The sequence below is a fragment of the Oryx dammah genome, unplaced genomic scaffold, assembly GCF_014754425.2.
Source record: "Oryx dammah isolate SB20612 unplaced genomic scaffold, SCBI_Odam_1.1 HiC_scaffold_11229, whole genome shotgun sequence".
Taxonomy (NCBI): Eukaryota; Metazoa; Chordata; class Mammalia; order Artiodactyla; family Bovidae; genus Oryx; species Oryx dammah.
Genome location: NW_024080622.1, coordinates 4065656 through 4319519, shown reverse-complemented (window position 1 = coordinate 4319519; position 253864 = coordinate 4065656). Strand labels below are relative to the sequence as shown.

The following is a 253864-nucleotide window of genomic DNA, read 5'->3' as shown; positions in this document are numbered from 1 at the left end:
TTTGATCTCCTTGCAGTCCAAGGGACTCTCAAGAGTCTTCTCCAACACCACAATTCAAAAGCATCAATTCTTCGGTCCTCAGCCTTCTTTACGGTGAAACTCTCACATCCATACATGACTACTGGAAAAACCATAGCTTTGACTAGACGGACCTTTGACAGTAAAGTAATGTCTCTGCTTTTTAATACACTGTCTAGGTTTGTCATAGCTTTTCTTCCAAGGAGCAAGTGTCTTTTAATTTCATGGCTGCAGTCACCATCTGCAGAGCTTTTGGAGCCCAAGAAAATAAAGTCTGTCCTTGTTTCCATTGTTTCTCCATCTATTTCCCATGAAGTAATGGGACTGGATGCCATGATCATTGCTTATAGAACGTTGAGTTTTAAACCAGCTTTTTCACTCTCCTCTTTCATCTGTATCTTTAGACTCTTTAGTTCCTCTTTGCTTTCTGCCATAAGTGTGGTGTCATCTGCATATCTGAGGTTATTGATATTTCTCCCAGCAATCTGATCCCAACTTGTGCTTCTTCCAGCCCAGCGTTTCTCCTGATGTACTCTGCATAGAAGTTAAATAAGCAGGGTGACAATATACAACCTTGACATACTCCTTTCCCAATTTGGAACCAGTGTGTTGTTCCATGTCCAGTTCTAACTGTTGCTTCCTGACCTGCATACAGATTTCTCAAGAGGCAGGTGAGGTGGTCTGGTATTCCCATCTCTTTTAGAATTTTCCACAGTTTGTTGTGATCCACACAGTCAAAGGCTTTGGCATAGTCAATGAAGCAGAAGTAGATGTTTTTCTGGAACTCTTTTGCTTTTTCGATGATCCAACAGATGTTGGCAATTTGATCTCTGGTTCCTCTGCCTTTTCTAAATCCAGCTTGAACATCTGGAAGTTCACAGTTCACATACTATTGAAGCCTGGCTTGGAGAATTTTGAGCATTACTTTGCTAGCATGTGAAATGAGGGCAATTTGTAGTAGAAGTTTGAGCATTCTTTTGCATTGCCTTTCTTTGGGACTGGAATGAAAACTGACCTTTTCCAGTCCTGTGGCCACTGCTGAGTTTTCCAAATTTGCTGGCATATTGAGGGCAGCACTTTCACAGCATCATCTTTTAGGATTCGAAATAGCTCAGCTGGAATTCCATCACCTCCACTAGTTTTGTTTGTAGTGATGCTTCCTAAGGCCCACTTGACTTCGCACTCCAAGGTGTCTGGCTCTAGGTGAGTGATCACACCATCATGGTTAGCTGGTCATTAAAATCGTTTTTGTACAGTTCTGTGTATTCTTTCCACATCTTAATATCTTCCGCTTGTCTTAGGTCCGTACGATTTCTGTCCTTTATTGTGCCCATCTTTGCATGAAATATTTCCTTGGTATCTGTAATTTTCTTGAAGAGATCTCTAGCCTTTCCTATTCTATTGTTTTCCTCTATTTCTTTGCATTGTTCACTTAGGAAGGCTTTCTTATTTCTCCTTGCTATTCTTTGGAACTCTGCATTCAGATGGGTATAGCTCTCCTTTTCTCCTTTTTTTTTAGCTTCTCTTCTTTTCTCAGCTATTTGTAAGAACTCCTCAGACAACCATATAGTTCTACACATATAATTCTATTTTTTCATTTATAGTAAATAAAGTTCCATTTATTACAGTTTTTCTTCACTTATTGCTATGTCTTCTATACCAGGACATAAAAATTTCAAAATATTCTTCCCAATGGCTTCGCAGTAATTTCTTATAAGGATTATGATAATTTATTTAACAATTTTTCTCTTGGTAGTTGATAGATCACTTGGGATTTCTTAATTTCTTATTATGGACAATGCTGCAGAAAATATCCTGATACATGTGTATATTCATAGTTTTGTTAATATTTCAGCAAAGTAGATTCCTAGAAGTGAAATTGCTAAGTCAAAGGTAATGCATGTTTAAATATGAATAGATATTGTGTGCTAATTTATATTCTAACGAAGTTATATAGAAGTACCCATTTCCTCATGCCCACCTTTGAGTAGTATCAATAATTTTATTTTTGCTAATATAATAAGGTTAAAAGCAAACATTTTTATTTATATTAGTAAATTTTTGCGTGTTTGTCCTTTTTCTTTTTTGTGAGTTACATATTCACAGTCTTTGCCCATTTTCCATTGCACTACTATTTTAAAATAGTTATTTTTAAGAGACATTTATATTTATGATGGCAAATAAACTTTATTATATGTGTTTCAAATATTTTCTCTCAATATGTGCTTTGTCTTTTAATTTTGTTAATGGTATTCTTAACTCTATGGAAGTGAAGTTACAGGGTCAAATTTGGCCCATTTTCAGGTAGATGGTACAGAATATGTGTGTTGGGGGTTAGGAATTAGACTTCAGGCATGACAGGTGGGCAGGGCGAAAATAGCCACTACAAATACCTTCTCAGTGCCTAAGTGCAACACTTAGAATCCCTTATCTGACAATCAGACAAACTTATTTGCCTGACTAAAATCTTTGAATCTTGAAGAGGAGATTTTATATGCTTATCAGCACTAAATGCTGAGCCCACCAGCTACCTTATTGATTCTCACAGGATCAACTGATGCTCAGGGACTGTGGCTGAGAGACTGGAACCTTCTGAATGAAAAGGAAGGGAGAGCAGACTGGTCTACAGCACCAAATTGAGGAAGCATTTGAGTAGCACTTGAAAAAATGGAACTGAAAAAAAAAAAAAAAAGAAAGAAAAAATGGAACTGACTATGTGTATTCAAACATACAATACATTAAAATTGCATATGATATCAAATATAGGCTGTCAAAAAGGCAAGGAGATTCATGGGAACAATGAATAATAAAAATGTAAACAATAAGAATCTTACAACACTAAAACCTAAGGGGACACTAGCAATTTTAATGATTTTAAATTTTAGTCCACTTCAGTATTTTACAAATGAGGAAACAAAGGTCAGAGCATATGATGAGCTCAGGTTTGCAGCTCTAGTTACTGGCAGAGACAGGATTAGAACTCAGTTCTCTTGACCCTCAATTTGACAAAACCTCCTTAATTTAGGAGTTCCTTGTATCTCTTGACAAACAACAACCAAAAAGCCCATACATTTAAAATGCAACTTTTAGCAGAATTAAAATATGATAAATTAATAATCAGGTTTTAAAATTATTTTATGTCTCTGTCTGAGACCCACTGCACTCTTTGGTAGAAGGTGTATCCTAGCCCAGAAGCCTTCTCAAAGCCCCAGGAAGCAGCATGACTGAGTGATGCTGCCCACAGACTCTGACTGCATCCAGACAATCAGTTCCCAGGACCAGTAATTCAGAGCTACCCAAGACACACCTCTGGCCTATGTACCTTGTCTGTACATTTTCTAAAAGCCACTTCCCATCCTCATCCCCACCCACCCACCTTGCCAACTGTGTGTCATAGATCACACCTCACTGTCTAGATCCCTTTATGAACAATTAGCCTGTTGGCAATCTTTGGATTAACTTTTATGACACTCAAACTAGTGTATGTTCTCAAGCTAGGAGGTTCTCTGAGGTCGTGTTTAGATTGTTTCATCTGAAAGAAAGGGTAGAAAGTGAAGTTGCTCAGTCATGTCCAGCTCTTTGCAATTCCATGGACGGTAGCCTACCAGGCTCCTCTGTCCATGGGATTTTCCATGCAAGAGTACTGGAGAGGGTTGTCATTTTAATGAAAGGTATAAGGGAAAGGCAGAAGTTGCCTGATGTCTGTTCAATCTTTTGCCCATGAGCTAACTGCTATTAAGAGTTTCTTGTGTGGGAAGGAAAGAGTGGGACGAATTGAGAAAGTAGCATTGACGTTCATATACTACCATCTGTAAAATAGATACCCAGTGGGAAGCTGTTGTATAACACAGGGAGCTCAGCTTGGTGCTGCTCTGTGATGCTCTAGAGGGATGGGAGGGTGGAAGGGAGACTGAAAAGGGAGGGGATGTGTGTGTGTGTATATTATACATATACTTATAGTTGATTCATGGGGTGTACAGCAGAAACTAACACAACATTGTAAAGCAATTATCCTCCATTTAAATTTTTTTAAACTTTAAACATTTTTTTTTTGGTCTTTTTGTTTTGAGGTATAGCTGATTAACAATGTTGTGGTAGTTTCAGGTGAAGAACGAAGGGACTCAGCCATACATATACTTGTGTCCATTCTCCCCCAAAACCCCCTCCCATCCAAGCTGGTACATAACATTGAGCAGAGTTCTATGTGCTATACAATAGGTCATTGTTGATTATCAATTTTAAATATAGTAGCATGTACATGACCTTCCCAAAGTCCCTAACTATCCCTTTCTTCCCCCAGCTAAAATTTTTTGAATTTATTTAATTGGAAGATAAATACTTTACAATATTTTGATGGTTTTTGCCATATATCAACATGAATCAGCCAAGGGTGATTTCCATGTGTCCTTCCATCCTGAACCCCTCCCACCTCCTTCCCGACCCTATCCCTCTGGATTGTCCCAGAGCACTGGCTTTGGGTGCCTTGCTCCATGATCAAATTTGCACTGGTCACCTATTTTACACATAGTAATATACATGTTTCAAAGCTCTCTCAAATCATCCCATCCTTGCCTTCTCCCACTGAGTCCAAAAGTCTGTTCTTTATGTCTTTGTCTCCTTTGCTGCCCCGCATGTAGGATTCTCATTATTATCTTTCTAAAATCCATATATATGTGTTAAATACAGTATTTGTCTTTCTCTTTCTGACTTACTTCAGTCTATTATAATAGGCTACAGTTTCATCCACCTCATAACTGACTCAAATGCATTCCTTTTTATAGCTGAGTAATATTCCATCATGTATATATACCACAACTTCCTATCAATTCATCTTATGATGGACATCTAGGTTGCTCCCATGTCCTGGCTATTATAAATAGTGCTGCAGTGAACACTGGGGTACACGTATCTCTTTCAGTTCCCCCGTGTATATGCCAGCAGTGGGATTGCTGGGTTGTATGGTAGTTCTAGTCCCAGTTTTTAAAGGAATCTCCACACTGTTCCATAGTGGCTGTACCAGTTTGCATTCCCACCAACACTGTGAGAGGATTCCCTTTTCTCTACACCAAGAGTTTCCTATGTGCGCTTTTAGAAAATTTCCATACATGCCTAGGTAGGAGTACCATCATATTGTTTTAGAATTTATTTCTTTAAATTTTCACATACTATCTTGTAGTTGCCTTTTAAAATTACCTCATTCTAAGCCTGGAAATGTATAATATGTATGTAGGACACAATTTGCTTATGATTTGGTTTGTTTTTAAAACAGCTTTTAAAACTGCCCTTCAAAAGGTACCTACACAGATTGAAGTTGAAAATTATTGTTGGAGTACTAATATAATATTTCTTACCTAATACAATCCATGTATATGGCTTAGATAGGTTACTTGTGCTATCTGAGCTTCAGTTTTTCCATCTACAAAAAAAGGTACCATTTCTTGGCAGGAGGCTAGTCATAGAATTTGATGAGATAATGCTTATAGCACAACCTGGTGAGGTGGAAATGATGTTTTGGGGAGACAAAACAAAATATACTGTATTCTCTAAAGCAGATGAAATGTGCTTGAATCCACAATCTATTTACCAATTAAGTTGGCTTAAAGCTCAACATTCAGAAAAATAAGATCATGGCATTGGTCCCATCAGTTCATGGGAAATAGATGGGGAAACTGTCAGACTTTATTTTTCTGGGCTCCAAAATCACTGCAGATGGTGATTGCAGCCATGAAATTAAAAGACGCTTACTCCTTGGAAGGAAAGTTATGACCAATCTAGATAGCACATTCAAAAGCAGAGACATTACCTTGCCAACGAAGATCCATCTAGTCAAGGCTATGGTTTTTCCAGTGGTCATGCATGGATGTGAGAGTTGGACTGTGAAGAAAGCTGAGCGCCACAGAATTGATGCTTTTGAACTGTGGTTTTGGAGAAGACTCTTGAGAGTCCCTTGGACTGCAAGAAGATCCAACCAGTCCATCTTAAAGGAGATCAGTCCTGGGTGTTCATTGGAAGGACGGATGCTGAAACTGAAACTCCAATACTTTGGCCACCTCATGCGAAGAGTTGACTCATTGGAAAAGATCCTGATGCTGGGAGGGATCGGGGGCCGGAGGAGAAGGGGACAGAGGATGAGATGGCTGGATGGCATCACTGACTCAATGGACATGAGTTTGGGTAAACTCTGGGAGTTGGTGATGGACAGGGAGGCCTGGAGTGCTGCAATTCATGGGGTTGCAAAGAGTCGGACACAACTGAGCGACTGAACTGAACTAAACTGAACCCAGAATGAGTGAGGTAAGCTTCTGATCCTCAGTTTACTCTCTATAAAATACACAAAAAGTAGTTGTGTGATTTAAAACAAAATAATGTGTATGAAGGTCTTACTAGGGTATCTTTTTCCCAAAATGTGCTCAGTAATAACAGTACCCATTTCTGTCAAGTGAGGCCCTTGATCTGGGCTTAAAACCTCCTTCTGCCATTCCTTAGATATATGTCTCTGAGGAGCTGTCTTGAAGTTTCTGGGCCTTAGTTTCCCCATCCCACCTTACTGGATTATGAGGATGAAACAGATGCTTAGTATCATCTCCAAAATATGGTAGATATAAGCACTTAGCACTGTGTCCAGGTCTTTGAATGGAAACACACATCAGCTGCTTTTCTCATCAGTTAACTTCTCTTTTTCCTTTCCAATTCTTCACTGCATAGATGACTGCTGGGGTCCAGGCCTGGTGGATCCAGGGAATTCGAAGGGGAGATGGAGTAGGTGAGGATAAACTTTAGAAATATAAAAGAAATAAAGAAGAAATAGTATAGTAGGAAAATTTAGTGGAGAAAAGATGCTGAATAACGGTTTACGTGGAAAGCCAATAAAGTTCCAGACAAGGAACCTGTACCGTCTACGTTGGGCCACTGGTGCTCACTTGAATGTCGAAGGGTGCCCCGCCTTAGGCTCCCTTTCACATGGATCTTAAAAGCCAGGGCAAGTAAGTAGACGCGCGTTCCAGATGGGAATTCAGCCAGAAAAGGAGAGGGAGGGAGAGGGAGACAGAGAGAGAGAGAGAGAGACACGGGGGAAACCAGATTTCCAAGAAACTAGTTCTAGAGGCTAGTCCGAGAAACTGGTCCATCCTTTATTGTTCAGAAGGCCTTTTATACTTTTGATTGTACATAGAGATCAATGGATAATACAAAATTATGCAGTGTCAACAGCCCTGACTCTTATCGAGACCAGGCTTTCTCTCTGCATACCTGTCCTAGGTGATTTACATCATCTTCCAGCCAGAAAGCCAATTAACATTTTACAGCCCTTTTCTGATAAGGGTAATAGTGTTGTTCTTCCCAAAGTCTGGTGCCACTCTCAGAAAGCACTAAATAAAGTTACATTCTTACATAGCAAGGATACAACAATTTATAACAATGAAAAAGGAGTACAGTGATTTATAACAAAGAGAAAAGTAATTAACTCAAAAGTCTAGTGTTGCCAACATCATACTATATTCCTGTTTCTGCATCCTGTTTACATTGATTAATATCCTCCCAGGTGTCTAAAAGATAAAGGATATGGAGGCCTGGCAGCAAACATTAACTCAACAAACTCTTCACCAAACTAATTCTTAACTCTAAAAGGCTCTATATCTTTAAGATGTTTTGAGCTTCATGCCTCTCACGGTTGGGGGCTGTAAACAATCCACCAATTGTAAAGTCAGGGCAGATAAGTTAGAAAGCCATCAAAGGGGTTAAGGAGACATTCTTTTTATATGCAGGAGACTGTTAACTGAAGCCCTAAGTTAACTCTTTCCAGAGAAAAGGTGGTAATGTCAGAAGAGTATAGTATAGCAGAGAGTAAACAGATTTTGGTTTCAGGGTAGATGCCCAGACAGAGGACCCCTCGAGACCTGACTTGCCTTGCCCATCAGGCCTCTCCACGTGACCTTGTCATGGGTGGGATCTCCCGTGCTGGCTCCCGGCAGATGAGGTGTATTTAAACTAGTGTAGGAGTGTTGAAGATAGAATTTTAAAGTCAGAATCTCTGCTCCTTTTTTTTCACTGTAAATTTTAAAGTCCTTTCTATGGGCTAGTTTTACCGTACAATTCACAAGAAATGTAATGATGTGTAATGAATAGTGATAAAGCATATTCAGATCAGAATATTAATCATTTAAGCAAAACAAACCCGTAGAGGACTTCTTTCTTCAAAGTATATATATTTTTCATCAAATTAATTTATCAAACAACAATTAACACAAGTTCCAGTTCTCTGTTGAATTTACAAGTTCAATAGAAATATGAATCATAATGGCATATTGTGGGGATGGGCAGTGGTTACTGGAGACTCTGAATCATAGTCCAGAGGAAAGGCAACACTGAGAAATATCCTAAGAAGATGTTAAACTAGAGAAAAACAGTTTCTGAGAGAAAAAAAGCTTTGCAATCACAGTCCAAGGCCATTTAAGGACAGTAATTCTCAAACTCTGAAGAACACAGATCATGTCCCAGTCCAGGTGTTTAGGCTATTCTTATCTCTCCATGAGTTCCCAGATCTCATAAATGAGATAAGGAGTCACTTAACTCAAGAAAACTTATTGCTAAAGACTCACCAACTACAGATTGAGAACATAGGGAAATTGCTTGAGGCCCATGAAGCATTCTGGTTAGATGCAGTCATCTTTCCATTTGAATCTGAGAGAAGTAGAGCATTGGATAGGGGAACAAAAGAAAAAAGAGGGTTGTAGGAAAGGGTTGTAGGGCTTCAACTTTGGCACTACTGACATCGTGGTTTGAAGCATTCTTTGTTGTGAGGCACCATCTTGTGCACTGTAGGATATAGAGCGGCACCCCTGGACTCTATGGTATATGCCAGTAGCTCCATGGCCCTCCCAGCTGTGACAACCAAAAATGTCTCCAGACTTTGTCAAATGTTCCTGGGGATGGAGGAGAAAGAACATAGAAAACTAGGTGGAGAACCACTGTCCTGGAGAATGTGGAGGCAAGGAATAGGAATATACCCTGGTCACCCCCAGTTTCCTTTTTCCTTTACAAATATTTAGCTGCTTTAGAATGGCTTTTTATGGATAGCTTAATTCTCTTCTCTCTTCCTGGATAGCTATTTCTGTTTTCATTCTAGTCACCCCAGGACAGGCTGAGACTTACCTCAGAGACCCTCAGTGAAGCCCCGGGCGGCTGGGAGGAGAGCAGGAGAGCATGAGGTCAAGGCAGCAGGCCAGAGACCGAGGTCTCCTCTTAACAGGGCTTGTGGTATCCGGGCTGAGTGCAACGCTGAAGACTAACGTTATTCCCTCAGTTTTGACGGTTACAGTGGTTCATGAAAGTAGGGTGGATAGGTACAGGAAGAATGGGAAGAATCAGAATCATTGGGAGAAAATGACACATCTTTATCCACCTGCCCGCATACAGCCCCAGGCAGGGGGGCCATAATTGCAGCAAGGCGTGGCATCGGCATGTATGTTTCCAACTCCAGTGCAGCCAAGTGTAAGGTGTTACTTACTCTCCGTCTCTTCTTCCAGTGGAACCACCTGTCTAAGAGGTTTTCTATGATATCTAACCTATTGAGGAGTAACTCTCAATAACAAGTTGGAGACGTGCCTTGAAGCATTATTTGAACTAGCAAAAAATGATGAAAACACTAATTTGAAAACATAGGCATTTTTATGTTCATTGCAGTATTATTTACGATAGCCAGAATAGGCAAGGCGCCTAAGTGCCCACTGATAGATGAGTGGGTAAAGAAGATATTATAAAGATTACTCAATCATAAAAAAGAATACAGCAAGCCCTTACATAAGAATTAGTTCTATTCTGAGAGCACATTAGTGAGTCCAATTTGTGAAGTCCAACAAAGTAGCCTAGGTACCCAACTAACACAATCTGCTATATGGTATTGTACTGTAATAGCTTTATAATGCTTTTCACACAAATAATACATCAAAATAGACAAGAAAAGTATAGAAACCACTTCTAAGCTTACAGTAGAGTACTTTGAAAAGTACAGGAGTACAGTACAACAGCTGTCATCCAGGGGCTGGCATTGAGTGAGCAGGCAAGAAGTGTTGCTGACTGGAGGAGGGAGAGAAGGTGGGAGATGGTAGAGCAGAAGGGTCATCACCAACAGGAGACGAAGGGCCAGCTTCAGTTTCACTCGCATCTGACCCTGGAATGGAAGGCACATGCACATCTTTCAAAGTTTTCAACTTGAAGGTTCATATGTAGGGGACTTACTGTAAAATCTTGCCATTTTCAACAACGTGGAAGGACCTAGAGGGTAATGTTGTTGTCCAGTTTCCCAGTCATGTCCAACTCTTTGTGACCCCATGGACTGCAACACGCCAGGCTTTCCCGGTGCTGCAGAGGGTAATATGCTAAGTGAAGTGAGTCCGACACAAAAAGAGGGATACAAATACAGACTGTATGATTTCACTTATATGTGGAATCTAAAAAAAAAAAAAAAGTGAATAAACATAATTAAACAAAAATAGTCATAGATACAGGGACTAAACAGATGGTTGCCAGAGGGGAGGGGTTGAGGGAAGAAAGAAGTAGGTGAGGGAGATTGAGAGGTACAAACTTTCAGTGACAAAATAAATGAAGTCACAGGTATTAATTATACAGTGTGGGGAATATAGTCAATAATTATGAATTAACAGTATCTTCATATGGTAACAATTGCAACTAGACATCATGAGGATCATTTTGAAATATATAGAAATATTGAATCACTATGCTTCTCTGGTGGCTCAAAGGGTAAAGCGTCTGCCTGCAATGCAGGACACCTGGGTTTGATCCCTGGGTCAGGAAGATCCCCTGGAGAAGGAAATGGCAACCCACTCCAGTACTCTTGCCTGGAAAATCCCATGCACAGAGAAGCCTGGTGGACTACAGTCCATGGGATCGCAAAGAGCCAGACATGACTGAGCGGCTTCACTTCACTTTCTCATGCATTGTACCAGGAACTAACATAGTTTTGTAGTTCAATTATATTTCAAATACAAAGAAACAAACTTATAGAAAGAGATCAGATTTGTGGTTGTCAACAAAGGTCTGTCTCATCAAGGCTATGGTTTTTCCAGTGGTCATGTATGGATGTGAGAGTTGGACTATAAAGAAAGCTGAGTGCAGAAGAATTGATGCTTTTGAGTATGGCATCCCACTCCAGTATTCTTGCCTGGAGAATATCAAAAAAAAAAAAAAAAAAGAATTGATGCTTTTGAACTGTGGTGTTGGAGAAGACTCTTGAGAGTCCCTTGGACTGCAAGGAGATCCAACCAGTCCATCCTAAAGGAGATCAGTCCTGGGTGTTCATTGGAAGGACTGATGCTGAAGCTGAAGCTCCAGTACTTTGGTCACCTCATGCGAAGAGCTGACTCATTGGAAAAGACCCTGATGCTGGGAAAGATTGAAGGCAGCAGGAGAAGGGGACGACAGAGGATGAGACGGTTGGATGGCATCACTGACATAATGGACATGAGTTTGGGTAAACTCTGGGAGTTGGTGATGGGCAGGGAAGCCTGGCGTGCTGCGGTTCATGAGGTCGCAAAGAGTTGGACACGACTGGAGTGACTGACTGAAGTGGGGTTGGGGAGAAGGGGAATAGGAGGAAGGTAGTCAAAGTGTTCATTTTCAATTGCAAGATAAAGAAGTACTAGGGATGTAAATACAATATAAGTGACACTGCTCTATGCCCTATTGGAAGCTGTTAAGAGAGTGAATCCGAAGATTTCTCACTGCAAGAAAAAAATGGTTTTATACTTCTTTAATTTTGAGATGATGCTCAGTAAACTTATTGTGGTAATTAGTTCCTGACTCACATGAGTTAAATCATTATTCTGTACACCTTAAACTTATACAGTGCTGCATGTCAATTATCTCTCAATAAAAGTAGAAGAAAAGAACAATAGATAAAACCATTGAGATTTTTTAAACCTGTTAGAGATAAAAGGAAACCACCTTTTATAATAATAAACTAGAAACTGAGAGGGAAAAGTCACTTCTACTAAATACAGGACACCAAAAGAAGAAAATAAAAGAAAAAAAAAGGGATATCAAAAGTAAATTAAAAAGAATGAGAAACTGGAAAAAATGGGAAAAACAAACTATAAGTATTTGGAAGCATTAAAAAATAAACTAGTGCAAAATGGGAAATTTTCAAAATGGAAAAATCAGGGTAGATTTTCTAAATAAATTTGTGGGGGAGAATAAATGAAATAATCCATGTAGATCCTAGAATAGTGTGTAGTAAGCCCTCAAATGTTGACCATAACTATTAAAAACTGTTTTTAAAGATAAAGTGCTTGGAGTATGATGTTAAATGAAACTAATAAGATCTAAGACTACAAACAGTAGATCCCTATTTCATGACAAGATACCCATAATTTGGGGATCAAGACTGAGCTGTGATAGTCTATCCCTTGGACTCAGTGTAGACATATTTGAGAAATTATTCTGTTATTTTTAAGGGAAGGAGAATAAGGGGACAGGGTTGAGGGGACAAAGGTGACTGGGAGAACCGCAAGGCAGCTGCACCGTCACCTGCTCTTCCCAGCAGAGCTGGGTTAAGGGCTGGACCAGCAGGGGAGCTGTCCGTGCTGCCACTGTAGGGGCTGCCATTGCAGTGAGCACTGTCGCTCACTACAGAAAATAGTGATATGGAGAAAATCGTATTTACGAAAATTCTTACGAACAGAATGTGGTTAAAATCACTTGTCATAGCTTGAAACCCCCAGGGGCACACTTGAGCAGTGGTCTCTAAGCCGCTTTTTAGTGAAACTGGGTCCGGTTGATTTCCATCTTTTTACTTTGTGAATAGTAAGTGTATACAACTCTCTTGCCCAAACTGAAGAACTGAGAATACAATAGAAGAGCTTTCCACAAGTCTTAATACTTGGCTATTCCTTTTCTGAATAAATATTAAACAAGCATTTCAGTAGCAATAATTTTGGGGATTCCCTGGTGGCTCAGATGGTAAAGAAGCTGCCAGTGATGTGGGAGACCTGGGTTTGATCCCTGGGTCAGGAAGACCCCCTGGAGAAGGGAACGGCTACCCACTCCAGTATTCTTGCCTGGAGAATCCCATAGACAGAGGAGCCTGGTGGGCTACAGTCTACAGGGTTGCAAAGAGTCAAACACAATTCTGAGCACTAATTTTAAGAAGTGCCAAATTACTACTGTACTAGCGAACCTGTGTATTCCATTGGACCCTCATCCTTGGCCTCCTTCAGGGCCATAAAAGGCAGATTATTGGCAGAAGTTGGAAGAAATTTCCCTTGTTATATGCTGGTTATAAGGAATCTTTTGAATACTAAGATCTGCAGCATACATCATATAACTGGAGCTCAGGTGACAAACAGTAATGCAAAGTGCAGGAGCTGGGGATCCTCTCTTCTGGGTGGAGCCCAGTTTAACCACCAGATAATGCCCTGTGGGTGAGAGGAAGTTTGAGTCTGCCCTGTTGCCACCACTATTGGTAAATGATGGTAGGTGGGCTGGTAGCACATTCTTTGGTGAATGTTGATGGTTCCTTAATAATGATACTTTTCATAACTTCTATTTTTAGACTTTAGAAAAACTGAAAAATACAGGGAAGGAGAGTTAAGAAAAAAAAGTGCCCAGTATTTCACCATTTTTCAACTTCATCGAACTTGGCTTTGGCAGCTTGATTTTCTGCTCAGATGGTTTCATAGTTTCCTTGCCTTGGGTTCTGAATCCTGAAATGTATAACTTGTTCTACTGCACTTTTTCTACTGTTTTCTGAAACTCAGGTCCTCTGTGAAAGTTAGGATTTTTAAAATAAATGATGCAGCCATTTATATCTCTATAAGAACACCAAATTCATGAAGGAGCTCTGGAACTTGGAAAAGTCAGAGATATTCTCAGCTTGCTATCGCTTTTATTCGGACACAGTTTTTTCCTACTCAAATTCCATTAGCCTTTCTTGGATTCCTTAAATAAACTAATATTACTAAATATTAAACAACCAGGAACATAGTCCCTTATTTGAAACAATGTGTAATTTTATAACATTTTAGATACTTATTTGTTCATGTTTCCACTTTGGTTAAAATAGGATGCTTCTGTTTTTATTTCATTTTATAAATCTTATATTAGGTTGAATCATAGATGACAAGTGTCAGAAATTTATCTTGTGAATGTTGACATATATACATTTTGTGAAAATATGACTAATATATTTTAAAATATTCAGAGTATTTTGTTTACAAAGAACATACTTTCTGATTTAGAGGCATGATAAAATATAAGGAGAGTTATTTGGATGCTAAGAGAAATTTAAAAATAAACCAACCGCCAGTATATTCAAAGTAATCCTAGACCTTAAATACTGATACAATAAGCAACTAGCATATAAGAAACACTCAGTATTTATGTTCAGCTGTCCCAGATTTTGCTATTTGGAGCCTCTTCAAGCTGACTTCTGGGTCTTTTGACATGTTCACATCATTCTTTGAGTACTTTTTCACTTTTTTGAGTGAGAGAGTCAGTCAGTCATGTCCGACTCTTTGCGACTCCATGGACTGGAGCCCACTGAGCCACCAGGGAAGCCCGAGAATACTGGGGTGCATATCCCTTCTCCAGCAGATCTTCCTGACCCAGGAACTGAATCAGGGTCGCCTGCATTGCAGGTGGATCCTTTACCAGCTGAGCTACCAGGGAAACCCCTTCGCTTTTTGTCACAGTATGATATTCCAGGCTTATCTTGAATTTTCTCTGCTATACCCCTAGAATCAATCAGTTTTTCAAGCAGCTCTGGTTCCTTTAGTGGAAATGGTATTTAGAAGCCAACATAGGTATGCTCACTGCTACTGGGGTATTACTGCTTCTTGACCCTCACAGCATGAGTGCACACACAAATATGCATATGCATTATATATCTATACCCAGTTAGCTAAATAACTATAAAATTATGTGTTCATATTGATACCTGTAATTCTAGTCCAACAACACAAAATTTAGCACATACTCCCTTTCCCATATCGTAACTGCCTTCTCTAGTCAGTGAGAAATTTGGCTCCCATTATATTCAACATGCTAATTTGCTCAGCTCTAGAACTCATAGACTTTTGAAATGTCATACCACTGGATAAAACAAACCAATGACTTAGAATTCATTACCTTTATAAGATTCTGTTTGCCTTTAGTCTAAGCGTGTATTATCAACATACTACATTCAAAAGTGTGCATTAGGGATTTCCCTGGTGGTCCAGTGAGAATCTGCCTGTCAAGGCAGGGTCATGGGTTCGATCTTTGGTCTGAGAAGATTCCACATGCTGAGGGGCAGGTCAGCCCATGCACCACAACTACTGAGCTTGAGTGCTGCAACTTCTGAAGCCTGTGTGCTCCAGAGCCCATTCTCTGCAACAAGAGAATCCGCTGCAGTGAGAAGCCTGCACAATAAAACTATAGAAAGTCCGTGAGCAGCAACAAACACCCTAGGTAAATAAATTGCAGCCAAAAATACATAAATACTTACCTTTTTTAGAAATGTGCATTAATTCTAATTTTTGACTAGAGTGGTTGTTATTCACTTGGCATTTTTTTGACAACTGATATGTTCATTGGTATTTATGTTCCATTTCAGTTTTTTCATCATTTCTTATCATGGGTGCTTGTGTACATAAAACATCAAGAGTTCAAAAGTCAAAACTCAACAAAAAAGGTATATTCAGAAAAGCATCAAGACTTAAGAAAATAATTTTTTATTTCCTTCCCTTCTATTAAAACTGTGAGCCTGTGCCTCCCTGTAGTCTGTGCCTGCCTGCTTTCCACTCCCCAAGGACACACACATCTTAATGGAAAACTACAAGATGATCTTTAGGATGTGGCGTGTTTCTCCCAGCTTTGAACATGATTCCATATAGAAAAATATACTTGTTGCAGTTATTACCTTTGTTCAGTGTATGATAACCGTATATGTAAGCAATCTAAAAATATGGTTTCCTGTGAAAACACCATGACTATGCGGTACCATCTTACTCTATAAAAGCAATTTCCTTTATTGAGACAAAGCAATCTGGCTCTGTATTTATAAATACAAGACCAAAACAAAACATGGATCATTTCCTCTGTAAGAGATTGACTCCAGACCAGGAGCTCATTATCCAAATCCTCTGGCAGGTCCTCTCTAGCCCCACTTCCTTGGGACATGCGTCTTTCACCACTTCTAGCTCCTTCTGGAACAATGACCAGCTGCCTCTAATTTCCTCACAGACTAGATGTTGCAGTGATGGTGATGAGAGCAAGTTGAAACTGACTTTTTTTATAGCAAGACTCCATCTGCAAAGGCTGACTAAGATTTTCAGTATTATATTTTGAAGTCCTTGACTATGTTTTAAACAATCAGGAATTTGGCTTTGTTACTAAAACAATTTAACTATATAAAATGTTGCTTTCTTTTCCACTCATTCCCTGTTCTGTGAATGTTCTGTATTCACAACAATTTGATACTTTGGAAGTACATTTCTGTTCATTTTTAATTTTTATAGCCTAGCTTTTGCATCCAGTTTTTATTGAATGTCTACAAAGTGCCAAGTAACTCCTAGTACTGGGGATTGGGGGCATCAGTGATTAAAACAGATAAAAATCCTTACTTTCAAGGAGCTTATATTCTAGTAGATAAAGAACATAGAAAACAAAAAACCAAACAGCTAATTATTTAGTTTGTTACAAGATGCCAAGTGCTATAGGAAAAAATAGGTCAGGTTGAGGAATGAGAGTGTTATGTTGGTAGTGGAGACAGTAAACTGAGGTTGTGGTGATGAGATCTGAGCAGACTCTTAACTGGAAAAGGTGGTCATGCAGACATCTCGGAAAAGAGCACTGCAGGGAAGAAGGAACACTGTCTGTGTTCTAAGGCTGAAGTGTACTTGGCTTGCTTAAAGAAAAGTAAAATGCATGGGGTGGTGTAGTGGGGAAACATAGAAACATATGAGGCCAAAGCACTTTGGCTTTTATTCTAAGGGAGATGGGAGTCCCTGGAGGGATTGGGGTACAGAAGCCATGTAATTTGATTTGTGTTTTAACAGACTCCTCTGGCTGCCTTTTTAATAGTGGAGAGGTGGAGGGAGAGCTGGAAGACTTGAGACTAATTAGAAAGCTACTGAAATAATGTAGCAAGAGACAATGATGGTTTAGGCCAGAATGGTAGCAGTGGGAATTGATTAAAAAAAAGAACCTGAAAAATTCTTGGAATATCTTAAAGGTGAGCTAATATAAATTCCTGATTATTGGATGTGTATTCTGAGAAAGAGAGGAGTCAAAGATGAAAGTTTTTGGCTTAAGAAACTTGAAAACCAGAGTTGCAATTAATGGAGATGGAGAAAATGATGGATAAAGTAGGTTTTATCAAGGGAGATACATTTTTCCGCCTGATTGGAGTATACTCAGGAAAGAATGGGAAGAGAGGAATTGGAAACAAGTATAGACAACTCAACTATTGCTCCAAAAAGGAAGGAAAAATGGGTGGTAGGTGGCAGGGGAAGTGTAGTGAAGAGGTTTATTTAGGTTGGGAAATACTGTAATCTATGTGTTTGCTGGTAGAAAGATTCAGTTAAGAGGGAAAGTTGATATTGTATGACAAAAAGATAATTGTTGGAACAGCATTCTTGAGAAGGTGAGTGGGGACAGGATACAATGTAAACTAGAAATCAGATTTAAGTAGGAATGCGGATGGTTAGGAAGATAAGAGTATGTAGAACCTGTGTTGGCAGATGGCTGGATGTGGTTGTGGGAAACTGCAAGTCCTCTATCAATTAATTTTCTGAGTAAAGTAAGAAGGTCATCAACTGGGTGGAGGATGAGGGAGGTGGTGTTGGAGGTATGAGGAGAAAGGGGATACAAAATGGTAATCCAGTAATGAATTTAAAATGAGACCGATCAATATAGTTGTTCATTTTGTTTGGCTACTTGGCTGTAGGCATGGAGAAGACGGAATAGAGTCAACCAGGTTTTGGTTTTGCCAAGCAAGTAAGACAAAGCTAGAGAGGAGGCTGAGTGAATTGAATGCAAATGAGTGATTATAGTGATTGAATGTTTAAACCAGATAAGGAGAGGACTTCAAGAGCTGAGTGACAGGGCCCTCCCTGGTGGCTCAGTGGTAAAGAATCCACCTGCCAATGCAGGGGGCACGGGTTGGATCCCTGGTCCTGGAAGATCCCACAAGTCGTGGAACAGTTAAGCTGGTGCACCACAGCTATTGAGCCTGTGCTCTAGAGCTCAGGAATTACAACTACTGGCTCCCGCACTCCCTAGAGCCCATGCTCTGCAACAAGAGAAGCTACTTCAATGAGAGGCCCATGCACTGCAACTGAAGTGTAACCCCCACTCACTGAAACTAGAGGAAAGCCTTTGCAGCAATGAAGAGCTGCTGCTACTAAGTCGCTTCAGTCGTGTCTGACTCTGTGCAAACCCAGAGATGGCAGCCCACCAGGTTTCACCGTCCCTGGGATTCTCCAGGCAAGAACACTGGAGTGGGTTGCCATTTCCTTCTCCAATGCATGAAAGTGAAAAGTCAAAGTGAAGTCGCTCAGTCGTGTCTGACTCTTAGCGACCCCATGGACTGCAGCCTACCAGGCTCCTCCATCCATGGGATTTTCCAGGCAAGAGTACTGGAGTGGGGTGCCACTGCCTTCTCTGAATGAAGAGCTAGCACAGCCAAAAACAATTTTTTTTTTTTAAAGCAGAGTGATAAATTACTTAATCTCTCTATTCCTGCTTATTTAATATGAAAATGTTAAGAGTGCTGTGTGAGGCTTATGTGGAATAACGTGTGAAAAAATGTGTGCAATCACTTTCTCGAGGTTTCTCATCAGGATCACCTGGGGTATTTTTGACACTACTCATGTCCACAGCCCAAGCCGGCAAATAGAATTTCTGAAGGTGAGGCCGAGGATGACTTGGTCTAACTACTTTCCAGGTGATTCTACTGTATAGTCAGGGCAGCAAACTTCCATGTTACCTTAATGATCTCTATTCATGATACTAACAATTATTTAATGAAGGTCTCCTATGAGCCAGGCAACATACTACAGTATTCTCTCATTTAAGTTCCACAACTTTTCAAAGAGTTGGTGCCTAAAGTGACAAACAGTAAGTGACAGAGCCAGGGATGTCTAGCCAGTTGTCTGTGATATAAAGCTTGTTACTCCAAGACTGGTTTGAGGAGCAACAGCATCACCTGAGACCTTGTTAACAAGAACTGCCTTGTCACTGACCTGTTAAATCAAAATCTGTATTTGAATAAGATCTTTAGGCGATAAAAGTTCGAAAAGCCCTCAAATAGGCCACACTAGATCTCTCCACCATAATTTCTATTCTGGGGTAAGATGCACCCAAACAATTCATATCAATGGGCCAAGGGCAACATTTAGTTTAAGAAATTCTTCAGCTGATGCCAATTGCTTGTATCAATAAATAGTTCTTTAATGCCTGAAAAAGGTAATAAATGCCTAAAAAGGATTACTTCTAGAAATATTTTACTTATAACACTGAGAGTCACTTAGGATTCCTTTGAGGGATATCTTTTATTTGTCAAATTAAAGGCCAATAAGGTATGATCCCAATGAAGTGGTTCCATGAAATGCTATTTCGTATAGTGCTTCATAGTTACTGAATGTCTGTTTCTTATTCCTTGAAATGAACGTGAGTTTGTTACTGGGATTCAGGCAAATTGTCTAAGATCACATAACAGGTAATTGCAGGCCTAAGACTCAAACACGGTTCGTTTCTGTTTCTATTTCACAAGACGGAGCACTATGGAGTAAAGCAGTCATTTCAAAGAGAACAAAGCAGCGGTGCTTTACCTCAGTTCCTGGAGGTCTGGCCTTGTAGTTCTTATAGGGAGAAGCCCCTATATCTCTATAACCAGGCAATCCTATCAAAACTTTATTCTTGAAACATTTACACAGGGTTTGGAGGTCGGAAGGACATCAGTACCTTATGCAGTAACTTTTTTCTGAATCAACCAAAATTTCTAACAACCAAAATCATGTGTATTGAACATACATAATCCTAGCTCAAATAACATCGAAGCCTTTAGAATTCATTCAAGGATGTATTTATTTACAAGATACAAGTATTTATTTAATAAGAATTAAAGTGCTTAATTTTACAATGTTTCCAGCTCTCTGACCAAATATACATATTTACACAATATATACACTATCTGCAAGTATTTTACATTCATACAGCTAGAAAAGAAAACTTACTTTTTGTGTACACTTTTTCACATTTGAGTTAACTCTAAAATTTTGCTAACATACCTTTTCAAATTGATCATTCAACAATTCAAAAACCCAAATAGCACTTATTCAAAAATAACAGTCAATTGTCACTCACAAAATGAAATGCTAGTTTGTAGAACAAACAAAACCCCACAGATTTTATATACAGATACGATTGCTGATAGAGACCTTCCCCAAGTGATACATTCCAACATCCATATAATATGTAATATATAATGCAATTCTGTTATCATAATGGTCCCGTAGACTATTAAGTCTTTTCCCAAACCTATATATTAATGTATATATATATCTCACTCTATGTATTTGGTATTCACTTATTCAAATATGCTATAATATTTCTTGATTTAATTTCTCACTAGTCTACCTAATCTCACTAATTCAATCTATAATGAATTTTAGGAAGGGGTAAACATCATGTAACTCTCAGTGACTCACAATGAGTTAACTATCTTGTAGAAGTCATGTGCTATTTTATTTCAAAAGACAGAAAAGTCACTGTTTCCTGCCAAATGTTCAGTCCCAAAAGTAGAAGACAGACCATGACTGACTTTAGAGGAATTTTTTTTTAATGTCATTAAACAGTGCAGAAAATGGTCCAACAGTATTATTATTATTTTTTAAGTCTAAAAGAAAAAGAAAGTAATAATATGATTGTTGTTGTTTAGTTGCTAAGTCGTGTCTGATTCTTTGCAACACCGTAGGCTATAGTCCACCAGGCTCCTCTGTCCATGGGATTTCCCAGGCAAAAATACTAGAGTGGGTTGCCATTTCCTTCTCCAGGGGATCTTCCTGACCCAGGGATTGAACCCACATCTCCTGTTCAGCAGGTGGATTCTTAACCACTGAGCCACCTGGGAAGCCCAAAGACAAGATACTAGTGGTATAATTTAGAGGTCAAGGTGAAAGGCCCAGGTGCAATAGATCTATGAGTGTGCAATTACATAGATTTGTATCCTATAGTTTATACCCCCCTGCAGTTTAAGTAATTTTCATTTATATTAGATATATTGCTTTGATTTGGAGACCATGAGTCTCTTTCTGTCCACCTTTCTGTCCGTACTTGCTTGTTTCAATTCCGAATCATATTCCTCTCTGCCATATCAGTAAAGAATGCAAAGTTATCTTCTCATGACAACATGATTACAGGGCATACATAAGAATAGATTTTACTAAAAATCCATATATATAATTTATGTTAAAATATTTAAGTTAAAAAGAATACTTTCTATAAAAATTTTATTCCTATGGAAAAACAGAATTTGAAATCAACAGTGCTTTTACATATATACCTGTATGCATAAACTCACAGAAAGGGTTTCAAAAGTATATCTAGTAGTCTTTCTACATCAACTCCTATTTTCTAAATCTGGAGACTCTATAGTAAATAATAGTATTAAAATAAAAAGCAATTTGATTTTAATAAAATTGGATGAGGATGAAAAAGTAACATGATCCACTATAGATGTTCAATATAGCCCTAAGAATAAGAACACATTGGTCACAAATTTCATATTAATATATTCTTAAAGAATATAAAATTTAAAAATTAACACATTAAGATATTTTTGCTTTCTGAATTAATTTTAGCATATATATACCATGTGCTTTTAATCTTAGAGGCTCTAACAGGAATATTATGTAGACAAAATTTTCTATTCTGCAATACAGCAAGAATACCTGCAAAAACAAAAAACAAAACAACAACAAAAACCTTTTGTTCCCTAGAAGTTTATTTGTTCCCATTGTTACCTTTTCCTCAGGATACACTCAGCCCAGAAAGATTATTATTACAGTTATCACAATGAGTTCAGAATAAGAACTTAAGGCTTTGGGTATAACCAAAAATGAGATCTAAAATTTAGAGGGGGACAAATCTTGTTTCCACAAAGAAGACAATAAAAGGTTTGGTAAGTTTTAAAAATTTGGATTTTTTTTCTTTTTAATTTGCATACATTAGCAAGTAAATATACCAATCTACATTAAGCTTCATGGAAAATGAAATGTAACCTGATGAAGTTGTGCAGATGTGCTTTAACTGTTTTTTTTTTTTTTTAAACCATCCAGACGCTTTGCAAAAATAAAAAGGCTTTTGATGGTTACTTGAATCCCAAGAATAATGTTATCCCTACCCCAAACCCTGCCACATATACTTTCTTTTCCTTAAAATGAGCAATTTGAATTACAGTATCACTCCTAGAGGGCTTCCCTGGTGGTGCAGAGGTTAAAGCGTCTGAAGTTAATTCTCTATATCATTGTGGCTAGGAATGTTCACATTAAAATTTCAGTATAAAATCCTACCCTGTAAAATTTTATTGCTTGCATACATGATGGCATTATAGATGCCACTGTCACAAAAGTGGATGGTGGCATTTTTCATTTTTGGGTCCCACTTAAAACCTGAAGTCTGCACTACATCTCATATTCAATATACCAAATGGTAGACTTTCAATAAAGCAAAACTTATATTTTAAAAACTGGAATGTTTTATAATAAATAGTAGTTTTTATCAAAGAAGTATTTCTTTTAAGTCTGAAGGAAAGGCATGTTAAAGAAAAGATGACTTAGAGAAAAATAAAGAATAAGGCCCTTATGGAATGTTGTTTTAATAGTAAAACAATCAATTGCTTTTCTAGGCTCAATTTATTATGACAGCTTAGGTGTCTCAGAAAGCAAAAGATATTACTCTTATAATCAATTAGGTGCATTCTGAGGTCTTTTGGTTGAGTGTTTCTAAATGGTTGAAAGTATTCCTTTGCCTTTCTCCAAGTAAAAGCATTAGTGAAAACAAAGCTGCTTCATTGCTTCTCTTTGTGTCTGACAAAAGAACATGTGGAATGTGAAGATGGTGATTGGATAAGCAGAAATTTTCTTCTGATACTAATATTTCTATTTTTTTGGAAAAAAATTAAAGATAATGTTAAGAGCATGATAATAAATATTCTCTTTACATGAGTCTTCTTTCAATAATCTACATTAAATAATACTGAGCCAAAACTTAAATGTGTTCATGTTATTTCCATTCCAGGAGGACTTATTTGTAGGAAAAATGTAATCTTGCTCTTCAAAATAGTTTTCAAAAATAATTTGACTTGTAAATCTTCTAACAGGCCCTTACATTTCCATTTTGCTATCCTCATTACAAAAGTCACCTTCTCCTGATAATCATTCTACATTTTTACTGCTTCTCTTTTCTTGAGATTAAGAAAATCAAAGCATCACCTATAGCCATATTATAACCTTCTCAATAATCACCCCTAAACAGTACATACACAAATACACCCATGCCTGGCAACTAGAAAAGAGAAACAATGTAAAATATTTTAAATTTGTCCTTAATTTAATAGGGCCTAAGAAGCTACCTTTATCTTTTTTTGGCTCCAAGTATTTGGCTTAATGTTGATGATAATGGCTGGTATTCCTTTTTCAGAAGAAGGCAATCTAATCATGCCCACTATAATTAGTTTAGATTCTCCTTAGGGATGTGGGGGGAAAAAAGAGATACTGATACTTCATATATCTCTTTAAAAAACAGGGCCTGAATAAAATGTGTGGCAATCTCAAATTCTGAGTGAATGAAATCTGACCTACCTTTAAGGTGTAATCCCCAAAGGCTAGTAGGATCATTCTTGTGGATTTCTAGCAAACAGATGAATTTAAAAAATGACAGTGTTTGGAATATGATAGGGTAAGTGTAAATAAAACTAGAGAGATCTAAGTTTGAGAAAAGGATTAACTTAAATATCCAACAATGTGAGATTTTAATCACAACTACAATATAGTAAAGAATGGCCTTTGTGACAAGGAATCTATTAATATTAAACTTGTTTATTAAAATTCCCCAGAGGATAAAAGGGGAGAAAATGCTCAAATTTTCATCAGTCATACTGTACCCCCCAAAACCTGCCATTAAAATACTATTTTTTCTATATTGTATTTTCCCCCACTGTTCTTTAGTGAAGTGGTTTAAAAAGTTAAGCATAAACTGTCTTAATTACCTATCCTTTACCCTTAATCATAGATTATCACATGTGAATTTTTTTTTTTATCTGACAAAGGAATAAGCCCACACAGTTATCTTAAGTGTTAACTATATATAGTCCTCATTTAACCAAAATTAACAGTCTTAAGGGAAAGGAAAACGTAACAATAAATGTAGTTGCCATTTGTCCCAGTTCTATGTAAGGTCAGACATCTTGTACATGCTGACGTTAACTGCCACAACAATTAGAGGACGGTAAAAGGTAAAATAATCTGTATGACTTGATCATCCCAGTGACCAAAATGCACTTTATCTCAGAGTAATCAAGACTGAAGCATTAATTAAACCCTCATCTTATATTTAACTAGGTATTATTAGCACCTTCAAAGAGAGGCACTGTTTTAAATAGGCACAGAACAAAGAAAAATAGTACTTTAAAAATACTGTTGGAACTCACTAATATATCCCATGCCACATAAATTACAGCTTTTTATTATAAAAATATCAATACCCTTAGATGTTATCAGTTAAATGTAAGTCAGCAAAAACATCTCATAAGTTTAGAACACTGCTCAGTTCCAAGATAAAACATGCTATATATTTAAAAATAAATTAGAGACAAATATGAACCTAACCTGAAAAGTGTGGATAGTGTGTATATATATATTTGTATTTAATACTGTATGTACATAATTGCTATATACTTAAGACATTTTATTCTTAGAAGTATTTCTACAAACACAAGTATTATCTTGAGTACCAACAATGTGTTTTTATTTTGCTTTAAAAGAATGTACATCATTTATGCAGCTTGTTTTAAAACTAACTTAAATAAGTTAATACAATAGCCTAAATTGTCCCTGTATTGTTGTTTTCTTTTTTTATTTTTACTGTGGATCTATTTTGGCAACATGGAGGTATATCTTTCAAACTGTTATAAAGCCTACATGTGTAAGTAAAGACATTAAAGGATTTCTTAAATGAAAGAAGACTTCTCTAACCTAAAGTGATAGAATTAACTTATACCACTTTTTTCCAAGACAAAAGTACATATTCAAGGAATAGCTCATTAAAAAAATGCTCCACTTTTCACATTATTTCAAACTTTATGGGTAGAATGGCTGTGCACATTAATTTCACTAAGAGTACATAAAAACAGTCCCCCAAAAGATGCATTTATGAGCCTTTAAAATTTTTCAACATAAAGTGCTAAGAGATGAATAAGGAGAGCTGAGACTATTGTGAGCTATAAATCTTGAGACACGCCCTACACCGTGGTAGGTCTTGGAACTTGGCATTCTGATTTTCTCTTAGGTTCAAGATGACCGTCCAAAGCGTCTGGATGCTGGCTAGGACATTCTGGCGTCTCACCTGTGACAGCTAAAAAGATGATTTTCAGCCACTTCTGTTTCAGTTCCTCACTGTCTGCAGCAAAGCTGTGCACAGACTTAGACTGGGTCAGTTTGAAACTGTGTGGCAGGTCTGCACTCCTTGGCACGTCGTCCACAACATAGCCCAGGAGTGGAATGGTGGCTTGGGCTCTGACATCCTAAGGGAAAAACATGGTGAGATGTGATCCGGCTCCCACTAACGCTCCTTGCCCACCATCTCTCCACAGGCTTGTACTGTAAGCTCTCCATGGAGATGGCAGAGATCATTGCTTAGCACTGTGCCTCGGCATGAGGCCACTGGTAATGTCACCTGAGTGAATTAATGCATAAGCACTAATGCCTAAATGAGTCAGAATTCATTGTCCCCATACCTCTTTCCCTCTGAGGGAGCCCATTCAGCTCTTTATTCAGTGTAAAAGAGAAGAAAAGAACAGTAATTTTATTGTACAAAATCAGCAAATGTTAATGATTTCATTACCAAACACAATCCTATTTGGTGTTTAATTAATTCATGCATCAATTTACTTATGGACAGGAAAAATAATGAAACAGAATAAAAAAACAAATAACCCAATAAAAAAAATGGGCAGAAGACCTAAATAGACATTTCTTCAAAGACATACAAATGGCCAAAAGGTACATGAAAAGATGCTCACCATCGCTAATTAGAGAAATACAAATCAAAACTACAATGAAGTATCATCTTACACTGGTCAGAATGGCCACCATCAAAAAGTCTATAAATAATAAATGCTGGAGAGGATATAGAGAAAAGGGAGACCTCCTACATTGTTGGTGGGAATGTAAATTGGTTCAGCCACTATGGAAAACACTGTTGAAGTTCCTTAAAAAAATAAAAACAGAGAAAATGATGTGTTGCAGTTCGTGCAGGTTGCAAAGAGTCAGACATGACTTAGAAACTGAACGAAAACAACAGAAAGCAACTATATAATTCTGCAATCCCACTCGTGAGCATACATCCGGAGAAAACCATAACTCAATAAGACATGTGCACCTCAATGTTCAGTGCAGCACTATTTACAATAGTCAAAACATGGAAGCAACCTAAATATCCATCCACAAATGAATGGATAAACAAGATGTGGTATATATATATACACACACATACAAAATGGAATATTGCTTAGCCATAAAAAGAATGAAACAATGCCATCTGCACCAACTTGGATGGACATAGAAATTATTATACTAAGTGAAGTAAACTAGAAAAGGAAAGGCAAATATTATATCACTTATGTGTGGGCTCTATAAGAAAAAAAAAGACACAAAGGAACTTATTTCCGTAACAGAAAGAGACACAGACACAGAAAAAAAAAATTGGCTTTTTGGTTACCAAAGGGGAAAAAGGGGTGGAAGGAGGGATAAATTAGGAGGCTAGGATTAACACACACACACACAAACACTAATATGTATAAAACAGATAACCAACAAGGACCTATTTATAACACAGAGAACTATACTGAATATTATGTAATAACCTATAAGGGAAAAGAATCAAAAAAATATGTATATGGGCTTCCCTGGTAACTCAGATAGTAAAGAATCTGCCTGCAATGCAGGAGACCTAGGTTCAAGCCCTGGGTTGAGAAGATCCCCTGGAGAAGGGTACAGCTACCCACTCCAGTATTCTTGTCTGGAAAAGTCCAAGGACAGAGGAGACAGGCAGGCTACATGGGGTTGCAAACAGTTGGACACGACTGAGGGACTTTCACTTTCACACACACACACACACACACACACACACACACACACACACACACACACACAGAGCGATTTCTGAATAACTGTGCTATACATCTTGGAGAAGGCAATGGCACCCCACTCCAGTACTCTTGCCTGGAAAATTCCATGGACGGAGGAGCCTGGTAGGCTGCAGTCCATGGGTCACTAAGAGTTGAACACGACTGAGCGACTTCACTTTGACTTTTCACTTTCATGCACTGGAGAAGCAAATGGCAAGCCACTCCAGTATTCTTGCCTAGAGAATCCCAGGGATGGGGGAGCCTGGTGGGCTGCCGTCTGTGGGGTCACACAGAGTCGGACATGACTGAAGCGACTTAGCAGCAGCAGCTATACATCTGAAATTTATTTGATGTTGTAAATCATTTATACTTCAACTAAAAAAATACATGTACACACCTTGGCATTTTTAGTCTATTTTGAAAATAAAGTTTCACTAGCCCTTTAAGTGTTCTTGCCTGGAGAATCCCAGGGACGGGGGAGCCCGGTGGGCTGCCGTCTCTGGGGTCGCACAGAATCGGACACGACTGAAGCAACTTAGCAGCAGCAGCAGCAGCCCTTAAAGTAGATATAGGCTAAAATACAACAGGTACATTAAAATTTTCATGTTTCTAGGTGAGAGCACAATTGATTTATGTGTTGTTGGTTTTTAAGCACAATATAATCCATTAATGCCTGGTGTATGTCTGTTGTTCCCAAATACTTATTTTAGATACATTCACACAAGGTCCCCCCAAATTATTACTGGATAATGGTAATCTAAGGTTGATTTAAAGTCACCTTCTTCTCACATTGCTTTCTTTTTCAGGTATCCATCCTTTCAGGGGTTGGAAAAAAGGCTTATTGATATTTCCTATCATTAAAAAGGCTCCTTGCCTTTCCCTCTGATTCAACCTCTTCTTCCCATGCTCTTTACCAATTCAACCCATATTTTCTCAAACCCACTGAATAGGATTGACAGAAGGGGCAAATGATCCATAGGGAAAACATTTTTGGCTATAGAAGGAATCAGGCTTCCCTGGTGGCTTAGACAGTAAAGAATCTGCCTGCAATGCAGGAGACCTGGGTTTGATCCCTGGGTCTGGAAGATCCCCTCTCCCTTGGATAAGGAAATGGCTACCCATTCCAATATTTTTTGCTTGGAGAATCTCATGCCCAGAAGAGCCTGGTGGGCTACAGATCATGGGGTCACAAAGAGTTGGATATGACTGAGCAGCTAAGCAGATATAGAAGGAATCAGTCTAAATAAATCTGAATTATAGTTACTTACATTTTTCAATTATAATGAAAAATAGTGAAACTGTATGAATTCTTTTATTCTATAGAGAAGTAATAGAAAAATTTTAAGTTCAGTGTCCACCTGCCTCCCTCTGCCCCTTCAGAAAGATATAGTTTAGATACCTGGGGGGCACCGTACATGTACAGCACGAGAGGGTCTTGTTTGGGGATCACACACCAAGCTTTCTGCCAAGGTTTTGACTTTTCCATATACTGAAGAAAGCTGCACACCACACTGTTTCCAGATACTTCCGCTGATTCAATCTAGAAAATATAATGCAAAGAAATAGTGAGACATAGAAATGAACACAAAATAAACCCAGATATTGAAGTAATTCAACTGAAGGGAATATTCATAAATTATGCCTCCTGGGATTGTCCAAAAGAAGGTTCATCTGCAATAGTTATTTAAATATGCATCTAGATCTATGATGAATTAAGTCAATTTTAATTGTATTAGCAGACCTTGAATTTACACAAAATTAAACATTTATTGACTACATACTATGAAGGCACTTTTCTTAGCTTACTACTTGTATCAATTCATGTAACATTCACACCAACACCGAAAAGGTATTGCTTTCATTATCATGAGGTTTAGAGACGAAATAGCTTTCCTAAGATTTAGGAAATGGTGTATTAGGATTTGAGTCTGAATCCAGAGCTTGAACTCTTAGCCACAATGCTCTATCAGCATCACTATTTAAGAATACAATAGCAAAACGGCAAATGATTACCAGCAATCTCTGCCCTTTACCTGAGATAATTTCAAAGTTTTTAAAATTACATTAACTCTTGGTAGAGCCATGTACAGTTTTCTGCTTTGGCTCCTAATACATAAATAACTGGTTAAAAAGGGAACAAAATCCTTTGACTAATGATGGTTTTTATTACATATATTATAGAAAGCAGTTGGTTTGCATCTATTTTCTGTTTTTCTTTTCTATTTTTTTGGCCATGCTAAAAAATGGTCAATGGTGTGCATCTGTTTTCTGCCTTTTTCTTTTCTTTCTATTTGAGGCATGCAGGATCTTAGTTCCCTGACCAGGTATTGAACCTGTGTTCCCTGCAGTGTAAATGCAGTGTCTTAACTACTAAACTGCTAGGGAAATCCCTACATCTATTTCGTATTTCTCAAATCCAGTGTCATCCACTGAGCAGTGCTGGTGTGCAAACTGTTTTGCTACCAGTTAGAGATAAGCACAAAAAGTAAGAGTAAGCATTTAGAAACTTTTACAGCAATCTGACTTGTGATGATACCTGAGTATATAATTGTGTATTTTACAAAAATATAGCTAAGCAGATGAACATTTAAAATCAATCTGAAGACAAGGAACACTAACTCTGGACTCAAATGAAATGTTACCTATCTTCCCTGACCCCAAGGCATTCCATACTTTGTATTATCATACTGCAAAAATTTTATACTAAATTATGACTTTTGTTTCTAGGATCTACTGAAGCACATCTTTCTACCATGCCCTGACAGAGAAAGTCCACTCTGGTTTGCCATACAAGCAACACCTATATCCTAGAAGAATACAGAGTTATAGCTTGTGGGACTGTACTTTAACCTCAGTTCAGTTCAGTCGCTCAGTTGTGTCTGACTCTTTGCAACCCCATGAATCGCAGCACGCCATGCCTCCCTGTCCATCACCAACTCCGGGAGTTCACTCAGACTCACGTCCATCAAGTCGGTGATGCCATCCAGCCATCTCATCCTCTGTCATCCCCTTTTCCTCCTGCCCCCAATCCCTCCCAGCATCAGAGACTTTTCCAATGAGTCAACTCTTTGCATGAAGTGGCCAAAGTACTGGAGTTTAAACTTTAGCATCATTCCTTCCAAAGAACACCCAGGGCTGATCTCCTTTAGAATGGACTGGTTAGATCTCCTTGCAGTCCAAGGGGCTCTCAAGAGTCTTCTCCAACACCACAGTTCAAAAGTATCAATTCTTCGGCTTTCAGCCTTCTTCACATTTTAACCTCAAGTGGACTTTAAAGTTTATGATCCTTCTTCACTTAACAGAAATGACTTTTGTATGTTTATACAGCATAGATGTTTAATAAATACTAAGTGATTCTTAGAATCAATGAATTGTAGATGTTCTAAATAAACCAAGTATTTCTATAACTTTAGATACGTAAGGATTTTGATCACGAGCCTATTCTTCACAGATTTCCAGGCTATCTTGAACTTTCTGTCACCCAGAGCCTTATTATATAATTTATTACTTATGTTGTTAATATATTTGGGTATAAAGCTCATTTCAGATATTAATTGCATTATAGTTCCTAGGTTTGGGAGGTCTGAATATATGTAAAACATTAAATCAAACTCAGTTGTAAGACATTTCATATTTCAATATAGTTCTCAGATTACTGCCACTGGTCATTAAACGATGCTTTTAATGCAATAAGCGGGAAGAGTTTTTCAGGTAATAAGACTTTAATCTAAATTTTTATATCATACAGTAGTTTTCAAAGCCAATATGATGAAATTGAGAGAGACACTTTCTTCTTAAAAATATATAGACATATTATAATAAGTTGAGCATTAAAAGAGATACAATTAATACTCTAATATTTGACTACACCTTCACAAAGTCAATACACAATCAGCCCTCTATATCTGTGGATACAGACCCTAAGGATATAAAGGGCTGGCTATACCACAGCACTGAATGGATGTAAGAGATTTGAGCATCCAATGGATTTTGGTATCTGTGGAGGGGCCTGGAATCAATCCCCCAGATACCAAGGAAGGACTAGATTTACTTTCAAATGCTTGTTGGTTAATTGAGCAATGCCCCTGTTCTTTCTATACAACTAAGCATGATCCCAAGAGTCAGCAACAGAACAAAAGTATAAATCTTGCTCATCATGGTCCAAATTGTTATACTAAGAGAAATAACAAAGTATATTACTTGTATTTTTCAGAGTTAAAAGGAAATTCTATTTCTAGTATAAAAAATAAAAAAGAAAAGAAAAAAATCTGAAAGATATCCAGTATTTAATATTTCATACCTCTAAAATTCCTTTTCTTTTCTTTTCTTCACTGTCTGTGAATCCACTTATTATTTGATAACAGTCTTTACAGACTTTGCTCAATTTACCACCATCATACTCAAGTTGAGCTTTATAATCAGAACACTTCCAACAAACCACCTTAAATTAAGAAAAAATAACAAAGTGAATAATCATATTTATAAAATAAGATTTAAGCAGTAATCAGTTATGGGTAATAATAAATGAGAAAAAGGTAAATGCAAAAGGCAAATTTTTTTACTAGACTAGTAATATTCCCATGAGCATTTAGAATATTTGTCATGGTATTATAATGTTATCTGTGATGGGCTCTGCTTGCTCATCCTTCTCTTTCTGGCCCCTGAAGGTAGGAAATCTTCGAAGGCTTGGTACAGATTTCCATACTTCATGCGCATGCAGGTATACTCAGTCATGTCTGACTCTTGGCACGCTATGGACTACAGCCCACCAGGCTCCTCTGGCCGCGGGATTTTCCAGGCAGGAATACCGGAGTGGGCTGCCACTTCCTCCTCCAGAGGACCTCCGTGACCCAGGGATCAAACCTGCCTCCCCTGTGTCTCCTGCGTTGGCAGGTGGATTCTTCACTACCGAGTTACCTGGGAAGCATACTTCTGCATATTTAATCAATATCCTCCCCAAAGGAGTTCATAGTCTTCCTTGCCCTCAGCTTTCTCCTTATTACACTCAGACCTCCCAACGGTACTCCCTATTGCTCTAAATAACACAGCCTTCTAACCAGTCATGGCAAGTCAGAAACCTAGGAGTCATCCTGACTGCTCTCTTTACCTCACCCCACAGATTCACCTTATTATAAAGCTCTGCTGATTTTACCTCCCAGGCACTTTTTCAATCTGTCATTTCTTCCTTGTAATCACCTGAGTCCAAGCTATCAGTGTCCTTGGACCATTATAGCCTCATGACTGGTCCTTGTAGCACACTTACTGGAGTCCAGGTGCTGCTCTAAGAGTCCCTTCAAGCTATTTTCCAAATGGAATGAGATACTTACTTCCTTTAAAATGCTAATCTGGTATGTTTCTCTTCTGTTTAAATTCCTTTAAAATCTTCCCTTTGCTCTTGGATAACGAGCAAATTTTTAACCATGGCCTATAAAGTCTTGCATAATCTATCCCTTTTATTCTGTCTTCAGTGACACTGACTTCGTATAGTTCCTAAAGTGCTATGCTTCCTTCCCTCTCTCATCTATGCTTCAGCAAGTTAATTCTTGCTCATTTTTCAGATATTTTACTCAAATTTCACTTCCTCAAGGAAGACTCTTCCAACTTCCAGAATATGGCCCATCTCACTACTGTGTTACTAAAGTTTCATGTACTTTTTTCATGTACTGAACACAATTTCTAATCATATACTGGTGTGATTATTTGATTAATGTCTATCAACCTCACTAGGCTTCTAAGCTCTATGAGGAATCATCCTTGTATATTTTGCTCCCTATTTATATAATAAATATTTATAGAATGCCAATGACATTTATAGAATACCAAGGACATTTATAGAATGAATGACTACAATGCAAATGCATGCTACTTCTTAGTGAATGGTATTTTTTTCAAATTATTATAATTGTTAAAAAAAAAAAAAACCTTGTGGTTTAAAAAATCATCTCCTTGCTTCTAGAAGCAATTTTCCATTTATAGTAGAAAAACTACATTTGAGAAATAGAAATATTAGCAAAACTTTGGGGTTAGATTCACAGCATGTAAAATTCATGATCAAAATTATCCATTGTTTTCTCATGATTACAATGAAATTACTCTAGGATTTAAAATTAAACATGTCTGTATCTGCAAATTCATATCAACTAATATTTATTTTCAAATTATGCCATAGAATATTCAAACATATTTTTGTTTATTGAAAATAGTATGTCAATATCTGATATCATTTCAAGTAAACTCAGTGATAGATTTAAAAAGTCTTACCCTGGTGAGGGGGGTGGTGGGGAGAGATATTTGCTATCAATTTGGTTTTGATTATAAAACTGTCTCATTGAGTCAAAACTTGGAAGAAAAATGAAGAATAAATACGCAGAGTAATTGAGCATAATCTATGAGTACTATCAATAAAAACTGTTGCACAAAAGCATACTAATAATACACTCAATCATGACACTACAATGCCTACCCTTCTGTCTTTGTGTTGCTTTTTAGAAGAAAGTATTAATCTTCAACTTGGTTTATAAGGCCCTCCAAAGCCTGCTACTACTTCTCTCCAGCTTCAGTTCATGCTTTGTTTCTTCTCACTCTTTCCACATGCAACAATTCAATTGCTGCAAACCTGTCAGCTGCCTTTTCTGATTTGCGTTGCTGAATTTTGTTAGAGAAACATCACTGTATTAAATGGGCTAGTGTGGCCTTTTAAATTTACAACCATAAACCTCTATAGGTAGCCAGCAGGCTATCATTGTAGGCTCTTTTACATGCCCAGAGACAACTCTCTTTTTCAAATCGTCTGCCCCCTTCTTCCTTGCCCTTTTACTTTTGGATGATGACTCTTCCTCATATATCAGTGAAAATGTACATAGTATCAGACCTAAATCCCCTCATTCCCCACCAGAAAATCAAAAACACACCCACAAACAATAAATAATAAATCAAAGCGCATTAAAAAAAACCCAAAAAACAAAACCACATCTACATTAGCACTCACCTTTCCCTTCATCCTCTGTTATAATGGAGAGAAGTTGCCTTCTCCCTATCAAAAGCCTGAACTTCTACTTAAGCTATAGGTTTCATCTCTTATTTTCTCAAAGCTCTTGACTCCTTTGGTTCTTATTTATCTATTTCTTAGATCACTTATTATGCTCCAGCTGCATAACCTTTTGATAGTCTCAAGAAAAGATCAACTTCTTTCCTACCAAAGGGCTTTTGATATACAACTCTTACTGCCTTAATGTACTTCTCGCCTTTCTTTTTTATGGTAGCCCACGTTTTAGGCATCAGCTTAAATATCAACCCTTCAGATAGGTCTTCATTTTTCTAAGTAAAATTGCTTCCATATCTTGTTTCATTACCATTATTCTCCATTTTAACTTCTTGATTTCTTATTGCATTTATAGTCAATTGAAATTCTTTTCTGTTTACTTGACGGATCTGTTTTCCCCATTAAAATGTGAATTCTGTGAAACTGGCTATCATTTTGCTTACCAGTTTTCCCCCTGGACCCAACACAATCTTTTGCATTAAGTTATCACCAAAATAAGTTTATCAACTAAGTGATTTATTGAATGATTTCTTTTTATTTTCTAAGATAATTATTTTATAACACTTATATACTGATTAGCAACCTTAATGACCAAGAAATCTCACATACATGTCCACATGCTCGACAATGATGCCTTCTTCTTGTCAGGGCATTAAAAGATTCCTTGCATTTCATACACATTGTAACTTCATTATCTCGGATCCATTTTGGAGCTCTTTTGCCTAGCTCAGCAGTCTAAAAAGGAAAGAGATTCCATTTTAATGGCAAAACTGTCATTTCCATCCATCCATCCATTTAAGAAGCATTTTAACAACATTGTTCATATCATGTCCTGAACCTCAGAATGCAAAAGAAAACAAAGGTTCAAAGAAGTTTAAGCAGCATGAAAAGGCACTCTATTGTATTCATCTAAGAAATAAGATTCTGTCCAAACAGCCAGTTTTGATGTCGTAAAGGATAAAAAAATGGATAACAAAATGACTACATAGATATTCTGCAACTGCAGAAAGAAAAGAACTTAAAGAATTTAATTCAACTTACAGAAACCTCTGAGTGAATCTCATTATCCTTGGCAATTGCATTTCTGAAAGTTTCATGCCTCTGATGGAAAGCATCAATAGTCTCTTGAAGTGCCTAAAATATATATGAAATTCAAACACATATTAAAGTATCATATGCAAATTAATTAAACAAATAAATACTTTATTAAACAAATACCTAAGATATAAATCATCTTAAAAATTAACGGTGATGACTTTAACTTATTCTGATGACTACAATATGTGCATAATACAACAATATATGCACATCTGGGTACACATACAGTTCTTGTTTAGCTGCTAAACTGTGTCTGATTCTTTCCATGACCTGAGCCTGCCAGGCTCCTCTGACTATGGGATTCTCAGGCAAGAATACTGGAGCAGACTTACAGAGGTTACCACAAAACAAAAATGAAAACAGAAATCAGGTTTACCTTGATCCATTCTTCTTTGTCTTGCTCAGAACTAAAACATATAACAACAAAAAATTAAAGTGAACAAAGAGAACATTAATGAGTTACATCTGGTGCATAAAACTATGTTTTTATGTTATTCCAACCTTATGAAAAATTTGGGGATGTCCAAGAAGGAGTTATAATAAAACCAAAACAGAAACTCTGGCAACTGAACATATGAATTTATAAACATAGTTTTAGACTATTTATTTTGGTACATACAATTTTTGACAGAGAGAGTTAAGTTGGGCTTCTATTGGTTTAACAACCATCAACTAGTAGTATATATTAGGTATCTGTAGATCTAGCATTATACTAGATATAGGCTTAGTCTTCCAATTCACTTTTATGAAAACACGAGGCTTTGAAAGGCTACTAGTCACAACCCATCTTAGGAAAGATTGTAATTATCCTTGAGAACATAAATTGTCTTTGTAAGTAAGGCCTCCGGGAGATATTTCACGTTTCCTTTGATAAGCAATTTAATTTTATTTTGCTAGGAGGCTTCAGACAACACCATGCCTAATTCATTAGAGATAAAGCACAACAAAGATTTAAATGCCTGTGGGAAGGAGATTTCACAGATTAATGAACCCCAGTATTTAATAATTTTCTGGTGGGAAAATAATTTCCCATTTAGTAGACTTTATCTCCAAATTGAGGGATTGTGAAGAATGGGCTCTGTTTGTTTGTGTGTATCTGGTAGGCTAAGGCTAAGTTTGAGGCCCAGTCTCAGCCTGAATGTCACATGCCTCAGTCCCAAAGGTATCACACATGTGAGAGTCTGGCAGAAGGCTTGCTCCTGTTAACACCATCCATCTTTCTCACAAATTTATTACTGAGTATCATGATATGCCAGGAATGCTGCTGGAATCTGTGTCTGCCAAATGTTGAAGAGTCTGCTTATTTTTCACATGGGGATCCTTGAACCAAGAACCTTGGTGGGGGCAGGGGCTTCAATCTTACCCCTCAAAAAAGATTTCTCCTAATGCTATGCCCACTCCCACAAAATCAGCTCTGTTGCTCTGGAAGCATAGTCATCTGCTAGCTGCTTTTAGCCTTTTAAATGAAAAGTAACTTGACAAGTCTTCAATGTTTTTTGTTTTACTTTCTCAATCATGACATATTTTTTTTACTCCTTTGTTTATTCATTACTCTATTTTTATAACCATTTGGCAATAGAAAACCATTGATAAAAACTATATAAAATAATTTTGATTCAAAAGCTTATATTCTTTTGAATGTGGAAGGGGAAGCAGAGTATAAGAGGTCAGTCTTGAGGCTGACTTATTTAGTAAGAAAAGCAGTACATTTTTTCCTGTATTTGCTTCAGAAGTGAATTCTCTTTAAGTACCATCAAATATATACCCAAATTGAGGTTCCATTTAATCCCTCTGACCTTCTGAGAATTTCAATGTGCGTCTATACTCTTGAGAGAGTCATTATGGACCAGAAGATAAATAATCACATTTCATTCGTATCTGCAAGTCACCAAATAGTGATAAATACAACTAATTCAATGAGTTAGGCTGCTGCTGCTAAGTCGCTTCAGTTGTGTCTGACACTGTGCGAACTCAGAGACGGCAGCCCACCAGGCTCTGCCATCACTTGGATTCTCCAGGCAAGAACACTGGAGTGGGTTGCCATTTCCTTCTCCAATGCATGATAGTGAAAAGTGAAAGTGAAGTCACTCAGTCATGTCTGACTCTTTGCAACCCCATGGACTGCAGCCTACCAGGCTCCTCCATCCATGAGATTTTCCAGGCAAGAGTACTGGAGTGAGTTGCCATTGCCTTCTCCAAATGAGATTAAGGGAATAAGAAATTTAAGGAAAAATGAATGTATTTTCAATACTAATTGTAATGTACCCTATAGTACCTGTTGCAACTTTGCAAAATGATAAACTGCCTGTACTTAAGAAAAAAATTTCATGGATCAGCCCCATCCTGAAGGGAAAAATAGCCCAACCTGCTAATGGAGGGGCTGGAGTTTCTTCCTACTAAGGAAAGCCAAGAAACCTTGACAATCTCTTGTCTGCTGTTCAGACACATCTCTTAGGTTTGCAGATTTGGAACTATGCTCACATTCAGAGCCAGCAACACCTTCATTCATCAGTAATGAAGACTTTCATGGTGATCTGAAATATTGATGAGTCTTCCTTGTTACCAGGGCCACTTAGTAAGTCAACCACTGAATAAGACTTCAGTCAGGAGCTTCCACGCACAGCAACATACATTTGTTCTCATAGGTTTGACAGCTGGGGTCCAAATCTCACCATGATAAAGTAGGAAAACTGTAACATTTAAGGCCAAGTCCTTCACCACTTTAACTCATGCTTGAAATTCCACCTCCTAATCCTCAGAGAACCCTCCTGGAAGCTCCCTAAGCAAAGCAGGTTCATTAAATATTTTCTGTGGAAAATCAAAGAACTGGCGAGGTATTTCTTCAAACTTTCCTAGTCTGACACATGTTCCATATCTGTATTCACCATTCCCTTGCTCCCTGGGCACAAATTCATACTAAAATAATTTATTCTCTTTTGAAAATATGAAGTTTAAGCTCATACAGAGTTGTGTATGCTAAGTCACTTCAGCTGTATCTGACTCTTTGCAACCCTATGGACTGTAGCCTGGCAGGCGCCTTACTAATAAGCACAAATATCTTGGATGAGTTCACGTGAGCAGCCAGAACCACACAGAAAGGAACACAAGGGCTCTCTGATTCTCCAAAGGCTCTAAGGTATCAGAACTATTAGAGCTGGGATTAGTAGTTAACCTTCTGATCTGTACAGAACTTTTGGCCAATCTCAATTTTCACCATGCTTGGTCTTTATAGGATAAAAGGATGATAGTTTCTTAAAGCAGATATTTTAAGATCTGACAGCATTATGTTTTCTAGAGGTTCACACATGAGGTGGCTGTGATCTACTACAGGTGGTTCTCAGGTTTTTTTTTTCTTTCCAAACATGGTTATGCTAGAAGGATGGATGCTAGATCTCTAGCTCTTTTCTCCTACTCAATAAAGCATATAAGAAGAGCCACCCCTTCCATAATTCCTGGTTGCAAAAGGCTACTACCACCCCAAATGACCCCCTTTATGTATCATCAATTGTGGCAGGAGAATTAGCTTTTCCAAAATGCCTCCCCCAGTCATTCTCTAGACCAAACTGCCATTAAGTCCTATGGATGCAGAGTCTCTGAAGGACAGATTGCTAAAGCTTCAACGTTTATCATGAAATAATAAACATCAATAAACATTTGTGAACCAAAAGAAAAGACGGAGGGGAAAATGGTTAGGAGAGACATTTTTCCTCCAAGACTTGAAACTTTGGCTTGAAAGCAACAACTTCATTCTTTGCACCTTGTAAATCTCAACAGCCACATTAATTTATTGAATGTTTACTGTCTGAAAGATCAGTATCCTAGGTACCAGGAATCAAAAAGGAAGACAATTTCTGACTTTCAAGAGCTTACATCTTTCCATTTATGTTCAACCAAGCTTGGGAAAAGGCCTCAGAATTATTGTATCCTACGATTTAACCTGAAGCTTTTGGAAAGTTGTGAGAGAGGAATGGTTCTCTTACCTGGCTTGCAGTTCCAGTGTTCTCTCTTTCCCAGATATCTGGAAAGTGTGTGGATATTCCTCATTGTGAGTCTCTATAATTTTCATTCCATCGATGCCTACCCTGGTTCGAACAGTGAACTTAGAGCCCACCAAGCTGAATTTTGGCACACAGTATAACAACATGTTGTTGAACTGCAAGAAAGAGGAATACACGTTAAAAAAACAGGAAAACAAGGCAGAGGAAAGTGAACAACATTGAAAGTAGCCCAAGGCAAAAATTCCAGGGAATATCATGCTTTCTTTGTGAAAAAATTATTTCTATACTATAGAGCTTTTATTGCTTATATCAAAATGATTAATTATAAAATATGTAGCATGTGTTTTCCTTTGTTGGTTCATAAATATTTTGCTAATATTTAAGTAAATAAATCCTTTTATACTAATAAGAAAATGAGGTAAAGAACTTAGGTTCAGTAACAATTTATTAAGGATCTTCTATATACCAGAAACTGAAGTTCTCAGCCACATAAGTTGAAGCCCTTAGACAATAAAATTTATAATTGTTGTATCTCAGACAACAAGTCTGTAATAGCTGTTAAAGGAAAAGAGCAATATTTAGCAATTATTTTTACCAATGTGCTTAATGTTAAGTTTATTATACAGAGTGAAGTAAGTCAGAAAGAGAAAGATAAATATCATTATTCTAATGCATATATATGGAATCTAGAAAAATGATACTGAAGAATTTATTTACAGGGCAGCAGTGGAGAAAAAGACATAGAGAATAGACTTATGGACATGGGGAGAGGGGAGAGGGTGAGATGTACAGAAAGAGTAACATGGAAACTTACAATGCCATATGTAAAATAGACAGCCAACAGGAATTTGCTGTATGGCTCAGAAAACTCAAACGGGGCTCTTTATCAAACTAGAGGAGTGGGATGGGGAGGGAGATGGGAAGGAGGTTCAAAAGGGAGGGGATATATGTATGCCTATGGCTGATTCATGTTGAGGTTTGGCAGAAAACAATGAAAGTCTGCAAAGCAATTATCCCTCAATTAAAAAATAAATAAAAAATTTTAAAAAGTAGGTACATTATTCATTTAAATTTATTAGAGCATGGGTTAAAACAGTAAATCATCTGGAAAAAACAAAGTCACTGTTTTATATTGTCACCCATCTCCAATAAGAATTCATCATGTATGAATTAATAGAAAAGTCATCTATTTTAGTAAAAAGTCTTTACTTAAAATGAAGAATTTATTTTGAAACTGAATCAAATTACTGCCTCATTTCTAGTCAATAATGAACAGCCCCTGCTAATTACTACCAAGCAATGATTTGGGGAGGGCATTTAATTAACTTTTAAATATATTAAATTATGCAAAAGGATGAAATTCTAAGTACCTAGATTAACTTGCAGGCAGATTACTAAAGAAGGTCCATAATTTTCTTCCTACTTCATATTTATTGTTTCTAACATTGTTTCTAAGATTAAATATATATTTTTTATAAGACAAAAGCTACTAAGAACTTAACCTCTTATGTAACCTCTCATTCCTCAGGATCATTATCTGTAAAAGTCACAAGTTGCTGAGAGGATTAAATGAGGAATAATGTCCTGTTCTGCCAGGTCTTCTGTTTAGCTCCAAACATCAAAGAAATGTTGATGGATATTTAAAACATTTCAACATGTTTATGTGACAATGTCCACTGTACTCATTCTGAAAGTAAATTTTTTAACCAGTTGTTCCTCATACATTATTTTTAACTTCCTATAACCACTGTCATAAATTTCATTTCCACACTGGATAATGCGGAAATAAGAGGTAACCAAATACATTTTTATCATATATACCTAACTATAACATTTCAAATTCACATTTCTAGAAGGGAATAGAATCCATCTTTACCATTAATTGCCCACTATATTCTAAGTATGGCAATCACAGCCTCCTTGTAGTACACAAAATCTGGAGATCTGAAACTACTCTTAAAGGTTATCATCATCACTGCAGCTTGATTAAGGCAACACCTTGCTTGCTAACTGTTCATGCCACTATTTCTTTCTCTTTTCTATCAAGGCCTTCTCAGGAGGGGGTTTTGCAACATCTGAACAGTGCGGCAGGGCTACAAAGCAGCCACCAAAATGGAGAGGACTCACACTTTCAAGACAGCAACAACAATCAAATTTTTCTGCAAACTGAGTGACAAATGTAATGTTAAGGAATGAAATTTCTGAGTTATCCGATACACATACTCAAATGTGATGGATAAAGTTCGACAAAGTCTTATCATCTTATAGAAACACAAGCCCATGAATATGGAAGTTCTGAGCATTTGCTTTTGGTAGTTATGCTCAGAAAAGATGACAGACTATCTTATAATGATGTGCTTCTCTTTCCCTTTCATGCTTTCAGGATTACATTTCCCCTATTCTTCCTAAGTGGGACTTCACATTCTAAATTGTCAATATTATATATTATATAAACTCAGGTTACAATATACCTAATAAATAGCCTTCTTCTTCTACTTAGAGGTGCAGGTGATAATGCTTACAAAGAAGTCTATGTCATATACATAGAAGAATTAAATAGCTAGTCCTGTTCCCTCTGTGAATCTTGCTCCTATGGCAAAAGCCACCATCACCTTCTCTGGGTTTTTGCTAGGACTAAAAGAGGAAGTTATAACAACTGTTGGACCAAGTAGACTGACTTTCCCTTTCAGTGAAAGGGATTCTTTTTATTCCATGCCCATAGCTCAGAAGTAGTTACTGATAAAGCATTCTCTGGCTGGCAAGCTGTAGAAGAGCTAGACTGTGCCAAAACTTAGAAGAAAATCTCAATTTTATTAAAAGAGTAGGGGGTTTCACCTACTTGATCTCCAGTGTTCCTTGATTCTTTCAATTCTCTTAAAATATATTATCTGACTGAAACAATTCAATTTTATATCCCACTCATGACAGTTCATTAAAGTTTGCTTTAGAATGTAAAAATATAATGTTGGAGAAAATTTCCAGTGCCTGGTCTATATTAAAGTTTTAAATTAGTCAAGAGAAAAATATATATGTGTACATATATACATATATGTATATAAAATGACTCAGTCGAAAGCTACAAGGAAATAAGGACTAGAACTCCAAAGAGCCAAAAATAAAATCTCTTATTCTATGGGAGAATTTAGTCGTTTTTTTTTAACTTTCAGATGTCAGATGTGATTACTCAATAGAGTGCCCTACATTAACGTGAAAAGCATAATGAGGAGGCAAGAAAACAATGCAAACACATGAAGATCATTTGAAAGCCGAAATCAAATTTTAAATATAAATTTGGCTTTTCAGATTTACAAATGTAATATCTTCAGAGTAAGAAATAGAAAACTAGCCCTCATTTTACTTCTAGAGAGAAAGGAAAATAAAAAGTTACTTCTGAAGTTTCTGCATATAAGAAAAGTAAGATGCTCCATGGGGATAAATGTGTACTGCAGAGAAGAGAGATTCTACAAGTGCAGTACTAGATGGGGAGGACTGAAAGAATGAACATCACAGGAAATGCTTCTAAGATGGTCTTTAAAAGATGGATAAGGCTTTCCTAAAATTTCTACTGTAGAACTTCATTCTCCTGAAAGGAGAATGACATGTTTGATAACTTATGATAACTGGAACAAGAGAGGTACTTTCACGTGCTTTCCTCAAAGTCACTACTGCTGCATCCCCTCAAGGCTCTGTGCCATCTGTGCTCCAAGCAGCTTCTTATACTGGCTCGGTATTAAGGTATTCAATCCCAAACTATTTCCACAATAATTCTCAAATGTGAACATTAAACCAAGACCACTGGTAGACATATAGCTTAAAGTTTAACTACAGAAACTGTAACACTAATGTTGAAGAGGGGGAAGGAAATTTACCTAAGCACCTAAAGGTAGAGTAAAGACAAACGGAAGACACTGACTACCAGGCATTTTGCCCAGAAAAGGTATTAAGCATGTCTTTTTAATGTGGATTTCTGATGCTCTAACATTTCGGGGCCCTGCTGACATTGGAGGACTGCCCGCTCTCAGTCAGTCAGTTCAGTCACTCAGTCGTGTCCGACTCTTTGCGACCCCATAAACCGCAGCACGCCAGGCCTCCCTGTCCATCACCAACTTCTGGAGTCTACCCAAACCCATGTCCATTGAGTCAGTGATGCCATCCAACCATCTCATCCTCTGTCGTCCCCTGCTCCTCCTGCCCTCAATCTTTCCCAGCATCAGGGTCTTTTCAAATGAGTCAGCTCTTCGCATCAGGTGGCCAAAGTACTGGAGTTTCAGCTTCAACATCAGTCCTTCCAGTGAACACCCAGGACTGATCGATCACCTTTAGGATGGACTGGTTGGATCTCCTTGCAGTCCAAGGGACTCTCAAGAGTCTTCTCCAACACCACAGTTCAAAGGCATCAATTCTTCTGCGCTCAGCTTTATTTATAGTCCAACTCTCACATCCATACATGACTACTAGAAAAACCAGAGACTTGACTAGATGGACCTTTGTTGACAAAGTAATGTCTCTGCTTTTGAATATGCTATCTAGGTTAGTCATAACTTTCCTTCCAAGGAGTAAGTGTCTTTTAATTTCATGGCTGCAATCACCATCTGAAGTGATTTTGGAGCCCCCCAAAATAAAGTCTGTCACTGTTTCCCCATCTATTTGCCATGAAGTGATACTCCCTCTCAGGACTACTCAATTCTGAGACAGTGAGTGACTCACGTGCAAGCATAACTTTAAACTAACAGACCCAGAGCCCACACCCCAACCACCTTCTCTATTGAGTTCTTATACTTTGGGCCAGTATTCCCCTTTTCCAAGAACCCTAAGGCTAGGTACCAGGCAACAGTCCCTGTGCCCCACAGCCTAATGAAATGATTTAAACCAGTAAATTCTAAGCATGTTTTCCCTGCCTTGCCTATTCCTTCTTGCAGAAACCAAACTAAAAGTTCTTGCCCACATGGTCTGCTTGCTCCCTTTGCCTTCTGACCAACCCTGGTACTTTTTCATGAAGCCCTTGGTGTGGCGTTCCTCTGCCTTTTGGGATCTGTGAGTATAACTATCTTTTCAATGGCAATCATCTTCTGATGTGTTGGCAGCACCATATCCAAGTAACCAAACCTATATTTCTAAGTAAACAGCTCTCAGAACCCTAATAAAATATTATAAGTCCCTGATTTACATTTAGGTCTCTATAAAACCTCTGAAAGGTGAAGTTCTTCTTTTGAGCCCAAATGAAGATTTTTTTATAGGTAATTTGGAAACTATCTATAAAAATTATGCTATGAGATATAATTCACAAAAACCCTTTTAAAAAGTATAATTCATGGTTTTTATATAGCTGTAAGTTGTACAACCATCACTACTAATTTCAGAACACTTTATGACTCTAAACAGGAATCCTGTGCCTCTTTCCTCTCCCCACCAGCCCAAGGCTACCACCACTTACTTTCTGTAAGTAGTAAGTGATATTCTAGACATTTCATATAAGTGAGATCATATCATACAATGTGGCCTTTTGTGAGTGGCTTCTTTCACTTACACGATGTTTCAAAGTTTATCCACAGAGCATATATTAGTATTTTATTCCATTTTACTGCCATATAATATTCCAGTGACTAGGTATACCAAATTGTTTATCTATTCATCAACTGATGAACATTTAGGTTGTTTCTACTTTGGGGCTATAATAAATAATTTTGCTCAGAACATTCGTGTACAAATTTTGTGTGGGCATGTTTTCAATTTTCTTGAGTTCTATAAACTTGCACTAGAAATGTTTGATCGCCTGGTGACCAAATGTTCTTTTTTAAAAATGAGAGATATCATGAACACCCTCTGCATGACAGTTAGTTCCTATAAATTTGTCTTTCAAGGGAAGCTGCAATCAGAATCCTCTAGTCCCCAACAACTCATACCAAGGCTCGTGACATGACTGCCATGCAGCAGAGAAGTCAGACGTGACTAACATACTGAGAATGCATCACGTGACAGTCACAGGGCAGCCTCTTTATCAGTGTAACTGCTTCTTTGCCTAGGATAACAATCACAGAAATAGCTAAAATTTACTGAGCTATTATTCAATTATTCAAGGTTAGTTTATTATTAAACATTGTTAGCTGTTATGATTATTATTGTATCATTAGATATAGAAAGGAACTGGAATTAATAGAGACTAAAATATAAAGGCCTGGATGCCCCAAGAAGAGCACTTATTGTCAGTAAGTCCTAGTTCAGTTCAGTTCAGTCACTCAGTCGTGTCCGACTCTTTGCGACCTCATGAACCGCAGCATGCCAGGCCTCCCTGTCCATCACCAACACCCGGAGTCCACCCAAACCCATGACCACTGAGTCGGTGATGCCATCCAACCATCTCATCCTCTGTCGTCCTCTTCTCCTCTTGCCTTCAATCTTTCCCAGAATCAGGGTTTTTCCAATGAGTCAGTTCTTTCCATCAGGTGGCCAAAGAATTGGAGCTTCAGCTTTAGAATAGGCCTTCCAATGATATTCAGGAATAATTTCCTGTAGAAGTGACTGGTTTGATCTCCTTGCAGTCCAAGGGACTCTCAAGAGTCTTCTCCAACACCACAGTTCAAAAGCCTCAATTCTTTGGTGCTCAGCTTTCTTATGGTCCAACTCTCACATCCATACATGACTACTGGAAAAACCATAGCTTTGACTAGATGGACCTTTGTTGGCAGAGTAATGTCTCAGTTTTTGAATATGCTGTCTAGGTTGGTCATAGCTTTTCTTCCAAGGGGCAAGCGTCTTTTAATTTCATGGCTACAATCAACATCTTCAGAGATTCTGGAGCCCAAGAAAATAAAGTCTGTCACTGTTTTCTCACTTTTTTGCCATGAAGTGATGGGACCAGATGCCATAATCTTTGTTTTTTGAATGTTGAGTTTTAAGCCAGCTTTTTCACTCTCCTCTTTCACTTTCATCAAGAGGTTCTTTAATTCCTCTTTGCTTTCTGCCATAAGCCTGGTATCACCTGCATATCTGAGATGACTGATATTTCTCCTAGTAATCTGAATTCCAGCTTGTGCTTCACTCAGCCCAGCATTTTGCATGACCATCACCTCCAGTAGCTTACTTGACCTCACACTCCAAGATGTCTGGCTCTAGGTGAGTGATCACACAATCATGGTTATCTGAGTCACTAAGAACTTTTTTCTATAGTTCTTCTGTGTATTCTTACCACCTCTTCCCATTATCTTTTGTTTCTGTTAGGTCCATACCATTTGTCTTTTATTGTGCCCATCTCTGTGTGAAGATGCTTCCCTAATAGCTCAGTTGGTAAAGAACCCACCTGCAATGCAGGCGACTCCAGTTCGATACCTGGGTGGGGAAGATCCACTGGAGAAGGGCTAGGCTACCCACTCCAGTATTCTGGCCTGGAGAAGTCCATGGACTCTATAGTCCATGGGGTCGCAAAGAGTCAGACACAACAGAGTGATTTTCACTTTCACTTTGCATGAAATGTTCCCGTTATCTCTAATATTCTTGAAGAGACCTCTAGTCTTTCCCATTCTATTGTTTTCCTTTATTTCTTTGCATTGATCACTTAGGAAGGCTTTGTTATCTCTCCTTGCTATTCTTTGAAACTCTGCATTCAAATGGGTATATCTTTCATTTTTTCCTTTGCCTTTAGCTTCTCTTCTTCTCAGCTATTTGTAAAGCCTCCTCAGACAGTTTGCTTTTTTGTGTTTCTTCTTCTTGGTGATGGTTTTAATCACTGCCTTCTATACAATGTTATGAACCTCTGTCCATCATTCTTCAGGCACTCTATCACATCTAATTCCTTGAATCTATTTCTCACTTCCACTGTATAATCATAAGGGATTTGATATAGTTCATACCTAAATCGTCTAGTGGCTTTCCCTACTTTCTTCAGTTTAAGTCTGAATTCTGCAATAAGCATTTCATGATCTGAGCTACAGTCAACTCGCCGTCTTGTATTTGCTGACTGTATAGAGCTTCTCCATCTTTGGCTGCAAAGAATATAATCAATCTGATTTCGGTGTTGGCCATCTAGTGATGTCCGTGTGTAGCGTCTTCTCTTGTGTTGTTGGAAGAGGGTGTTTTCTATGATCAGTGTGTTCTCTTGACAAAACTGTTAGCCTTTGCCCTACTTCATTTTGTATTCCAAGGCCAAACTTGCCTGTTACTCCGGGTATCTCTTAACTACCTGCTTTTGCATTCCAGTCCCCTATGGTGAAAAGGACATCTTTTTGATACTAGTTCCAGAAGATCTTGTAGGTCTTCATAGAACCGTTCAACTTCAACTTCTTTGGCATTAGTGGTTGAGACATAGACTTGGATTACTGTGATACTGAATGGTTTGCATTGGAAATGAACAAAAATCATTCTGCCATTTTTGAGATTGCATCCGAGTACTGCATTTCGGACTTTGATTGACTATGAGGGCTACTCCATTCTTCTAAGGGATTCGTGCCCCCAGCAACAGATATAATGGTCATCTGAACTAAATTCACCTATTCCGGTCCATTTTAGTTCTCTGATTCCTAAAATGTCTTGCCATGTCCTGCTTAACCACTTCCAATTTACCTTGATTCATGGACCTAACATTCCATGTTCCTATGCAATATTGAGCTTTACAACATCAGACTTTACTTCCATCACCAGTCACATCCACAGCTGGGTGTTGTTTTTGCTTTGGCTTCATCTCTTCATTCTTTCTGGAGTTATTTATCCACTCTTCTCCAGTAGCATATTGGGCACTTACTGACCTGGGGAGTTCATCTTTCAGTGTCATATCTTTTTGCCTTTTCCTACTGTTCATGGGGTTTTCAAGGCAGGAATACTGAAGTGGTTTGCCATTCCTTCTCCAGGAAGTTCTAGACTAATTGTCATTTCCAGGAAGTTAAGAGAGGGACAGGGGGTGACTACAGCGAAAAAGAACTATGTAGCAAACTCATGTACTTTTACATAGACATTTGAAGCACAAGTTTTACAACTTTGTCTATATATTTCTTTAAACAGAAATAATTAAAATAGTGATTCCCCACGTATACACTGATGCCTATGATCTTCAAGGAAACATTAAATTTATCTTCACTATGTGTTACTGAAATAAATTACACATGATAAGTACACAGAAAAATACTTCAAAAACAGATTTGTGTCCTTCAAAGAACAAGTTTCAGTTACTATGGACATTCCCTGATGTGGAATCCAGACAGTATTGACTAAATCAGATTAGAAATAATTGCTTAGGTGAGCAAGCAAGCACCCTTCTTTTCCAAGATACATATAACAGTGTTATGAGGTATTCTTATGTGACTTTCTCATACTACAAAACTCACTAAGAAAAGGTAGCGTTCTTGTGCTGATGTGTTCCGAGCAGCTAGTTTGAGGATCTGTCCGTCTTTTATTAATTCATTTGAAGGATTTACAATGTCTTCTTCTTCTCCCAACATTTCATAAATCTCTAAGAGTTTCTTTAGGTTTTCCTAGGAAATTAAAATAAAACATAGCAAGATCAAATATAAGGAGATTTCATCTTAATGCCTTTAATCAATGACTGCAGCTAAAATATACACAATTCAGAAAGGATTGGAACTAAGCATAAACTTAAGTATAAAGATCAGAGTTAAGAGCAAATTAAAACCTGGGAGAAGAGGGAAGAGGATAATCACAGATAGTTCTAAACATTTTATAAACAATATTTTTTGTTCACTTGTGTCAATTCATTTTGGTCCAAAACTGTAGATAATATTAGACTACATTATTAACAATTATCTAACTAAAAGATTCCCATTTCCTCTGAAAAGTACTTACCATTTTTCTTATTGCACTATTAGAATGGCTTGCTGCTGTAGATATAATTTCAAGTGATTCTAAACAGGAAAAAAGAAAAGTAATTATATTTTGTCCTTTCTACATTACTAGATAGCTGAGTAATATATAGCATAATAAGGAATCTGAAACCAAAGACACACAATAAAAGCAGGGGCAATTTCCATTTACTAATTGGATAGTTCCAAAGTTCATTTGTAAGCACATGATTTGGAATTTGAAAGGTAGTTACTCATAAAAAGTCATATATAGTGACTAGGCTCACAGGTACATTTAATTCATTAGGAATCTTCAAAATAGCAAACATCATGACAATACCTTGTTACAAGGCGCTTTGTCAGGGGTGTTCATATATATTGTATCAATTCATTTTTATGCAACCCTAAATGGAAAATACATAAGCTTCATTTGACAGATGAAAGAAGTAGAGAGTGATGTTCCTTGGGTAGGGTCACAGATTATGATACTGAAGGGCTACAATTTGAAACTAAGTCTTCTGACTCAAAAGCTCTACATTTCAGCAGTAGTAAGTATTTAACTAGTTTTGCAAGTAAATTAACCAACAAACATAATCAGTTTTCTCTGGGAAAACACACTCACAGTTCTAATCTAGGTGAAAGAGAATTTTCTGCTGCCAATGTCGATGGAAGGTTTTGTTGCTAGGGCAAGTGGTAGTGAGAGATGGGAATGGGGAAGGTAGGAGCTTTGATATGGGCAAGGTAGGAGCTCCAGGACTACTGGTGAAGAGAGGTCGAAGGTGGAAGCTGAGGCTTCCTGCTGGGTTAACCTGAGGGAATGTTCTCAATCCTCCATCATGCCCTGCTCTCCTCCTTTCTTTTCTATCTTATGAATACTGGTTGGGTTAATTCTGGTATCACAACAACCTCATCATTCTGAACTAACTTTTCTGTCTTCTTTGTTCTACTGCTGAACAAAATGCACTTTTGCTGCTTTCCCTTCTACTTTTAGGTTTCCAAAAGTATTTCTGTGTTTCCTTAGAATGTTAGTATAAGTAGTAATGGGAAATCAAAGAGCAATAAAATACCCTATTATGTTGCCGACTTTCTCATTTTGGAGAGGGGGGAGGAGGTGTGGGGACCACCAGCCCCTACCCCTCTCACTGCACAGTCTTTTTTTTCTAGTTTTAAATTTTTATTTATTTAATTATTTTTCGGCTGCCCTGGGTCTTTGTTTTTGTGTGCAGGATTTCTCTAGTTGCAGCAATCAGGGGCTACTCTTTGTTGTGCTGTATGGGTTTCTCACTTCTGTGGCTTCTCTTGTTTGTGGAACATGAGCTCTATGATGCATGGGTAAGTAGTTGTGGCTTACACGTTTCACAGTTGTGGTACACAGGCTTAGTTGCTCTGCAGCATGGGGAATCTTCCCAGGCAAGAGATCAAAACTGTATCCCCTGCATTGGCAGGTGAATTCTTAACTACTGGACCATCAGATAATTTCAACTTTCTCACTTTTGACATAGGTACCTTAGCACAAGTCTAAACCTTTGAATATAGAAGAAAAGGAATTTTTATTTAAATTTTAGAGAATTATCCTGATTTGGGCAATTCAGTACATTTCATATAGGATCCAAGGTAGAGGGAGACAAGTTAAGATGGGCTGGGGCTACTGCCCAAGAGATTAGTCTGAGAAGTAGCAATAGTAATCCAACTTCCAATCTTACCACTAGTTCTGCTGGTTTTAGTAGCAGTTGTAGTACATGTTGATTACCAATCCACGTTAAATTTTCATTCTACACAGTTAACTGATTTTTTCAAAAGTACACAAGAAAACAAATATCTTATTGAAATGCTTAGGTCCTAAAAAGTCTTTCATTATGATCTAATTTAAAAAAAAGACAATGAGTAGAACAGGAATAAAGGTTTCTGAGGGAAAATGCTGACACTAAACAGCATTATTTTCTCTTCTATCTTAGTAAAAAGTAGAGAGAAATCACTTTGCTTAGGCTATTTTTAAATAGTAAATGTCATCTTAGTTTTCTTGGTATATCTACCCCCCTAATTAACCAGCAGCACTAGTAATTCTGAATGGTTGTATTCTTCCTGTGAGAAGGTAATTGTGTATTGCTATGCCAGATGTCTCTAAGACTACAGTTTTATATTTCAGAGTTAATCACTAATGTGAAACCAGCATGAGAAATGTAATTTGCATTGCTCTAAACCTATGATTTGGGCTCAAAAGTGCTTGCCTAATTGAGGTGTTGATAACAATTTCCAGTGAGGTTATTTTCTGGCACCAATATTTTACTAAAGTGGCTTCTACTTCACTTTGAAATCACAATGCTACTTGGCCATTAAATTATCCCATAATGGAAGGGGGGATTTACTTTTAGCATCATTCCAGTCCGGAGAATCAGGGGGCAATTTCCTTAGGTAGTCCTTAAGGAGCATCTCATACCGGGGAATGCGCTGAACAGGTTCTAGCATGTGATGCTGCAAAGTCAAGCTCCCACAGATCTTCTGTTTCTGTAATGAGAAAGATTTAAAAATTAGGTTAGCCAGTCTAAAAACTCAAGGTAATACAGAACTTTCACTAAGGGCAGCGTTTCTCTACAAAGTGTGGCCTGTATATCACCTGCATTAGATACATTCCTGGGATGCTATTAAAAATGGAAATCCTAAACACCACTCCAACTATGAAGCCACAATTTCGAGACCACAGCCTGGGCATATGTATTTAAGAACATCCCCAATTTTTTCCAGTAAAGTATGAGGACCACCAATCTACTCAGAAAAAAAAAAAAATCAAGCAGAATTTTAAGCAAGAAAATTCCAGATTGATGGCATCTACTTTGACTGGTCATTACAAGGGTTTTTCAGGTCACACTATCAAATCATAACTCCAGAGATTTTCAAAAGAAGAAAGAGGTTCACTAAGTAACACTATATTAAATGACTATGGATTCAGCAGAAACTATCCCATAATAAGGCTACTATAAATGTCATTTCCTTTGAACTCAAAAGACTCCACATGTAGAAGGGTGACAAGAAAATAAAATTTTAATTTTTCACTAGGTCATGGTATTTTCTTTCATTAGAAACCAAACTCTGAATAGATCTCCTTTGCTCTGGCAAAATTGAGTCCATAGAACATGCTTTCAGTAAGCAATTAATGTGGAAGGGGAGAAAAAAAGATTACTTGAAAATAAGATGTGTTCCTCTTCATATTAAACACAGCAGAAACCCCTTAATATATTTACTGATGACCAGGACCAGAGCACTGCAGGGTAAAAATGTGTCAATATTAAGATAAGACATGATATTTGCATTCAAAGCAAACAAGAAACTAAAACGCAATCTGGTGTAATAATGTCAAACTGGGTTTAGATTTATTTTATCTAATGCAGGTTTTCAGGCTGTGGAGTGATATCATTAGATATGACATCTATTAAGATCAATCTATTGCAGTATGGCCTTGGGAACATGTAGGGAAACTAGTTTGAAAGTTACTGTAGACCAGGAAAAAAGTAAAAACAGCCTGAAATTAGCATGGAAGCTGAGGGTGAACGGCTCCCCTTAATAACCTGTAATTTACAAATATTATAAGTTTAGTTATCCCATTTGACTTTGTCCAGCAAGCCTAGGGGACAGACACACACATATGCATACACACATATATCTCCAGGAAAATATTACTGATCCCCAAATTTTACATGAAGAAACTGGTCCAGAAAAGTTAGGGGAGCTTTCTAAGGTCAAGTGACTATAAGTAGCAGACTAGAATCTAAACTAGCTTAGCTGATTCTCAAACTACCACTCCTTTCACAACTCCATCCTTTCCTTATAATATGGAGAAGACAGATATTGCTGATTCAGAGTTTTAATACTTAATGAAACAATAATAATCATTATCACCCTCACCATATTGAGCATTTATATGCAACAAGCTCCATGTTAAGTCCCTTGAATATACTGTATAAAAAACACACACAGAATGAGGAAAAATGATAAATCAAAGATAAAGCCACGTGATCAAATTCTGGTGAATAAAAGAATATTGGTGTTGTGTAATAAATCCAATTACATAATCACAAACATCACAAAGTATAAATGTTATATGGAAAAAATGTTTGAAAGCTACAGACGGGAACTGAACATGTTGACTGTGCATTGATGACAAGATGCTCATACAGAATTGTGAAGCCAGCACTCAGAATTTTGTAACTAGAGTATAGGCATGAAGGACTAAATTAGAAATAACGACCCTATAAGCAGATAGTGACTTATATGCAGAGTACATTATGCAAAATGTTGGGCTGGATGAAGCACAAATTGGAATCAAGATTTCCGGGGGAAATATCAATCACCTCAGATATGCAGATAACACCACCTTCATGGCAGAAAGCAAGGAGGAAGTAAAAGACTCTCGATTAAAGTGAAAAGACAGTGAAAAGGCTGGCTTAAAATTCAAAATTCAAAAAATGAAGATCATGGCATCTGGTCCCATCACTTCATGGCAAACGGATGGGGAAACAGCGGAAACAGTGATAGACTTTATCTTCTTTGAGCTCCAAAATCTCTGCAGATGGTGACTGCAATCATGAAATGAAAAGATGTTTGCTCCTTAGAAGAAAAGCTATGACTAACCTAGACAGAATATTAGAAAGCTGAGACATCACTTTTCCGACAAAGGTCCATTCATCTACTCAAAGCTATGGTTTCTCCAGTAGTCATGTATGGATGTGAGAGTTCGACTATAAGGAAAGCTGAGCACCAAAGAATTGATGCTTTTGACCTGTGATGCTGGAGAAGAGTCTTGAGAGTTCCTTGGAATGCAAGGAGATCCAACCAGTCAATCCTAAAGGAAATCAACCTGGAATATTCATTGGAAGGACTGATGCTGAAGCTGAAACTCCAATACTGTGGCCATCTGATGGGAAGAACTGACTCACTGGAAAAGACCCTGATGCTGGGGAAGATTGAAGGCAGGAAGAAAAGGGGATGACAGAGGATGAGACAGTTGGATGGCATTACCGACTTGGTGGACATGAGTTTGAGCAAGCTCTGGGAGTTGGTGATGGAGAGGGAAGCCTGGCATGCTGCAGTCCATCGGGTTGCAAAGGGTCAGACACAACTGAGCGACTGAACTGAACTGACCCTGTAAGCATCTGTATGACATTATGGTTAAAGGCTTGAGAAGCTATGACATCACTGAGAGAGTGTAGAGAAAGATTATGCAGGGCAAAATACCTTATATTCTGCCCACATTTCAATATTAGCAAAAGGAGTTAGTGAAAGAATCAAAGAAAGAACCAGTGTTCAGAGATAGATGACTGCTTAATCATAAGAGAAAAGAGACATTTAAGAAAAGGAGTGAAGGGCAAGGGCAGGACTTTTGGCTACGACTGAGTAATAATGATGCTGGCAAAAATCACCACTTTAAAAAGCAACTTTAAAGCTGGATAAAACTTAACAACAACAACAATCATTTTAGTACTTTGGAAATTGACCAAAAGCACGTAACAATCTAAAAATTTTATTTATTTATTTTTTTAAACTGCTGAACTTTGGGAAAGAAGAGTAAGAATCTGTGGTCTTCTGGCCTGTGTGTGTTAGTAGCTCAGTCGTGTCCAACTGTTTGCAACCTCATGGACTGTAGAACTCCAGGCTCTTTCACCCATGGGATTTTTTCAGGCAAGAATACTGGAGTGGGTTGCCATTTCTTTCTCCAGAACATCTTACCAACCCAGGAATCAAACCGGGGTCTCCCACACTGCAGGCAGACTCTTCTGTCTGAGCCACCAGGGAAGCTCTGACCTGAGGCTTTTGGTCTGAGACTGCACCTATTCTTCCATCAGCTCAGTCAATGGGAAGATTTTCCCAGGGTGGGACAGGCTGTGAGGACTGGCAGTTTCTCTGCAGAAAATAAAGAGGGCTCATCTGATTTAGAGTGATGAACAAAGCATACACCCAGCAATATTGTCAGTGAACAGTATGAAAAGGCAAAAAGACAGGACACTGAAAGATGAAATCCCCAGGTCGGTAGGTGCCCAGTATGCTACTGGAGATCAGTAGGAGAAATAACTCCAGAAAGAATGAAGGGATGGAGCCAAAGCAAAAACACCACCCAGCTGTGGATGTGACTGGTGATAGAAGCAAAGGCTGATGCTGTAAAGAGCAATATTGCATAGGAACATAGAATGTAGGTCCATGAATCAAGGTAAATTGGAAGTGATCAAACAGGAGATGGCAAGAGTGAACGTTGACATTTTACGAATCAGCAAGATGGCAAGAGTGAACATCGATATTTTAGGAATCAGCAAACTAAAATGGACTGGAATGGGTGAATTTAACTCAGATGACCATTATATCTACTACTGTGGGCAAAAATCCCTTAGAAGAAATGAAGTAGCCCTCATAATCAACAAAAGAGTATGAAATGCAGTACTTGGATGCAATCTCAAAAATGACAGAATGATCTCTGTTCGTCTTCAAGACCAACCATTCAATATTACAGTAATCCAAGTCTATGCCCTGACCACTAATGCCAAAGAAGCTGAAGTTCAACAGTTCTATGAAGACCTACAAGACCTTCTAGAAGTAACACCAAAAAAAGATGTCCTTTTCATTATAGGGGACTGGAAAGCAAAAGTAGGGAATCAGGAGATACCTGGAGTAACAGGCAAATTTGGCCTTGGAGTACAGAATGAAGCAGGGCAAAGGCTCATAGAGTTCTGCCAAGAGAGCGCACTCATCATAGGAAACACCCTCTTCCAACAACACAAGAGATGATTCTACACATGGACATCACCAGACGGCCAACACCGAAATCAGACTGATTATATTCCTTGCAGCCAAAGATGGAGAAGCGCTATACAGTCAGCAAAAACAAGACGGGGAGCTGACTAGGGCTCAGATCATTAACACCTTATTTCCAAATTCAGACTTAAATTGAAGCAAGTAGAGAAAACCATTAGACCATTCAGGTATAACCTAAATCAAATTCCTACGATTATACAGTGGAAGTGAGAAATAGATTCAAGGGATTAGGTCTGATAGACAGTACCTGGAGAACTATGGACAGAGCTTTGTGACACTGTACAGGAGAGAGGAATCGAGACCACCCCAAGAAACAGAAATGCAAAAAAGCCAAATGGTTGTTGAGGAGGCCTTACGGATGGCTGAAAAAAGAAAACACGTGAAAGACAAAGGAGAAAAGGAAAGATATACCCATTTGAATGCAGAGTTCCAAAGAATAGCAAGGAGAGATAAGAAAGGCTTCCTCCATGATCAGTGCAAAGAAATAGAGGAAAACAATAGAATGGGAAAGACTAGAGATCTCTTTAAGAAAATTAGAGCTACCAAAGGAAAATTTCCTACAAAGATGGGCACAATAAAGGACAGAAATGGTATGGACCTAAGACAAACAGAAAATATTAAGAAGAGGCGGCAAGAATACACAGAAGAACTGTACCAAAAAAATCTGCATGACCCAGATAATCATGATGGTATGTTCACTCACCTAGAGCCAGGCACCCTGGAATGAGCAGTCAAGTGGGCCTTAGGAAGCAAAACTATGAACAAAGCTAGTGGAGGTGATGGAATTACAGTTGAGTTATTTCAAATCCTAAAAGATGATGCTCTGAAAGTGCAGCACTCAATATGCCAGTAAATTTGGAAAACTCAGCAGTGGCCACAGGACTGGAAAAGGTCAGTTTTCATGCCAATCCCAAAGAAAGGAAATGTCAAAGAATGCTTAATCTAGCACACAGTTGCACTCATCTCACATGCTAGTAAAGTAATGCTCAAAATTCTCCAAGCCAGGCCTCAACAGTACGTGAACCATGAATTTTCAGATGTTCAAGCTGGATTTAGAAAAGGCAGAGGAATCAGAGATCAAATTGCCAACAACCACTGGATCAAAAAAAAAAAAAGCAAGAGAGTTTCAAAAAAACATCTATTTCTGCTTTATTGCCTACGGCAAAGCCTTTGACTGTGTGGATTACAATAAACTGTGGAAAATTGTGACAGAGATGAAATATCCGACCACCTCACCTGCCTCTTGAGAAATTAGTATGTAGGTCAGGAAAGCAACAGTTAGAACTGGACATGGAACAACGATTGGTTCCAAGTTCGGAAAGGAGTACGTCAAGGCTGTATATTGTCACCCGGCTTATTTATCTTATATGCAGAGAACATCATGAGAAATGTTGGGCTGGATGAAGCACAAACTAGAATCAAGACTGCCAGGAGAAATATCAGTCATCTCAGATATGCAGATGACACCACCCTTATGGCCGAAAGTGAAGAAGAACTAAAGAGCCTCTTGATGAAAGTGAAAGAAGAGAGTGAAAAAGTTGGCTTAAAACTCAACATTCAGAAAACTAAGATCATGGCATCTGGTCCCATCGCTTCAGGGCAAATAGATGGTTAAACAGTGACAGACTTTATTTTTGGGGGCTCCAAAATCACTGCAGATGATGACTACACCCATGAAATTAAAAGCTGCTTACTCCTTGGGAGAAAAGTTATGACCAACCTAGACAGCATATTAAAAAGCAGAGTTATTACTTTGCCAACAAAGTCTCTCTAGTCAAAGCTATGGTTTTTCCAGCAGTCATGTATGGATGTAAGACCTGGACTATAAAGAAAGCAGAGCGCTGAAGAATTTACGCTTTTGAACAGTGGTGTTGGAGAAGACTCTTGAATCCCTTGGACAGGAAGGAGATCCAACCAGTCCATCCTAAAGGAAATCAGTCCTGAATATTCATTGGTAGGACTTATGCTGAAGCTGAAACTCCAATACTTTGTCCACTTGATGGGAAGAACTGACTCACTGGAAAAGACCGTGATGCTGGGAAAGACTGAAGGCAGGAGGAGGAGGGGACGACAGAGGATGATATGGTTGGATGAGTCACCGACTCAATGGACATGAGTTTGAGTAAGCTCCCGGAGTTGGTGATGGACAGGGAAGCCTGGTGTGCTACAGTCCAAGCAGTTGCAAAGAGGCAGACACGATTGAGCAACTGAACTGAAGTGAACTGATTCTGATATTTCATTGTTAGTGTAAAGAAGTGGAACAGATTTTTGCATGTTAATCTTGTATCCTGCTATGTTGCTGAATTTATCAATCCTAGTAGTTCTGTGTGGAGTCTTTAGCGTTTTCTATATATAGTATCATGTCATATGCTCACAATGATAATTTTACCTCTTCACTTCCAATTTGGATAACTTTTCTTTTTCTTCTATGATTGCTGTGGCTAAGACTTCAATTATTATGTTGAAGAGAAGTGCTGAGAGTGGGCATCACTATCTTGTTCCAGACTTTAGCAGGAAGGTTTTCAAGCTTTTCCCTGTTAAGTATTATGCTAGGTTGGGGTTTGTCATAAATAACTTTTATGTTGAGATATGTTCCCTCAAAGGGCTTCCCTGATAGCTCAGTTGGTAAAGAATCTGCCTACAATGCAGGAGATGCTGGTTTGATTCCTGGGCTGGGAAGATTTGCTGGAGAAGGGATAGGCTACCCACTCCCATATTCCTGGGCTTCCCTTGTGGCTCAGCTGGTAAAGAATTCACCTGCAATGAGAGAGACCTGGGTTCGATCCCTGGGTTAAGAAGATCCCCTGGAGAAGGGAGAGGCTACCCACTCCAGTATACTGGCCTGGAGAATCCCATGGACTATATAGTTCACTGGGTTGCAAAGAGTCGGACATGCCCGAGTGACTTTCACTTTCACTTCATGTTCCCTCAATACCCATTTTGGTAAGAGTTTGTATCAATAATGGATGTTGCATTTTATCAAATGCTTTTTCTGCATCTATTGAGATTATCATGTGGTTTCCATCTTTCCTTTTCTTGATATTGTATATCACATTGATTTGTATATAGATACTTTTAATAGTCTAACTTCTTTAAGACATAACAGTATACAAAACATATCATAATCATATCACTGTATTAATGGGTTTTAACCACAGGTAAAAAATATCCATGTAAAACAAAAGAAGGCAGTCAAGAATACCCACTCAAATAATCTTAGGTGATCTAAGAAATCAATATTTAATATTGATATTAATATCATTATTTAAACTTTTCAATATTTAAACTTAAGCAAAGAAATTATCAACAGTCTTGACTAGAGAATCAACCAAACCCATGTCCATTGAGTTGGTGATGCCATCCAACCATCTCATTCTCTGTCGTCCCCTTCTCCTCCTGTCCTCAATCTTTCCCAGCATCAGGGTCTTTTCAAATGAGTCAGCTCTTTGCATCAGGTGGTGAAAGTATTGGAGTTTCAGCTTCAGTATCAGTCCTTAAAATGAATACCCAGGACTGATCTCCTTTAGGATGGACCGGTTGGATGTCTTTGCAGTCCAAGGGACTCTCAAGAGTCTTCTCCAACACCACAGTTCAAAAGCATCAATTCTTTGGCGCTCAGCTTTCTTTATAGTCCAACTCTCACATCTACACATGACCACTGGAAAAACCATAGCCTTGACTAGATGGACCTTTGGACCAATGTCTCTGCTTTTTAATATGCTGTCTAGGTGGGTCATAACTTTCCTTCCAAGGAGTAAGCATCTTTTAATTTCATGGCTGCAATCACCATCTGCAGTGATTTTGGAGCCCCAAAATATAGTCAGCCACTGTTTCCACTGTTTCCCCATCTATTTGCCATGAGGTGATGGGACCCGATGCCATGATCTTAGTTTTCTGAATGTTGAGCTTTAAGCCAGCTTTTTCACTCTCCTCTTTCACTTTCATCAAGAGGCTTTTTAGTTCTTCTTCACTTTCTGCCATAAGGGTGGTGTCATCTGCATATCTGAGGTTATTGATATTTCTCCTGGCAATCTTGATTCCAGCTTGTGCTTCTTCCAGCCCAGCGTTTCTCAGGATGTACTCTGCATATAAGTTAAATAAGCAGGGTGACAATATACAGCCTTGACATACTCCTTTTCCTATTTGGAACTAGTCTGTTGTTCCATGTCCAGTTCTAACTGTTGCTTCCTGACCTGCATACAGGTTTCTCAGGAGGTAGGTCAGGTGGTCTGGTATTCTCTTCTCTTTCAGAATTTTCCAGTTTATTGTGATCCATACAGTCAAAGGCTTTGGCATAGTCAATAAAGCAGAAATAGATGTTTTTCTGGAACTCTCTTGCTTTTTTCATTATTAAAATGTATTATCCAGGTATGATGAAATTTTAAGCCACATATATGAAATGACCAATTCCCCCACCCCCAAGAAACAACAGAATATAGCTGATCCTTGCATATGGGTTTGTACTGTGCAGGTCCACTTATACACACATTGTTGTTGTTTTTTTTTCTCCCAGTAAATATGTACTACAGTACTACTTAATCCATGGTTGGTTGAATCCATGGATGCATAACCATGGATATGAAGGGGTGGCCATAAAACTATCCTGGGATTTTCAAACAGTGGGGGATCAGCGATCCTAACCCCTGTGTTGTCCAAGGGTCAACTGTAACTATGTTTCCAAAATGTCATGGTTTATAGCATTCTTTATATTCATTCCAACATTTCAACCTCTGAAAGCAAGCAAGAGACACACAGAGCTGGATGGAAACTTACTTTGGAAATTTATGTGGACCCTGATAAAGCCAGACTCTCCTTGACTTAAAAATAAATGGAGAATTTACTGTTCAGTATATAGCATGTGCTCAATAAATATTTTAACTCTCCAGAGATGATTTTTGCATAATTTATAGTAGAATGGAATTTGGCTAGGAGTCTCAATCTAAAATTTAGATCTAGAAAACCTTATGATTTGTACAGAAAAATTAATTTATTGCCTTGAACAAAAGAGTTCTAGTTACCTGAATTTCTTCAACTACTGATTTGAACTGGGGAATACGCTCTGTCATGTTTTTAACCAATTCCATTGCGTTATCGAATCCCTTCACATATTCTCCATACATCTTAAGGAATGGTGCTAATTTCTGAAGGATGTCACCAATTCTAGGGGTAGTTTCCCTGTATGAAACATAGAAGCAAGTTATTAAGATTTCTTATAGAATGAATGAATGAAGAGGACTCCAAATGAAGTAATGATTTTTTATACACACATTCTGTGCTTTTATCAGATCCACTTTGCTGTGAAACTGACAGAATGAAAAAGCACTTTTTAAAAGAGAGGTAGGAATGACACTGTAAAGAGGGATACTATGGAATCCTGACGTTCCAGATAATCCCTAATATCTTGTTTCCACTAATCAAACTATAGCTTGGAAAGAAGAGATAAAATGTTTTCAACTAAAGCCAAAAAATGTACAACAAGGTCTTTCAGCGATCTTTAACATAAAAATTTTGCATAAATGGTGCCTTCGATATATTATTTGTTATCTACTCCTCTTACCATTCTTGCATTCTTTTCTCCAGCTCTGGCAATAGGAATTTACTATGGAAGGCATTTATTGATGAAATATTAGAAAAGATTTTATTCACCAGCTCTGCTGAAAATGAACCTCGATTTGCTTCTTCCAATAGTTTGCAATAAAATACCTGAATAAGAGAATAAAGCAAATATTACTTCAAATTTATTGGTTAACCATCTAGCATTGTGCTGAGGCACACAGTGGGCTCTTAATAACTTTTTGTTGAATAAATGTAAAAGTTAATGATTCAAGAAATCAATCACCTTTGAAATGTAGGAATGAGTCTATGCTTTGATAGAGAAAAACCAGGAATTAGAATTAGGAAACGAATTCTAATCTAGGCTGTGCCTCTATCTACAGGATATTAATATTTTCTATTCAGAGAAATTTCCAATTGAGGCTAATGGTGAAACAGGAGGGAAAGGGGCCGGGAAAAACTCCTGAAAGAATGACATAGCCCAAGAACACAGCATAAACCAATTAGAATCAAATGGGTCCAAGATGACAGACAAGCCAACTTCAACTAGACTTTGATCCTTAATCAGCAAGCTAAATGACACACTCAGAGGCGCCATGACAGTTCCAAGGCACTATCAAAAGACCAAAATTGGGTGGTGGCCCAATTCCTGGAAATTTCCACCCCTTTCCCCAAATATGAAATTACCCAGCACATAAAAACTGATTGTGCCGCATTTGGGGCCATTGCACTCGTCTTCTGTGATGGCCCACACTCTGTCTGTGGAGTGTGTTTCTCTCTGAATAAACCCATTTTTTACGTATCACTTTGTCTCTCACTGAATTCTTTCTGTGATGAGACATCAAGGACCTGAACTTCATTACTGTGGGGTTTGGCTGAATGCCAAGTCCCAGGCTTGTAGGTTAGAGTCCTAAGCAGGATTTTGACCAGGCTCGAGTCCTGGAACATGGGTTAAAGTTCGAATCTGAGAAAAATGATTTCAATAGGATTTACCCTTCCTATCCATAGGCAGAGTTAAGAGATATGGACAATGATATATATGCACAATAATTCTATTTCCACTCCTCTTTATATTTTGAATGACTTTTATGTATTATTACATGTTGCCCTTTATTATAATTTATTGCATAAATCTCATCTTCCCTATTTAAACAGTACACTCCTTAGGGACAGAGAACATTGTGAATTAGTTCTCATAGCACAACAGGCACTTAATAAAAAGGCAGTCAATGTATGAATAAAAAAGTATTTTGGTTCTCAGATGTTTTCCTCCTTTACTAAGTAATAATGTATAGTAACTTAAAACTCAGAAATGAGGATAAAAAAATCTTCTCTTGTACATAATAACAGGTATTTTAAAGACAGTAAAAATAGTTTTGCAGTCTTAGCTCTACTCCAGTAGGGCTACTATACCTCTTAATTGCCATTCTGTTAAATGTAGGCAGAAGGAAGTCTGTTCTTTCATAATGTCCAGATGGTTGTTTATTTTCTAAATTCCCCTCTATTGCATTTTCTTGGGAGGCAAAAAGAATACAAAATTATGTCCTTAGAGACTCCAATAGGATATTTTAGTAATTAAGACTCTAAATTCTAAAAGGTCAGCCAACATCACTAACAAGATAATATGGCTAGAAAAAAGAAAGAAAAAAAAGTGCAACCTGATAAAAGGAAAAAGCTCATTTCCACTACAAGAATATCTAAAAGTTTCAGGTCTGTAGTCTCCATGAGAACGGACATTATTCCAAAGGTAGACATCAACATAAATTGATTGAGTTATGGTGAAATTCTGCGAAAAGTAAGTATTTGAGTCAAAAACTCATTACTTTGGAGAATACAAGTCTTAATCAGGCTGCTTCTGGCTCACCCTAACAGGCAACGTAGGTTAGTCCAGGGACTCCTGATGAGGAGGCATGCCCAGTGTGACCTGCTTCCACAAAGTTCCATTTTCCAATTGCCATAGTGGGACAAGCCTTCTTGTAACACTCAAACGTAATAATCACTTTCTCTTCTAATAAGAGGAGTCTGTATCAGCAGTCTACCAATTCTCTTGATCTTTTATCAGTTTAACGGGATTAAGAGGCCATTGTGTTGAACAGTTATTCTTAATGATGCATTTTAAAACCTTCCTTGCAAATGTATACTTGAGATGATTTACAAGCCTCTACCATGATAAAAGTACAAAATGTTATTCACATAGTCAACAACTATTAACACCAGGCACTGTTTTTAACTTTTCGTGCAAGGCTGAACAAGTGAAATTTCAAATTTCCATCTGGCCCAATCACTATAGGCAATTCCAATCACTCTCGATGGCTGAATAGCAAGTGAGACAAGAATCAGTGATGTATTCATGCCAGCATCAGAATCTCCTATTTAGTAACACGGCCTTTAGGATTACAATAAAGGGTCAAGAAACAAGAGTAGTGTTTAGATTGAAAGACACAAATAAAGACATTTTGTGACCAATAAGAGAGTCTTTCAATCTGTTTTCTATGAATTATGAAACCTTTATACCTAATTAATTCACTGACAAAGTTGAAAATGTTAGTGATTTCCTTGAGGAAGTAGCCAGAAACAGGCAAGCCCTTCTTGCAGTTTCTAAAACACTTTAATTACTAAGTTAAAGTGATGTATAATGACAAAAATGAAATAATTCTGAAAGAGAAAATATTACCTGATCTAAGAGATCAAGTCGGCTGACATAAGCTCTTTCTGTAAGCAAAAGTTCATTGGCTATTTTGTGAAGTTTTTGTTCATCAGTCTCCTAAAAATAGAATAGATATTCACATATTAGGAAAGAAAGCTTGGATGTAAAGTAATAAACATTATCAAATGGTTTCATCAAAAGTTTTCTTAAGCTTCTCACATATTCAATTTCTTTAAGGCATCAAGGAACATCCTACCAGAAATGAACAAAACTAGACATTAGCAATCTGCTAGATTTAACCTATGACAACTTTTTTAGGTTATAACTTCTCTGATCTCTGCATCAATTAACAGTATCATCCATCTTTTCCCTGAAACATCTTTTATTTTTTTTATTTCCCAGATACTACACTTTCCTCATTTGTCCTCTACCTCTCTCAGGCTACTCTTTGCACATGCTCATATCACTCTATTAGCTCTATGCACAGAACTTTTTAGCTTAAAATTTTTAATTACAGAAAATTTCAATCTTATATAAAACTAGAGAAAACAGTAAAGCAAATTCCCATGTGTCTAACATCAAGATCCAACATCAACTCATTGTTAATCTTCTTTCATCTATGCTCCCACCCATCTCCCCTCTACCTATATTATTTTCAATTAAATCCAGACTTTATTATTTCCTTAGTTTACATATACTTAACTATTAAATATCTTTGTATAACCTTACTAGTGCCATGAGGACAGGAATATTTTCCCCTTGTTAACTGATCCACCTCTTTTGTCTACTATAATACTTCAATAAAACACTGGCATTCAATAAAATATCACTGAATGAATGATAAACAGCAGTTGCACATGCCTAAATATTGCTGGACATTTATTATTGCTTTGACATGTTGTGAATCTAAGACCAAAACTACCTTTTCTGTAAAATCTCCATTCTACCACCATCCTTGGACCTTACCAACCCAGCAGTGGTTCTATCCCTTTCTAGTTAGCTGACTTAAATTACTTTAAGCTTAGTTCCCTATCACGAAATCCAGTCAGCCACCAACTCTTATTCATAATATTCTGTCTTTAGCATCATCTTTTAAGTTCTCATTACTAGTACCCTGTTTGCTCATACCTTATCTCAAGCCCAGGCCAATCAACAGTTGTCCAATTATCTGATTCCATTATTTTGGTGGCTCTAACCCACCTTGAATACTATTGTATAAGGAATCTTTCTAAAACTCTGCTCTGCTCATCTAATTCTAATTCTAATAGGAAAGGAAAAAAAAGTCTCCAATAGTCCTCTTCTCACTAACAGGATAAAATCTAGGCTCTGTGTACCATTCAGAGTTGTTTCTACCTAGTTACTTTTCTGAAATACTCTTTTCATTCTAGGAGAGTATGAATATAATGAGTTTAGTAAAAACTTTAGTACCAAAGCAGACCAAAGTATACTTTAAGCCAGTGTCTAATTTGTGTAAAGGCTACATTTTGAACTCTGTATAAAATGCCATGAAGTTGTATAAATATTTCATGGCATTAAATATATATGACATCTACTCTATACTTTATATGCAATGTATATTCTAATGTGGAAAGTTATCATGCTGTTTCTTACATTACCACTGAATTGAAGTATTTTTATGTGAGTCTTTAGGATAAAGTAACATAATGCTGTTTAAATAATTTGTGGTCTCAGAAACACTGAAATAAGAACTATATAGCAATCAAATTCCACAATTAGTCAAGATTTTGGTTTAACTTAATAAATTCAGAGTAAAGTACTAGCATTGTTGCCTGCCTGCCTGGCATCCCTCCCTTCGCCTTATCTCTTAATGGTATCCAGATTTGGTTGGTGTGTCTATCCCAGTACTATGTAATCTTTCCTTTGCAGAAACTGACCTTATCCACAGATGAAAAGAGAGCCCTGAATGGTGTCGCTGTCAACGGTACAGCAATTGGTTTAAGAGCCAATGTGACACGAGACAATATGCAATGGCAGCATTGGAAGAGAAGGCTCCCTACCCTTACGCAAGAAACAAAGAAAAAAGAGATCTGTTTGCTGCTCCATGTAGATGAGGGCACGTGCAGGCTTAAGTGGTAAAGAGCAGTCATCTCATAACCACCGAAATGAAGCCAATAAACTTCCTTACTACTTAAGGAGGTTGAGAAAAACATCTACTTCTGCTTTATTGACTATGCCAAAACCTTTGACTGTGTGGATCATAACACACTGTGGAAAATTCTTTTAAAAAATGGGAATATCAGACCACCTGACCTGCTTCCTGAGAAATCTGTATGCAGGTCAATAAAAGCAACAGTTAGAACTGGACATGGAACAACGGACTGGTTTCAAACTGCGAAAGGAGTATGTCAAGGCTGTAAACTGTCATCCTGCTTACTTAAATTATATGCAGAGTACATCATGAGAAATGCCAGGCTGGATGAAGCACAAGCTTGAATCACGATTGCCAGGAGAAATATCAATAACTTCAGATATGCAGATGACACCACCCTTATGGCAGAAAGTGAAGAGGAACTAAAGAGTCTCTTGATGAAAGTGAAACAGGAGAGTGAAAAAGCTGGTTTAGAACTCAACATTCATTGCTTCTTGGCCTTTTGGCTAAGATCAAGTGTAGAACTCAGCATTAAAAAAACTAAGATCATGGCATCCCGTCCCATCAATTCATGGCAAATAGATGGGGAAACAATGGAAACAGAGACAGACTTTATTTTCTTGGACTCCAAAATCACTGAAGATGGTGACTGCAACCATTAAATTAAAAGACATTTGCTCCTTGGAAGAAAAGCTATGACAACATATTAAAAAGCAGACATTACTTTGCCAACAAAGGTCCATCTAGTCAAAGCTAAGGTTTTCCCAGTAGTCACGTACGGATGTGACAGCTGCACTATAAAGAAAGCTGAAGAATTGATGCTTTTGAACTGTAGTGTTGGAGAAGACTCTTGAGAGTCAGCGACACCATTCAGGGCTCTCTTTTCATCTGTGGATAAGATCAGTTTCTGCAAAGGAAAGATTACATAGTACTGGGATAGACACACCCAGTCCATCCTAAAGGAAATCAGTCCTGAATAGTCATTGGAAGGATTGATGCTGATGCTGAAGCTCTAATACTCTGGCCACCTGATGGGAAGAACTGACTCATTGGAAAAGACCCTGATGCTGGGAAAGATCGAAGGCAGGAGGAGAAGGGGATGACAGAGGATGAGATGGTTAGATGGCATCACTAACTCAATGGACATGAATTTGAGCAAGCTCTGGGAGTTGGTGATGGATGGGGAAGCCTGGCGTGCTGCAGTCCATGAGGTCACAAAGAGTTGGACACAACTGAGTGACTGATGAGTAGTATTGCTGTTACTGGTAGTATCCTGATCAACATAAAAAAATTAAAATACTAAAAAACATATGCAGTATATATCATGAAACTGATAAACTTTCAAGGAACTTTTAGATGATCACTATAGAGAAGAAAATAAAATACCTAATGAACTAAAAATGTGACTTACAAAGCTATAAGTAAGTTTAATAAGTAAATACATAAGAACATAACAAATACATAACATTTCAGAATAAGTTATATCTTGTTTCACATACATGAAATACTGACCTGCATGAACACTACAGTTATTTGTTTCAGGTTTTCAGCCAGGTTTACTGGGATAAAATTATAAATAGTAAAATTCACCTTTTTGGTGAATAGTTCTAGGAGTTTTGACAAATGCTTACAATCATGTTACTACCACCACAATCAAGATAGGTAACATTTCTATCGAAACTCTTCTTAGGTATCTAGTCAATCACATTCCTCTTCTACCACTGACTCCTAGTAATGCTGATCTGGTTTGTTCCAGAAAGACATGTAAATGGAATCACATAGTATGTATGTGTCTTTTGCGTCTTGCTTCTTTTGCTTATCAAAAAGCATCTGAGATACATCCAAGTTGTTATTAGTATTAGCAGTTCATTCTTTTCCAGCCCTTCATTCTATTCTTATAGTGGTGATATCTTTTTGACCCTTCTTTTCTATCTTCTAATTCTAAGATTTCTAACAGAAATCTTTAAAGAAAACAACCCAGCAGAATTTGTGCCATGATAAAATAATACATCTTATGAGTCAGAGAATTCACTAAACAACAGATTATACTGTCTACTACTGCTATGCGATGAGGTCGCCCCTGAGAAAGTGGAAGAGGAAGTGGAATAAGAAGCTTGTAAGAAAAAGTCTTTTGCTGACTGCAAATTATACTTTAGCTGATTGTGGCAAATTATGGGTATCCTGGTCATATTTTGCAAAATCCAAGAGGATGCCAGTAGTTATTTGTAAAAACTATACTCTTTCCACACAGATGGTCTTCTAACATTAGGTCCCTGACCTTGCCAAAGCCAACACAAAGATAAGCAAAAGTAAACTTGCTAACAAATGGTTTAATCACTCATATGTAAGGTTTGTGAAAAGTTACAAGGGATTTTATGGTGAAAGTGAGGACATCACAGAGTTATGGAGACTTTTTTTTAGGTTAATCACAACAATAATGTTGATAATATCACCATAATAAGAAGAGCTAACAATTATTCACTTATTGATTGTTATATGTGGGTTTCCCTGGTAGATGGTTAAGAATCTGCCCGCAATGTGGGAGACCCAGGTTTGATCCCTGGGTTGGGAAGATTCCCTGGAATAGGAAATGGGCCAGACGGTTACAAGCATTTTACAAGACTGACTGGTCCTTACAACAAGTCTATAAAATGGGTGCCGATATTATTCCTATTTTATATGTAGTATACATATACAACAAAATTTCAGAGCTTAAAAAAAAACAAGGCTCAAAGAGGCCAGGAAACTCGCCCAAGGTTACACAGATAGGACTAAATCAGATTTTATTTATATAGCAGAGTATGTGATTTTGAGTAACTGTTAGTAAATAGTTGGCTTTCACTCTAATCTTCTTTGCAACAAAAACTGAGACTATTACTTGTCTATAAGTGAACAGACTAATACAATACCAACTATCCATTTAAAAATGGAATGAGCATTTTAATTTATATGCTAGTTATTTTTCCAACATCAATTTTACTTAAAGCAGACTTTTAAACATTTTAGTAATAATTATCAGATATAAAAAATTCAGTCACATTTGATGTAATAATATGATGGCTTCCAAATTTTAAAAAATTGGTTTAGTTTCTGAAACTTGCTTACATTTCAGAAACATATATATTTCAGTACATTTAAGGAGAAGTATATGATCTCTCTGTACCCACAGGACTCTATTACTCTATCAGACTTATGCTTAAATAATGAACCAAGGAGTTTTAGAACTGTTGGTACACTGGGGCTGTAGCCTGATATTTTTTAAAATAGCCCTTTACTAAGAAGTCATTTATTTTTGTAATTCTTGGGAAAACAATAATGGTTACACAATACTGATTAGATGAGTAATCTCATTTGGTTCTTTTGGAACTGAATACACAGGCCTGATTTTACAAAATAAGTATAAATATGCTATTTGAAAAGTATCTTACTTTTGATATACCTCTATAAAGGGATTATTTTTTTCTTCTTTTACTTGTAAATATATACTGTATTAAAAGCTGATTTTCGGAGAATTTCCTCGAACAAAAATACACTAGAGTATAACTAAACTATCAACTGAAAAAGTGAGATACACTCCCCTTACAATAAAAGACTATACAACTTATTTTGCCCTACTTCTCTCTGCTTAATACATTCCTAGGCTATTATTGTGTACCTTTAAACCTCCAATAATCTTTTCAGAGATCTGCTCCTTTTCACTAGGGTTAGGGTCAGCCTAGTTATTAGTCAATGTACCCGCTGGCATACTGCAGTGTCAATTCTATCTCCTTTGCAGATGTCACCAACTCCTGTAGCTCTTTTCAGACTTTCTGGCATGACTCTTCCATATGGCAGGAACTGGGACAAAGAGCAGCTCACAGAGTTCATTCACTGGATAGGCTGAAAATGCTCGTGTGGAGCCAGCAATTCACTCTTCTGAATATTAGTGCCATACTCCCTGCCACATGCTTCAAAACTACCAAGAAAGGGAGTAGACATTTTGAAAAGAATTTTGGAAATGCCAATGAGCAACTGTTTCCTGAAAGATTCCTTAAGGGTAGAATCTTAACTTATTTAAAAATGAATCAGATACTGACATTATGCTTTATAATTCCTCAACAAATGTTCTCATGTCACTTTAAGCAGTTTTTTTTTTCTAAAAACACTGAATCAAAACTACTAAAAGTTCTTTTAGCCTTCTTCATATATTTATTTATAACATACTCAATATGCTATATATAAAACTATATATATATATAAATTATCAGGTTTTATAGAATGGATGTTTCTTGCTCATGGGGGAATTTCTATCCAAATCTGTCGTCAGTTAATTACAGTCTTCAGTTTAGCAATAAGGAGTTCATGATCTGAGCTAGTAACTGACTGAAGTGAAAGACGCTCAGTTGTGTCCAACTCTGCGAACCCAGTTCTCCTGCATTGCAGGCAGATTCTTTACCAGCTGAGCCACAAGGGAAGCCCCGTAAGTGACTGAGTTAAATTCAGTTCAGGTTTGTGAAAACAAAGTTCTTATTCTGCTGCCACCTTATAAATAAGAGAACTCCCCCTGGATCTAGGGAAGAAGAAAATGAGAAGGTATGGGAATAAAACACAGATTTTGTATTCTAATAAGATCATATAATAATGCCATAAGTAAGGTCACATGTTCTCAGGGAAGATTTGTAATCAGGAAGAAATGTATCACTAGGTACACATTAAAAGAAAAAGAGAACCACCACTGTAACATGCAGGCATTGTTCCTTCCCCTGCCTCATAATATAGTCTCACAAGCATAAACAGACTGTTACTTTAACATGATCCTTCAGGAAGTTTTGGGAGCAAAATCCAAGCCTACTTGTGACCAGCACCAATATTTTCCCAGTCTACATCCTCCACACTGTTCATCAAATTTGAAAGTAAGAGCTTTAAACCTGAAGGTTTAAATTACATCTTTTTAATAGAGGTTGTAGAGGAGAGAGGAACAGAGCCTGAACCGAGGAGGACAATTTGGTTACCTCCACAAGATCAGACTGGAAATGACAACAAGAGAGGAAAACTTTGTTCTTCTTATACAAAATTTAATATACACTAAAGTGTCCCTTGGGTTTAGCAGAAATTAAAGATCAAACATCAAGAAAATATATACTCAGAATCAATAACTAAATTAACCTATCCCAAGCCAAGGCAGAATATCAAAGTAATTAGGTCACATAATATTTCTGCCTTGTACACATTAGTGTCTTACATGGTAATAATCTATGGTGTTCAGGCAGAATAAACAAACAAAACATAAATCAAAGTTAATAGGCATGCAAACTTATCTGTGTATCCTGTAAGGAGTACCTCAGTTTAAAGAAAAACTAAGAGTGAGGTGCTGGGATCTTCAGCAGGCACAATATGCTGAATGTCTATCAAGGGACATCTCAGATCATGAGTCTATTCATCTAGATTTACAAATGAGGAAACGGGATTTTTATTTTTTGTTTTATTTAACATATACAGCTCACATTGTTTCAAGGCACTGTTTTCTATACTTTACAACTATTAAAAGATCTACACCTTGTAAAAACGTTATGAAGTAGGTAATATTACCTCCTTTTTATAGATGAGGCAACCTGAGGTACACAGAGGTTTAAAGATGACCTGCTCAAGGTCACATAGCTGGTAAGTGGCTGAGATGGAATTCAAACTGAGAAAGTCTGATTCTTGAGCCTGTCTTCCTGTTGCTCTGTTTTGCTTTTTTTTTTTTTTTTAAGACACATACAACAACCACTGTTTTTTCAAGTTCTGATCTTTCTGTTTCTCTCACACCCACACTAAACTGAATCTTTGTGCACACTGTGGCCTCCAACCACCTGACTTTCCCAAATCTCCTGAATCATATTAACGTTCTGTTAAACCCAATCCCTGATTCTGCTGTCCCGCTGCTCTTCGCTCTGCTGCACGGCCAATCCCACTTCAGGTTTGCTGTCTCTTTCTTGAGTTCCAGGCCTCTCAGCAAGCTGGAGAGACTCCTGACTGGTCCCACCATCTTGGACCTAAGTCCTCAGAGTCTTGGTCACAAGGCACCACAAAAGTTAATCTCTCCACCGTCTTCAAACTCAAAGTCCCATTCTTTGAAGATACTCCACTGGCCTTTATGGCAGGGGGTCCCCAACCCCTGGTCTATAGACTGCTTTTGGTCCATGGCCTGTTAGGAACCAAGTTGCACAACAGGAGATGAGCGCCAGGTGAAATCTAAACCACCTAACCCTCCCCCTGCCCATGGAAAAATTGTCTTCCATGAAATCAGTCCCTGGTACCAAAAAGGTTGGGTTCAAACTGACATACCCAGCACCAAGCCTCTATGGGCTGTGTCTCAGAACCTCACTTACTCGGTGAGCTCCAGACTGCCTGACTTCTCCATTTCTGCTAACAACAGGTAATTCATCCTCTCAGCCATGCTCCAAAACTTGGCTTATCTTTGAGCTCTCCTTTCCCCTTTATCTCAGTTCAGTTCAGTTGCTCAGTCGTGTCTGACTCTTTGTGACCCCATGAATGGCAGCACGCCAGGCCTCCCTGTCCATCACCATCTCCCGAAGTTCACTCAAACTCACATTCATCGAGTGGGTGATGCCATCCAGCCATCTCATCCTCTGTCATCCCCTTCTCCTCCTGGCCCCAATCCCTCCCAGCATCAGAGTCTTTTCCAATGAGTCAACTCTTCGCATGAGGTGGCCAAAGTACTGGAGTTTCAGCTTTAGCATCATCATTCCTTCCAATTAACACCCAGGACTGATGTCCTTTAGAATGGACTGGTTGGATCTCCTTGCAGTGCAAGGGATTCTCAAGAGTCTTCTCCAACACCACAGTTCAAAAGCATCAATTCTTCGGGGCTCAGCCTTCCTCACAGTCCAACTCTCACATCCATACATGACTATTGGAAAAACCATAGCCTTGACTAGACGGACCTTTGTTGGCAAAGTAATGTTTTTGCTTTTGAATATGCTATCTAGGTTGGTCATAACTTTCCTTCCAAGGAGTAAGCGCCTTTTAATTTCATGGCTGCAATCACCGTCTGTAGTGATTTTGGAGGCCCCCCAAAATTAAGTCTGACACTGTTTCCACTGTTTCCCCATCTATTTCCCATGAAGTGACGGGACCAGATGCCATAATCTTCATTTTCTGAATGTTGAGCTTTAACCCAACTTTTTCACTCTCCTCTTTCACTTTCATCAAGAGGCTTTTTAGTTCTTCTTCACTTTCTGCCATAAGGGTGGTGTCATCTGCATATCTGAGGTTAGTGATATTTCTCCTGGCAATCTTGATTCCAGCTTGTGCTTCTTCCAGCCCAGCGTTTCTCATGATGTACTCTGCATATAATTTAAATAAGCAGGGTGACAGTATACAGCCTTGAAGTACTCCTTTTCCTATTTGGACCCAGTCTGTTGTTCCATGTCCAGTTCTAACTGTTGCTTCCTGACCTGCATATAGGTTTCTCAAGAGGCAGGTCAGGGGTCTGGTATTCCCATTTCTTTCAGAATTTTCCACAGTTTATTGTGATCCACACAGTCAAAGACTTTGGCATAGTCAATAAAGCAGAAACAGATGTTTTTCTGGAACTCTCTTGCTTTTTCGATGATCCCTTTATCTCATGATACCTTAAATAATGGTCATTTATCTTAATCAGCTCAACTGCTAGTTTCCTCTTTGAATTTACTGCAGTGCCTTGCACATGGTTTATGTGCAATATAGATTCATTGTATTTAATATGAATACCCAGATTTACTGAGCTACTTAGCTGTAATGTCCCAGTAAAGGCCTAGGTCTCCAGGTTAACTCCTAATTCCACATTTTAAATGATGACAGTCCTTGCAAGTTCATCAATTCCAGCCCTTCATCCTCTGCCCTCTGAAGCCCAGTGATTCTCATAATAGAATCCTTCTTTCTTCTCTCAGAAAAATCATTATGTTTTCCTTTTGATTATGCTTGTGCTCTTCAGGGCTCAGTGCCTGGCCTTCTTCCGGTTCCTATACATTCTATTTTGGCAATATTAATCACTTGCTTACATACATCCTCTTTCTACCCTCTTTCTATTTTGGCAATATTAATCACTTGCTTACATACATCCTCTTACATTTCTACCCTCTTTCCTGAGCTCCAGCTCTTTATTTTGCCTGCCTAATATCCTCCAATGGATGTCTTGTAGGTGCCACAAGCTGAGTAGTACAAAAGAAGTCTAATTAACCATTCTACTCCCTCCTCTCATTCCAAACACAATCACTTTCCTTCTTGTCTGTCATCTCAGCCAGGTTAGGAAACCAGGACCTGTAGAATTTAGTACTAACATGCCCTGAGGTTACACAGCTGGGAAAAAATGGGGCTGGGATGTGAATTCATCTCTTTTAACTCTAAAGCTTTAGAATCCTAAAGCTTTAATTCTATAGCTTTCATCCTTAACCAATAATCCATAAAGTCCCTAGAATATTCCATTTTTGTTTTAGATATCTTTACCTGGACTTGGCAATGTGTTGTGTTAGTTGCTCAGTGGTGTCCAACTCTTTGGGACCCATGGACTGTAGCCCAGCATGTTTCTCTATCCATGGTATACACCAGGCAATAATACTGGAGTAGGTTGCCATTTCCTTCTCTAGGACATTGCAAAAGTCCTTTAAACTCATTATGTCTAAAGCCAATTAATCTTTTTTGCCTCCAAGTATGTTGTTCTTTCTATTCCTTTGTAGTTCAGTACATGGTACACCATCCCATCTGCCACTTCACTGGATGAAGCTACAGGGAATGAACATGACTCATTCCCTATATCCAGTCATGCAGTTTTCAGATATCTCTCTTCCTCGTCCCTAGCCCTCTGCTTCATCCAGGACCTTTTCCTTTCACACCTGGAATACAACAGTTGCTTACTAACCATGTACCCGGCTCCATCTGTTTTTCCTTTCATCTGAGTCATTTTTCTAAAACCCACAGATGTACAATCATGTCACTTCCATGCTTTAATTAAATGCCTCTTAGACCAGATAGCATTAGGCTTATGGAAAGCTTGAAATAACATGGGAAAATACCTATCCTACAAAACAGGATGCAGAATGACCATATATTAAGCTACTGAAATATGTTAAAAAAAAATCAGCTGAGAAAAATAAGCTAGATATCAAAGCACTTTGATAAGTACAAATAAGTTAGATATCAAAGCACTTTTCTCTAAGTGGTAGAACTATGAGTGATTTTGTATTCTCAATGCTTTGCTGCATTTTCTTGATTTTCTATGAGGATTATTAATTTTTATTCAGACTTTAAAAAATCTTAAAAACAAAAAATCTCCAGTGCTTTCAGGGGGAAAAAATACAATGTAGGCACACAAACCCACTGCAATTTATCCTTAGCTTATATTTTCTCGTTAAGCCTATCCTTCTACCCCAACACTCATTTCACTAGCCCTTCTGGCCTCTATTATGAGGCCAGAAAAGTCCCTAGACACAGCAACTACTTTCCTGTTTCTACTCTCAGCCCTGTGCTCAGCCTAGATGCACTCCTCTTCCCTACCTCCCTGTTCCCTTCTATTTTGGACCACCAGCACCTCCCACTGCTCCTTCAAGTCCAATTGTGCTAGCAGCCTTCCCCTCACCAGCTATCCTCCAGGCACAGCTATTTCTCATAGTGTTTCCGAAGCCCTTATTGTACCACATCGTGGTGATATACTCATGTTTCTCTCCCCTCAGCAGACTGAGACTTTGTGGAAAGGGCCTGCCTTATTCATTTCTGTCTCCAGGACCTAGAAAAGTAAGTCCTGCATACTGAATTTTTAAACTGAACAATAGTAGATATATGTTTTTTCAGGTATAGGCTCTCTTTAGGTTCACTTTATCTCATTTCTTTCTTAGAACTTTCCAAAATACTAAACAGTCACCACAACATAAAGAAGTTTCTGAGATTCCCATCAGTTCTAAATGAATAATGAAAAGCTATCCTCAAGACTTTGATGAACTATCCACATGGTTAGTGGGGAAACTTTTCCATTATCCTACACACCATTTTTAAATGCCTACAACTTTAGTTGGAACCTTCATTATAATACTAGCAACAATGAAATATTGATTAGTAAAGCTGGATAATTTGTTTGTGCTGACTTTCACTTTCTTGGAAAGATGATTTGTCAAGAGAAGAAATATAGGAGTAATTTACTACTTGTCTTCAAATCTAACAAGACCACAAAAGCTGTCTTTATATTTCAAGATGTGAACCAAAAGAAATTTAAAGTTTTATTGGGGAATGGGGGATAAATTGGGAGATTGGGGTTGACATATATACACTACTATATATAAAACAGATAACTAATATAAACCTACAATATGGCATAGGGAACTCTACTCAACACTTTGTAAATATGGGAACCTAAATATGGGAACAGAATCTAAAGAAGAGTAGATATATGGATACATATAATTGATTCACTTTGGGGTACAGCAAAAACCAACACAACAGTGTAAATCAACTATACTCTGCTGCTGCTGCTGCTAAGTCGCTTCAGTCGTGTCTGACTCTGTGCGACCCCATAGACGGCAGCCCATGAGGCTCTGCCGTTCCTGGGATTATCCAGGCTGGAGTGGGTTGCCATTTCCTTCTCCAATGCATGAAAGTGAAAAGTGAAAGTGAAGTCGCTCAGTCGTGTCTGACTCCTCACGACCCCATGAACTGCAGCCTACCAGGCTCCTCCGTCCATGGGATTTTCCAGGCAAGAGTACTGGAGTGGGTTGCCATTGCCTTCTCCACAACTATACTCTAATAAAAATTAATTTAAAGTCAAAATAAAGCTTGATTATAAAAGAACTTGTGGTCCATAAGAAATGGATAATCTATGTAAGCATTATGTTTTAACTCTCAGAAAACTCTGATAACTCATATTACACTCTATAAATTAATCAACAATTTTAAGAGTTACAATTAAACTTAGAAGAAACTGAAGGAAAAACAGGAAAAGGGAATTAACTTGGATTACACTACTGATTTTCTGTTTGCAATTTACTTCTGAATGTGATTCTCTATCACTTCCCCCCCACCAGGAGATGATTATCTTAATTTCTGAGAATGTTCAAAAGTTATAAATTCTCAAGGTTTATAAAAAAAAAAAGTAGTAAAATGGCAATTAAAAAACAGGAAATAAGCAGGAAATAAATATGTAAGTTTAAAAAAAGTTCGTGTTTATATAAATCTCTACATTCTGTATACCACCTTCATCTATTCATTCACTTCATCACATAATTTCTTTCATCTTTGGTGGAAGAAAAGATTAATATTAGATCTGTTATTTACATGAACGTTAGTCTTAAAAAGTGCACATCTTTACACTTATATTTGGCTTGCTATATGAAATATTGTCACTCTGCTTATTTCACTTCTATGCAGAGTACATCACGCAAAATGCTGGGCTGGAGGAAGCACAAGCTGCAATCAAGAATGCTGTGAGAAACATCAATCACGTCAAATACGCAGATGACACCACCCTTATGGCAGAAAGTGAAGAAGAACTAAAGATCCTCTTGATGAAAGTGAAAGAGGAGAGTGAAAAAGCTGGCTTAAAACTCTATATTCAAAAAAGGAAGATCGTGTCATCCGGTCCCATCACTTCATGGCAAACAGACGGGGAAACAATGGAAACAGTGACAGACTTTATTTTCTTGGGCCCCCAAACCACTGCAGATGGTGACTGTAGCCATGAAATTAAAAGACACTTGCTCCTTGGAAGAAACACTATGACCAACCTAGACAGCATTTTAAAAAGTAGAGACATTACTTTACCAACAAAGGTCCATCTAATCAAAGCTATGGTTTTTCCATAGCTTTGTCTTGTATGGATGTGAGAGCTGGACTATAAAGAAAGCTGAGCATAGAAGAATTGATGCTTTTGAACTGTGGTGTTGGAGAAGACTCTTGAGAGTCCCTTGGACTGCAAGGAGTTCCAACCAGTCCATCCTAAAGGAGATCAGTTCTGAATATTCATTGGTAGGACTTATGCTGAAGTGGAAACTCCAATATTTTGGCCACCTGATGCGAAGAACTGACTCATTGGGAAAGACCCTGATCCTGGGAAAGGTTGAAAGCAGGAGAAGGAGATGACAGAGGATGAGATGGTTGGATGGCATTAATGACTTGATGGATATGAGTTTGAGCAAGCTCCGGGAGTTGGTGATGGACAGGGAAACCTGGCGTGCTGCAGTCCATGGGCTTGCAAAGAGTTGGACAAGACTGAGTGACTGAACTGAACTGACAAAATATAAAGGAAGGAAGTACTTTAAATAAATCTCAGAAAAAAATTACCAATCAACCTACTGAAATATAACTTGGATATTAAAAGACTCATGAAAACTGTGAAGAGAAATTTTCATTTCTGGCATAAATTGATGACTGCTGCATTCAACACAGGGCAGTTCTACTGAAGTTTACCCACTGAAACCTACAAATATGAGAAAGTGTAAGTACTTTTAATGAAATTCATTCTAACCCATCTTGACCTATTTATCTGAGTATCCTAATATGGTTTGAACTATTTATGATAGCCCGAATGTGTCATGCCAAACAGAAATCGTAATACTGTTGTTATCCCCAATGCCTTCAAGTACTCATGCCTACGAGAGCACATGCATATACTCTAAAACAGTCGCTGACCCCTATCTTTCCTGTAACTTACGCGCTTAGTATGTTTTCTTATAATAAAACCTTTCTTTTAGTAGATTTCAATCTTGTAATCTGCTATAATACATGGTTAATCCTAATTTAAAGACACTATTAACACTTTGAGTTTGAAAGCTAAAGGTATCATAAGGTACTAAAATTTTACTTTGACTCTGAGGTTTTTAAAAGAAATATCTGCTTACTTAGAGGTGTCTGTTTATATCTAGATCACTGGCACAAAATGTTTAAACACTGGTAAAGTGTTGCTTTCCTTGGTATAGTAGAGTCAATAGTTTCAGTGAGGAAGGGATTATTTTTTACAAGATAAAAATAACAGGATTCTATATTCACCACTGAAAGTGATTCTTGATCAAAGTAAATCAAACAATCAGTGAGAGTTACATAAACTGAGACTATTTTTCAAGTCAGTACTCAATTATTAATAATGATTGTTTAAGATACATTTTAAAATGTATCTACTTTCCTGAAACTTAGAAGACTATTCTGATGTAAATCTCTACATCCAGTTATATACAGACTGAAGTAATTTTTTTTCAGTTATCTGCATAGTGAAACTGAAAAACTCCATGATGTCTTAGAAGTTTAACACATTAGATAATCTTGAAGAAACAACTGACATTCTGGAAAGCTATGCTAATGAGAGAATATACCTACATACAATAGCGCAGAATTATTATATTATCATCACTAAAGAGAGCCTTAAGACCAGACTCAAAGAGGGGATATAGGTATAACTGATTCAATTTGCTGTACAGCAGACACGAACACTTCCCGGGTGTGCCAGTGGTAAAGAATGCATCTGCCAATGCAGGAGACATGAGAGACGTGGGTTTGATCCCTGGGTCAGGGAAGATGCCCTGGAGAAGGAAATGGCAACCCACCTCAGTATTCTTGCCTGGAGAATCTCACGGACAGAGGAGCCTGGCGGGCTACAGTCCATGGGGTTGCAGAGTCAGATATGACCGAAACAACTTATCGTTAGAATCAGGAATGAACACAACAACCTTGTAAAGCCACTATGTGCTTAGTTGCTCAGTTGTGTCTGACTCTTTGTGACCCCATGGACTGTAGCCTGCCAGTCTCCTCTGTCCATGGGGATTCTCCAGGCAAGAATACTGGAGTGGCTTGCCACGCCTTTCTCCAGGAAAGCAATGATACTTCAATTAAAAAAAAAAAAATTCCTGGTTCCAATTATTTGGTCCACAATGCACTATTAACCAAAAAATTTTTTTAATTTTACTTTTAAAATTGTGGTAAAATACACTTAACATAAAATGTATTCTCCTAACATTGCTAACATTTATCTTTGCATTTTGGAACAAGGAAAGGCAATGTAACAAGCACTAGAGCAACAAAGGAGAACACATCGTCACCACGTAGAAATTAAATCCTAATAGCCCTTTTTAGATGGGGGACTCATGTAGGATTTGGACCAATAGCTCTGAAGAGAAAACTTAATTTTTCTTCCTACATATAGCATGTGCCAACTATTGCTTAAATGCCCATTAGGAGAAAGATCAGATGTACATGTTTCACTAATGTAACAGGAAGCCCTATTAAGTCTCTCCCAAACCATGTAAGAAAACATCTATGAAAATGTATATATACATAATAATACATGACAGGGGGGGAAAAAGTAGCACCCAGCAACCACAGACATCATCACCAATTAAAATATTTCCCTTAATAAAAACAGTTCTTGCTGTTTTACTGATACTTTCTGGTGGCACCATCCCACCTGTAAAATGACAGATTGAGCCTTGAGTTCTTTGATTCTAAAATTCTCTTCCATTCAAAGTAATTTAAGCACAGAGACACTAAAATCTACTACTATACTGAGATGTAAAGAGATTCACTTTGTATGGTCCTGTTTCTTTAATGTTTCAGATATTGTTACCAAGGATGACTCACTTTCTCCCACCCACTTCCTTATTTAAACTTTCTCTGATTCACAGTCAGCATTTAAAATTAAACCTCTGGCATTTTGCCTATTTGTGACATTTTTCAGGGTCACTGTGAATTGAACTATAAGAAAGATTTCACTTTAAAGTTCTGAACACATCAATCAATCATTCATTTTTACTCTAATATTTTAGTATCAGTCTTTTTGAATTTTTGCCTATGGTAGTGCCACTTAAGACACTGCTGCTGCTAAGTCACTTCAGTCGTGTTTGACTCTGCGACCCCATAGACGGCAGCCCACCAGGCTCCCCCTGGGATTCTCCAGGCAAGAACACTGGAGTGGGTTGCCATTTCCTTCTCCAATGCATGAAAGTGAAAAGTGAAAGTGAAGTCGCTCAGTCATATCCAACTTGTAGTGACCCCATGGACTGCAGCCTACCAGGCTTCTCCGTCCATGGGATTTTCCAGGCAAAAGTACTGGAGTGGGATGCCATTGCCTTCTCTGACTTAACACACAGTATCATAAAAAAAAAATTCTAAACAGATTTAGGACTTGGATTTGTCATTTACAAATCTTCCTATAGTTGTCCAATTTTTAATTCTCAACTCTCCTACCCAGATTATTATTTATAATCAATAAGAGAGACTAAACAATGGAAACCTTTTTTCCTTGTCTTCAGAATTATAAACAACTCTCCACTCCAGGGGACTCTATAATAATGCTGATATGGCATCTCTGATCCAAGAAATTCCAAATGGAATTGGAATTTCAAATTCTAAATTCTCAATATGTAAAAGCCGTATTTATTGATCTTCCCAAAGCACTAAATTGACACAAATAAAGAATACAAATGCAGTGGTCTTGTTACTGAAGTTGTATAAAAGTTTCTGCCGTAGTACAGGTAGGTTCATCAGCAAATCAGCCATTTATTAGCTTAGAAATGCCACTCAGGTGGTTTATCAAACTGCTGCTCTGTTTAGAAAGGAAGTGAACTTCTAGTCTGCCACAGTCCCACCTCTCCTTAGCCTATCACTCATGGCTGCTGCATTCACTGACATTTACTGCAATTAGGCATTTATGCTTGTGACTTCTTGAATCAAGACACAATATTGGCTTGAGAGTCAAGGTACAAGGTGTCTGGGCTTTTACTATGAGTCTGGAACAGCATTTAAGCTTCCCGGGACTATTTTTTCTTCTATAAATGAACTACTGAACTAAGATGATTTTTAGGATTAAATAATTTCCTGTTACTCAGACCATAAATATTGGGGATGCAGCCCCGTGTTTATTATTAGGGATGCCCATATGTTTATGGGGAGCAATTCTGATGTAAATATAAACACTAGGTTTGTGGTTTTCCTATATCAAAGTCTTTACACTGTTCTGAATCTTGAAATAATAATAGAGAGACCAACAGAAATTATATAGAAGAAAAAAAAGTGTCTCCTCACAGAGTAGGGGAATCATGCATCAGCAGCTACAGCTTGAAAACTGCTGAACTGGTGGTGAGGGTGGTCAGACTTATTCATCACATAACTGATTAAAGTAAGTTCAAACCGTAGTGGAATAGGTAGTGCTTCCTCCTACTTATGCTTTACCTTCATTTCATGGTGCTGGTCCAGCTGTTCCAGTTCTAGGGGGCTTTCTTCACTTTCCCTCTCCTGTACCTTGGCTTCTGTGTCTGTCCTTTCCTCTTCCAGGGGGAGCACAGGGCTGGCACGTAAAGTCCTGCAGCTACTGTCAGAAGCATCTTCATGACAGCTATTTGTTGTGGGTGATGCAGGGCCTGTGGTTGTTTCTTGTTTTTCTCCATTCACTAAGCTTGTATCGGGCAAGGGTTCAGAAGTTTGAATAGGAGTATCTGGGCTAAGAGTGGCCGCCTTGTCCTCCTCACATTCCGCCTGGTTTTGTGCTGCTACCATACCATTAGCCACACAAGTCTGTTCACCCTGAGATTGATCTGTACCATTTCCCTGCTTCTGTGGTGAGTGCTGGGAGAGTTTCTGCTGAGGTGTGGCTGTCAATCCATGCCTTCCTGGGGTTCTAGGAGCATTTAGGTTCACAGCAGAATCTTTTTTCAAATCGCTGTAATTTGATAAAGTGCTAAAAGATAAAACACAAAGGAAGTATGAAAATGCTGGCACAGACAAGTTCTAGAATAAAAACAAATTTGTTCCAGTTGTTTAGGGACATTTAGTGAAGATATTCGCACCCCCACTTTGGTTTTAGAAACTTAGATAAAAAGTGGTAGAGTAGCTCTCAGTTGTTCAGGATGTTATCTACACTCAAATAAACACTTAAATAAAGATGATAAGCCTGAGCTTTACCTATAGGTTTGGAAACATTTCCTTAAAGACGTAGATGTGAGAAATATATTTAATAAGGCCACCTTATCCCAAGATTTTTACTTTCTTAACATTTTAAAGACAAGTATAGTCAGCCCTCAATTAATGAACAGGTTAGAAACCAAAGATTATTTGTCTCTGGAAAGCAGACACATTTCTCAAAAACCTTACTGCACATGTTGCCACAGCATCCTAACTGGTCTTTCTGCTTCCACAGAGATGCCCTCCAGTCCCAGGTAGGTCACAGAAGTCAAACTGTGAGTGAGGGCTTCCCCGAACACTTGAAGGTAAATCTGGCATCTTAATCACGGCCTACAAGATTCTGTATACCCTAGCCCCTACTAGCTCTGGCCTCATTAAATTCTATTCTCGTTTCACTCACTGTGCTCTTATATTAGTCACTTTGCTGTTCCCATACGCAATAAGCAAATGTGCATATCTAAGCTGTATGGTTTGCGCCTTCCCATTATTCATGTTTCTGCTCAGATGTCACCTCAAAGAGGCTTAAGTTTAACTGCCAGTATATAGAAATGCTTCTGTGGAAATACTAATGTAGTACTTTATCTAGGATTCCAGGAAGGAAAAATATAAAATTCTGGACTTCAGTCTTGAAGAGATTCTTATAACCTAATGAGGAGAAAAAATTAAAACAGACTAATACTCTGTGACGGTACAAATGTACCCATCTTGTTCTCTGCTTTATTCCCACCTCTTAGCATAGCACTTGGTATATAACAATGCTCAATAAAAAGTGGAGGAACAATAGAATCACTAATTGTGATGATGATCATAACAGTAATTCAATAATACCAACTAACATTTATTAAGTGCCAGAAACCACATTAGGCCCTTTACATAGATTATCTTGTTCCATATCATAAATAATTCCAAAGTAGGGACCCCATAATACAGGCTTAGAAACCTAGATAATGTGGCCAATGTAATGTGGCTAACAAACAGTAAGAAAGCAGTCAGAGAAGACAAAAAACACAGTGAGGTTTACTATCACAAGAAGGGAAGGAAAAATTTGGTAGGGGGTAAACGTCTTATAAAAGTTGGAGGTTGTCCATAGACTTAGAAAACAAACCTATGGTTGCTGGGGGGAAGGGATAGTTAGGGATTTGGGGAAGGTCATGTACACACTGCTATATTTAAAATGGATAACCAACAAAGACCTATAGTACAGCACATGAAACTCTGCTCAATGTTATGTACCAGCCTGGATGGGAGTAGGGTTTGGGGGAGAGTGGATACATATATATACATGGCTGAGGTACTCTGCTGTTCATGTGAAACTATCACAACATTGCTCATCAGCTATACCATAATATGAAATATTTTTGGTGTTAAAAAAAAAAAGTTAGAGGTTGCTAGTATAAGTAAATGTGACATCTTCCACTACTGATGTCTGCCTTCTAGGAGCATATTCCTTAGGCCTAACTGAAAATGCTGGTTTAAAACTAAACATTCAAAAACCTGAGCTCATGGGATCCAGTCACATCACTTCATGGCAAATAGATGGGGAAACAATAGAAACTGAAAGACTTTATTTTCTTGGGCTCCAAAATCACTGCAAATGGTGACTGCAGCCATGAAATAAAAAGATGCTTGCTCCTTGGAAGAAAAGCTATGACAAACCTAGACAGCATGTTAAAAAGCAGAGACATTACTTTGTCAACAAAGGTCCATATATTCGAAACTATGGTTTTTCCAGTAGCCATGTACAGATGTGCTAGTTGGACCATAAAAAAGGCTGAGTGCAAAAGGACTGATGCTTTTGAACTGTGGTGTTGGAGAAGACTCTTGAGAGTCCCTTGGACTGCAAGATCAAACCAGTCAACCCTAAAGGAAATTAGTCCTGAATATTTGTTGGAAGGACTGATGCTGAAGCTACAATACTTTGGCCACCTGATGCGAAGAGTTGATTCATTAAAAAAGGCCCTGACACTGAGAAGGATTGAAGGCAGGAGGAGAAGGGGATGACAGAGGACGAGATGGTTGGATGGCATCACCGACTCAATGGACATGAGTTCGAACAAGCTCTGGGAGCTGGTGATGGACAGGGAAGCCTGGCGTGTTGCAGTCCATGGGGTCGCAAAGAGTCAGAAACAACTGATGAACAACAAATTTCTCCAAAAGCCCTTCAAGATATGAATCATACTGTCCTTTACCTGCACACATTAGTGTCCAGCAATAAAAGGACAGATCCTCAGAAGATCCTCCAAACCAAACTCTGGACTTACTTAGGAATTTTGGAAAGGACTACTGTGAACAAGAAACAAGGATCTCCTGTAATAAGTGACATCCAGAGGATATGCATGGGAGAGCTGGGTAGGATAAGGTGGGGAGGGAAGCCACACTGCAGGTACATGAACCCCACTCAACAAGAAATAAAAACTTCCCATTCAAGTCCTATAGACATAATGCAACAGAAGCCCCTTCAGATACTTTTCAGGGCCTGCTCCTATGGGTAATACTTCATTAAAAACATATAATTTTTTTTTGTACTGGCAGTGGATTTCTGCCACAAGTACATCCCTTCACCAGATTGGCCCAAATGCTCACATTACAGCCTACCTGCTCTTAGAACAATTTTGCTTAAAATGTCATACATTACAGCACATCTTTCCTTAGAGCCAACCTTCAAGCTTTTCATGAAAAAAAGGCTTTGAATCTGTTAACTGTAAAAGAAAACTGATTTGGAAGAATATATTGAAAAAATAACCAATATGGGAAAACTGCACTTTTTGTGTATGGAGAGAAATAACACTGGGTTACCAAAATAGTGAGGAGTATTGACCGATTTGGGGCTTCCCAAAGTTATACCCAAATCTGAGGATACAGGCTCTGGCATGTAATATGAACAGGGGTTGGGGCCCACCCCCCCCCTTTTATTATGAAGTCACTGGACATGGACCTGGGAATCTGCAAACATGAGGCACATCACTTTGTGCTACAGAATCAACCTGCCACAGAAAACAATCTTTTCTAGTAAAGATTACTATAATTTAAGATAGCAAAGGTATTAAAAATCCTACCTCAGAGAGTGAAATGTTGAAATTTAAATATTATGACAAGATTATGACATAACTGATCAAGAGTGAAAAAATTAAGACAGGCTTCTGAACTACTCTTCTCCAGAATCTGTTACTAAATATAGTCTCACAAATGAAGGACATTGCAGTTTTGCATTTGGTCACTATTTCTAGAAGCTGTTGAAAGTATTTTCAAGCTATGATTCACTACATAAATAAAAATGTGTCCTGCAAATAAAAAACGAAATCATCTAATGGATTACCATTCCCAAATATTAAACTAGAATAAATGGAAATATTTGGCTTCAAGGATGAAAGTGAAGTTAAATATATTGTTTAATTATATATAGACTTTTGACATATAATAAAATCTTTCTGATAAATTTAAAAAAATTATATTTAAGTCAGTGATGAGAATTCTAAGAAAAAACAACTGAGGGTCATATAAGCAGAAAAGTAACTTATATGAGTTTGTTTTTATCTTTAATTGAGAAACATATATTTAGCTACTTTTTTTAAACAGAGCTAAATAATAAAAAATTATATCTAATAAATACACACAGATTTAACATAAATTTAGCTACTGCCAGTATCTCTTCATGAACCTAGAACACTATAGGGGTATGGAGAGAGGAAAAACAGACTGAATGGATACAGATCTATACTAAATAAAATGGAATAGAAAGAAAAGATGGGACAGGCCCATAGAAGTTCATTCAAGCATACAAATGAGAAACAGACAGATATAACTTCCTGCCCTTCCAACCCAGATATCCAGTGACCAATGGAATGACCGACCACAAGAAGCAACAACACATGGAATGACGTACACAGACACAGAGGAAGCAAGGTGTACACAGTGCATAATGCCATGAGAAGGCTGGGGCAGAAAGCACTGCATGCAAACAAATATGATAAATGACAATTCACATAGGGAAGACTGTTGTTCAGTCGCTAAGTTGTGTTCGACTCTTTGTAAACACATGGATTATAGCATGCCAGGCTCCTCTGTCCCCTTCATGGATCACAGCTTTGTTATAGCGAAGGGGCTTGTGTAACTCAATGAAGCTATAAGTAAGTAAGTAAGTAAGTAAGTAAGTAAAGTCACTCAGTTGTGTCCGACTCTTTGTGACCCCGTGGACTGCAGCCCACCAGGCTCCTCAGTCCATGGGATTCTCCAGGCAAGAATACTAGAGTGGGTTGCCATTTCCTTCTCCAGGGAATCTTCCCGACCCAGGGATCGAACCTGGGTCTCCCGCATTGGAGGCAGACGCTTTAACCTCTGAGCCACCAGGGAAGCCCAATGAAGCTATGAGCCATGCCATACAGGGCAACCCAAGACAGACAGGTCATAGTGAAGAATTCTGAAAATTTACACTGGAGAAGGAAATGGCAACCCACTCCAGTATTCTTGTCTGGAGAACCCCATGGACAGTATGAAAACACAAAAAGGGCAAGATTAGCATTTTAAAAATTCACTCTTTCTAAAGGGCTACCACATCTAATGGAATAAAAAACTTTATATTTTTATTTTTAAATCTACATCTCTATCATACATTTTTTTCAAAAATCAGCTTTAGTCTCCCCTCAGCCTTCTCCCATTGTAAGTTAGCTCTTACCTGCCTCCTTCAAAGCGACTGATGAGATCTGATATCTTACTGGGTTTTTCCTTTGAGACACAAGCAGAGGCAGGTTTAACTTCCTCCATCCTTGGTTTTGCACTAGATAAAGCTTTATGCCTAGGAGTTTGGTGTATACTGGTCGAAGGTAAATTCTGCAGGTGTAGTGGCTTTGGAGGCACTGTAGAAAAAGAATTCATAGAATTCAGTATTTCACTGATATTTGTTCCTTAGCAAAAAAATCCTAGTGTCCTTGGTGCAAAAATCTTTACCATTACCAAATATTTGTTAAGAGATCTGTCAAATTTGGGCTGAACCTTAACCAAGATACCTTTATCTATCTTGGATACTTGTTCTGTGTCCTGTAGAAGTCCAATATCCAAGATTCAAGAGGTTATTTTAATTTTAAGTGATTTTAAAATATGGCTTTAGTAAACATCTATGGATCTACATATGACTAAGGCATTCCAAACTCTACTAGAGATGACATAGCAGATTTTTATCTAAACAGAGAAAGGAAAGTTCTAAATTTGAAATGAATTCCAAATATACCTTGCTTGCTATAAAAGAGATTTTCTAATAATTAGAGTGATAAAAGATATATTAAACTTCAGAGGTAGTAGGTTAGACATAAAGCCAACAAAAAAAAAAAACAAATGATATTAATATAATGTTGCATTACTTAGAGCATCTTCTCAGTTAAGAAAAGCACTGTATCTCATTTGATCTTAGATGAATTTTTTTCTTTGCAGACCTCTGAGATAGATCATTATTTGCCTCCTATGTCTATGAAGGCTTAGAGAGCTTAAGTGATTATTGGCCTGGGGTAACAAGCCTGATCAGATTTTATAACTGGTACCCAGACTCTAGCTTCTTCCATCATTAGCACTGCTTCTCATCATAAATCTGCAAAAGGTGGTTACAGAACTTAGACTGCTACATTAATAGTTGCCTAGCATTAATACACCACATATAATCTGCTTACTAATAAGTCTTCCACTCAACAGAATATGAACAGATCATTTCCAAAATACTAAAATCTACAGGTTTTCTCTAATAGATGAGAAATTCTGTATCTGAGAAAACATAATATGCCATAAATGCTTAATCAGTACAAGAATTACTTCAATTCTGAAAACCAGTACAGTATCATTTTTCTCTTCAATTAACATTCTGGGTAAAATAATATATAACTAAATATGTTTCAATAAATCAAATAGAATCATCTCCATTTATTTTTTTAATCCTTTTCCTAACTTCCTGAAAATGGGTGGAGAATCATGTCTTCTTCTAACTACATGCCACTTTTCCTGGAGCTGGTTACCCTGGTTTTCAGTAATCTTATCTCTTTTATAAACTCAGCAAGCTGACAGTTGTCTGATGCTTACTGGCCTAGATTTCATCATTTCTGTTTCAGTAATCAATCCTTACAGAGAGGAGGGAAAACATATATATAACACCATGTGCTATAGGTATAACAATCTACCTCTTTCTCTGTCAACACAAACAAGGAAAAAATTCCAATAAAAAAATGACATGCTTCTTTTTATGAAAATGATACCATTTTCTAAGATATAATAATATTTGGGGGTGGAAAGAATAGTATAGTAACCATTGAGAAGGAAGGGGCCTAAGCAAGTGTGATATTTGTTCATTTTAAGGAAAATTTTTCTGTGTAGAAAAAATATAAACCAAAATAGTAAACCAGGACAATATTCCACCTCCCCACCAAATAGTTTTAACATTAGTAATAATTTCAGTACTCCTAACTAGAATATGCAAAGGAGGAAGTGAATGTGTTCTTTATCATTCTGCGTCTAAAGAATTATAAAATAACTCTTTCATCTATGGTTTACTCAGTGAACATACCTTCTTTGATACTTGTTGTTTAGTTGCTAACTCGTGTCTAACTCTTTGTGATCCCATGAACGGCAGTATGCCAGGCTTCCCTGTCCTTCACTATCTCCCAGAGCAAGCTCAAATTCATGTCCACTGAGTTGGTGATGACATCCAATCATCTCAACCTTTGCCTACCTACTTCTTCTCTTGCCCTCAATCTTTCCCAGCATCAGGGTGTCTTCCAATGAGTCAGCTCTTCACATCAGGTGGCCAAAACATTAGAGCTTCAGCATTAGTCTTTTCACTGAATATTCAAGGCTGAATTACTTTAAGGTTGACTGGTTTGATCTCCTTTCTCTCCAAGGGACTCTCAAGAGTCTTCTCCAGCACCACAATTCGAATGAATCAATTCTTCAGTGCTCAGCCTTCTTTATGGTCGAATTCTCATATCTATAGGTGACTACTGGAAAAACCATAGCTTTGACTGTAGAGTGATGTCTCTGCTTTTCAACACACTGTCTGTTTGTCATAGCTTTTCTTCCAAGGAGCAAGCATCTTTTATTTTTGTGGCTGCAGTCACCATCTGCAGTGATTTTGGAGCCCAAGAAAAGAAAATCTGTCACTGTTTCCATTTTCCTCCCATCTATTTGCCATGAAGTGATGGAACTGGATGCGATGATCTTCGTTTTTTGAATGTTTATCTTTAAGTCAGCCTTTTCACTTTCCTCTTTCACCTTCATCAAGAGGCTGTTTAGTTCATCTTTACTTTCTGCCAATAGACTGGTATCATCTGCACATAGGTTACTGATATTTCTCCAGGCAATCATGATCCCAGCTTGTGAGTCTTCCGGCCAGGCTTTTTGGATGATGTACTCTGCATGTAAGTTAAATAAGCAGGGTAACAATACATAGCCTTGTCCTACTGCATATTTACTGATTTTGAACCAGTCCATTTTTCCATGTCTGCTTCTAACTATCCCTTCTTGTCCTGTATTCAGGTTTCTCAGGAGACAGCTAAGGTAGTCTGGTATTCCTATCTCTTTAAGGATTTTCCGCAGTTCACTGTGATCTACACAGTCAAAAGCTTTAAGTAGTCGATAAAATAGCAGTAGATGCTTTTTTGGAATTCCCTTGCTTTTTCTAGGATCCAACGGACATTGGCAATTTGATCTCTGGTTCCTCTGCCTTTTCTAAATCTAGTTTGTACATCTGGATGTTGTTGGTTCATGTACTATTAAAGCCTAGCTTGAAGGATTTTAAGCATTACTTTGCTAGCATGTGAAATGAGCTCAACTGTATGCAAGTTTTATATAACTAACAACTGACAGAATAGGTTAAGCAATGTTTGGAGAGATCAGTAGTCTAGTCAACGACATGGCAATGACATGCTGACTTTGAGGTCTCTCATTGCTAATAAGTAAAATGGGCTCCACTAGAGTTAATTGCACAGATACTAAATAGAACAAAAAAAATTTAATTATTAAAAATTTCCAAATATGCAAAATAATTAGAGAATGAAAAAGAAAGTATTTGCCACTCTCAACTGAAAGAAAAATATATAACAGAAAAGTTGTGAGTTAAGGTTTACAGGGACCTTACTGAGGACTATAGCAGGGAGATAGCCTCTGAAGAACTGCTCCAAAGAGTTAAAGAAGGGGCCAAGATAAATATGAGCCTTTTTTTGCTGGGAAAAATATGTAGTCAAGCACAAAAAGATTACTACTAATCGCAGAGTCAGACACGACTGAGCAACTGAACTGAAACACCAAAGAACAGAAAGATACCTTAAGGTACCGAATTTTCCTCCGGGAACACATTTAGTGGGATATTAGCTTGATCCCTGTAGAACTGGAATGGCAGGTAACATTTTTTTTTCCTTTATACCAGTTTAAATTTTCAGATTACCAGTAGGTTTCTATTACTCTTATTTTACTTACTCTGAAAAACAGCTGGCTATATATTAATACATTATAAATTTATAACATACGTTAAGAAGCATTATATATAGAATTCAGCATTATACATAGAATGCTTTACTTTAGAAGCAGATGAAATGAATTACTTAATTGAATGAATCAAATTATTTACTTAAATTATTGAAACAATAATGTGACTTTCAAAGATGAAAAATTTTTAAACATTAAGGTTTAATGATTGAGAAGGGACAGTATGTGGGCTTTATCAAAGTAATTAACTATGTAGAATGTTGTGGATCAAAGTTCCTAAGAGAAAAACTATGACTATCTTTAACTGCTAAGGAAATTCTTTTGAGTTATGTCTAGCATGGCAGAAAATAGGCCAATATTAGAAGTGGTGAACAAGAAAGACTTAGTAATTGGAGTTGCTCAGTAATTTGATTTACTAGTAGGACTGGTATGAAGTGAATAAGCCATTGTTTCCCAAGGCCTTAGGGTATTTTCTGAGGCAAAACAACCTCTAACTATTATTACTACATAATTACTACTAATAAAAGTTGTAAATATTCTCTCCTTTTAAAAATCACCATAGTAAACTGCAGCCATGATATTATTAGCACTTCACATGAAAAACAAACAAATGTGACTTAATTGGTGTGTGTGCGCTCAGATGCACCCAACTCGTTGCTACCCTATAGACTGTGGCCTGCCAGGCTCCTATGTCCATGGGATTCTCCAGGCAAGAATACTGGAGTGGGTTGCCATTTCCTCCTCCAGGGGATCTTCCTGACCCAGGGACTGAACCTGTATCTTCTGCATCTCCTGCACTGGCAGGCAGACTCTTTACCACTGAGCCACCTGGGAAGTCCAAGATTTAATTATGAGCTATTTTTAGGATCTAGATCACAGTTTCTCCAACTCATGCTATTTCAGGTCAGATCATTCCTTGTTAGGTGGAAAAGGCTGACCTGTGCATTGTAGAATGTTGAGCAGCATCCCTATTCTCTACTTACTAGATGCCAGTAGCAAATCCCAAATGTGGCAAGCCAAAAAAAACGTCTCCAGATAATACCAGTGAGCACTGGAGTTGGTGCCACAGGCCTGCAAAATTATCTCCAGTTGAGAATTACTGACCTAGAATAAGAGTCTTCAACTGAAGTAAAATTACATAATGGCTCCTGAAGCCTTAGCAGCAGCATCATGCATAATTTATAAACAATTTGCCAGGAAGTGGGCATAAAGGTGTCAGTGTGATAATCCCTCAGTCTGAGCAGGAAGTCCCCACTGGTATCACCTTCATTTCTCAACCAACCTCAGTCACCCAAATGTTCTTAAGGATTTGGAGAAATTAAAAGTGGCTTCTCTCTGCTAAAGGGTGGGAAATACTATCAATCAGTCAAGTCAGTAAGATCTATATAGCAGCTGATCTGACAATATCAAGATATAGGCTCATTTCAGGACATTGGCCTCTATGTAGGGGCTTCCTAGGTGGCCAAGTGGTAAAAACTCTGCCACCAATGCAGGAGACTCGGGAAATGCTGGGTCAATCTCTGGGTAGGGAAGACCCCCTGAAGGAGGAAATGGTAACCCACTCCAGTATTCTTGCCTGGAAAATCCCATGGTCAGAGAAGCCTGGCAGGCTGCAGTCCATCAAATCATAAAGAGTTGGTTCGGACATGACTGAGTGACATAGCACAACAGTCTCTACATGTCGTACATTCCAGGTTTTAAACAAAGAACAGCAGAAACAAAGTAAAAGAAACATGGTGATGGAGCAAGATTCACTCAGCGAGTATTACTGAAGGCCTGCTACACTGTGTGCGAGATACAGGGAACACAGTAGTGTAAAAAGCAGAAAAAAACCCAAACATGGACAAGTTAAATAGTAGACCAGTCTGTAATGAATGAGAAAAACCAAAGAAGAGATGATTAAATGTGAGATTTAAGGGGTGATAGTGGAGCTAGAAGTTTAGCTGGTGCAGGAAGCAGGTCAGAAAAGCGCCAAACAATGAGAATATTTTGGAAAAAAGTATACTCTATGTTGTTTATTTTATATCTGGAAATACTCTGTTGTTATGCAAAAAATATATGTATATATAAAAATCCACATTCAAGATAGAAAATAATCACATATGTTTAACTAGCAACACACAGACTTCAGTAGAACTACAAGCAGCAAAGTCGGTGCTTTCTCCCTAAACAGCAGGGTTATTTTGGCACATGGCAGCTCAGAAAGAACATGGCTATAATTTATCTCAATGAACTAAAAACAATGAAGTGATACAATACATCTTTCTAAAACAGTCTTTATTAATAATTAAACTCTTGCTTTTCATCTGGGGAATTACATAAAATTGAATTGCATTTACTTCTTATATTTTTTACTTTATTTGAGGTCAGCTTACAACTAATGAGCAAGGTGGCATTTTGTATTGTACAAATAAAATGGCTTTAATCATGATTAGAAAAATTTCTATTTTCATATTTACAATGTTATAAAGGAATATGGTCAAAGATTGAGGTTATAAACTCATCAATCAGTTATTCACTTGAATTTCCAATTATCTGACGTTGTTTGATAGCCTGTATCTTATACCATCACCAATATAACTAGTAGTAAGAACAATAAGAAAAATAGCCTGTGATTGAGAAGACTCCATTCTAACCTCCCTTTAAAAATCTCTTTCAGAAAAATTTAAAACAAGAACAAGAAAAGAGACCAAAAAAATACAAATAATCCAAACAGAAATTGATTTTTTTTAAATATAGTGATTCTGAAAATGCCTAGTGTTGTTTCCTGACTGAATGTTCAGCATTTGATATAAATGAAAATACATTTGAAACAAACTACATGTTAAGCCAGTGTAGCATAGTTTTGTGTTATACTTCAGAAGACCTTGTTCTCAATCAAATCAAAATTACAGTTTTGTGCTTCTTAAAGTTAATTACCATTTACTAGAAGTTTACTTGTAAAATGAAATGGTTACTGAGCAAAGCATTTAAAAATTTTCATCACTAAAAATTTTCCCCTCATTGGATGCTCAATTCTTGGATGAAGGGACTCAATTTTTCTGGATGACTTTTTACCAAGGAGCCTGAAAAGCCCCACTTTCTTATATTGTAAAATCACATTCTAGCTAAGTATCTTAAAGCATTGTTTTAGAATGATCTGTTTCACAGACCCTCTCACATTTATAAAGTCATGACAACTTCGACAGTACTTCTAAGTACATATTAATTTGTTCTGTGCAGTATGTCAAGCATAGTGCATGAAGAGATCACATTTCCATTAAGGGGACATATAAACAATTTATGAAAAGAGTCATAATAGGGAAATATAGAAGTATTTTCAGAGTAGAAACCCTGCCTGACTTTTCTCCTGAAAAAACAAATGCACCCAATTCCTCAATTTATAGCTTAAAACTCTTTCTGAGTGATCATCATTCCTTTGTGTCACTTTCTTCAATGAACAAAGCACCCAAGTTAATTTAAAAAAAAAACCCAACAGCATACCTTGTGGCTTTGGACTTGCAGCTAAGTGTTTTGCTGGCGTTTTCCCATTTATTCCCTGAGCCTCTTCATCAGATGCATTCTGATCAATCAGTGTGGTTGTGCTGCTTTTCAAGCAAGGTGGAACTATAGTGATCTTTGGACAGATACTGCTGCCTGGGAGAGTTCACAAAGAAAAGACAGGTAAATAATGATGTGGAGCATAACCATGTCTTGTGATTTAATTTCTTCTGACCCCATAAAACAAAAACAGTCACAGTTACAAGACTAAGCACTGAAATACTTTTCCCATGTGTGCTGGCCTTGACAGAGTTTTCCTGAGAAAGACCTCTTTCCATGTGCTTGAGAAACCTTATAACCTATGCTGACAAGAGATTGCTGACTTCTACTACTACTACAACACACACACACACATACACACACACACTCACTCTTTCTCTCCCCATCCCTTTCCTTGCAGGGACACAGACAGGACAGAATGTAGCTGGTATGATGCAGGCGAAGGAGAGGATCAAAGGGCCTAGCACGAATCTGCTAAGAGTTTCTTTCCAAGATCCATTCAGTTGCCAGTCATCAAGTGGCTCAAAAGAACAAAGCAGGAAAGCACAAACGTGACAGTTGTCTTGAAGACTCCAGAAGAATGGCTTGATTACAAATGAAGAAATACACACACCATGTCCCTCTTTTTACTAACTTACTCAGACTCCAAATCAATGTTATCAATGCCCATGTTTTTAAAAAATGATGAGATTATGTATGTAACACTCATATTTAGTTACAACTCAAAATCTTTAAAACACTGCAATGCTTTAAAATACTGAAATACATCATGAGACACAGAGAATAGATCAATTCTCAGTTCAATTTCTGATAAATACTGAATTTCAGAGACTTTTAAAGAAATCATATGATAGTATTTATATACACATATTAAGTTTTCCCCCCTTCTAGCTGGCACAGTGGTATTACAACAGACTGAACCTGTTTAGGAGAAAATAAAAGTTATGTATGCCATTTAAGAAACTAAGAAAGTTTATTTTCATAGAATCCAAATATCTAAAATGAGATCTATTAAAGATAAAAGGCCTTACTTATTACTCAAAACAAGAAAAACTAATAAAATCCAACAACTTTCTATTGAGTAAAAAAATTCCCTTTTCCTTCAACTGATTATTGGGTTGCTACTGCTAAGTCGCTTCAGTCGTGTCCGACTCTGTGTGACCATAGATGGCAGCCCACCAGGCTCCCCCGTCCCTGGGATTCTCCAGGCAAGAACACTGGAGTGGGTTGCCATTTCCTTCTCCAACTATGCTGCTGCTGCTGCTGCTAAGTCGCTTCAGTCGTGTCCAACTCTGTGTGACCCCACAGACGGCAGCCCAACAGGCTCCTCTGTCCCTGGGATTCTCCAGGCAAGAACACTGGAGTGGGTTGCCATTTCCTTCTCCAATGCATGAAAGTGAAAAGTGAAAAGTGAAAATGAAGTCGCTCAGTCATGTCTGACTCTTAGCGACCCCATGGACTGCAGCCTACCAGGCTCCTCCATCCATGGGATTCTCCAGGCAAGAGTACTGGAGTGGGGTGCCATTGCCTTCTCCGGACTAAAAACTATAATACTGCTTTATTTTCTGGGTACACCTTAAAATGTATCTAGGTAAAATAAGTTTTAGAAGATTTAATAGTTGTAAGTATTGTCTGAGAAGTTATTAGAGACCAAATGCTAAAATACATTAAATGAGTTTCATCAGGCACCCTTCTGCTAAAATGGACTGCCATCTAAATAAAGCATTGTTTAGCCAAACATAACAAAGGCCATGAATGCAAGGTTTAAGGAACATTATGTGACAGCATATTGGTAAAATAAGCAAAGAAATAAAAGCTAAGTCTACAAATGTATGACCTTATCTACCTTCTTAGAAAAACCAATTTAGTAGTCAAAGTATATCTGGAAAAACCCGCAGTGTACCATCCAGCCACTTAGTCTTTTAGGGGCATTAGAATTTTTGTTCCACAAATATCCCAAGAATGGCTTAGTATCTGAAAGATTACCTGCTGGGGTCTAGTGAAGGATGGCCTTGGGGCAGAAACTGAAAAGCCACAGCCCAACTACAAAACAGAGGCAGAAACTGCAACCTAACAGTAAAATGAGACACTGTGAAAGCAAAAATACAGCTTTAGAGATGATTTATGGTAACAAAACAATAAAAGGGGGCCAGCCGGAGGGGGTAAATGAGAAAACAAATTAAACTGAATCCTGAAAAAAATAGACACCACTGCTACATATTAAAAGATGAAGCTACTTTAATAACTAACCTATTTAGAAACAAAAAATGTCTTGAATAATTAATTTTTAACTGAAAACTAGGCACTTAATTTCTGGATAGCAAACTTATATGATCTGATGGGTTTAAGTTAGTTAGTTCAGTTGCTCAGTAGTGTCCGACTCTTTGCAACCTCATGAATCACAGCACGCCAGGCCTCCCTGTCCATCACCAACTCCCGGAGTTCACTCAGACTCACATCCATCGAGTCAGTGATGCCATCCAGCCATCTCATCCTCTGTCATCCCCTTCTCCTCCTGCCCCCAATCCCTCCCAGCATCAGAGTCTTTTCCAACGAGTCAACTCTTCACATGAGGTGGCCAAAGTACTGGAGTTTCAGCTTCAGCATCATTCCCTCCAAAGAAATCCCAGGGCTGATCTTCAGAATGGACGGGCTGGATCTCCCTGCAGTCCAAGGGACTCTCAAGAGTCTTCTCCAACACCGCAGTTCAAAAGCATCAATTCTTCGGCGCTCAGCTTTCTTCACAGTCCAACTCTCACATCCATACATGACCATAGGAAAAACCATAGCCTTGACTAGATGGATCTTTGTTGTCAATGTCTCTGCTTTTCAACATGCTATCTAGCTTGGTCATAACTTTTCTTCCAAGGAGTAAGTGTCTTTTAATTTCATGGGTGCAGTCACTATCTGCAGTGATTTTGGAGCCCCCCAAAATAAAGTCTGACACTGTTTTCACTGTTTCCCCATCTATTTCCCGTGAAGTGATGGGACCAGATGCCATGATCTTCCTATATGCAGGTCAGGAAGCAACAGTTAGAACTGGACATGGAACAACAGACTGGTTTCAAATAGGAAAAGGACTACGTCAAGGCTGTATATTGTCACCCTGCTTATTTAACTTATATACAGAGTACATCATGAGAAACGCTGGGCTGGAGGAAGCACAAGCTGGAATCAAGATTGCCGGGAAAAATATCAATGACCTGAGATAAGCAGATGACACCAACCTTATGGCAGAAAGTGAAGAACTAAAAAGCCTCTTGATGAAAGTGAAAGCGGAGAGTTAAAAAGTTGGCTTAAAGCTCAACATTCAGGAAACGAAGATCATGATCTGATGGTTTTACAAGATCCCATTTATTCATCTCAGATGAATATGATGAAATGCCTGCAGTAAGAGATCAACTACACATCTATTTTCTTTTAAATCCATTCAAGTCATGATTACAAATCTTTTGCCAGTGATAGTAAATCCATAGCCAGAAACTTCATTATAGATCCTTATTTAAAGCCCATCTCAGACTTCAACCATTATCACAAGGTATGAAAATAGAGTGAAAGATGCAGAAAACACATACTTAAAAGGTGTGTTTTGTTTTTTTTTTAAAGCAAAGACAAATATGCAACAGAGACCATGCAAAGTTCAAAATCTTTACTATTATTTATTATCTGGTCTTTTACAGGAAAAGTTTGTTGACCATGGTCTAGGTCAAATACATCATGGTAAAGGAAGTTTGACTAAAATTAAGCAGCACCATTTCATTAAACACTTCATCTTCTAACATCTTGGATATTAGCAACACAGAGGAATATTTCTTTTTGCTTGTTTATGACTGACTCAGACTACTCACATTTGGAGACAGTCCTTATTTGGGTATCAGTTGCATAACAGGGACTTGAAACCAAAATTGTAACCAGATGGTCTACCCATCCAAGAGCTTTTATTACTAACAATAGAGGCTTTCAGATTCCAATTAACCAAGAACCAGGAGGGATGATTAAACAAGTATCTTGGGCACAGATACAACATTATGTTAGCATGGGGAGTGGGGTCCTAACCATTTTGCATTCCTCTGTCTCATGCTTGCTGGGTCACATATCCTGTAAGAAATGTCTAGACATATGTAACTGCAAGGTATCATCAGATATCCTCAGTTAATCCAACCTCATCCGTGACTGCATAAACCTCCCAGTTCTAACTGGAAAGGTTCCCACTGTGGCTTAATTTTCATTTATTGTCTTCTGCATGATACTTGTGAGTGGCAGATAATCTCTCTGACTGGTTAGGTGACTTTGTCTCTTATTCGCAAAACTTTGTGCTGGGTTGTTATATTTTGCCAACTTACTGTTGAATGGATCTTCCACAAATTAAGGCTGGATTTACTTCAAAGCAAAGCAAAGTCCACTCACTTCCTGATTCTTCAGGCATAATCTCTTGTCATTGGATACATGACCTCAGACCACTCTTTTTGGCCTCATTATAGCCTTGTCTATACTGCCTCACACAACCAAAACATCTCTTCCAACTGTGCCAATTCTCTAGACTAGAAGATCTTCATGGACTGACCACCTCTCAGGACAAGAGGATCTCTTAACTTACAAGCACAGAATAATTTTCTAAGGAAGACAATCTTTCTAGGATTATATTGCCCAGAAGGAAAGAGATAGTTAAAAAAAAAAAAAAAACCAGAAACAAAAAACCCTTTATTTTGAAATAACCTTAGATTTACAGAAGAGTTGCACTCAGGCTCTTAGGTTAGCATCTTATGTAACTATGGTATGTTAAAAAACTAAGAATTTAATATTGGTACAATACTAAACCACAGATTTCATTCAGATTTCACCATTTTTCCACTAACAGTCTTTTTCTGTCACAGCATCCAAACCAAGATATCATGTTGCATTTAGTTCTCCAATCTGTGAGAGTTACTCAGTCTTTGCTTGTCTTTCATTTCCTTGGCACTTTTGAAGAGTGCTGGTAGGTATTTTGTAGAGTGGCCCTCAAATTCTTTTCTCATGATTAGACTGGGTTTACAGGTTTGGGGAAAGAACATTCTACAGGTGATTTACCCATCTTACTACATCACTGCATGATATTAACATTATTAGCACATGCAGTGCTAAATTTGGTCACTGAGTAAGGTAGTTCAAGGTAGGAGATAGATGGGTTCCAGGTTGGACATTTACAATCAGTCAGCCTCCTCTTGCCTTTCCTTGTAAGAGATAGGTGGGCTGCAGTTGAGGAATTTACAACCATCTCCCCATTTGCTCTTGGAAACGGAAGTAACAACAGAAACTGGGTAAATAGCTAGTCTTGTCTCTTGTTAACACCTTAAGGCAATAATCATGGCAAGGACAGAGAGAGGCAAAGATCCTTCTGAGTAAAAGATAAAAGAGACACTATACATGTTCAGAAAGGCTCCTTAAAGTCAAAAGTTGAAGGATGATTTCAGGCCATAATGAGTCTTGCTTTTCCCAGAAGCCTTAACTTCAAGATCCATTTTGACTGCGTGCGCACCCCAGGGCAGGGTCCCAGGTAGGTCAGGTGTGGAAAAAGAAATCAGATAACTGGTCTGAAGGAAGACCAGTTAGTCTTAAGACAGAGCAGGAAGAAGTGCTTTTATATAAGTGACTTAACACCACTCTTTACAGTGTTCCTCCTCACTAGAAGGGGATGCCCACACCCTTTTTCTCTAGTAGGGAATCTCTGCCTTGCTTCTATCTCAACTAAACAGTTTCTCTATGTGCTCTCCCATTTTTTGTTCTGCTATGTCTTTAATAATAAACTTTGTATCTGGTATTTAGAGTTTCTGCCTCTGTGATAAACACATTTTTCACTGGGGACAAAGATCCAGGGAAAATTACCTTCCAGCCCTTGCTGATTTGGTGGCTTGGATTCCAAGTTTTCATCTAGGGTACCCAGGTTCAATTCCTGGGCAGGAAATTAAGATTTGACTTCATGCCACCAAATGCTGCTGCCTTGCTGAGATCAGTATCTGCCAAGTTTATCCACAGGAAAATATTCTATCTGTTATAAGACATTTTTCAACAGTCTCTCCTATCATCCCTTCAAGACTCTCCATTTGTCTCACAGATTCTGGATATGGGTCATATCTCCTATGTGCTGTTTAAAATGCCTAGACTAAGACATCAACTGCACTTAAAAAAAAAAAAAAAACAGTCATAAAGGTTATAAAACTCATGGCTAAGGGTAACAAATCTATAGCAAGTAAATTTATTTCAGAAAACTAGTTTCCCAAACTTGAACAACTCAATAACAAAATCCATACCCACGCCCACTCTACCTTGCCAAATAATTCATAAATCACAAAAGAGAAGAATTTTCTTCTTCTTGGAGAAGAAAATATATGGACAATTTTAAGAAATTTCCTTGGACCTAGAAAATCGAAACCTAGGAATCCAATCTACAGAAAAAATCTTGTGTGTGTAAAAGCATATGTACATGGATAATCAATGCAACATTATGCAACATACATAGTTGTGAAAAACAAAAATAAGACTGGGGAAATCTTCAAGGTATTATTAAATAAAAGACCAAAAAAACTAGAAAAGTATGTATGATATAATCCAATAAAAAAAAATAAGACATATACAAACATGTATAAATGTACTGAAAGGAATGGAAGGTAACATGACAAAGGGACAGGGGTAGGGTGAGAGAACAAATGAGAACTTCTAAGTTTTGCTGTCCATAGAGCAATATCATTAAAATCATTTATAACAAAAATATACTTCTATAAAAAAGAAAATCTACGAACATTGCCAAATAAATGTACTACAAAGTATTTTTAAAAGAATACCCTTTATATGTCATAGCTCAGCTGGAAAAGAATCCTCCTGCAATGCAGGAGGCTCTGGTTCGATTCCTGGGTCAGGAAGATCCACTGGAGAAGGGATAGGCTACCCACTCCAGTATTCTTGGGCTTTCTTTGTGGCTCAGCTGGTAAAGAATCTGCCTGCGATGTGGGAGACCTGGGTTCAATCCCCGGGTTGGGAAGATCCCCTGGAGAAGGGAAAGGCTACCCACTCCAGTATTCTGGCCTGGAGAATTCCATGGACTGTATAGTCCATGGGGTCACAAAGAGTTGGACACGAATGAGCGATCTTCACTTCACTTCACTCATAAGTGCACACCTATGTTCATAGTAGCATTATTCATAATAGCTAAGCTGTGGAGGCAAACCAAATATCTGTTGACAGATGAATGCATAAATAAAATGTGGAATATATATACAATTGAATATTATTCAGCATGAAAATGAAGGAAATTCTGATACATGCTACAGATTGGGTGGCCTTGAAGCCATTAAGTTAAGTGAAATATGTCAGCTGAAAAACACAAATACCTTATGATTCCATTTATATGAGTTACATAGAGTAGTCAAAACTGGGGATATGAAACGAATCGCCAGTCCAGGTTCGATGCATGATACTGGATGCTTGGGGCTGGTGCACTGAGACGACCCAGAGGGATGGTATGGGAAGGCAGGAGGGAGGGGGGTTCAGGATGGGGAACACGTGTACACCTGTGGTGGATTCATGTTGATGTATGGCAAAACCAATACAATATTGTAAAGTAATTAACCTCCAATTAAAATAAGTAAATTTATATTTTAAAAAAAGAAATTAGAGTAGTGGTGCCAGGGACTAGAGGGATGGAAGAACGAAGTTACTATTTAGCAAAAGTTAAGTTTTATAAAATCAAAAAGAGTTCTATGGATGGATGGTTGTCACAGCACTACAACAATGGAATGTACTTAATGCCAGTGAGGTCCCTGGGGACTCTGTGGTAAAGAATCCACCTGCCAGTGCAGGAGCCCAGGGTTCAATCCCTGGGTGGGGAAGATCTCCTGGAGAAAGAATGGCAACCCACTCCAGTATTCTTGCCTGGAAAATCCCATGGACAGAGGATCGTGGCAGGCTACAGTCCCAGGGGTCACAAAGGAGTTGTACATGACTTAGAGAATTATAACAATGCCAATGAACTATACACTTAAAATAGGTAAGATGTTAAACTTTTTATTATGCATGTAAACAAAAAGTAACTAAAAAAGCATATTTCTCGCTTAATAAAAAATAAAGAAATATTAATGCATTCAACTGCCTATTTAGCATCTCCACTAGTATGTCTAAGAAGTAATTAACATCTGACACACCCAAATCAGACTGTTATCTCTCAATTCTCACTCAAAATAAACTGCCTTTACCATCTTCTCCATCTCAGTAAATGGCAACCTCATCTGTGCTGAGGACTAAAGCTTGGAAGTATTCTAAAGTCCTCTTCTTTTCTCTTGCACTCTACATCCTAGCGAAAGTTGCTCAGTTGTGTCTGACTCTTTGCGACCCCACGGACTATACAGTCCATGGAATTCTCCAGGCCAGAATACTAGAGTGGGTAGCCTTTCCCTTCTCCAGGGGATCTTCCCAACCCACGGATCAAACCCAGGTCTCCTGCATTGCAGGCGGATTATTTACCAGCTTAGCCACAAGGGAAACCCAAGAATACTGGAGTGGGTAGCCTATCCCTTCTCCAGTGGATCCTCCCGACCCAGGAATCAAACCAAGGTCTCCTGCATTGCAGGAGGATTCCTTAGCAACTGAGCTATCAGGGAAGCCCCAAAGGGGATGTAACCACCAGGAAATTCTGTTGACTCTATCATCTACCATTACCACCCGCACAGCTACTATTCTGGTCTAAATTACCACAACCATTGACTGGATTACAACAAGACCCTCCATCTGGTCTCCCTGCACCCACCCTTGTTCTCAGTGTGTGTCCTTAGTCGTTCAGTTGTGTCTGACTCTTTGTGACTCCATGGACTATAGCCTGCCTGGCTCCTCTGTCCACTGCATTTTTCAGGCAAGAATACTGGAGTGGGTTGCCATTTCCTCCTCCAGGGGATCTCCCCAACGCAGGGATCAAACCTGTGTCTCCTGTAGCTCTTGCATTGGAGGCAGATTCTTTACCGCTGAGCCAATGGGAAAAGTACTATACTCAGTACATGTTTTCAAAAATGCCAGACAGTCCCTTTTAAAACCCAGCTCAGATCACGTCACTCCTGTGCTTAATATTCTTCAACAGCTCCACATTCCACTCATAGTTTAATAACTGAACTGTTAACTGCAGCTGACAGGCTTTACGTGATCTGGTCTTTAGTCCCCTTAGCAATGACCTCATTGCCTAGTATCACCCCCTTGCTCACTACACTCTAGTCACACTGGCACCCTGTATTCCTCCAACAGGAAAAGCATGCTTTACAGGAATTAGTTTAGCTGATTTTTGCTGCAATGCTCTTCCCCCAGATGACTGCTTTCTCTTCACATCTTGGCTCAAATTGCATCTTGTCAACATGGGCTACCCTGACCACTCTTATCTAGTATAACTGCTACTCAAAGTTATAGCAGTTATACTTAATTGTTATAATATATAGTTATCAGTTCAGTTTAGTTGCTCAGTATGTCCAACTCTTTGCGACCCCATGGACTGCAGAACGACAGGCTTCCCTGTCCATCACCAACTCCCGGAGCTGGCTCAAACTCATACCCATTGAGTCGGTGATGTATCCAACCATCTTATCCTCTGTCGACCCCTTCTCCTCCTGCCTTCAATCATTCCCAGCATCTTTTTTCCAAAGAGTCGGTTTTTTGCATAAAGTAGCCAAAGTATTGGAGTTTCAGGGTCAGCATCAGTCCTTCCAAAGAATATTCAGGACTGATTCCTTTAAAATGGACTGGTTGGATCTCCGTGCAGGCCAAGGGACTCTCAAGAGTCTTCTCCAACACCACAGTTCAAAAGCATCAATTCTTCGGTGCTCAGCTTTCCTTATACTCCAACTCTCACATCTATACATGACTACTGGAAAAACCACAGCTTTGATTAGATGGACCTTTGTTGGAAAGTAATGTTTATGCTTTTTAATATGTTGTCTAGGTTGGTCATAACTTTTCTTCTAAGGAGCAAGCATCTTTTAATTTCATGGCTGCAGTCACCATCTGAAGTGATTTTTAAGCCCCCAAAATAAAATCTGTCACTATTTCTACTGTTTCCCCATCTATTTGCCATGAAGTATGATACTGGATGCTTGGGGCTGGTGCACTGAGACGACCCAGAGGGATGGTACGGGAAGGCAGGAGGGAGGGGGGTTCAGGATGGGGAACACGTGTACACCTGTGGTGGATTCATGTTGATGTATGGCAAAACCAATACAATATTGTAAAGTAATTAACCTCCAATTAAAATAAGTAAATTTATATTTTAAAAAAATGGGACCGGATGCCATTATCTTAGTTTTCTGAATGCTGAGTTTTAAGCCAACTTTTTCACTTTCCTCTTTCACTTTCTCTTTAGTTCTTCCTCGCTTTCTGCATAAGGGTGGTGTCATCTGCATATCTGAGGTTACTGATATTTCTCCCAGCAATCTTGATTCCAGTTTGTGCATCATCCAGGCCAGCATTTCATATTCTCTGAATTTAAGTTTAATAAGCAGGGTGACAATATACAGCCTTGACGGATTCCCTTACCTACTTGGAACCAGTCTGTTGTTCCATGTCCAGTTCTAACTGTTGCTTCTTGACCTGCATACAGATTTCTCAGGAGGCAGGTAAGGTGGTCTGGTATTCCTATCTCTTGAAGAATTTTCTGGGGTTTGTTGTGATCTACACAGTCAAAGGCTTTGGTATAGTCAATAAAGCAGAAGTAGATGTTCTTCTGGAATTCTCTTGCATTTTTTATGATCTAAAGTATGTTAACAATTTGATCTCTGGTTCCTCTGTGTTTTCTAAATCCAACTTGAACATCTGGAAGTTCTCCGTTCATGTACTGTTGAAGCCTGGTTTGGAGAATTTTGAGCATTACTTTGCTAGTATGTCAGATGAGTGAAATTGTATAGTAGTTTGAACATTCTTTGGCATTGCCTTTCTTTGGGATTGGAATGAAAAATGACCTTTCCCAGTCCTGCGGCCACTGCTGAGTTTTCAAGTTTTGCTGGCATATTGAGTGCAGCGCTTTCACAGCATCATCTCATTGTTTTCCTCTATCTCTTTGCTATGATCACTGAGGAAGGCTTTCTTATCTCTCTGTGCTATTCTTTGGAAATCTGTGTTCAAATAGGTACATCTTTCCTTTTCTCCTCTTCCTTTCTCAGCTATTTGTAAGGCCTCCTCAGACAATCATTTTGCCTTGTTGCATTTCTTTTTCTTGGGGATGGTCTTGCTCACTGCCTCCTGTACAATGTCAGAAACCTCCATCCATAGCTCTGCATGCACTCTGTCTATCAGATCTAATCCCTTGAATCTGTTTGTCACTTCCACTGTATAATTGTAAGGGATTTGATTTAGGTGATACCTGAATGGTCTCATGGTTTTCCCTACTTTCTTCAACTTAAGTCTGAATTTGGCAATAAGGAGCTCATGATCTGAGGCACAGTCAGCTCCGGGTCTTGTTTTTGCTGACTGCATAGAGCTTCTCCATCTTCGGCTGCAAAGAATATAATCCAATCTGATTTCAGTATTGACCATCTGGTGATGTCCATGTGCAGAGTCTTCTCTTGTGTTGTTGGAAGAGGGTGTTAGCTATGACCAGTGCGTTCGCTTGACAAAACTGTTAGCCTTTGCTCTGCTTCATTTTGTGCTCCAAGGCCAAATATGCCTGTTACACCAGTATCTCTTGACTTCCTACTTTTGCATTCCAGTCTCCTATAATGAAAAGGACATCTTTTTTGGGTTTAGTTCTAGAACATCTTATACGTCTTCATAGAACTGCTCAATTTCAGCTTCTTTGGCATTAGTGGTTGGGGCAATGACTTGAATTACTGTGATATTGAATGGTTTGCCATTCAATATATAGTTATAGTTAACTGGTATAATATATATATATTATATATAGTGAGCTGCTATATATATATAATACATATACAGTTAACTGCTATAAGATATTGTTATAGTTAACTGTTGTAATTGCTTTACACATTGTACCCCCTCCCATAGTACTTATCACCTTCTAACAAACTGCATTATTTATCTTGTTAATTGTCTCTCTGCCCTGGTTAGAATGTAAGCCCTGGGAACATCTCATGAACATCACCTGCCAAATTAAGTAGATGCTCAGTAACTAATTGTTGAAGGAATCAATTCTAGACACTTTAGGCAAGTTTCTCTTCATCTGCTTATATTTTCATTTTCTATTTCATGAGAAGTGTTTTCTAAATTTCAACAGTAGGGAAAGATAGAGCTGCTTGAGATCTCAAACTACACAAAATTTCAAACATTTCCATTCTGAGGTAAAATTGAAACGTTCCAAGTTATTTATATACAAATTCTAAATATCTGAATATCTAAATATCTATATAGATAAATATCTATATATACAAATATCTATCTAAATAGAGCGGAACTGTACCCAATTCATCTTCCTGAATCCAGGAGATTTCTAAACATCCGGAATTGTGGAACTATCTAGATGTTTGTCTTGATTTAAAAAAAAAAAATGTAGCAGCAAAAAGTCCCAGCAATGGACTGAAATATTTTCTGTAATTTTATTTACATTTAATAGACTAACTAAAATGCACTACAGCTGCCAGTGTTTCAGATTCAGCATCTGATACTATCTAAAATTATAAAATAGTATAGAGTTAAACTGTTAGGAAAAGTAGATTGCTTCAGATCTTTGAAGTTCAAAAGTAATATGAACTTAAAATAAGCCTTGAAGGTAGGTAACTGTAGATATTCCTTATATTTAAAGGTTCCATTGTGTGGGGAAATTAACAAGATGGCACCAGTCAAGCTCTCTCAACCCATGCTCTCAAGCCCCTCTCACCCCATGTTCTGTAAGCAATGACTGCACGGTTGTGTATGGCTGAGATCATGGACAGCACTGCATGCAGGTCATGAGGTACTTGCTTAGCGACGGGCTACTTTTTGCCTGTAAGAACTTCACCCTGGAAGCCCTGGCTGCTGCAGCATCAGTCTACACTGGAGTGACATCATGGTTACATCATATGAGGTTACGTTATGGCTATTTATGGTTATGTTATGGCTGCTGCTACAGATGTAGCTGCATCAGCCAGGAGAGAGGCTCTGTTATGGTTGCTACGCCAGCCAGGAGAGAACACTCATGTCTGTAGTTCCTATGGCTCCTCAAGTCTCCTTCCAGCCTCTTACCTCGAGCCTTGCCTACCCTGGATTCAGCAAACAGTGTGGACAGTGTGAACAGCAAGACATCTGGTGTAACGAATAGGATCAGCAATATACACTGCTTTATGCTACAAATAAAATATGTATAAAGGTAACTAACTGTTACTACTGTATCTAAGACAAATCCAACAATATATGTAATGAGATAAAATAAATGCAGCCTCTGAAAACACAAAAATAATTTGTTTTCAAACTAGTAACAATTTTCCTGAAACATGTTTCATAATTTTATTAAAATTTTTGCTACTCAAAAGTAATGGAGATGAACATACATGCAAAAATCCTCAACAAAATTCTAGCAATCAGAATCCAACAACACATGAAAAAGATCGTACACCATGACCAAGTGGGCTTTATCCCAGGGATGCAAGGATTCTTCAACATCCGCAAATCAATCAATGTAATTCACCACATTAACAAATTGAAAAATAAAAGCCATATGATTATCTCAATAGATGCAGAGAAGGCCTTTGACAAAATTCAACATCCATTTATGATAAAAACTCTCCAGAAAGCAGGAATAGAAGGAACATATACCTCAATATAATAAAAGCTATATATGACAAACCCACAGCAAACATTATCCTCAATGGTGAAAAATTGAAAGCATTTCCCCTTAAGTCAGGAACAAGACAAGGGTGCCCACTTTCACCACTACTATTCAACATAGTTCTGGAAGTTTTAGCCACAGCAATCAGAGCAGAAAAAGAAATAAAAGGAATCCAAATTGGAAAAGAAGAGTTAAAACTCTCACTGTTTGCAGATGACATGATCCTCTACATAGAAAACACTAAAGACTCTACCAGAAAATTACTAGAGCTAATTAATGAATATAGTAAAGTTACAGGATATAAAATCAACACACAGAAATCCCTTGCATTCCTATACACTAATAATGAGAAAGTAGAAGAAGAAATTAAGGAAACAATTCCATTCACCATTGCAACCAAAAGAATAAAATACTTAGGAATATATCTACCTAAAGAAACTAAAGACCTATATACAGAAAACTATAAAACACTGATGAAAGAAATCAAAGAGGACACTAATAGATGGAGAAATATACCATGCTCATGGATCGGAAGAATCAATATAGTGAAAATGAGTATATTACCCAAAGCAATTTACAAATTCAATGCAATCCCTATCAAGATACCGGCGATATTTTTCACAGAACTAGAACAAATAATTTCAAGATTTGTATGGAAATACAAAAAACCACGAATAGCCAAAGCAATCTTGAGAAAGAAGAATGGAACTGGAGGAATCAACTTGCCTGACTTCAGGCTCTACTACAAAGCCACAGTCATCAAGACAGTATGGTATTGGCACAAAGACAGACATATAGATCAATGGAACAAAATAGAAAGCCCAGAGATAAATCCACAAACATATGGACACCTTATCTTTGACAAAGGAGGCAAGAATATACAATGGAGTAAAGACAATCTCTAACAAGTGGTGCTGGGAAAACTGGTCAACCACTTGTAAAAGAATGAAACTAGATCACTTTCTAACACTGCACACAAAGATAAACTCAAAATGGATTAAAGATCTAAATGTAAGACCAGAAACTATAAAACTCTTAGAGGAGAACATAGGCAAAACACTCTCCGACATAAACCACAGCAGGATCCTCTATGATCCACCTCCCAGAATTCTGGAAATAAAAGCAAAAATAAACAAATGGGATCTAATTAAAATTAAAAGCTTCTGCACAACAAAGGAAAACATAAGCAAAGTGAAAAGACAGCCTTCCGAATGGGAGAAAATAATAGCAAATGAAGCAACTGACAAACAACTAATCTCAAAAATATACAAGCAACTCCTGCAGCTCAATTCCAGAAAAATAAACGACCCAATCAAAAAATGGGCCAAAGAACTAAATAGACATTTCTCCAAAGAAGACATACGGATGGCTAACAAACACATGAAAAGATGCTCAACATCACTCATTATTAGAGAAATGCAAATCAAAACCACAATGAGGTACCACTTGACACCAGTCAGAATGTCTGCGATCCAAAAATTTGCAAGCAATAAATGCTGGAGAGGGTGTGGAGAGAAGGGAACCCTCCTACACTGTTGGTGGGAATGCAAACTAGTACAGCCACTATGGAGAACAGTGTGGAGATTCCTTAAAAAAATTGCAAATAGAAATGCCTTATGACCCAGCAATCCCACTGTTGGGCATACACACAGAGGAAACCAGAATTGAAAGAAACACATGTACCCCAATGTTCATTGCAGCACTGTTTATAATAGCCAGGACATGGAAACAACCTAGATGTCCATCAGCAGATGAATGGATAAGAAAGCTGTGGTACATATACACAATGGAGTATTACTCAGCCATTAAAAAGAATACATTTGAATCAGTTCTGATGAGATGGATGAAACTGGAGCTGATTATACAGAGTGAAGTGAGCCAGAAAGAAAAACACCAATACAGTATACTAACACATATATATGGAATTTAGGAAGATGGCAATGATGACCCTGTATGCAGGACAGCAAAAAAGACACAGATGTGTATAGCGGACTTTTGGACTCAGAGGGAGAGGGAGAGGGTGTGATGATTTGGGAGAATGGCATTGAAACATGTATAATATCATGTAAGAATCAAAATGCCAGTCTATGTCTGATGCAGGATATGACACGCTTGGGGCTGACGCGCGGGGATGACCCAGAGAGATGTTGTGGGGAGGGGGGTGGAGGGGGGTTCATGTTTGGGAACGCATGTACACCTGTGGTGGATTCATGTCAATCTATGCCAAAAGCAATACAGAATTGTAAAGTAAAAATTAAAAATAAATAAATTAATTAATTAAAAAAAAAAAACTACAAAAAAAAAAAGTAATGGAAACATTAATAAAATTTCTAAAGACTGCTATAGTGACTAATCCTTTCAAAGTTAAAATTTTATTAGATGAACTGAAACACAAATCACTAAGACTGAGTTCCAGTTTTGATGGAAGTTTTGAGCTTATAGATGAGGCCCACAATCACGGTACCTGTTATGTATATGTACATATGCTGCGGCTACTGTCCAGTCGCTCAGTCATATCCAACTCTGCAGTTCCATGGATTGTAGCCTGCCAGGCTTCTCTAGCCATGGCACTTCCCAGGCAAGAATACTGGAGTGGCTTACCATTTCCTTTTTCAGGGGATCTTCCCGACCCAGGCATCCAACCTGCATCGGCAAGTGGATTCCTTACTACTGAGCCATCTGGAAAGCCCAATACAGCAGACTGCATATATCACTACAATTCAATCATGAGTTCTAGGGGTCTGAATCCCTGCTCCCCACTTTCAGAGTGACCATTTGTTAGGTGCCATGAATCCCCACACAGAAAGTGCTGAAATCACATTCCACCATGCCTTCTGGGTTGGTGCTGGGGCTGCTTGATCAGTGTGTTCTGTTGTGCTTTGGTATAGTGTTATTTTGGATACAGACCAAACTTCCTCTGCATCATCCTGCATGGGGAAGGGAGCTAGGGGCAGTTCTTCCACCCCCAACCATACACTGATGGAGGTTCCCCTTTTGGCCATAGTTAACAAAGAATGTTGGTCAAGATTACAGAAAAACTCTTGCTATTTAAAGCACAAAAAAATTACTCTGTGTCTACAGCCATGACCAAAGCGGAAGGTGAGAGTAAAGACAAACCACAATCAATTACATGTTGTTCTTTTTGCCTACTTGCAAAGGGCAGTTCTAGTTGACACCATCTGAGCTGGAGGAGGTTCACAGCCTGCTGTGCTTCATCGGATAAACTGCTGCTAATTTATTTGTTGTTCAGTGGCTAGGTTATGTTTTACTCTTTGGGACCCCATGGACTGCAGCATGGCAGGCTTCCCTGTCCTCCACTGTCCCCCCGAATTTGCTCAAATTCATGTTCATTGATTCCATGATGTTATCCAATTTATAATAACATCCATTTCTTGGTTCCTTCTTCCTTATAACTAAGTGGAAGAAGCTGAGCCCTAGATTTATCAAAACATCCTGCATTACTGCTGTACTGACAATGAGAAATATCCCTGAGAAGCTGTCTAACCTAATCAAGTAAGTGCTGAGTTTTTAAGTCATCACACTTTTTGCCTGAGTCTAAGGTTTATAACAATTTTAAGTTTTGAAACTGATGAACATACCATGAAAGACCTCTAAGTATATTAATGTGCAGATGGGCCTGCTAACTGGTATTAGATTTCCCTGTAGGATGATCTGCATCTGATTAGATGCTGCACACATGCACACCTAGGCAACTTTCCTTGATCCCCAGAAGCATAACACATGGCTGTTTCTGGGCCATTTGTACTAGTTTTATAGCTAGTTTACTAAACACACCCTTGGGCTTTCTAGGTGCCACTAATGGTAAAGAACCTACCTGCCAATGCAGGAGACATGAGATGGGTGTTCAACCCCTGGATCAGGAAGATCCTCTGAAGGAGGGCATGATAACCCACTCCAGTATTCATGCCTGGGGAATCCCATGGCCAGAGGAGCCTAGAAGACTAGAGTCCATTGGGTTGCAAAGAGTCGGACACAACTGAAGCAACTTAGCACATATGCCAACACACCTTTCCAGCAATTTAAACATTCTTCAGGGTACCTCTGTCATACAACTCTCATTTGCCTAGGTTCAAATCCTAGCTTTACCATTTAATAGTTGGGTGACTGACTTACATAAATTTCCTGATCTCTAAATGAGAATTCATAGAATTTACAACAGTACCCCTCTTATAAGGTTGCTGTGAAAATTATGATTTAATTCTAGTGAAAGTACTAGAGTACTAGCTAGCACATGATAATTGCTATATAACTATTTGCTATTTTTATAACCCACATAATACTCACAGCTGTATAATTGTCAGGGTAGTGGATCAGGGGACCAGATCTTTACTCTCTCCTCCCTCTAATCTCTTAAGGCCCTTCCCTTTTGCCTCCTCCTATGCCTGGCATTCTCCTTATATTTACCCTTACTAAGGCCTGAATTTTGACTTACAGCACTTGGTCATGATTGCTTACTAGCAGCTGCCATTTGTTTCAGTGTCTCTTCTACTTTCAGGGATTCCCAATAGGCCTTTTTGGATAAATTCTGACCAGTTAATGACTCTTTCGCAAATTAATACAATAATGAATTACTGACAAATAAGTGGCCTGGTACATTAAACATAACAGTATTAGTAATGACAATGTGATATCTGACTTTTTTTTTTTTTTTTGGCTGCCCCATGAGGCTTGTGAGATCTTAGTTTCCTGACCAGGGATTGAACCTCAGCAGTCAAAGTGCAGAGTCTTAACCACTGGACTGCAGGGAATTCCTTGAGCCTGACATTTGATGCAGAGTAGAATTTACTGTAGATCATTTCAATCCCAAACAATTTAATGATTATTCTTCACCTTTTACCATGATTATAAATACATATTCTAGATTCCATAACTTTTTTCATTTCCCCTCCATTTTACATTACTCACAATCACTAGTTTTTAACAATCATTTTCTGAAAAGCACCTTTAACTGCCCACCATAACCCCTTAAATTCAGTATTTAATAGCTCTCATCTTTATGCCTCCAAAGTACAAACTGCTTTTATAAGCTCTGAGACTATCCAATGGCCATCTGCAAAATGAGTAACAAAACCTTCTACTTTATTCTTTTTTCCTTTGGTTCCTCCTTACAGGTACTAAGTGATAACTCCCTAATTAAAAGTGCCAGGTACTCTGCTAATTACTGGGGACAGGAGGACGAATAAGACATAATTCTTTGTGCAGTCCCTTAGGTGTCAGTCCCCTTGCCCCCATCCCTTTGCTAACTGCCATTAGGAGGCAACAGGACCATTTACCCTATCAGCAATGGCTGCTGCTGCTGCTGCTGCTAAGTCGCTTCAGTCGTGTCCGACTCTGTGCGACCCCATAGACGGCAGCCCACCAGGCTCCACCGTCCCTGGGATTCTCCAGGCAAGAACACTGGAGTGGGTTGCCATTTCCTTCTCCAATGCATGAAAGTGAAAAGTGAAAGTGAAGTCACTCAGTCATGTCCGAATCTTCAGGAACCCATGGACTGCAGCCCACCAGGCTCCTCCGCTCATGAGATTTTCCAGGCAAGAATACCAGAGTGGAGTACCATTGCCTTCTCCGATCAGCAATGGCAGAGGATGAAAAGGAGTGAATTAGTAAGGGACTGACTTAAGGGAGGGACAGAGAGGAGGAAAGGATAACACTTACTTAGCCTCCTGACTAACTGTCAGGGAAACAGTGCCTTTCACTTTAAGAATGCAAGAAGACTAGAGTTCTGTGTGCAAGATTTTAGGAGTCTATGAGACTGCAGGAAGAACAGTCTGCCCTGTTCACTCATTAGGTTTGGCCAATCTTAACACTCTACCTGCCTCATTTTCCAATCTCATTGTTAAACTTTTTTTCAGATATATTCGCTCTGAAATTTTCTTTAAAATATCATTTCAATGCTTGTTAAGGTAAGGGGGAGGGAAAAGCTTATTTGCCCCACGCAAGTTCAGTTAAAAGAGACTATGACCTGTTTTTTGTTTTTTTGATCCCAGTAATTATGGGTTAATCACTTGTCTTTCTTTAGAAGGGCTGATTTCCTTAATTTTATCAATAACATAACAAATATCAGTCAAGGGATTAGGCTGGAGGGAGGGAAAATGCACTTATGGAGAGCAGGGCCAAGTTTCTGGGTGTTTGTGGGTTCCTTCAGGATTCCACAGGGCTCACAGAAGTCCATTAAAGAGCCCAGGTGAAAAGTAACAGCAGTCTTCACAGGAGGTGTCACATGTCCTAGGACAAATTTCACCAAAGTGTGCCCTGTGAAAAAGATCTCTCAATTCCACCACTCCACCACAACCAACCAACTAATCATGATTCTATATGAGATATTTGTGACCTGCCAAGTTTGACAGTTTTATCTTGCAGACTCATGATACCAATAGGCATATTGAGGCATCAAGAGCCCTACAGTAAAAAACGAAAACAAAAACCTGTTTAACTTTGAACCCAGTATATGCCCAGGAAACACTGTTATCATTTATTGCAAGTTAAAATCCCGTGGCACTTAGAACACATTTTGGGACATGTTACCCCAGGGACTCCTCCCGTTCTATCAACTATTGCTCAGGCTACTTCCCATACTTTCCTAACTCCACTGCTCCTGACTTCCTGATAATCCTTTTGGCTGCCCACATGACCATAACTCTCAAATTATGAACTGAAACTCCAACCTGGCCTTGGCTTTCAGACACGGCCCTACTGTCCCCAGCTTCAATGCTGCACAATCCCAAAATGTGCTGACCACAAACACAGCATTAGGGTCAGATCCAGGATGCTTGAGTCCTGCACATGGAGTCTAAAACTGGAGTAGCCTTCAGCTTTAAAAACAACTCAGATGAAATGACATGTGTAATTCTGCCAGTCTACTTCTACTTCCTTTCCATTCTTTCTATCTCTCTTCCTCTCACCTGCAAAATTCCACAGGCTAGCAGACAAATGAGTACTATTTAGTAAACACTTAGCTTAATCCCTGGGTAGGGAAGAAGAAGAAGGAAATGGCAAGCCATTCCAGTATTTTCGCCTGGGAAATCCCATGGACAGAGGAGCCTGGAGGGCTACAGTCCATGGATTGGCAAAAGAGTTGGATACAACTTAGCAACTAAACAACAACAACAAGGCATTTTAGTGTCCATGACAAAGATGAGTCGAGTGAGGTGGTGTTAAGTGACTAGGTTGGTATATCTACATAAAGTTCATAAGTACCTTCTGGGCAGGGACTCTAGGTGATAATCCTTTGGTTTTCACTCAGTCAGTTCAGTCGTTCATTCGTGTCCGACTCTTTGCGACCCCATCAATTGCAGCACGCCAGGCCTCCCTGTCCATCACCAACTCCCAGAGTTCACTCAAACTCATGTCCATCGAGTCAGTGATGCCATCCAGCCATCTCATCCTCTCTCGTCCCCTTCTCCTCCTGCCCCCAATCCCTCCCAGCATCAGAGTCTTTTCCAATGAGTCAACTCTTCGCATGAGGTGGCCAAAGTACTGGAGTTTCAGCCTCAGCATCAGTCCTTCCAAAGAACACCCAGGACTGATCTCCTTCAGAATGGACTGGTTGGATCTCCTTGCAGTCAAAGGGACTCTCAAGAGTCTTCTCCAACACCACAGTTCAAAAGCATCAATTCTTCGATGCTCAGCCTTCTTCACAGTCCAACTCTCACATCCATACATGACCACTGGAAAAACCATAGCCGTGACTAGAAGGACCTTAGTCGGCAAAGTAATGTCTCTGCTTTTCAATATGCTGTCTAGGTTGGTCATAACTTTCCTTCCAAGAAGTAAGCGTCTTTAAATTTTATGGCTGCAGTCACCATCTGCAGTGATTTTGGAGCCCCTTTCCAAGTGGAAACAGTCAACCACTGTTTCCCCATCTATTTCCCATGAAGTGATGGGACCAGATGCCATGATCTTCATTTTCTGAATGTTGAGCTTTAAGCCAACTTTTTCACTCTCCTCTTTCACTTTCATCAAGAGGCTTTTTAGTTCCTCTTCACTTTCTGCCATAAGGGTGGTGTCATCTGCATATCTGAGGTTATTGATATTTCTCCCAGCAATCTTGATTTCAGCTTGTGCTTCTTCCAGCCCAGCGTTTCTCATGATGTACTCTGCATATAATTTAAATAAGCAGGGTGACAATATACAGCCTTGACGTACTCCTTTTCCTATTTGAAACCAGTCTGTTGTTCCATGTACAGTTCTAACTGTTGCTTCCTGACCTGCATATAAGTTTCTCCAGAGGCAGGTCAGGTGGTCTGGTGTTCCCATCTCTCTCAGAATCTTCCACAGTTTATTGTGATCCACACAGTCAAAGGCTTTGGCATAGTCAAAAAGCAGAAATAGATGTTTTTCTGGAACTCTCTTGCTTTTTCCATGATCCAGCAGATGTTGGCAATTTGATCTCTGGTTCCTCTGCCTTTTCTAAATCCAGCTTGAACATCTGGAAGTTCACAGTTCACATATTGCTGAAGCCTGGCTTGGAGAATTTTGAGCATTACTTTACTAGCATGTGAGATGAGTGCAATTGTGCAGTAGTTTGAGCATTCTTTGGCATTGCCTTTCTTTGGGATTGGAATGAAAACTGACCTTTTCAGCATGTAACAAAGTGATTACATCTGTTATAGCATAGCTATTTGCTATGACTCTGTGCCTCTATTTCAATGAATTCTGTGCAGCCAGGAGCTTTCAAATACCCAAGACATTAAAAAAAAAAAATCATACTGGATTAAGAAAAATGCAAGAGTGAGAATCTTATTTGGAGTCACTGAATGGAGACAGAATCCCAGACTTTCCTTTTCCCAGCTTTGAACCGCCTCCTTACTTGTTCTTCAGTCTTCAGATTTCTGTTATCTTTGCTCTAGGATAAGTCTCTTTAGCAGACTCTTAGATATTCCCTCTGGAAACCAACAGGTAGAGTCCGTTAGGCTCACTCTATGCTAGTTTAGTCTTCCTTAGCTTTCGGCTACACAGCTGTCGCTTCTGCTAAACCTGACCCAGGCCTCTTCAATGAGGCACTTCCACATATGTTATACCATGTGAAAAGCAACAGCAGTCTTCACCCTCAGCATCCATAATACATATGTAGGACTCGTATCTGCATATTATGGTTGAAGAAAACAAGGTTGGTAAATAGTGATAAATCCAAGAGTCACACCAGGGTTTTTGACTCCAAGGTCAGTGTTCTTTCCACTACAACTTATGGCCCTGTTGTCAGGCTTGTTTGTACTTTGCACTGGAAATAAGCCCACGATTTGGAGGTGTATTTCCAGTATTTCCGGGGCTATGAGGACTCATTAGTATCCACTCTGCTTAGCCAAAGATTCCGTTAACCACATACAAGCACTACAGTGATCTTAAATCCAAATGAAGTGAAATATTGATCTGAGAAACTAAACATAGTCTTTAAATTGTTAATGACCCCCTATTTGTCACAAGACCAAGTTTAAGAAATATTTTGAGTTTTTAAATAAAATCTTGGTATCTACTTTAAGAAATTAAGATAATAATAAATGACCTCAGGGAATCAGGTCTCTATTTCATTAAACAATCCTACTAAATCCAGCAATCACAACTTGCTACAGACTTCAAAGGACTAAAGTGTATTTCTTCTTTATAACTGGAATACAGGCCAACATTTTTCCCTACCTGAAGACTGATTATAACTGTGGGTTGGAAGTAAAAGATAAAAAGTTAAGAGTTAATAAAGTTTTATTGGAATACAGCCACACTCCTTCTTGTGTATACTGTCTATGATGCTTCTTGCTAGGTTGACAGAGTTAAGTATCTATAACAGAAACCATATGGCCTAAAATATTTATGATCTGGCCGTTTACAGAAAAGGTCTGCAGACCTTGACCTAAATAATCAAGGAAACAAACCACAAATCAGTACTATAAATGTTATGATATTATATGATAACACTATTATTGATATTATAACACTGCTGCTGCTGCTGCTAAGTCGCTTCAGTAGTGTCCGACTCTGTGCGACCCCACAGATGGCAGCTCACCAGGCTCCGCCGTCCCTGGGATTCTCCAGGCAAGAACACTGGAGTGGGTTGCCATTTCCTTCTTCAATGCATGAAAGTGAAAAATGAAAGTGAAGTCACTCAGTAAGTGTCTGACTCTTCGTGACCCCATAGACTGCAGCCTACCAGGCTCCTCCGTCCATTATAACACTACTGTTACGATATTATTATTATGGCACTATGTTATAATACATTCATACTATAAATTTCCAGAATTAATCTTGGTTCCGTCCCCAGCTAGCAATGTGATCCCAGGCAAGGAAAAAGCTCTAGATTTCAGGGAACTCACTGGTGGCACAATTGATCTAGCACATTCGGGGTTACAAATGGCCCAGGGATGTATTTGGTAAATGAACAATGTTACAAAGTATAATCTTTGGTTTGTTATTGGTCTAAATCCCACATGCCCAGCATCCTTGTAATTCAGTTGCAGTTTCCTTCCCATTTTTCACAAAAACTATCTTCCCCAGGAATCTACTGCATGTGAATTAATAAGCCAACAGGTCATGCTTTTTGGTCAGTGCTGCTCAACCATGAATCAAATGTGGAGCTTTAGAAAAGAAAACTATAATACCTTGGCTGAATCCCAAGCCAATGAAATCACAAACTCTAGGGGTTGGGACCCAGGTATAAGTGTGTTTTAAAGCTTCTTAGGTGATTCCAATGTGTAGTCAAGGTTGAGAACCACCATTCCTGGAGTCCTGGTAACAGGCTTGGATCAAATTAGTATATTCAGTGGAAGCTGTATGAAATAAATTTCATAATTTTAGGCTGTTGAGCTGAAGCTCCACCAAATTTATATCACAAAATGTGGATTCCCAGATGACTGTAAAATTTTAATAGAACTGGTTTAGGCTTGCAGCATCAATTGACTACTGTGTAAGTCATAGCCAATACTTATGTGTTGAGCATGAGGCCCTCTTCAACATCTGGTTAATAAAGATTATCTGATTTTTGAACCCAGTACTGAAAAAAAAAAAAAAGAGACACCCACTGGGTTTACATGAAAAGCTACCTTGAGAATCCAGAAGAAGGAGATTATTTCTGGCTGATGGAGAGTATGGCAAACTTCGCTATGGAAGAAGAAACTTCTGAAAATAATAATATTAAAAAATTTTTTTGACTTCATAAACTCTGAAGAAATAAAAACAGATGTAAGAAATGAACCTGAAGGGCAAAAGATGGTTTTTCTCCTAAGAGCTATAGCCAACTCATTTATTCAAGATGTCTGGTTTATAAATTAACCAGAATCTTGGCTTTTCCTCTTCCTTTTTACCCACTGCCAAACTATTTTCCATTTATTCACAATAAATTTATCTGCAGGTCCAGAGAGAAGAGGAAAATCCAACTGGCCAAAATGTTTCATAAGGTTTGACAAGGATGTTGCTAAACCAAAGAGAATTGTTTTTCACAATGTCAATTACAGCAACTAAGACTGGACTTCTGTTTCTCTACACAAAGGGAAAAATACATCCTTTTCATAAGCAAATCCTTCCTGACCTAGTTTGATTTTCATTCATTTTGTATCTGCTTTTCTGGTTTATTTTTCTGAACTTGATTTCTCTAAACCTGGTTTCCAGCACCCAAAACATTCTAGCCTAATGCTCTCTGAAAACTAAGTTCAGAAATTTTTACTGCTCTAGTGCTTATTGCTCAGGCACAGATCACACATAGATGCAGACTTTGATTATTGACAGTTTTTTTAAAAATCTGACAAGGTAGGTGGTTTTCCAAAAAGGGCATGGTGACAATCTATGGTCTATCCCAGCTCTTTTTATCTTGATACTCTTTTAAGACAAATATTAACATAAATATCATTTGACTAAAATTTTAATGCTTAACAGCTTATGTAGATATTTGCTTTCCTTATTCCTGGCTGTGTAATCAGACCAGCAGGCCTCACATTTTCCCCCAGGCTACATTTCTAGACCAGGAGCACAACAGCATTATGTGCTTAGCTTTTAACACTGTGGGTGTTGTTGTTTTAACACTGTTGGGGGATTGTTCCAAGTCATGCAAACTTAAAAAGCAATACTGATCTAGCTTATCTTTTATTTTTTATATGTATTTTTGGTTGATAGAGGAAGGAAGTTAAGAAAAATAATCCAATTTATCAAATATAACCATTTCTCTAATTCTGAATTTTAAAACTGCATTATATAAGTCATATTTAGTTATGTCTAACACGATTGCTCCTACAAAGAAAAAGTTTATTCACTCAAAGATGAAACCAATCTTATTATGCTCTTGTTTAAAATTCTATAATAGTACTGAAACATCTGTAGGAAAAATTCCATTGTTTCCAAATAGGACCCTTTATCATCAGACATAAGCCTGTAAAGGCTTCGTATCTGCCTACTCACAGTCATGCACTCCTAATGTTCTATCCACATTCTGATCTTCTCCATTCCTGTAACACACTATGCCTCTTTTCATGTCTGTATGATTTTGCATATCTGTTCCCTTAGCTCAATAGTCTATCTTTAAACACATTAATCTAGTTCAATGTCACCATTTTTGAGGAAATTTCCTTGAGTCAAAAAAAAAAAAAAACCAGTTGCCCCTCCTTTTCTATTCTCCACACACACATTTTTTTACCTATACTATGACACCTGTCATGCACAATCACTGCTTTTACTGGTTTTCTACCCTTTCAAATCAAGTTTTACAAGAACTGTTGAAGAGGAAACATTTCTAGATTGCTACATTTTATTCTGTCTCCTTTCTTTTCCTATCATTTTTCTAACAGGAAAATTTCAAAGAGCTAAATGTCTTAAACAGAGGAGGGGAAAAACAGAAAAACAAAAAAGGGAAGGGAGTACACCCTTGGAACTTAGCAAAATACCTTAAATAGTTTCTCTTCATCTTGCCACAATTTTCTTCATGTAAACTATTCTCTGAATTTCTTAGTCTCAAGAAAAGAATGATGGAGTGCTTTCTGTTTTTAAGGGAGTACTCAGGTTGCTGAGCAGAGAACAGAGTTTAAGAGGTTAATAATCCAAGGAAAAGTTGAGCATGACTTGAATCAGAAGAGCAGCAATGAAGGCATTAACACGTGGTCAGTTTTATATCTTTCAAAGCAGGACTGATTGACAGATTGGATTGACAGACTGGGGAGAGGAAAAAAAGATTCAAGAAGACTAAAAGATTCAAGAAGACTAGTTTTAGGCCTGAGTATAAGAAGTAATGGTTACTACATAATGACATAGAGATGACCAGGCTACAAAGGCTTAGGGGTTTTTTATGAGAAGAAAGAGAGCTTTTCCCCAGGCTAAGTTTTAATAATCACCATGCAGAATGACCAACTTCCATGACTAACATTATTTTTCTTCTCAGAGGCACTTTTCTGTGGCCTGCTTCAAGATATGACTTAAAAACTACAGATCTTGGGTCAATTAGCAGAGGAAAAACCCTTAGAAGGGTCTGATCTGAACAGGGCTTAACAGGGACTGTGGGAAGGAATAAGTTAGAGAATGTATTTAAATCAGATAAAGACCTTCAAAAATATATTTCAGACCAATAAAAATTACCTTTGTGGGGCTTCCCTGGTGGTCCAGTGGTGAAGACTCTCTGCTCCCCATGCAGGGGGTCCAGGTTCAATCCCTGATCAGGGAACTAGATCCCGCATGTCACAAGTAAGACCCAGTACAGCAAACTAAAAATAAATGTTTTTTTTAAAAAAAATTAGCTTCCTGGACTTCCCTGTCTTTAGCTCAGTGGTAAAGTGTCCACCTGCCAATGCAGAAGACACGGGTTCCACCCCTGATCTAGGAAGACCCCACATGCTGCGGAGCAACTAAGTCCATGCACCACAACTACTGAGCCTGTGCTCTTAGAGCCCAGAAGCCGCGACTACTGAGCCTATATGCGGCAACTACTGAAGCCTGCACACCCTAGAGCCATTGCTCAGCCACAAGAGAAGCCACCACAATAAGAAACCGGCACACGGCAACTAAAGAGTAGCCCCTGCTCTCCACAACCAGAGAAAAGCCCGCGGAGCAACAAAGACCCAGCACAGTCAAAGTAAAATTTTAAAAATAATTTTTTTTAAAACTTAGCTTTGATTTTATATATATGAAATAGCACAGAATAAATAAGACTAACAGAGCGATAAGCACCTAGGAAAAGTCCTTTTTATGAATGAATGGTATTTCAGTGTCTAAGTAAAACTGTTCAGGTTTAAATCTTTCTTTTCTTAAATAAAATTTTATCTTTATTATGTTACAATTTTACACCTTTGAATACATGTAAACACATAATACTGTCATTCTATGAGTCCCCACTTTATATTAAGCGATTTTTGTATTAAGCAGAAACAGGACATGATAATGGAAACTTCACCATCTGCACCTTCTTCAGCCAGCTTTCTTCCCCACAGTGTAAATGTGGCCATACCAAACTGCTTATGGGTCACATAACATGAGAGACCTTGTGGTTTCTCATTCTGGAAACTTTGCACATTTCGCCTTTCCCTTCTCCAGGGGATCTTCCCAACCTAGGGATCAAACCCAGATCTCCCACAATGTGGGCGGATTCTTTACCAGCTGAGCCACAAGGGAAAACCTCCTTCTGCCTAGAATCCTCTAAATATGCCTTCCCCCATATTTCCCCATTCCACGAAGTCAACTTCTTAATTCCCTAAAACTCAGCATTACTGATACATCCCCAAATCACAAAACTGAATTCCCGTGTGCTCCCACAGCCCATTATGCACACAGTCTTATTTTCCCATCTTGTGTTTTTTTTGTTTGTATCTTTGGTGGTCCATTTGCTCCAAGAGAACACAGATCATCACTTGTTTGCTTTCTATGTATCCCCACCGCTTACCAATGGGCCCAGCACACTAAATACCTATTAATATGAAAGTACTCCGGGGATTTTTGTATTGACTATGCCAAAGCCTTTGACTGTGTGGATCACAACAAACTATGCAAAATTCTTAAAGAGATGGGAATACCAGACTTCCTGAGAAATCTATATGCAGGTCAAGAAGCAACAGTTAGAACTGGACATGGAACAACAGACAGGTTCCAAATTAGGAAAGGAGTACATCAAGGCTGTATATTGTCACACTGCTTATTTAACTTATATGCAGAGTACATCAAGTGAAATGCCAGGCTGGATGAAACAAAAGCTGGAATCAAGGTTGCCAGGAGAAACATCAATAACCTCAGATATGCAGATGACACCACCCTTATGGCAGAAAGCAAAGAGGAACTAAAAAGCCTTGTGATGAAAGTGAAACAGAGAGTGAAAAAGCTGGCTTTAAACTCAACATTAAAAAAATGAAGATCATGGCATCTGGTCCCATCACTTGATGGAAAATAGGGAAACAATGGACACAGTGACAGATTTTATTTTCTTGGGCTCCAAAATCACTGCAGATGGTGACTGCACCCATGAATTAAAAGACACTTGCTCCTTGGAAAAAACACTGTGACCAACCTAGACAGCATATTAAAAAGCAGAGACATTACTTTGCCGACAAAGGTCTAGTCAAAGCTATGGTTTTTAGTCACGTGTGGATGTGAGAGTTGGACTATGAAAGTTGAGTGCCGAAGAATTGATGCTTTTGAACTGTGGTATTAGAGAAGACTCTTGAGAGTCCTTTGGATTGCAAGGAGATCAAACCAGTGAATCCTAAAGGAAATCAGTCCTGAATATTCATTGGAAGGACTGATGCTGAAGCTAAAGCTCCAATACTTTGGCCACCTGATGGGAAGAACTGACTCATCTGAAAAGACCCTGATGCTGGGAAAGACTGAGGGCAGGAGGAGAAGAGGACGACAGAGGATGAGATGGTTGGATGGCATCACCAACTCGATGGACATGAGTTTGAGCAAGCTCCAGGATATGGTGATGGACAGGGATGCCTGTCGTGCTACAGGCCACTGGGGTCACAAAGAGTCAGACACGACTGAGTGATTGAACCGAACTGAACTTTGGGGATGGTGGGGCAATAGATGATTTTGTCTCTCAACTTTCTGAACTTTCTGCACACTTGTTATACAATCTTCATAATAAAAAGACTTTAAATCTCTTTCTTAAAAACAACCCCACCAATTGAAATTACCACCAATTTCAGATCACAGTGACTTGAACCTGGCTGAATTTGATAGTTGGAATAACTAATACAGTCCTTTATTTCAGTGCTTGAACTAACACAGTCTTTTCTGAAACAGCTAAAAGCAAAACAAATGAAATCTCACCTCAGGTGGAGATGAGATACTCAGTTTTAAGCAGCTTAAAGTGGAACAAATGAAAATCTCCTTCAAGAATAGGCAGATACTCAGATAAACTGAGAAACAGAGTGAAAGTACAGTCCAGCTGTCTGTATCCTAGAACACAGAAGCTGTGGATCCTGGGTGCTGATTATACTATGCCATTTGATATAAGGGACTTGTGTATCACTGGATTTTGGTATTTGCAGGAAGTCCCCTGCAGATACCTAAGGACAACTGTACCTTACGAGATCTACGCCAGCCTATCTGTAGACTGGATTTTAGGGAGTTCTAAGTGAGGTAGAGAATTTATTTTTAATCCCAGTCTTTTCCAAGCTGGTTATATTAATATTACTCCAGGAGATGTTGGAATTATAATATAATTATGCATTCTATATATTAATATTCTGCATATAATTATATATATAGTAACAATTATATATAGAAATTATAATCTCATATTCTGGTATTATAATACCCAGAATATGAGAAATATCTGCTACAATTAAATACATCAGAAAATTATTTATTTGTTAAAAATGTTTTACATTAGTTAAGTCCATTTGCTCTATTAGCAGTAAGCATCAAACTCAAAACATTCTCCCTCTCCCCCGAAACTCTCCTCACAAGTTTATATTGAATAAAAGGTGAATATAGGTTCCATGGGGCTTGCCTGGTGGCTCAGATGATAAAGAATCCATCTGCAATGCAGGAGATCCAGGTTTGATCCCTGGGTTGGCAGGATCCCTCGGAGAAGGGCATGATCGCCCAATCCAGCATTCCTGCCTGGAGAATTCCACGAACAGAAGAGCCCAGCAAAGCAACATCCATGAGGTCACAAAGAGTCAGACATGACTGAGCAACCAACACTTTCACTTTTATAGGTTCCATAAGAAAATTGAAGGTATTTTTCTGATGTCTGTCTTAAATGTGTTCAAGTTCCTAGCTCTTGAAGAGCCCAACACTCCTCTTTAACACATAAGTTCTCATTCTGCATAAAAGCAAAAAGTTCACTTTCTCCCTACATTCTGGAGTCTTCCTGGGAAACTTCCTCAAACTCTCCTTGGTTGTTGCTTGTTGCCTCAAACTCTTAACCCAGTAGCATGGGGGCTAAAAGGATGGGCTGTAGCATGAAATTCTGATTTGCCTCGTGGTTCCATCACATTTAGCCATGTGACCTTGAACAAATTTCTCAACCTGCCTAAGCATCATTTCCTTGTTTATAAAACAGATATATGCCAGTCTCATATAGTGCTGCTATGGGGATTAAAAAGAAATGGGAAGTACACTGCTTGACATATGACAAGCAACACCTACACAGAATGTCTATTATGCTTTGTTAATTGCTTCTTAACATTGTAAACTACTTCTCGAAAGGTCTTTTGCTGTCCCCATATTAATTTTCTAAAAAACATGGATACAGCCACCTCCTCTAATTCTCCCAGTTTCTGCTGAAGACTAGGAAATAACAAAGGGAAATTACAATTAAAAAACAAGCAACAAAAAAAGGATGAGGAGGACACAAGATAAAATATTAGCTGGCTTCTTCTAGCTTACTGATTAAGCCATCTTTCTCCTTAGCCCTAGCAGGCTGCCAAGCTTGTAGAATTCATCTTAATAACATATGTGGGGGAATAGAGGGAGGAGCAAGGAAAGCTCATGCTTTCCCAGTACTTACTGCCTCAAAGTGCTTTTTCTTAATTAAAATTTGTTAACATAGAGGAAGTAGTTTGAAACTGAGAGACAGTCTATTAAATGATAGAAATATCAGTTAGTGAGACATAGAGAGAAGACAACAATTTGTGTTATTTAGTAAATGCTTTTTCTCCCTAATGTTAGACCTTGGCTATGTTACTGAGCCAGCTTTCTTCCAACTCCCCTCAAACCATTTCCCTACTACCACCACCTCAGAATTGTAGCTTTACCCTTATAAAACAAAAAAGCCTGTCACAACATTAAGCGGTTTTTTACAAAGTGTTTTGGTCCTCACATAGCACTGCCACTGCCAGGAGTCTCAGTTCTATATCCCTCAACCTATACACCAAATCTGACCCGTATTAAGAGTCTCAGACTTTGACTCCTATCTCCATTTTTATTTTTTTAATTTATTTATTTTTAATTGGAGGATAACTGCTTTGCAATATTGTATTTGTTTCTGCCATATATTAACATGAATATAATAGCCATAGCTATATATATATTCCCTCCCTCTTGAGCCTTCCTCCCACGTTCTACCCCATCCAACCCTTCTGGGTGTCACAGAGCACCAGATTTGAGCTCTCTGTATATTACAGCAAGCTTCCATTGGCTATCTAATTTTACATGGTAATGTACATGTTCCAATGCTATTCTCTCAATTCGTCCCACCCTGTCCACAGCTCTTTCTCTATGTCTGCATCTCTACTACTGCCCTACAGATGAGTTCATCAGTACCATCTTTCTAGATTCCATACATATCATTAATATATGATATTTGTCTTTCTCTTTCTCTTAGTAGACTTCACTCTGTTAGTAGCTCTTTGTTAGTAGCTTCTAACAGGCTCTTAGGTTCATCCGCCTCATTAGAACTTTCTGACTTCACTCTGTATAATACACTCTGAGTTCATCTACCTCATCAGTTCCTTTTAATGCCTGACTAATATTCCAAACTTCTTTATCCATCCATCTGTCGGTTTACATCTAGTTTGCTTCCATGTCCTGGCTATTGTAAATAGTGCTCTGATGAACACTGGGGTACAGGTTTAAATCTTAATCTTGAATTACAATTTAATTTACATATCATTTGAATGAAAACCATATTATCATTCCTGCAAAGATGGACAAATACTTCCCATTGAGTCATTCTTCATGTTCCATTTTTCTCTGCAGTTTTCATGTGAGTTTGTCTACAAGCAAAAGTTTTTAAAATGGAAAGTTTCTTCAAGTCATTTAAAAAAAAAGATAAAACTTTTTACAAATAATATATACACTAAATGCACATACTCAAATTTTTTTTTGAACAACTTGATAGCAAGAAAATAACCAGTGGTGTGCGCAGGAAGTGCCACATTACTGTCTTTTCAGTTTAAAAACCATAAAAGGAACTTCTAAAACCCACACTTACAGTGGCCCCTCACTATAGGGAGTTGTCCATTAGAGCAGAAAATTCGAGTAGCACTTCTCTCCAATGATCCTTAACTATTTGAAGGTGTAATGAGAGGAAACAGATGTTGTGTCAGAGAAAGAAAGAATTTACTAACCGAGAAAGGAAATACTTCCCTTTTGCTGCTTTAAAAAAAAATTTCATGCTTAGAGTGTGATGGTAAACCATGTGGAGATCACAAAAACTTTAAACTTTATGCAAGAAGAGTAGAACCCCTGCAAAGGAACTGAGGCTTCTTCCTGGATAATGGAGGGAGCCAAGGCAGACATGAAGTGGGTTACTCAATCTCTAGCAACTACTAGAACTTGGGAAAAGAGCCAGCCAAGACTGTGCAGCTGCAGGAGGGAGCCTCAGCTTCCTGGCTGCAGAACTGTGACCAGCCCCACCCTTGGACTTCCATACTCAGTGCAACTCCCACCCCCCTCCCCCGCCACCCACCAATGCCTAAAGAAGGAAAGAGTGACACCGCAAGGAAAAAGAATCCTGATAAACTATGAAGACTACCTGTTTTAAGGTTCAGTTCATTTTATTTAACAGTGTAGACAGCAGTGTAGACATTCCTCAGGAAGGTTAATAGATCCATGCAGACAGTGGGAAAATAGCATCCCAGAATTAAACCCATCTCAGTTTTTAAAAATATTTTTAGCAGAAATTTCCTGTCACATGATTACATTTCTACCACATAGAGTTTCATTCCTCTTTGAAAGAATCAATTTTTCATTAATACACTCCAGAATATTGGAGGAGAAAAATGATGGCTTAATACCACTAACAACAAAAATACTTCCATGCCTGTCTCTATTTGCTATCTCATATTGAAAAGCAGGTAATGTTCACTCTCCTGAACTTTGCTAAAACAAGAAGACTGGGATGGTGGATGATTTGTTTGCTTGAACAGAACAGTATTCTGTGCAGTAGTACTTGAAAATGTTTAGTAGCAAATATTTCTTAGCTTTGTTCACACCAGTAATGAAAGAAAAAAAGAGAAAACTCTGATTTTCTTTCTCTGCATCCTCCCATCAGTGACTAAATTTTCAAATTTCTAATGTTAGTAAGAATGAGTCAGAGAAACAGAACTATTAAACTTGTATTTTGCTAACCCAGAAACAGCCTCCTGGAAGAAGCAGAAACCATAAATAGAGTACATATTTTAATGTTAAACTTGAAAAATAATGTGAATCTTATTCTTAACTTAAACCGAACTCTGCAACTTTCATGCCCTTTAAGTATGCTGTTGTAAAATGACCCACATAAACCGAGGGGAGGAAAAAAAAAAAAAAGAGAAAAGACACTCTAGAAAATGAAACTACTTACCGTCATCAGTGGACATCATTTCATATATACTGAAAATTAGTCTACTTTGGTTTGATAAGAAAATATTTGGCTTTACTCTTTTAAAGTTCATGTGATAAAATCTCACTCCCGCCTCTAAAACCTCCTGCAGCCACAGGTCAGCCGGGAGCTCTGATGATGCACTGCTTACTTCAGGACCTTCTCAGACCTCACTGTTCACAGACAACCTCATGCATAATATGCCACTCCTCCCCAGAGGAGGGTTGCTAAAGTGTTTTTCAAAAGACCAAGTATATGAGGATGGAAAGATGTCTATTTATTACAGTAAACAACAATAAAAGCTCATAGAAGCATCAAATGCACTAGAAATACACTTGGGAATAGGACAGTTTATAAACTGACTAATTCCTTAACTATTAGTAATGCTCTAAAAAAGCCAACATGAAAACAGTTTGTTTCCACTTGAACCGGGTCCATGCTCTGGACCAAAGAGGTTTACAGATTCAGGATTCACAGGCTTAAGATGTTAAAATGTCATTTTGAAAGATCTCAAACGCTATTTGCCGCTGAAGACTTTCTATTTTAGCACAGTTCACTGACCTTGGTGCAGGGTGAATAACTACTACCCATAAATTTCATAAGGACACCAAGTTTTATGTGGTTTTTAGAGCACTGTTTACTTATTTTTATATATCTTTATAAGTTTATATCATTTATCAGTACTTTCAAAATTTTTCACAGTCCTGAAAAATCAGAAAGGGTCAATTAAAATATGTATAAAATTACAATGAAGTAACAGGCTACAGACATCACTCTCACAGTTGAAAGCAGTGTTTCCAAACCCCTCCTTGCTGTGTCCAGATGCAGATCACACACCAGATCATGTGGACGGAATGTTAAAACACACACTGCCTGGTCCTATCTCAGGAGTTGAATTCAACCCCAGAATCTGCACTTCTAACAAGCTCCCAGGTGATGCTGACACTATTGATCTGGGACTACACTATAGGAACCACACCTGGAGAACTGCTGGGGCAGAGACTTGATACTCAGTGGCAACCTAAAGCTCTGACTCAATTGCACCTGCTTAGGAACTGCTTAATATCAGGGCAGGTAGGAAACACTCAAGGTGTGGTATGAGGGAACTATTATTACACACTCAGATAAGGCTCATCAGGAAGTAGACTTATCAACTTAATTCTTAGTAAAAGAATCTGCATATTAGGCATGAACAGACAATTACAACATGGAGAAAAGGAGTCAAAGAGAAGACACCGGAATTGCCTTTTATGTCCTTCACAAACTTCACCTGTCTGTTTAAAATTCACTGTGTCAGGAAAACTCTTTATATTTGATTCCAAAGACCACTTAGCCTTGGCAAATTTCAGTAAGGCAAAAAGCAGAATGTTTCCCTGTCATAAAATGCACCAATTTTGTGCTTGCTGAATTTTGATAGACATATTTAAATTATAATCTTAGGTTTGGTTTTCAAACAAATACCTTTTATTTTTTTATAGCTAACCTTTACTTTGTGCCTGGTGCTCTGGTAAGCACCTTCCATGTAGCATTTCATTAAATCCTCACTGTGCGGTAATAATAATTTATCAACATTTTACAAAAGAGAATGCTCTTCTGCAAAAGAAATAAATAATATAGGTAAGGTGTGAAGTAATAATTTCCATTCTGCAGAAGAGAAATCTAGATTTAACAGGTTAAAAATCTTGGCCAGTAACACTAATAAAATAATACCCTTAAGAAATTCAATTCTCTTTTGCACAGTTTGAATCTATATAGTAAAAACCACAATACGACTTGCAGCTAGGAAGTGATAATTACAGTTTTAAACAAAATATCATTGACTCTTATTGTTCACAATGGATAATCTGAAATTATATTCGGCATCTACCACAAACTAGTGACTAAATTTAAGCTACTCACTAGTAGCCGTGGCAGTTTCTTATAAAGTTAAACCAGCACTTCCATATGACCCAGCAATGATACTCCTAGGTAGTTACCCAAGTGAAAAGAATATTTACATTAACAGAAACGTGCAAATGAAAATTTTATTTCTTTTAATTGGAGGATAATTACTTTAAAATATTGTGATGGTTTTTCCGATATATCAATGTGAATCAGCAACACATATGTACATGAATGTTTACAGAGGCTTTATTCATAACTACCAAAAGCTGGAAAATACACAATTGACCTTCAATTAGTGAATAAATAAGCAAACTGTGGTAAATCTGTCTTTACAACACTCAAGAAATGAACTAAGGACACTTGTATGTGTGTTAGTAAGGAGGCCAACTTAAAACACTAGAGGACTTCCCTGGTGGCATGGTGAGTAAGAATCCCTCGCCAATACAGAAGACATGGGTTCAATCCCTGGTCCACAAGATTTCACAAGCCACAGAGCAGCTAAACCCGTGGGTCACAACTACTGAGCCCATGCTCTAGAACCCAAGAGCCACAACTACCAAGCCCATGTGCAACTATTGAAGCCCAGGTGCCTTGAGTCTATGAGAAGCCCACACACCACAACTTAGAGTAGGCCCTGCTCACCCACAACTAGAGAAAGCCCACACGCAGCAAGGAAGACCCGGTGAAGCCAAAAATAATAAATAAATGCCACACATTTAAGATTCCATAGGACATTCTAGAAAAGGCAAGCACAGTTCAGTTCAGTTACTTAGTTGTGTCCGACTCTTTGCGACCCCATGGACTACAGCACATGAGGCCTCCCTGTCCATCACCAACTCCCGGACGTTACCCAAACTCTAGTCGGTAATGCCATCCAACCATCTCATCCTCTGTCATCCCCTTCTCCTCCCGCCTTCAATCTTTCCCAGCATCAGGGTCTTTTCAAATGAGTCAGTTCTTCACATCAGGTGGCCAAAGTACTGAAGCACACAGGGACAAAAACTAGATCCAAGGTTGCAGGAGGGTGGAGGAACTGATTTGATTACAAAAGGGTACAACAGAATTGTCAAAGGTGATGGGAATGTTTCGTATCTGCACTGTTGTGCTGGTTATATGACTGTATGCATTGTCAAAACTCAGAACTCTACCCTAAAGAGGGTGAATTTTACTGTATATAAATTATCCAATAATTTTAAAAAACAAAGATTTTTGATATTATCTATTGTCTTTCTCATCGTCAATAGTAGAGATAATTACTGGTTCATTCTATTTGTTTCCTGTGATTTAAAAAAAAAATCTTCAAAAATTGAAAAGTGACCTAATTAGCTCCCCACACAATGTCCATTTGTGAATAATGAAGTTTATAACAATATATTTTAAAGGATCTTTCAAATTAATCTTTAATTAATAAGATTATTTGTCATTGACATAAGTCTTGAAAAATATCTAAAATCCATGCTAACCAACTCAGTTATTCACTTTAGTTATGTATTAAAGACTTTGAAGAAACTTAATACACAGGCACAAAGACTTAGTGGGCTGTCACCCTGTTATCAGGCTTCTCCTCCTTGTAGAGTGGTTATTTCTTTACAAATTCTGTTGAGTAAGGAAGTCAGAAAGTTCTCCCAGTCACAAGGTATTTCATAACCACTTGTTTTATCACTATATCAAACTTAGTTTACTTTTTATTAACAACTAAGGTCTGTCTAGTCAAGGCTATAGTTTTTCCAGTGGTCATGTATGGATGTGAGAGTGAAGAAGGCTGAGCACCAAAGAATTGATGCTTTTGAACTGTGGTGTTGGAGAAGACTCTTGAGAGTCCCTTGGACTGCAAGGAGATCCAACCAGTCCATTCTGAAGGAGATCAGCCCTGGGATTTCTTTGGAAGGAATGATGCTAAAGCTGAAACTCCAGTACTTTGGCCACCTCATGCGAAGAGTTGACTCATTGGAAAAGACTTTGATGCTGGGAGGGATTGGGGGCAGGAGGAGAAGGGGACGACAGAGGATGAGATGGCTGGATAGCATCACTGACTCGGACGTGAATCTGAGTGAACTCCGGGAGTTGGTGATGGGCAGGGAGGCCTGGTGTGTTGCGACTCATGGGGTCACAAAGAGTCGGACGTGACTGAGCGACTGAACTGAACTGAAAGGCTCCTAGTATTTTCAATAGCTTACCATTTCTAATGTAAATGATCTAAAACAAAAATTTTACCATGTAACCTGTGCTTCTTGAATTAAAATTTACTAATTTATAATGTCTAAAAAAGAGAGGGGGAGTGAGGAAGTTGTCTGACCTTGCTTGTTTTTTTTTTTTTTTTCCGCCAAGCTGTGCAGCACGGGATCTTAGTTTTCTGACCAGGGATTAAACCTGTGCCCTCTGCAGTGGAAGTGTAGAGTCTTAACCATTGGACCACCAGGGAAGCTCCTCTCCCAGCAATCTGGTTTACAGCTACCTAACATATCATCATCATCTAACATATAATTGAAAACTTCCATGTACTAATGGCAAAGTTGGCTTAAATAATTATTTATTGATAAATATATTTTGGCAGTATAAAAACAGGACAATTATACCAAGTGAAAGTTAGTATTTCACTTTGTTCAAACAGAACAAGAAGTTGGAAAAAAATAATTAAAGTACTTCTTACTTTTAGTTATTAACTAAGGAGTAAAATCCTCAAATTGATTCTCCAATGATATTTAACTGGGAGACAATATCCATTTTCATAGAATGAAATATGAGTCAATCTATTTTGCACAATTTAGTACTCTAATAATCATCTAATAAAATCAAACAATTTATTAAAATGAATTCCTCATTGACTTAAAAAGAAACTATAATTAAAAAACCCAGTCAACTGATGTGTAATTTCTATTTTGTATATCTCTGAATCTTAATGAAGTGAAGCCTATAAGTTCTTGAACGCATGCTAAGAAAATCATGGGGGATGTTTTGTTTCTTTGTGGCCATGCTGTGCAGTATGTAGGGTCTTAGTTCCTCAACTAACAACTGAACCGCAACTCCCCCCCGCCGCCCCTCGGGCATTAGAAGCATTAACTGTTAACCACTGGACCACCAGGGAAGTCCCTAAATCGAGTTTCTTGAATATTCCGTCCCAGACTATTTTTTATACAGATCTTCAAAACAAACCAATTATCCCTCAATCTCTATTCTTTTAAATTAAAAGATTTTTAATATATATTTTAAGATTTATTTATTTTTTGGCTCTGCTGGGTCTTTGTTGCTGTGTGCAGGCCTCCTTCAGTTGCAGCACGCAGGGGCCACTCTCTAGCTGTGGGCCTCTCACTGTGGTGGCCTCTCTTGTGGAAAACGGGCTCTAGGCACAGAGCTTCAGTAGCTGCAGCACCTGGGCTCCACGGTTGTGGCTCACAGGCTCTAGTGCTCTGGCTAAGCAGCTGTGGTGCACGGGCTCAGCTGTCTTGTGGCACGTGGGATTTTCCCAGACCAGGGATCAAATCCATGTACTCTGTATTGGCATGTGGACCCCTTACCAGTGAGCCACCAGGGAAGCCTCTTAATATATGTATGTATGTCTTTGAAAGTTGCTCAGTCGTGTCCGACTCTTTCCGACCCCATGGACTATACAGTCCATGGGATTCTTCAGGCCAGAATACTGGAGTGGGTAGCCTTTCCCTTATCCAGGGGACCTTCCCAACCCAAGGATTGAACCCAAGTCTCCCACATTGCAGGTGGATTCTTTATCAGCTGAGCCACAAGGGAAGCTCCTTTTAAATCATTTTTTATATTATTCATTTAGTTAAATAGTCACTTAAAGTCCCAACCACACAATATCATTAGACAGTCCCCCCAAACCAGGGTTTCCTGATGGATGACAATATAATTGTAGGTTAAATTGTTGCTCAGTCTGAGTTTTAACTCAATTCTATTAACATTATTCTTCTATTTTGGAAGACCATGATGAGAAGCTATACCTCTCTCTAATGGCATGTGGATAGGAATAGTTTGTTTATTTTAGGTATGCAGTTTAGGAGAAGAAACCTTGTATCTGAAGTGTTATATGACTTTAACAATGCTGTTCTGGTTAAAACCATTTAATCTTAGATTAGAAAGCAATTCCTTATGAGCCTAAATAATGGAATTGATCCTCATGCCCCAATTTATAGTTTGTTTGACCTCACCTATAGATTTCCTGCATCACACCAGTCATTTCATCTGTTCATATACACAGCTCAGCAGTAAACACAATCTTAGGTTGATAATATTTCAGCATTTCCCCATCATGCTCCACTCTAAGATAACGGCATGCTTTTCATCTAATTTTGCTTTGTACTAATCTCAAATCATCGATATTATCTAAATTCAAAGCAGGAACAAAGTTAATTGATAAATATGGTGTTTCTTCTTTCATTATGGCCATTATTGTTTTTACAGAACTTCTTTGGATTCCACTTGAATACAAAGTAACAGCCCTAGACTGGATGAGCTACATATTTCCTGTAAGTCACATCACTTCATCAAGAAGTTAATTCTGAGATTTCAAGTTCTACAATTCTAGTATTGCCACCAGCTAGATTTCTACCTTTCTTACTCTAAACTTCTGAACGAATCCATTCTTAGCTATGTTTCATTAAAGAACATATACAAAGCACTTAACATCATGCTGGGCACATAACAGGTGCTCGTTTCTCTTCTCTGTTCAGTCTCTAGGTATCCTTTTGCCTTACGCATCTCATAACAGAGTCACTGTTTACAAACACCCTTACTCTAGCAGTTTAGTGATCTTTACCTGAATCTCTTTCATCTGCCTAAAAGCCTGAAGGCAGGAGGAAAAGGGGATGAAAGAGTATGAGATGGCTGGATGGCATCACTGACTCAATGGACATGGGTTTGAGCAAGCTCCGGGAGACGGTGAAGGACAGGGAAGCCTGGCGTGCTGCAGTCCATGGGGTTGCAAAGAGTCAGACACGACTGAGCAACTGAACAACCACCATGACGATGTCCACCTATCGGGTTCTAGCACTGTGGTTGTCATGTATCATGACAAAATATTACTGCAAGTGTTAAATGGGTATATTAAATAAGTACAGAGTTTCAGTTAGGAAAAACAAAAGAAATTCTAGACATGGATAGTGGTGATGGTGGTAAAACAATGGGAATGCACTGATGCTAGAGAACTGTACACTTAAAAATGGCTAAAGTGATAAATTTTATGTTGTGTATATTTTACATATACACATATGCTGTTCCTCAATCTATTTGTTCATGTTCTCTACTGCCTGTACTGTTTCTCTGCATTCTTTCCTTTCTTCAGTGTCTACCTTGGACAAGCTACTCACTCAAGGGTCCAACTCCTCCAACTAAAACATCTAATTCCAGTACCAACCTCTCTTAAACAACCTCCTTCCCTGGAGAAGGGAAGTTTAAATTTTATCTTGAGGGATGAAGATTTCATTATGCAGCAAAGAGTGGGAAAGGATCTTATTTCAGGTTCTAAAGTGAGGAAACCTGTAGCAGATTCACAAATTTCCTTGTGGCTTGCAGAACTATTCCTCACTTGTCAGCTGATATCCTCAATGGCTGCTTACTGCATTGAGAATGGAATCCAAACTCCTTATAAGGCCTCAAGGCACTGTCCCTTGCTTACCTTTCTAGTCTCATCTCTTGCCACTTTGTTTTCAAAATATGTTCCCAAACCATGTTCCATCAATCATGGGTTTTGAGACGGAAGTTAAGAAAAATGTTTTCTTTTCATAAATTTCCACAGAAACCTTTTTTCCCCCCGCCAACTTTGAAATAGCCATGCAGTTTCCAGAAAAGGCTCCTCTGAGGCTTTAAGAAAATAAAACTTGGGCTTTGCCCTGGCCAGGTCAGATAAAGGGTAAATAAAATACAGCCAGTTACTTGCTACTAACTTGGGAGTAAAGAGAGAGAGCTTTCATTTCTCTCTCTCTTTTTAAAATTAATTTATTTTTTAATTGAAGGATAATTGCTTTACAGAATTTTGTTGTTTTCTGTTAAACCCCAACATGAATCAGTCATAGGTATACATATATCCCCTCCCTTTTGAACCTCCCTCTCATCTCCCTCCCCATCCCATCCCTCTAGGTTGATACAGAGCCCCTGTTTGAGTTTCCTGAGCCATACAGCATACTCTCTTTTTGACCAAGATTTAAGTACTGTCTTCCTTTCCTGAAGACTCTAATGTACTACTTACTGGGGTAACAGCTGCTGCTTAGGCCTTTTGTGTTGGCCCAAATATTCCTAAAGGACAAACTCAATGTAAAGAAAAAATAAATATAACCCTAAATATAACCAGCATCTTATCTTTGCAAATCATCCACTCTACTTATTATTTCTTCCCTTTTATCCCACGGTAATATGGCACAATTAAAACATGCAGTTTAATTTCTGATGCAATCTCAGAAGTATATAGTAAGTCCCCTACATACGAATGAGTTCCATTCCTGGAGCACATTGTTAAGTCCAAGATTTGTTCATTAAGTCCAACAAAATTAGCTCAGGTACTCAACTAACACAATTGGCTACATACTACTGTACTATACTAGGTTTATAGTAGTTTTCATACAAATGATATATTAAAAAACACATAAAAATAAAGAAAACATTTTTAATCTTAACATACAGGACCTTGAAAAATACAGTAGTACCAGCTACATCACCATTGCTTTTATGCTTGCTTCCAGACATCCTGGGCCTCAAATAAAGATACTTCACTACTGTACTCTATATACAGTACTGTAAAGTACACAAAAGCACAACCAGTTGTAGAGGATTCATGCAGGAGATGGTGTACGCCAGACACGTGAACTAACAAGCCATTAGACAGGCAAACACATGTTTGCATCTTTGAAAGTTTGCAACTTGAATGTTTTATGTAAGGGACTTTCTGTATTACAGGAATAAAGAAAACTCCAAAGAAAGAAAGAAAAATTTACATTTAGATTTCAATAAGCTTTTCAATAACTTTTCTAAGTTATTGTCTTGGTGGCAGAAAAGATGACCAAGGATAAAAGGCAACTAATTATTTTAATTAAAAATTTTTAAGGTCCATTTCCATCATATGGGCTTAACTGATGAATTGGTAATTGATAAATTACAAATATACTTGTTGAAAATTTTTAATTATTATTCTAGCAATCTATATATTGTGAACTTTACAAACAATGCTCAGATTTTAAGTATTATACTAAGAACTAAAAATATCCATATAGTCTTTTAGACACAATAGTTTGAACATTAATGACTAACAGAACTCAAGATAAGTTACTTTATAATGGTCAACAACTCACTATTAATGGAGTATGGAGTATTTTTATCTTTTACATAAGGTAACAGGGACAAATGTACTTAGCATTCATGCAGATAATGTAAATGGGTAAGCATACAGGTTTAAAACAGTATGAATTAGTTATATGGCAAATGAGAGAATAATTTTTATTTTTAAATTTTAAAACTCAAAAACCATTGTGTGAGTGAAAGAAAATTTGGAGACATCAATTTGAGGTCCCTTTTAAAATTGTTTAAGCCATTCATTAATAATTACAAAGAAATACTGAGTCCTTACATGGGATTCAATAGAGTTCATTGCTAAGAACTTAGGAATCTTTTTTAGAAAGTTCTGATCATCACTTTTCTGGAATCTCATTTTTCTTTAGCCACACTACCCTTTTTAATTCCTGTGGCCTTAACATTTTCACATACGACTAATCTCACTATCTTCTGGATTTCCTTTGAGCATTTATAACTTCTTAGCATTTGTCATCCCTACTACTGCCAAAGCTTCTGGAAAGCAAGGACCATAAGTGTCCCATTCACTATTATGGGTCCCGTGGATGTTGTGTCAAACATAATAAAACTTCACTAAATGGTCTCTTCTAAGAAGTCAAAGAGAAAGCAGACAAGCAAAATGGTGACTGATAAGTTTGGCCAGGGCCCTGTTACTATTACTGCTGCACAGAGGAGGGTTAGGGGAGACCTTCCAGAACAGTGGTCTTCAAACTTTTTGATGGCACATCGTCTCAGTATAAAATGTGGGCACTGCACTCTCAAATATGTATGTATGCACAGACACATGTAGGAATGCATATAAGTTAAATACAAGTATGACAGTGCAAAATGAATACAATAAAACAAAAACAACTTAAAATAGGATGAGGTAAAGATAAAATGGCTTCCCAGGTGGCTCAGTGGTAAAGAATCCGCCTGCCAATGCAGGAGATCTGAGTTTGATCCCTGGGCCAGGAAGATCCCCTGGAGAAGGAAACGGCAACCCACTCCACTATTCTTGCCCAGAAAGATCTCATGGACAGAGGAGCACGGTGGGCTACAATCCATGAGGTCGAAAAACAGCCAGAAACGACTTAGCAAGCAAACAACAACAAAGATAGAATATTGTTTTAGAAAAAACAATGTGATTCAATCTGCTCTGTTTCTTAGAAATATCTTGGTTAAATATTTCATGATACAGACATTTGAAAGAGTGGAACTAAGTCAATTTACTTCCGTACGTACATGGTTTTAATGACTGCCAGAGCTGAGATTTGCTGTTCTACAGGGAAGAAGTATATCACTGGCTATACTTATAAATCATGATATATATATTTTTCAATCTTATCTACCAATTATGCAAAGGATTTCCTTGAAATTCTTCTAGTAAACGTCCATCTTCCTAGATGTCTTGAAAATTGTTGCATTTTTAAAAAAAAATTTGGTCTAATATCTTAAAACTACTTACAAAAAATTTAAAGAAGATTTTTTAAAATACCTGAATTTAATACATACTACTATATATGACTGGAGAAGGAAATGGCAACCCACTCCAGTATTCTTGCCTGGAAAATCCCATGGATGGAGGAACCTGGTAGGATACAGTCTGTGGGGTCACAAAGAGTCAGACACGACTGAGCAACTTCTTCACTTCACTATATATGATATATATATATATTAAGAACCTACTGTATAGCAAGCATAAGGAACTCTACTCAATATTCTGGAATGGCCTATATGGGAAAAGGATACACACACACACACAAAAAGAGAGAGAGTAAATATATGTATATGAGTAACTGATCACTTTGCTGTATACCTGAAAAAAACACAACATTGTAAATCAAGTATGCTCCAAAAAAACTGAAAACCGTACTTAAGTTTGGGTTAAGAGGGTGTTGTATTTTTTTAACTTTTAAAAGGGAAAGATATATGTCATTTTTGGTGGTAAAATGACATAGTAATGGAAACATTTCCAATCATTTAAAAAACTTTCTGTCCACAGAGCACTGCTGCTGCTGCTGCTGCTAAGTCGCTTCAGTCATGTCCGACTCCGTGCGACCCCATAGACGGCAGCCCACAGGTTCCCCCGTCCCTGGGATTCTCCAGGCAAGAACACTGGAGTGGGTTGCCATTTCCTTCTCCAGAGCACTATTCCTCTGCTAACTACTTTCTCACTGATTCAAATATCACCTTTACTTTATTTCTTCAAATATATCTACTAGATAAGAACCTGCAAAAATATGTACTGTGTCTACTTCTCTCTTTTTAAAAAATAACTTTATTTCTGGCAGGCTGGGTCTTTGTTGCTGTGCAGGCTTTTCTCTAGCTGAGACAACTGGGGGCTACTCTAGTTGTGCTGTGCAGTCTTCTCAGTGTAAAGGCTTCTCTTGTTGCAGAGCACGGGCTCTAGGCATGCAGGCTTCAGCAGTTGCAGTACATGGGCTCAGGAGCAGCATCTTCACAGCTCTAGAACATAGGCTCAAGAGTTGTGGCATATGGGCTTAGCTGCTCCCTTGCATGTGGGATCTTCCTGGATCAGGGATGGAACCGGTTTCTCCTGCATTGGCAAGGGGATAACTTACCACTAAGCCACCAGGGAGTCCCCATGGCTACCTCTCTTTACATGAAGGGCTAGTAAATAGGGAACATTTGTGGTTTTTGTTAAAAGAAAAAGACACACTGTCTTTAGCTTGACAACTCATTTAAGTACTATGCCATGTATAAAACTTAACATTCAAAAAACTAAGATCATGGCATCTGATACTACCACTCCATGGCAAATAGATGGGGAAACAATGGAAACAGTGAGAGACTTTATTTTATTGGGCGCCAAAATCACTGCAGATGGTGACTGCAGCCATGAAATTAAAAGATGTTTGCTCCTTGGAAGAAAAGTTATAACCAACCTAGACAGCATATTAAAAAGCAAGACATTGTTTTGCCAACAACGGTCCATATAGTCAAAGCTGTTTTTCCAGTATAGATATGAGAGTTGGACCATAAAAAAGGCTGAGTGTCAAAGAATTGATGCTTCTGAATTTTGGTGTTGGAGAGGACTTTTGAGAGTCCCTTGGACTGTAAGGAGATCCAACCAGTCAGTCCTAAAGGAAATCAACCTTGAATATTCATTGGAAGGACTGATGCTAAAGCTAAAGCTCCAATACTTTGGCCACTTTATGTGAAGAGCCAACTCACTGGAAAAGATCCAGATGCTGGGAAAGATTGAAGGCAGGAGGAGAAGGGGATGACAGAGGACGAGGTAGTTGGATGGCATCACCAACTCAATGAACATGAGTTTGAGCAAGCTGCGGGAGATGGTAAAGGACAGGGAAGCCTGGCATGCTGCAGTCCATGGGGTCGCAAAAAATCGGACACGACTGAGCAGCTGAACAGCAACATATAAGTTACAAATCTCTGGGTGGTACAAAAGATACTTGTACCTAAAATGTCAGGGCAGAAAGGAGGCAAGTAAACTTGCCACTGCCTACCTCCCACTTTTCCCTGAGAATTCCTCCCCTGTAGCTGAAATACTAGGTGTATTCAACACATAAACTGAATGAAAATGCATGAATAAGTCTAGCATCACTGACTCAATGGACATGAATCTGAGTAAACTCCAGGAGACAGTGGACAGAGGAGCCTGGTGTGCTATAGTCCATGGGGTCACAAAGAGTCAGACACAACTTAGTGAGCAACCAATAAAAAGTGCTTTTTTTTCCTACCCCTTAGGCAAAATGTTCCCAGTTCTAGGATATGCTTCCTACACTACAATTATTTATCTTTTGTATGGTCAGGGCACATAATGGTTTCATAGATGACTGCTTTTGAGAAGGAAACTTCTAGAAGACAGGTAGTTTTTCACAGGGATCTTATATACATTTCATTTAATAACTCTTCAATCTTCAGGTTATTCCTGAAATTAAGTCATAATGCTGACATAAATGTACCATATCAATGTTAAAACTATGACTAAATGTCGGCAGCATAAACAATAAATGCACGAAAATAAAATACACTGGACTTCCCTAGTGGTTAAGAATTTACCTGCAAATGCAGGGGACATAGGTTCGATGCCTGCTCCAGGAAGATCCCATATGCCATGGAGCAACTAAGCTGCACCACAACTGCTGAGCTCGCATTCTGTAAGCTGAGAGCTGCAACTCCTGTAGCCCATATGCTCTAGAGCTCTGCAGTAAGAGAAGCCACCACAATGAGATGCTCGCTCACCAGAAAAAAGAGTAGCCCCTGCTCGCTACAACTACAGAAGCCGCACACAGCAATGAAGATTGAGTGCAGCCAAAAATAAACAAAAAAGAAAGAGCAAAAGGGCTTTGAGAGGTCAGACAGCTGAATTAAAAAAAAAAAAAAAAAAGGAAATACACTAATTTGGAAAATAAAAATCTCCAGAACAATTTTAACTTAAATTTTTCCAAAATTTTAATCATATTCTCTGTATCACTCTAGATATAAAGACTACCCAACCTTATAGTTTGATTCTAAGGCTAACAATTATGATGATGGAAAATTAAGAAAATTCCATGATTTCATTTTCATCTAAAAGTAACTGTGGATAATATTGGTAAAGAAATATTTGAAACAGAATGTCATCATAATAAAAAATAAAAATTTATATAATACCATTTTTTATCCCTGAGTTAAATGCTTTTAAATTATAAGATCCATCCTAAAGAAATTGTTATCTCAAATGCTGGAGCAGCAAGCGGCCAAAAGGAGATACCCCATGTCCAAGGTCAGGAGAGGAGGCTGTGAGGAGATACCCTACGTCCAAGGTTAGAGAAACCCCAGTAAGACAGTAGGTGTTGAAAGAGGGCATCAGAGGGCAGACAGACTGAAACCACAATCACAGAAAACTAGCCAATCTGATCACATGGACCACAGCCTTGTCTAACTCAACAAAACTAAGCCATGACCTACAGGGCGACCCAAGACAGCTGGGTCATGGTGGAGAGTTCTGACAAAACGTGGCCCACTGGAGAAGGGAATGGCAAGCCACTTCAGTATTCTTACATTAAGAACCCCATGAACACTATGAAAAGGCAAACAGATAGGACATTAAAAGATGAACTCCCCAGGTTAGTAGGGGCCCAATACACTACTGAAGATCAGTGAAGAAATAATTCCAGAAAGAAAGAAAGGATGAAGCCAAAGCAAAAACACCACCCAGTCGTGGATGTGACTGGTGATACAAGCAAGGTCTGATGCTGTAAAGAGCAATATTGCATAGGAACCTGGAATGTCAAGTCGATGAATCAAGGTAATTGAAAGTGGTCAAACAGGAGATGGCAAGAGTGAAAGTCAACATTTTAGGAATCAGTGAACTAAAATGGACTGGAATGGGTGAATTTAACTCAGATGACCATAATATCTACTACTGTGGGCAGGAATCCCTTAGAAGAAACGGAGTAGTCATGATAGTCAACCAAAAAGTCCGAAATGCAGTACTTGGATGCAACCTCAAAAATGACAGAATGGTCTCTTGTTCGTTTCCAAGTCAAACCATTCAATATCACAGTAGTCCAAGTCTATGCCCCGAACAGTAAGGTTGAAGAAGCTGAAGCTGAACGGTTCTATGAAGACCCACAAGACCTTTTAGAACTAACACCTGAAACAGATGTAATTTTCATAATAGGGGACTGGAATGGAAAAGTAAGAAGTCAGAAAACACCTGGAGTAACAGGCAAATTTGGCTTTGCAATACAGAATGAAGCACAGCAAAAGCTAATAGAGTTCTGCCAAGAGAATGCACTGGTCATAGCAAACACCGTCTTCCAACAACACAAGAGAAGACTCTACACACGAACATCACCAGGTGGCCAACACCGAAATCATATTGATTATATTCTTTTCAAGATGGAGAAGCTCTGTACAGTCAGCAAAAACAAGACCGGGAGCTGACTGTGGCTCAGATCATGAACTCCTTATTGCCAAATTCAGACTTAAGTTGAAGAAAGTGGGGGAAAACACTAGACCATTCAGGTATGACCTAAATCAAATCCCTTATGATTATACAGTGGAAGTGACAAATATATATAAAGGACTAGATCTGATTGACAGAGTGCCTGATGAACTATGAATAGAGGTTCGTGATATTGTTCAGGAGACAGGGAGCAAGACAACCACCCTCCTCCCCCCCAAAAAAATGGAAAAAGAAAAATGGCTGTCTGGGGAAGTGTTATAAATAGCTGTGAAAAGAAGAGAAGCAAAAGACAAAGAAGAAAAGGAAAGATATATCCACTTGAATGCAGACTTCCAAAGAATAGCAAGGAGAGATAAGAAAGCCTTCCTCAATGATCCATGCAAAGAAACAGAGGAAAATAATAGAATGGGAAAGACTACAGATCTCTTCAGGAAAATTAGAGATACGAAGGGAACATTTCATGCAAAGATGGGCTCGATAAAGGACAGAAATGGTATGGACCTAACAGAAGCAGAAGATATTAAGAAGAGGTGGCAAGAATACACAGAACTATACAAAAAAGATCTTCACGACACAGATAATCACAATGGTGTGATCACTCACCCAGAGCCAGACATCCTGGAATATGAAGTCAAGTGGCCATAAGAAGCATCACTACGAACAAAGCTAGTGGAGGTGATGGAATTCCAGTAGAGCTATTTCAAATCCTAAAAGATGATGCTGTGAAAGTGCTGCACTCAATATGCCAGCAAATTTGGAAAACTCAGCAGTGGCCGCAGGACTGGAAAAGGTGTTTTCATTCCAATCTCAAAGAAAGGCAATGTCAAAGAATGCTCAAACTACTGTACAATTGCATTCATATCACACACGAGCCAAGTAATGTTCAAAATTCTCCAAGCCAGGCTTCAGCAATACGTGAACCATGAACTTTCAGATGTTCAAGCAGGTTTTTGAAAAGGCAGAGGAACCAGAGATCAAATTGCCAACGTCTGCTGGATCATCAAAAAAACAAGGGAGTTTCAGAAAAACATCTATTTCTGCTTTATTGACTATGCCAAAGCTTTTGACTATGTGGATCACAATAAACTTTGGAAAATTCTTTAAGAGATGGGAATACCAGACCACCTGACCTGCCTCTTGAGAAATCTGTATGCAGGTCAGAAAGCAACAGTTAGAACTGGACACGGAACAACAGACTGGTTCCAAATAGGAAAAGGAGTACGTCAAGGCTGTATATTGCAACTTATATGCAGAGTACATCATGAGAAATGTTGGGATGGATGAAGCACAAGCTGGAATCAAGATTGCTGGGAGAAATATCAATAACCTCACATATGCAGATGACACTACCCATATGGCAGAAAGTGAAGAAGAACTAAAGAGCCTTTTTAGGAAAGTGAAAGAGGAGAGTGAAAAAGTTGGTTTAAAGCTCAACATTCAGAAAACGAAGATCATGGCATCAAGTCCCATCACTTCATGGGGAATAGATGGGGAAACAGTGGAAACAGCGTCAGACTTTATTTTTCTGGGCTCCAAAATCACTGCAGATGGTGATTGCAGCCATGAAATTAAAAGATGCTTACTCCTTGGAAGGGAAGTTATAACCAACCTAGACAGTATATTGAAAAGCAGAGAGATTACTTTGCCAACAATGGTCCATCTAGTTAAGGCTATGCTTTTTGCAGTGGTCATGTATGGATGTGAGAGTTGGACTGTGAAGAAGGCTGAGAGCTGAAGAATTGATGCTTTTGAACTGTGGTGTTGGAGAAGACTCTTGAGAGTCCCTTGGACTGCAAGGAGATCCAACCAGTCCATCAAAGGAGATTAGTCCTGGCTGTTCATTGGAAGGACTGATGCTGAGGCTGAAACTCCAATACTTTGGCATTTAGGACAATATAGTCCTTCTCCCAAGATAATGTCAGCTCGAAGTATTTAGGGGCCACACAATATTTTCTTATTTGAATGAGTTAATTAATAAAGAAGGTTTACTAAGCATTTAAGTAATTTTTGGGCTACTCACAAAAAAATACTGACTAGAACTTGCCCAATTTAAATTAGGGTAATTTCCAGGCCCCTTATAGTATAATATAATAAAGGTCCCAATATTATGTCACAGATCTGTATTCATTAGATAAATTATCATCTCAAACTAAAGTGATGAGTTTCCTATTCTTTTTTTCATTTAAATAATGGATTAAAGTTTTGGTATACCTAAAACTTTCTACTAGAATTGTCTAATAACTCCCCTGGAATTTGAAATGATATTTTTTTCTATTAAGATAAACATTATTATATTTTAAATGTAAGAGTTCATACTAAAATATCACTTTATAATATACATAACTTGTAGTTATGACGTACATCAATGTAAGCAAGCATATATGCTAACAATAGATTACCTTTATTAACCAGGATGGTATATAAAAAATTCTTGCATATTATGTGTAAACAGAAAATGCTAATGATATTAACCCCAGCTCTAGAGACAGACATCCTGGAGTGTTAAGTAATCCTTAGTCAAGCATTACTACAAACAAAGTTAATGGAGGTGATGGAATTCTCGCTGAGCCATTTTCAATTCTAAAAGATGATGCTATTAAAGTGCTGCACTGAATATGTCAGCAAATTTGGAAAAGTCAGTAGTGGCCACAGGACTGCAAAAAGTTCAGTTTTCATTATAATCCCAAAGAAAGGCAATGCCAAACTACAGTACAATTGTGCTCACATCACAAACTAGCAAGGTAATGCGAAAAATCCTTCAAGCTAGGCTTCAACAGTATGTGAACTGAGAACTTCCAGATGTACAAGCTGGATTTAGAAAAGGCAGAGGAACCAGAGATCAAATTGACAACGTCCGTTGGATCATGGAAAAAGCAAGAAAATTCCAGAAAAATTATCTACTGCTTCACTGATTACACTAAAGCCTTTGACTGTGTGGATCACAATGAACTATGGAAAATTCTTAAAGGGATGGGAATACCAAACCACCTTACCTGCCTCCTGAGAAACCTGCATGCAGGTCAAGAAGCAACAGTCAGAACCAGACATAGAACAACAGACTGGTTCCAAACTGGGAAAGGAGTACATCAAGGCTGTACATTGTAACCCTGTCTATTTAACTTATGCAGACTGCCTGAGTGCTCAGTCGCTTTAGTCTTGTCCAGCTCTTTGTGACCCTATGGACTGTAGCATTCCAAGCTCCTCTATCCATGGGAGTCTCCAGGCAAGGATACTGGAGTGGATTGCCATGCCCTCATCAAGGAGAGCTTTCCTGCCCAGGAATCGAACCTGCATCTCTGCATTGCAGGCAGATTCTTTATGGCTGAGCCACTGAGGAAGCCCTATATGCACAGTACCCAATGTGAAATGCCAGGCTGGATGAATCACAAACTGGAACCAAGATTGCTGGCAGAAAGATCAACAACCTTGGATATGCAGATATCATTCTAATGGCAGATACCATTCTAATGGCAGAAAGTGAAGAGGAACTAAAGAGCTCTTGATGAAGGTCAAAGAGGAAAGTGAAAAGGCTGGCTTGAAACTCAACATTCAAAAAATTAAGATCATGGCATCCGGTCACATCACTTCATGGCAAATAGAAACGGCAGGGGGGGATGGAAACAGTGACAGATTTTATTTTCGTGGGCTCCAAAATCACTGTGGATGGTGACTGCAGCCATGGACGCTTGCTCCTTGGAAGAAAAATTACGACAAATCTAGACAATGCATTAAAAAGCAAAGATATTATTTTGCCAATAAAGATCCGTATAGTCAAAGGTATGGTTTTTCCAGTAGTCATGTACAGATGTGAGAGTAGGCCGAGTGCCGAAGAACTTACACTTTCAAATTGTGGTACTAGACAAAACTCTTGAGACTCCCTTGGACATCAAGATCAAACCAGGCAATCCTAAAGGAAATCAACCTGAATATTCATTGGAAGGACTGATGGTAAAACTAAAGCTCCAATACTTTGGCCACCTTATGCAAAGAGCCAACTAACTGGAAAAGACCCAGATGCTGGGTGCTCTGATTGCTCTCTTTTTCAATTTCAGTTCTGTACCACTTCACTCACTCAGTAGAGGATGAACAAGAAAAATACTCTCCCATTTGTCAAGCCAACTTGGGTACTCTCCCTTAGCCATAAATGCCTGGTGGAATCTTAAATCTGCCTTAGCAACAATCATTGTAGACCTTAAAAGAACTTTCACATAATCCAATCAATCTTGCCTATCACCTCTTTCAAAATGTGACTCAAATTCATTGCCTCATGCTTTATCCCACAGACTCTGGCAGCCCCTCTATTACAATTTCATATCTCTTTCACAAAAGCTACTTGCTTTGCATACCTTCCCCTAATATCTAATTGAATTTTTAAAAATAATCATTCCAAAGTAAATCTCTTTTTCTAACATGGGGGTTGAAAAGGACTTTAGAGGTCAGCTAATTCTTCATACCTGATAGATGAACCTATTCCATAGTATCTCTTATCAATGTTTATCTAATTTCTATTTGAGTACTACCAGTGATAGGAAAAAGCTTTTGAACAGTGCATTCTACTTTTTAAAAATTTATTATTAAATCCATCCATAAGTTTTTATTATACAATTTGTAACACTGCTACATATTAGCTTAGTTACTATTACTTTACCTAGGACAAGTTTATCTTTCCTGCCAGATTATAATTTGCTTTTTTGAGTATTTTTTATAAGTATAAAATTATTATATGGCCACTGTTAACCATTTAAAATCTAAAGAAAAATTATAAAGACAACAAAAGTGATTCTAAAATCTAGTGTTTGGTGTAATTCCCTCTAGTATTTTTTTCTATGTATTATATAAAATACAACCTAGTACAGCATACACAACATAATTTACATTTCATTGTAAGTATCTTCTTACATGTTTTGAAAACATGTCTTTAATATTTGCATAACCTATAATCTCATGAAGAGTCATTAGCCATTTCCCTATTTTTGAACATGTTAGTGGTTTCCCATTTCTTCCCATTCCCACCAGAGAATGTGATGTGATGTGATAAATGATTCACTAAATCATTCAATAACTTCCTACTGGCAGATTTCTAAAATTGGGACTGTGAGGTCAAAGAACATGAACATCCTTAGCTCTGTTGATACAAGTAACAAAAAGTGTGTTCTTCTATTTGCTTACTTTACCCGGCAAGAGTTCTTGTTTCACAGAACTTTCTGAGTAGATAGCTAAGCCAAGTGACCTTGTAGTCTATGATCACATCTGATGGGACCAAGGGTAAGTGCTGACCAAAACTTAGCCCATCAGAGTTTAAGTCCAAGATATCAGTAATTGGAACTTCTGTGTTTCTACCAGGCACTGGTACTAGGAAGTGGTATAATCAAGATTTGCAATAGCCATGTTTTGTTTTGGGGCTGTTTTGGCCATGCAAACAGAAACGCGGAAGGGGTTAGTCTGAAGAACAGGGAGTTGTAACAGTCCTGTTTGCAGGCTCCTCTGAGGCCTAGATGAATTTACTGCCCCTTGGCTCCTGGAGATGCCTTTCATTTTTTTTTAATACATCCCTCTTTTCTGTTGAGTTATATTTTCTTCTATTCCTTGCCACAAAGGGTTATCTAGTTAAGATAAAATATATTACACCTTGTTTCCCCAAAAGTTAAATCACTGCATACTGTAATCTGAAGTAATATTGTTATTGAAGCATTTGGGGGTGCCAATGGAAAATACAACCATTCAGTAAATTTTTTGCTAGTGTAATAAAAGAAAATTTGTTTTTTTTTGACTGCCAGTTATATAAAACTTTTTTTCTCATATATTAGGCATTTGTGTTTCCTCCTTTTTGAAGTACCTGTTCATGTTAGATATTTAGTTAGCTTAGTAGCACAGTTGTGTCCGACTCTTTGCGACCCCATGAAATGTAGCCTGCCAGGCTCCTCAGTTCATGCAATTTTCTAGGCAAGAACACTGGAGTGGGTTGCCATTGCCTCCTCCAGGGAACCTTCCCAAACCAGTGATCAAACTTGCATCTCCTGTGTCTCCTGCATTGCAGGTGGATTCTTTACCCACTGGGTCACCTCGGATGCACCTATACAAAACTTTTTTTCCTCATGTATTAGGCATTTGTATTTCTTCTTTTATTAAATATCTGTTCATGTTCCTAGATAACTATTTAAAGTCTTCTTAAACAGAGTAGTCATTTATTCTCTCCCTTTCTCTCTTTGGAATCTTGTTTCTACACCACTGGTATCATAATATTTGTTATATTTTTCTGTCTAGGTTAATGCAATGGCTTTCTAATTGAAACTGAGCATAATAGCTAAGATTATAGGATTGAAATTGAACCGATCAAGGTTTTAATCGCAGTTAATCATTTAATTATTAGTGAACTTGAAAATAGTATGTATCTAATAGGAACAGTTTTATTTATTCAATAAAGATAAATTCCAGTTATTTCAAATGTTTAATAAAGGTTAAACTAGATGATAAATGTATTCTGCATGGTTTGACATATAGAAAACACAAAAAGTTGGTACTGTAGTTATAAGTGCATTTAAACTGGCTTGAACTGAACTATGTTTTGCAAATATAAAACACCTGTACCAGAAAGCACACAAACACAGGTGCAGCAGTCAAAGGCAACAATGCTCATGGTCTCTGTTGTGGGAGTCAGACTGAGAGATCATGAGCCTGCTGCTTCCTCTTACTGCATAGAGCATGACCCCTAAATACAAAAGGAATTATTTCATCTGGTGCCCAAGCAAAACAGCAGCAATCTATTTCAACCCTGGGGGGTGGAGGGGAAGACATGCTGGATTGGAATTAATGAGAGAGTTGATCTCCAAAGTTATGCCCTCCTAAAGGAAATCTCAAGGACCTTTTGGACTCTATGCAAGTTTTACTTAAGTGTCCTAACTTTAAAATCTAAATATCAAGAATAAATATGACTTAATTATATTGTGGTGGTAATGACAACATAAGAAAAATCTTGCCTGGTGTGGATGAAGATAAAGATGAGAAAAAGAACTCAGGCTGCCTTGGAAGTTGTTCTCTCCAGTGCTTTCCTCATTTTAACTATTAGTTATCTTTTTAGATGACAAAATTGAAGATTTATTCCTCAGATGTTTAAAACTATTCAAAAGTTTCTCATTCTTTATAGAATACAGTAAAAACTTCTATGCAAACCAAGGTTTCCATTCTCAAATCTTGTCCTACCTTACTTAGCTCAAACTCTACACTCAGCTACCAGCACGCCTCCCTGCATTTGCTGCCGCAGACTAGAATTCCAAGCCCACGTTACTGTACAGTCGAGCACCTGTTCCTCTGTCTCCCACACCCCTCCTGCACTGTGTCACCAATCATACTGAATGCAACTGACTGGTTAACAGATTGTTAGTCGAGTACCAGGTGAGCACAGACCTGTGAGAACATGTCTAATTATGTTCTTTATGCAGAATCTAGCAAGGGGAGGTGGATGTGCAAAAAGCCTTCTTTTGGAAGTGATGAATATATTGTGGCATGTTTCACATGTGTACACGTGCACGGGTGCTAAGTCACTTCAGTTGTGTTTGACTCTCTGCGACCCAATAGACTGCAGCCTGCCAGGCTCCTCTGTCCATGGGACTTTCCAGGCAAGGGTACTGGAGTGGGTTGTCATACCCTCTTCCAGGAGATCTTCCCAACCCAGGGGTCGAACCAGTGTCTGTTACATCTCCTGCATTCAGGTGGGTTCTTTACCACTAGTGCCACCTGAGAAGCCCCTGGTAAGTGTATACTTATCTTCAAAGCTCTTGAAGTTACACACATTAAGTATGTACAGTTTTTTGTATGTCAATCATGCTTCAATAAAGGGTTTTTAAGCATTTGTTAAAATAAATGAATGTGAGGGATGAGAGAGGGAATGGAAGAGATCAAAGAAAAATTATCCTATAGAGAGAAGGCTAATAGTACTCCTAGGTTCTCACTGCCAACCATAGAAAATTATTTTAATATTCATGGGATTATTACTGAAGCCCCTCAGAGAACCGAATGGTTTTTTAATATTATCTCTTTTAATATCCACAATAACTCCAAAAGTTCTAACAAATGGGGAGACAGGTTTAAGGAACTTGCCTAGAGACCTCCAGAGTAGACAGTATGTGAGATGGGACTAATTTAGGTCTGCTTGTGCTCTTAGCTGTTGTCCTGAAGTAGACACTACTTCCCATGTTCTCCCATTAAATTCTGACTTTGGAAAAGAGCATATAGTCAACATTAAGTCCTGAAAGAAAAGACACATGGTATGGTTTTGCAGCACCAGGTGAACAAGGAATGGTCCTGATGACAGGCTTTCCTCAATTTCCACGGGAATAAAGTGGGGATAACAACACATTCCTAGCTTTCCTGGATCAACCTGGTGGCTTATCATTTCTGACTCAGCTTATATGAGATCTCCCCACTCAACATAAAATTTGTTGCCCTAAAATCCCTTAACACATTACATTTTGTCTTCACATACTCGTCATTATTCAAAATTACACTGTTCATTTATTTTTTTAACTGTGTATTATCTGTCTCCCTCTCTATTACATAAGTCCACTAAAGAACCTGACCATTGTGTTCCAAGCCCTGTCCTCCACACCTGCAACATTGCCCAGCACAGAGTAAATGTTCAATAAACATGTGATAAGTGAATGATAACAGTAACAGAGCCAAAGAAGCAATGTCTCAGTGGATGGTAGGGGGGTCCTGAGCAAGGTGAAGCAAGTGGGTGGGGTGAGCACAACAGAGCAGAAGGAGGCCAGATAAGCAAACAGGTTTTATGTCTCCACCAATGTCCAGAAGAAAGTGCATTAACTCAGAACAGAAATATACTAACCAGGTGACAACTGGGCCCTGGAATGGAATGGTATTTGCCCTCAGGCTGTCCTTCCTCAGTGCTCCACCCCCACCCACTCTGGGCTCCAAAATCACCAAGCAACATCCTGATCATGATTTTACGACTATAAACACGGATACAAGGGCAAGAATCTGCAAACTAAGAAGCACAAACATCTAGTTGACCTGGCAGTTACTTTTGTTTTTTTAACGTTTGGGCATTTATGGAAATACATATTTCTTATGACCCTGATTATTGAGGGAATTATCTTTCCAAGTCGCCCCTCTTTGGACGCACTGAAAATTGTATCTCTGAGACTTTAGGGCGATACCCCAATGTTCTGTTCCTCATGAAGGTAACAATGTAGGAAGTAAATTGGCTTTGCCTGTATCTTTGTATTCTACAGGCGATAGTCAACATTAGCTGTTTCTGCAACTCAAGTTCTGTGATCCTGGACAAGCTGCTTGCTTCTTATGGGCCTCAGAGTCTTCTGACAGATCCAGTCTTTAAATTATGTGAAAATAAACATCTAGCAATGTATAGCAATGTGCTTGCCTTATGGAAATACATCTTGCCTCGTAATTCATGAATCTGGGGTCAGGGCCAGGAAATTGGCAAAAATTTAAAAACAACACGGGAATTAAGCAGACAGGGAAGAAGGAAACAACTACTTACAGGGGAAGTTGGTAACTCAACACCTTTATTACAAAAGAACAATGTAGCCCCCACAGATTAGGGTTATCTGTAAAACTATGGAAGTTTTTTCAGATAAGGTATCCCTAGATACTTCCATGCAACTCCATCAAGTCATCACTGGGCTTTAAGTGGCAACAATTGAATAAGAAAGGCATGAGTATATTACACAAAACTGTTCCAAGGATCTGCTTCTGCCTACATAGACCCATGCACTGCCAATGTATAGGAAGTTTGCCTTTTTATTTTACAGAAGCACACAAGCAGTTATAAAAACAGAATAAATATCTCAGAAGAAACTGACAATAATCAACTATGTGGCACATTCACAGGAAGAAAAATCCTGCCAAATGCAACCACCTTTGAGCCATAGCTTTTGGGTGAGTTTACATCTTTCATGTGCACATTTTATAGGCATCACACCCTTCAGCTCTATATCTAACACAGCAATGCCAAACTGTACTGATGCACAATGTTAACAACTCATTCTAAGCACTTCTTGAAACCATGGCAATATGGAATTGTGGAAGAGGGCAAAAGAAGGCAATTTTCAGTACATCTATTTTTATGCAAATGGCTTCAATATTACCAGGAACATGAGAACAAAGCAGCATCAGCAATGACAGCATAAGCAGGTTCTTCTTCCCTTCAAATCCCTACTGCTCCATCGTCTGTCCAAGGGCCAAATGGATCATCATGGCCAAAACCGTTAACAGCAAAAATGGATTATAATCAGTATCTCAAAAGCAAAAGACAGAGTCAGTTTAGAAGTGAGACTGAATTTGGTGATAAGAAAAATGTAAGAATTTAACTGATGTTTATGAGCTCTGTGGTCTACTTGTTGAAATAGTTGTCAGGCAGCCTTCCAGCATAAAGTGTCAAAGACATTCCAGGTAGTTTATTCAGTTTCCAATTTTTTATCTATATAATAATACCTTTAATGGCCCCCGACTCCAGTAGTCTTGCCTGGAAAATCCCATGGATGGAGGAGCCTGGTGGGCTGCAGTCCATGGGGTCACTAAGAGTCAGACACGACTGAGCAACTTCACTTTCACTTTTCACTTTCATGCATTGGAGAAGAAATGGCAACCCACTCCTATGTTCTTGCCTGGAGAATCCCGGGGACGGGGGAGCCTGGTGGGCTTCCGTCTCTGGGGTTGCACAGGCTTCCGTCTCTGGGGTCGCACAGAGTCAGACACGACTGAAGTGACTTAGCAGCAGCAATAATACCTTTATAAAAAATAACTCTGAATAAGGGTTGCTTTACATATTTACAAACATAAAGCTAAATTTTCCATTTAGTAAAATCTTAAGTTGTATTGAAGGAGACTTGAAAGCCTCATGCCATTGAGAAGTTGGAAGAAGAGTCAGAAAGCACTGAATCTAGCACCTCCCCCACCTTCAGAGACAAGGAGAGTGAGAACCAGGAAGCAATGCTTCCCAGCTGACCTGACATTTTCAACTTGTTACCACAAGACTGCGGACACGGCGGAAGGTGTCCCCACTGACAACGTCTGTGAGTGGAAGTGAACATCTCCCCATGAGCAACACCAGGTCCAAAGACCACATTCCCTCACGGGAACTACACATAGTGGGACTGTGCACTCCTGTCCCCCAGGCACCCTACTAGGAATCACAAGTGTTCCAGGGACTATCCCACTGCCCACTCCTCTTCACCAATTTTAGAAAGTATAATCTTAGGCTTGTCAGTGGCTGATGGACCAAAGTTTTTCAACACTTTTTGAATACCCTGTGGCTTTATTGTTTATTACTCAGAAAAATTCAGTCAAGAAACATATTAATAAACATGTTTACAAGTTAAAACAAATAAATGCCTCCCAATACCTATAAATGCTGGGCTACATTCTGCGTAAATACCCACTTTAAAAAAAACTACAATCTTACAACTTCAACTCAGTAACAATCATGGCAGTAAGGAAATTCACAAATACTTAGGGAACTTGAGAGGTGTACTGATTTGCCAGTTCACTCAACTGCTTGAGCAATCACATCCCAGGCACATGGAATACTCTAGTATTTCATACCCATTCACGCACAGGCCTTTTCAGGTTTCTAAGATACAAGGTAATTAAGGTAACACAAACAGCCTAAATGTACATGCTTTTAAATTATCTCATTTCCTCTCAAAACTGATATTGCTTATGAACAACTGTTTCCATGAAGCAAAAATTTCATCTAAATAATGCAACATTCACTTAAAATGTTTTTACAGATGCTGCTAAGGAAATTTTCAGGTAGATACATGTCTATTGTTAGTGAAAAAGATGCTTTTTAGAGGTAGTATGTACCTGATCTGATTTTGCATATTAAAAAACTTGAGAATTATAAGAATAATACAATGCAAATAGCCCAGTAAGCACAAAAGAAGTTAAGAATTTTAACTATAATAACTCAACAACAATAAATAGCAAGAACCCATAATTAGCAGTCAGGCTTGAAAACCTGGAAGTAAGAACATGAGTCCTTGACCAGTACAAGGTTATCTAATTTTATTCTACAATCAGAAAAAGAAAATCAAAGTAAGGCCTGTTAACAATGACCTGTTCTAGCTCTCCGGGCAGCCACTGAGTCACTGACATGAATGTCCAAGATGACAGCAGAACAGCACAATTAGAGGAACTAACGCTGCATTAGCAAATCCTCTTTGCAACCCCTTCCCATATCAAATAAAAATGGCAGACCCAGCTAGATGCACATATCCCTGGCACTATGGTTTAAATGACAGGAAAACTTACACAAAAGAAGTATCCAGAGTATAGACAGCACTCTTTTTGTTTTTCACTTTTATGTTTTAGGGCACAGTTTTGGGGAAGAGTATATACAATGCTGCCTTACAAAGGATATAGAAGTCCCTTGTTTGAGCTACCAACCTCTTAGCCACACAGAAAAATGTCAGTCATCCATTTGTTAGCACCAAAATCTCCTTCTATTGCTTACAATATGCAGCACACATTTTAAGGGGCTGTTCAAACAGAAAAACAAAGGAAGCCCTTGAAACAGAAGCGGATCCTCCGAGCTTTGCCCTTTCCTTTATCACCATGCCTATATGCCTGCTGTTAAAGCACTGTCACATTGCTTCCACATGCTCAAGCCCTCGAAACTTGTGCAAAAGCATTGCAAAATTAACTGCATAAACATCACATTACAAAACATGAGCTAGTAATGTGAAGCCAGGCACGTGGGCCAGAATAATGATGAATAAAATCCTAACCTACAAATGTCCCTGACCTGAGACATTTTCTTATTTGAAGAAGACATTGAACACGTTGTGGCCATGAGTATATTTCGAGTATTGGTACAATTCACTCTGAGAAATCATTTAAAATTACTGTCTTTTTGCCACTTTCATAAGTCATATTACAATTTTGACTAAATTTTTAAAGATTAAAAAATAACTATTTCATTTTTCAACATCAACATGTAACTGTACAGGTATAACTGAGCTGCTTAAAATCAATACAACAGAAGTGTATAATGCTGGAGGCTCCTTCCAGAAGAGCTTACAGCTCCCTTTCCTGGAACCGCATGGAGATAATGCCCCACACCAAACATAGTACAAACAAGATACATAGTACTAGAATTACTTACCTTATAAAAGCTGAATTTATTCCTTTTGGTTAGTAGTCACAAATTGTTAAGAAGTAAAACTCCCTTCATCTGTTCTTCTAGTGAGCCAAATCTAGCTCCCATTAACCCAGTCCATTGCAGATAATTCCACACTGCACACGCTCCCAGTTCCCACCCCAGCAAAGATAATCACATTCCGACGGGGAGTGAACAGATGGTGGATTCCATGGTAACCAGCCCTCCTAAGGCGATTGGTAGAATTGTGTGACTACTGCTTATTGGGTAACAATCGCTGTCTTTGTGCTCCAGCCTTGCAAATCCTAACGGAAGGAACATATAGCCACTCACATGTGCTGGGGCTTGCCTAGCAGGTGTTTGGCTATTTAAACAAGGCAATGCAGGCCAATTAAAAGCTGTCCTGCAAATCTACCCTTGGAGGTACAAAGCGCTAACATGCCAGATAGTGTCCACTGCTCATTCACAGAAAAAGGTCACATGAGGCTTAACTTGACAAACAGAAAATAAAACTTGAAAGTAAACTTGAAAATTCAAGATAATGCATTAAAGAAATCTAAGCTGTATCAGCAAGTCCTTTCTGTTTACAATCCACATCAGAAAACCTGGTTTTGTATTTAGACTTTTTAAAATAAAACTTTCAAATTTGTAAAACTTAGCTTGAAAATAAGTTTTCAAAATCAACTGTCCTATAAATATACACATATTAATTTTTTAAACTTATATGAATTCATTTTTACTGTTTTTGTTTTCTGGGGGAGAGGGAGAGGCTACTGAACTTAACATTTTCATTAGTACCTTATCCAATTATATGACTGAAATCTCTTGGTTATGTACTCTCTATGGGCTTTAATTTGTTTCTGCAACCATGAATGTTCAATGCCAATTCAGCACGAAAAGAGCTTCCCCTGAATTCATAGTATTCAAGGAATCAGAGAATATGTCCTTGGAAGAGCAAAATGACTGAAAACCAAATAGATACTCCATCAAGACCAACTACTGGAGATAATCTATAAATGTAAAACAGACAAACTCTGGGCACTCAAAGCAAATCCAACAGAAATATATTTTTCAAAGGCAAGGAAAAGAAATAATTAGGATAGGCCTAAAGCAAAACTTCCTGGTGGCTCAGACTTGACTTCCCTGGTGGATCAGACTGTAAAGCGTCCACCTACAATGCCGGGATACCCAGGTTTAATCCCTGGGTTGGGAAGATCTCCTGGAGAAGGGAATGGCAACCCACTCTAGTATTTGTGCCCCCTCCCCTCTCAAAAAAAGGGGCTCAAAGAAATTTTGGGGCTTCCCTGGTGACTCAGGGGTTAAAGCGTCTGCCTGCATTGTGGGAGACCTGGGTTCGATCCTTGGGTCAGGAAGATCCCCTGGAGAAGGAAATGGCAACACATTCCAGTATTCTTGCCTGGAGAATCCCATGGATGGAGGAGCCTGGTGGGCTACAGTCCACGGGGTCACAAAGAGTCAGACACTGAGTGACTTAACTTTCACTTTCACTTAAAGCAAAAACTAAACAACAACTGTAAGCTGTGACTAGACTTTTATGTCTTAATTACCTCCTTGCTTTACAGTTAGCCACTATCTTAAATTCAGGACTTCTTTTCTTGGAATGAACAGAAGTGAGACACAAATGTTGAAAGGAAAAAGACAAAATCATTATTTGCAGATGATATGATTGTATTGCTAGGGGGAAAACTTAAAGAAATCGAAGAGATTATTTATATCACCTGAAATTTAATGATGTGGCTAAATATATCAAAATAATTCCTTTATAAGGCAAAAACATCAGAACATCAATAAAATGAAATTTACTAACAACAGCAAAAAAATAGTATATTGGGTTGGCCAAAAAGTTTATTCTGGTTTTTCTGTGACACCTTATAATACTTTGGAATAATACTATCAAGAACTTTGTATGAACTATTTGGGGGACAAAGAATGAACTATCAGAAGTATTAATAAAAGAAAACTAAATGGAAAAGAAAAAAAAAAGAAAACTAAATGGAGAAAAATAATGCATTGCTGGATACAAAGATCCATTTTAAAGATGCTAACTCTTTTCAAATTACCAGTCTTTTAGTAAATTTATATATAAATATATATGTAATACATATATACATTCTTCTAGTAAAATGTCCAGCATACTTTACAAAAGAAATTTAACAAAGTGATCCTAAAGTTTATGTGGATTTTTAAAAAATGAAAATTCTATGAGAGGAGTAGTAATAGGTAAAATGACTGTACCAAGTTTTTATAATACTATAAATACATAGCTAGCTCCCAAACTTATAATTCCAGGATAAACCTCTCTTTCCAAGAATTGCAGACTTCTACATCTAACTATCTACTGAACATCTCTGCCTGAATGTTTAATACAAATCTTGAACATAGCATCCCAAAACTTAACTCCTGATTTCTCCTCCAAATCAGCTCCTCCTGCATCCTTCCTTGTTTTTGGAAACAGCAACCCCACTCTTCCAGTCACTCAAGCTGAATGCCTGAGAGCCCATCTTTGACTCTTCTCTTTCTCTGATATCTTCACATCCAACCTGACAGCTCATGATGTGGGCTATCTCTTCCAATATGGCCACTTCTTCCCACCTCCATCACTTCCACCTGGTCGAAGATATACCATCTCTCACCTAGATTCCTTAATAATTTCCTAATTAAACTCTCTACTTCCACTTCACCTTGTACAGGCTATAAAACCTAAGCAGATAATGCGAATGCTCTTCTCAAAACTGACTTTCCCTTGCACTGAGGATAAATGTTGTATTCTGTTTAAAGATTTAAAAGCCCTTAATAACGTGCCCCTCACCTCCATCACTTGATTCCTCTCCCACAACCCTCCCTTGCTTTCCGTGAGGCTCTCTAAGCAGAATCTCACATTCTGTCCTCTCCTCAGCACTTTTTCAGTAACTTGGACAGTGACAATGTTTACCACAGGCCAGAGTTCTCTTCACGTATCTTCACTTACAAACCGAGAGCCCGTCAAAGCTAGGGACTTTTCCACTCTGAGCTATGTGCTGCTGCTGCCAAGCAAAGGTCCTTATACATAGTATTTACTGAATCTGCTGAATGAATAGCAGCTTGCTGAAAAATTTTTTATTCTATGGCAAATTTAGAGGAAACAAGAATCTAATTATAGATGAATGGTTACGCAAACTGGAATATACTCAACTTGATAGAATATCATGCAATTATTAAAAATATGGTCACAAGAGCTATGGGGCATAAGGGAGATGTCAACTGGTATACTAATAATGATATTCTATTTGCTGAGTCCCTAGTCTGTGCTAGAAACTATAATAAGCATTTATAAATATTTTATTTAAATCTCACAGGGATTATGACGTAGGTACTACTATCATCATTTTTTAGTTATGGAAACTGAGACTCAGAAACTAAGTTCTTTGCCCTACATCTCACTGCTGAGACTAGACTCTCAAGTGAGACCAAAGCTTCGGTCTGATCATTATGCCACACTACCTCCTGGAAGTACAGGGGAAAAAAATACCTAACTGAGTATTTGCTATGAACAACTGCGATAAAAAATGAAAGATTCTTAGAAACCAAAGCCTAAGCCTACCTATCTCAAAATTATAAGAGCAGTTGTGAAGAAGAGATTTTACTGGTATTTTCCTTTGTCTGTTTTCCAAAAATCTTAATGTCATAAATGATAATTTTCTAAAAGTAATATTTATTCTTCCTACACATATTTTTCAAAGTTTACCTCACTATATTCTTGGGTGGATCTACTATCAAGACAATAGAAAAAAATGAAAACGAATCTGGCTCACCACTTCTAGGAAACTGATTCAGTGGGAATCACTCAGAAAGGAAAAAAAAAAAAAACACACAAAAAACCAGATCTAAGAAAAGCAAGTAAGCAGTAGTGTCCTTTTTAGCTCCAAGTTCACCTTTGGCTGTTCTGACACTGTCTCCACAATAGCACCTTAAGCCACACTGCTCAGAGTCTAATAATAGGGTCCCCATACTTAAACTGTAGGGCACGTGACAAAGAGTCAATAATCCCTATAAAGGTTCTCAAGATATAAAGTTATTGGGAACAGAGAAGCCTGATATCTTCTTCAAATACTGGGCAGTTGGCAATGTTGCCTACAAGCTGTTACAGTAGTTACTGTGTCAGCTAAGCAGTGATCACATAACCCTGGGAATACTATTCTATCTCCCTTCACTACTGAATCTACACACAGACACATATTTTTGTAAGGAAATTTTCAAATCCTTAGCTTTTGCAAAGTTCACTGATAGAACCACTGTTTAGAACTTAAGAAACCTGGACTCTAGTCCCTGCTTAGCCACTGGCATGACATGGCAAGCCATTGCCCTCTCTGGTCCTGTGCATTTTAACTGCAGAATGAGAGAGTTGAGTTAGAGCATCTTCAAAGATCTCTACCATTCTAAAATAATGAGAATGAATATTGGAAGGAAGGTTCCTCTTCATTCTTACTAATTTCAGTGGAAAAGGAGAAAAAAGCACTACAACGGCAAGAACAAATGTTTATTCTCCAGAATGAAATGGCATAGTAAAAGTTTCTGGGTACAATCCTTGGGTGTGGTAAGACTGAAAGTTCTGAGCAGCGGGTATTACTAAAGTACCAGGTGAGATGGCAATGATACCTGCACAAAGATGCCCCAGGTAGGTACACTTTGAGTAACACTGCCACCAGTTTTGATCTTGCCACATTCTCTTTTCCTTGCTGAAACTGCTTTTTGACAAGTAGCTTATATTATGAGGTGACTGGATATTGTTAGGGTTTTGTCTGTGAATATGAAAGAGACTCAAATTATTCTCAATGTGTTCACAAATTAGTTTCATTGTGTTACAAACTCAAATTATTCTTAGTGTGTTCACAAATTAGTCTCATTGTGTTACAAACTCAAACTACTTTGTCTAAAAACACAGAATTTTGTATTTTTGCTTAACATTCTATGTAAGTTTTTTTTATTTGACTGTTTTTTCTTTTGCAACAAGTTCTTTAAAGAAGATTTAGAGCAAAAATACACATTTGTAAGGTACAAAGTACCTCACAAGCAAAAGCAAAAAAAAAAAAACAACAACACTGAAATAAAAGGAACTTCTCTGTCCAGTTTGTAAGGTCTTAACAATGATGGAGTAAGGAATTCTCTGGTGGTTCAATGGTTAGGACTCAACACTTTCACTGCTATAGTCCAGGTTCAATCCCTGGTGGGGAACTAAGCTGCACTGCATGGCCAAAACCAGAACAAGACAGGATTCCCCTGGTGGTCCAGTAGCTAAGAATCCACCTACCAATGCTGGGGACATGGGTTCAATCCCTGCTCCAGGAAGATTCCACGTGCCTCGAGGGAACTAAGCCTGTGCGCCACAACTACTGAGCCCGTGCACCCTAGAGCCTATGCTCTGCAATAAGAGAAGCCACTGCGAAGAGAAGCCCAAGCACTGCAACTAGAGAGCAGTCCCCACTCACCACAAGAGAAAGTCTGCACGCAGCAATGAAGACCCAGCACAGTCAAAAACAAACAAATACAAAATTTAAAAAAGAGAGAGATTTTCTTTAAAAACAACAAAGAAAAGACAATGATGGAGAAACAATCTAGCCTGATTTGATGAAAGCATTTTCTTTTAATTGTCCATCATTCCTCTGATATGGTTAGCATAGCAGCAGTACTTTCCTTTCTAGGACCTGTCCAGCTACCATACTGCAAAGAAAAAAGTGCTAAGGGTAAGTCTACATTAGGGAGTTTCAGAGTGCTAGCCCTTTTTTCATCAAACTCCAACCATCAGGACTCTAATCCAATTCTACCAATGCCTCAGGGATATTTTTTATTAAAATTAAAAGGATATTATATCTCAGCCAAATGAAAATAATGGGATCCAATTTTTCATATCATTAGATTACTGCTATCTTCATTAGGGTAAAATTCCCTGTCTTTTCATATATTTAATATTGATTCTAAAACAGAGGTGGGAGGAAAGTATACACATATCTGGGTCCTAGTCTTCTGCCTTCCACATTCATCCTGACCCACATTCTTTCAGTAAGTGATGCATTTAAATTGGACTCTAGATGTTTTAATTCTTTTATCTTTCTTTGTCTAAGAAACTTTCTGAAATATATGCAAGGGAAGACTCTCTATGTTGAATACATATATATAACATATGTTTAATCACTGAGTCATGTCCAACCCTTTTGTAACCCCATGGATCGTAGCCCACCAGGCTCCTCCATCCATGGGATTTTCCAGATGTGAGTACCGGAATGGGTTGCCATTTCCTTCTCTAGGAACTTAATATATATGCTGATATAATTATATTAGTGACTATATTTTTTCAAATATTTGTGACAAGTGGGAAAAGGATTAAGAACAAAGGATGTTCTATAAACAAGACTTATTGAGCATCTACAATTTGCAAAAGTTCTAACCTAAACTCTGAACACACAAAAAAAGGAGACACTGAGTTCCTTCTCTTGATGAGTTTTTAATATGTTCAAAATACAAAGACTTTCACCTCTTCGGGAGATGAGGGTTAGAAAGGCACTTACAACTGGGATAGATGTCTAGCACTTGTTATTCAGTCACTCTGTTGACTGTCACTGTTCCCATTGTTTCCCCATCTATTTGCCATGAAGTGACGGAATTGGATGCCATGATCTTCGTTTTTTGAATGTTGAGTTCTAAGTCAGCTTTTTCACTCTCCTCTTTCACCTTCATCAAGAGGCTCTTTATTCTGCCATAAGGGTGATATCACCTGCATAGCTGAGGTTATTGATATTTTTCTCGGCAATCTTGATTCTAGCTTGTGCTTCATCCAGCCTTGAGTTTTGCATGATGTATTCTGCATATAAGTTAAATAAGCAGGGTGACAATATACAGCCTTGACATACTCCTTTCCAAATTCTGAACCAGTCCATTGTTCCATGTCTGGTTCTAACTATTGCTTCTTGACCTGCATACAGATTTTTCAGGAGGCAGGTAAGGTGGTCTGGTATTCCCACCTCTTCAAGGATTTTCTAGAGCTTGTTGTGATCCACACGGTCAAAGGCTTTAGCATAGTCACTGAAGCAAAACTAGATGTTTTTCTGGAATTCTCTTGCTTTTTCTATGATCCAACAGATGTTGACAATTTGATCTGTGGTTCCTCTGCCTTTTCTAAATCCAGCTTGACCATGTGGGAGTTCTTGGTTCATGTACTGTTAAAGTCTAGCTTGAAGAACCTTGAGCATTACTTTGCTAGCATATGAAATGAGTACAACTGTGCAGTAGTTTAAGGATTCTTTGGTATTGCCTTTCTTTGGGATTGGAATGAAAACTGACCTTTTCAGTCCTGTGGCCACAGCTGAGTTTTCCAAATTTGCAGGCATACTGAGTGTAGCACTTTAGGACTAGGTTAAGTGAAAAAAATATATCACACAAACATCATTCTGTAAAAACGATCAAAATATCAACGTTATGAATGTTCTTTTTCATACTTTAGAGACTGAGATCAGGCTACAATGAAAATTGTATCAATCCCAGTTTTTTGCGCACAAAAATCCAAGGCTGAATAGTTAATCCTCGAAATTTAAAAAATATCCTTAAGGACCAAAGCATAAAACTATTGCTCTAGATCAAATTTATGCAAAAACTGTTTAGTATTCTACAGTGTTTCCTTTGAAGAATGAAAGCAAATTCAGTAAAAACTGAATGATCAACTGAACCCTTATTGTTGAAGCCTAGGGATTTACAGACTTCCCTCTGAGATATTACAGTTTTGGTTCCAGACCATAGCAATAAAGCAAGTCATACGAATTTTTTGGTATCCCGACACATATAAAAGTTATGGTTCCACTATAGTGTAGTCTATTAAGTGTGCAATAACAACGTACATACTTGAATTTAAAAATACTTTATTGTTAAAAACTGCTAACCATCATCTGACAATGCAGGGTTACCACAAACCTTCAGTTTGTAAAAAATAAAATAAAATAAAAAGGCAGTATTTGCAACGTGTAATAAAGTAAAGCATAAGAAAACAAGGTATGATTGTATTTACAGTCTCTAATCTGAGCTCATAAAATTAATTCTTTCTAACCTAGCTACTTTTTTTACCCCAAATCCAAACTGCAGAAAGAGAAAAGTAGCCTACTTTTGTGGGCAAGGACTAAAGTGTATCCAATTGTGAACATTTGTGGGCTGTGTGGGTGGCAGAGGTATGTATGTGGGATGAGTTGGTGTGTGTGTGATATAGGAGTGTGCACAGATGGGTGAGAGGGGTGTGTGGGCAGGAGGGCAGTAAAGGGGTATTTGGGAAAGCTTCTTAATCTGATCTATAAATTATATCTAAACATTTAGATTTTTTTCTGGGGTAACCAGAGGATAACCACTTGAATAAGGGGCAAATCAAGGTTAGTTAATGCTGTAAACACAGATTCCCAAACTCTGAGCAAGGCAGGGTATACTTACAAATATTCTTGCCCCACAAGTTATCAGTGGAATGACTTCTCAGCTACAATCTCTGAGCTTTGAGGCTTTCATCTAAGAAACAGGCATAATATTTGGTACCTCCCTCTCAAGAAGATCAATGAGATCACAAAGGTGAATCTTCTTGGAATACATAGAAAATTATATAGTTGTAAGAAGTTTTAAACAAGTTTAAAAGGGCAGGGAGGGAGGGAGGGAGACACAACTGTCTGTTCTGAGCTAAGAACAGCAAAGGATGACTTCCTGTCATGAGGGAAAAAAAACCCAAACACTGAAGTCTCTTCCAAAAAACAAAACCCCTCAAAACCCAAAATAAAACAAAAAGCTCTTGGTTCCATCCATATTCTTCTCAAGCTGTCTAATCTTATCCTTTTTCTTGTTTACACTTCTCAAAACTTGGGAACCCCAGGTCACTGTCTCCATTTCCTCACCTCCCCTTTAGCCCACCTGTCTGACAAACACAGACCTGATCCTGCTTCCACAAAGGTCAGCAGGCCACTACAATCAGCAGCCCACCCCTCCTACCCCACACTTCTCTGGGAGCATCTGACAGTGGTGACCACATTTTCATTTTTTACATTCTTTCCTCCCGGGCGCCTTCACAGCTAACTCTCCTGCTTCTTTAGAACTCTCTCCAGTAAACTCCTTTCTTCTTTGCTTTAATCAGCAACTCTTCTCCCTCCTCCATCACATCCAATCAATCAGGGCTGTCCAATAAATATTTACTGAATAAATATTCATAAAACATATCACCAGTAAATATGTTTGGATATTATACAGCAATTAGTAGGCAAAACATGAAGTTGCTAGTTCAAACATGGAACCCCAGTGACTGAATAGAAGGCTTTTGATCTTTATTAGAAGAAAACAAGCCAAATAATACCTTACTGAGTGTACAGTTGGAGGTGAGTAAAAGTAAAGGCCTTGTTACCTTCCCTCATAAGCTGAGAGTTGTACAGGAATTTAAATACTTCCTTGCCAAGTTCTTCAAGTCCCTTGCACTTGCAGTTCCCTCTGCTTCATATGTTTTATCCAGATTTTACTCTTCTTTCCATAACACATTTCATGCAAATCTGAACTTTGATGCCACTTTCTCAGGTGGGCCTTTCTTTCCTCACAATCCTATTTTTGTCACTTTCTATTAATCCTAGCACTTTGGTCTTTGGTATTTAATAGAACTTATCGCTGTACAACATTATATTAAATGCTTCTTTTTCACTCTTTTTATTTTTGGCTCTTAACCTATTTTTTAATGGACAAAAGTCTCAACTGGGAACTTCATGAAAGGTCTCCAATAAGCATATAAAAATTATTAATCAGAGACATGCAAATTATTAATCAGAGACATGCAAATTACAATCACAAAATGATACCACTAGATACCTGCCACATGGCTAAAATTGTTTTAGATAAAGTACTGGCTAGGAAGGGGAATTAGAATATTCACACACTAAAACCACTATGGAAAACCTTTAGGCAACATTTCCTAAAGCTGAACATACACACTTGCAACAATTCCACTAAATGATGTACAATAATATGTACAGAAACTTTCATCATAGTAGTTAATGTCCATTAACAGCAAAATGGAAATAAAATACTATTCACAATTAAAAAAAAACCTACTGCTACAATATGCAATGGATAGGTCACAAGCTTTGGAAGCATGATCTTGGATTTGAATTCCAGGTAATACTACAATACTGCTGTAACACTGAATATGTTGATAAGGGTTATAACCTTATAGAGTCTGCTTTCTCCACCAGAAAATTAAGGTCATATCACAGTTCTTACAAGCTTATTCTGAGGATTAGAAAGAATGTGCATACAATACAAAGTACTGTGTCTAACAGGTACCCAGTAAACAATAAGACTAGGATTCAGAAGATATAATTATACCACTCAGGATCAATTACCAATCCTTCTTAGACATAAACTTTCTTCTGGTAAAATAAATATGATGTTTCCCCTGACCTGCCAAACAAATCTGTAGCACTGCTGTTACCAACTCAGTCATCATGAAAACTACAAGGATCAGATTATAGCATTTTATTATTCAGCTACTTTATAGACCAATTACAGCTGTTGACCCTAATGCCACAGGATCAAATGAGTTGGGAAGATGAAAACAAATGGGTTGGAGAAGCACCAAGAAGTATATAAACAGCTGGACAGAAGTCCAGTTGGTTCCGTTTCAAAGCTGATTCTGAGGATGCTGTGAGCACTGTATGCACACTCTGAAGGAGCATATGTAGGTTGGGATAGCTTAAAAAAAAAAAAAAAAGTGGGCAAAAAAACCCCCTTGAACTACTGTGGCTTTCAGCCTAGTTCCGAGTTTCCTTTGGTCTTATAAATAAATCTGTTCATACTTACCATTAGAGAATAAAAACTACAAGTCTGATAACAAATCCTATTTTGACTTCTTTTTAATATAAAATATATGTATCTATACTTCCCTGGTGGCTCAGAGGGTAAAGCATCTGCATATATATATATGTATCTATATATATAATTTAGTATTTAATAGCAAAAAAATCTTAAATTTTAAAGTTACAATAAAAATTAGAAGAAATGACTATTTCTAAGTGTAATACATGTTCACTAAAATTTTACTCATTTATGAAGAAAAGTCGGGTATTTTATGCATGTTAAGTTGCCTTCAGTCATGTCTGACTCTGTGAGAGCCCATGGACTGTAGCCTGCCAGGCTCCTCTCCATGGGATTCTCCAGGTAAGAATACTGGAGTGGACTGCTATGCCTTCCTCCGGGGGATCTTCCTGATCCAGGGATTGAATGCACATCTCTCACTCTTCCGCACTGCCAAGCAGGTTCTTTACCACTAGTGTCACCTGGGAAGCCCTGTATTAACTTATAAATAGCAAAGTAGATGCAGAAGCAGGATAAAGAAAAAAATAAATCCCCTATAATCTTGAAATCAAATATTCCAATCCAAAACAATTACTTGAAGAAAAACACTCCAAACTTTCATATTTTGATTGTATATTCATATTACTCTTGCTATTTGTATTCTATTAAAATTTATCATCATGCCTATAGTTTTAAATAGAAGACACATTAAAGAATTTATGTTACTTTGTTACTTTAAGTTACTCTGAATTCAGTTCCATTCATTCCACAAGGTAGGTCGGTACTCCATGCTGGTGCAAGTCTGTGACATAGGGGCCTCTACACAATGGGAATGAAAATCAACAAGCTTTTTCTTTCTCTTGTGGCTGAATTATTGGGAGAATCTCAGGCCAGACCATTTCTAAGCTAGTGAAACAAGGAAAAACCAAAGGCTTTGGCTCAAGTCTTGTGAATCTGTGTTTTTCCTGGCACTAGTATTTTCATAGCCCAAGCTTTCTACGCATAGATTTAGTTAGTTTTCCATTCACATGAAGCTTGTGGCATAAAAGAACCTGCTTTAGTTAAGGAAGTTCTCTTTCAGTGTTCACCAATGATCACCTTATTTGCAAATATTCTATAAATCCCAGTCCATGAAGAAAGCAATGTCATCCACATTTGAAAAATAGCTAGCACATAGGCTGCCTGCCACACAGAAGTAAAAGTTTTTTAAATGTGTGATTCATAAGTTTAAACAAACATGGAATCCAACACATTTGTTTAAAATCCTAATTCAATGCTTGTCCTTAAGTTCCAAGTGGTCTAAGGACCACTGGTGGTCCAGTGGTTAAGAATCTGCCTGCCAGTGCAGAGCACTCAGGTTTGATCCCTCATCCAGGAAGATCCCACATGCAGCAGGGCAACTAAGCCCAAGCACCACAACTACTGAAGCCCATGTACCTAGAGCCTGTGCTCTGCAACAACTGAAACCACCGTAACAAGAAGCCTGTTCAACTCAACTAAGGAGAAGACTCTACTCGCCACAACTAGAAAAAGCCCATGCACAGCAACAAAGATCTGTGCAGTCAAAAATAATACATTCAAAAAAATTAATTAATTTAAAAAAATTCTAAGGTATAGCTATTATGAATGTCTTAAATCAGGAATACAAATACAATGGGAGGGAACTTCCTCAGTGGTCCAATGATAAAGAATCCACCTTCCAATGCAAGGCACACAGCTTTGATCCCAATGGGGAAACTAAGATCCCACCTGCCTGGGGGAAACTAAGATCCCACATGCCTGGAGAAAACTAAGCCCACCAACCACTACTAGAGAAGCCTGCACACCACAACCCAACAAAGAGATAAATAAAGTTAAGAAAAAACAAATACAATGGGAATTTCCCCCCAAGTCATCTTGCAAAGATAGTCTTTAAAAAATGGTAATGTTCTCTGATTTATAGTCCAAAATCTTGAAAGATGTTAAATATCCAACTATAGAGTATATGCTAACTAAAGTATTACTTTTTAACAGAATATCATATAGCTGTTGAATTTTTACTAAGAAGTTTTGTAATGTGAAATATTTAATGTTATTTGGAAAGGGGAAAGAATGATTTTTAAAGATCCATGTAAATTATGACCTCAGCTTTACCAAACAACAAAGGGGAAGAACACATCAAAATGTTATCAGTAGTTACACCCAAATGTTTATTTTCCTTCTCCTTATTACAAATAAAAAATATGTTTTAAAATGTTTTTTTCTGAATAAAACATTCACTTACTGTGGTTTTTCAGTTAAACAGAAAAGACCCTGAGAACATTAAAGCCACAATGCTAGGAGGATCTATGCAAGTCAACTAGACTTCGGAGACCAATAAATCATAGGTAATTTTAAGAAATCCTTAACTTTGTCATAATGCCAATGCACCTTGCTGATGTTTTAGAAATAAAGAGAATTTTATCCTCAAATAATTGATGACTGAGAGAATATTAAATGCATGACTAAATTCTAAGAAACCTGTTGAAATACGGAAGTAGTAGAAATAGGAGGAATGAGGCTATAATACTCAGCTAAGATAGGTCAACGCTGACTGCACACAGCACAGTTCACTTTCACTGCTCCCAGGGAACACTGTATGCTACGAATCCACAGGAAGAAATGTCATTACCTCAAGTAATTGTACTTGGGCCATGAAAATAAGAAAAACTGTACCCCTGTGTTAAAATCACAGCAGGAAACCATTCTAAACAAGAGGCAGGATAATTTTTCAATAATGATACAAATTACTTATAATTTGGTAGTAAACAAAGAGATAAATACCAGTTACTTTATCTACTCATATACTTTCCATACTCAAAAAGTTCAAGTGTTTTTAAACTAAAATATTTTAAAAATAGAAACTGCAAAAACAATACTCACAGCCTCCCATAAAGAATTCCTTTCAAACAACATCCAGCAGTGCCTTTTTTTCTTCTGGTTAATCATTCTTAATTCCTGCTTGTGGAGGGACTATCTGGATCTACAGTTTGTGGGTAAAATCTATAGGTCTTCTTCATTTAGACACCAGTCACGCACACATCTTCTGTTCGACAGGGTAAAGAACTATCTAAGGGGAAGTGCAGAGCTACGTTTCATAACTCCTTCCACCACTGATGCAGCCTCAAAGAACTACGCAAGTAATGAATTTCAAAATTCCACAAAGGTATTTCAAAATGTAGTGAGAGAACTCTAGAACACTGTGGCAAAATGGGAAGGATGGGGCCAACTACATGTGATTTAATTGTAGTTATAGTCTTTAAGTTTACAAACTATCCTTGAAAACTAGGTCTTAAAGAATTTCAGAATTTTTTTCATGGTTATAAGAAAAAAAATCATAAGAAATGCTGAATAACAAAGCCATGTCCATCTCCCCCAAAACAAGTCTTTTATCTCTTCCCAGGTTACTAGCAATCCCAAATGACTTCATTGAAAAGAAAAATTAAAATTTTAAAGAAGAGGCACCAATGAGCAAATTTCCCATCCTCGTCATGCTTATAAGATAAAATTAGTAATCAAAGTTAATGTTTTAGATAATATATAACACAGACTTCTCAAAACATCTAAGGTTTATCATCACATGGATTTAACATTTTCATAGTGACACTAATTTCCCTTTCATGTGATGTTTAGATGGTATAGTCAGAATCAAACTATAATAATCTAGACTCAGAACAACTTTATAACATCACTTCTTCAAATTATTTTGTTTCTGAAAGAATTGAAAGTCATGTACTTACCTTAAAGTACTTGACAGTACTTGAGGAAATCTTGATAGGTAGAATAAAACAAAACATGGAGAAAACTACTTGGAGAAACACACACTAAAATTACAAACCCTTAGAAATTTAGAAATCGTCCCTTTGTATGGATAAGAAAACTCCTTAAGAGTGTTAAGGAAGCCTAGATATAGACATATTGATATTAAAGAGACAAGATATATACATTTCAGACATTCTGATAGGCTTTCTTCAGTTCAATTTCCATGGCATTTTATTTCTAAATTAGGTGTTTCTTAAATATGCTTTTGTGGGGTGGTAGTTTTGAGAGTTAATAACTGGCCTGCAACAATCTCTTCCTGTCAATGAATGTTGTTATTGCAAGCTTTCATTGCAAGCTTTGAAAGCTTATTTCTATGAAATGAAAGGTATAATAATGAGACATGCCATGCTCATATGGTGTGAAGAAGTATCCAACGGCTAATACTTTCCAAATTTCACCAATCTATGCCAGCACCCTCACCCAGATCAGCTGAAAGCTGAGAGTGTCCTCTGCAGAGTCAGGGTAGGTTTTGCACAGGAAGTGTTGCTCTATGTGCTCAGGCATAAGCGATGAAGTCAAATGCGGATGTCAGCATTTTTGGTTCCTTCTCTCTTAGCTCAGAAAAGTACAGCAGGAAACTTCAAACTGACCACATGCCAGTGAACTACTGGCTGAAACTGGACCTGTTCTGCCCTGCTACAGTGTACCAGACTGGAAGTACACAAATAATTATGTTGGCTCTGGTTCTTGACATCTTCTTTTTCAATGTTTTAGCAGTTTGGCAGGCAAAGAAAAAATTCATATGGAATATTTTCTGATTATTTGACATTGTACATTGTAGATTTTTAATATCTTTATAATTAGCTAAACTTTTTCACTGTTTTTTCAGATATTATGTGAATATAGCTCTAGAAATCTGTTACAGGGATTGCACTGAAATAAAACTTCATACATATGTGCTTCCTTTCCCCTTAGTTTTCTGTTTACACTTTGGTCCGCTAGTTTTTATAAAAACAGATTTATACCTCTTGACTTTAAATCAAGTTATTCAAATTAATTCATTCATAACAGCTTTAAGAATCATAGTATCAACCAATCTGTTATAAAGCTAAAATTAGTAATCCCCTCAAAAAAGAAAAAAACATTATTATGTGGCTAAAAATAAATCTTCATTTTAAAAAAAGGGCAAAGTTATTTATCTGCTCTTAACACCACAATCATTGGAGAAGGAAATGGCAACCCACTCCAGTATTCTTGCCTGGAGAATCCCAGGGACGGGGGAGCCTGGTGGGCTGCCATCTATGGGGTTGCACAGAGTTGGACATGACCGAAGTGACTTAGCAGCAGCAGCAACACCACAATCGTTCCATTCCATGTCTTGATAAAATTAATATTATCATTGGTAATTATACCTGTGTATTATTTTGCATCCTTCTCATAACAACCCTAACAAAAAGGCATTAATTAGCCCCACTGTATAGGTGATGAAACTATATGGCAGAGCTGCAATTCAAACCTTGGACTTTTTAACTTCAAAACCTGAACTTGATCCCTGGGTCAGAAAGATCCCCTGGAGAAGGGAATGGCACCCCACTCCCTGTATTCTTGGCTGGAGAATGCCATGGACAGAGGAGCCTGGTGGGCTACAGTCCATGGGGTGGCACAGAGTTGGATACAACCGAAGCGATTTAGCATTCAAGAGGCTCTTTAGTTCCTCTTCGCTTTCTGCCATTAGAGTGGTATCATCTGCATATCTGAGGTTGTTGATATTTCTCCCAGTAATCTTGATGTAAGTTCATGATTCACCCAGCATGGCATGCACCCCAATGTTCACTGCAGCACTCTTTGCAACTGCTAAGACACGGAAGCAACCTAAATGTCCATCAATAGAGAAATGGATAAACAAGATGTAGCACACATATACAATGGACTATTACTCATCCATTTAAAAGAATGAAATAATATCACTTGCAGCAACATTGATGGACCTAGAGACTGTCATGAGCGAAATAAACTGACAGAGAAGCAAAAATATCCTATGATATCCCTTATATGTGCAATCTAAAAAGAAATGATACAAATGAACTTATCTACAAAACAGAAATGACTCACAGACTTAGAGAATGAACTTATGGTTCCTAGGGAGAAGGATGGGAGGAAGGGTTATTAGAGTTTTGGATCGCCATGAGACGATGCTGTATTTTAAACATATAACCAATAAGGATCATCTGTATAGCATATATTTTAATAAACATGCTATATTTTAAATAAATAACCAACAAGGACTTTCTGTATAGTATAGGGAACCCTGCTCAATGTTATGTGGCAGCCTGGATGGGGAGAATGGTACATGTATATGTATGGCTATGTCCCTTTGCTGTCCACTTGAAACTATCACAACATTGTTAATTAGCTATACTCTAATACAAAATAAAAAGTTAAAAAAAAAAACCACCTGATCTCTAAAATGCACATTGCCTGCCATTCTCCCAAAGTTTTCCCAAATTTTTAACTTCAGAAAGAATAAGAAAAACTTTTACCCCTATGTCTGAGTTTTCTTGGTTTTAACCCTCAAACTCAAAGCTTAAAAATGTTCATGTCTGGTAAAGCAAATTTCCTCTTTTTACTTCATGTAACTCTTCCCATTACTAAACTCCTCAAAACTTTGTATCTAATCTACTCATAAAGTGAAGCATTTTATAACTAGCCTAAAACATTAGAATCATTTAGAATAACTTATCCTATAGTCCACCAGAGCAACAGTCAGTTTTAATTTTGCTCATTAGTTATGAGAAAGAGAAGAGTCACTTCCTCAAGGTCACTCTGAGCCAGAAATAGAATTCTGGTTTAAGGTCTGGTCACTAAATCATGCTTCCTCTGCAACAGTGAGCCACCATTGGTAAACTGGTCACCAAGTGACAGAAAATAAAAAATATGGGATACTTAAAATACTTTTTCTGTTGATACTTATTTCCCCTACCTGTCCACTCCTTCTATTTTGGCCATTGCCAATATATTCTGTATTGTAGTTATGAAAAGAAACCGCAACTGCTTTGGCAGATAAAGAAAAAAAATCTATTTCTATTTCAAACATGAAGCAAATGTTTCATTTCCTTTTCTTATTAAAATATGGGATATAACCTCAAAAATTATGATAGCTTTTAAAAGTGTCATATTAAATCTGCTGCTGCTGCTCCTGCTGCTGCTGCTGCTGCTGCTGCCGCTGATGCTACTAAGTCACTTCAGTCGTGTCCGACTCTGTGTGATCCCATAGACAGCAGCCCACCAGGCTCCCTCGTCCCTGGGATTCTCCAGGCAAGAACACTGGTGTGGGCTGCCATTTCCTTCTCCAATGCATGAAAGTGAAAAGTGAAAGTGAAGTCGCTCAGTCATGTACGACTCTTAGCAACCCCATGGACTGCAGCCTACCAGGCTCCTCCGCCCATGGGATTTTCCAGGCAAGAGTACTGGAGTGGGCTGCCATTGCCTTCTCCGCATATTAAATCTACTTTTTTCTATTAAGTTTTACTGGTACATACTATTATCTTTTGACTTATAAACTTAAGATAGTTCACTAAGAAATGTGTAGATGTTAACATGTATGGCAACTGGCATCACTGTTTTATCTAAAGCAGTAGTACCACTTGAACTTTCTGTTATTGATGGAAATGTTCTATATTTGTGCTATAGTATAAAGTAGCTATATGAGCATTTGAAACATGACTTGTATGATCAAGTAATGTGTGATCAAGGAACTAAAATCTTATTTTAATTAGTTTTAGTTTTAAGAGCAACCTGTGGCTAGTGGACACAGCTCTGAAGCCTAGGTGTACGTGTGTGTGTTTTTTTTTTAATAAAATATGTAAAGTTTATAACTTTTATTTTGAAGTAATTATTGACTCACAGGAAGTTACAAAAATAGTACAGAGAGGCCCAATTTCCCCTAAGAAAGAAAGATAGCACTAAGTCATGTCCAACTCTTGCAATCCCATGAACTGTAGCCTGCCAGGCTCCTCTGTCCATACGATTCTCCAGGCAAGAATACTGGAGTGGGTTGCCATTTCCTTCTCCAGGGGAACTTCCTGACCCAGGAATTGAACCCAGGTCTCCCACAGTGCAGGCAGATTCTTTACCAACTGAGCTATGCGGGAAGCCCCAATTTTCCCTAATCATTATGTCACATTATATAACTATAGTACAATATCAAAACCAGGAAATTGACATTTGTACAATGTGTATGTTTTTCTGTGCCATTTTATCACTTGTATAGACTTGTGTAACCTCCACCACAATGAAGATACTGAACAATTTCCGAGCTCCCTCATGCCACCCCTTTATAGGGTGAACATAAGGAGAATACTCTTCTCCCCACCTTGTCTAACCCCTGGTAGCCACTAACCTATTCTATATAACATGCTGTCGTTTACAGAATGCACTGTTAAGTGGAATCACACAGTATGTGACTTTTTGAGACTGCCTTTTTTTCACTTAGCATAATACCCTTGAGCTCGAGTCAATTTCTTGTATGCATCAAGAGAGTGTTCCTTTTTACTTCTTTGTTGAATTCCATACTGTGGATATTCCATAGTTAACTTAGCCATTCAGGTTAATGAACATGAGGATGTTCACAGTTTGGACTATTACAACAAATAAAACTATGAACATTTTGCACAGGTTTTAGTGTAGATCTAAGTTCTCATTTCTCTGCAATAAATGCTCCAAAGTGCAGATGCTAGATTATATGATGAGTGTCCACATGTGCTTATTTTCACTTGTCATCTGTGGATTTTTTTTCATGTTGTTTCCCCATTTTCTAATTTGATTGTTTTGGTTGTTTTACTGTTAAGTTTTGAGAGTTCTTTACATATTTTAGAGAGGATCCTTTGTCAAATATAGGGCTTCAAAATATTTTTCCAGTCTACAGCTTCTCTTATCACCCTTTTACCAGACAAAAGTTTTAAATTTTGATGAAATTTTATCAATCTTTTCTTTTAGTATGCATGCTTTTGGTCACGTGACTAATAACTTTTAAAAAATTCTTTATTGAAGTACAGTTGATTTATAATGTGTTAGTTTCAGGTGTACAGCAAAGTAATCATATATATATATATATATATTATATCTCCACCCTTTTCTAGACTGTTTTCCCATACAGGCCATTACAGAGTATTAAGTAGAGTTCCCTGTGCTATACAATAGGCTCTTACAAATTATCAATCTTATATACAGTAGTGTATATATGTCAATCCCAATCTCCCAATTTATCCCTCCCTTCCCATCCTTTGATAACTGTAAGCTTGTTTTCTACATCTGAGACTCTAATTCTGTTTTGTAAATAAGTTCATTTATACTTTTTTTAAGATTCCACATATAAGCAAGATCATATATATTTGTCTTTCTGTGTCTTACTTCACTGAGTATGACAATCTCTAGTACCATTCATGTTGCTGCAAATGGCATTATCTTGTTTTTTTTATGGCTGAGTAATATTCCAATGCATATATGTACCAAATCTTCTTTATCCATTTCTTTGTTGATGAACATTTAGGCTGTGTCCATGTCCTGGCTATTGTAAACAGTGCTGCAATAACCACTGGGGTGCATTTATCTTTTTGAATTACGGTTTTCTCTGGGTATACATTGCTAATAACTTTATACCAACCCCAGATCCTGAAGCTTTTCTCCTATGTTATCTTTTTAAACTTTTACAGTTTTTTATGTTTTACATTTAAATTGATAATCTATGTTGAATTAATTTATAGCCATATTGTAAGGTTTAGTTTTTTTGTTTTTGTCTATACCTATCCAACTGCTCAAGCATCATTTGCTGAAAAGAAAAACTGTATTACTTTTGAACCTTTGTCAAAAATTAGCAGGCTGTACCTGTATGGGGCTATTTCTAAGTTCTCTATTATGTTGCATTAATCTATTTGTCCCTCTGGCAACCAGAGAGTTGATTACTATAACCACATAATGTTTTAAAATCAGATCAAGTAATTTTCTTAACATTACTCTTCTTTATCTAAACTGTTGTGGGTATTCTAGTCACTATGTCTTCCCATATAAATTTCAGAATAACCTTATTCATACCTACACAAATTTCCAGAGAATCTTGGGAAAAATTGTTAAACCTGTACATTAATTTGGGAGATCATCATCTTTACAATACTGAGAGTCTTTCAGACCATGAACACAGCATATGTCTCTCCATTTATATAGACTTTTGATTTCATCATCAGCAATTTATAGATTTCCTGGGTATATAGTTTAAAAGCAAGTCAAATGATGAACTAGAAACAGCTTGTAAATGCTACCAAAATAAAAAGTGGTAGTCCAAATAAATTTTAGGAGTCAAAATAATCTTGGCTAACAGAGTTAAAAATCAAGAATAACACAAACACAACAAATATATCCACTGGGGAATAAGTATATTTGGCTGAAAGACTGGCTTTATATAATTTACAAAGAAATGTAAGGGTACAACACGGTATTTTGCAATTAAAACAATAAACAGGATAGACCAGAGGTATAAAACAGATATAAAATATCCTCCAATTACATGTAGCACTGTATTCCCTTTTTTGGATTATTATATTTAGTCTATGAATCATGATACCTGTGTATTATATATGCAACAACTGTATAAGATCAAGGCTCTAAATTATATAATTTCAAAAGTCTCTTCCAAGTCCTACATTAAATTATTTTATTTTTTGAAGAGTTCATGGTTGAAAAGGTTTTATGAATTTTGCTACGTAGGTATCTTTGGAGGGCAGGTCAAGTAGAAAAAATAATTCTATTGAATATAAGTGTATGTAACCATTTGGAAAATGTACTAAAGCTATGGGGGAAAGAGATACAAGAAATCTGAAGGCGATTAAAATTATCTAGCCCAGAAATGAGTATTCTGTGAAAATACCTGGAAGGTAATCAGGAACTTATGTACCTATCCAAAGGAAATAAAGAACAATTTTTAAATACATACAAAAATACATTCTTAACAACTGAGTTAAAAAATAGTGAAACTACCATAGGTGCGATTCATGGGGTCGCAGAGTAGGACACGACCGAGCAACTGAACTGAAGTGAACTGAACCATAGGTGTATAAACCCTGAAATAAACAAGGTCTTATTTAATGATGAATAAAGTATAGTTGTGAAGGTGGAAGAGTACCAAAATAACACAGCGACCTCCCCACCTACCTCCCATCAACATTCTACAAGTGTCTAATCCAAGCCTTCAGAAATCCATATCCAGCTTTCAAAGCTGACTGAGAAGGAAGAATTTGAAGACTTGAGACTAAGGAACGAATGACCATGAGCACGTCCTATTCACCTGTATGTCCCCTAGAATGTTTTATTGGTTCACACACACACACTAACTGCTTGGTGGATTGATAAGTACCTAGGATACCACAAAACAAATGGAAAACTAATTTGTAGAAAAACAGAAGATGACACTTCCTAAAATCGAAGCGCATAGGCATTGTTTTCTAAACTGCTGGTAATGATATCATCCCAAAGAAGTTTGACACTGCATGAAGAATATCAAGAAGAAGCTAGAAGGATTCTTCATACAGAATCATAAATACATGTATAATAATCATCTCATCCACAATACACATTCACTCCTGAATATGTCATTCTACCAGACTTTGTAGGGTATGAGGAGACTAAAGAAGAAAAACATCAATAGATGAACCAAGGAGAGAGAAAAGAAAGAAGCAAATTGCTAGTCACACTTGATAACTACTGCGGAAGAGTAAAACTAAAAGCAAGTTAGGGAAACCAGTGCTGCCTCAAACATTTTTATATACAATTAAAGAAAACATGCTCAAATTATTTCAATATTTAAAAACTTCTCAGTGTTATCAAGATAACATATAATCAAACTCATGATTTCACAAAAGTGTGAAATCAAAGCTAAGAATAGGAATTAAAGCTCAAAGATTTAATTTACCAGTTGGAGTCTACGAGGGAAAAAGCTGGCTTAAAATTCAACATTCAGGAAACTAAGATCATGGCATCCAGTCCCATCACTTCATGGCAAATAGATGAGGAAACAATGAAGACAGTGACAGACTTTATTTTGGGGGGCTCCAAAATCACTGCAGATGGTGACTGCAGCCATGAAATTAAAAGACACTTGCTCCTTGGAAGAAAAGCTATGACTAACCTAGATAGCATATTAAAAAACAGAGACACTACTTTGCCTACAAAGGTCCATCTAGTCAACACTATAGTTTTTCCACTAGACATGTATGGATGTGAGAGATGGACCATACAGAAGGCTGAGTGCTGAAGAAATGATGCTTTTGAACTGTGGTGTTGGAAAAGACTCTTGAGAGTCCCTTGGACTGCAAGGGGATCAAACCAGTTAATCCTAAAGGAAATCAGTCTGAATATTCATTGGAAGGACTGATGCTGAAGCTGAAGCTCCAATACTTCGGTCACCTGATGTGAAGAACTGACTCATTGGAAAAGACTGATGGTGGGAAAGATTGAGGGCAGGAGGAGAAGGGGGCAACAGAGTGTGAGATGGTTGGATGGTATCATCGACATGTGTTTGAGCAAACTCCAGGAGATAGTGAAGGACAGGGAAGCTTGGCATACTTCAGTCCATAGGGCTGCAAAGGTCGAACACAACTGAGTAACTGAACAACAACGAGAGCGTATGAATTTTAAAGCTATAAGATATAATTAAATTCTTTAAAATCACTATTATAATAGAACATTAATTTAAAATTTTTTTAGAGTCCCAAATTGGATTGTATGCATGTGCTCAGTCACTCAGTTATGTCTGACTCTTTGTGACCCCATGGACTGTAGCCTGCCAGGCTCCTCTGTCTATGGAATTTTCCAGGCAAGAATACTGGAGTGGGTTGCCATTTCCTACTCTTTCCGACCTGAGGAGTGAACCTGCATCTCGTGTCTCCTGCATTGGCAAGCAGATTCTTTACCACTGTGCCACCTAGGGGAAAATTTTACTAATGTAAGTCTTTAACAAATTCAGTAAGTGATTTTACTAGTCTGTATTAGCTAACCTAAAGGATGATTTGGGTGAATAAGCAAAAGCTAAGGCAGCTTCTGCTACCATCATCTGTTTTGTCTTCTCTTGCCAATATGGAAAGAGCTACACACAAAAGTTCCAAACAAAAGAACCTTGGGATCCTTTCATTCCATTATTTACCCTCTGCTTTACCAGGATCACTTTAACAAAGCATCCAGAGTCCACCTTTTTCTTGTACACAATCTTAAACAGCACCTACTCCGTATTTTAAGAAGAGGAATCTTTGGAATGAGACTATTTCTCTCCATCTGATAACATATAGGGCAACCTTTACTAAAAATAAACAGATCAGTGTTAAAACCAAATAAGATACATAAGTGCATTCAGACATCCTTGTCACATACAAATCTGTATACTAGAAGTGCTTGAGAATATTATTCTGTTGATGAAAAATTTAAAAATTAATTTTACCCCCAAGATGACTTTTGTCCACCAAATTGTAACATTTAAAATTGACAGATATCAAAATGCTTTCTATATATGAAAGTTTTCTTTTAACTTTCTTCCAGAGCTTACAATCTTACTTCACACAATAAACAATTACTTTTTACCATCTCATAACTCGAGCCAAGAATGCCTTTTCAGTACTATCAAAACAAAACAAAAAATGCCCTAACAGGAGAGTCATGATAGCCAAAATTCTGTCACTTTGCCACCAACACCCCACCAAGAGGTGGGGTCTATTTTGCCACCTCCTTGCTTCTGGGTTGGGCCTATGAATGTCCAAAGGAAAAAGGCAGAAATGACATTGTACTAATTCTGGGCTAAATCTTTAAGAGGCCTGGCAGCTTCTCCTTCCTTCCTTTTAGAGTCCAGCTGCCATGCTATGAGCAGGTCCAAACAGCAACAGGAATGAGAAAGGCCCACACAGAGAAGAAGACAGGCCCAGATAAGAGGACTTACTTGCCACTCGTGAGAGTGAGCTATCCTGAAAGTAACTCCTAAAAGCTCTAATCAAGCTGCCTCTGCTGACAGCATACGACCTTGAGATAAGGTAAGCTTGTCATTATAAAAACCCTGCCAAATCCCAAACTTGTGAGTAGAAAAGCCATTATTGTCTTAAGCCACTAAATTTGGAGGTTGATCTGTTATGTAACAATAGATAGATAACTGAAAGAAAATTTGGTACCAGAAGTGTGGTTCTACTGCAACAAAAACCTAAAATGTATATCAGCTTTGGATCCAGGTGATGGGCAGAAGCTGGAAGAATTTTGAGGAGACTGCTAATAAAGATTTGAAACAGTGAAGAAATTTTATCAGTGCCTAAAGAAAAGGGACACAAGTTATGTACTGTGAAAACAATCAGCAAATCAATGCAAGCAGTGATGTGGAAGGTGGAAATGGTACCTAAGGAGCTCATGATCTGACCAAGTAAAATTCAAGGAAGAATGTGGAAAGTATCAATTGGCTCATTTTAACTGTTTCTGTAGTGAGAAGAACTAAAAAAGGAACTGTCTGGTTCCTTTTCAAACAGAATATAGAGGAAATATAAAGGTATCGCATTTGGTGGGTTCAAAAACAAAACCATTGCTCATTTCAGCATCTTAGCAAAAGGTAAGCTCAAAGTAAGAAATGGTTCAGGGCAAAGATCAAATCCTGCACTGCCAGTACAACATGGCCTTGAGGATGTGGCTGTATGATCCTTTTTGACCCCTCATAAAGATTTTAGGTTCCTCATAGACTTTTTCCTTTAAACCAGTGACTCTAATATTCCATGTACACACTTCTAGGTACTCATGTCCTTGTGGAGACTCTTCTCACATTGACTCTGGGCTGAGCCTATATTACTGCTTTAGACCACTAGAATAGGGCAGAAATAATGCAGTGCCAATTGGGGGCCCAGATCTTATTTGGTCGGGCAACATCTACTTCTTCCATTTTGGAACTCAGACACCACAGGTGACCTAAGCAGCCATGGGTCCCAGCTGAGCTCCTACCCAAACCTCAGAGGACCATAGCCATTCCAGCATCCAGCTGACAGGACATGAAAACAAAATTGCCTGGTCAACCCACCAAATCACAAGATAACAAACTGCTGCTTTAAGCTACTGAGTTTTGGAGTGGTTTACTACACTTCAATAATAACCAAAACACGGGTTCCTTTTCAGTGGTATATTAAATGTCACTTCTCTCTAATCATAAAAAGCTAGATTACTATGAAGAAATGCAATGTAAACTTTTTGTTCTAAAAATTTAATGTGCAACACGGACAGACATAGAGGTTATCATACTAAGTGTAACGAGCCAGACATAGACAAATATCATATGATATCTCATATGTAGAATCTAACAAAAACAACAACAAAAAGATACAAATGAACTTATATACAAAACAGAAATAGATGCACAGACATGGAAAACAAACTTATGGTTACCAAAGGGGAAAGTAGGGGAGGATAAATTAGGAACTTGAAATTAACATATACCACTACTATATATAAAATAGATAACCAACAAGGACCTACCATATAGCACAGGAAACTATACTCAATATTTTGCAATAAGCTATGAGGGAAACAAATCTGAAAAAGATTATTGTGTTGGCCAAAAAGTTCATTTGGGTTTTTCCAATAAGATGTTAAGAAAACCCTGAAAGAACTCTGGCCAACCCAATATACATAGTGTGTAACACAACATTTTAAATAAACTATACTTCAATAAAAAAACTATGTATATATTATACCTAGGATCAGTTTAACAGTTATTTAAACAAATAAAACATACCTTCTAAGGAAAAAATTTTTTTAGAGTCTATCTTACAGACAGATCTTAGAGTCTGTCACTAATAAGGACAAAAACTTTAAAGTTTCCATTTTCAGTAGAAAACAATAAGCATCTATACATTAGAGAGGACTAGACAGGGAAGGAGATCTTAGCAAGGCATACCAGGGGTACAGACAAAACTGAGGAAAGGCCTTGCTTATCAGGTAAATTCCAATAGGAATGCAGAAATCAGCAGAGGAAAATACACACATACCAAACAATCTGTGCTAACAGCCAAGGAATTTTCAAGGCACAGTCACAAGAGTGAAGATGTAAGACCTGAAAGCCTACTGTTACAGCAAACAGCAAGATTTTTACCATCAGTATCTCCAAACAGAAACTATAAGCTCTGCTTTCTCCTGTGCTGATGCAACTGCTGCCCTCTACTTAGCTCCTTTGGATTTAAAGGGCCCTCAAACATCTGAGCCATCACCCTGATTTCAGTCCATCCTGTGGATGACTATGATGGCATACAGGGAGGCTGGAGACTTTCTGCATCTTGAGAATAGAAACAATAAAGGTAAATTCTTCAAAAAGATGGTAGTATTATTATTTTAAGTTTCATAGAACAAGGCTTAGAAGAGTTCTAATCACATAGTAAACTCTCAGCATCCAACACTATCAACAAATTACATTTGGTAAATTTGTTCAATTACAAGTGCATCTGCCCTAAAAACAGTAACTTTCAAGTAAAAAAAATTAAAGGAATATCAACTCAGAAGCCTGTTAATAAGCAACTGGTTTAAACAAACTGTAGTACAGCTATAAAGCTATAAATACTATGCTGCCTTAAATGAGATAATAAAAAGTGAAGAGGATTTTAAAAGATTTGATGTGGAAAATTTCTAATATAAGTGAGAAACCAAATTGAAAAAAACATAGTTCCATTTAAAAATAAGTATATATTGTTAAATATGCAGAGAAAAGAATTTCTTAGAGCCACCAGACTAAACAGCACAACTTGGGTTGGGATTTCACTTTCTACTTAACACACTGCTATAACATCTGGGGTTTTTTTAATTTATTTTAACAGCAAGCACAAATGACTCTTACAATCAGAAAAACATAAAATAAAGACACACAGATTCTTCTTAAAACAAAGCATGGTTTTACCTGAATTAGTTCACGAGTTTTCAGTGCTTATTCTTCTTTGCACACAAGCAGCTCAGGTCTGTTTTTAGAACAGTGTCGGGAGCTGCTTGCTATATGAGCTGTTTCCTGTATTGGGCAGCTATTTTTAATTAATGAATATTTTGTTGTAAGAGTTCATGGGAAGATAAAAACACTACCATTGCTGCAAGTGACACTAAAGAAAGGCTTATTCTACAAACTAAAATGAAAGATTTAAGTGATAAAAAAGTATCCATGTTAAAAAGTATTAAGGTACATAGCATTTAATGTTAAGCACTTTATTTCCACTGTGATATTGAGATAAATTGGATCATTTAAAAATGATCCTGAAGGAGTAGACAGCATATTAAAAAGCAGAACCATTACTTTGCCAACAAAGGTCCATCTAGTCAAAGCTATGGTTTTTCCAGTAGTCATGTACAGATGTGAGAGTTAGACCATAAAGAGAGCTAAGCACCGAAGAACTGATGCTTCGGAACTGTGTTATTGGAGAAGACTCTTGAGAGTCCCTTGGAATGCAAGGAGATCCAACCAGTCAATCCTAAAGGAAATCAACCCTGAAGGACTGATGCTGGAGCTGAAGCTCCAATACTTTGGCCACTTGATGCAAAGAACTGACTTACAGGAAAAGACCCTGATGCTGGGAAAGACTGAAGGCACAAGAAGGGGACAACAGACAATTAGATGTTGGATGGCATCACCAATTTGATTGACATGAGTTTTAGCAAGCTCCAGGAGTTGGTGATGGACAGGGAAGCCTGATGTGTTGTAGTCCATGGGGTCGCCAAGAGTCAGACATGACTGAGTGACTGAACTGAACTGAAGGAGTAGATATAAATCTATTTATTTAACTTCTCCTAAAAAATGATAAGAGCTGGTTAGAGCTTCCCTGGTAGCTCAGTTGGGAAAGCATTCGCCTGCAATGCAGGAGACCCCAGTTCAAATCTGGGATCAGGAAGATCCCTTGGAGAAGGGATAGGTTACCCACAGGAACTCAAATGTGAGCTGTGGAAAAATCAGAGGTTAAGAGAAAAGAGAATGAGCATAGAAACAGAATAAGATTTGTTCCAAACAAAATACTGATTAAGCAATTACGTACAAAATACTGTCCCAAACTGACTAGAGAATTAAAATTGTGGTTACTCTGTCAGAATGAATAGCAACATAATCACTGCATCCATTTTATTTTCTTCCAAGGTTTATGAGATAAAATGGCTCAAAAGATAGCTGCTATGTAAAGAAATTATATTTTTAATCTATCCAATCCCATACTCGAACAGCATCACAAGGAGTCCTCTGGAAGGTCAGTAGCAGTTGAGAGTAGGTGGGAATGCAATGGCTGGTTAACAAAGCCAGAATTCCTAAGTCCCATCCAAGACACTTTCCCACAGAATGAAGATGGGATTTTCCTGTAGACCTAAGAGAAGGTTCTAAGAAGGCCTCACTGCACTGGGGATGATTATATGCAGTTCAATCACAAAAAGAAAGGTTTATTGTTCTCTTGCCAACCTATAACCCTCACAACAGGTAGCAATCCATCCACTTATGCTAAACTCTACCCACACCCTCTTCACTCACCACTTCCCTAAATTCCCTGCATTTGTAAACTACTTCACAATTTTTAAGTGCTCTCTTATCCATTAATTTGATTCAAACAGTTTATAAGATATCTACCTAATGTGTTTAGTTAAAACTGAATTTGAAAGGAGTTCTAAGGACGGAACAGGGCTCCCAATATCCTCTAAGAAGGCCTTGCCCTGGTAGCTCAGACGGTAAAGCGTCTAACTGCAATTCAGGAGACCTGGGTTCGATTCCTGGGTCGGGAAGATCCCCTGGAGAAGGAAATGGCAATCCACTCCAGCACTCTTGCCTGAAAAATCCCATGGACGGAGGAGCCTGATAGGATACAGTCCATGGGGTCGCAAAGAATGGAACACGACTGAGCGATTTCACTTTCATGGCAGGGGTGAGGGAGTTAATTCTATCCATCAACATGGAGGGTGTTTTGGAAAAGATAAACATTTAAATCAGTGAACTCCATGTAAGCAGACTGCCTTCCATAATATGGGTGGGCCTCATCCATTCAGTTGACAGCCTGCATACAGTGAAAAGACTGGCCTCCCTGAGCAAAAAAGAGTTCTTCAGCAGCCTGTCTATGGATTTCATCTGAACCACTGGCTTGCCTGGGTCTCTGCCTGCTGGCCTTTGGACTGGAGCTGCACCACCAGCTCTTCTGGGTCTCAAGTCTTGCCAACCCATGCTGTGGACTAGGACTTGCCAGCCTCTATAAACACGTGAGCCAATTCCTTATAATATATATGTGTACACATACAATCTATTGGTTCTGTTTCTCTAGAGATACCTAACTAATACAGGAGGTCCGACAGTTTAATAACTACACAGGAAGAATCCCTCAGTGAGAGACAAGTGACCTCTCCTAACTAGGGGATGCCTGACCTTTCTCCCTACCATGGTGGTCTCCAGCAAACAATACTGTTTGAGGATGCATGAATATGGAATAGATACACACCTTATTATTTCTTACTTTTTAGACACCTAGGAAGAGAAATAAATCCTGAAAATGGTTCACACTCTGCTGAAAGTTTAAAATCACAAATATAATATAAAACTCACAAAATTAGCTAGATAAGTCTCAGCAACGCCTGCTAAGGCCACTGTGGAAAGGAGAGTAAAGAAAAAAAGTAAAGGTGACTATCGGAAGCACAATGACCTTTGATTCAGGGCACCACACACATTATTCTCTATTACAGATGACTGAATTATTCAGGTCTGCCTCATAATATCTCAGTTGTAATAATATCTCAAATACCTCCCTAGATAGTTACGGAAATTCTCTACCCAGTTCTTCTAAAATCTTCATCAACATTTAGCATGGGTCATCTGCTTAACTAGACAAATGCACCACCTTGTGGTTATGCTTCATCCTAAACTCCCCATCTTCCAGAGGCTGTCTAGTCTGGACATCCCCACCCCCCCCAACCCCGCATGCAGCAGCACCACAGAGGAGCCCTTTACCTCAATCCTCTCATGTACGACAGAGCTACTTGTACTTCTTGAGTGACACTTCTGGCCCCTCCCACTGACCTTCCCATGAAGGTAGTGCCTACAGCCTACACTGACAATTTTAATATTTGTACTCACTTTTCCTTCAAACCAATGGTTTAAAGTATTTTTGCATATTAACCTTTACAAAATATACTCTCTTCCACTTTCTATTGTCTTTACCCCCTGTCTCTGCCTCCGCTATACGATGTATCCTTCACAATGGCCAATACATCTCTCCAGTTTTAACTGCCTAAACAAAATAGAGTTGTAGGTAGAATAGATATTATTGCACAATTTAGAGATGAGGAAAGAGGCAGAAAGAGACAAAACAACTTGTGCAAGTTTAAATTCTAAATTAATGGTAATCAGGACCCATTTTCTATGACTTGTTAGTTGAATGTCTATTAAATAGAATGGCAATATAACAGTTATTATATGGCTCCTAACATGGCAGAGAAAGACATGTGCTCATCTTCTCCTGCAAGAACACCAAAACTGCAACTGGCCGCTGATTAACTATCAACAGGAAAATAGTGGATCCCACCAAAAAAAGATACTCCGCGTCCAACAGCAAAGGAGAAGCCCCAACAAGATAGTTCAGTTTAGTTGAGTCGCTCAGTCACGTCCGACTCTTTGCGACGCCATGAATCGCAGCACGCCAGGCCTCCCTGTCCATCACCAACTCCTGGAGTTTACCCAAACTCATGTCCATCAAGTTAGTGATGCCATCCAGCCATCTCATCCTCTGTCACCCCCTTCTCCTCCTGCCCCCAATCCCTCCCAGCATCAGACTCTTTTCCAATGAGTCAACTCTTCGCATGAGGTGGCCAAAGTACTGGAGTTTCAGCTTTAGCATCATTCCTTCCAAAGAAATCCCAGGGCTGATCTCCTTGAGAATGGACTGGTTGGATCTCCTTGCAGTCCAAGGGACTCTCAAGAGTCTTCTCCAACACCACAGTTCAAAAGCATCAATTCTTTGGCACTCAGCTTTCTTCACAGTCCAACTTTCACATCCATACATGACTACTGGAAAAACCATAGCCTTGACTATAACGGTCCTGTGTTGGCAAAGTAATGCCTCTGCTTTTCAACATGCTTTCTAGGGTGGTCATAACTTTTCTTTCAAGGAGTAAGCGTTTTTTAATTTCATGGCTGCAGTCACCATCTGCAGTGATTTTGGAGCCCCAAAAAATAAAGTCTGACACTGTTTCCACTGTTTCTCCATCTATTTCCCATGAAGTGATGGGACCAGATGCCATGATCTTAGTTTTCTGAATGTTGAGCTTTAAGCCAACTTTTTCACTCTCCACTTTCACTTTTCATCAAGAAAGTGAAGTTCCTCTTCACTTTCTGCCATAAGGGTGGTGTCATCTGCATATCTGAGGTTAGTGATATTTCTCCCAGCAATCTTGATTCCAGCTTGTGCTTTTTCCGGTCCAGCGTTTCTGATGAGGTACTCTGCAAAGAAGTTAAATAAGCAGGGTGACAATATACAGCCTTGACATACTCCTTTTCCTATTTGGAACCAGTCTGTTGTTCCATGTCCAGTTCTAACTGTTGCTTCCTGACCTGCATATAGGTTTCTCAAGAGGCAGGTCAGGTGGTCTCGGATTCCCATCTCTTTCAGAATTTTCCACAGTTTAAGGTGATCCACGCAGTCAAAGGCTTTGGCATAGTCAATAAAGCAGAAATAGATGTTTTTCTGGAACTCTCTTGCTTTTTCGATGATCCAGCAGGATGCTGGCAATTTTATCTCTGGTTCCTCTGCCTTTTCTAAAGCCAGCTTGAACATCTGGAAGTTCACAGTTGACGTATTGCTGAAGCCTGGCTTGGAGAATTTTGAGCATTACTTTACTAGCGTGTGAGATGAGTGCAATTGTGTGGTAGTTTGAGCATTCTTTGGCATTGCCTTTCTTTGGGATTGGAATGAAAACTGACCTTTTCCAGTCCTGTGGCCACTGCTGAGGTTTCCAAATGTGCTGGCATATTGAGTGCAGCACTTTCACAGCATCATCTTTCAGGATTTGAAATAGCTCAACTGGAATTCCATCACTTCCACTAGCTTTGTTCGTAGTGATGCTTTCTAAGGCCAAGATGGCAGGAGAGGAAAAAATCGAATTTAGAATCAAACCTCATATCCACTAGAGACATGCAAACAAAACCTTCTGCACAACAGTTCTACAAAAAAGGAGCAGTGAGCCCCACAAGATCCTGAGCCAAATCTGCCTTTGAGTGTTTGAGTATCTCTGGCGGAAGCACGGGTCAGCAGTAACATATTACAGTGCAAATGGCACTGAAGACAACAGTCCAGGGATGCAGGCATACTGCCATAAGTTCTTTTGAAGGACTGAGGCCAAACTACAGGGGCACATACATATCGAACCGTCAGCAGAAAATCGGATTAAGCATTCACTGAGCTTGGTATTTTCCAGGCCTCCTATGCTATTATATAGCAACAGTCTGAATATTATGTCATAAATCTAATAAATCATTAGATAAATCATCACCTCTTGGAAGTCAAGAGATACCTGGAGTAACAGGCAAATTTGGCCTTGGAGTACAAAATGAAGCAGGGTACAGGCTAAGAGAGGTTTGCCAAGAGAATGCCCTGGTCATAGCACACACCCTCTTCCAACAACACAAGAGATGACTTTACACATGGACATTATCAGATGGTCAATACCTAAATCAGACTGATTATATTTTTTGTAGGCAGAGGTGGAGAGAAGTTCTCTGTTCAATTCAGTTCAGTCAGTCAGTCGTGTCCAACTCTTTGCGATCCCATAAACATCAGTAACCAGGATTCCCTGGCCATCACCAAGTGCCGAAGCTTACACAAACTCATATCCATAGAATCAATGATGCCATCCAACCATTTGATCCTCTATCACACCTTTCTCCTCCTGACTTCAATCTTTCCCAGTATCAAGGTCTTTTCCAATGAGTCAGTTCTTTCCATCAGGTGGCCAAAGTATTGGAGTTTCTGGTTCAGCATCAGTCCTTCCAATGAATAATCAGGACTGATTTCCTTTAGGAATGACTGGTTGGATCTCCTTCCTATCCAAGGTCTCTCAAGAGAATTCTCCAACACCACTGTTCAAAACCATCAATTCTTCAGGGCTCAGCTTTCTTTATAGTCCAAACTCACATCCATACACGACTACTGGAAAAATCGTAGCTTTCAATAGATGGTCCTTTGTCAGCAAAGCAATCTCTCTGCTTTTTAATATGCTGTCCAGGTGGTCATGGCTTTTCTCCAAAGGAGTAAGCATCTTTTAATTACATGGCTGCAGTCACCATCTGCAGTGATTTTGGAGCCTCCCAAAATAGTCTTTCACAGTTTCCATTATTTCCCCATCTATTCGCCATGAAGTGATGGGACCAGATGCCATAACTTAGTTTTCTGAATGTTGATTTTTAAGACAACTTTTTCACTCTCCTCTTTCACTTTCATCAAGAGGCTCTTTAGTTCTTCTTCACTTTCTGCCATAAGGGTGGTGTTATCTGCATATCTGAGGTTATTGATATTTCTCGCGGCAATCTTGATTTCAGCTTGTGCTTCATCTATCTGGTATTTCGCATGATGTACTCTGCATATAAGTTAAATATGGTGACAATACAAGCCGTGACGTACCCCTTTCCCAATTTGGAACCTGTCTGTTGTTCCATGTTCAGTTCTAATTGTTGCTTCTTGACTTGCATACAGATTTCTCAGGAGGCAGGTAAGATGGTCTGGTATTCCCATTTCTTTAAGAAATTTCCACAGTTGGTAGTGATCCACACAGTCAAAGCCTTTGGCATACTTAATAAAGCAGAAGGAGAAGTTTTCCTGGAACTCTCTGGCTTTTTCGATGATCCAACAGATGTAGCTAATTTGATATCTGGTTCCTCTGACTTTTCTAAATCCAGCTTGAACATCTGGAAGTTCATGGTTCACGTACTGTTGAAGCCTGGCTTGGAGAATTTTGAGCATTACTTGGCTAGTGTGTGAGATCAGTGCAACTGTGCGATAGTTTCAGCATTTTTTGGTATTGACTTTCTTTGGGATTGGAATGAAAACTGACCTTTTCCAGCCCTGTGGCCACTGCTGAGTTTTCCAAATTTGCTGGCATATTGAGTGCAGCACTTTCACAGCATCATATTTTACGATCTGAAATAGCCCAACTGGAATTCCATCACATCCACTTGCTTTGTTCCTAGTGATGCTTCCTAAGGCCCACTTGACTTTGCATTCCAGGATGTCTGGCTCTACAAGAGTGATCACACCATTGTAGTTATCTGGGTCATGAAGATTTTTTTTTGAATATTTCTTCTGTGTATTCTTGCCACTTCTTCTTAGTATCTTCTGCTTCTGTTAGGTCCGTACCATTTCTGTCCTTTATTGAGACCATCTTTGCATGAGAAGTTCCTGTAGTATCTCTAATTCTCTTGAAGTGATCTCTAGTCTTTTGCATTCTAGTGTTTTCCTCTATTTCTTTGCAATGATCACTGAGGAAGGCTTTCTTATCTCTCCCAGCTATTCTTTGGAACTCTGCTTTCAAATGGGTATATCTTTCCTTTTCTCCTTTGCCTATCGCGTCTTTTCTTTTCTCAGCTATCTATCTGTAAGTCCTCCTCAGACAACCATTTTGCCTTTTTGCATATCTTTTTCTTGGGGATGGTCTTGATCACAACCTCCTGTACAGTGTTACCAACCTATATCCATAGTTCTTCAGGCACTCTATCAGATCTAATCCCTTGAATCTATTTGTTACTTCCACTGTATAATCATAATGGATTTGATTTAGGTCATATCTGCATGGTCTAGTGGTCTTCCCTACTTTCTTCCCTACTTTCCCTACTTTCTTCTGAATTTGGCAATAAGGAGTTCATGATCTGAGCCATAGTCAGCTCCCGGTCTTGTGTTTGCTGACTGTATAGAGCTTCTCCATCTTGGGCTGCAAAGAATGTAATCAATCTGATTTTGGTGTTGACCATCTGCTAATGTCCATGTGTAGAGTCTTCTCTTATGTTGCTGAAGAGGGTGTTTGCTATGATTGGTACATTCGCTTGGCAAAACTGTTAGCCTTTACTCTATTTCGTTTTGTATTCCACGGCCAAATTTGCCTGTTATTCCAGGTATCTCTTGAATTCCAACTTTTGCATTCTAGTCCTCTATAATGAAAAGGACATCTTTTTTGGGTGTTAGTTCTGAAAGGTCTTGTAGGTCTTCATAGAACTGTTCAGCTTCTTCAGCATTACTGGTCAGGGCCTAGACTTGGATTACTATGACACTGAATGGTTTGCCTTGAAAATGAACAGAGATCATTCTGTCATTTTTGAGATTGCATCCAAGTACTGCAGTTCAGACTCTTTTGTTGACTATGATGACTACGCCATTTCTTCTAAGGGATTCTTGCCCACAGTAGTAGATATAACACTGAGTTAAATTCACTCATTCCAGTCCATCTTAGTTCGCTGATGCCTAGAATGTCGATATTCACTCTTGCCATCTCATGTTTGACCACTTCCAATTTGCCTTGATTCATGGTCCTAACATTCCAGGTTTCTATGCAATATTGCTCTTTATAGCATCAGACTTTCCCTCACCAGTTACATCCACAACTGGGTGTTGTTTTTGCTTTCAGTCCCTCTCTTCATTCTCTCTGGAGTTATTTCTCCACTGATCTCCAGTAGCATATTGGGCACCTATCGACTTGAGAAGTTCATCTTTCAGTGTCCTTTTTGTCTTTTCATACTGTTCATGGGGTTCTCAAGGCAAGAATACTGAAGTGGTTTGCAACTCCCTTCTCCAGTGGACCCCATTTTGTTAGAACTATCCACCATGACCCGTCCATCTTGGGTGGCCCTATACAGCATGGCTCATAGTTTCATTGAGTTAGACAAGTCTGTGGTCAACAAAAAGCTCTATACATCAGCGTAAACAAGACCAGGAACTGACTGTGGCTCAGATTATGATTTTTTTATGGCAAAATTTAGACTTAACTTGAAGAAAATAGGGAAAACCACTAGACCATGCAGGTATGACCTAACTCAAATCCCTTCCAGTTATACAGTGGAAGTGACAAATAGATTCAAGGGATTAGATCTGATAGAGTGCCTGAAGAACTATGGATGTAGGTTGATAACACTGTACAGAAGGTGGTGACCATCCCCAAGAAAAAGAAATGCAAAAAGGCAAAATAGTTGTCTGAGGAGGCCTTACAAGTAGCTGAGAAAAGAAGAGACGTGAAAGGTAAAGGAGAAAAGGAAAGATATACCCATTTGAAAGCAGAGTTCCAAAGAATAGCTAGGAGAGATAAGAAAGCCTTCCTCAGTGATCAGTGCAAAGAAATAGAGGAAAACACTAGAATGGGAAAGATTAGAGATCTCGTCAAGAAAATTAGAGATACCAAGGGAACATTTCATGCAATGATGGGCACAATCAAGGACAGAAAAGTTATGGATCTAACAGAAGCAGAAGATATTAAAAAGAGATGGCAAGAATACACAGGAGAACTTTGCAAAAAAAAAAAATATCTTCATGACCCAGATAACCACAATGGTGTGATCACTGACCTAGAGTCAGATATCCTGGACTGTGAAGTCCATTCAGCCTTAGAAAGGATCACTACAAATAGAGCTAGTGGAGATGAGTGATGGAACTCTGACTTAGCTATTTCAAATCCTAAAAGATGATGCTGTGAAAGCACTGCACTCAATATGCCAGCAAATTTGGAAAACTCAGCATTGGCCACGGGACTGGAAAAGGTCAATTTTCATTCCAATCCCAAAGAAAGCCAATGCCAAGGAATGTTCAAACTACTGCACAATTGTACTCACTTCACACATTAGCAAGGTAATGCTCAAGATCTCCAAGCTATGATTCAACAGTACATGAAGCAGAACTTCTAAATGTTCAAGCAGGATTTAGAAAAGGCAGAGGAATCACAGATCAAATTGCCAACATCTGTTGGATTACAGAAAAAGCAAGAGAATTCTAGAACATCTACTTCTACTTCACTGACTATGCTAAAGCGTTTGACTGTGTGGATCACTACCACTGTGGAAATTTCTTAAAGAAATGGGAACACCAGATCACCTTACCTGCCTCCTAAGAAATCTGTATGCAGATCAAGAAGCAACAGTTAGAACTGGACATGGAACAATGGGCTGGTTCAAAATTGGGAAAGGAGTACATCAAGTCTGTACACTGTCACCGTGCTTATTTAACTTTTATGCAGAATACATCATGCAAAATGCCAGGCTGGATGAAGCACAACCTGGAATCAAGACAGCAGGGAGAAATATCAATAACCTCATATATGCAGATGACACCACCCTTATGGCAGAAAGCGAAGAGGAACTGAAGAGCCTGTTGATGATGAAAGAAGAGAGTGAAAAAGCTGGCTTAAAACTCTACATTCAAAAAATTACAATCAGGGCATCCTGCCCCATAACTTCATGGAAAATAGATGAGGAAACAATGGAAACAGTGACAGACTTTATTTTCTTGGGCTCCAATATCTCTGCAGATAGTGACTGCAGCCATGAAATTAAAAAAGACTTGCTCCTTGGAAGAAAAGTGATGACCAACCTAGAAGCATATTAAAAAGCAGAAATATTACTTTGCCTACAAAGGTCCATCTAGTCAAAGCTATGGTTTTTCCAGTAGTCATGTATGGATGTGAGAACTGGACCATAAAGAAGGCTGAGCACTGAAGAATTGATGGTTTTGAACTGTGGTGTTGGAGAAGACTCTTGAGAGTCCCTTGGGTTGCAAGGAGTTCCAACCAATCCATCCAAAAGGAAATCAGTCCTGAATATTCATTGGAAGGAATGATGCTGAAGCTGACACTCCAATACTTTGGCCACCTGATTGAAAGAGCTGATTCATTAGAAAAGACCCTGGTGCTGGGAAAGATTGAAAGCAGCAGGAGAAAGTTAGTACAGAGGATGAGACGGTTGGATTGCATCACCAAGTCAATGGAGGTGAGTCTGAAGCAGCTCTGGGAGATGATGAAGGACTAGGAAGACTGACATGCTACAGTCCTTTACTGATGCAGTCAAAGAGTCAGACAGGACTAAGCAACTGAAAGAGAACAATAAGTTATAAAAGGCACAGGCTCTCAAGTCAGATTATACTTGCTCTGTGTGCTGTGTGCTTACTTGCTCAGTCATGTCCAACACTTTGCAACCCCATGGATTGCAGGCCACCAGGCTCCTCTGTCCATCAGAATTCTGCAGGCAAGAATACTGGAGTGGGTTGCCACGTGCTCCTCCAGGAGATCTTCCCAACCGAGGGACTGAACCTAGGTCTCCCACATTGCAGGCAGATTCTTTACCATCTCAGCCACCTGCTCGACCACTTACCAATCAACATTAAGCTAAACTATTAGTGGTTTGGTTTCTTTATGTATAAAATTTGAAACAATGGTATTACCTTCACATGGGTTTTAAAATTTCATGAGATAAAATGGTTAATAAAACACTTTGAACATTGCATAGCACAGTGGATACTCTCAATACACTTTATCCACCTTATTACTATTTATGAGCTTTCCAATGGATATAAAACATTAATGCCCTCCTCACCTTGTCCTTTTTTTCTGTAAGTTTTTATTATTATTATTTTATTTTTTAATTGAAGGGTAATTGCTTTACAGAATTTTGTTGTTTTCTGTCAAACCTCAATATGAATCAGCCATAGGTATACATATATCCCCTCAGTCTTGAACCTCCCATCTCCCTCCCCATCACAATGTCCTTTTTCTTTAATCTTTTGTAGAATCATGAATTTCAGCTGGATGAGACCAAACATATAAAAACCAAGGTTAATTCATTGTTTACTGACATAACATGTTTCACTGGGTTACATGCAAAATTTAAGTGCTCTAAAAGAAACTTGGGGCAGAAAAGAAAATCACATTAAAGAATATTTCTACCTGTTACTGGCTATGTGAAATAGCTGGTAAGCGCAGAACTTTACTTAACCTTTCCCTCCCTCATGGGATTACTCCGTTGCCTCATGTGATTACTCTGTTGAAAATGACAAAATAGTCTTGACAAGGCAACACTCTAAACCCAAGCAAAAAATACACTGTGAATTATGAGGTCTTCTTCCTTTACCATTTTTATCCTTGGGCCTTTACTCAAAACACACAATTACTCTGTCCAAATAGATTAATGCATTTGCAAAGAAGTCAGCCGGTGGTCAGAAGATCCACGCTCTTATTTAAATTCTCACACAAGCTTTTCAAATTTTAGTGTTGCCAACAATATCACCACCACATGCCCCGCTACTTCAGAAGTTTTCAGAAAAAAACAGGAAAGACGACAAACCAAAAATCATAGGTATTTACCATAGGCTTCCAGCTTTGTTTACAAAGAGGAAAAAAAGTGTATTTGTGGGGACTACATCAACATTCCTCCAAATTAAAGGCATCTTAAATATCTGAAGTAAAAGTTGAGAAGAATGGTTATTTACCTTTAAACAATGATAGCTGAATGATACTTTCTTACGCTTTATACCCTTTTTAAGACTTCCCCCCACCAATGTGGATCATTTTTAAAGTTTTCTTTGTATTTGTTACAATATTGCTTCTGCTTTATGTTTTGCAAGGCATGGTAAGATCTTCTTACCTCTCTAACCAAAGATTGAACCCACACCCACTGGGGTCACACAGAGTAGGACACAACTGAAGTGACTTAGCAGCAGCCACTGCATTGGATGTCAAAGTCTTAACCACTGGACCACCAAGGAAGCCCCTCTTGTGCTATATTCTTTGAATTAACTTGTCTCCCAAAGAATTAGTATTTTAAGTAGTATTTAATCCACAAGAAAAGTACTGTTGGTATCAACATTTTAAATTATGAAGGGTTTTGGGATCAAGATTTTTAGTAATAAGACAGACCTGGGTTGAAGCTCTACTCTCTCCCATAGCTATGTGATTTGAACAAGCTAGCACCCTACTCCAGTACTCTTGCCTGGAAAATCCCATGGATGGAGGAGCCTGGTAGGCTGCAGTCCATGGGGTCACTCAGAGTCAGACATGACTGAGCGACTTCACTTTCACTTTTCACTTTCATGCATTGGAGAAGGAAATGGCAACCCTCTCCAGTGTTCTTGCCTGGAGAATCCCAGGGACAGGGGAGCCTGGTGGGCTGCCGTCTATGGGGTCACACAGAGTCGGACACGACTGAAGTGACTTAGCAGCAGCAGCAGCAGCAGCTAAGCTCTTGAATCCTTGAATTTTATTTGTTTGCTTGTTTTTCAGTGGTGATGATGGTTTTGAATAAACACAATAATTTCATCTCTTCTCTCACAGGGTTAGGGGGAACAAATGAGATCACACACCGCAAGTTATGAACAAGAAAACACCAGTCAACACTACTGGCCTATTCTATGAGCAGCTGAGGCAGCAATCTGTTTCATTCAACAATTCATACCTTATGGCATAATGAACTATGTTCAATATCCATAATGGCAAAGAATATTTTAAAAATGTATAGATGTGTATAACTGGGTCACTTTGCTATACAGCAGAAATTAACACAATACTATAAACCAATTATATTAAAAAAAAAAAAAACAGTTCACACCTGAATTTCCAAAGCTACCTCAAGTGGCTCTGTTAGATGATGTGGGTTAACATAAGCCCACTGATCCAAGAGCTGCAAGAAATGAGGTTAAAATTGACCCACAAAAGAAATATAGGGTGAGTAAAAGTTTTAGCAAAAACGTTAGCTATGTCTCACAGTACCTACACTGCATTTTCTTTCTGTTCTCACTGCCTTTAATCATAGGTAGGGCACAGGTAACTGCAAGGTGAGCTGATAGAAATGTCAATACTCTTCAAATACTACTGGAAGCACTTACATGTTCTAAGAGGTGTAACCTTTTCATCTTATTTTGACTTTGACCCTGGATTTGCCAGCCTGGAAGGTCTTTAGTTAAGATGGAAGAAAAAAAAGAAGCCCAAAATGAATGTTTTCTTATCTTTCTCTACAGCATAAGATTTTTCAAACTGTGGTCACACCTTATTAGTGGATATGATAGAAAATAGTAGGGTATATAAACACACAGAAAGGATTAACTTTTATTTCAGACACAAACACAGATGTACAAGCACACACAGAGTACTAGGTTATGGTTAAAAAGTTTCAAAGCAGCTATTCAGAAGTATAGTCTTGGACTGTTCTCCTTCTGAAAATAAGTGGGAAAGTATTATGTATTCAATTTCCACAATAACACTACTTTGAAAAATCAAAGTTCACTGCTGTGACAAAGAAAAGGAAGACAATTTCTTCTTGAGAAGAAAGTTTTCCTTCCCATTTCAGCATGTTGGTTCCAACTAATAATTAATATGCCCAGATAACTTAACATATTTTCAAAACAAAGAAACAAATATGAGGGGCAGCTTCAGAGGGAAAAACATTTTATTAATTTCAGGTTATATGCCAGGCACACATATAGGCTTCCTCTTTTAATTTTCACAATTCCGTAAGTATCACAATGTGGTAACTGCTATGACTTTATAGCTCTGCATTTTAAGTGACCACCTAATGAAGGTTGTTTCCTTACTGTCACAGGACTGGTAAGTTAGTCATTACCACCTGTTGACCAGCCTGCTTTGCACGGCATAGGGGCCTATACTCAGGACTATGGAAAGCCAGAAAGTAGAAGCCAAAACATCTTCTAGTCTCTATTTTTCCTCATAAATAGGCTTCACTTAAAATAGCTTAATTGGTACAAAACTGTAATTCAAAGAGCAAGACCAACCAGTGACTTGCAGTGAAATCTTAGAAAAACCAACTTCTATGGACATCTATTTGTCTATCTATAAAATAGGGATAACAATGCCTTACCAACTTGATGGTAGAGCTCTGCAAAGTTTCTAAAAGCTAAGATTTTAGGTTCATGCTTTTAAGACCATACATTCTAAATACTAACTTCCATCACCAGAAACTTCATTACCAGGGGCAGAATTAAAATCAGTAGTAGAGAAATACACTCCATGTCTCAAGTTCTTTCCAACTGTGGCACCCCAACCAACCACGCCATATCTCCCATCAGTGAAGTATGGCTGAGCAGGCTTCCTAACCTTACACATCTGCCTAGAATTTTTGCTTCTGTCTTGCCACCTGGTGGCAGCAGGACTCACATGACTATAGCAAATGTTGACTCCTGGTGTTCAAGAGAAAGAAACTGAAAGTCAATCGGTCGTGTCTGACTCTTTGCAACCCCATGGACTATACAGCCCATGGAAATCTCCAGGCCAGAATACTGGAGTGGGTAGCCTTTCCCTTCTCCAGGGGATCTTCCCAACCCAGGGATTGAACCCAGGTCTCTCGCATTGCAGGCAGATTCTTTCCCAGCTGAGCCACAAGGGAAGCCCAGAGAAAAACAGTAAGGGCCATTTCCTGAGCCAACCAATTTTTTCCTCAGTCACCAGGCAGGAGACGCAAACTTGGAAGCTCTCTCTGCTCTCCTCACTGGAATCTGGCCTACAGATACCTCCATCTTCTAAAACTTGTCTTCATTAAGAGAAACTTCATGAGATGAAGTTTTATCATGAGAAGCTTCAAGAGATGAAGTTTTATAAAGAAAAACTTCAACCTGAGAAACCATCAAGCATTTGCAAGCATTTTTTTTTAATGGTAAAATATACAGATGGGATCCTAAAGAGACTAAAAGACCCATACAAATAGAAAATGAACTCTTAGAATTTATCCATCTATTAGACTCAAGGCCACAGCTCTGGAATGTGATGGGGCATTCACAACTTAGCATATAAGAATGGCACCCCAACAACCATTTACATAGGCTCAAGGGCCCTGATGAGACTTGTTACTACTTAATAAATACATCTCTGCTTTTACTGTGTAAAACTTGTCAGAACTTCCCCTTACTGCTTTATTTGTATCCAGGGCCTCCTTGCCTTATGCAAAGCTAAGCTCTAGAAATGCTCACTTATTAAAAAAAAGAGGAAAAAAAATCTTCAAACTTTTAACAGAACCATTTGAATCATCTCTAGCTTTCTACAGGTCTCAGTTGGCTCCCACTTACATTCAAAATAGAAAAGCTCTCTGTGAGCAATCCCCTCATGGTTAGCTTTTTCATGTAGGACATTTCATTTCCTCAAGTTGCTCCTTCTCCCAAAGAAAGGAAACACAGCAACTATCCCCTTTGCCTCTTTTTAATTAATTGCTTTACTGATAGCTACAAAAGTTTAGAAAGAGAGAAGGGAATCTACTCTTATTAAGAATCTACTCAACTATATTTCAACTAAATAAGCCAACTACATTTAGAAAAGAAGAACTGAATATGTGACAGACACCAAGTTAAGCCTTTTTTATATACAGGTTATACTTTTCAAGAAAAAGCAGCGCAATGGTTCCAAAATCAGAGATCAATTCCCTGTGTCAGCTACTAGAGGTTTACAGCCTTGAAATGCTTGTTATTTATATTCTCTGGAGCCTATTTCCACCAGTGTAAAACGGGGATTACTACATTCTATTTTTACTAAACATCAAAGCACTGTGCCAGTGAAGTGCTGACTGCATTCTCTCCCTTACTATTCCCTGCTTCTGCTTTCTTAAAGCAATGAGGAAGAGGGTGGGGGTTGTAGAGTCCCATGCATCTTAGCACTTATAAACTGCCTCCAGCCTTTTGTTTATTTTTAGAAATATTTGGAATTAAGTTTCATTTAAAATAAAGGTACAGAGCGGCTTCCTCAAACATCAAAAAGAAGGCAAATTTTAGTGCATGGGAGGAGTTCAATAGTATTTTCCTGGGGCTCAAATGGTAAAGAATTTGCCTGCCATGCAGGAGACCTGGGTTCAATCCCTGGGTTGGAAAGATCCCCTGGAGAAGGAAATGGCAACCCACTCCAGTACTCTTGCCTGGAAAATTCCATGGACAGAGGAATCTGGCCGGCTACAGTCCATGAGACTGCAAAGAGTCAGACACGACTGAGCAACTAACTTCAACTTTTTTCAGAAGTTCAATGGCATTCATTTTAAAAAGTGAGCAAACTCTAGAGAGAATGTATAAGAAATAGTGAAAATTGAAGACTTTGAGTCAGAAAGGGAGCGAGTCAAATACAGGAGAAAACAATATAATCACAGCAATTAATTACTGAGCACTTAAAAGTTTTGCATGCACACTGTATTTGACACTCACCAGAAAAGGCCAACCACAGACCAAGGTGTGAAGGCTTTTAAGGCTGCCACATTGGAAACAGAGAAGCAAATTCTATACCAATTTTCCTATGACATATGTAGTGTTTATTTTTATTAACCACCTACCACTAATATAATGCAGAAACCAAGTCAAATCTATAACTAAAAAAGTCCAAAAAAAAAAAAAAGTCACAGCCCAAAGGGAAGGATAATAGTCACAGGGCAAAGGGCAAAAATCAGAAACAAAAGAAGCAGTTACTTCCATTTTAAAAAATACCCAACATTGTGAAATTACCCCAGGAAGGTTTCTGTTCCCTTTAGAGCATCTTTCAGTGACCTGTGCAAATAGGTAGATTCAAATTCTGCTCTGCTAGTTGTATAAATTTACAGCAAATAAATCACCTCACCAAAAAAAGAAAAAAATCAGAAAGAGAATAAGATGGCAGAGGAGTAGGTGGACGAGGAGTACATCTCTCTCCACAGATACATCAGGAATACACCTTCAGACACAGAAGGGCATGCAGAACATCAGTTGAGAGCAGACAGGAGTACCTGACCAGCAGAAAAGAACATAGAATCATGGCAAAACTGGGAAGGACAAAGGAACTAGGGGGAAAAACAGGAGTGTTAGTAGGGCTGGACCTGCCCTCAGCCAGTGGGGAAACTGACTGGGTCTGATCCCCACATTGGGGAAATTGTCTGAGTCAGAGGAGAAACATTTACGGCTGAGAGTGAAATAGCTGATCTGTGGTGGCCTAAGTGGAATGAGAATCAGACAGTCCTTACTGCAGCCATACATACCCCAGACAGGGACGTAGGTCCCCTGGAAGGTGCAGCAGCTGAGAGCTGGAGTTTAGGGATTGTGGAGCGGGTGGAGCCATCACCATAGCCTCTCTCCCCCTACATGCCAGCATCGGCAGCTGAACAATAGAGAGGCTGGCCCATCAAACATCTGACGCACTGAACTATAGAGTAGAACCCTGCCCAGGGTGCGCCTTTAAGTGACTGATGTGCCAAACTAAAGAGTAGGACCACACCCAGGGGAGCCCCTCTATATGCCTGATACGTCAAACAACAGAGAAGGACCCCAGGCAAGGGAGCCCTCTAAGTGCCTGAATGGGCAGAGCTACACAGAAAGACTGGCCAAAGAGGCCTTCTGATCGCCAGCTACAAGAGGCTCGAAAAAAGACTCTGATAAGGCCATAACTCCTGCGGCGGAGACAGTCCATGTCCCTGCATACTTGGCACCGCCAGGGTCCCTGCAAGTCAAGCAGCTGCGCCACCTTCATACTCAACTCTCACTGGGGCAGAGCTGCCACAGGCAAAAAAGTTTTACGTCTATGCGCATATCCAACTCTTTGCGACCCTGTAGACTGTGGCCTGCCAGGCTTCTCTGTCAGGGAGGGGATTCTCCAGGCAAAAATACTGGAGCGTATTAGCCAATACAGGTTGCCATACCCTTCTAGAGCCCTATATAGTTCCTGCTGCCCTAGCCACCAACTCCCCTGAGTACATGGTATGAAGCTGCCAGAACCCTTGCAACCCAAGCAGCTGTACCACCTCCATACCAGGCCCTCACAGGGGCAAACCTAAGTCCTACAGGGCAGCCTCAAGAGAAAAGCCCAGTGGATGACACACACGCAGAGGTAGAAATAAAACTACAATCGAAACTCAGCCAGTGTGGCTAAGGAAGAAGACCCGAAACCATCACACTAGCTGTACAGCTGCAGATTAAATCTACACAATCAACTAGGCGGACTCTGTGTCTATGGAATATATAAAAGGTCACTGAGCGCTCCCACAAAAGAAAACTGACTGTATAGAGCTTCTCCATCTTTGGCTGCAAAGAATATAATCAATCTGATTTCAGTGTCGACCATCTGGTGATGTTCACGTGTAGAGACTTCTCTTGTGTTGTTGGAAAAGGGTGTTTGCTATGACCAGTGACTTCTCTTGGCAGAACTCTGTTAGCCTTTGCCCTGCTTCATTCTGTACTCCAAGGCCAAATTTGCCTATTACTCCAGGTGTTTCTTGACTTCCTATTTTTGCACTCCAGTCCTGTATAATGAAAAGGACATCTTTTGGGGGGTGTTAGTTCTAGAAGGTCTTGTAGGTCTTCATAGAACTATTCAACTTCAGCTTCTTCAGCGTTACTGGTCGGGGCATAGACTTGGATTACCATGATATTGAATGGTTTGCCTTGCATCCAAGTACTGCATTTCGGACTTTTTGTTGACTATGATGGCTACTCCATTTCTTCTAAGGGATTCCTGCCCACAGTAGTAGATATAATGGTCATCTGAGTTAAATTCACTCATTCCAGTCCATCTTAGTTCACTGATTCCTAGAATGTCGATGTTCACTCTTGTAATCTCCTGTTTGACCACTTCTAATTTGCCTTGATTCATGTACCTAACAATCCAGGTTCCTATGCAATATTGCTCTTTACAGCATCAGACCTTGCTTCTATCACCAGTCACATCCACAACTGGGTGTTGTTTTCGCTTTGGCTCCATCCCCTCATTCTTTCTGGAGTTATTTCTTCACTGATCTCCAGTAGCATACTGGGCACCTACCGACCTGGGTAGTTCATCTTTCAGTGTCCTATCTTTTGCCTTTTCATACTGTTAATGGGGTTCTCAAGGCAAGAATACTGAAGTGGTTTGCCATTCCATTCTCCAGTGGACCACATTCTGTCAGACCTCTCCACCATGAGCTATCCGTCTTGGGTGGCCCCACATGGCATGGCTTACTTGCACTGAGTTAAACAAGGCTGTGGTCCATGTGATCAGATTGGCTAGTTGTCTGTGACTGTGGTTTCAGTCTGTCTGCCCTCTGATGCCCTCTCGTAACACCTACTGTCTTACTTGGGTTTCCCTTACCTTAGATATGGGGTATCTCAGAAGGAACCTACCTCAACACAGTAAAGGCCATGTATGATAAGCCTACAGCAAACATTATTCTCATTGGTAAAAAAAACTGAAAGCATTCCCCCTAAGATCAGGAACAAGAGTGTCACTTTCACTGCTATTATTTAACATAGTTTTGGAACTCCTAGCTACAGCAATCAGGGAAGAAAAAGAAATAAAAGGAATCTAGACTGGAAAAGAAGAAGTAAACCTCTCACTGTTTGCAGATGACATGATACTGTACATAGAAAACCCTAACTATAGTATCAGAAAATCACTAGAGCTAATCAGTGAATTTCACAAAGTTTCAGGATAAAAAAATCAATACACAGAAATCATTTGCATTTCTATATACTAATAATGAAAAATCAGAAAGAGAAATCAAGGAATCAATCCCATTCACCACTGCAACAAAAAGAATTAAATATCTAGGAATAACTTCCCTAAGGAGACAAAAGAACTGTACACAGAAAATTATAAGACACTAATGAAAGAAATCAAAGATGACATAAAGAGATGAAGAGATATCCCATGTTCTAGGTAGGAAGAATAAATATTGTGAAAATGACCATAGTACCAAATGCAATCTACAAATTCAATGCAATCCCTATCAAATTACCAATGGCATTTTCCACAGAACTAGAACAAAACATTTCATGATTCATATGGAAACACAAAAGACCCCAGATAGCCAGGGCAGTCTTGAGAAAGAAGAATGGAGCTGGACAAATCAACTGTCCTGACTTCAGATTAAACTACAAAGCTACAGCCATCAAAACAGTATGTTACTGGCACAAAAACAGGAATATACACCAATGGAACAAGATAGAAAGCTCAGAAATAAACCCATGCATCTAAAGGTACCTTATTATTGACAAAGGAGGCAAGAATATACAATGGGGCAAAGACAGCCTCTTCGATAAATGGTGCTGGGAAAACTGGAGAGCTACATGTAAAAGAATGAAAGTAGAACACTTCCTAACACCATACACAAAGATAAACCTTGTATTCTAATGCACATATGTGGAATCTAGACAAATGGTACTGAAGAATTTATTTACAGGGCAAATGGAGAAACAGACATAGAGAATAGACTCGTGGACATGCGGAGAGGGGAGGAGAGGGTGAGATGTATGGAAAGAGTAACATCAAAACCTACATTACCACTTATAAGATAGACAGCCAACGGGAATTTGCTGTATGGCTCAGGAAACTCAAACAGGAGCTCTGCATCAACCTAGAGGGGTGGGATGGGGAGGGAAATGGGAGTGAGGTTCAAAAGGGAGGGGATATATGTATACCTATGGCTGACTCGTGTCAGAAAACAACAAAATTCTTTAATGCAATTATCCTTCAATTAAAAAAAAATTAAAGGAAAAAAAAAATCAAAAGAGGGCTTCCTTGGTAGTATAGTGGTTGAGAATATGCCTTCCAAAGCAGGGAACACAGGTTTGATCCCTGATCCGAGAAGACCCCACATATCACAGAGCAGCTAAGCCCACATGCTGTAGAGCCTGTGCTCTGCAAGAAAGGGAAGTCACTGTGATGAGAAGCACTAGAAATCACAACTACAGAGAAGACCCTGATCACCACCACTAGAGAAAGGCTGTGTACAGCAGTGAAGACCCAGTGCAGCCAAATATAAATAAATGAATATTTTTTAAAAGTCAAAAGAATCAGAGAAACAGATAATTAGACGGAAATATTACTATTGTGAGGGAAGTTTTTGTGTGTATGGAACTGTTTTGTATCTCCTAGGGTTTTCTAGTTTGTTTTGTTTCTTTGTTCGTTGTGTTTAGTTGGTTGGTTGGTTTGGTTTTTTTGGCTGCACCATGGAGAAGGAAATGGCAACCCACTCCAGTATTCTTGCCTGGAGAACCCATGGATGGAGGAGCCTGGTGGGCTATAGTCCACGGGGTGGCAGAGAGTCGGACATGACTGAGCAACTTCACTTCAGTTCACTTCACTTCATGGATTGCAGGATCTTAGTTTCCCCACCAGAAATCAAACTCAGGTCCATGGCAATAAAAGTCCAAGTCTTAACCACTGGGCCATCCAGGAAATCTCCGGAATTATGATTAAACTCATCAAGTAAAAAGCCTCTTAAACATTGTGGCATTTTTCTTCATTTTGTTAGCTTCTATGATTGAAGAAATTTTTTGAAAGCTTTTGTTACAATCCTGAAAATACATGAATCATAAGTGACCATGAAAATCTTTATCTGAAAAGGGCAAAAAAAAAAAAAAATCAGTAAATGTGTATTTATACCATTTAATTGTATTTAATTGCCTGAACAGTTTTTCCCACATGATCCTGATTCAAAATATGATAATTTCTCAAGGGTAAAATATTTTTTCCTAAATGAATATTCTATTATCAAACATAAACTTAGAAGAATCAATATTAACTTTGAACATGGTAAATATGATATGGATCCCCAGAGACAGAAATAAATAATACCCATCATATATGGATTAGATCTCACCTAATAGCTAGGGTAATAGGATAGGTAGGGTTACTCTACATATAACTTCATTAAAAATTCACTAGTAATCCACTGAATAAAATGAGTTACTTATATTCTTTAATCTCAGCTAACTGAATTTTCAAATGCCCAGTTATTCAAAAGAAACAATAGGTAGAAAAAATGTGGGTCTTAAAGAGACCTAGGCTGAAATACTGAATACCGTAATTGTGTCCTTAGGCAAGGTACTGAACTTCTTTGAGCCTCATATTTGCCATCTATAAAATGGCAGTATCTACTTCATAGGACTACCATTATCATTATATCACCTAATATATGCAAAAGAAACCACATAAGCTATAATATGTAGTAGAATCTGAATAGATCCTTCCATGACCTCTTTCCCTTAAGTTTTTCAGCATCTTTCTCTCAACCAGTCATGTCAATTTTTTTTCATCATACAACCAATTAAAACTTTTGACTCTGCATCTGAGGAATGTATATTTATAAATTCTATACTATGTACTATTATGTAATACTATATTACAAAATATACAAAAATAGAAATTTTAATAAGATGCTAAAGATGACACGAAAAGCAGTTTTAAATACTGGCCTCATAGTATTAGTTAATACTATCTCAAGGCATGATAAAACTTAACATACTTAACAAGAGTAGGACTTCCCTATTGGTCTAGTGGTAAAAATCCACCTGCCAATGCAGGGGACATGGGTTCCATCCCTGGTTCAGGAAGATTCCACATGCTGCAGGGCAACTAAACCCAAGCACTTCAACTACTAAGCTCCCGCTCTGCAGCAAAAGAAAGCCCATGAACAGCACTGAAGATCCAGTTCAGCCAAAAATAAATAATAAATTTTAAAATGTTTAAAAAGCAAGAGTAGATGTAAATTCAGACTTCAAAGAATATTCATGGTAATTTTTGCTTGTTTGCTTGCTTTTTGTTCACCTTCTTGTCCTAAATGGTTAGACAGTCTGATTGTTTTTAACATCATAATATGACTCAGAGTTACTAGAAGTATAAACTGTGCGGTTTACTTATTGTTCATGTGTCTTGTGTTCTTAGGCTTATCTTCAAATTGTGGTTTCTTTGAGACAGTATTTGAATTTGATATCATGTATCATTTTATGAGAGTTTACTGAAAGTGAAGTTGCTCAGTCATGTCCGACTCTTTGCAACCCCATGGACTGCAGCCTACCAGGTTCCTCCATCCACGGGATTTTCCAGGCAAGAATACTGGAGTGGGTTGCCATTTCCTTCTCCAGGAGATCTTCCTGACCCAGGGATTGAACCCGAGTCTCCCGCATTGTAGGCAGACGCTTTACCGTCTGAGCCACCAGGGCAGCTTGAGAGTTTAGTTAAAGCCAAACAATATGTCCTATAAGTTCACTAAACCAAATACTTAAAGATTATACTGTTTAGCAAAAACCTAAAAGGAAAGGGCAAAATGGGCTGCCATCTCTCTGAGTCATAGAATTTCATTCTCCTTTTAGGAAGCCTTCTCTACCACATGGGATATGGCATGTGACAGTGTGACATTCAGATCAGGAAGTCACCATCAACACATAAAACGATTTTTCAACATATATAATATAATAGAAGTCAGTAAGGCTTATTTTTTAGACAATAAGCAGAAGTTCTAATATTTTCTCCCAATACCTGGATTGCCTTACAAACCCCTGGGGTATACACAGCTTACACCCCACTTGACCTTCAAATCTTAAATCAGCCTCATGACCAATGTCAGCCTCTCCCCTCCTTCAGTCTGTCTTCTACACTGCTCACAACTGCTCCTTTCTAAATTGTAAATCATACTGCTACCCACTCCCTCTCAGGATCCCTCAATGGCACTACAACTCCTTGCCGAGTAAATCCAAACTCTTTAGCATGGCATAAAAAGCCTGTAGCATAAAAAGTCTAGCTCCAAACTCATGTACATCCAGCTTCATCTCTTACCAATGCTCATACTATGGCTTATTCTGGAGCTCCACCAAAAGGTCAGATGTTTCCCACACATGGTCTCACATACCTCACTTCACTCAGCAAGCAATCAGTGGCTACCTACCATATATGAAGCACTGGGGATGAGAAGACCAGTCACTGCCCTTGAAGGCACCAGTCTCCCAGCATTACAATCAAGTAAATAAAATTACAGCATAAAGTGAAAAGTACTCTGATGGAGATATACAAAGTACGTATTGTGAAAGTCTGGCGTCAGGAACATTTCCCTTAATGTTGCCAGAGCTGCACCAGATCTTTGCTCAAAATCCGGCAACCCCCACCTTTAGCAGGAGTTAACCTAAATCTTTAAGGCAAAGGAGCCAGAGTTTTCTTTTTGAAAAGGAAGCTAACAAACAAACAACAACAACAAACAGAACTGGCTAGAACCAAGAAATGTCAGTAATCTGATTTCCAAATCATTATTTGATTTTACTACCAACAGCCATGACAGTCCATTACAGACCAAGAAAGGTAAGGGGTTAGCAGTGTACTCCCTCAAAAAGCCCTGCCCCTTTCCTGTTAGACTAATGCATAATGCCTTCCGATCATTAACCTCACTCCATTTCCCTTGTTCTTTACTCTTTAAAATTAAATCCCTCTTGCCTTGTGTGAAAGAGTATACTTACTTCCCTTATTCCTTGTATGATAACTTCTTTATTAATAAGTTCCAAAATGTCAATTTTTACTCCCGAAACTGCCCTGGAAAGATGTGGTCTCTTCTCTCCAGAAGCTCCTGTAACACTTGGTCATGCTGTTGTAATACTCACTGCTATTTCATAATGACAACTTTAAAACAAGTTTTGTACAAAGGGAATCTTCAAGTGTTGGAAAGACTTAGGGAAAACCTGTAAAATAATAACTTAAGGACAATTGAAAAAAAAATTAAGATTAACCATTCAAGAAATATACTTGCTCTTTGGGGGGATTTCCATTTCCAATCTTCAATGGAAGTATAACATACACAGACAAAGGTGCTCATATGCTCAAAGGATTTTGACACATTGAACACACTCCAGAAACTTTGCACCCATCCTTAGGTCTTTATGAATCTCAGCAACTATCTGATCATCCATATTTAGACATTATGAGATTGATAATCTAGATTTTAACCACTGGAGCTTCTTTAAAAAATAAGAATGCTTTCTTTTAAATATTAAATTGAAAATTCAAAGGACAGAAAAATTATAATAGGAAAATATTTTGTAAATAAACATGACAGTTTTAGTCAGTTACATAATTAATACTTTCATTTCTCATACTGATCTAAGATATTTCAAAACAAATATCTTGTTTCTTGGAAACACTTTGATTTTAAATGCATGTTTCCTTTTATAAAACTTTATAAGTGTCTTTAAGTGCATTAAAAATATTTTCTGTGATCCTTATAATAGAAGTATTCAAACATAATCAAATAACCATAATTTACCAAGCAAAATGATTCTCTCTTTCAAATATCCATCTGTGGACCAAATTCTTCCTGATATCTAAATTCTTGAAATTTTGTAATTCTAATGAGTCAATGACTCAAGAGATTTCTGAAAGTACCATCACTCTTGTTTATAATTTCTAACCAATTTCATGAAGGATCAGCAATTTCAGTACATGACCTGACTTCATCTTCAACTAGCAGAGAAACTTTAGCAAACTTAAGCAAATCCCTTAAATGGTGTAAGCCTGTTTCATCTGTAAAAATGAAAATTACATAGGTGAAGACTAAGTAAGTGCTTCTCAAACAAAAAAGCTCACTTCCAATTCAGCTATACTACCTGTGAAGTATTGCTACTAAATCTAGAACAATGAATATAAAGTTAGAAGCCAAATAATAGAGCCCTTGTGCTCACCAGGACCCAGGGGCCCCACAGAGACTGAGGCAGACTGTGTCTGAGTGTCTCCCGTGGAGGGACAGGTCGGAAGTGGACTGCCGCAGGGGCAGGGGCTCTAGATGCAGTAAGCCTGGGTGCGGCACAAGCCCTCTTGGAGGAAGTCATCACTGAACCCACCTTCCAGCCACCAGAACTTATACAGCACTGGGGAAACAGACTCTTGAGGGGCACAAAGGAAAGCTGGTGTGCACTGGGACCCAGGAGAAAGGAGCAGTGACCCCACAAGAGACTGACCCAGACTTGCCTGTTAGTGTCCAGGAGTCTCCAGCAGAGGTGTGGGTTGGTGGTGGCCTGCTGCATGGAAGGGAGCATTGACTGCAGCAGTGTGACCATGGGACCCAGTATGGGACATATTGAAGGAGGTCACTGTTATCTTCATTACCTCCACCTCAGATCAAACAACAGGGAGGGAACAAAACTCCACCCAACAACAGAAAATTGGATTAAAGCTGTACTAAGCATGGCCCCAACCATCAAAACAAGATGCAGCTTCACCCTTAGTCAGTCTCTCCCATCAGGAAGCTTCCATAAGCCTCTTATCCTTATCCATCATAGGACAGACAGAATGAAAATCACAATCACAAAAAACTAACCAAAATGATCACATGGACCACAGCCTTGTCTAACTCAAAGAAACTATGAGCCATGCAGTGAAGGGCCACACAAGACGGACTCACGGTGGAGAGTTCTGACAAAACGTAGTCCACTGGAGAAGGGAATGGCAAACCACTTCAGAATTCTTGCCTTGAGAACCCCATGAACAGTATGAAAAGGGAAAAAGATATGACATTGAAAGATGAACTTCCCAGGTAGGGAGGTGCCAAATATGCCACTGGAGATCAGTGGAGAAATAACTCTAGACAGAAAGAAGAGAGGGAGCGAAATAAAAAACAAGATCCAGTTGTGGATGTTCCTGGTGATGGAAGTAAAGTCCCATGCGTAAAAAGCAATACAGCAGAGGCCCTGGATTGTTAGGTCCATGAATTAAGGCAAATTGGAAGTGGTCAAACAGGAGATGGCAAGAATGACCATGGACATTTTAGGAATCAATGAACTAAAATGGACTGGAATAGGTGAATTTAACTCAGATGCCCATTATATCTACTACTGTGGGCAAGAATCCCTTTGAAGAAATGGAATAACCATCATAGTCAACAGAAGAGTCTGACATGCAGTACTTGATATCTGTTCATTTCCAGGGCAAATCATTCAATATCACAGTAATCCAAGTCCAGGCCTAGACGAGTAATGCCAAAGAACCTGAAGTTGAAGAGTTCAATGAAGACCTACAAGACCTTCTAAAACTAACACCCAAAAGGGATGTCCTTTTCATCAGAGGGGACTGGAATGCACTTTTGGAAGTCAAGAGATACCTGAAGTAACAGGCAAACTTGGCCTTGGAGTACAGAATAAAGGATGGCAAAGGCTAACAAGTTTTGCCAAGAGAACGCACTGGTCATAGCAAAACCCTCTTCCAACAACACAAGAGAAGACTCTACACATGGACATCATTAGATGGTCAATACCAAAATCACATTGATTATATTCTTTACAGCCAAAGATGGAGAAGTTCTATACAGTCAGCAAAAACAAGACAAGGAGTTGACTGTGGCTCAGATCATGAACTCCTTATTGCCAAATTCACACTTAAATTGAAGAAAGTGGGGAAAACCACTAGACTATTCAGGTAACACCTAAAACAAATCCCTTCCATTTATACAGTGCAAGTGACAAATAGATTCAAGGGATTAGATCTGATAGAGTGCCTGAAGAATCATGGACGGAGGTTCCGGACATTGTATAGGATGCAGTGATCAAGACCATTCCCAGGAAAAAGAAATGCAACAAGGCAAAATGGTTGTCTGAGGAGGCCTTACAAATAGCTGAGAAAAGAGAAGTGAAAGGCAAAGGAGGAAAGGAAAGATATAAGCATCTGAATGCAGAGTTCCAAAGAATAGCAAGAAGAGATAAGAAAGCCTTCTTCAGCGATCAATGCAAAGAAATCGAGGAAAACAACAGAATGGGAAAGACTAGAGATCTCTTCAAGAAAATTAGAGATACCAAGGGAACATTTCATGCAAAGATGGGCTCGATAAAGGACAGAAATGGTATGGACCTAACAGAAGCAGAAGATATTAAGAAGAGGTGGCAAGAATACACAGAAGAACTGTACAAAAAAGATCTTCACAATCCAGATAATCATGATGATGTGATCACTAATCTAGAGCCAGACATCTTGGAATGTGAAGTCAAGTGGGCCTTAGAAAGCATCACTATGAACAAAGCTAGTGGAGGTGATGGCATTCCAGTAGAGCTATTTCAAATCCTGAAAGATGATGCTGTGAAAGTGCTGCATTCAATATGCCAGCAAATTTGGAAAACTCAGCAGTGGCCACAGGACTGGAAAAGGTCAGTTTTCATTCCAATCGCAAAGAAAGGCAATGCCAAAGAATGCTCAAACTACCACACAATTGCACTCATCTCACATGCTAGTTAAGGAATGCTCAAAATTCTCCAAGCCAGACTTCAGCAATACGTGAACCGTGAACTCCCTGATGTTCAAGCTGGTTTTAGAAAAGGTAGAGGAACCAGAGATCAAATTGCCAACATCCGCTGGATCATGGAAAAAGCAAGAGAGTTCCAGAAAAACATCTATTTCTGCTTTATTTACTATGCTAAATCCTTTGACTATGTGGATCACAATAAAGTGTGGAAAATTCTTCAAGAGATGGGAATCCCAGACCACCTGACCTGCCTCTTGAGAAATCTGTATGCAGGTCAGGAAGCAACAGTTAGAACTGGACATGGAACAACAGACTGGTTCCAAATAGGAAAAGGACTACGTCAAGGCTGTATATTGTCACCCTGCTTATTTAACTTCTATGCAGAGTACATCATGAGAAACGCTGGACTGGAAGAAACACAAGCTGGAATCAAGATTGCTGGGAGAAATATCAATAACCTCAGATATGCAGATGACACCACCCTTATGGCAGAAAGTGAAGAGGAGCTAAAAAGCCTCTTGATGAAAGTGAAAGAGGAGAGCGAAAAAGTTGGCTTGAAGCTCAACATTCAGAAAACGAAGATCATGGCATCCGGTCCCATCACTTCATGGCAAATAGATGGGGAAACAGTCGAAACAGTGTCAGACTTCATTTTTTGGGCTCCAAAATCACTGCAGATGGTGATTGCAGCCATGAAATTAAAAGACTCTTACTCCTTGGAAGAAAATTATGACCAACCTAGATAGTATATTCAAAAGCAGAGACATTACTTTGCCGACTAAGGTCCGTCTAGTCAAGGCTGTGGTTTTTCCTGTGGTCATGTATGGATGTGAGAGTTGGACTGTGAAGAAGGCTGAGCGCCGAAGAATTGGTGCTTTTGAACTGTGGTGTTGGAGAAGACTCTTGAGAGTCCCTTGGACTGCAAGGAGATCCAACCAGTCCATGCTGAAGGAGATCAACCCTGGGATTTCTTTGGAAGGAATGCTGCTAAAGCTGAAACTCCAGTACTTCGGCCACCTCATGAGAAGAGTTGACTCATTGGAAAAGACTTTGATGCTGGGAGGGATTGGGGGCAGGAGGAGAAAGGGACGACCAAGGATGAGATAGCTGGATGGCATCACGGACTCGATGGACATGAATCTGAGTGAACTCCGGGAGATGGTGATGAACAGGGAGGCCTGGCGTGCTGCAATTCATGGGGTCGCAAAGAGTCAGACACGACTGAGCGACTGAAATGAACTGAACTGATCCATCTGAATGCAGAGTTCCAAAGAATGGCAAGGGGAGATAAGATAGCCTTCCTCAGAGCTCAATGCAAAGAAATACAGGAAAACAGTAGAATGGGGAAAACTAGAGATCTAAAAAAAATTAGAGATACCAACAGAACATTTCAAGCAAAGATGGGCTCGATAAAGGACAGAAATGGTATGGACCTAATAGAAGCAGAAGAAATTAAGAAGAGATGGCAAAAATACACAAAACAACCATACAAAAAAGATCTTCATGACTGAGATAACCAGCATGGTGTGATCACTCACCTAGAGACAAACATTCTGGAATGTGAAGCCAAGTGAGCCTTGGGAAGCATCACTACGAACAAAGCTAGTGGAGGTGAAGGAATTCCAGTAGAGCTATTTCAAATTCTAAAAGATGATGCTGTGAAATTGTTGCACTTAATATGCCAGCAAATTTGGAAAACTCAGCAGTGGCCACAGGACTGGAAAAGGTCAGTTTTCATTCCAATCCCAAAGAAAGGCAATGCCAAAGAATGTTCAAACTACCGCACAATTGCACTCATTTCCCACACTAGCAAAGTAATGGTCAAAAATTCTCCAAGTCAAGCTTCACCAGTACATGAACCATGAACTTACAGATGTTCAAGCTGGATTTAGAAAAGGCAGAGGAACCAGAGATCAAATTGTCAACATACACTGGATCATAAAAAAGCAAAAGAGTTCCATAAAAACATCTACTTCTGCTTTATTGATTTTGTCAAAGCCTCTGATGGTGTGGATCACAAGAAACTTGAAAAATTATTAAAGTGATGGGAATACCAGACTGCCTTACCTGTCTACTGAGAAATCTGTGTGCAGGTCAAGAAGCAACAGTTAGAACCGGACATGGAATAACAGACTAGTTCCAAATTGGGAAAGGAGTACATCAAGGCTGTATATTGTCACCCTGCTTATTTAACTTATATGCAGAGTACATCAAGCAAAATGCCAGGCTAGCTGAAGCACAAGCTGCAATCAAGATTGCCAGGAGAAATATCAATAACCTCAGATACGCAGATAACACCACCCTTATGGCAGAAAGCGAAGAAGAACTAAAAAGCTTCTTGATAAAAGTGAAGACAAGAGTGAAAAAGTTGGTTTAAAACTCAGCATTCAGAAAACTAAGATCATGGTTTCCAGTTCCATCATTCATGGCAAATAGATGGGGAAACAATGGAAAAAGTGGCAGGCTTTTATTTTGGGGGCTCCAAAATCACCACAGATGGTGACTGCAGCTATGAAATTAAGAGACGCTTGCTTCTTGGAAGAAAAGCTATGACCAACCTAGAGAGCATATTAAAAAGCAGAAGCAAAATAAATAAATAAAAATAAATAAATAAATAAAAAATTAAAAGCAGAGGCATTGCTTTGCCAACAAAGATCCGTCTAGTCAAAGCTATGGTTTTTCCAGTAGTCATGCATGGATGTGAGAGTTGGACTATAAATAAAGCTGAGCGCAGAAGAATTGATGCTTTTGAACAGTGGTGATGGAGAAGACTCTTGAGAGTCCCTTGGACAGGAAGGAGACCAAACCAGTCTATCCTAAAGGCAATCAATTTGAATATTCATTAGAAAGACTGATGCTGAAGCTGAAGCTCCAATACTTTTAAAACCTAACTCGAAGAGGTACTCGCTGGAAAAGACTCTGATCTTGGGAAAGATTGAAGGCAGGAGGAGAGGGGACCACAGAGGATGACATGATTGAACGGCATCACCGACTCAGTGGACATGAGTTTGAGGAAGCTCCGGGAATTGTTGACAGACAGGGAAGCCTGGAGTGCTACAATCCATGGCACCGCAAAGAGTCGGACAGGACTGAGTGACTGAACTGAACTGAACAGAGCCCTAACCCTACTATTGATTTTTTGGGTCACCTTAATTGAGTCATTAAATTTCTCTGGGCCTCACTGATAAGTAAGAACACTGGACCACACCACTAGTTGTATTAACTACTAGGTGATGGGAGTACTAGAAATTCATGATGATCTTTGCAGAACATGTTCCTGTGGGATAAAATATTGATTTACCACAAAAAACAAGCTGTTTGAAGTTTTCTATTAATTTTCATTCATTTGTACTAGTACAAATTTCACTTTGAATTCAGTTAGTGCTACCAAGCAGACAAACAGCAGGAAATGATAAAATTTGTTTTAATTAAGTAAAAAATTTTAAATGAAGAAATTCTATTAATTACCTATCTAATAGAAAGGAAAGCAATCTTGTCATTATAAAATTTAATTATTAATCACTTATTTAATTTCAATAGCAGAATTCCTCACTCTAGCTCCTAGAAACAGAGCTAGAATATGGAAGCATAAGACACTCTCCCAGATTCCTTTCAGTCCTAGGATTCTTGTTTCCACTGAAATTTGTATTCTATCTGTAAATGCTACAAGCTGCTCTGAGCACAAAAATATATATAATATTTTTAATAGAGCCTAATTAGTTGACTACTTTCAGTGAAATAGCCCATCACACTCATACATAAACAGATACCCACAAAACTCAACCCTTCAGTTTTAGATCCATGGAAGACATCTTGAAACTCACTGAATGCTGTAACAGTGCATATTATTCCATATTAATTTGCAGATGAAACAAAACCGTCTTTTTTTGCAAAAGAATCTAGCAATCAGAAGTTAGAAATTTCCTTTAACAATCTGTACACACTTATGGTGTATTGTGATGTATGCTTGTGGCACTGAATAGACAAGTTCCAAAATGAGGACAGTTTTAAGTGGTTAAGAAAAGTAACCTAGTTATTGTAGTTCCCTATCTTAAAAGGATCATGACACCTTTAGGTGTTATTATTTTGGCTGTATAGTTGTGAATTAAATTAATGGACAAAAATAACCCTAGATGCACTTCAGCTATAATATAAATATTTCATAATTCTTCATGTAACTCTGATTTTTAGTTAAAACAAAACTTAGTTACCAAAGGGCAGTGGTAGGATAAGAGGGACAAATTAAAAGCATGATATTGACAGATACAATTCAGTTCAGTTCAGTCACTCAGTTCAACTCTTTATGACCCCATGGACTGCAGCATGCCAGGCTTCCCTGTCTGTCACCAACTCTCGGAGCTTGCTCAAACTCATGTCCATCGAGTCAGTGATGCCATCCAACCATCTCATCCTCTATGGTCCCTTTATCCTCCTGCCTTCAATCTTTCCCAGCATCAGAGTTTCCCAGCATCTTTTCCAATGAGTCAGACTTTGCATCAGGTGGCCAAAGTATTGTACAGTCCTTTATTGTATTGTATTGGAAGTGCAAAGTACAGTCCTTCCTATGAATATTCAGGACTGATTTCCTTTAGGAATTGACTGGTTTGATCACCTTGCAGTCCAAGGGACTCTCAAGAGTCTTCTCCAACACCACAGTTCAAAAGCATCAGTTCTTTGGTGCTCAGCCTTCTTTATTATGGTCCAACTCTCACATCTGTACATGATTACTGGAAAAACCATAGCCTTGACTATATGGACCTTTGCTGGCAAAGTAATGTCTCTGCTTTTTAACATGCTAAGTTGGTAATAACCTTTCTTCTAAGGAGCAAGCATCTTTTCATTTCATGGCTGCAGTCACCATCTGCAGTGAATTTGGAGCCCAAGAAAATAAAGTCTGTGACTTTTCATTGTATCCCCATTTATTTGCCCCGCAGTGATGAGACCGGATGCCATGATCTTCATTTTTTGAATGTTGAGTTTTAAGCCAGTTTTTTCACTCTCCTCTTTCACTTTCCATCAAGAGGCTCTTAGTTCCTCCTTGCTTTCTGCCATAAGGGTGGTATCATCTGCCTTCCTGAGGTTATTGATATTTCTCCTGGCAGTCTTGATTCCAGCTTGTGCTTCATCCAGCCCGGCATTTTGCATGAAGTACTCTACGTATAGGTTAAATAAGCAAGATGACAATATACAGCCTTGACATACTCTTTCCCAATTTGGAACCAGTCCATTGTTCCATGTCTGGTTCTAACTGTTGCTTCTTGACCTGCACTCAGATTTCTCAGGAGGCAAGTAAGGTAGTCTGGTATTCCCATCTCTTTAAGAATTTTCCACAGCTTGCAGTGATCCACACAGTCAAATGCTTTAGTGTAGTCAATGAAGCAGAAGTAGATGTTCTTCTGGAATTCTCTTGCTTTTTCTATAATCCAAGGGATTTGGCAGTTTGATCTCTGGTTCCTCTGCCTGACGTGTCCAGCACAGCGGGTGAGAAAGACCTGAAATGGGGGCAAGTGAGTAATGAAAAGAGAGACACATATAATTTGGCAGGCAGGGAGACAGAGGGCCCGCCTGTTCTCCATGGCAGGAAGACAAAATGGTTCCTTTCTGCATGCACTTTTACAGGCAGAAGTTACATGAGATCATCACGGAATAGCTATTCTGGGGAGTTTGATCACCACACCATGAAGAGGGAGTAAAGTTGAGACTCTGCTGTTGATCAGGAACATCTTGTTTTGTTTCCATGGGTACAGACACAGGGGCAAGCAGTGAGGTGGAACAAAGAGCACGTCCTGCCCCAAGAACGTCCTTCTGACATGCTTACTAGGACAATCGCGAGGGCACAGTTTGCAGCATCCTTGAGTCGTCGAGCAGGTTCTGGTCTCTGCTCCACCAGCTTGCAACACCTGCTTGAACATCTAGAAGTTCTTGGTTCACGTATTGTTGAAGCCTAGCTTGGAGAATTTTGAGCATTACTTTGCTAGCATGTGAGATGAGTGCAATTGTGTGGTACTTTGAACATTCTTTGGCATTGGCTTTCTTTGGGACTGGAATGAAAACTGACCTTTCCCAGTCATGCCGCCACTGCTGACTTTTCCAATTGTGCTGGCCTATTGAATGCAGTGCTTTCACACCATCATCTTTTAGGATGTGAAATAGCTCAGCTGGAGTTCCATCACCTCCACTAGCTTTATTCATAGGGATGCTTCTAAGGCCCACTTGACTTCATACTCCAGGAGGTCTGGCTCTAGGTGTGTGATCACACCATAGTGATTATCTGGGTCATTAAGATCTTTTTTGTATAGTTGTTCTGTGTCTTCTTGCCATCTCTTCTTAATAACTTCTGCTTCTGTTAGATCCATACCGTTTCTGTCCTTTGTTGTGCCCATCTTTGCATGAAATGTTCCCTTGATATCTCTAATTTTCTTGAAGAGATCTCTAGTCTTTCCCACTCTACTGTTTTCCTCTATTTCTTCGCACTGATCACTGAGGAAGGCTTTCTTATCTCGCCTTGCTATTCTCTGGAACTCTGCATTCAGATGCTTATATCTTTCCTTTTCTCCTTTGCTTTTCATATCTCTTCTTTTCTCAGCTATTTGTAAGGCCTCCTCAGACAACCATTTTGCCTTGTTGCATTTCTTTGTCCTGAGAATGGTCTTGATAACTGCTTCCTGTACAATGTCAGGAACCTCCATCCATGGTTCTTCAGGCACTCTATCAGATCTAATCCCTTGAATCTATTTGTCACTTCCACTGTATAACCGGAAAGGATTTGATTTAGGTCATACCTGAATGGTCTAGTGGTTTTCCCTACTTTCTTCAATTTAAGTCTGAATTTGGCAATAAGGAGTTCATGATCTGAGCCACAGTGAGCTCCTGGTCTTGTTTTTGCTGAATTATAGTTTCTCCATCTTCACTGAAAAGAATATAATCAATCTGATTTCACTATTGATCATCTGATAATGTCCACGCATAGAGTCGTCTCTTGTGTTTTTTATATAAGCAACAAGGATTTACTGTATAGCACAGGAGTTATTTTCACTATCTTGCAATAACCTATAATGGAACATAATCTGAAAAAATAATTAAATCACTGTATTGTACCCTTGAAATTAACACATAATCAACTACACTTTGATTTTTTTAAAATCTAAAAAAAAAAAAAATCAACAATATTGGAATAGAATACTTACTAAAATGACACTATTGGAATTTCCCTGGTGGACCACTGGCTAAGTCTCCACATTCCCAATGCAGGGGACCCAAGTTTGATCCCTGGTCAGGGAACTAGATGGAAGATCCTGAGTGCTGCAATTAAGGCCAGGCGCAGTTGCCTGGAGAATCCCCATGGACAGAGGAGTCTGGCGGGCTACAATCCATAGCGTCATAAAGAGTCGGACATGACTGAGTGACTAAGCACAGCACAGCAGTCAAAATAAAAATAATTCAAAAAGCATAAAATGACACTGTTTTTCTTGATAAAAATTATGGTTTACCTGAAAGTAACTTTCTAAAGACAACATAGAGTACATGGAAAGTAGAGAACAGAAGCCCTGTTTTGCTTTTTTAAATCTAAAGGTTTCCAAATAATTTAATTCCTTCATTGAGTACATGTCTGCTCATTACAGAATTCATAATCTGAACCAGTATAACCTACTGGTTCATGTTCTCCCATTTCCATTTTTTCCCAAATATTACCCAGGCAACACAGAAACAATGAACATTTATTTATTTATTTATTTTAAGGCAAAAGCAGCCCAGCTCATTAGGTGACTAAAGAGCTTTGTGTCTTAAACACAAAAGGGAGGCAAAAATCTCAGATCATTCAAACAAAAAAATGTCAGATTACTTGTTCACAGAAACCTCCATTTTAAACGACCCCATCCCTCTTTGGAAAAAGTAGTGAACTTCTTTAGAACATATAGCACTCTATTTTTCTTAACATTTATCAATTCTTTCAGTATAACTTTTTATTACTTTGGTTAATTCTTTCCAGATTAAGCACATTCAAACATAAAAGAGAATGCTGAACTTTACAGGTTTTAGTTGAAACAGATCCAAGTTTAAGTTAATGATAATAACAATATCAATCTCACAAATACAGTTATAAATAAATCCTTCCATGAGTTCCTTTGCCTTCTGAATACCTTTGAGTTTTGAGCAGAACAAATTCTCCTAAAAGTGGTAATTCCAGGAGAACCAAGGGACATTATCCTTTTACTACAATACTCTCAGCCAAGTCACTAAATAGCCTTTATTCAGGTGCCATGAAAACAGGAAAAGCAAGGAAAACAGACGGAAGGATTACTGTTCTTACATTGTCCCCATACATCACATTCACAGTCTCTGTTCTGAAGCCAGCAAGTCACGAGTACATTTTGATCACATGCAAAAGTATCTAACTACAATGAAGAAACTGATAAAAATGCATCTCCTGAATTTCAACCAATGCTGCTGCTGCTGCTGCCAAGTCACTTCAGTCGTGTCCGACTCTGTGTGGCCCCATAGACGGCAGCCCACCAGGCTCCCCCGTCCCTGGGATTCTCCAGGCAAGAACACTGGAGTGGGTTGCCATTTCCTTCTCCAATGCATGAAAGGGAAAAGTGAGTGAATGTTAGACAGCTCTTAATAACCGCTGTAAGAGTACTACATTTGCTAATGTAGGAGAGCTATGACATTTGCTATTTTAAATACAATTATTCGAACTGTATTAAAATCAACACTTAACATAGCACTTTAATGACAGTAATACAGATAATTTACACAAGAGCACTGTGATCTGCAAATGGAAAAGCATCTATCCATTAAAATTATTAATTCCTTTATTTTCTCAATCACTAGGCTACTGCTATGGCAGTCACACTAACTCCTTTTCAGGTAATCACAAAGAGAATGACAAAAGCACCAAATCTCTTTCTCCAAGATTCTATCAGCCACTATCTTATTCATTCCCAGTGTAACTTTACGATTCAGAGGGCAAAAAATTTCATGCAGGAAAATTCTTAAAATGACATAGACCGTTTCCTTATTCAGGATCCTGAAACTTTACACTAGATCATGATGCCTCCTAGAGGTCGAGGTACATAAAAACACTTCTACATTCATCATACTGTAACAAACATCACATATTTTAAAATTCAAATCTTGATAATGACCAAATGGAACATAACCTACCTGTTTTATTTTTTAAGTGATTCTTTTTCTGATCTCTGTATCTCCTTGCATTAAAAAACCTGAAATAGTTAGGAAAAAAATCTACTGCAAGTAATCCAACCCTAAAGAAGGCAAATGACATATTCTGTCAATCAAACAATCAAATACTAGTACTTCCCTAGTAGTTCAGTGGCTAAAACTCTGCACTCCCAATGCAGGGGGCCTGGGTTCTATCCCTAGTCCAGGAATTAGACACCATATGCCGCAACTAAAGATTATAGATGTGGCAACTAAAAGATTCATCTGCCACAACTAAGACCCAATATCACCAAATAAATATTCTTTAAATCAATAATAATAAGTACAAACATTAAAAATGTATACTATATGCATTTTTAATCATATGCTATATGTTAAATACAATTATCTCCATAGTTCATCTTTAAATATGTAAGGGACTACAATGCTATATTCTTAAAAATGGCAATTTTAGGCATAAAGCCATATGCCTAAAAGAGTTCTCAGCAAATTTTTCTATATATATATAATGCCCTAATTAAACAAATGCATAAAGGTGTTTCTCAACAGAGCAATCATATTGAGATGAACACATGTAAGCAACTGCTGCTATGAAATTCTTGTTCAAAATATTATTGTGGTAGAGTCTGTAGAACAATAAATAAAACTTAATTCAAGGAAGTCAAGCACAATGTAAACTTCCTCACTTCTTTTTGGCTGCATGCAGCTTCATTGTGTTTTTGTAATAAAAGACTTTGTAAGTGGGAAGTTTCAAGGCATTCACCCAGGGCAATTCTGTAGCAGAATTAACCCTAGGGATAAATATGCTCTCCAGCACAAAGAACCATTCTAAGTAGGTCAAAGCACCGCCAAAGAGTATTTAGATCACCAGAACCTTCATGAAAGACTTTAATACTCTTTTACTCCACCAAGAAAGGAAGAAAATTACAAAGAATCACAAGATACGTTGTTAAAAACAAGAACATGGAGGGACTTTTTTTTTTAAGTAACTATTAAAAGAATTTTTTGAGATTTTAAATTGGAGTCTAGTCAATTTAAGATATTTATCAGCAAAATATCGGGCCAAAAGCATGCTTATAATCTTGTAGAATTAAATAATTAAAAAAAAAAAAACTGTTAGGTTAGAGATACAGACAAACAGCAATCAAAACTTGTTTAAAACAATCATTTGGTATAAATTCAGAGACTGGAATCTATCACATTGCACTATTTTTAAAACATCTGCTGCTGCTGCTAAATCGCTTCAGTCGTGTCCAACTCTGTGCGACACCATAGACGGCAGCCCACCAGGCTCTGCCGTCCCTGGGATTCTCCAGGCAAGTACATTGGAGTGGGTTGCCATTTCCTTCTCCAATGCATGAAAGTGAAAGGGAAAGTGAAGTCGCTCAGTCGTGTCCGACTCTTCACGACCCCATGGACTGCAGCCTACCAGGCTCCTCCGTCTGTGGGATTTTCCAGGCAAGAGTACTGGAGTGGGTTGCCATTGCCTTCAGTGATTTTAAAAGGATTAAAAGGGCTTGAAAGGACAAAGTCAAAGATATTATCTATTTAATAACAAAACGGGTATTTTGTAGAGAAAACTAGGAAAGCAAATTGTGCATATATAAAACTCTAATTTTTCCTGTACTCTCACACCAACATTGAGGCACCTGCCATTGTTTCCCTCGTTTCTTCAACAATTTCTGGCTTCCTGGGCACTCTATAGAAGAGGAACCAACTTTAAAAATATCTTTTTCCTCCAAGACTTCTGAGAAAACATGTTGAATAACTCAACAATGATGGACCTGGTAAGGCTAAATCCTCACAATTGACTATTATTTCTGTTCTTCTGTCTACATGTGACAACATCAGCATGTTTAAAATAAGAAAGAAAATTTGGAACCTGTGTGTGTGTGAGACAAGTTTCAAGAAAATGTAGAGCTAGCTTAAAAAGAGCTAAGTTTACTCTAAAGATGAAATAGCTTCTCACAGAAACCAAATGCAGGGTTGCAACTCAGTCTCAGAAAGACTAAAACAGAGAATTAGAAGACATCCAGAAGCCAAGGGAGGTTTCTAGCCTCACCTCTGTATCTCATTTCATGGACTAGTCTTTCTCCGCTCACCACCTTCTGTTATTCAGTCCCCATGGTTTACCACACAGTGGTCCAAGTTTCACATATTAATATGATTTTCTCAGTCCAAGTTCCCTATCCCTAGTGTCAACTAAAAAAGATGCACAACATAAAAGTTGTGAGTTAAGTTTTATTTGGGGCAAAATGAGGACTGCAGACCAAGAGACAGCACCTCAGATAGCTGAGAAACTGCTCTAAAGAGGTAGTGAGGGAAGGGCAATGTATAAGATTTTGATGAAGGGAGAGTTCAATGCAATTAAGCGCTCATTTTACAAAAGGATTTTTACTAGTCACAAGGAGCTGATGTCACCATGAAGGGATTTAGTGCTTTTCTAGATATGAGGTGATGCAAGGATTGGGATCATGAAATCCATTCCTGAAAAATGCCTATCTCAAGACCGGTTCTACTAGTTTCCCTGGAGCACAGAATGCCTCACTCTCCACCCTGAATTCCCTTCAGGTGTGCTGAAGGTCAACAGCTGCAGCAGCCCAGGGTTCAATCTCCACAGAGGCAGGTGGCAAATGCCCTTGGCAAGCACCAAGTACTTTGACACTAGAAAGACATTCTGACTGACCAAGTTAACATCTGCCTGTTTATGGTCAAATTATCTTTGCCCAATCTAGCAGGGTACCTGAAAGTCCATCTATTTGATGATGAATTCTTCTGACTTTTGTATGTCTGAATATGTTTATTTTTTTAATTTTTAAAAAATATTCATTTATTACTGGACTGCACCAGGACTTACCTCTGTACATAGAACCTTCACTCTTCACTGTGGCACGCAGGATTTTTTAGTTGCGGCCACATGGGGTCTTTTGGTTGTAGCATGCAAACTTTCAGTTGTGGCTTGTGGGATCTAGTTCTTGGACCAGGGATTGAACCAGGGCCCCCTGCATTGGAAGCATAGAGTCTTAGCCACTGGACCACCAGGGAAGTCCAGAAAATGTTCAAAATGTCCTTATTTCACTTTTATTTTTGAAAGATGTTTTCAATGGGTACAGAATTATAAGTTAAAAAACTCTTTGAGTACTTTAAAGGTGCTGCTCCTTTGTTTTCTTGCTTACATTACTGCAGAGGAGAAATCTGCCACCAAGATCCTTATGTCTATCACTCTACATGTAATAAATCTTTTAACTCTGACTGCTTACTTCCACTTATTGTAAAAACCCTCAACAAAGTGGACATTGAGGGAATATACTGCAACATAATGAAAGCTATATATGACAGGCACTTAGCTAACATCACACTCAACCATGAAAAGCTGAAAGCATTGCCTCTAAGATCAGGAACAAGACAAGGATGCCCACTCTCACCATGTTCATTCAACACAGTATTAGAAGTACTAGCCACACTGACAAGAAAAAAAAGTAAATAAAAGGAATCCAAATTGGAAAGGAAAAAGTGAAACTGTCACTGTTTGTTGATTACATGATGTTATACCTAGAAAATCCTAAAGACATCATCAAAAAAATACTAGGATACATTAATAAAATTGGTTAAGTTACAGGGCACAAAATTAATATACAGAAATCTGTCAAACTTCTATACACTAACAACAAACTATCAGAAAGAGAAATTAAGAAAACAATCCCACTTAGAATCACATGAAAAAGAATAAAATACCTAGAAATGAATCTAAGGAAGTAAAAGACCTGTACACTGATGAAAGAAACTGAAGACAACACAAACAGATGGAAAGATATATTGTCTTCTTAGACAGGGAAATTATTGTTGAAATGACCATAGTGCCCAAAGCAATCTACAGAGCTATGCAATCTCTATCAAAATACCAATAGCATTTTTCACAGAACCCACAATGGCAGAAAGCAAAGAGGAACTAAAGAACCTCTTGATGAAGGTGAAAGAGGAGAGTGAAAAAGCTGGCTTAAGATTATTGCATCTGGGGGCTTCCCTGGTGGTCCCGTGGTTGGGAGTTTGCCTTCCAATGCAAGGGACACCAGTTCAATCCCTGGTCTGGGAAGATCCCATATGCCCCAGAGCAGCTGAGCGCATGCACCACAACTACTCAGCCCACATGCCCTAGAGCCCACACTCTGTAACAGGAAGCCCACGCACCACAGCCTCTGCTCAGCTCATCTAGAGAAAGCCTGCACAGTGACAGACCCAGAGCACCCAATAAATAAATAAATAAATAAACATTGAAAAAAAAAAGATTATGGCATCTGGTCCCATCACTTCATGGCAAACAGATGGGGAAAAATGGAAACAGTGACCGACTTTATTTTCTTGGGCTCCAAAATCACTGTGGATGGTGACTGCAGCCACAAAATTAAAAGATGCTTGCCCCCTGGAAGAAAAGCTATGACAAACCTAGATAGTGTATTAAAAAGCAGAGACTTCACTTTGCTGACAAAGGTCCATATAGTCAAAGCTACGGTTTTTCCACTAGTCATGCACGGATATGAGAATTGAACCATAAAGAAGGCTGAATGCTGAAGAATTCATGCTTTCGAACTGTGGTACTGGAGAAGACTTCTTGCAAGAAACTTGGACAGCAAGGAGATCAAGCCAGTCAATCCTAAAGGAAATCAACCCTCAATATTCATTGTAAAGAATGATGCTGAAGCTGAAGCTCCAATTATGCTGATGCTATGGCTGAAGCTGTGGCCACCTGGTGTGAAGAGCCAACTCATTGGAAAAGAGCCCAACTCTTTCCCTGATGCTGGGAAAGACTGAAGGCAGAAGAAGGGATGACAGAGGATGAGATGGTTGGATGGCATCACTGACATGAACATGTCACCATCAATGTCAACATGGACACTGGCATCATCAATGGACATGAGTCTGAGCAAACTCCAGGAGATGAGAACAGAGTGGACAGGGAAGTCTGGTGTGCTGCAGTCCATGGGGTTGCAAAAAGGCAGACACAACTTAGCGACTAAACAACAACAAGAAAAAATACTTATAAAATTTGTATGGAAACACAAAAGACATCAAACAACCAAAGCAATCTTAAGAAAGGAAACAAAGCTAGAGGTATCATGCTCTCTGACTTCAAACTATACTAAAAGCTACAGTCATCAAAACAGTATGGTAGTGGCACAAGAACAGACACAGAGGTGAATGGAACAGAATAGAGAGCCCAGAAATAAACCCACAGTTACATGGTCAATTAATCTATGATAAAGGAGGCCAAAATATACAATGGGGAAATTTTAGTATCTTCAGTAAATGGTGTTCAAACTGGACAGCGACATGCAAAAGAATCAAACCAGATTACTCTCTCACACAATGCACAAAAATAAATTCAAAATGAATTAAATACTTCCATATAAGACCTGAAACCATAAAATTTCTAGAAGGAAACAGAGGCAGTTCACTCTTTAACATCAGTCTTAACAGTATTTTTTTGGATGTCTCCTCAGGTAAGGGAAACAAAAGCAAAGTGTGACTGTATCAAACTGAAAACTTTTTGCACAGAGAAGAATACTATCAACAAAATGAAAAAGCTGTCAATGGAATGGGAAAGGATATTTGCAAATGATATAGCCAACAGTATTATGAATATTGTTATATAAATATATAATATTTAGTATACTTTTAGAAAAAAAACATTAAAATATATTAACTTATAATCCTGCTTTAAAAATATTCTGTCTTAGGAGATGTCTCATGGTTTCAGGTTTTCCCCAGTTTTTCCCTGCATCCTTCTTGCACATCCTCTCCTATAATTCAGCCTACAGGAAGTGATCAGTCTGCTCCTATTCCCCATGACCTACTGTTCTCTTCCTTTCAATATTTTTCCCTTCCCCTTGCTGAATACACATTAATATTTCAAGACCAAGCTCAAAACACCCCTTCTCCCCTAGGAGCCCATCTGACTCTGCTCCATATGCTCAGACAGAAACGATGCCTCTCTTACTTGTGTTCCCACTATACCTTCTATATATATCCATCACAATACTTCTAATACCATATAGCACTGTGATCTGCTTCTATTCACTGCTCTAGTAATATCCTGGCATGAGCCCAAATTCATCATGCTTAAACCTGGTAGGAGCCCAATAAGTGAATTCTGACTGAATGAATCAACCAAAGTGAATGAGCAAGTGAGGGAAAAGTAGAAGGTATCAATTTGAGGAACCTGAAGATTTGAGGACAGATCAGGCAGGCAGGCATTCACTTCTCATTTCTGCCAAACAGATTTTGTCTCATACCTGCGTTCTTCCCCTCTTCTAACACCATGAGGGGGAGGGGGGCGGAGAGGTCCTCTTCTCTGCTGATTTTAAGCAATGTAGAAGGGAAATTCCCCTCCTCTGTGGTGTTAGAATAATAATAATAATAATAATAATAATAATAAATGCTGTCCCTTCCCCCATGCCTTATGTGTGAAGATTCCATGGTGAATATATTAGAGTGTCATGGGGGAGGAGACAGAATTTCTGTTTGTGTATTACAAACCCTGCCCTATTTAAGTATTCAGGTAGACTACGCTTTATTTAACAGGTGAAACAAACAATGCAGGTCACTCAAGGTAAGTGATTTACCCTGTAACTGAGTAAGTTAATGGATGACCAAGACTAGAATGTTAACCTTTCACTGTACACTTAACTCTTAGTTGTGTCCGATCATCTCATACTTCAAATGGCAGTCTCATTTAATACAGCACAACTGTGTTCATATAATGGTGTCACTTTAAATTAGCAATCTAATGCTTAAAGGCAAGGACAATAAACTTTAACTCTGGAAAGGTGAAATAATAACTTTAATAGCCTTTATTTGAGTCATCCAACCGCACCCCAGAAACTACTCCTTGAGAAATATAAAGAAATTCTAAAACATGAAAGTATAGTGAAGGAAAAGCAAAATTTAAGAGACCAAAGACTTAAATTCTCCCAGTATTGAGCCAAAATCTTCTTTACTTACAGATGTGTGAAGGTTTTATTTTCAGTCCAGTGACTCATCAGATGAAAAATGGGTGATTACTTAAAGAATAGTAGACCAAGCAGCAGCTCCCCAATAGAAAAGTGCATGATTCACTTGAGGAGGTTTTTTGTTTAATGTTTTCATTTTTTGTTTGTTTGGAGGATTTTGTTGTGGGTTTTGTTTACTTTTTTGTGGGAAGTGGCTTACCCAGATTTTGAAAAGGGCTTTACTTGGAATATCTCAGCCTGCGGCTGGTGGCTAAATTAACTGCATTCACAATAACTAGCCTGTGCTTTCCTATTCCCAGGTGGTGCCAGTAGTAAAGAAACCACCTGCCAATGCGGGAGACAATGGAAGATCCCCCGGAGAAGCGCATAGCAACCCACTCCAGTGTTCTTGCCGGGAGAATCCCCATGGACAGAGGAGCCTGGAGGGTTAAAGTCCACAGGTTCACAAAGTCAGACACAACTGAAGGGACTCAGCGCACATGCATGCACACTTTCCCAATCTAGGCAGGGCAAACACCCCAGATTGACCCAAGGCTAAATCAGGGCCTGGACTGGGGCCCCCTCCTCCTCTCTGGACTGTTCCTTATGGCCCCTGCTGTAGATTCTTGGTACCTCTATGTGCTCTAGGAATGATCACATAGGTACTGATTGTGTACTACTGATGCTCTCTCCACTGAGGGCAAAATCACATCCCACTCTGCCTAGGCCAGGGAGTGCACATGAACAAGACTAAGCAACATTTTTAAAATTACCTGCAACCACTGAAAAATTTTACATAGCCTTTAGGCTTCTCTACAAAAACTGGAAGTTTGAGAAGCAGGAAGTCCTTACATAAGCTATTTTGAATCTGTGTTTAACTGATAAATTTTAGACTCTTAGAAATAATATGCATCTTATTCACAACTTGGAGTTTACCTAACTCCCAGTCTCAAATTATGCCTCATTCTCAAAATGATTATTTATGTAAAATGTGTAAGTTTGGTTCCAAAATAACCAATGCATAAAGACCTACTGACAGAATGCAATAAATATGCTTCCTGACTGCCATTTTCAGCACTAACAGAAACAACAGATTTTATTCAGTATCCTAGCATGAGATGTTTCCTTCAGTTCTTACCCATATAAAAAGCCATTGTACTATAGGCAACCCCCAATCTGCAATCTAATCATTCCTAAGCAATGGTCAAAGGGTAAGAATTACATAAGTCAAAGTCAAATTTTCTAAATAATTATTTTATATCACAGAAACAGCAAGATAAAAAGAAAATGTCAACATAGGCTTTTACAAATACTAAGCATATAAAAACTTATCTTTAAAGAGTCATATTATGAATATTGTATATCTTTTTAAAGGACTTTTTTTCTTGTAACAACTAGACAACACTGTTTCACTAAAAATTTCATTAGCAACACCTTCGTTTTCTAACAAATCTTATTATAGCAAGTACAGGCTTTCCTATCTCTTAAAGGAAACTTGAATCTTTATACTTCATTCACCTCACAATCTTTCATGGTCAATTATGAACACACCCAAAAGTCTTCAACTGGTAAATGTTACAGGAAGGTACATATTTGCATGGGAACTTATTCATCAATGACCCTTGCTCTTCTATGCCATTCTGCTAAAAGCTTCTGTGCAAGATACCATGAGTAAGTCAACTGTATCTATTTATATTATCAATCACCATATCAATGTTACACAATTTGGTTACAAACTGAGGCAGAGTATCTTCATAAAGGTTGCCAAACCTTTCTGAATTCTGAAGAAATACCACCCATTCTTTGTTTAATCTTTGCCTCAGTTTTTACCTTGCCACAATTAAGCATCTCGAAAGAGAAGAAATTCCTCTGTCAAAAATCACTGCCTAATTCAGAGTTCTATGGGATAGTACTGAAGCAGTGCAAAGTTTCTCCATCTCAGAAGTCAGTGTATCCCTTTTAAATGGGTAAACTGTATGGCATCTGAACTCTACCTCAAAAAAACTTTTTTAAAAGCCAGGCTGTCAACTTTTTTTTTTTTTTTAATCACAATGTATTACTTTAGTTTGGTTTTAGGCCCTTTCAAATATTATTTCTTCTTCAAAACTGTCATCACAGTCAAATGCAAAAAAAAAATGAAATTGAAAGCTGTATCATTCATTTTCACCTGGGCTTTTGATCAGTATCAGTACCATGCTCTTCCAGAATGAAAGATTTTCTTGACATGTGTTTCTCACAAACTCTTTCCTTAGTCAGAAAGAAAAGCAAACACTTTTAAGGAATATGACAATATACAACAAGAACTTTAAGGATAAAACATTTTTTAGGAACAGCTGGGGACAGGAATTGAGACAAGAGATAGAAGAGCCCCAGGCTGGGCAGCTGGAGTTGTCCCCTGTGGACAGATACTCCAAAATAGCAGGAGCAAAAGAAGAGCTGAGCCCTGCCCAGATAAATGATAGAGACCACATATTTCTCATTCTTGAGCTTAAGGACCGTTCCAACTATACATGTGCAAAAAGACTCCTCAGAAGTCAAAAGGGAGGGGGTGTCACCTCATAGTAAGCAATGTCAACCTACCCATAGGCTTCTTTGCTAGAATCCATTTTGGCTAAGAGAAGCGGACATACACATGGGCGTGTACTGCTATATACCAAATACAGACTCGGAAACGGGCAAAGCGAGATGACTGGCCAAGGAAACCCAGAAGAAGTGCCTCATGTAAGTAATTCAAACTGCCATGAGAGCAAGACTCTCTGAGCCCACCCATGTGTCTATCCACATGTGCTCTTTTTTTCCCCTAAATGAACACTTTACTGGTTTCACTACTTACTGTGCCTTTGTGGAAATTCATTTCTGCAAAATCAAAGGGCCAGGGCCTTATCACTGGCCACTGGCCTAGTGGCTAGGATTCAACACTCTCACTGCCATGGCATGACTTCAGTCTCCGGCTGGAAAGTGAAACCCTGCTTCAAACCACTACAAACCAAGGCCACCTGAGATTAGAATGAGCCTGAGTCACTATGATCAAATGCCAGAGCTGATAGTTCAGCGAACTTTCAGTAACTAGGAGGGACAGAGGAATTATTTATCATGAAACATACTATAAAACCAGAGAGCTACTAGCCTACTGCTTCATAAACTGGGATCATCTGAAGTAATTCTCTAAGAAAAGAACAATGTAGAGGTTTTTACTTAAACAGACGGTAGTGGGCAAGAACACTGTCTGAGATATATCCAGATGATTTACAGATTTATCTTACCATAAATTAACACTTACTGTACATGCAATTGCTTTACAGCACTAAAAAATATCTATCTGAAAAATGATTAAAAAAAAGAAATCTACATAAATATCCACCTAGATTAACAATCTACCAACCCAAACGAGGAAGGCACATGCACACTCATGAGAAGAAAATGAATGAGTGTTATTCTGCTAGAAGACACAGGCTCTCACAGGGCCAGAGAGTGCTATATTTCTCCTCTTCTCAGTGCTCTGACCTGTCATAAGCAAAGGATGTCACAGACAACAGCTACTGCCAATAGTGAGCTGGTGACCCCTGAGAGAAGGGAAGAATATCTGCCATCTAGAAGGCAATGGCACCCACTCCAGTACTCTTGCCTGGAAAATCCCATGGACGGAGGAGCCTGGTGGGCTGTAGTCCATGGGGTCGCTAAGAGTTGGACACGACTGAGCGACTTCACTTTCACTTTTCACTTTCATGCACTCGAGAAGGAAATGGCAACCCACTCCAGTGTTCTTGCCTGGAGAATCCCAGGGATGGGAGGAGCCTGGTGGGCTGCCGTCTATGGGGTCGCACAGAGTCAGACACAACTGAAGCAACTTAGCAGCAGCAGCATATTACCTGAATAATGCTGTGGTTACCACTGCAGGCTTCAGAACTGGACCAGCCTGGATGTGTCCTGGTTCTACCATTTAGTAGCCTTTGGGCAAGTCAGTCACTGTTCTAAGGCCTTGGCCTCCTCATCTGTGAAATACCTGTAACAGCACATGCCTCAGCAAGTTGGTGAGAAGATTAACTGAAGCTGTGTATACCAAGTTCTTTGCTTAGCACCTGGCATGTAGAAGAGTCAAATATGAATATGAATAAAATGTCTACTCTATAGAAATATCTCTTCAAATCCCCTCTGACTGCCCAAGCACTCCTCACATTCTGCCACTATTCCTGGGCCTATTTAAAATTCCTTCACAGCATCCCCATAGCCTCAGCCTCCTTAGTGTTTCTGCCTATCCCTGGTTCACGCTACTGCAAAACCAATATGGAAATGCTAAAACTTGCTGGAATGAGAAGAGAAGCAAATGAAAAGCAAGGCCAACAGTACTCCCTCTGGCCAGGGAGATAAAGGCTGGCAACGTTCATCTCCCTCGTAGATTGCCTGCTGTTCCCTCCCATGGTGTTCAGCACCCCAGAGACTGAATTCAAGAGAACCAGCTAATTTAAGGCACCAGGTACAAATCAGGCAACTTGCAAGTACTCTTCCCTTCAACCAGCACTTGGCATTCTACTAGAATCATATGGCTTGCCAAGAACTCTAGAAGTTTCTATAATGTGGAGCTATTAATAAAACAATGTATACTTCCTTGTGAGTCACAGAAATCCTTTTCAGCAGTTTAAAGTGGCAATATGGAAAATGTGAAAAAGTAGAAAACACAGGCAGTTCTCTTCTCTACTCAACAACAACAAAAAAGTGAGACCAGAAGATATCCAAAATAACCAACCAGAAATGATGGTAACTGGATGCTCTGCATCAGTTCAGTTCAGTTCAGTCACTCAGTCCTGTCTGACCCTCTGCGACCCCATGGACTGCAGCACACCAGGCCACCCTGTCCATCACCAACTCCCGGAGTTTACTAAAACTCATGTCCATTGAGTCGATGGTGCCATTCAACCATCTTATCTTCTGTCATCCCCTTCTCCTTCTACCTTCAATCTTTCTCAGCATGAGGGTCTTTTCCAATAAGTCAGTTCTTCCCATCAGGTGGCCAAGTAATGGTGTTCAGCTTCAGCACCTGTCCTGAATATTCTTTGGAAGGACTGATTCATTGGAAGGACTTCCAATGAATTTACTGGTTAGATCTCCTTGCAGTCCAAGGAACTCTCAAGAGTCTTCTCCACACCACCGTTCAAAAGCATCAATTCTTTAGTGCTCAGCATTCTTTACAGTCCAACTCTCACATCCTTACATGACTATGGGAAAAACCATAGCTTTGACTTCACGGACCTTTGTTGGCAAAGCAATGTCTCTGCTTTTTAACATGCTGTCTAGGTTGGTCATAACTTTCCTTCCAAGGAGTAAGCGTCTTTTAATTTCATGGTTGCAGTCACCATCTGCAGTGATTTTGGAGACCCTTTCCAAAATAAAGTCAACCACTGTTTCCACTGTTTACCCACATATATACCATGAAGTGATGGCACCAGATCATAATTTTCTGAATGTTGAGTTTTAAGCCAGCTTTTTCACTCTCCTCTTTCACTTTCATCAAGAGGCTCTTTAGTTCTTGGTAGTATCATCTGTATATCTGAGGTTATTGATATTTCTCCCGGCAATCTTGATTCCAGCTTGTGCTTCATCTAGCTCAATGTTTCTCATGATGTACTCTGCATATAAATAAGCAGGGTGACAATATACAGCCTTGAAGTACTCCTTTTCCAATTTGGAACCCGTCTGTTGTTCCATGTCCAGTTCTAACTGTTGCTTCCTGACCTGCATACAGATTTCTCAAGAGGCAAGTCAGGTGGTCTGGTATTCCCATCTCTTTAAGAATTTTCCACAGCTTGTTGTGATCCACACAGTCAAAGGCTTTGGTATAGTCAATAAAGCAGAAGTAGATGTTTTCCTGGAACTCTTGCTTTTTCGATGATTCAACGGATGTTGGCAATTTGATCTCTGGTTCCTCTGCATTTTCTAAATCCCACTTGAACATACGGAAGTTCACGGTTCATGTACTTTTGAAGCCTAGTTTGAAGACTGTTCTGCATAGCTAAAATAACTAACAATGCATTTGGTTCATACTTAAAGTTCCCATCTAACTTAAATGCATTTACACTAAACCAGTGGTTCTCAAATTGGGGCAATTTTGGCTCTCAAGGGATATTTGGCTATGTCTAGAGCTACTGATATTTAGTTAATAGAGGGTAGGATGCTGCTAAACATCCCATAACACACAGGACAGCCCCCCGAAAATGAAGAATTATTGAGCCCAGAATGTTCATAGTGCTGACTTGAGAAATCCAGAACTAACCAAATACCTTATTGATGGTCATCTTAAACATCATAAACATTATCAATAAAGAAAATTCTGTTAACCACATTCATTTGTTAAATAAATTTTTAAGACCCTTTAATTAAACAGTTTCTTTAGATCTCACAAAGAGCTAAGAACTGGGGCCACTGGAAACCAAAGAAGAAAAGAGATGCCTGGCTGTGATATTAATGGTCAGAATGCTATTTCTAATTATTTTATATTATATGTGTATATGAATTACACTATATGCATACATGTATACTATACTGGTATATGAAACTATAGTTGAAAAATATTTCAGTTGAAGTTTCTAGGAAATTAAATACTAACTCGTTTTCTACAATGCTGAATATTGTTCAACATTTTTGATGAAAAGGATATATTTATGACTATCCATTACTGAAATAATGGGTGGTACTGAAAGCTATTTCTACTCTTGATACCAGACTGTCAGACAATTTCCACTGTCATGTCTAAAACCACACTCCTGTAGTCACTTCCCATCACATCAACTGTCATCCCTTTTCTCTTTTGTGGCATTTTATTTGCCATGCATAAACTGAAAAAATTAAAATCAAGTTCATTAAAGAATTTGCTGAGTGAAGGCTAACATGAATGAAGTACAGAGCTTTCCACATTATTTTAAGAGCAGATACTCTTTCCTTTTTCAAGGTGGGCTGATGTCCTAGAAGTTAATACTGTTATGTCAGGAATGACCTATGAAAGCACAGTTTTAAAAGATACTCTATTTCCAAACCATTTCTATGAAGCAAGTAAGAATTTAATGTTTTCTAAGATGTGAAGAAACGGTTCAAGAACACATTCCTACCGGCCATAACAGAGAGCAATAAAATTGTGAAAAATAATTTTCGCAATAACAAAAGGTATATACCTGCTATATACATATATGTGATATTTAGGATGACAGAGTGAAATAATGTGTGATAGCAGGATTGTGCACCTAGAAAAGATATTTCACTTTAGCTGAAAATGGAAAGGTACTGGTCAGATAGAAAATATGCAAAAGGGTAATGGGTAATTCATATGACATGTTAATGTAATTTCTCTTTGAAAGATGTTAGAAGCAAATAAAGGCATCTGCTGAGCTTCCCTGGTGGCTCAGTGGTAAAGAATCCACATGCCAATGCAGGAGACATGGGTTCAATCCCTGGTACTTCTTAACCCCCTCAACAGCTTATTCCCTGGAGAAGGAAATGACAACCCACTCCAGTATACTTATCTGGGAAATCCATGGACAGAGGAGCCTGGAAGACTACAGACCAGTGGACACAAAAGAGTCAGACAAAACATAGCAACTTAATGACAACAACAACAACAACAAAGGCATCTGCGAATATGAAACCTGTTGATTCTACGCTACATCGCTTCCACAAGTGAAAGTGATCAATGCGAAAACAATGCGCAGTTGTAGATGTGACTGGTGATGCAAGTAAAGTCCAATGCTGTAAAACACAATACTGCATAGGAACCTCAAATGCTAGGGCCATGAATCAAGGTAAATTGGAACTGGTTAAACAGGAGATGACAAGAGTGAATATCGACATTTTAGCAATCAGTGAACTAAAACGGACCAGAATGGGCAAATATAATTCAGATGATCTACTACTTGGACAAGAATCCCTTAGAAGAAATGGAGTAGTCCTTAGAGTCAACCAAAGAGTATGAAATGCAGTACTTGACTGCAACAGCAAAAACAACAGAATGATCTCTATTCGTTTCCAAGGCAAACCATTCAACATCACAGCAATCCAAGTCTATGTATGCCTCAACCACTAATGTCAAAGAACCTAAGGTTGAACAGTTCTATGATGACCTACAAGACTGTCTAGAACTAACACCAAAAAAGATGTCCTTTTCATCAGAGGCAACTGGAATGTAAAAGTAGGAAGTCAAGACATACCTGGAGTAACAGGCAAGTTTGACCTTGGAGTACAAAATGAAGCAGAGCAAAGGCTAATAGAATTTTTCCAAGAAAACACACTGGTCATAGCAAACATCCTCTTCCAACAACACAAGAGATGACTCAACACATGGACATCACCAGATGGTCAATATGGAAATCAAACTGATTATATTTTTGCAGCCAAAGATAGAAAAGCTCTATGCAGTAAGCAAAAACAAGACTGGGAGCTGATTGTGGCTCAGATTATGAATTCCTTATTGCAAAATTCAGACTTAAATTGAAGAAAGTAGGGAAAACCAGGAGACCATTTAAGTGTGACCTAAATCAAATCCCTTACGATTATACAGTGGAAGTGAGAAGTAGATTCAAGGGATTAGATCTGATAATAGACAAGAGCGCCTGAAAACTATGGATGGATGTTCGTACACTGCACAGGAGGCAATGATCAAAACCATCCCCAAGAAAAAGAAATGCAAAAAGGCAAAATGGTTGTCTGAGGAGGCCTTACAAATAGCCAAGAAAAGAAGAAAAGTGAAAGGCAAGGAGAAAAGGAAAGATATACCCATCTGAAGGTAGAGTTCCAAAGAATATCAAGAAGAGATAAGAAAGCCTTCCTCAGAGCTCAATGCAAATAAATAAAGAAAAACAATAGAATGAAAAAGACTAGAGATCTCTTCAAGAAAATTAGAGATACCAAGGGAATATTTCATACAAAATGGGCACAATAAAGGACAGAAACGGTATGGATCTAAAAAGCAGAAGATATTAAGAAGAGGTGGCAAGAATACACAGAACAACTATACAAAAAAGATATATGACCTAGATAACCACAATGGTGTGATCATGCACCTAGAGCCAGACATCCTGGAATGAGAAGTCAAGTGTGCCTTGGGAAGCATCACTACAAACAAAGCTAGTGGAGGTGATGGAATTCTAGTTGAGCTATATCAAATCCTAAAAGATGATGCTGTGAAAGTGCTGCACTCAATATGCCAGCAAATTTGGAAAACTCAGCAGTGACCACAGGACTGGAAAAGGCCAGTTTTCATTCTAATCCCAAAGAAAGGCAATGCCAAAGAATGTTCAAACTACCACACAATTACATTCATCTCACACACTAGCAAAGTAATGCTCAAAATTCTCCAAGCTCGGCTTCAACACTATGTGAACCGAGAACCTCCAGATGTTTAAGCTGGATTTAGAAAAGGCAGAGAAACCAGAGATCAAATTACCAATATCCAGTTGATCATAGAAAAAGCAAGAGAATTCCAGAAGAACATCTACTTCTGCTTCACTGACTATACCAAAGCCTTTGACTGTGTGGATCACAACAAACTTGAAAAATTCTTAAAGAAATTGGAATACTAGACTACTTTATCTGCCTTCTGAAAATCTGTATGCAAGTCAAGAAGTAACAGAACCGGACATGGAACAATGGACTGGCTCCAAATTGGGAAAGAGTACATCAAGGCTGTATATTGTCACACTGAATATTTAACTTATATTCAGAGTACATCATGTGAAATGCCAGACTGGATGAACAGAAGCTGGAATCAAGATTGCCGGGAGAGATATCAATAACCTCAGATATGCAGATGACACCACCTTTATGTCAGAACATGAAGAGGAACTAAACAGCCTCTTTTTGAAAGTGATAGAGGAGAGTGAAAAAGCTGGCTTAAAACTCAACATTCAAAAATCGAAGATCATGGCATCTGGTCCCATCACTTCATGGGAAATAGATGGGGAAACAATGGAAACGGTGACAGACTTTATTTTGGGGGGCTCCAAAATCACTGCAGGTGGTGACTGCAGCCATGAAACTAAAAGATGCTTGCTCCTTGGAAGAAAAGCTATGACCAACCTAGACAGCATATTCAAAAGCAGAGACATTACTTTGCCAACAAACGTCCATCTAGTCAAAGCTTGGTTTTTCCAGTAGTCATGTATGGATGTGAGAGGCGGACTATAAAAAAAGCTGAGCACCGAAGAACTGATGCTTTCGAACTGTGGTACCAGAGAAGACTCTTGAGAGTCCCTTGGACAGCAAGGAGATCAAACCAGTCAATCCTAAAGGAAATCAGTCCTGAATATTCATCAAAAGGACTGGTGCTGAAGTTGAAATTCCAATACTTTGGACACCTGATGCGAAGAATTGACTCACTGGAAAAGACCTTGATGCTGGGAAAGATTGAAGGCAGGAGAAGAAGGGGATGACAGAGGATGACACAGTTGGATGGCATCACTGACTTGATGGGCATGAGTCTGAACAAGCTCCAGCAGTTGGTGATGGACAGGGAAGCCTGGCATGCTGAGATTCATGAGGTCACAAAAAGTCAGACACAACTGAGCAGCTGAACTGAACTGAAAGGAGTAGAGGAGTGGGCCTTCCAATTTTAAATATGGTGACCAGGGAATAGCCTCAATGAGAAGGTGTATTTAAGTAAAAATGTGAAGTAGATGAATTCAATACATTTTAAACACTGAAAGTAAGATTTCAACTGACTAAAATTTCCTGTTAGTTGAGACTTTCAGGTCTACAATAAAAAGTTGTGTTATTTAACACAAGAACAAAGGGAAAATATTAAAATAAAAAAGTTAATAAAGGAAAATTATTCTTTTTTAACCTATTCTGAGAGTGGCAGTTTCTGAATAAAGGAAAATAAGCAGACATAAACTACTAAACTTTTCTCAATGTCCATAAAAAAAGTCTATTTTCTGAGTGAAACATTATAGCATTTGAAGGAACTAACTGTAAGGAACTAGCTTTGAGACCCAAACTAAGGAGTGAGACTAAAAATCCCTTTTCCAGATGAAAAAACATAAATTGCAGTGACCCAGGAATTTATGCCAGAAATGAACAATTAACAAAAGACATGTAGGAATGACTGTTCTGAAATATGGCATTTAGTGCATCAGTTATAGATGGAAGTTTACAGAAATGAACCACCATCAAGACCATGAGGAAGAGAAGCACTGGCCCCATCCCTGCCAGCTGGCTCATCAGAGGCCTTCAGACATTGTTTGATGACAGCTGCCACTGAAGGTGGAGAAGGCAATGGCAGCCCACTCCAGTACTCTCGCCTGGAAAATCCCATGGGCGGAGGAGCCTGGTGGGCTGCAGTCCATGGGGTCGCTAAGAGTCGGACACGACTGAGCAACTTCACTTTCACTTTTCACTTTTATGCGTTGGAGAAGGAAATGGCAACCCACTCCAGTGTTCTTGCCTGGAGAATCCCAGGGACGGGGGTGCCTGGTGGGCTGCCATCTATGGGGTCACACAGAGTCGGACACGACTGAAGTGATTTAGCAGCAGCAGCAGCCACTGAAGGTGGGGGTTATGTGAATATCTTTTAATTTTCTATTTCTTTTTTCTACCTCCCCAATGCCCACAATGTGGTTAAGGCAAATCTCCCAGGTTAACAAAAATATACAAGTCAGTCATTCAGTGCCAAAACTCAGAAATGGGCATTAACTCTCCATGAAAATGAGCTTATACTGGGCACCATGCTGACTTTAGAACAATGACTGCCATCATTGGCCATTTCCTCCCTGCTTCCTCCTGAATCCTTCTCTTCCCTTCTTTTCACAGTTTTCATAATCAGTGGCCTGAGTTTACTGCTTTCTGTAAAAGGACAATAAGGGCCTCTAATTAGCACTCTAGTCAGTTCCCTAGTTCTTCTATGGGAGACAGCCTCTCTCAGTATAACTACTCACATCCAAGTTTTTATTACACCAAGATGTTTAAAGAGTGAAAAGAGCTATGCATAATTTTCTTAATTAAAAAAACTAAAGTGGTTTGCTAATACATACCAACAGGATCATGGTATTGATATATTAATACTACATACATACACCTGTATATATATATATTGTATTGATATGTATTATGTTAAGATATACAATCTATATTATTCTATCCTTCCTATTATACAGCCACTCATTATAGCCTTTTTAAATGGGGTAAAAGAAGAGAAATGCAGTTTTGCCTCTTTTTTTGCAGAACACCTCAAATTTAATAGGATTCTTGAAAATTAACACTATTTACATAATTTCAAAGTTCAGTATGTAACCATCACCTTGCTAATGAGATGTAAGAAAAAGCAGTGGAGGCCTGAATTAGGCAAGTATTCCTAAGAGGTCTGGTTGCACAGCAAAGACCAGAAAGCTATGCTTTATTTCCATCTTCAGAATTGTTTCTAAAGTTTCTCCTTTTCCTTGATATGTCTTTTTTTCCCCTTTCTCATTCACTATAGTTGACCAGAGTTGCCCTTTTTAAGACTCTGGATAAACTGGATAAAAATATCAGAAACAGTGTGTTTCCCATTACTAAAGATCAGTAATTAGTATCCTTATATTTAGAGATATTAAAAAACTGGCAATAAGAAATTTATGGAGGTAGGAAAGTACAGTGGTTAAGAGCTAGAGTTTAAATCTTAGCTCCGTAATAGTGAGAAATAACAAGCAAAGACAAAAAAGGCTGCTTAAGGAGAGGACACAAGGAACTGGAAATGACAGATGTAAGGTAATGAAACTATTGACAACGTAATGAAGCATTCTGAGGCCTTTTAGTGGAGGAGCAACCCAGGGCCTACAAACTCAAGTACAAACTCTTGTGCCAAGACATATCACAGTATCAGAAAGGATGCCAGGAATAATCAGAACTGTTACACTAAAAGGGACATCTAGTCCACGAAACCTCAAAGAGAACAAAGTATACTATTCCCATGCCTTTCCTAATGATACACTCCTGCACAAAATCAGTACATATTCTTGATAAAAGAGTACAAGAATGGTGTAGATGCAGGACAGCTAAGATCACTGACAGAATATTTTAGTGTGCAAGCTGGGATTACTGGTCAGAAAAGGTTACATCTGACATTCTGTCTACGCTACAGGCACCAAGGCGTCTTGCTTCTCTTTGAATATTTTCATAGGAAATTCACAACCATCAAAGGAAATCAATTCCGTATTCTGTCAGCACTGTCAGAAAATTCATACGTTGAAGCAAGATATGCGCTGCTTTGGGGTTCTTCTGTTGAACCAATATTTACTGAGCCCTTGAGTGGACTTTGAGGAGCAATGGCAATGAATGACTCAATTTAGGGACTGGTGGGTCGGGCACAGGAAATAGAAGGAGAAATTCAGTCAAGTTGAGGTGGCTGGCAGGAATTAATTCAGAAGGATTTTTTTTCTAGGAGGGTAGAAGAAAAATACTCAGGAAAAGGGGAAATCTGGGCCTTACTCTTTGCGACCCCATGGTGGGTACCCCGCCAGGTTCCTCCATCCATGGGATTTTCCAGGCAAGAATACTGGAGTGGGTTCCATTTCCTTCTCCAGAAGATCTTCCCAACCCAGGGATCCAACCCGGTCTCCCTGACTGCAGGCAGACTCTTTACTGTCTGAGCCACCAGGGAAGCCCTGGGGCCATGCTCAATAAATCTTTAATCCAATCTTCTGCTGATGGTGGGACTGTGTTCCCTCCCTGTAGTTTGGCCTCAGTATGGCAGAGGTAATGGCAACCTCCTTCAAAAGGACTTATGCCAAGGCTGTTGTATTTAGTGCCCTTGAACCCATGGCAGGCCAATGTCGACCTATGCCTACACTGGAGACTCCTGGACACTCACAGGCAAGTCTGGCTTAGTCTCTTGTGGGGTTACTGCTCCTTTCTTCTGGGTCCTGATGCACAAGGGTCTGTTTCCCCAGTCCTGTGGAAGTTCTGTAATCAAATCCCACTGGCCTTCAAAGTCAAATTCTCTGGAGGTTCTCAGTCCCCTTTGCCAGACCACCAGGTTGGGAAATCTCTTGTGGGCCCTAGAACTTTCACAGCAGTGCAGGAACTTCTCTGGTATAACTGTTTGCCAGTTTGTGGGTTGTCTGCTCAGTGGCTCTATGGTGGGGCTCACACGCCATGCCTCCCAGGTCTGTTGCAGTGAGAGCCCTGTTCCTGTCACAGGCCACTGCTGACCTGTACCTCAGCAGGAGACACTCAAACACTCAAAGGCAGGTCTGGCTCAGTCTCTTGTGGGGCCCCTGGGTCCTGGTGTGCACAAGGTTTTGTTTGAGCCCTCAGAGCATCTCTGGCGGGCATGAGGTTTGATTCTAAACGTGATTTCGGCCCTCCTACTGTTTTGTTGGGGCTTCTCCTTTGCCCTTGGATGTAGGGTATCTTTTTTTGGTGGGATCCAACATTCTCCTGTCAATGGTTGTTCAATGGTTAGTTGCAATTTTGGAGTTCTCACAGGAGAAGAGGAGCGCATATCCTTCTATTCTGCCACCTGGAAAACTCAGCAGTGGCCACAGGACTGGAAAAGGTCAGTTTTCATTCCAATCCCAAAGAAAGGCAATGCCAAAGAATGTTCAGACTACCACACAACTGCACTCATCTCACACGCCAGCAAAGTAATGCTCAAAATTCTCCAAGCTAGGCTTTAACGGTATGTGAACCGAGAAACTCCAGATGTTCAACCTGGATTTAGAAAAGCTTTAAAAAAGGATTTAAAAAAGGCAGATATCAAATTGTCAATATCCGCTGGATCACAGAAAAAGCAAGACAACTACAGAAAAACATTTACTTCTGCTTCATTGACTATGCTAAAGCCTTTGACTGTGTGGATCACAACAAGCTCTGGAAAATTCTTCAAGAGATGGGAATACCAGACCACCTTACCTGCCTCCTGGGAAATCTGTATGCAGGTCAGGAAGCAACAGTTAGAACTGGGCATGGAACAATGGACTAGTTCCAAATAGCGAAAGGAGTACATCAAGGCTGTATATTGTCACCCTGCTCGTTTAACTTATATGCAGAGTACATCACGCGAAATGCCGGGCTGGATGAAGCACAAGCGGAATCAAGATTGCCGGGAGAAATATCAATAACTTCAGATATGCGGATGACACCACCCTTATGGCAGAAAGTGAAGAGGAATTAAACAGCCTCTTGATGAAAGTGAAAGAGGAGAGTGAAAAGGCTGGTTTAAAACCCAACATTTAAAAAACGAAGATCATGGCATCCAGCATCATGTCACTTCATGACAAATAGAAGGGAAAAAGTGCAAACAGTGAGAGACTTTATTTTTGGGGGCTCCAAAATCACTGCAGATGGTGACTGCAGCTATGAAATTAAGATGCTTACTCCTTAGAAGAAAAGCTATGACAAACCTAGACACCATATTAAAAAACAGAGACACCACTTCACTGACAAAGGTCCATACAGTCAAAGCTATGGTTTTTCCAGTAGTCATGTACAGATGTGAGAGATGGAAATAAAGAAGGCTGAGCGCCAAAGAATTGATGCTTTCAAACTGTGGTGCTGGTGAAGACTCTTGAGAGTCCCTTGGACAGCAAGGAGATCAAACCAGTCGATCCTAAAGGAATTCAACCTTGAACATTCACTGGAAGGACTGATGCTGAAGCTCCAATACTTATGGCCACCTGATGCAAAGAGCTGACTCACTGGAAAAGATCTTGATGCTGGAAAGATTGAGGGTAAGAAGAGAAGAGGTGGCAGAGGATGAGATGGTTGGATAGCATCATAGACTTAATGGACATGAGTTTGAGCAAACTCCGGGAGAGGGTGAAGGAAAGGGAAGCCTGGCGTGTTGCACTTCATGTGGCCACAAAGAGGTGGACTGGACTTAGCAACTGAATAAGAACAAAGGGGAGCAGAGGTCTAAGCAGGAAGTGGATAAAGAGGGTGGGAAGATATGTGCCTAGAAGAGCTTACTTACATTTGGGGCAGTAACTTGTACTCTATAGGTACAAGTGTAAACAACCAATCACATCCAGTGAGACAGTGCTAGATCAGATACACATAAAATGCAAAAAGAAACCCAGACTGAGGGTAAATTTGTGTTAATCCCAACAAAAATACCAAAGAAGTTATTATTTGAACATTTCCCAAGCACTGTTCTAAGCCTTTTAAAAAACTGTTTTATTCTTCCGACAACCCCATGATGTAGGTAATATATGTTACTACCATTTTATAGATTAGGAAACTGAGTCAAAAAGAATTCCAAATCACCCAATTAATTACTAGAGAAGAATCCAAACCCAGTCAATTTAACTCCAGAGCCCACAGTCTTTTAAACCACTATAGTGTCTTCTTCTCACCTTGATTTCTAGGCCCTAACACAACTGGCTGTCCAGAGTAAACATTGAAATACTTCTTGAGGAGCCAAAAGATCCAGCTTTAGTGGGATCTTAAGAGACAAAATTTCTAATGAAGGATATATGGATCTGAAAAGAGAACACAGAAATACTAATACATTAATTGGCTTATGGGTCTGAATGGAAACCTGTGGGTAGATTTGTTTTTCCAACTTGCTATGGCTTTTCAGCTTGTGTCAGCAGGAAGGTGCTCCAATCAGCATAAGCCAGCACACAGGCTCACAGGTGACTTCAAAGGCACAAGTCAGATGTATAGTCTTCCACAAAGTATGGATGCAACACAGTCAAAAATGTGCCTTCCTCTGTAATATGACCACTCTGATCTCTGCTCTTATACCTAACATGACCCTATGCCCTGGTGTTTATTATGTATCATTTCCCCCCTTCTAGGATGGAAATTTGTCTAGGAAACTTGTCTAGGAATTTGTCTAGGTCACGGCATTTGTCTTATTCATCTCTGGATTCCCAATACCACTTATCAATACTGGTACATCATCAATCTGACAGCATTAAGATCGCATGTTTTAGGGGAAAAAAATATTTCATTAGTCAATCTTCTACAGAGGAAGTAAAGATGACTCTGTTTAAAAGCTGTCATTTTCTACAAATGGCTTTTAGTAATTAATTTTAATTAAATTGGTCCATAACTTGAGAACCTCCCACACATAAAACACTGCACTTGAAATTATAATAACCCCTACGAAAGTGAAGAGGAACTAAAAAGCCTCTTGATGAAAGTGAAAGTGGAGAGTGAAAAAAGTTGGCTTAAAGCTCAACATTCAGAAAACAAAGATCATGGCATCTGGTCCCATCACCACATGGGAAATAGATGGGGAAACAGTGGAAACAGTGTCAGACTTTATTTTGGAAAGGGGCTCCAAAATCACTGCAGATGGTGACTGCAGCCATGAAATTAAAAGACGCTTACTCTTTGGAAGGAAAGTTATGACCAACCTAGACAGCATATTCAAAAGCAAAGACATTACTTTGCCAACAAAGGTCTGTCTAGTCAAGGCTATGGTTTTTCCAGTGGTCATCTATGGATGTGAGAGTTGGACTGTGAAGAAGGCTGAGTGCCGAAGAATTGATGCTTTTGAACTGTGGTGTTGGAGAAGACTCTTGAGAGTCCCTTGGACTGCAAGGAGATCCAACCAGTCCATCTTAAAGGAGATCAGTCCTGGGTGTTCTTTGGAAGGAATGACGCTAAAGCTGAAACTCCAGTACTTTGGCCACCTCATGCAAAGAGTTGACTCATTGGAAAATACCCTGATGCTGGGAAGGATTGGAGGCAGGAAGAGAAGGGGACGACTGAGGATGAGATGGCTGGATGGCATCACTGACTTGATGGATGTGAGTCTGAGTGAACTCCGGGAGTTGGTGACGGACAGGAAGGCCTGGCATGCTGCAATTCATGGGGTCGCAAAGAGTCAGACACGACTGAGCGACTGAACTGAACTGATTCTTCAGTTGAGGTATCACATAATTTATGTGGTTCTACATCCTGATTTTTTGGCCTCCTAAATGTACTCATTAACATTACGTTTTAAAAGTATAATAATATATAGTACAGTCATAGCACTTTTAAAGGCTATTATTAACACATGGCCTAACACAAAATCCTGCCAGAGGCCCCAGAGAATAACCCAGCCTTGCAGAGCAGGCTGGATACTTCTCTGCAGCAAGGATTCACTGGGACTCAGTACAGTCCCCAGAATGGAAGCAGCTCCCTGGTGTCTGCAGATGCTGCAGTTGGTGAAGTTGACAACTTAATTTCAGTGAACAGGTGTGTGAGACAGGCACAGCGACTGGGTTTCTGTGCACTCTATTCCTGCATAAGTGAGGCAATAATATAAAGTTGATTATGGGCTCTAAGAGTACTGCTGGTGCTAATTCCACTCACTATTAACTTGCACTCCAAGGACAGGTTAATTCTAGATGATACTCTACAATGACAAATTTATTTCTGAAAACATGCACATTCACAACTCCTAAAGTGTGTGCCTAATGCATGACTATTCCGGGTTTAATAGTTCAAATAAGATTAAACGTTTGCATGAATTTCAAAAGGTCCATCTCTATACCGAAAGATTACTGGTAAAGGTTTAACCAACCAGTCACTAAAGTGATCAGTTTTGAATATAGAGTATTCCATTATAAACATCAATAACAGACAGTTAGGAGCCATAGAAAGCTTTTGACTACGGGAAGAATACGACCAACACCTAGATTAAAAGAAATTAATTGGGGGCTGGGGGCACTAATGTAAAATGGATAGCTGGTGAGAGAAACAGCCTGAAACAAGTCAAAGGCCACCATCATGACATGGAGACTCAATAACAACTGGTGGCTGACTGCGTGGCAAGTAGATAAGAGGAAAGAGTAGATTTAAAATAAACTTTGAAGCCTGGAAAAGCCAGGTTAATAATACCTCTAAGAAAGTCAGGAGGAGGGGGCTAGACTGCAGCAGAAAAAGGAGTTGAAGTTTGGTGCCCTCAGGACATTTACATTTATTCAGCCAGGGTGGTTCAGTGGTAAAGAATCAGCCTGCTAAGCAGGAGATGTGGGTTCCATCCCTGGGTCAGGAAGATGCCCTGGAGAAGGAAATGGTAACCCACTCCAGTATTCTTGCCCGGAGAATCCCATGGACAGAGGAGCCTGGTGGGCTACAGTCCACGGGGTCACAAGAGTGGGACAAGACTTAGTGATTAAACAGCAAAAACACAAATTAAGAAAAACAAGCCCAGGGGGTGGATGACACCACCAAAGAATAGAGGAGGCAGGAGATAATGGGAAAGAGAAAATGGGAATGCTGGAAGAGAGAAAGGACAAAAATGAGCTAGTCAAAGGAATAAACTTGTAGATCCAGTGAAGTACGAAAATCAAGACCAAGAAAAGAGATTTAAATAGATGCAAATAGGAATTCCCTGGTAGTTCACTGGTGAGGACTAGGTACTTTCACTGCTGAGGGCATAGATTCAATCCCTGGTCAGGGAACTAAGATCCCACAAGCTGCAAGGTGTAGCCAAATTAATTAACTAATTTTAGGAACAAGAAGAAGAAATAATGACTCCTTGATCCATGGACTGCAGAATGGATGCTGTGTTAGCAGGCATGAAAACAACATAAACATCTCCATCAGAGCTCTTGAGTGGCCAGGTGCACTGTCAATGAGCAGTAACATTTTGAAAGGAATCTTTTTTTCTGAGAAGTAGGGCTTACAATATTCAGTAAATCATGGTTGTAAATGGATGTTCTGTCATCCAGGCTTTGTTGTTCTATTTCTAAAGCCCAGACTGAGTAGATATGGTATAATTCTAAAGAGTTATAGGATTTTCAGAATGGTAAATGAGCAATGGCTTCAACTTCAAGTAACCAGGTGGATTAGCCCCTAGCAAGAGGGTCAGCCTGCCCTTCGAAGATTTGAAGCCAGGCATTCTCTTCTCTCTAGCTATAAGAGCATTAGATGGCATCCTCCTCCGATGAAGGCTGTTTCACCTACACTGACAATCTGTTGTTTAGTGTAGCCACCCTCATTAATTATCTGAAATAGATCTTCTGGGTAAACTGCTGCAGTTTCCAAGTCATCCTTCCTATTTCACCTTGTCCTTTTATGTTATGAAGATGACTTCTTTTTTAAACATCATGAACCAACCTCTGCTTGCTTTCAACTTTTCTTGTACAGTTTCCTCACCTCTCTTGGCCTTAACAGGATTAAGGAGAGTGAGGGCCTTGCTCCAGAGAAGGCAATGGCACCCCACTCCAGTACTCTTGCCTGGAAAATCCCATGGACGGAGGAGCCTGGAAGGCTGCAGTCCATGGGGTCATGAAGAGTCAGACAGGACTGAGCAACTTCACTTTCACTTTTCACTTTCATGCATTGGAGAAGGAAATGGCAACCCACTCCAGTGTTCTTGCCTGGAGAATCCCAGGGATGGGGGGGCCTGGTGGGCTGCCGTCTATGGGGTCACACAGAGTCGGACACGACTGAAGTGACTTAGCAGCAGCAGGGTTATTAAATGGCTAAACTTCAGTATTGTGTATCAGGAAATAGGGAAGCCCATGGAGAGGGACAGACAGGGGAAAGCCCAGTTGGTGAAGCAGTTAGAACACATGCATTTATAGTCTTTATGGATGAGGTTCGTGGTGCCCCATAACAATTACAACAGTAATATCAAATATATCACTGTTCATAAATCACCATAACAAATATAATAATAATGAAAATGTTTGAAACATCACAAAAATGATCAAAATGTGACACAGAGACACAAGGTGAGCAATGCTGTAGGGAAAAAAGTGCCAAAAGACTTGACACAGGGTTGCCACAAACCTTCAATTTGTGGGGGAAAAAAAAGAAAAAATACACAGTATTTTTGAAATACAATAAAGCAAAGTATGCTTATAAAACCCTAACTATTTTAAGACTAAATCCACATGCCCAAGAAGCACAGAAGTGACAGCCTTGAGCCAATCTCCAATTCCTACCCCAACAGGTCCAGGTTGTCTTCTCTGTTACCAGTTAGATGCATGACCCTAAGTTTTTCTCAGTAGAGGAAAGGAATGCAAGCAAAAACATAACTATGGATTAAAACTCTCTCCACATTCCTAGGTTCACAAGCTTACCTGGCTACTCACTGAAAGACGACTGACTACTCTTTAAACTGCTCTTGGCCTTCCAAGAAATAAGAAAACTCTTCCCGGTTCCTATTCCTCTGAAGGACTTTTCTTATTTCAAAGTCACTCTTAAGCAGCTTCTAAGAATAACTGATAAGATCACCATTACCACTTTATTATAAACCTTTAGATAGTTTGCTTAGATCATTGTTTCAAATACAATATGCACTCGTTATTGCTACAAACAACATTTACCCTAACATATGTGAAACACAGTACTTGCACTGCACTTTGCCTCCAAAGCCTGAGAAACCTTAAGAACTAGTATTATAAGTATGTATTATAAGCATGTGAGTACTGGAATCAGAGAGACCTGGTTCAAATTCTCTCTCAGAAGATTAGACTGGTTGCAGAGCACTGAAACTTGGCTTTTCCTTTCCTCTAAAATGATAATACCATCTATCTTGCAGTGCTGTCATAAAAATAAGTAAAACACAAACAGTCCTGGTTCACAACCAGCGTTCAATAAAAACAATTACTCCTACTGTTTTGTTTAGGCCCTAACTCATGTCCAACTCTTGTGCAACGCCATGGACTGTAGCCTGCCAGGCTCTTCTGTCCATGGATTTTCCTAGGCAAGAATACTGGAGTGGGTTGCCATGTCCTTCTCCAGGGGACCTGTCTGACCCAGGGAGGGAACCTGTGTCTCCTGCATTGAAGGCAGATTCTTTTTTTTTTTTTTTTGAAGGCAGATTCTTTACTGCTGAGCCACCTGAGAGGCCTACAATTACTCTTCCTGCTATAACCTGAATCTTCATCCCTCCTTCTCCAACAAAGGTAAAATTAGTCCTCAAAAAGTACACAGGATATTGGAGTATGTGTTGAAAAAAGACCCCTGGGTTGGGAAGATGCCCTGGAGAAGGAAACAGGCTACCTACTCCAGTATTCTGGCCTGGAAAAATTCATGGACTCTATAGTCCATGAGCCACTTTCACTTTCAGGAAAAATCTGCCTTCCATCCTAACAAGGGTGAGAAATGGAAAAATGAAATCTACTTATAGGAAGTCTGCACATCAAATAGTGTGAAAAGCCCTTGACCACAAAGGACCCAGATGCTGAATAAATTACAACAGATATGCTTTTAAATGCATTGCTGAAATCATAAGAAAACAAAGGAGATTCCTAAGGACAAGAGTAAAAAAGAAAAATATATAAACAAATAAGCCTAAACCTAGGTGGTAGAACCTAGAGCCCAGGAACTTCCGCTCTGGCAGGATAGGACATGAGTCTTGAGCTTGTGAAACTCGAAAGGGACTGAACCTGGAACCCACATTGAAGGAGTTACACCTTGGTAAAAAGAATGGCCTAGGGCTTCCCTGATAGCTCAGCTGGTAAAGGATCCGCCTGCAATGCAGGAGACCTGGCTTCGATCCGTGGGTTGGGAAGATCCCCTGGAGAAGGGAACAGGCTACGTACTCCATTATTCTGGCCGTGATAGTATATGGGGTTGCAAAGAGTCAGACAAGACTGAGCCACTTTCACTTTCAGGAAAAATCTGCCTTCCAGCCAAGAGAAGTCTGTAAACCTACGCCAAACCTAAGTGGAAAAATTAATGACAACAATGCTGATCTTCCCTCAGCAAACCTGAGCTAAATTTCAGAGAAATGCTTGGCTAATCAAAGTGGCCATGGTTGGAAGTAGAAGCAAATATATTTTCTACAGAAAATCATCTTCAATAAAGATTCTTCAAGATTCTCATAAAACTAAGGAATAACTGAGGAGATAAGCTACCTTCAATGATATTCAACAGATACACTCTCCCTCAACCCCAAGGGCTTTGGATATTCAGACTATGGAAAAGAAAAAAGGGAAAACAGAAAAAAAGCTGGACCAAAAACAAAAACACATGCACACACACAAAATAAGAAAATTTTCATTCTGCTGTGTGCATAAAATATACCTTAAATATATGTTTTTACCGTAATGGAATCACATGCTTTATGTGAAGTGTGGTAAGAGCACTGCCTTTAATGCCAGGCATACCT

The 253864-nt window shown here is 38.6% G+C and overlaps 1 protein-coding gene and 1 non-coding gene across 4 annotated transcripts; both read right to left on the bottom strand.

Moving 5' to 3' along the window:
- Positions 1 to 20082: 20082 nt before the first annotated feature.
- LOC120861163 (FYVE, RhoGEF and PH domain-containing protein 4) lies at positions 20083 to 172049 on the bottom strand. Of its 3 annotated transcripts, none has more exons than XM_040236810.1 (17): positions 171817 to 172049; positions 95286 to 95438; positions 88018 to 88198; positions 82617 to 83121; positions 64370 to 64459; positions 61700 to 61845; positions 61161 to 61317; positions 51711 to 51849; positions 49349 to 49407; positions 48874 to 49020; positions 39542 to 39714; positions 35938 to 35968; positions 35505 to 35597; positions 35073 to 35198; positions 31722 to 31862; positions 28821 to 28961; positions 20083 to 25816 (listed from the first exon to the last, which is right to left on the bottom strand). In XM_040236810.1, the coding sequence occupies exons 1-17, from the start codon at positions 171824 to 171826 to the stop codon at positions 25535 to 25537; spliced, it is 2574 nt and encodes an 857-aa protein (XP_040092744.1). In that variant the 5' UTR covers positions 171827 to 172049; the 3' UTR covers positions 20083 to 25534. The 3 variants fall into 3 exon arrangements, with proteins under 3 accessions (XP_040092744.1, XP_040092745.1, XP_040092743.1); XM_040236811.1 differs by lacking the exon at positions 171817 to 172049 and adding an exon at positions 158074 to 158475; XM_040236809.1 differs by lacking the exon at positions 171817 to 172049 and adding an exon at positions 129815 to 129972.
- On the bottom strand, positions 87624 to 87695 carry TRNAW-CCA. Its single transcript has one exon. It is a non-coding gene; the product is annotated as a tRNA-Trp (tRNA).
- Positions 172050 to 253864: the final 81815 nt, after the last annotated feature.

Coding starts and splice junctions, on each gene's coding strand:
- LOC120861163 (XM_040236809.1), bottom strand. CDS start 129,905: ATGAACTTTAAAAGAGTAAAGCCAAATATTTTCTTATCAAACCAAAGT. Junction 61,318..61,699: donor GAGAAAAGAATGCAAGAATG/GTAAGAGGAGTA, acceptor TGTTTCATACAG/GGAAACTACCCCTAGAATTG. Junction 25,817..28,820: donor ACATGTACGGTGCCCCCCAG/GTATCTAAACTA, acceptor TTTTTCCCTTAG/GATGTCAGAGCCCAAGCCAC.